The 233,435-nt window shown below is 53.4% G+C and overlaps 13 protein-coding genes and 2 long non-coding RNA genes across 32 annotated transcripts; 5 read left to right on the forward strand and 10 right to left on the reverse strand.

The window, feature by feature from the left end:
* Positions 1–870: 870 nt before the first annotated feature.
* On the reverse strand, positions 871–7,247 carry LOC110075782 (cytochrome P450 2G1). Its single transcript, XM_020787318.3, has 9 exons — positions 6,420–7,247; positions 5,280–5,442; positions 5,041–5,190; positions 4,522–4,682; positions 3,933–4,109; positions 3,030–3,171; positions 2,629–2,816; positions 1,694–1,835; positions 871–1,377 (listed from the first exon to the last, which is right to left on the reverse strand). Exons 1-9 carry the CDS (start codon positions 6,597–6,599, stop codon positions 1,196–1,198), a joined length of 1,485 nt encoding a protein of 494 aa, XP_020642977.3. The 5' UTR covers positions 6,600–7,247; the 3' UTR covers positions 871–1,195.
* Positions 7,248–7,540: 293 nt separating this feature from the next.
* Positions 7,541–10,361, reverse strand: LOC110075783 (putative inactive cytochrome P450 2G1). Its single transcript, XM_020787321.3, has 3 exons — positions 9,092–10,361; positions 8,178–8,319; positions 7,541–7,843 (listed from the first exon to the last, which is right to left on the reverse strand). Exons 1-3 carry the CDS (start codon positions 9,206–9,208, stop codon positions 7,662–7,664), a joined length of 441 nt encoding a protein of 146 aa, XP_020642980.3. The 5' UTR covers positions 9,209–10,361; the 3' UTR covers positions 7,541–7,661.
* Positions 10,362–14,203: 3,842 nt separating this feature from the next.
* On the forward strand, positions 14,204–24,164 carry LOC140702061 (uncharacterized). Its single transcript, XR_012081096.2, has 2 exons — positions 14,204–19,470; positions 23,974–24,164. It is a non-coding gene; the product is annotated as an uncharacterized LOC140702061 (long non-coding RNA).
* On the reverse strand, positions 19,845–33,792 carry CIPC (CLOCK interacting pacemaker). 4 transcript variants are annotated; one of them, XM_072980037.2, is made up of 4 exons: positions 33,556–33,792; positions 23,458–23,686; positions 22,184–22,374; positions 19,845–21,820 (listed from the first exon to the last, which is right to left on the reverse strand). In XM_072980037.2, the coding sequence occupies exons 2-4, from the start codon at positions 23,663–23,665 to the stop codon at positions 20,888–20,890; spliced, it is 1,332 nt and encodes a 443-aa protein (XP_072836138.2). In that variant the 5' UTR covers positions 23,666–23,686; positions 33,556–33,792; the 3' UTR covers positions 19,845–20,887. The 4 variants fall into 4 exon arrangements, with proteins under 4 accessions (XP_072836138.2, XP_072836137.2, XP_072836136.2 ...); XM_072980036.2 differs by having other exon boundaries at positions 23,458–23,689; XM_072980035.2 differs by lacking the exon at positions 33,556–33,792 and adding an exon at positions 28,621–28,763.
* Positions 33,793–33,828: 36 nt separating this feature from the next.
* Positions 33,829–40,667, forward strand: LOC110075714 (uncharacterized). Of its 2 annotated transcripts, none has more exons than XM_078379884.1 (6): positions 33,829–33,989; positions 34,767–34,822; positions 37,735–37,993; positions 38,703–38,736; positions 39,352–39,475; positions 40,087–40,667. In XM_078379884.1, the coding sequence occupies exons 1-6, from the start codon at positions 33,946–33,948 to the stop codon at positions 40,362–40,364; spliced, it is 795 nt and encodes a 264-aa protein (XP_078236010.1). In that variant the 5' UTR covers positions 33,829–33,945; the 3' UTR covers positions 40,365–40,667. The 2 variants fall into 2 exon arrangements, with proteins under 2 accessions (XP_078236010.1, XP_078236011.1); XM_078379885.1 differs by having other exon boundaries at positions 33,861–33,989; positions 37,725–37,993.
* Positions 40,668–41,899: 1,232 nt separating this feature from the next.
* Positions 41,900–48,366, forward strand: ERCC1 (ERCC excision repair 1, endonuclease non-catalytic subunit). Of its 3 annotated transcripts, none has more exons than XM_020787207.3 (10): positions 41,917–42,287; positions 43,148–43,309; positions 43,384–43,698; positions 44,277–44,380; positions 45,350–45,449; positions 45,842–45,918; positions 46,437–46,536; positions 47,119–47,190; positions 47,497–47,565; positions 48,075–48,366. In XM_020787207.3, exons 2-10 carry the CDS (start codon positions 43,220–43,222, stop codon positions 48,126–48,128), a joined length of 981 nt encoding a protein of 326 aa, XP_020642866.3. In that variant the 5' UTR covers positions 41,917–42,287; positions 43,148–43,219; the 3' UTR covers positions 48,129–48,366. The 3 variants fall into 3 exon arrangements, with proteins under 3 accessions (XP_020642867.3, XP_020642866.3, XP_020642865.3); XM_020787206.3 differs by having other exon boundaries at positions 41,919–42,287; positions 43,209–43,309; XM_020787208.3 differs by lacking the exon at positions 47,119–47,190 and having other exon boundaries at positions 41,900–42,287; positions 43,209–43,309.
* POLR1G (RNA polymerase I subunit G) lies at positions 48,254–51,461 on the reverse strand. Of its 2 annotated transcripts, none has more exons than XM_072980033.2 (3): positions 51,354–51,461; positions 50,353–50,491; positions 48,254–50,024 (listed from the first exon to the last, which is right to left on the reverse strand). In XM_072980033.2, the coding sequence occupies exons 1-3, from the start codon at positions 51,385–51,387 to the stop codon at positions 48,746–48,748; spliced, it is 1,452 nt and encodes a 483-aa protein (XP_072836134.2). In that variant the 5' UTR covers positions 51,388–51,461; the 3' UTR covers positions 48,254–48,745. The 2 variants fall into 2 exon arrangements, with proteins under 2 accessions (XP_072836134.2, XP_072836135.2); XM_072980034.2 differs by having other exon boundaries at positions 50,353–50,488; positions 51,354–51,458.
* Positions 51,462–61,175: 9,714 nt separating this feature from the next.
* On the reverse strand, positions 61,176–87,567 carry EXOC3L2 (exocyst complex component 3 like 2). Of its 5 annotated transcripts, none has more exons than XM_020787078.3 (13): positions 87,415–87,562; positions 81,397–81,444; positions 80,593–81,307; positions 74,352–75,000; positions 74,137–74,251; positions 72,834–72,944; positions 72,360–72,460; positions 71,200–71,310; positions 70,341–70,476; positions 69,702–69,824; positions 68,471–68,626; positions 66,904–67,025; positions 61,176–62,412 (listed from the first exon to the last, which is right to left on the reverse strand). In XM_020787078.3, the coding sequence occupies exons 3-13, from the start codon at positions 81,284–81,286 to the stop codon at positions 62,109–62,111; spliced, it is 2,622 nt and encodes an 873-aa protein (XP_020642737.3). In that variant the 5' UTR covers positions 81,287–81,307; positions 81,397–81,444; positions 87,415–87,562; the 3' UTR covers positions 61,176–62,108. The 5 variants fall into 5 exon arrangements, with proteins under 5 accessions (XP_020642737.3, XP_020642738.3, XP_020642734.3 ...); XM_020787079.3 differs by lacking the exon at positions 87,415–87,562 and adding an exon at positions 82,924–84,348; XM_020787075.3 differs by lacking the exon at positions 81,397–81,444 and having other exon boundaries at positions 87,415–87,567.
* A 7,949-nt stretch (positions 87,568–95,516) lies between these two features.
* MARK4 (microtubule affinity regulating kinase 4) lies at positions 95,517–131,036 on the forward strand. Its single transcript, XM_072979436.2, is given in 18 exon segments — positions 95,517–95,656; positions 111,797–112,057; positions 112,910–112,963; positions 114,461–114,509; positions 115,582–115,647; positions 116,347–116,417; positions 116,837–116,893; positions 117,332–117,568; positions 118,587–118,706; positions 119,707–119,806; positions 120,361–120,470; positions 121,538–121,703; positions 122,636–122,850; positions 123,194–123,297; positions 125,306–125,438; positions 125,440–125,576; positions 127,889–127,933; positions 128,548–131,036. Coding segments are annotated over 18 exon segments (2,313 nt in total). The 5' UTR covers positions 95,517–95,605; the 3' UTR covers positions 128,885–131,036.
* Positions 131,037–132,288: 1,252 nt separating this feature from the next.
* Positions 132,289–141,594, reverse strand: CKM (creatine kinase, M-type). Its single transcript, XM_020787279.3, has 8 exons — positions 141,494–141,594; positions 138,973–139,189; positions 137,244–137,398; positions 136,727–136,859; positions 135,566–135,737; positions 134,338–134,461; positions 133,560–133,749; positions 132,289–132,706 (listed from the first exon to the last, which is right to left on the reverse strand). Exons 2-8 carry the CDS (start codon positions 139,163–139,165, stop codon positions 132,528–132,530), a joined length of 1,146 nt encoding a protein of 381 aa, XP_020642938.1. The 5' UTR covers positions 139,166–139,189; positions 141,494–141,594; the 3' UTR covers positions 132,289–132,527.
* A 12,513-nt stretch (positions 141,595–154,107) lies between these two features.
* LOC140702112 (uncharacterized) lies at positions 154,108–157,425 on the reverse strand. Its single transcript, XR_012081167.2, has 2 exons — positions 157,344–157,425; positions 154,108–154,722 (listed from the first exon to the last, which is right to left on the reverse strand). It is a non-coding gene; the product is annotated as an uncharacterized LOC140702112 (long non-coding RNA).
* Positions 156,702–170,022, forward strand: KLC3 (kinesin light chain 3). 5 transcript variants are annotated; one of them, XM_078379953.1, is made up of 13 exons: positions 156,702–156,921; positions 161,701–162,098; positions 162,483–162,710; positions 163,246–163,324; positions 163,822–164,047; positions 164,609–164,696; positions 165,220–165,321; positions 165,497–165,670; positions 166,649–166,748; positions 166,958–167,001; positions 167,849–167,982; positions 168,288–168,354; positions 168,978–170,022. In XM_078379953.1, the coding sequence occupies exons 2-13, from the start codon at positions 161,796–161,798 to the stop codon at positions 169,053–169,055; spliced, it is 1,623 nt and encodes a 540-aa protein (XP_078236079.1). In that variant the 5' UTR covers positions 156,702–156,921; positions 161,701–161,795; the 3' UTR covers positions 169,056–170,022. The 5 variants fall into 5 exon arrangements, with proteins under 5 accessions (XP_078236079.1, XP_072836474.2, XP_072836475.2 ...); XM_072980373.2 differs by lacking the exon at positions 156,702–156,921 and adding an exon at positions 156,941–157,018; XM_072980374.2 differs by lacking the exon at positions 156,702–156,921 and adding an exon at positions 157,348–157,489.
* ERCC2 (ERCC excision repair 2, TFIIH core complex helicase subunit) lies at positions 169,967–190,657 on the reverse strand. 2 transcript variants are annotated; one of them, XM_072980371.2, is made up of 23 exons: positions 190,535–190,657; positions 189,488–189,587; positions 189,258–189,335; positions 188,318–188,380; positions 187,971–188,084; positions 187,560–187,676; positions 187,104–187,220; positions 186,374–186,497; positions 186,102–186,198; positions 185,332–185,465; positions 184,853–185,021; positions 184,563–184,681; positions 177,221–177,290; positions 176,869–176,938; positions 176,626–176,727; positions 175,553–175,616; positions 174,655–174,776; positions 173,717–173,809; positions 173,235–173,307; positions 172,676–172,746; positions 171,623–171,766; positions 171,350–171,493; positions 169,967–170,325 (listed from the first exon to the last, which is right to left on the reverse strand). In XM_072980371.2, the coding sequence occupies exons 1-23, from the start codon at positions 190,537–190,539 to the stop codon at positions 170,233–170,235; spliced, it is 2,283 nt and encodes a 760-aa protein (XP_072836472.2). In that variant the 5' UTR covers positions 190,540–190,657; the 3' UTR covers positions 169,967–170,232. The 2 variants fall into 2 exon arrangements, with proteins under 2 accessions (XP_072836472.2, XP_072836473.2); XM_072980372.2 differs by lacking the exon at positions 190,535–190,657 and adding an exon at positions 189,936–190,244.
* Positions 190,658–191,272: 615 nt separating this feature from the next.
* PPP1R13L (protein phosphatase 1 regulatory subunit 13 like) lies at positions 191,273–212,233 on the reverse strand. Its single transcript, XM_072979602.2, has 13 exons — positions 211,717–212,233; positions 202,496–202,614; positions 200,428–200,558; positions 199,307–199,886; positions 198,782–198,880; positions 198,075–198,172; positions 197,169–197,553; positions 195,844–196,418; positions 194,975–195,112; positions 194,376–194,509; positions 194,105–194,271; positions 193,782–193,981; positions 191,273–193,046 (listed from the first exon to the last, which is right to left on the reverse strand). The coding sequence occupies exons 2-13, from the start codon at positions 202,548–202,550 to the stop codon at positions 193,008–193,010; spliced, it is 2,601 nt and encodes an 866-aa protein (XP_072835703.2). The 5' UTR covers positions 202,551–202,614; positions 211,717–212,233; the 3' UTR covers positions 191,273–193,007.
* A 2,700-nt stretch (positions 212,234–214,933) lies between these two features.
* On the reverse strand, positions 214,934–231,640 carry LOC110075606 (snake venom vascular endothelial growth factor toxin HF). Of its 2 annotated transcripts, none has more exons than XM_020787019.3 (7): positions 231,449–231,640; positions 218,665–218,695; positions 217,765–217,961; positions 217,188–217,267; positions 216,672–216,701; positions 216,311–216,373; positions 214,934–215,644 (listed from the first exon to the last, which is right to left on the reverse strand). In XM_020787019.3, the coding sequence occupies exons 1-7, from the start codon at positions 231,581–231,583 to the stop codon at positions 215,527–215,529; spliced, it is 654 nt and encodes a 217-aa protein (XP_020642678.3). In that variant the 5' UTR covers positions 231,584–231,640; the 3' UTR covers positions 214,934–215,526. The 2 variants fall into 2 exon arrangements, with proteins under 2 accessions (XP_020642678.3, XP_020642679.3); XM_020787020.3 differs by lacking the exon at positions 231,449–231,640 and adding an exon at positions 221,133–221,732.
* Between the last annotated feature and the right edge of the window lie 1,795 nt (positions 231,641–233,435).

A 233,435-nucleotide genomic window follows, 5' to 3' on the forward strand; every position in this document is an offset into this window, starting at 1 on the left:
AATCCCCAATCCCAACAATGGGTCCAGGAGGATACCGTGGTCGAACGTATCAAAGGTGGCTGAGAGTTCCAGGGGGACCAATGGAGTCACATTTCTCGGGTCAGTCTCCCGTAACAGGTCATCTAGCAGGGCAACCAGAATGGTCTCCTATAGATCTCGTATATGACATGGCCTGAAACCCATTGAAATGGATCCAGACTATCAGTATCATTCAACAACACCTGCAGTTTGTTGGCAACCAACCTCTCAAATCAGTTTCCCCATGACTGGTAAGTTAGCAACTGGACGATCGCTGTTCAGGCTGTCGGTTGGCAAGTTGGCTTTTTTTTCAGAATGGGTTGGATCATTGTCTCCTTCAGAGTGGGAGGTAAATATCCCTCCTGTAAGGAGAAGCCCATGATCTTTGTGTCCCATTCAATGGTCACTACCTTGGCTGATTCTAAGAGGCAGGAGGGGAATGGGTCTGACTGGGAGGAATTTGCCCTCGAGCATGCATGTGCCTTCTCCACACCATCAGACAACACAGGCTGAAAAAGATCCAATAGAACCGGACCAGATGGTGCGTTGGACATCTCAATGTGGTGAAGATGGATGGCCTCAATCTTGGCGCGAATATGGGTTGTAAACCGCTCATAAGTAGTGATGTTCAGCTGAGGGCCTGGATGTTGCCTGGCTCTGGTGAGGCTGTGGAACACCCTAAAGGGACATGATCTGTAATTACATATATATGACTGGATCCAGCTAGAATCCAAAAGACCATGGCCTTCTGCTGCCACTGGGTCTGGAACTCCGTCTGCACTCCATGTGCTCTCATGGCCTTAAAGAAAAGGAACCTACTGACTAATGGTCAAAGTCCCAAAGCAAATGCTATGTGTGCAAATCTTTTTTAATATATATATACTTCCAAGGCAATCACAACAGTTTCACTTATGTATTTATATTTTATACACAGAAAATACAAAAAGCAAGGTTAGGGAAAAGGCTGCAGTGGGTGAAAGGGGTAACATTCCTGCCCAGGCTGCCAAACGCACCTGTTCCAACAGGGCATAATCTATGTGAATAAATTAGGAAGCCATTTAAATGTAGAAACACCCTTTGAAGGTGCTATGAAGCAAAATATTTTCAGTTCCCCTTTAGAGTTTTGAGAATCCAGTAAATACAGTGATCCGAGATAGAGTATTTGGTCTCTCCTCACTCAGCGTGGGATAATGCAGAACTGGTAGGGGGGTGGGATGGTGGCAAAGCCACTCTCCTGGGGAGTCGTGTCAATGTCTTTAGGGGCCACAAGGGCCTTCAGCTGGAAGCGCTGCAGAATTGTGGTGAAGAAGAGGAAAAGCTCCATGCGGGCCAAGGATTCTCCCAGACAGATCCGCTTCCCTACAAAGGAAACAGAGATAAACTCAGCAGGGAAGAGTAAAAGAATGAATGAATGAATGAATGAATGAATGAATGAATGAATGAATGAATGAATGAATGAATGAATGCTTCCTGTCACATGCCAAGTGATATAACTACTTTGGAACAACAACAGAAATTAGAACTGCTGACTTCTTCACCGGTATCAGTTTGGACTTGCATCTCAGCAGCCTAACCCAGCAGGAATAGCAAAGGTACAAAACAGAAGTTTTTTTTTTTTTTTTTAAGAATGTGATTCTTCTCCCCATCAGTTAAACTGTACTTAGGAGAGCATTACCTGAGGAAAATGGCACAAATGCATCATTCTTTTTAAAGCGTCCGTTCTCATCCAGGAAGTGGCCCGGGTTAAATTCATTGGGGTTCTTAAATTTTGTTGGGTCGTGCAGAACACTGTGGAGTAAGGGGTAAACTTCTGTGCCCTGGCAAAGAAAAGGGAATGTAGAGGTCAGAACAATCGAGGCTATGATCCAGAAAGGGCACCAAGAGTCCAAAGAGCTCCAAACTGATTCACAAGGCTCTTGGGATGCACCAGGTCCATTGCTATCATCTGCAGAACGGCCCCAGAAATGTTCTGAAGTACAGCATTGCAACCCCCTAACTTTGGAGAACAATCTTTGTCGTTAGGACTACTATTGTTTTTAGCTTGTAATATATTGTTTTCATGATGTCAGCCACCTAGGGTCCTTTTGGAGAGAAAGGCTGACTGGCTGGCTGGATGCATGCATGTTGTGACCAGATGATCCAAGTGATTAACAGGAACACTGCCCAGGATAGTCATAATGCAGATTTAGCTCACTTTACTAGTTTTCCCTTTAAAATTTACTATTCCTGTGACTTAAAAATTATTGACTCCTGCTTCCTATTACTTTAAGACTTTAAGCCTAATTAACCTCCTAAGAATGTTTGTTATCTTTGTACATTGTAGTTGCTTTTTAAATATAATGATGGGTAAAACGGACTCTTAGACAAAACCACCCACTCGACAGTGTCAAGTGCTTTTTCATTTTTAAACAGCTCTTTTCACAAGTAGCCACCTCAGTCTCCAGCAGTCACAAACTTCCACAAGGAAATGAAGACTTTGTGGGACAAGCACTACTTTAGCAGCCAAGACTGGTGAATTGAAGTAGATATCCTATCACATTTTTCTCAACCGTCCAAGAGAACACTTTGCTCATCTCTCACTATCTTTCATGCTATCCCCACCATTTTTACCTTAGGGATGACGTAGCCTCTGAATTCTGTGTCACGGACAACCATGTGAGGTACACCCAAGGGGAGGAGGTCACTGAACCTCTGTATTTCATGGATGACAGCATCTGTGTAAGGCATTTGGCTTCGGTCTTCAATGTTAGGGGCCCGGCTATGGCCAATCACTTGGTCAATTTCTTCATGCATCTTGGCTGTAAATGTATTCAGTAAATTAGTTCCATCATTTTCAAATCCAAATATACTCTAGCTAAATGGAATTTTAAATTGAAGGACACTAGTGCCTGTTAACAGCGATGGGAAAGAGGGCCAGAAGCAGGTGACGGTTGGTGCTCACCTGCCCTGTGGTTTCTCTAGAGGTTGACCACAGTTCAAAAGAGGAATCAGGACTCTTTGCCTTCCCTTACCTTCCACCTCAGGATATTTCATCAGCAACAGAAAGCCATATCTGAGTGTGGAGCTGACCGTCTCTGTCCCACCAATGAACAGGTTAAGGGTTGTGAGCTCCAGGTTCTTCATCTGGAATTCGCTGGCTGGGTTATCTTTTTCCTGAAGGCAAACAAGAAGAGAACTGGTCAAGAACAAGGAAGGACTGGTAGCACTGGAGATGGGAAAAACTGAAGCCCACATTTTGTCTTGAGGGTGACTGGAGATCGGGGTTAGGCATATACGTCACCATTACTACAGCCCAGTTGGCTTTACGTTTGAGTTCGAGATACGAAGTGTGTGCAATATCTCTGGCTGAATCAGCTTTAGCTGGAAAGGGGGCCAGGCAGGTGCTGGAATTGGAGGAAATTTTGCAGAAAGTGAAATTTACATATATTTCACTTGGGCAATCGTGCTATGCTGAAAGGGACTAAAGTAATGCTTCAAAATTGAGCTTGAAGTGAGCTTCAAAAGTTTTCCACTGATTCAGAGACCTTCTCAAACAATTTACTGTGACAGATAGTTTTTCAGATGGTTCTGCAATATGAAATCAGCCATTTTTCTATTTCTTTTTGCTGCTGTTGTTTTGAAGGCTGCAAGTTGTTCACATTTTCACTCAAAGTACCATTTTTACAAGGCGTAAAAGCTGGAAATTGGAGTTGTTCTTTTTTTAACATCTCTCATCATCTTGACTCCCACTATAATTGGAGTCTTCAGAAGGGATATAGGGAACCTGCTGTCTGATAATTCTTTTGGATTACAATCCCCATGTGGACAGGGACAGGGAGATGGGAGCTGTAGTTCAAAAGATCTGGAAGAGATCATATTGTCTAGCAATCCTAGCCGAGCAGATAACTCACCAGTTTTCCATACGAAGAACTTACCTTTTCCATCTGAAGGAGGAAGCAGTCGATGAAGTCTCGCTGGTAATTGGAATCCAGGGTCTCTTGGTTCTGCTTCACTTTCTTGGCAACAAAGACCCTCATTACTTCAAACATATCATATATTTTGGTTTCGGGCCCAGGAAAGTACTTCAGGAAGTTAACATAGATATCATAGAGCTGTGTGAGGAGAAGAGACATCGAAACATTGATTTATTGGGGAACCAACAAAACAGCATCAAAGATTCCTGCAGATTGTCAGGATAGGTGAGAGAAAGAGCATCTTTTAGAAAGAAGGGAAGAACTCTTTCCTTCATGTAAGAAAAGGCTTATTGAGATATGAGAGGAAAAGAAAGAGAAGGAGGAGAACCCAGCTAGAGTGGTAACATGGGGGTTCCTTAACCTTACAAATTTGGGGGGGGGGGAGCACTTGTCCTACCATGCATGGAGGCAAAGGCACTGGTGACATTGGAAGTGGTGTCAAGTCCAGCTCAAGTTTAATGGTGGAATCCCACTTCTTACATTGTATGTTCTTTCTAGATGTTGGAACCCCGTCTTCTTGCCATGAGCAAAGACAGAGGTGTTGGGGTACCTGAGCCGAAGCTGTACTCAACTCCCGGAAGCTGTTCCTTATCATTTCCATGAGGGTCTGGAATTCCTGGTCCTTGTAGTCAAAGCGGTTTCCAAAGACGATGGAGCAGATGACGTTGGAGACCGCCCGGCTGAAGAAATACGTGGGGTCAAAGGGCTTCCCTGGAGCACAAGAAAGGGACAAGTCATTGCGCTGAAGGTACCTTGGAACATTTTTCTTCCTCTCAATCTGCTCTTTCAGCATTGGTCAAATGATTGTACACATCCATATTTCTCATTCATTTATTCCCCCGTTATCTGATCCCTCGTTCTCCCCATTACATAACCAGAGGACTGAATTGAGTTAAATTCCTAATCTTTCCCTCCTGATTATCACACTTTCTTGTGTGCCAAAGCGGTATTTGTGCTTGGGATCAAATTTCTTCCCCTGACTTAAGTCTGTATGGGTTTTAGGCTTGCACGACTTCCACTGGGCAGATGGGCCTGAACCCCTCCCTGTCACCCCCCAAAAACATCTCACCTTTGGTCTTCCTAAATTCCTCCAGCAGGAACTGGGCCTCTTCTTGGATTCGCTCCTCAATGGACTTTTTCCCCATCCCAAAATTCCTCAAGACGGTGAGAGAGAACCGGCGGAGTTGCTTCCAGCGCTCACCATTGGCAAACACAACACCTGGAGAGGCAGGAGCAAAGTGGAAGGGCCACCGGGGAAGACAATAAAAATTGGATATCATTACTGTGAGGTCAGTTGGGGCTTCTCACCATGTCCTTGGAAGGTCCTCTCCAGGGTCGGGTTGGTTTTCCTCCCACTGAATTCCTCTGCCTTGTCTATCAGGGCCTCTTTCACAGCGTCGTGTCCGCACAGGACCACAATCGGACGACTTCCAAAATAGACGGTGAAGACTGGCCCATATTTGTCCCTCAGCTGCAAAGGAAAACAGTCCATGAAAGAGTTAGTGCTAATTTCTGGTGGTGTGATCTTGTGACTTAGGAAGGACTGTGCCGTTTTGTCCTTTAAAATGGCTCACCCTCAGAATTGACCAAGCTGGCCAATGAGGCTGATAGACCAACTTCATTCAGGGGCACAAGGTCTAACTGTAGGAAAGAAGGTCTCCTGCAATAGATCTCATGTGCGTCTGGGTCTGCCCCATGCTCCACTATTAATTGGAATGGTGACCCGCCGGAGACAAGGCGATGCTTAGCCTTTATCCCACATATCTCCTTTAAAGCTCCTTTCAAAGGAAAAGAAAACAACATAATACCAGGAAGAGTTTGTGCTGCCCCCTATTGTTATTTTGTATTCTTGAAATCCAAAGGAAGGGTGTATAGATTGTCAAGAATCCTGTTGTTAAACATTTTGACGAGTACGCTGTTGAAGGTTGGTGGGACGGAAACCTCTACTTATGTACTTACACTGATTCCTATTCATCGCCAAGGTCTCCAGAGGCCATAGCACCAGCCAGAAGATGAAAGGAGGCAAATAGCTTTTCTGTATTCTTATACAATTCCTGCTAGTTCTGTTTCCTTTACGTTTGGAGAGAAATGTGCAAATTGATTCCAGAGGGAAGGGGCCCCCTTCCCACCTGTCCGAAAGGTGGTATGCAGTTATTCCATCTCATTTGTTCTCTAACAGATTTACATTAATAATTTTAAAAGAAAAAAAATCTTTAAAGACCCAGCAGGTTTTGGGCAATCTGCAGTCCTGAGATTCCAAATACCTGCTTAACTGCATGAAAAAGCTAGAGAGAGGCTGAGGAATTATACAAACAAGAATGACTGGAGATGAAAGAGGAAGAAATGGACCGGCAAGGGCATGAGAGACTCCTGACCATCTCCTTCCATTTGTCAGGATACTGGGAATGCTGACAGCGCTGGGTTCCATTCCAAGGGACACTCACTTACCTTGAGAAGAGATTTTAAGGTCTGAGAGGACTTGATTTGCAGGAAATTCCCGAGCAGGGGCAGGGGGGTGGGTCCAGGGGGGAGCTTCCCCTTGGCTGAGGTCTTCCTTTTAAATACGGTGAGAAGCAGGCAGGAGAGGCCAAGGATAAGGAGCAGGGTGACGGCTCCAGACAGCTCCATGATGAAGGTTACTGCCTGTTTCACTCTGCGGATGCCCGTCTCGTTTTGCTCTGGTTTTATATATTTTATTGGAAGTAGCCTAAGCACCACCTTCCAGGTTACATATAACTAGCCAAGACAAACATGTTATATGCTGAATCATTGAAATGGGGTTCAAATCTATTGATCTGTTCCCTGGTTAATCAGTACTGTGAACATGTGATTCACAGGACATACAGGTTACATTTCCAAATACCCAGATATAAAATAATTTCTACACTTTTCACCTGTCGGTGTTTGTTTTCAAACTAGCCATGAAATATCTCAAGTGCTGCTTGCTCGCTCTCTCTAGGCGATAAACCGAACCCTGATTTCTCTAGCAATGTTGTTTGATTTTGAACTTCTCTGAGAATAGTTAGATTTTTTTATCCAGTGTTTGAGGAATGTGAAAAACTCAGTATTGGGGTTCTGAAAAGTAGAGGAGGAGATTTGAGGAACCGTATCAGAGAGGGAGGTCAGACTAGAAGGGGGATTCCTTGGCCAGAGTCTGCACAACCCCAGAACATGTGGTTTGTACTCACGACAGCACTGGACCAGGGGGAAAAGATGCAGGAGACGGAGGGCACATTTTAGGGATATGATCTATGTGATTGTTTACAGGACTGGATTCAGCCCGAGCAGCCACGACCTTCTGGTGCCACCGTGTTCTACATGCTCCATGTTTCCCTGTGGTCTTAGAGAAGAGGAACCTGGTGGGTGGTGATCAAAGTCCAAAAAAGAAAGGCTAAATGCACAGGCGTTTAATATGTATACTTCCAATGCAATTTCAAAGCTTTCACATATGTACCTATGTTTCATACATAGAAAATAAAAAAGGAGGGTTAGGAAAAAGCTGTAGTGGGTGAAAGGGGTGGCCTTCCTGCCCAGGCTGTCAGATACACCTGTTCCAACAAGGTGTAATCTTGGGGGATATAAATGAAGGAGCCATGAAACTGAATGTCTTCTGTCCCACGCTGGAGATCTGAGCATCCAGTAAGTACAAGAGTGTCATGACCCAGGACAGAGCCTTTGGTCTCTCCCCACTCAGCGTGGGATGGTGCAGAGTTTGTAGGAGGGTGGGATATTGGCGAAGCCGCTCTCCCGGGGAGTCGTGTCAATGTCCTGGGGGGGCACGAGGGGCTTCAGCTGGAAGCTCTGCAGGATGGTGGTGAAGAAGAGGAAGAGCTCCATGCGGGCCAAGGATTCTCCTAGACACATCCGTTTCCCTGTGAAGGAAGCAAGAGCAAAGTCAGCACTGAAGGGTAAAATAACGAATGAATCAACAAACGAATGGACAAATACCTGCATAAATAAACAAATGAACACTTTGCATCACATGCCAAGTCACATGACTGGGGTGAATGAAAAAGATATCATCATGGATTTCTTCACTACTGTCAACTTGCACCCCAGTGCATGGAGGTCCTAGGTTGCTGTTAGCTGTAGCAGCAGAAGTATGTCCATGTTAGCATTTTCAGAAGAAATGACCAAGAAACAGAACAAAAGAAAAGAATGTGACCCTTCTCCCCACGAGTTAAACTGTACTTGGGAGAGCTTTACCTAAGGAAAATGGCACAAATGCATCATTCTTTTTAAAGCGTCCATTCTCATCCAGGAAGTGGCCCGGGTTAAATTCATTGGGATTCTTAAATTTTGTTGGGTCGTGCAGAACACTGTGGAGTAAGGGGTAAACGTCTGTTCCCTGGAAAGCAAAAGGGAACGTAGAGGTCAGAACAATCGAGGCTTCGATCCAGGAAAGGCACCAGCGGCCCTAAGAACTCCAAACTGTGGTTCGTAAGCCCCCCCCCCCCCCCGGGTGCACCAATTCCATTGAGATCGCCTGAAGAACGGCCCTGGAAATGTTCCAAAGTACAGCATCATGTGGGATTCGGGTGGCACTGTAAACCCCTGAGCCACTGGGCTGTCGGTTGAAAGGTCAGCAGTTCAAATTCTCACGACGGGGTGAGCTCCCACTGCTTGTCCCACCTCCTGTCAACCTAGCAGTTTGAAAACACACGGAACATATGGTTTGTGCCCCAGACAGCAAAGGCCTAGGAGAATACTCAGGTTCAATATTTTGTTGCTTCTGATCCTGAAGGAGGATGCTGTTGTGATGAGATAATTCAAATGTTTAATAGGAACACAGCCAAGAGTTGTGATCTCTATACATGAGAAATGTGATTTTAATATGATGATAGCTCGGAGCAACATCTTGAAAAAACCATCCTACTCAACAGTGTCAAATGCTTTTTCATTTTTAGAAATAGCTCTCTGTACAAATAGCCACCAGAAACTCCAGTAGTCAGAAACCTCTACAAAGAAATGAGGGCTTTGTGGAAGAAGCAGTAGTTTAGTAGTCATAACCTGTAGATGCCACAGGACAATACTGAATAACCTATGACTCTTACTCAACCATCCAAGAGAACAGTTTACTCGCCTCCCACTATCTTTCATGCTCTCCCCACCATTTGTACCTTAGGGATGACGTAGCCTCTGAACTCTGTGTCACGGGTAACGGTGTGAGCCACACTCATGGGGAGGAGGTTGGTGAATCTCTGTATTTCATGGATGACAGCATTCGTATATGGCATTTGGCTCCGATCTTCAATGTTTGGAACCCGACTATCACCAATCACTCGATCAATTTCTTCATGCACCTTGGCTGTCAAACATATTCACTAAATTAGTTCCATGAGTTTCTAATTCCACAATAGCTAAGTGGAATTTTATGTTGAAGGACACTAGTGCCTTGGTATAGGAGGGTCCAGAGGACTGGAAGTGGGTGAGGGTTGTTGCCCCGCCACCCTGTGGTTTCTCTAGAGGTTGTCCATAGCTGGAAGGACTCTCTCCCTTCTCTTACCCTGCACCTCGGGATACTTCATTAACAGCAGAAACCCAGATCTCAAGGTAGAGCTGACAGTCACTGTCCCACCAAAGAACAAGGGAAGGACAGTGAGCTCCAGGTTCTTCAAGCTGAATTCACTGGCTGGGTTCTCTTTTTCCTGAAGGCAGATAAGAACGAAACTGGTCAAGAGCAGGGAAGGACTGGTGCAACTTGAAATAAGAAAGAAGGAAATCTGTATTTTTTTTTGAGGATGACATTTATTACACTCAGTGTAATATTTTTAATAAAGCCCAGTTGACATTTGGTTTCCATTTGAGATACCTATCTCAGGCTGAATCAGTTTTAAGCTGGGAAGGGAGCTATGCAAGCATCAGAATTGCAGGGAACCTGGCAGAAAGTGGGATTTACATGCATATCCTGGGCATCCTGGCCATGTTGAAAAGGGAGTAAAGTAATGCCATCATCATTCCAAGGAATATAGGATATTGTTGTAAATGTTAGTGGCATTTTATCTCAGGAGTGATTTCAAAGCGTTCGTTTCCAGGGGAGCTTCAAAAGATTTCCACTGATTCCAAGCACTTCTCAAACTATCAACTGTGACATGTGTAGTTTTTCAGACAGTTCTACACTATGAAATCAGCCATATTGATTTAAAACACTATGTCTTTCTCATGGCTCTTGTTTCTTTTGAAGGGTGTGAGGAGTTCACATTTTAATTCTGAAATGAATCCTTTGCAAATTGTAAAAGCCACTCATGGGAATAGTTTCCTTTTTTGAACGTCTCTCAAACATAGTTTCAATAGTTCTTTTTAACAAGCCCTTGGTCTTGGCTAGAGACTACACTGGAGCAGATTGGATTGGGGCTAAATAGGGAAAGGTCATCATCCTCACGATGGCCAAACCCAGTGTGCAAACCTAGTGCAATCAGCTGGACAGGATCCATGGAACCAAAATATTGTCGAGTCATTGGACTTGGAAATTTTCCAAGTGTGTGGCAAGGCAAGGTGAGGGCAGAGGTTTTTCATTCCCCATTCCAGGACAGAAGGTGGGAAGATAGATTTTTTTATTGCTAAAAACCTGGAAGATAAAATCTTGCTAAGCGATCCTAGGTGAGCAGATCTCCACCAATTTCCCATGAAACTGTGAAGGATGGGTGAAATACCACATGATTAGAGGGAAGCCAACTTTTCCATGCCAAGAACTTACTTTTTCCATCTGGAGGAGGAAGCAGTCAATGAAGTCCCGTGGGCAGTTGGGGTCCAGGGTCTCTTGGTTCTGTTTCACTTTCTTAGCAACAAACAGCCTCAGTATTTCCAACATATCATATATTTTGGTGTGGGGCCCCGGAAAGTACTTCAGAAAGTCAACGTAGATATCGTAGAGCTGTGTGAGGAGATGAGACATCCTGAGTTCAATTTATTAAAGAAGCAACAAGGGAGCATCAAAGATTCCTGCTTTGCTCTGAGCAGGTGAAAAACAGACACACTCCTTAGTTCTGCCTAAATGGGTACTACGGGGTTCCTCAACCCGATATAGCCTTGGAGTTCTTCTACTGTGCCTAGAGGGAGATTTATTAATGATGCTGAAACTGGTGTCAGGTTCTGCTCCAGTTTTACAGGGTGGAATCCCATTTCTAAGGTCACAAGTTCTTTATGGATGTTGACACCAGTTGTCCTTTGCTTTTCTACGAGGGAACATCGAAGTCTTCGGATACCTGAGCCCCAGCTGTGCTTATCTCCTGGAAGGCGACCCCGATCATTTCCACGAGAGTCTGGAATTGCTTGTTGGCAAAGTCAAAGCGGTTTCCAAAGATGATGGAGCAGATGACGTTGGAGACGGCCCGGCTCAAGAAGGACGTGGGGTCAAAGGGCTGCCCTGGAGCAGGAAGGAAGGAAGGAAGGAAGGAAGGAAGGAAGGAAGGAAGGAAGGAAGGAAGGAAGGAAGGAAGGAAGGAAGGAAGGAAGGAAGGAAGGAAGGAAGGAAGGAAGGAAGGAAGGAAGGAAGAGTCAAGGCCTTGAAAGAACCTCTCGTGCCAAGCACTATCTTTTCAGTCAAGTGTGGTCGAAATTTATGGGGCTGCTGAAATCTGGCATGGAAGATGTGAGGAAATCAGGAATAATTCCAGAATGCTCTGTGCCGATTCCTTCTCTGAGTATCAGAATCTGAATCATGTCAGTGACTAAGCAGTGTCTGCTGCATGATGAGGAGAGACCTTTCCTTCATTCTAATCTGCTCTTTTAGCATTGGTGAAATTATTGTACACATCCATATTTCTCATTTATTTATTCCCCCGTTATCTTACGACTTGTTCTCCCCATTACATAACTAGAGAACTGAATTGAGTTAAATTCCCAATCTTTCCCTCCTGACTATCACACTTTCTTGCGTGCCAAAGCGGTATGTGTGCTTGGGATCAAATTTCTTCTCCTGCCTTAAGTCTGTATGGGTTTTAGGCTTGCATGACTTCCACTGGGCAGATGGGCCTGAACCCCTTCTGGTCACCCCGAACTTCTCACCTTTGGTCTTCCTAAATTCCTCCAGCAGGATCTGGGCCTCTTCCTGGATTTGCTTTTCAATAGGTTTTTTACCCATCCCAAAATTCTTCAAGATGGCAAGGGTGAATCGACGCAATAGCTTCCAGCGCTCTCCATTCGAAAACATGACACCTACAGAAGCAGGAATAAAGTAGAAGAGCCACCGAGAAAAGACCAGGTCAATTGGATGGCCTTACTCTGACGTCAACTGGGTCATCTCACCAAATCCTTGGAAGGTCCTCTCCAGGGTTGGGTTGGTTTTCCTCCCACTAAATTCCTCTGCCTTGTCTATCAGGGCCTCTTTCACAGCGTCATGTCCGCACAGGACCACAATTGGACGGCTTCCAAAGTAGACGGTGAAGACCGGGCCATATTTATCCCACAGCTGCAAAGGAAAACAGCCCAGGAAAGAGTTAGTGCCAATTTCTGGTGGTGTGATCTTGTGACTTAGGAAGGATGTTGTCCTTTGAAATGGTTCACTCTTGGGTGCACCAGGGCTGGCCGACCAGTCCAGCTTTGCTGAGGGACACAAGAACTAGCTGTGGAGAAGGAGGTCTCCTTAAGCATCAAGCATGAGATCGTATGGAAGGCTGGGCCCAGCATTAATTGGAATGGTCAACCTGTGGAAGACAAGGGGAGGCCTAGCCCTTTCCCACATACCCTTTCTGCTAAACTCCTTTTAAAGGAGAAAAAAAAAACATCCTATAATATCCATAACAGTTCCTGCTGCCATCTCTTTGCCTTGTTGTGATCAAAAGGAAGGGTACAGACCGTTTAAAGAATTAAGCTGTGAAACACAGCTTTTGGGGAGTCTTCAGTCCTGAGGCAGGGATAAACGTGATTTACTTAGAGAAAGCTAGAGAAAGGATGAATATACTGAAGAGAATGACTGGAGGGAGAAGAGGAAGAAAAGGACCGGCAAGGGCCTGAATGAATCCCAACCACCTCCTTCCATTTGTCAGGATACTGGGAATGCCGACAGCGCTGGGTTCCATTCCAAGGGACAGCCACTTACCTTGAGAAGAGATTTTAAGGTCTGAGAGGACTTGATTTGCAGGAAATTCCCGAGCAGGGGCAGGGGGGTGGGTCCAGGGGGGAGCTTCCCCTTGGCTGAGGTCTTCCTTTTAAATACGGTGAGAAGCAGGCAGGAGAGGCCGAGGATAAGGAGCAGGGTGACGGCTCCAGACGGCTCCATGCTGAAGGTGATCACCTGTTCTGCTCCTTCCAGATGCTGAAGTTCTATATATATTTTTGGAAGAAACCCAAGTACCACCTTCCAGAACAAACAGGTTGAGTCCTGATTCATTTAAATCAAATCTCGTGGTTTCCCCCTAATCAGTGTTTTGCACACGTGATTCTTAGGACATATAGATTTGCATTTCCAATTGTCGAGATATAAATGCATTTCTACGATATCACCTGCCACTGTGTGGTTTTTTTTAAAAAATAGCTGTAAAATATCCCAAGTGTTTCTTGCCCTCTCTATATATCTTTATAGGCAGTAAACCAAGGCCTGAACTCAAAAGCAATGTTGGCAGACTTTGCATGTCTTTGAGAATAGTTAATTCCCGCCCGCTTCGTTTCTTGGTCTAGTGTTTTGGGGATGTCAAGAACTCCACAGAGAAGGAGAGATTGGAGGACCACACCAGGGAGGCTATCAGTACCTCGTCCCCAAAGACCTGCTCTTCATCATCTTCTCAGAGCCACAGGGACGGTCATCATCCTTTTCCATGCCCCTTTGCTGTTGACGTCTTGGGACAGACATGTGTCTGTGAAGAGCCCTGACAGAACAGGCCAGGAGAACAGTCAGTGGCTCTTCCCTACATGTGTGGAGGTAGTAGCCTTTTCGGCAAATGCATCCTCTCTTCCTGACTCCCACCGGTTGCAGATGGGACTCTTATCCTGCCACCCATTTGGTGTTATGGCCTTCTGTTTTCTACACTTATTAGTCTACTCTGTTTACTTTTATTCCCATTATAAGCATGGTATGGGTTGCATGACCTCTTCCCAAGTAAATATGTTGCAATTCAGGGGAAAGAACAAGGAAAACTCGGTTGACTGGAAAAAGAATATAATCGGGAAAGCAGAAAGGAAGCTAATCAGGGAAATGAGAAAGAGAGCGAGCACGGTCTTGTAGGTAAAATACTTCATGAATGAGAATAGGACCTGAGATCATATCCATGTTGAGCTACAAACGCAGCACAAGGGCATAAACAGTGTGCCTCTGTTTCTCGTCTGCAAACAGGGCTGACTTGGCCAGTTCTGGAGTGGCAACACCTTTAGGGACATCAATAAACTAGAGGAAAAGTTCCCAGGGATAACTGCTGCTGTGGGACTACAACTCCCAGAATCCACAGCCAAGCAGGATGGGAAGCAAAGCTCATTCTCAGTCCTGAAAAGAGAGAGAGAAAGGGGGCTGGGCTCTGCCCCTTCCCAAGGTGGCTGGCCTCTCTTGCAAAGAAGGTGGATTTCGTGCGTCCAGGAAGCAGCCACTATTTGGGAGGCGTCAGCAAGAGTCACAGAGGCAATTGCGGTATTTCCTGGCCTGGGTGCAGCCTTGTTTGCTGAGTAGAAAGGCAGAGATTTCCATGGCTTCTGCTAATCTCATATCTTTTGTTGTTTCAACGCCTTGATGGTGTTGGCCCCTTATCAAGTGTGGTGTGGCTGTGTTTAATTCCAAACCCAGAGATGACTTTGCTTCAGTGGTCTTCAGCCCAATGGACTGTGGCCTGGGCTGGTTGTTGTGTGTGTGTGTGTGTGGGGGGTCAGCCTTAATTCTCCCCTCGGCCTGGAGTCAAATGGCTCCCGTCATTCCCTTCCAGCCCTGCTCCCCTCTTCGTCGTGGGCAAGGTCCTGGAACTCAACGCCCGTGGTGTGCTGCAGGGGTTCCAAGAAGGCAGGTGTAAGGGGCTCCCTTCTCTCCCCCGGGACCTGCCTTCTTGGCCAGATTCGACTTTTTGGCCCACTTGTGTCCTGACAGTGTCTTCTCAGGGTTTCAGATACTGTACAGAAGTAACGTACCCACCCTCTGTCTCCCTTTGGGTCCCTCGGCTTCCACCTTGAGATTCCCGGGAGCTAAGCACCTATGGAGGGGAAAGAGGTTGGTCAGGTGAAGGGGGTTAAGCCTCTAGGTTTTGCTCATCCTGAGACTGACAACGTAACAGAACGTATCCTGATCTGAAGGAAGACGCTTCAAAGTTTTACAAGCACCTTCCACGGGGTGGGGTGGGGTGGGGTTGGGGTTGAGGGACGCACAGAAAACCAGGCGTGCATCAGAAATGTGGACAGCTAAGAATGCATGTATTTGAAAATGGGCACAGCCACCTCCGAGCCATTGAAGAAATGCAGCTGAGAAAATGTCAGTTAGAAAAAGGATTATCTATGGCTTGAAAAATCCTTGCTGAGCTAAGCAAACCTTTCCATGCCGCCCGGCGCATTTCCCACCAGAAAAAGCCAGGAGCTCTTTCGTTCACTGAAACTGGACCAAGGATGTTCAGTTGGCCAACTCAGATTTTTTTAAAAAACCTTCTGCCTGCAGGGAGCTTAGCCTGGCACCAGTGGGTGTGTAGGTGAGGTAGGTATGGAATTTACCTGGGCTCACCTACGCCCAAGAGGTGTCATACCTTGAAAGGGTATCGGATCAGGTTACCTCTTTAGGGACGTGTTGGGGCATGCCGTGGCGCTGGGCCAGGCATAACTCTCTCTGGGATAGAGGCAAGCAGGGACCATTGTATAATGTTCAGGTGGCATGCCCAGAGCATGGGAGCATTGGTTTTTTTTTTGAGAAAAACTCCCAGAATCCCCTCGCCAGACAACTGGATGGTGGATTCTGGAAACTGTGATATATTCTTTTCAAGCTTTAGGAATTTTTGACATGGATGCAATGAAATCAGCACTCCTCAAAAGATACCATTGTTCACATGAGGACATCATGAATCAGCCTTGGGGGATCGCCTGGAGGATCAGCGGCCAAGCCCATGCTTTGCTTGCGTTGTGACCCTTCCCAAAGGCTCAGCCTGTGGCAACGTCAAGCTCAGTTTGCCTCAGGGAGAAGGGGTGGGAAGCTGAACACTGGGATGCCTCACCAGATGATGGGGGGGGGGCAGCAATACCCCATCAGCCCTCCCCAACATAACCAAGGTGAGGGATGCTGGAGATTGCAATCCAACCACATATCCCATCCCTCCCTTAAGGGTTTGGTGGGCACCTGCTAATCAAGAAGGCAGGATGGGGCAGGTGGTTGTGGGTTCTGTGCCATCTCATTGGAACCGAGCAGCCCTAATGGGGCTTTCAAGGTAAGTGAGATATTTAAGGAGTGGTTTTACCAGTTCCACCTCCCCCAGTGACCTTCCACGGCTGAGCAGGGATTCGAACCCTTGCCTCCAGAGTCCTAGTCCATCACTCCATCCACTACACCACACTGGGTGCAGAGAGACTGAGGGAAAACACACTTTCATGAAAGCAAAGCAACGTCTCAGGTTGAAGTGTACCATCAGTGTTTTCCGACGGGGTTTTTTTGCAGCCGAGACCAAAACGAGCCAGCGTTCCCCATTCGCTTGGGCCCCCGAGGTACGGTGGTCTCAATATTGCTGGTGGACCATGCTGTGGAGTTTAGTGGGAGAGGGTGTTTGGCTATGGTGGATGACTCTGTCAAAGAACAGGGGAGTTCCAACTCATCCGAATTCAGTGTGTTGCCATTGCAGAAAAATCTGGATTTTGTGCGCACTGCTTCTTGCGATCGTGGCACTTAATTGAATTTGAAGCCTTTCTCCAGTGCATCAAGGCCTAATTTTAGGTAGTGTAGTTCTTTTTAATAAGCCCTTGGTCTTGGCTAGACACTACACGGGAGCAGACTGGATTGGGGCTAAATAGGGAAAGGTCATCCTCCCCACTGCTCTCAGAAGAGAACGGAGAGGCCAAACCCAGGGTGCAAACCTAGTGCAATCGGCTGGACAGGATCCATGGAGCCAAAATATTGCCGAGTCATTAGCCCTGGAAATTTTCCAAATTGCGGTGAGGCAGAGTGAGGGCAGAGGTTTTTCGTCCTCTGTCCCTCTCGTGTGTCACTAGAAGGAGGTGCCATAGCAGGGAACTGATTAGCAGAAAGTTCAAAGGCCACTCGCTCTTTGCTTACATAACACAGAACTGGCATGTGGCATTCACTGAGAGCGATGTTTAAATGGGTTGTTGTGCTCCGCCACTTTAAATGCCTTTTCATGTTGGTGGAGGAGGACCAAGAAAGGTTTAGCAAGGGTTCTGTTTAATTTGTCTGCCATTAGCTTGCCTTCTTGTGGAAAGCTGTCCTAGCAACATGATTGTAGGGCAGAACTTAAAGGCTTCTTTTAATTACTGTAAATCCATAGGAACCATGCAAGAGAAGGAGAACTTCCATGTGCAGAAACAATCTATCTGTGAACGGCCATTGCTGAGGAGCACAAGCAGGAGAGGGCTCTTTCCTCCATGCCCTCGTCAGCTTCTAGAATGGAGAAACAGAGTCTGGACCACATGAGAAACCAGGCAGCCAAGTTCTGGGCTATAGGTAGGAAGCCTGGCTAAAGATTTTACCTACAAAAGGCCCTTTGCTCATTTGCTACATTAAATATCCCTTGTACAGTAGAAACCCTTATCCACGGCATCGGCATTTGCTGGTTCCTTTATCCACAGTCTGAAAATATTAAAAGACAAATTCTAGAAACGAGCACAGGTTGCTGTCCTCTGAAGATGCCGGCCACAGAGACTGGCGAAACGTTAGGAAGAACCACTTTCAGAACACGGCCAAAGAGCCCGAAAAAACCCACAACAACCATTAGATCCCGGCCATTGCGAATAAATCCTAGAAACATTTCTAAAAGGTGAAATTCCCAGAAATGGCCACTAGAGGAGCCAGAGACCATGCTATGTAGAGCATTCAGCATAATCCATGTTCCTCATTTTGACTCTCAAAATAATGGGAGTCCCCGAATTATATATCATTATTATATATCATTATAATCAATGTTCTTCAGCCTTCATGAGGGTCTTGGAACCAATCCCCCATGGCTACGGGGGTCCTACATAGAAAAATTAATTGAGTTTATGTGCATCATACAGTAGCTCCAATGACATCCCAGCAGAAGTGCTATTTACAAAGGGCCAAAACTGGGATGTTACCAACAACAGGAATACACAACCGTCTGTGACATTAGACTGCACCCTCTTTATTGCCATGGCATCACACCTGGCACATGCCAGCTGTTCCTCTCACGGGAGGAAAGGTGCATAAAAATAAAATCAATGTTAAAATAAGTCTTCATCACTAGCAAGTCCCATTGACTTTGCTGGATCTCCTCCCCTCCAGTTTAGGAATATGATGTCTAAAAGCTGTAGATGCTGTAGGGCATCTCTGCACCATCTTTTGAAATCCAGCTCAAATATCCCATGTACAAAATGTTCTCCCCACCCCCTGGTGGCTGCATAAAAGGATGGCCTTCTCACCTGGCTGAATCTCAGTGCTCCGGACCAGGTGGGAGCTTCGCACATGATGGATTTGCATCCACCTGTGCTTTCAAATCTTTAGAAATTTTTTTTTCCCCTTTTGGGAAAATTATACCACTATGCACAGAAGTCTCACTTTAGAAATGTTGGGTGCTGCGTATATTATTTTACATACGTTTCTATCTGCTTTTAAAGTGTTTTAAACAGTTTTAAGTAATTCTTTTACTACAAAAATATGTTTAATTTTTGCAATGTAAGAATTGGTGTTGTTCTTTTAAAAAACGATGGGTCTGTTAGGTGTCTGTGAGCCACTTTGAGTCCTGTAACTGGGAGAAAGGCAGCATGGAAATGAAATCATCATCACCCACAGGCAGGAGAGGCTGCTTTTCCGGGGGGGGGGGGGGGGAAACGCAGCTGCTCTGCCCAAGTGGGCTTCCTGTGCTCCTTCCACTCCAGAAAAGATCAGTGCAACCTCAGGGGGAACCAGCCGGGAGACAGACCGCTGCATGCAGGCTGGCTCCTCTCTGTTCAGCCTATGCGGGGTTTTTTTTTGCTGCCTGTTCCAGCAATACAAAGCACCCGGTCTCCCTCTCGTGGACATTTCTGGGCCAAGCATTTCTTCTTTGGGGATCTGCTAGTCTCCTGGTTGTACACAGAAAGTTTTTCAACTCTGGAAGCTGACGTGGGATCCCGGAGAACGACGGCCAAGCACCTCCTTCACCCACGCACCCTCTGGGTGTACTGATGCAACTTCTTGCCACACATATGAGCAGCGGCTGCCTGCGCCTGTCCGGCTGTTCCGTTTCCTCTTCCGTTTTCTTTCTTCTCCCTGGAGAAACCAAGAAGGAGGTGGTCCCACTGGGTGCGTGCAGAGAGAAAGGATGGGAGCCTGGCAGGGCGTCAGCGGGGCCCTAGCCACCCTCCTCCTGGGGCTGCTTCTCTCAGACACAAAGCTGGCAAAAATTGGTGAGGATGCGGATGGATTTCTCCGTTTGATTCGGCAAGCCTTTCCGTTGTACACCTCCAAGGCCACGCACATGGGTGGCATGAAACCTTGAAAACCCGTTTCCCTAGGGGCAGAAAGGAGGGTGGCCAGCTCTTTTACAAGGTTGTAACGAACAGCGGGAGAGTCGGAGTGGGCGGGCATAGGAGCCGTGGAAAGCAAGCCAAAGTCTTCCCAAACCCTGGAACATTTATTTCTCTGGACTACAGATTCCTGGACTAAGGGATTCTGAGGCTCGGTCCTCTTCCCTGAGGGACAGCAGGCTCCCTCCAACCCCCACCCCCCCATGTCCCTCCCCAGGGGCGTTTCATCCACCTCCTATGAAGGGGCAGGCAAACTGAAAAGAAACCAGGCCCACTTGAATGCAGGCATTTATATTATTATATTTTATTAAGAAAGCCAAACAAAACCCATCTGCCCAAAGCATGGAAAGGGGCACAGTTTCCATTTTTTGGCTGGAAAGGCCTCCCTCCGCCTCCACCTCGTGCCTGGACTCAAGAGCCAGGCAACATCCTCTCTGTTGGGTGCCTGGCTTTGACACAAGAGCCAGGCGCTCATTTTCACAATGCACACCATTCCGCCCCCCCGCCCCCAATGACAGAACAGGATCATCAATCGCGCCTCTGGTCCCGGCAAATTATTATTATTTTTCCTTTATAAGCAAAAAAGGTTCCGATGATTCCCTTTCCTTTCTTCCGTTCCCCCCCCCCTTTCAATTGGACCACCTTTCGTCAGCAGGAAATATTCAAGGTGACCAGAACTGTCAACCAAGACGAAAGAACGAGAGAACCGCCTGGAGGATGATGGGGCGGAGCGCTAGGTCGCTTTCCCAAAAACTTGGGTTTGGGAGTCTCTGGGCGCAGCTTGGCGGCCTCTGGTGAACTTTCCTGCCAACTGGCCCTTTTAGGGCAGAGGGGAAACTAAGCACCCAAAATAGCCGATGACCAGAGAGCTGGGTTCGAATTGTCACTGCCTCGGCCAGCATTGCTCTCTTGACAGTTAACAGTCGATTTCAACCATGTTTAATCTCACAGGAGGAAGAGCCAGCAACTGGGGGTAAGTGGGGACACAGCTGTTTCCCCTCCTTTTTCCATCCCTTGCATCACCTCGTCCCCCTTCCTCCAGAGTTCACCCACCCCTTAACTCACAACCCGCAGTAGCAGAGGCCAGCCTGATTCCCTCCAAGGCATGATGATGAGCATCATCTCCTCCCCCAAATTTCTCTGGTCTTCAGGTGCACGGCTGCTGGCCACTGCTGACAAGGCACCTGGGAGTGGGGAGGGGCTCCCAACTGCATGAACGGGGGGGGGGGGGGCGCTGCAGACCTAGCGGCTGGAAACTGACTCCTCAAGAGAGAAAGAGACTTTGTGAGGAGAACACCCTTCCGGCGAGGGTGGGGTGGGAAGCGGGGAGGCTAAGGCATGGCCACCGGCACCGAAGGGCCGTGCGTGAGGGAGAGGTTCATGGGGGAGCAGGGAGGCGGCTCCCCTGCAGCGTCCTCCAGGATGGGGCCCCCAGGCTCGGCCCCCCAGTTCGGCCCCCCGCCCGGAGGGGCCCGCGAGGAGCCACCACCGCCGCCGCCCTCGGTGGCCCCGTCGGCGGAGGGGAGGTCCATGGCCTGCTGGAGGCGAGCCCAGGCCTGGGCGTCCTGGTTCTGCACCGCCTGGCAGAAGAGCTGGGCCTGCGCTCGCAGTTCGGAGAGCTCCCGCTGGGTGCGGCCGTTCTGCCGGAGCAGCTCCTTGGTCCTCAGGGTGATGCCCAGCAGCCCCGACCTGCGCAGGATCTCCACCGTGTTGTGGAAGCGCCGCTGCTTCCCCAGGCCGCTCCCGCTCAGCTTCTTCGAGGCCCTGGCCAGCATCCGGCCCTCGGCCTGTTCCAGGCGGCGGCCGGAGGACGGCAGGGAGGTCTGGGAGGGGGTCTCGGTGGCACTGAGACGCAGGGAGGGCGTCCGGCCGGAAGGCAGGGGGGGCGGCAGGGGCCGCTCCCCTCCGGGCGGCCTTTCTCCCCCCTCTCTGTCTTTCGGAGTGGCCGCTTCCGACGAGGACGCCCGAGCCTCTTCCAGGCAGAACTGCTTACCCTTGATGGCCCGGCCAGCTGGAGCAGGCCCCCCCTCTGTTGCCCCCTTGGCTTGCGGGTCCGGGCCTGGATGGGGAGCGATTTTGGGATAGGTGCTGAGGGCGGGGAAGTAGGTTTCCTTGGCGGAAGGCTTCTGGCTGGGAAGCAAGGGCTTGAGGGAAGCCACCGGGGACTGGATGAAGAGGACACGGGCCGGAGAGCCCTGGGCACCGTTGAGAGGGTGCTGGCCGCCCCAGGCCAGGAACTGGGGGGCAGGAGAGGTCCCGAGGGGCTGCGAAGAGAAAAAGGGAGAGGACGGGTGTCAGCAAGCCTGGAGACTCGGGAAGAGAAGGCTGGGCAGATGGACCGAGGCCAGGAAGAGCTCAGCCTCGCCTCCCTCGGTCCTGCTCCACCTGGATCCATCTCCTGGCCCTCCAAGACACTCGAAGGGAGGGCTCCCACCACATTTATAGGCTGCATCTCCCTCCCCCTCAGGGCAGAAGCTGGTCCTCACGGGGTCGGCAAAGGCCTGAAACTCACAGAAAAGTGAGGCACCCCCAGCTCAAGTCAGAGGCAAGGAAGGAGGAGCGCAGGGCCCCCGGGAGGGGCCCACAGCACTGAGCAGGCCCAGCGCCCAGGGCTCAGCAAGGGCTACCTGTTTGAGGATAACGTTTTTGACAATGTAAACGGGCGTGAGGCCGGGGAAGGTGCCACCCGCCGCCAGCCCCCCCGGCGCCTTCGGCGGTGGCGCCCTCTTCTGCCCCTTGGGCGCCTGGTGCCGCGAGTCGGCCAGCTGGTCCTCCGAGTCCGTCTGCTCCACGGTGCTCAGGTACTCCGAGCTCACGTCTGCGCGCAGAGGTGGGGAGAGAAGTGGGGCGGGGTTAAGCGAGTTAGAGAGGCAAAGAAAGGCCAAGCAAGAAGGCGTTTGGGGCAGCCCCCAGCCTTTTCCTGCAATGAATCCACCCTGGCTCCGGTTCTGAGAAGCAGCCACATACCCGTGCGAGGATGTGACCAGCACAGTTTGGACAAATTCCCTTTGGGGGGGGGGGGAGGGAGGAGACTGGGACTCCCAGAAGCCCCCAGCCATGCCAGACAGAGGATTCTGGGAAACAGAGTCCAAGCAAAATAGGAGCTTTTCCACACAGGAGAAACTGCCCCCAAGCCTCTCTAAGGAGGCTGCTTTCAATGCCCTTCTGGGCACATCTGTCCAGGCTCTGAATCCCGTCTCCTTCAGGGCCAGCCCCAAACTGGTTCCCATCAAGAGCACAGCATGCGAGCCAGACCCAGACATCAGCAAAGGGGGCAGCTTCTGAAACACCCCCTGCCCACAGCTCTTCTTGACTTAATCCTAAAAGTTAAAACCATTCTTTAAAAACACAAAATAAGCAATTGCCCAGAAAGGACCCCATTTCCCTTCCTCTCACTTTTAGGGCAAGTTTCTCTCCCTCCCTTCCACCCACCCTCCTCAGAGCAGCTACGCTCTCTTCCCCCCCCCCAATGACTTCTTGCCTGGGAACAAAGTGAGAAAGGAAGAAGAGTGGCAGCCGAGCGCCAGGGCACCCCCTTTCCGCCTTCCGTCTCAAGCTCATTCACTCAAGGAGGAGAGAACCCCACCATCCGTGCAGCCACCCCTAAAATCCTACCTCGGCTGTCCCGTGATTCCGCTTCCCACCCTCAGACTTCTAGAGCAAACCGAGGGGCCCAAAACCGTTCCTTTTCTTCCCCCCCCCACCCCGAAGTGGGGCAAAGCAGAAGCACCCGGCGGGGGGGGAGACAAGGGGGGGGGAAAGAGAGAGCAAGGAAAGGCCCGTCTGCCATGTTGGAGGTGAGCCTGCAGCCTGACTCTGTCCTTGGGGGAGCACACCGTCCTGCCCGCCTCCAGCCTCACCGCACAGGGCAAGATCCATGCCCTCTCCGCAGGCTCTCTACCTGAAAATCCAGAGTCCTTCTCCCCTTCGCTGGCTGGTCGGTGAGACGTCCTGGAAATCTCGCTGTGGCCTCTCGCCATCTTTCTGGACTCCCCCATGCGGCTGCTTCCTTTGGCGCTGAGGCCGATCGCCGTCCCAGGCCCAGACGCTGCAGCGGCGCCTGCCTTCTCCTCCTCCTTCGCAGGCATGGGCGTCCCCTCGGCAGGCATGGCCCCTCCCTTTCTGGGCACCTGCTGGACAGCCAGAAAAGAAGGTTCCAAGCAGAAGGAGGGAAGACAAGGAGAAGGGCATTAAGGGCCAGCTGGATCGGAACCCCAACAAAGTCGTCACCCATCTTCCTTCTGCAGCATCCACACGAACCTCGGGAAAGAACTGAAACATCTCCCGATTCCTGAGAGGAGAGCACCAAGTAGCACTACTGTTCTACCCTTTAAACTTTTTATATATATTTTTTATTTTAGTTTTCCTCCTGGGAGCTCAAGACAAAATCCACATCCCTTCTCCTTTTCTGTTGCAGAGTCTTGAAATTCAGATTGAAGTTCCTCCTACTGCGCAGCAGAAGCAAAGGGACTGACAGAGCAGAATAGCTTCAAGTTCCACCCCTTCTTCTCATTAACTGGCACTTGCAGTCTCATTAACTCACTCTGAGACATTAGGTAACAGAAAGAATAAAAAGCTTCATTACAAATGAACAGATCAAACAGCAAACTGACAAGCATGACTGCTTTCGCAGAAAACCTCAACAGACGACTTTCTGAAGCAGCAAGAACATCTAACCAACTTCTTTCTGCTGAGAATTTGGGGGTGGGGGGGTGGGGAGGGAGGTAACCTTGGCCTCTCCAACGCTGCCAGCTTGCCCAGAGTCCCGTTGCCAAAGGAGATGCTGCAGCCAACTCCCCTGGGAACTGGATTCAGCTCAAAGGCTGCCAGTGCTGCTGACTCCTGCCGGAAATGTCAGGAGTCAGATCAGGGACCTCGACGTTGTCCATCATCCACGCGTAGCACCAGCAGGCAACCAGATGTGGCAAGAGGCGCAGAGTCAGCCCCCTCCGGTCCCCTTTCCAATCCTGGTGAGATGCATTCTGGTTCTCCCTAATCAATGAAAACCAGTCCTCATTGGGCACCCGTCTATGCCAGTTAGCATGTGCAATTTGGTGGAATTGGGTGCTCTATGCCGGGGGGGGGGGTTAGGAGCGAACACCGGCTCTCCCTCGGAGCTTGGAAACCTGGCCCTGCCACTTGCTCGGTGCACAGCTGCCTGCAGTCGGCCCTGCCTGCTTTCCAGGGCACCTCTCCTTCCTCTTCCCCCACTTGCTCAATGGCGAAAGCAAGCCCTGCCTCTGGATGTGGGATGGAGCCAGCCACACAGACACATACACACACACGTGCAGAGGGGGCAGGAGAAGGGCTCCCCCTGGGAAGGGCTTCTTTGGGAGCGGCAACGCTCTGCTCGGCTCTACAGGCATGAGCGGGGGGGGGGGGGGAGCCGCCGAGCACATGATGCGCCATGTGTCTCCCGTCACTGTCGTCATCCCCGCCTCTTGCCCGGCCATGTGCTGAAGGGCTTGACGAAGGGCCAAACGGCAGAGAGGAGGAGATTAAGCTCGGCTGGCCGGGTGGCAGGAAAGCCGCCGCTTCCTCCTCAGCCACTCCCGCCCTGGCTCAGCCAGCCGCCTCGCCAGCAACGCAGGCCACGGGCGGCCCCGCCATTATATAAGGAGCCTCGCCCCGGCCGGGCTGCCTGCCAGGAACGCTGGCACTTTGAAGAAGGAGTGCCCAGCTGGGAATGGGGTGGTGGTGGCGAGAGAAGGTGGCAGCCAGCTGGGCTCCTCCCTTGGAACCGGGCAGACGGGGCTGCCCACGGCTGCCCCCCCCCCCGTCTGCTCCTCCCGCCACCCAGGAGCCGGTCCTGAAGCATATAGAGATATATATATTGGTCGGGGAGGTAAAGAAAGAGGGCCAGACCTCCGTCCCTTGAGGTCAAGAGGCTGCTGGCAGGAGGCACCGGACTCTGCGGGCAGCTGGGTGGACAGACACCTTTCCTTTCTACCGTATCCTGGGAGGGTGTCAGGATCTGTTCCACTAGATGTCCACCTTTAGAGAGGGCCACGTCACCGGTGCACCAAGCCACACGGGCAAGAGCACAGGAAGGGTTGCAAACCTGGATCCGTCCCACACAGTGTTCCTGCCGGGATCAAACAGGCGGCCCACCCACCCGAGGGATGAGGGCTCCTGCGGCCGTCCCTTCTGGCTCCCCTGCCGTTGCTCTGCTGGGGCCCCGGCTTTGTCCTCCTCAAGGTGGGAGAAGCTGGCGCTCGGCATCTCTGCAAGCAGAAGGGGACGGATCCAGCACCCGGGGGAACCCTCTGCAGCCTCTCCCGGGGGGGGGGGCGGCGCGGGGCTGGGCGAGAAACCCGCCTGGCATCGAGGACCGCCGGAGCTCGCAAGCCTGCTCTAGGGAAAAGCAGAACGCAGAGTGCCCATGCTGATACTGAGGACTCCTGTGACACCACGAAGACTTACACCTTTTATCTGGCATTAAGTGCCTGTGGGTTACACAGCCCTCTTGGTCAGAGGCAGGGAAGAGGGACGCGACCCACAAGCACTTGCACCCAAGGAAACCTCTGAGGTGGGGGCAAAGACCACTTCCTATATCTTCTGTAACAGAGGAACACATCTACCCACCCACTGACACACACCAAAAAATGAAAGAAAAAAAATCCCTTCTGAGAACATGCATTTTCACCACGAAGCAGTGGTTCTGCAGACCCCTCCCCACCTCTCTCACAGATCCCCTCCCTCTCTCCCCCCCCCACAGCAAAGGCTGGATGTGGGGAGGGCGGCTGGGGGGGGGTGGAGGGCAGGGGGATCAGGGCCAGCTCCTCCTCCGCACCCCGTCCTTTAAGGTCTCTCGGCTCCTCCTGATCGGTGTCAGTGCCCCCCCTCCCCGCGTCGTGGCCATCAAAAGAGGACAAGGGTCTCCCCACCCTTCAACCGGGGAAAGGAGAGCGAAGGACACAGTTCTGGGGCAGCCAAAGTAGCACAAGTTCAGAGAGGGAACGTCTTTCTCTCCATCCCCCCCCCCCGCCTTCGCACAAAGGTGTGCATGCACACCCACGCCCTGCGCTCTCCGCCGAGGGCTGCCCGCCCACCCGGGAGTCAGTTGGACGGCCATGTGCATTTGTTTACACCACGCCTCTCCCGACAGGCACGCAGGCACACACCACGGGGTGGGGGGGGGGAGAGGAAGGAAGGAAGGAAAGAAGGAGGGGGTGGCAGACTCGGCTACTACTTTCTCCAGCAGAGTCAGATTACGTAATGGTACAGCGTGTTCCCAGCACACTGAGCCTCACACGTGTGCGCACGACTCACCCAGCATGCACACGTACACTTTTTCTCAGGGAGACGTTCAGAAAGGGCAACGGCTACTCTTTGTCCGTCCCTTTGACAGGAACCCCTGGATGGGGGGGGGGGAGGGACACATCACTCAAAACAGGTGGGGGGGAGAGGAAGAGAAGGAGAGGGACCTATGGAGGATGATTTTCTCAGTCTGGCTGAGAGGTCTGCACTCACCTGGGACGGGTGGTCTTTCTCCCCCTCCCCCAAATCCTCAGCAAACAGACAGCTTTGTTGGCTGTGAAGTGGGGGGGGCGGCGGCAAGGGGCACTCTCTTTCATCACCACCAGAAACCAAGATTAAAAACTTCCACCTACAGTACAGGGTGACTCAGGGCAAATTCTCTTCTCTCCACCCCCCAAAACATGGATAACCAGCATTGTGTCATGGATGGAGTGCTCAGGATTCGGGCAACGCGGATTCAGAGCCATGGATGCTCCCTTGGGGTGAGGGGGGGTCAGCAACCCAAACACACCCTTTAAATGTCAAATACCTTGAAAACCTTATTAGAGTTCCTATAAGTTGAATGCAACATGATGACACGTAACAACACTCACTCACACACACAGGAGTTGCTTGAGAGAACCCGAAGCACAACACATAAAACAATGCAAGACCAAAAAAAACGGTTTTGGATTACGCAGCGCATTGCACCCTCAGTGTGTGACCTCAGTAAAGCCTGCAGCTAAGGATGGCTTCAGCAGGATGGGGCCCTCCCCTCTCTTCTGCCTATGCGCTCCACAGGTACAGCCCAGTGCTGCCTCGTTCCACAGCACCAGCCACAGCTTCCCTCCGCCACGCCCCTCTGCGCGCTGAAGACCCAAGAGCGAGATCCACCCACTGCAGTTTCCCCATCCCAGAAACGCCGTGTTTCCAAAAAATTCTGGTTTTGCACCATGGTGGAGCACCCACCTGGGAGTTCTGCCCAACTTCCAGGGAGCCCCAGAGGGACCCAGAAATGTTCTGGGATGCATCTTGGTCAGGTCTACCACGACAAACACCCACGCCACCGGGTGTTGCAAAATAACACAAAGAATTGGCGATACACATAAGCGACGGGAGCTTTTATTCATCCATGAGATTCCAGACAGTGGCTGCAGGAGTCAATCTGCAAACATGGCACGCAATGTCCCCTCATGCCTCAGAAGACGTATCAAGGCACGGAGGACCTCTGGGTTCCTCAAGGGCGCAGCAGCGTCTGCCGGTGGCAACTTCCCCTCCGCTGTTTCCCCCACTTTGCAAAAGTTCTTTGCAAACTTTATCCCAAATTGTTTCCACAGTCAGGATTTTAAAAAGAGGGCATGTGTGGGTGTGTGTGTGACTGCTCTCATCCCAAACTGAAGGCAAAAAGAAGAAGAGAGCGCCATGCCCTGAAGGAAAATACTGTGCCCTGGGTCTTAGTTTTGGGAAGAGGTTTTGGATACCACCCGCAGAAACAAAGGAAGAAAGACCAGCCCACAGTTCTAGGGGAGACTTGAACCCAGGGCTCTTTCAGCCAAGCACAACACACAACAGGCACAGTCTCTGCCTCTCACCCTCCTTTCATCCAGAAGGCGCAATCTGAGGGGAATCCAAGAAATAATGGGGAAGGAGATAGCCAAGACCCGCGCAACGGGAGAAAAGGGAGGAAAGTGCCATTTCCACCGGATCACCAGCTTTCCCCGACTGCATCGCCCACAGCCAGCTAACCATTCTGCCCCCTCCCCAGATTTCCCGGCTTTAAATACTGCCTTCAACTTTCAGAAGAGAACAGTAACCCCACACATACCTGCTCAGTGGGGCAGCCCAATGCTTTTCCAAAGCTATGTCCAAGCCAAAAGGGTTCCTCCATCTTCTGCCCCCGGTCTCAGCTCTCTTTGACCCCGCAATCGGGCAGCAATGACCGTTCCACCATCATGGGATGCGAGGAGACTGGGAAAGGCAAACCTAGAGGCTGCAGGAATGTGTCTCTGGGAAGGGAGGGAGGGAGGAGAAGAGAGGCGCCCACCCTCTCCTGCGCACGCACACGGGTCGCTGGCTGGAAGAAAGGAGCAGCGACTCAGAGGCAGGCGGGCTGTCTAAATAGGGATGGGGTTTAGAGGAGGAGTGTCACATGGAGCGACACACAGCTGGAGGACGGGAAAGAAAGCAGGCCCCATTCATCCCTTGCGCACACGCGACACACCTCCCTGTGATGACAGCAGCCTGGCGGTGCTAAAAACGAAGACCCACGATCAGGCAGGACAGACACACACAAAGAGGAGGGGGGAGGAGAGAGAGAAAGGGAGACAGGCGCCGGCTTTTCTGCGTCTCTCACAGCTGGAGGCGGCTGGCACCCTGTGTTCGTGTGTGCGTACGTGTGTGTGCCATTTTGGAACCTGCTAGACAAGAGAGACAACAGGAACACTGGGTGATGGAACCAGGGGGGGCCCGGGGCCGCTCTCGAGGCAAGGGCAGGCTGCTCCCTGACCAGAAAGACCAGCTCCTGTCACTGTGAAAAGCTGGAGCTGATGACCTCTCCTCCGAGAGCAGCTCGGATCCAGAACGGAGTGGAGCTCTGGCAGGAAAAAAGCAAAGAGGTCGACCCCAGCTGCTACCGGCTGGAAAAGGACTGCAGTGCTCCCGACCTGAACACACACTTGCTCGCACGCAGGCACACCAAGGCATCTCTACACACAGAGCATTTTCCTCCCTTCGGTTTGGCACAGTTCCGGTGTCCGGATACAGAAAGCTAAAAAGCTGCAGTGGTCGTGGTGGGGGTTTGAGGAGAGAGAGGTTCGCAGGAGAATTTCCAGGTATTGACTCTCCAGGTAAATGTCGGGAAGCCAAGGATTCTGGGTCATTCCAGCCCAACTGGACAGGATGTGGGGCAACAGTGTGGCGGGGTGGTGGGGCTTCATGGTGGCTGGATCCTCTTGTTCTGTGCATTTACCCAGACGGTCGAAGCCGCCGCAGGGCACCCATGGGCAAGCCATACTGGCCCAGAGAACCACCGTCTACGGAGGAGTGAGACCTCTGAGCCCTCCTGGGTTTCAAGTAAGGGGGGGGGTCTTTCCCAGCCCCTACTGGCAGCCCTTGGCAGGATGGGGTCTCCCACCGAGGAGGGACTCGCTGAGCCTGGCTGTTCTTAAGTTTCCTAAATCAAGGCCCAACAAGGCACGTCCAGAAGGTTTCAGAATGGAGATCAGACAGCAATGTTCAGTCTCAACATACAAGAGAAAAGGCCTGGTGCAAACAGCGCTCTAACAACAGAGAAAGACAGTGCCTGCAATGCTGAGGTTGCAGTTTAAATCCAGCTTTCCTTGTCCCACAACAATACAAGGCACAATTTTTTCCAGCCAGGTGCTTTGGCTTTGCAAGAAAGGAAAGGAACCACGTACAGAACAGAACAGAACAGGGCTCTCTAATTCCTGACTATTCCCGGCCTCAGAAGAGGATTCCAGCTATCTTGACCTCTTGCTAAGCTCTGGCAGGCCCCAGGCCGCCTCCCGGCCACCTGAAGCCTCTCGCCCTGGACTCCCGTCCCGGGAGGTCTTTGCTCCTCGGTGTCTGTCTAGACTCAGGAGCACCAAACACACTCATCAGCCAGCTGATCCTAATTTTTCAAATGATTCTTAATGATGACTTTTTAAAAAATGTGCAACACGCTTTTCCCATCAGGCACAGGTTGATGCAGCAACAGGGCAGTGAGAGAGGAGCAGAAAGCCACAGGTTCCAAGGAGGCACGAGAGAGTCACACCCTGGAATAAGTCCAAGGGTCTCGTAATGGGAGCCTTTCCAATGTCAGCGGGGTTGACGACAAAAATGGCCATGTGCCGACATCCAGCTGTTTCTAGCCTACAAAGAATAGCTCGGGAACCGGCCCTTCGCCACTACCCTGCCCAAAAAGGTGGCAGTTGCAGCAGCTGCGTGTCTGAACCTGGCCCTCAGCCAGGCTCAGGAGAAATCATTCCGAGGACAAACCCCCTCCCCGGGTTGACACCAGGGACATCCCAGACTCCTAAGGAGGAGGGCAGGGCACGTTGGCCCAGGGGCATCTAGGAGAAAAGTGGCCCGGCTGGTCTCAGGACTTCCTCTCTTTGTTTTCCATCCTGCATCTTAAACCTCCACTGCACCTGTCCTGAAGTCACCTGCTGGTACAACCGGTTCTCTCCAGCAACATCCACCTTTATGGCTCAGCCTCGGCGCGCCGAGAGGTCTCAGGAAAACCGGCTCTTAGGTGAGCAGCCAAAACAGCAGGGCCCGGCTGTGATCCGCACACGGCACCTCTGAAAGGAAGTGGCCACCCCACGGGATGGCCTGACGGGGAACCTGCAGCCCAAAGAGGGTCGGGGGTGCCTGAGACCTCCTGCCCCATCGCCTCTCCCAGAGCTAGCTCTTGCCTCCGGACCCAGTTTGAGAGCCGGCGTTTAAAGCACGTTTTAAAATGTGGTGGTTCTCAAGGAAGTTCCAGATCTGTTTTCTTTCTTCCCTTTTTTTTTAAAGTAATGCTTTTAGAACCAATTTCCATCCTCTTAGATCTGCCAACAGTAAATTGCTTCAGGAGTGCTGGTGGGCAGAAAAGCAATAAGCAAACACTATCAATAAGTTAATTGAGAAATTACGGTTGGATGCCTACTGTACGGAGGGCTGGCTTTGGAGGTGAGAACCGGGTATGATATATATATATATATATCTACCCCATCTCCTGTCCTCTCAGACACAAGACTTTCGACAGAGATAATTTACCCATCTAAATATAGAGAACTCGAACAATGGCTGGGGGGGGGAAGGCACGTTCTGGACCAGAATTAATCATGTGACCTCTGGGATCAATCTCTAAACACCTCGAAGGTTCACCAAAGGGAAGGATCCTTCCCTCTCCACCATCTCCTCTCCCTGCAGCTCTTAAGCCGGGGTGACCAAAGCCTGACCTGCTCCCCCCCCCCAAATTAATGCTGCTTCAACACCCCCCCTCCAGCAGCCCTAACCTATACTTCTCTCTTTTGCTGAACAAAAGGTCGGCTACCTGCGGGTCCTGGAAGCTTGCGGGAATCACCATTCCCCTCCTAAATAGGGCACAGCCTCCTTCACATGGTTTATGGGCTCAAAATAGGTTTTTCAACCTCAAACCGGGAAGAAGGCTCCCAGCCACTTCCTGTTGCACACCTGGGTTGAAGGGTTTGTGTTTTGCGTTTCACATTTCTGGCGCTCGCGCGCTGCGTGGCCCACCCACCTTGGAGCCCCTCGGGCAGAAAAGCAGCCCTCCGAGACCCCTCTTCTCCACCCCGACCCCTCTGGAAGCAGGCGCTCCTCATGGGGAGGCCACGACGCCACAGAGTCTCGCGGTGCTGTTTCCGAAACAGGTGACTCTTTCTCTCTCTCTCAAAACTCTGCAGGCAGAAGGTGTCATGAGCCCCCAATCATCCTCCCCGGGGAGCACATGCCCGGGGAGGGAGAGATGATGACATCCCCTCCTCACAAAAGTGAATGGGTGCCTGGAACGGAACATGGGGCATTCTCCCAGATCCGATGACACATGGCTTTCCACGACCGCCTGGCACGGAGAACAGGGTTTGCTCAGAGGGAAGGTAAATGGAGACGCGACAGAGGTGGAGAGAGTAACAACCAGCGCCGAAAAGGCAGAAGCGCTCTCTCCCCTTCTAGTTAGAATCAGAACCCAAATCCATTGTTCCCCGGGGCGGAAAGGTGAGCCGCTTTGGTGACCAACAACAGGAAGTCTTCTTTCACCAAGCGCAGAGGTGACCTGTGGGACTCCCTGCCACAAGATTTAGGAAGGCTTAGCTGCCATCTTGGACATCCTGCCGTATACTGGGAGGCACAGGTGGCCGACCACACGGTATCCCTCCATATCCCGTGGAAAACCTCTGGCAGCCAAATGAGCATAAAAGGAAGCCGTCCGGGTTTGGAAGGGAAAGGGTTATTTCCTGGCTCTTTCTGGAGAGCGGCACCCAAGACGCTGGTGGAAGTTTCCAGGTCACACAAGACGCTGCTTCCCAGGAGCCACGGAAGTCTTGCCAAGTGGGAGATGCAACCAGTCTTGCCCTCCCCATACAGGTGCAAAAGGGGCACCCCCCCAATAAACTTCCAGCCCAAATCTTTTAACAGCCATTAAAGGGAGATTGTAGAGACACACACACACACACCAATTTCCAAAGCACCCAGAGGAGGGGGGGGACTTCAAACACCTGGGTGACACCTCCAGCCGAGGCTGACAAACGTCCTCTGAAAAAGGGAAACTGAGGCAGCACAGAAGAGGAGGGGAGAGGAAGGCAAGCGGGGGGGGGGAGAATGCAGAAGGGAGGGGGGGATCCACCTCCACCAAGGGCACGGAGGGGGGGAGGGGGCAATGGGAAGCCCCTCCTCCAGGATGCTGTTGGACTACTACTCCCATCATCGCCCACCCTGGCGATGATGGGCGTTGCATTGCAAAGGACCCGAGCGTGAAAGGGGTAGGGGAAGACACGCGTGTACGTGTGAATGCACGAAGGTGCCTGGAGCCGCCTTGCAAGGGATTGCAATGGGGGAAGGAAACGAGGCGGCTGTCCTGGCGAGAGGGAAGAGGGGCCGGGGGGGGGGCAGGGCAGCCCGGCATGGAAGGGCTGCTAGTTCTCATTGAGGATGGTGGGCTCCAGCGGGGACCCTCTCCCCCCCAGACCCAGTCCTTCACCGGGAGGGGGGCTCCGGGCGAGGGGGGGTCCCCACGTACCCCACCCTGACTTACCTCCTCTTGCTCTCCCGGCCCGGCGGCCCCCTTTCCCGCGGACACAAAGGCCGGAGAGGGCCGCCCGGGCCCCGCCCCCCAACGGCCGAGCGACAGCCGCCACAGCCAATGGGATCCTCGCGGGCCCCGCGACGGGGCGGTCCCGGCAGCTCCGGCGGCCACGTGCGGAGCGGGGCGCCCGGTGCGCGGCCACGTGAGGGGGCGGGGGCAGGGCGCCGGAACATGTGCGGGGCGGGGCCTGTCAGGGAAGGGGGCGGGGAAAGGGGCGGGGCCTTGGGGAACGGGCAGGAGGGGCCGAAGGCAGGGAGCACGTGGAGGAGGAGGAAGGGGGAGGAGGGATCTGGTGGATCCCCGTGCGGCGGCGGCGGCGGCGCGGGATCTGCTCGGGCAATGGAATCAGATTCCGTGATCCCAAGAAATCCTGGTGTTGGAATGTGAGCAAAAGAGGGGAAGGAGTTCTCTTTTTCTGGATTGTTCTGGGGATTCTGGGCATTGTAGTCCCCAAAAGAAAGGAAGGACGAGGAACGGTTCCTTGCGTTCTTCTTAAGGAGAAAGGAAGGATGAAAAGGGTTTAAAAATAAATGTCTACAAACACACACCAAAAGGGTAGCGAGACACCAAAGCCCATCGTCCCCAGCCAGCACGTCCGGAAGGGCGGGGGAGGCACCAGAATGGGGGAAACTGGCTAAGTTTCCAGGCAGGCCCTTTCCACTGCTTTGGGGGGGGGGAAGCTCGACTCAAGGGACACCCCCAGCACCCCAGACGGTTCAGGCCCCTCCAGAAGCTGAGATGCGTGGACTATGTTGGACGACACTTTCCAGCGACACATGGGCCATGCCGGCTTAGGGGATTATGGGAGGGTGGGAAAGGGTGTTCTCCTTCCTCCTCCTCCTCCTCCAAGGAAGGAACCGGGTTTTGCAGTGACCCAGAATCCAAAGGAAAGTGGGCCGCGCTCCCTGGCCAAGGGGGAAAAGGCTGGCGCAGCTGCAACCGCAGCCAGAGGCCTGGGTACCAGTGGGGAGAGGATGCTGCTGCTGCTGCTAGGCTCTGATTGGTGCAGAGGGATGCCGGGAGTCCCCTCCTCCCATTCTCCTTCGCTCCCAGGGAGGATGCTCAGGGATTAGGGAAGCCACCTCCTGGAGCAGCTGCTCCCTCCCTCCCTCCCCACCCCGACCCCTTTCTGACTGGCACACACTCCTCTCTGATGGAAGGGGTGCAGGCGAGATGAATGCTCCCGGGATCCATCGGGGTTACCTCCGCAAATATGGTGAGTCTTACCCCCACCCCACCCCCGATTTCTCTTGCCCCAAAGGAGGGAGGAAGGCAGCGCCTCAAGTGATGTCTCAGCCTGCAACAGACGTTGGTCCCTTCAGATGTTGTTGGATCACAACTTCTGTCGTCCCTGCCAGGGGTTGTGGCCTATGGGAGTTGAAGTCCAACCTCACTGGAGGACCAGTGTGTCAGGGGAAGGCGGCGCAGGATCTGGTTTTAGTGCAACTCTTTTGGCGTTAAGCATTCTGCACGTGTTTTGAGACCCTTTCTTGTTCTTTTATGTCCTGAGGGCGAACCTTGAAGCCACAAAGAGAGTCTGGCACTTATATGTGAGGTAATTGGGGTGATGGTGGTCTTGTCCGGTCAGAGGAAACCCTGCAAGGGGATTTTGGAGTCCCCAGCAACGTCATACGGGACATTAACTGAAAGTAAAAGGTCGCTTTTGAAGCCTTTGATTTCCTCTAAAACTGCAGGGATTCCTCAGATCCTAGATGAGTTAAAGCCGGTATAAGAACCAGCATAGATAGAAGCAGGCTGTTGTTTCTACCAAGCTTTCATACTTTCCTAGTAGTTGCAACAGGCAGACATTCAACAGGCGTCATATTTCCAGGCTTGCAAGGGTTGTTTCAGCAAACTCTACTTGTTGAGTGTCTGCCTATCCTGCTGTTTCCATTCTTTGAGTTGTTTCATCGTTGCTTATTTTAGTGTCTAAAATTTACAGTTGGGTATATGCTGGATGGCCATCTAGCTGTGAAGGCAGATGCTAAAAGGTGTACAAGCTTCGAAGATTTGGTCTAATGAAAAGATCAAAAGCTTGGTGGCTTTTTTGTGCATTAATGATGTTATTTCCCTAATAGATATTTTGCTGTTGGTTTTATGGCCAACACAGCTAATGATGCACTTTTATGTATTGCAACCACTCCCTGGATGGTCTTTCCCCCTAATTTTTTAGAGTTGTAAAAATGTGGAGGAATCTGGTGTGTGTGTGTGGATGTGCTTTCTTTATAAAGGTCATGAGGCTGCTATGTGCTGGCCCTGGCCCTAAGCCCAAATCAAAACCCGACAACATGCAATAATTATCGTAATACCAACACTATCGTCCCACTGGGAACATGGGCTTGATTTTGCTCCATATTCTGATGATCCCAGGACAGATATTGGGCAGAACCAAGGAGAGAACCAAGGTTTCTCACAAGAGAGTGAACCTGACAGCTCAGTTAGCCTGCTTTTTTAAAAAATTTAAAATCTGCTGCTAGCACCTTAATTGATTAATTGCACTGTTTATGTGATTAAATCAGTAAGCCTCCTAAGACCATAGGCTGGTCCCAGATGCAGGTCTAATTTCAGGAAGGCATTCTGTTAGCTGCTAAAGGACAGGCTCCTGAAAGTGTTGCAGTCTGAAGAATTATGGAAAAATAAGATTGTAAAGATTCTGTCTCCCCCTTGGATTTTTCTCTTGCACCCTTAGCAGATGGCCCTCCTAGGCCACACATGTATCGCTTGAATCCTGCACACCCAACTGCCATTCGAGATTCAGGAGTAGATCAGGGTGGTTATAATTTTATGGATCAGCACCCGATTTTAACCCATGTGCCTGCGTGCACATAAATGCGAGTGCCTACGCCGGCTGTAAATTTCGGTTAGCACATTTCTTCTTCTAATCTGCTTCCCCGCTGGAAGATTTCTCTTTATTTTGCCCGTTATCTCCTGCAAGATGGCAAAATGTGGATTTAACCGTAGTGCTTCTGGTGCATTGTCAGCCCCACGCTGCGGGCTTGGCCTTCCCCCCTCCACCCCCTGTGCCTTGTGGGATTACAGCTGGCAGCATTTGATTGAGTCCTAATCCCCACGGTAGCAAAGAGAGAATTTAATCAGGAGTTTAATCTGTTTGTTGCCCTGTGTGATGTTTGTCCTGTCTCAGAGTCATGTGGCAGATGGATGGAAAAAGAGTCTCTTGAGTAGCAAATTACTCCTCCGGATAAAGGAGGCATCCGGCCTCTCAGCCAAGGGAGCTTTCCAAACAGCCAAAAGTTGGGCCACAATCTTTGCTTACCCACAAATGGGGGAAAGGCATGTTCTTAACCTCCTCCACCCCCCGCCAGGGCTAAGTGGCCTGAAGAGGGACCCCAGAAAGACCTTGGAAATGACAAAGAATCCTGTGTTGCCTCTTAGGCTAAGAGATGCGTCATGCCCCACACTGTCATAGATTACTGTCTGTAAATAAATCTTTTACCCTGAAAGGTGCCTCCTCATGAGCAGGGATGGGGACTGGAGTCATGGGACTCACTGTTGAGTCAGGCTTAAGACATCCCTGTTCATGACATTTGCCACCACGAGGCTTATAAGGGCGAAAGAGCAAGGAAAGTTTGGTTCTGATCTGTTTCTTCTCAAGAAGAGGCTCCTGTTACACTTGCATCTCCTCTGGAGATAGTTACTGTTTCCAGAAAGGAGGGATACAGTAGTTGCATCTCCGATGTTATCGGTTAAGATGCCATGGAAATGTAACTGAGTCATACTTTTGTTATTGGTGGGAAAGAATTAATTGTAAGGAAGCCATTCACGAAGAGCTGCTCAAGAGTTTCCCTTGGAAAGTGGGGGAATGTGCCTCCATGGGAGGTTTTTGAACAGAGACCGCAGGGCTGCGTCAACTCTGCTGCAGATTTCTTGCACTGGCAGGAGGTTGGACTGGATGACCCCCCCCCCTCGGGTTCCCTTCCGGCTCTGCAGGTCTCAGTTAACGGCCGTGCTGTGCCCTGACATCGGTCTTTGCAAGGTCCTTGCAGAGACGCATCCATGCAAGAGGGTCGCGCTCCTCCAGATACACACCACTCAAGGCCCTCTGCCCACACGCTCGCCTCTCTTGACCTTGTTCCCCCACCAATCTTGACCTCCAGTAGTCCTTTGCAGGGGGCTTCCTCTTTAAGCAATGGAAGGAGAAATACCTCATCCTCTCGCTGGACGGGAGCCTCCTTGTCTGCCCGGACGCCAACTCCCCGGCCGAGCTGGACCTTCCCCTGGCTGCCAGCTGTGAAGCCATCCTGGAGGGCAGTGAGATCGGCGACCTTCCCCGGCTGCCGCTGGGGGCCCAGAGGGACAGCTGCCTGGGGCTGGACCTTCGCGACGGGAAGAGCCTGCTGCTGCTCGCCTCCAGCAGCCAGGAATGCAGGTAGCTTCGGACTGAGGGCCAAACTCCATCTAGAGCATGGGGTTGTGTTTTTTTGGGGGGGGGAAGGGAGAGGGGGCAGCACAGCTGTGCTGGGAGGGGCTGTCATGTGGAGTTTTACATGTTCACCTGTAAACCACCCAGAGTTGTGCTTGCACTAAAGGGATGGGGTATGCAGTATATCAGATAATTAAATAAGATGGGGTAAAGCCCATGGGGAAGGAAGGGGTGATGGCTGTGGAGAAGCCCAGATGGTAGGATTCGGCCCCAGGCCTGAGGCTCCACACCCTGGCTATAACCCAAGTGGTTTTGCTACCTAAGTATACCTGGGAGCTATAGTCCAAAAACAGACACCTGCATACCTCTGTCCTGTCAGGACTTGAGCTGGCCACAGCACAGTCTTTCTGGGGGAGGGTTGCCACTGGCATGCATCTGGAAGGTCCCAGTCCAACGTTCAGCATCTCCACTTAGGGCCAGCCAAGACGCTTGCTTGGCATCCCAAGCAGGACAGGGGGCTGCCAGTCCAGCGAAGCCCGTGGTCTGATCCAGCTACTGGAACTTTTGGGCTGGTCTCCATTCCAGGGGCCAAGGGTTGTAACCCCTCCAGTGGGTGGTACGACAGCTTCAGCGGCGTTGGTGGGGTGGGGCAATGGATGTCAGAAGCCACAAAGAGGTAACACGATTATGTTTCTCTTCTTCTGCCTTTTTGCAGACAATGGCTCAATATCTTAAGAAAAGTTAAAGAGGTAAGAATTTGAAGTTAAGAATCTAGAGAAGGATGGTTGGAAGGAAGGAGCAGTTACTAGAAAAATCATATTGTTTTCTGCTATGGGTGTCATCAGGAAAAGTCTTTCTCCTGCCACCACACTGCCTCCCTCATGGCATGACAAGGGTGACTGCAATCTTTTATATGAAACTTTCCCATGTCTTCCCACGATTTGTTTCATCTTTTTCCCACCTTTCTTAACCCGAAGCATCCTCTGTGGAAGGATGAAAGGCAGAATAACAGCCATCAGAGTCCTTCTGTTTTGACTAAGACTGCACCGAACCCTTCATCTGGAGCTGCTCTGAAAAGCTTGTTGGGTCATCTGACAAACAAACAAATTTTCTCATGAAAACCATCTATCTTTATATGAACATTATTTTGTTGTCCTGACAGCTTTGTAATTTCTTTTGAAGATTCAGGTTTCTATAAGGGTTTTTTGTTTTGTTTTGTTTTTTGGAATCTGTCAAAATACTTTGTGGGAAATGGATTGATGAGTCTTGAGAAAACTCAATTGAAATTCATGTTAGCAATGAATAGAGAGCAGGCAAGGCGGGGGTGTTGATGTTTCTTCTCATGTTGGCCTTTCTCATTCCAGAGTGTCTCTCAGGGGTCTCCCTCCAGTTGCAAGCTCCATATCAACTCGCCAGTGAGAAAATGTCACGGGAAAGGAGGAGGAGGGAATGGCAGAGCATCTCCTAATGGCACAGAGATACGAGAAGGTAGCTGCTTTGTTTCTAAAGCCTCTTTGGGGAAATCCCCCCCTTTCAGAACCACCCTGGACCGAACCATTTATTTATTTTATATATTTAAAATCTTTTTTACCTGGCCTTTCTCCTTGAAAAGGACCCGGGAGGCTGACAGCAGTGAAAGAAAACAACAGGTCTATAATGGTGGATAACATCATTAAAAGACAATATTTAAAGCTAAGAACCAGGAGTATAAAGAGGCAGCTTACCTCCTTAAAAGGCTTATACTTATTGTTCTTAGTTTTAATATTAAGAGCAATCAGTATACATTTTTTTAAAATGTCATTCTGGGAAATTGAAAACACAAGTACTAATATGTAACAGTCCATCTAAAAAATACAGTATAGAGAAAAATAGCTTCATTCCCAGGAAGGCTGAGTGAGCAGGGTCATGAAGAATGGAGGGTTGGTGAGGAAGAATGTTTGTTTGTTTGTTTGTTTTAAAGAATTTCCCCAAAGTAAAATCTCATCACACGAAAGGGAAAGAATTCAAAAGCTTAAACTTTGAATATGGAAAAAACCACAACTTAGAGATCTGTCCATCCACGCGTGGACATGACTTGCATTTCTTGCCTCTCCCTGCAGCTGCCTGTTCCCCGCATTGCTTACGCCACGGATCCCCGGCCGGCGCAGGAGTGAGGGCAGCTTGCGTCTTGATGGGCGGTGCCGCTGCTGGCCCCACCATGGGCTACATGGTCACCTCGTCCACAGCGGGGCACCCTGTGGAATCACACCCGCCAGACTTCAAGGAACTGGGCTACCACCCGTCTGCCTGCAACTCCGAATCTCAGTACGAAGCCCTGGATTACGAGGGGCTGGATCAGGACTTCGATATGCTAGATTTGGGAGGGTTTGCCTTTTAAGGTACAAGGTGGCATCCCCCAATGGCATCTCTAAAGGGCTTAAGTTGAGAAAATGGCCGGCCTCTTTGCCTGGCATCATGCACCATCCATGGCAAGGAGACACTGCATGGCATGGTCTCTGGTACGTTGTCTTAAAAGGTTGGTGTTCATGTTGTTGTTTGTCTGATCCTAATGTCTTTGTGATCAAGATAATGGGATAGGGTGTTACATTCCAACTCGCCGGAGGGATCCGAGAAGGGCATGTGTTTCCTCCCTGTTCTCTGTGTTCTTCCTCCTTCTCTATTAAACACTGTCTCTTTTTCACCTGCTGGTCTCGAGGTGTTAATAAGCAACAGACATGGGCCGTAGCTACCCACCTCCCTAGAATAACCTTAGAGCCAAAAGGAAAAAAAAACAGCTTGTCTCCCATCCATCCATCACAAGAGGAGAAGCTACAGAGAAATTGCTTTCCCCTTCCTGCCAGAAAGAATACTTCATTTGTAACTTCTTTCCAGGGATACAGACGTCCAGACACACCATCAACTCCCAAATGGGCCCACTTTGATTTGCGCTCTTCTTTCTACTTATATAAATCACTTTCCTTCTCCTCAGGAGAGGCCTCACCAAGAAGAAATTAACTGGACGGTTTGGATGTTCTTGCCCAGAATCACAGAACAACAAAAGTGACATTGCTTTAGAACAAGAGTGGTCTTGCAATCCTACAGCCCTTCCCTTAGAGATGATTTAGGGAGATGCTGTCTTTTAAAAGGCACCAAAGCCGAAATTCCAATATAAAAAAGGAATTGATTTAGGAGAGGAGAAAGGAATGGGGAGGATAGTTACGTCGTTTCTTGAGTACCAGCTTGTAAAGCATATACAGTGTTTATTGGACAGACTGTGGTTTCGGACACAGAATCTTGGCTCCTCTGATTAGAAGTTACTAGGACCTTAAGGCGGGAGTAAAATCTTGGTTTACGTAAATCTAAGCTGGCTTGATTATTTCCTAGCCATACAATATCCTCTGTTGCTGATAGTGGTGGCCTAGTGAGCAAATCAGAAAATTATTGAGCGCTTGAACTCCGCTGCCCTTCTCTGTGATCCTAGATGCGAATTATTTTAAAAAAAACACATGGTTCTGATTAGTAAAAATACAGTGCAAAAGAAATTAAACTCTGGCTTTATACCAGAGAACAAAAGAAAATATATGACTTTATTCAGGCTTCCTGGAAGGGGCCGACAGTACTAGGCACAGTAGGGGGAGCTGTTGAGCTAGATCAGGATTTATATGTACTGTACGTACATACTCCGGTTTGCTCCCTTTTGGCGCATGCGCTGGATGCGCCCACAAAGGAAGCTGCGGATAGAAGAGAGCTGGCAAAATGGAGGCCAAGCCTCCATCTTTCCAACCACCATAGACGTTTGGGGATAGAAGGGCCCTCCCTGCGCCGGCCCAAAGAGACGTTCTGGCTGCAAACCGGAAGCGGATTGACCTGGCCTACTTTACGTCACTTACTATTTAAACACACCTAGCGGGGCGCTGGCTTTAAAGCTCTACAAGTCAGGGAAATAAGGTCTTAAATTTAGAGGCCGACTTCGCTTTCCCTGGTCCCGCGACTTTCGAAGGCTCGACCATAGAGAGGGAATGGGTCCGCTCTAGCTGCGCCCGGGTGCCCAATCCGGCAGGAGCATAGAGTCTCTAAGTCTAGAAGGGCCCTTCCGGCTTGCGGCACATCCGGGTCCCTTAACAAGGCCTGGAAGGCGCGGCATGGCGTCTCGTCTTCCGCTGCGTCCTTACAGCCTCCGTTACTGGCCTTGACTACGTGGCGGCAGAAGTACCGCCGCCGCCGCCACCGAGTGGCCGAGGTTCGCTTCATCGGAGGGCCCTACCCGCGAAGGAGGACGGGCCCCAACGCCCAAGACCTAATGCGCAGGCGCCAGAGGCAGGTACGTAATCGCCATTGGCTGTTAATGCAACCAATCAGGCAGCAGAGTTCTTTCTCCTCGTTTCCCCCCCCTCCCTCCGTTGCTATGGTGATGCCGGCCCCTTCCGGCTCAGAGGAGGGGGGTCTCACTCCCTGACCCGCTTCCTCTGATGGCAATAAGAAATAACCAGGACTCTGAAAAAATTACGTCTCTGGACTACGACTCCCATAAACCCCTAGGCAATGCTTGTGGAGACTGGGGAGTTCTGGGAATTGTAGTGCAAGAAAGTCACCTGTAATCAGTCCTTGGCCAGGTCTCTGCCCCAAGGAACCTGCAGTTCACATTTTTAAGTGCACACACACACACACACACACACACACAGTATCTATATTTCTCCAAGCCATCTATGCCAGTGGGACAGGAGTAGCTCCCGGTGGTCCCTTATTTGGAGAAAAGTAGCATCATCATAATCAAATTTATCCAGTCGGTCTTCTTCCCTCTGTCCTGTGATGTCAGCTGCATTTGCCATACATTCATTTGTTTAATAGTTGATTTTCCTTCTTCCATGTGGCATGCACGGGGCATTTCCCATTTAAGCCCCGATTAGGGTTTTTCCTGAAAGCTAGGGTATGTGGAGGTTTCCACATGTGTCACCCTGTTGTTCTATGTCTTGAGCTTGTCCAGCGCTTCGGTCCCTTTTGCAGAACGAGAAGCCATGCAAAATGGTAACCGGGTGGGTTCCCCTGCTGGCTTTCAGCAGCCTTTGGAAAGGCCTGGATTGACGCTGGGCTAGCTTTTAGGCAGTGGCTCCTGAAACCAGGTGAGCTGCCACCAAGTTACAAACCGGTCTGTAATCCTGTGGCAACTCGCCTGGTTTGCAGGAGCAGCTGCCTCAGAGAGACAGAGCCTCGTTCTGAGATGGACATTCTTTCCATTTGCCAGCAAAGAGAAAAATGGAGCCTGAAGCAGCCAAGAAGGCCCCAGAAGGGAGGAGGAAGTTCACAGTGAAGATACCGGATGAAGACGTGGCCCCGGCACAACAGGTTTCAAATAGTTGTTTTGGGAGGGACTCTTACTGAATAAGGGACGTGGTGGCTGAATATTCACCCTTTTCCAGGTGAAACTGCTCTTTAAACCGTCTTCAGCTTCAGGGCCTTCACAGGTCCCCAGTGCTCCGGCCAGATCAGAGGCTGTCTCTTACGCGGATTACATTGTGGGACAAGCAGGCACTTCTTCTGCTCCCCCACTGAAACAAGGAGCGGCGGCTGCCACAGTACCAGCAACAACTGCCCTCAAAGAAGTGGCCCCACCATCCGACGAGAACAGGAGCACCCTAGGGAAGACCAGCGCAGCAGAAGACAAGGGCCCTCCTTCAAACCCAGCCCCGAAGCCCGGTGCCAAGCATAACAGCATCATTGTTAGTCCCCGTCAGGTGAGGCAGGACTGGGCAGAGAGGGGCAGAAAACAGCTCCTCCTGTCTGGGGCTCCCCTCCCCCCCCCCCAATTTGGGCAATTCCGCTGGCATTTCCAGAGCTAGCTGGGTTACAGCAAAGAGCCTTGTGTGGCATCTGGATGACTAACACACTTCACTTGGCCTAAGTTCTGTGCAACTGACGATGTCGGCTCCGGTGCACAAAAGTCTAGGTGCTAAAGAAATGTATTAATCCTACATGTGCCACAAAACTCCTCATTATTTCTGCTGGCCTTATTGAAATGGTCTAACCTGCCTAACCTTCTAGTAAGGAGGTTGCAACTGGCAAACCAAACTAGTTGATGGCACCTTGCTTTGGGTCATTATATTCTCATTATATATTCTCACTCTATTTATTTATTTTTATTTATTTATTGTATTTATACCCCGCCTATCTAGTCATTTCGACCACTCTAGCCTTAATGGATTGCATATTCAGCCCCTGGCTTTTGGCTCGCTCTTTCTCAGGAGTCCCCTGTGGCTTCCTTCAGTGGTCTTTGTACTGGAAGCCCCTCCACCTTGATTCTTTCTTTCCTCAGAGGGGAAACCCCATTCTGAAGTTTGTTCGCAACGTGCCCTGGGAATTTGGCGAGATTGTCCCAGATTATGTGTTGGGCCAAAGTACCTGCGCACTTTTCTTAAGGTGAGGAGAGAATTCACACAAAATATTTCTCTCATCTCAGTTTCCATCTTCCTCCCTCTCTCGCATGCACATGCACTCAGTTTGACTCAATTAAACGTATAAAATTTGGCTCACTGACTGCTCTGTGGCTTGCTTCCAGCCTGCCGGCTCCCTACATCATAGCATTCCTGTCTGTATTGTTTTGACCAAGTGTACGCATCTGTCTCCACTTGCTAGGCCCTGAAGGCTTAACCATACATAGTTACATGCATTGCTGGAAGCACTGTCTGAGATATTTTTCTTTCCAAAGGAGTTTGTGGCACTTATTCCCTTTTCTTTTTTGCAGAGGACAGCATGTAGAGCATGTAGGATCTTAGCAGAAAAAGGGTTAAAATCTCCTATCTGCATATGATAGTGGGAGCTTCAAAATGGAACCCCGACATCTTTTTTCTCTCCAATCCTCACAAAATGCTACAGCTGCCACATTTAGTGTCTTGTACTGCCCCCCTTCTGTTGTGGGGAGCTTCCCCTCTGAGCAGTTAGAATGTTGGTGAACATTCTGTGATGCCTCCTCAGCAGGAACTCTTGATAATGGCTGGCGAGGCCTGTAGTCAGACAGGCAATTACTAGTTTTAGCCACATATAGAGATGAAGATCCTTTCAAGCGCTCACAGTAGAGGCAGAAGAGATAAGAGAGATCTGAAGAGAAGCCGGTGTTACACAGCTCCATATTGGAGTTAAAAGGGCTTGTGCGCAAACACTGGCTTATTCACCTCACCCTCGACAGTGTTAATGCTGGAATAAGCGAATGTCTCACCCGTCTGAGTCAGCAAACAGTGGGACTTTTGTTTGTTTGAGCATCTGCACTTTGTGATTTGTCGAGTGCAAAGATTGAATGGGCCTAGTAGCTGCCTCTTTTCGGCCACTGTCCCTTCAGGGGGAAAAATATGCCCCACAACTCACTGTACTCTTACTCTTCTCCACACACAGCCTCCGGTACCATAACCTGAACCCAAACTACATCCATGAAAGGCTGCGTAACCTGGGCAAGACGTACATGCTGCAGGTTCTCTTGCTGCAGGTTGACGTGGTAAGAGGCCAGCTTGCAAGGAACCTCTCCCTCCCCGGCCTCCGACTAGCAGCTCACAGGCTGCTTACGCCCTGTCTTCTCAGAACAACACTCTGAACCCTGGGCCACGTGGGCTGCTTTGGGTCTTCCACTCTGCTGGGAAGTCAGCGGGCATGCACTGGGTGGGTCAGTAGTAGAAGGCCGTTTCTTTCATGGGGTGCTTGTGGACTTCTTCCACAAAGCATCTGGTTGGCCCCTGTAGTGGGGAGGAAAGGGCAGGACCTAAGGAGTTGCTTGTGGTCCTGATCCACTCTCATGCTGCAATTCCTTTTTGATTCCCTCATTCTCTGCCACAGATGGTCCTTCCAGCCTTGGTGGGCTCAGCTTACCAAATCCTTCCTTGCTTCTTTCAGAAAGACCCGCAGCAGGCACTCAAAGAGCTCGCAAAGATCTGCATCCTTGCTGACTGCACCCTTATCTTGGCCTGGAGGTGAGCAACTAAAAAGTCAATGTATTCGCGAAGGCTTTCACGGCCGGGATCTAATGGTTGTTGTGGGGTTTTCGGGCTCTTTAGCTGTGTTCTGAAGGTTGTTCTTCCCAACGTTTCGCCAGTCTCTGTGGCCAGAGTGCTGTCCTCTGAAGATGCCCATGGCCACAGAGACTGGCGAAACGTTAGGAAGAACAACCTTCAGAACACGGCCAAAGAGCCCGAAAAACCCAGAACAACCAACTAAAAGGTCATCTATCTGTACAGTTCCAAGAAGCCTCTGCCACCAGCTGGGCTTGGCTGAGGTTTCAGGGAGTCTCGGTCCAAGAACACCAGGGTTCCCCAAGGTTGAGAACCTCTGTAGTTGGGGACTGCAGATGTCTGAACCTAACAGCCAGACCAAAGTAATATAATTTCTAAGCCTAAAACATTTCTCGGAGTGGTATTTGGAGCGGCTTCTCCTGGGTCTTTGCTCAGGGGCCTCTAAAATCAACCTTGGGTTTCTCCTTTCCTACCTTTAGTCCAGAGGAAGCTGGCCGCTACCTGGAAACATACAAAGCCTATGAGCAGAAACCAGCAGATATGTTGAAGGAGAAAATTGATCAAGACTACCTATCAAGGGTAAGAGCTTGCCACCCCAAGTTGCCTGATGGGATCAGACTTTGTTCAACAGCAAACAGCTCCATTCTTTAACATTTGTATCCTGCCTTCTCTCCAGTTTCCGCTCACTCACACCCTGGCCAGACCCTTAACCCTCTTGGTGTCACCAGTTTGGTCACAAGCGGGCAATATTTATTACCAGTTACCCTGAAAGCCTCCCCACTTGGAGGGAAATGGCAGGAGACAACGTACTTGTTCGCTCTTCAAGACTGAAGACAGTGTCCTTAAAGAGGGGCCTCTGTGGCCTCCCAGGTGCTTCTGGTCCAAAAACTTCCAGCAGCAATAGCCAGTGCGGCTCCCAAACCCTGTGAGGGCCAAAGTTGTCTGCCCTTGCATCCCCAGACAGCGCCTTGCATCTAAGGTGGATCTCACATCTAACACAAGCTCCCTTGTGCACATTCACTGGGCCTGCTTAAACCCGAGATGTGACACACGGCTTGTCCCTCCCTCTGAAGTTTGATAAACCAATCCAGCCTCCTAATGGTCAAGAAGTGTTCTTGGCTGGAGGTCGGATGCGGCAGCTGCCTCATTCTCTTGTTCCAGATGACGGACTGCCTGACCAGCGTGAAATCCGTGAACAAGACAGACACACTGAGCCTGCTGTCTACCTTCGGAGTGAGTCACCTCTCTCTGCTAGAGCGATGGGAGGGAGGGCCTTTGAAAAGCACACATTTCAGGTCTTATTCTCAGCTTGCCTGCAGTTTCCCTGAAACCTTCTCTTTGAGCTTTGGAGTAGAAAAGATGTTCTCGGGATAAGCCTGCGCACAAGTAAAAGCCCTGCTGTGAACACCTGTGTCCCAATTGCCATCCCATTCTCTTTCAAAGATCCTTATTTGTCTCTTTAGCTGCTCCCCTCTCACATCTGCTTAGCTTTCTCTTTCTGGCCCTGCTTAATCTTAAAAGCCTTCTCTTGTTTTGCAGTCTCTTGCCAACGTTGTCCAAGCATCGAAGGAAGACTTATCCCTATGCCCAGGGATTGGGCCCCAAAAGGTAAGTGAGGAAGGCCGTGTAGCCTGCATGTTATTTGGCGAAGTGGCTTAGGCTGGAGGTTTTTCCTTGTCCTTTAAAAGTCTCCCAGCTATTACTGCAAAGGCCTTGGATTGTTGACCAAAGGGGCAAAAGTGGAATGCATGTCTGCCAGCACAAGGCCAGGCTGGGTCAGCAGGCTCAGCAGCATTTCCCAGCTGTGTTATTTGCAGAGCTTGTACCCGCGGGTCCCACAGATTCGGTCAGGCAGGTGTGGGAGATCTGGGAACTTCAGTGGGGGAAACTGAACCCCCAGACTTTTGACAGATGCTGGGGCTGTTAAGAAGGTGGCAGACCTGTGGACTCTCTGCCGTATGGAGCAAAGCAGGCCCAGAAGAGGCATCTCATTGGCACTGTCCAAGGATGGCCAACACTTAGAGATAACTATGGGGCAGCCTCTTTGGAAACCCTAAAGATCTGTTTCCCATCCCCATGACCTGATGGTGATTCTCACTTGCCCTTCTTCCCTCCAGGCCAAGAGACTGTATGATGTCCTACACCAGCCATTTCTCAAAGGTCCCAAGTAAACTGAGGCCACCACGAGCAGGAGATGGAGGGGAAAAATCCTTTGTGCACAGACTATGCACAAATGCATTGGATGGCTGCCCACCTGCTTCCACTGACCTTCGGAAACCCAGCAGAGAACAGAGCCTTCTTGGTAGAGAACCTAAGCTTTATTTTGTTCCGCCTCTATGACCCTCTCCCTACCTAATCCACCAGTTAATGCATTAAATAAAATATACCAGGAGGCACCAAGAACAACAAGGTAGCCACTTATGATTCCAACAGCTCTTGGGCAGGAGCAGCCCTTAAACCAAGAAAGACCTTGAGAGAAACCTGGGTCCCTGCTTCACCCTTTCCAGTTCTTCGTTCCTTTATTAGAGGCACAGCTGGTAAAAGCAGAAGCCGTGCAAATGGGCTTTCCTGCTGGCTGGGGCCGGCACCCCCTCCACACTGCCCGGCACAGTGAGAACGAAGCAGATAAGCTGACCAGGGAGTTCTTCCAGGGCCCTGGAGTGCCGGTGGGGGTGGGTGCTTCCTTGCATAAAATGGGAGCGGAGCTGGTGCTCCCCAAAGCAAAACAGCCCAGTCTGGAAATGTAGAATAATTCCTGGGAATTCCTGCTCAGGAAATCAGTCCTCTCCTAAGGAGCCTCGCTCTCCTGCTCCTTTTTCTTCTTCTTTTTCTTGTGCTTCTGGACTGGCACCTCCAGGCTGAGTTCAAGAGAGTCAGTCCTTCCTATGCCTTCTCCAGAGGCAGCGTCTAGTTCATCCCAACCCGTCTGCTCCTGCTTGACAGCAATGAGCTCCAGCAACACCGGGCCCGCCTCCTGTCCCAAAGGCTGCTGCTGCTGCTGCTCCCCCTCCTCCACCTTCTCCTTCTTCTTTTTCTTCTTCTTGGACTTGTGGCCTGGGAGCTCTCCCCCAGGGCCCTCTTCTGTTAAATCCAGGCTGCCGTCCACCACATTCCCCAGTCCACTTCCCTCCCACGGGTCTTTCCCAGCCTCTTCCTTAGGGGAGGAGAGGTCCGCCTGTGCCGGCACAGCGTCTTCTTGATGCTTCTTTTTCTTCTTATGCTTGTGCTGGACTAGTCCCTCTACCCCTGGGTCACCGTTTCCCTCTGCCTGGGGCTCCAGCTGCCCCTGCCGCTGGGGCTCATCTTCAGACTGTCGGTTGGCTGAGTTGAGGTCAGGCAGTGGGTCTTTGTTCTCCACGACCTCCTCTTTGTGTTTCTTCTTCTTCTTCTTGATCCTGTGGCTCAGCTCCTCTGCCTCCCCTGAGAAAAAACTGTCTTGCGAAGAAGCCACCCAGCTGCTGCTGGCCTGGGTCTCCTGCTCGGGCAGCTCTTCCACGGCACCAGACAGGCCAAGCACCTCACCCCCCTCTGCCACTGTCCTCTTCTCCTGCTGCTCCTCTTCCCGCCGGTGGCTTGTTCCTCCTTCCAAAGATGCTGTGGATTCCCCAAATGATGCCTCCAGGTCTCTGCCCACTGGGGGCTGCTGCTCTTCTGGATCCCCCAAATATCCCATCGTATAAAGCTGTCGTTTCTTCTTCTTTTTCTTCTTCCGGGGAGGCGTCTCTGCATCTCTCGTGCGTGAAGGAGGGAGAGGCCTTTTTAGTTGTCCCCCAAAAGGCAGGAAACGCTGCTTCAGGCCTTCTGGGATCTGGGGCGCTAGCCTGTTTGCTACGGGGAGGAGGATCTGGTTGGCACTGGTGTCCCCAAATCTTTCCCATACGCTCAGGGATCCAGCAAAGGGCGGGGCGCAACCGATTTGTCCCCGGTGGTCCGAAGGGGCGAGCAAGCAGGCACAGCTGCTCAATTCCCCTGGAGTCGCCTGGATGCCGTAGAGCTTGTATGTCCTGTCCGGCTGCTGCACCTTCAAAGTTTGCAAGCCCGACAGGGGCACGAGATGGCCGTTGAGGCTGGAGGGAAGAAGCAGGGTGAGCGCTGGCTGTGATCCATAAAGCAAAATGGATATTCTCTCTAAACCACCTCCCCACATCACACGCTTGCGGATACTGCTGCTACTACAAGCCAAGCTGAACCCTGAAACAATTCTGCAGAAGCAGTGATGCTCCATGTAGGTTCCCCAGGAGCATGACGGGTGTCCATCAAGCCCAAAGTCACAGTTCCGTCCCAGGCATGGCCTCATCCACTCCCCTTTATTTGGGGCATCCAATGTGACTGGATGTCTGTCCCCTACCCCCATTTCCTACTGCCCCCCCGACACACAAAGTCATACTCTCCTACCTTTCTGGACTGAAGTTAGCTGGGGCTCTGATCAGCAAAAGCTGCTTTGTGGGATCCTGCAGCATCTCTGGGGAGAAAGGCGGCCCAGGAGCAAAGGGGACGGCTGAGAAATCCCCAGGGCACTCAAAACGTGGGGCTGCTGAAGTGAAGAAAACAGGAGGTGATGATCAGAGAAGGTAGCCACAAACTCCAACAATAAAACTCCTGGGGGGGGGGGGCTTTCCATCTCATGAGCACAATCAGAACCTCCAACAAAAGGGGTTATTCTGCTCATTTTGAGTTCAGCTTCCCAAACTCTCCTACACTAGATGTGCTCCTTAATAGATCTTTATTGGAAAAGATGCTGTATCCAAAGCTCTCTTTACAGTTTTCTACCCTGCTGTCCAGTTAGTGAGAGCAGCACCCCCCCCCCCGGCTTGCCCTCCAGGTTGGTCCACAGAGCACCTGAACAAAGCTATGCGAAGCTGCCTTTAAATCTAGGGACGCCCTTGGTCCAAGCTGGTCCAAGAGCTCGTGTGCGTTTGTTTTTTAATGCACCCAAACAACGTTTCCCTTAAAAAATGCCACTGACTCAGAAAGTCCTTCTAAGTTTACAGCTGGGCTGCAAGAGGCTCCATCGTTCAGCCACGATCTTCCTCATTCTCAGCAGGCCACCAGAGGTCATTCCCCTCCACATGGGGTGGACTACAACTCCCATGATCCCACACATAGAACGCCCAGAATAACCTCAGTAAACCTGGAGGAGGTCGGCTGCTACGAGGGCTCCTGGCCACCTCTTGGGGTCTTCCCCCCCCCCCGTCTGCCCTTCTCCACCCCAAGATGCTCCTGGAGAGGGAGGTTCTATTCGGACACCCCCAGGACGCCTAGCCCCCGAGATGCCCTCGACCCAGCCCCCCCCCCGCACCCTCACAGCCCGGCCCAGCCGTCCTACAATAAATACACTCAAGGGAGGGGAACGGGGCAACGGGCAGCCCGCCATCCCCCCCCCCAGCCCAACTCACCCTCCGGGGCCGCCCGCCGGCCGAGCGCCTCCATGCCTGCCTCTCCACGTGGGTCCCCCCCTTGCACGGGCCACTTCCTGCTTCTCCTCCTGGACCGTTCCACTCCGGACATCGGGGGGGGCGCAGAAAAGTCGCTGCGCCTTCTGCGCATGCCCTCCAGCTGACGTCAGCGGCTCTTCCCCCCCCCTCGAACCACTATGGTTGGTTCCGTCTCCACCTTTAAAGGGGAGTAGTGGCTAGCATTGATGCTTTTTTATTTCTGTGAGCCGATCAGAATTTGGGGGGCAGGGATAGTTAATTAACGCCTGTTTTGGTTCAAAAGCTGAGAAACTGATTGATTCTGGGCCCTGCGTGAGACGGAGCTGGGGAAAGTTGGGCAGACAGTTGAATTTTGGCTATTTCGTCCATTGAAATGGATAGAAATGGAGGCAGAGTTTGCAAAAGTTCCCTTTTGAAGCAAAAGCTGGTTGGCTGTGGAGCATTTTCTGGGAGTTGTTGTCCAGAAAAGGAACTTTTCTTAGATTTCACCACCAGGGAGGGGGGCCATTATGCTGAGGGGGGGGAAGGAAAGGGGGGCAAGGGAGAAGTGCTCCGGACATTTGCGTAGGGGGCGAAAAACCCCGTTGCAATCCAAGGGCTCTACTCCCTAGTAGACGGGCAAAGACTCGAGCCGCTGAGGGACCCTCCCCAGAGCGGTAGTTTTGGACGACAGCCGAGCCTATGAGACGCTTTGGCCAGGCTCGTTGGGGGGGGGGCATCCTGGGACTTGCGGTCCAAAAATGTAACTTTTCTAAACTTTGCCCTTCCAAAGCAAAAGCCGCCTCTGCAATTCTGCCCGACGTCCCTGGGGGTCGCTCTGAGGCCGCCGCGGCTGCTGCTGCTGCTCCGTGTCCGGGGAAGGCCCTTCGCAGCGACGCCGCGCCTCTTGCAGCCCGAAGGGATTCGGGGCAACCAGCGGCGCCCGTTCTCACCAGAGGTTCCGTTGACAGGATTCACTGGGAGAGGCAGGCGATTTCCAGGAGCCAGGCACAAAATAAGGAAGTTTAGACAGGCAGCTAATCTGGGAACGGCTTTTTTTCAGGTTGGTGCCTTTTTTTTTTGGACTACAGTGTCCATCACTCCCAAACAGCATGAACAGAGGAGCACTTTTGGGGGGGGGGGATTGGAGGCTCCTAGAATGGGCCTGTCTGTTCTAGTGTCGGGTCTCCCACAGTGGTCAATACGGTGGTCCAAGGATGCTCAGAATCAGGGCGAAAAGTATCCTGCAGGTTGTTTAACTACATGTGCCATCACCTGTGCCTGGCCAGTGGAACCGGATAGAGGGAAGCAGGTGGAGGGCTGCCAGCTGCTCCCCCTCGCCCACAAGGAGACCACTCTCTTCAGCGGCCCTCTTTCAGCAGTAGCAACCTCAAAGGGTTACCACCACTCCTTATTTTGAAGGGGTGTCCCCTCCAGAACCATAAGAAAGGGGCAGATCAGGGCTGCCCATCGTCCACAGGCAGCAGCACCCAGACAGGAGGCTCATCAGCAGGACACACTGGGGCACCTCAACCAGCATTTCTTGCCTGAGCAGAGAGTGCTGTGGATTCCGTTTCAATTAGAAACAGATCATTTCTGATTCTGAATCTGTACCTCGGAGGAAGCACCTGCGGTTTAGCGCTAATCCGTATTCACTCTTGTTTATCTGCCCTAAGAGAACAGGCATGCTCTGCTTTCTTCCTAAAAAGAAAGAAAAGGGGGCTGCCTCTCATCTCCAGCTGCAATTTTCCTAAGAGTTTGCACAGCTTCATTAAGAGATACTCTCTGTTGCCTGTCCTGATCCCAAAACTTGTTGGTTTTTATCAGATTCAAGCAGGATGTCTGATGAGGCTGGCCTTTGGCCCATGTGGCTTGCTCCATGGTGAGGATTCGTAGCATTCTTGGCCTGCACATCATTTTATGGACAATTGCGATGTACCACAGGCTTACAAAAGCCATCTCTCTCTCTTGGCAGAGTGTGTGACACTCCCCCCCCCCCCGGTAACTTTTCCCGACTATGAAATATTTGTACTGGCACTTGCAGGATAGCTTTGAGAAGGCCGTGTCTGCTTTGCAAGTGAACCATTTTCTCTCCAGGCCAGCCTCAAGGTCCCACATGTGGTTTGGCACTGGGATGAAGCTTGTGGGTTTCTGGCGATCTGCTCGCCCTCCTGCTGGAATGTCTTCCTGCTTTTGCAGGGAGTTAGCAAGGCCTGGGGTCACTGGCATCTCCCCTGGGAGGTCTCTGCCCTTGGTGGCGGCCGCCATGGCTCTCCTCTCCCCCTCCCACCCTGCCATTGTCGGTTTGTTTTGTTACAGAATACTTGGGATCAGTTTTCACTGCTGGTTGTGCAACGTCCCTCCTCTCCCGTCTGTCTTACTGGGCGTTTGCTTCTTACCACGCAGAATGCCAGGGGCTGCATCTGAGCTTTGTAGAGAAGGAATCCGGACACTCTCCTTGAAGTGGTGGTGCTTAGCCTGATGAAGTGAGATTTCTCCATGAAAGTTTGCTGTTTTACTTTTTTGTGTAATCCAGTCAAAGAGATCAGCCACTCTTACATTGGTGTAATCTGGGTTGTGGGGGGCACATAACCTTTTCCCATGTTCTTTTAAATACACTGCAGCTTATCACCTTGCCTTTGAGGACTTGTGCAATGAAGCAATTTAGAAAGGGGAAAGAGAGTGAACAAGTTCAAAGCATCTGTTCCCGTGTATGTCTTCCCACAATTGAAGTTGCATTATTAGCCTAGGCTGGTGAACCCTTCTGTGTCCTGGGATGAGGTGCCAGTGGCAAACTCACTAAGAGTCCCTCAAATAAGCTTGTCAAGGCAATGATACAATAGAAAGAGCCGACATCTCCACACCCACCCACCTTTTAGAGGTTCAGCGGCTTCCCCTATCCCTGTCCTTCCTCTAAAGGATCACCGGGGAGACTCAAGGTTGTTTTTAATTTATTTAATTTATTCAAATGCAGGTTTTATTGATTCAGCTAGAGACAGAGTTTTTATTGATCCTATTCTGTTTGTTGCATTTCCCAGTTTGTTTGTATAACTATCATTTTGTTTTGATGGGTTGTGAACCACCCAGACAGTTCTTGCAGGGGTGGGGCAGTATAGAAGTCAAAATAATAAACAAAGAAAGAAGTTAGAGAACGTGTGTGTGTGTGTGTGTGTGTGTGTGTGTGTGTGTGTGTGTGTGTGTGTGTGTGTCTCAATAGTTACTTTGTATATATATCGTAGGAAGCATGCAATACTGTAACTCAGCATTAAATAAACACAAACAGCCATTCACAATACAAAGAAAAGGCCAACTTTAATATTATCTTTTTCCACTTTCTATTTGAGTAATTCGCCATGCCAGGAATAGTCTCCTTCATCCACAGCAGGCGTGCTTTTAACTCCCACCCTGCCAGATTAAGATGGGTTTGCCGATGAGCCAACTGATCAACCCAAATGACCCTTTCCATCTAAATGCCTGGTTTCTTATCTGATGGCTTCTCCTCTTCCTCCACCCAGTTCAGTCTGGCTTTCTGCCACCCGGGAGGAAAATGCTTCACCCTCCAGACCAGGCAGGACGCCGGGCGGTGGATGTTCTGCTTTGGCATCTTGGCCTGGAACTTCTTCAAGCCGTGTTGGGGGTAGAGGTTTGTGGATCCCTGCCTGGCGTGATTGCTGCCCCAGACCTGCGATTTGCCCCAGCTCATCAGGCAGGGCTTGGTTTCCTTGAATTCTGGCATCCCTCCACTCCGGAGAAGGGCTGCAAGCTTCACACGCACACCCCTCACCCCAAACCTCTTCAGATGCTGAAGCCGCAACACCTTCCTTGGGAGACAGGAACAAAACAAGGAAACGGGAACAGCTGCCTATTTTGAGGTTTTGAGATGGGAAAGGCTGGGTCTGGAGGAAGCCCCCAGCATCCCGTTGGCGGCGAGGTGAGCCAAGGACAGCGATGGGCCCAAATTCCATTTTTAAACACACTTAGTATAAACCTCTCCACCTCCCGCCCCACCTTGGCTGCTTGCTGGTTCCCTTCCTGGCGGACACTGGTTTCTTCTAGAGCAAACTCGAGTCCCGTTGAGGGCAAGCAACTTATTTTAATGAAGCGAGAAGGAAGAGGCTTTCTGTCCTTCGTGGGCATCGATGGTGGGGCGATGCCTGCGTTCAACGAACTTGAAGGGGACGAAGGGTGGGAAAGGGGCCAAAGGCAACGAGGACGAGACTAGCCTGGCTAAAGGCAGCTGCTCAGCCCAAAGGCTTTGGGTGGCCCGGCTGTTGGCTTCAGGGCAACTGGTGTTCAGGACCAGAAGTGGCACGTGGCGGGGCTCGGAAAGGTGGCTTTCCAGGATGATAACCTGCAGATTCTCACAACTTGTGGCTGTGCCAGTGTGTGTGTGTGTGTGTGGGGGGAATGGGTTGGAGTTGTGTTCCAGAAGAGTCACTTTTCTGAGCACACCTTATTCACATCCAAACTTGCCTATGATGAAAATAAACAGATATGGACACTGATCAACCTCATGGTAGGTCTGGTTCACTTTCTTTGGTCTGTGCAGAGAACCGACCTGGTGAAAGTGTCCACCTTGGTTTTGGAAGCTAAGCTTGGCCAGGCCGGGTCTGCCCTTATGAGGGAGGCCTCCAGCGAGCACAAAAGAGGGCCCCTTCTAGAAGGAGAGCCTGGAGGAGCGCTGCTTCCCGCCGGAGTGGACCCAAGTGGGGGGCAAGAGTGGGCCAAGGGTCTGATTCCGCGGAAAGCCGCTTCCTGTGTTTGTGAGGCTGCTGGAGGAGGAATGCTGGGCTGCTCAGCACCAAGAGGAAAGGACCAAGACGAACATGACTCATGGCCTGGTGGCGAGGGAAGGGCAGGAGCGCGAGGCGGCTAGAACAGCGAAGGCTCCTTCCCCTGTCGCCGTCACCCCCCCTGCCCTGGCTGGGCCCCTTGCTCCCCATCTCCATCAGATGCCCACCCCACCCATCCGTCTTATCCGCTCCTCAACGACGACAGCGACGTCAGAACTGCGTCCTTACACAGCATTTCCTGTCCGTCCGTCCGTCGGCTTGTCTGTCCTTCCCTCCGCACCCTTCCGCGTTGGGTCAGGAAGGATTTATTCCTGGCCTCAAGGCTGTGCCCCCTTCTGGTTGACTCACCGAGAGCAGGGTTAGGGTGACGGCACTGCTCCTTTACAGGGAGTGCCAGGCAGCTTAAAATAACCTTTTCTCCCTGCCAGAGGCGGTAGGCTAAGACTAGGCGAAGGATTGGCGCCTCTGCCACAGACTCCTGTTGGGAGCCTGGTCAAGACCCTTGAGACTGTGCTGCCTGAGCTGCAGGACGTGGCCCAGCCTGTAGAGAAGAAGGTCAAGCATACAAAGGGCCAGGTGGCTGCATCAGAACAAGGAGCACCGTAGCCACGGTCCTGAGTCCTACAATAGCCAGCTAATGCCACTGAGAAGCTCACGAGCCGCCTACAGGGGCGTCTCACCCCCCCACCCCCCCATGTCCTTTTTGCCAGGGACCTGCAGTTGCGCAAGACAAACTGGTAATGATTTTGCAGTCACACTTTGTCCATCTACCTGAATACTCCTTGGCTGGTCAGTCACCTGTGACCACTCAGTGGCCTGGAGGGGGCTCGGCAGGGGAGGGGGGCAGAAGAGCTGCCTTTCTTCTAGCTTGTGGGGACCATTTTGCAGAGCTTGAAAAAGTTGTTTCTGGAACTGCATCCCCCAGAATCCCTCAGGCAGTGTGGCCCTTCTGGCTCGGGGGTTTCAAGAGCAAATTCCCCCAAGCTTTGCGGGTTTGTCTGGTCGCCTGGAGACCATAGGCGAGCAGCCGCATCTCCTTGCACCTCTCGTGGTCACGTCTGCTGCATTTTGACTTTTTGCAATGGACAGCTCCTACGTGGACCGTCACAGTGTCATTCCAGAGCCGAGAGACTCTGTCCAGTTACAGCGTAAAACAGAGAAAGTGCCCTTCACTTTTGCTGGCGAAAGGTGACAGACGTCATACCTGCTTGTCAGCTCCTGAGAGGCGACCAAAGCTGGTGAAGAAGCCATTAGTAAAAGCTTCTCGAACCAACCGCCGTTATGTGTTCACTAGTGACCGGCTCCACTCACACAGAGGCAGCAGCTGCTGATGTTGGCCAGCTTGCTTAGAAAAAGAGCAGGAGGCCACAACAGCTGAGTTTGTGCCTCTGAGATGGAAAGAATGCGGCTCCACGGGGGGTGGGTGGAAGGCAAAGGAGTCCCAATCTAGCTTTGTCCACAACCGGACTCCGGCCAGATTCAGTGTTTGCTTGGCTGCTCCCTCCCCACAGGGAGAGCTGCCCTATTTCATCCCCCTTTACACAGGCAGCGGATCTGTTTTGAAGGAAATGCACTTCTGAGTTGGAGGATTTTCTCCCCCCCCCCCCCGCATTTCCGAGATAACAAACAACCCGTTGACCCTTCAACCTCTATGGCACCCTCCTCGAGGGGAGGGAGGGGTGGGAAAGCAGGGTGTTTCCGTTCCCCCTTGAGCCCCAGCACCCAGCACCCTTATGCCAAGGGCCAGCGCCTTCCCCGTGAGGCCACCAGGCGCCCTCTTAGCCTAACCTGCCCTTGTCCCCCCCCCCCAGGCGTGACAGGATCTCTAGATTTATTCCTTCCACCGCTCACCCCGGGACTGTGACCGGTTTCCCTGGCAGCCTCCGGACCAGAGGAGGAGTTGGCCTGGCCCCAGAGAGAGGCCATTTCTGGGGCAGTTAATTATAGAGGCCTTGCTTTTCCTGTCTAGTGCTCGGACAGACAGCTACAGGCGGAGGGCTGGTTTTGAAGCCGCCTCGGTTTGCTCCATGGGCACCTGCCCGAATGGTACAGAAAACCTCGGAGAGGTGAGGACCAATGTCTTGGTCTGGGCAAAGCAAGAGACAAGGTTCCCCCCCCCCAAATGCCTGTGGAACTCCCTTCCACAGGACATTAGCCACAATCAGAACCCAAGCACTTGTTTCTTATACATTTCCATTTGGGGTGCTCCATCTTAAGCAGAAGTTGACGATTTTAATTATCTCCAATTGTTTTGTTCATCAGCATGGATGCTGAGCCTGCAGTCCCCAATTGCTTCTGGTGCAGAACTTAATCAACACTGTACATATGTGCAGATTTCATTGCACGTAGGGAAGCATGTAAGATGTGATTTTGCCTGACCCGTTGAAAAAGACAGACCTCAGCTTCTCTGCTTTATTTGTTACTCTTTTGTTATTCGGCTTGGCTTGCCAGTGTGTAGGCCACCGTCTATTAAAACCTCGGAAGCTAGAAGTGGGGCTGTAAGGATTCCAGCGCCCTCCATGGCTCTTTGCTGCTCCCGTCACAACGAGGATATAATAAGCAGCGGGGGGGGGGGGGACTTGAAATGCAAACGAGTGTAAATTTCCATTTTCCCACCTTTTCACATTTAAGAATAGTTTTTTCCGACATGAAGTAAGCCAGTTCTTTTGGTGTTAAAAAAAAATCATAAGGAAAAGAGAGGTTTGATATTCTTGTGAAGGTTTGTCCTGTGCTTTTCAGAATTGTCGGTTTGTGAAAATTGCCCCAATGTACTTACAAAGCTAGAATTTTTCCCAGCACTTTTTTTGTTTCAATGGGACGGGGGGGGGGGGCGGTGTTCTAGGAAATGTGTGAGGACAAGTGCTCCTTTCCTTACACCAGCGGAGGGCCAAGTGGTCCCGGGAGGCGTCTGCGTTGGCAGGAGAGGAGGCTGGCCCGGACAGCCGCTATTCTTCAGCCATCAGGAGAGTTTACATCTTGCAGGATAAATGGCCCGGCTTTTTCCCGCCAGTGTTTACTTCTGGAGGGCAAACTGGACAGGTCAGGACACGAGAGGGATTGATAGGGGATGTGGCCGCGTGACTGGAAGGATCCCAAGAGCGGGGAGCCCGGAGCTGGCCTGTTTTTTGTGTTTCTCGCTAAGTTCTCGGAGGCATTGAGAACAGGCCAGTGGCAAGACAGATAGCGCTGTTCCCCTGTGATGCTTCCAGGTGTGGCGTTTCACATCTGGAGTGTAGCTCACGGTGTCTTTCTCGCACGGCGGCCACAACATGGTACCAGAAAAGAGGGCAAAGGGGGGGCGTGCCGATTTGCACAGAGTTGTTTTTGCAGATGTATAGGTCCAGCTGCAAAACAACCACCCATGTAAAAACAGAGTTGCAGTACATCTCGATCCAGCAAGGAGGACCATGACAGCATTGGGCCTTTGGGTTTGCTGGTGCCCAGGTACTGCTCCTTGTGGATGATGGGCCCTGATGTCCTTCCCTGATGGGTCTTCCATCTCTGGGTCACATTTCGCAGGGCCACTCTGCTCCCTCTGCCACTCACGCACGTGGGCCCTGAGCCGGTTTCCAGCCGTGTGCCAGCCTAGGAGGTGTTTCCAGCCCAACCACAAGCTCTCAGCCCAAGGTTTATTGAGGCATTAAATTAATCATTAAGTGTGATTTTGCACATGAACACTCAAAAGCGCCCTCTTCTCCACGGCAGGTTCGCCAGTTCCAGAAACAGAACCTGGGTTTTAAAACTGAGTTTAGCTAAAGTGCCCCAAAAGTAACTTTTCTAAGGTTCTGGTCCTGGACGTGGAGGCTTGGGCAGGCCTGACTGGCTTCATGACGCCCAACCCCTTGCGCTCTTGGCTCCTTCTTGCGGCTGAACTTTTGCACTGGACCCCACTCGCCAAAACGTTCTTTGCACTTCCAGACTTCGGCTGTTTCCACGATCAGTTGGGGTCCCCCTCTCCAGGCCGTGCTCGTTGGGCCCGGCGATGTGCGGGCCAACCCTATAGTGCCCAATCTTGCCACCCATCTTGCCTCTGGCCTTCTGCCTTCCCGTCCAACTGCTAGGGCTTAGAGGAGGTCTGGTATGACAACCCTCCATAGCCACCCTGGCCAGTGGAGGACTCTGGAGCCAGCCTGAGCCTCATTTTGGTCCAGCGAAAGAGAGAAAGCGCCTCAGTCGGCACCAAAGTGGGGCTGGAAGGCCAGCGACCAAAGCTGGCGCTATCAGGAGTCATCGGAGGCCTTCGTGGGAAAAAGAAACAAACGGACCACCTTCTGTCCGATCTGCTTTGCTTTGGATGGATCGAGCAGGGCGTTGGGCTCCGTGGCTTTCGAGGCCCCTTCCAGCTCCATGATTCTAGGATTCCGTGAGGCAGTTTTCCTTCCAGGTCAGTTTTCCTTCAGGTCATCACCTGAGAACGAACCTTCCTCTCGGGCAAGCCGAACAATAGAATCTTTGCAATTTTAGAAAAAGGTGTTCTTCGCGTCCTCCTCAGCCTCCCTCACCCAAACTCACACACTCGCTTACCCTCACATATATACGTGTGTGGGACACATATGCTTTCAGGCTGCCAGCATGTCGAAAGAAGGGCAGGGCCCTCAGTCATTTCTTGCCCCCCCCCTGCTCCCACCATTCGTTTATGCCACCACTCAGCCGAGGAGCAGAGAACGTGACTGGGACCCCAAAACTAGAACTGGCCCCCCTGCTCCTGATGGTTGGCCACCTGCCTCTCCACCCAATACCCCCGGAACCCCTAACCTCCAGCAAGGGGAGGCCATGCTTCCTCCCTTGGGCTCCAACATTCCATCTTGCCTTCCACAGGACTAGAACCTTAAGACCACCACCACCACCCCCGGCCTTGTTGGGAAGAAATGCAGCATATAAATAAAACGACGACTACTAATTGAGGGCTTTGGCCCTCAATAACAGCAGCTCCCCAGCCAAGAGAATTCGCTCACAGCTGTTGGTCAGTTAAAGCAATAGCCTCGCCTCAACAGACACAGAAACGGGATGATTAAATTAATGGTTCTTTATTCCTTCATTTATTTTGTACAGAGCAGACCTGCCTCCCCCCCCTTGCCCCAGGGACCTGGAGGGGAGGGACAGAATAACAGCACAGACGGTTCTGGGGAGATCCCTTTTCTATGCCTCTGGCCCCATGGGGATCCCTCCATAGCCAGGGCCCGCAAGGGTACCAAAAGATTACGTTAGGGCAGGATTCCTCTCAACAGGGGAATTCACCTGGTAGGGGGTCTTAACTTAAAGGAAAGGTAATGATAATATATACTGTATATATATAGATATTGGGGAGGAGGGGAAGAGATGCTTTCTGGTTTCAAGCATAAGCGCAGTGGTTTAAGGCAGATTTGGCTGTGGAGCCAGAGGTTGGGAGTTCGAATCCCCTACAGGTGGTGCCTCCTTGACAGGGGCTGGACCGGATGACCCCACAGGGTCCCTTCCTGCTATGCAGTTCCAAGCTTAAGATTCTAGCTGGATTCTTTCCCAGCTACGCCAGATGTTGGGCCAGGCAAAAAGGGTGTGGAAACTCCCCCGCCCCCACCCCTCTCCATGCCTGCCTGGACCCCGTAACGACTTCCAAACCCCATAAGGCTTTAAGCACGCCCATTCTTCTTTGAACTTGGGCAGTTCTTTTCTCCCGTCAGGGCTATATGGTGTCGTCTCCAAGGCCGTGAGTGACAAGGTCTTGCGAGCGTTGGCCCCTCCAGGACAGCAGAGAAGGCTTCTCCCCTTGTGGAGCGCCTCTACGTGGGGAGGCACAAAAGCAAGAATGCCAGAGGGGAGAGGGGAAGAGAGGACGGAAGGAGGTCCTATCCTTCCCTCCACCATGGCTCTGTAGAAGCGAGGCCCCGTGGGGAAAGGCCCGCCCCAGCACCGCAGGGCTGAGAGAGGAAGATGCCCGGATTTTTTGGTGGCGGAGCAAAAGTTCTCACGCCTGCGATTCGGCCACGTTCTCCTTGGGGCGCAGCCTGTATCGCCGCCGTTGCTGCTGCCGCCGGGGCCTCCGGCGCAGCCGGGAAAGGCAAGTGAGCCCTACGTGCGAGAGCCGGTGGAGCTGGACCCGGACGCAAAAGACTTCGCTCGTGGGAATCTCCGAGAAGAAAGCCCGGTCTTGGCAGAGCAGCGCCTCTCCTTCCATCAGCTCCAAGCCCTCCATGACGGCCAGGATATCCTGGCGCTGGGCTTGACTCTGCAGGCCTCGGATGTCCAGGATGGCCGACACGTGCTTCCTCCTGCAGGCAGAGGCGAGAGCGGGTTCTGTGAATGGTCTCCGGGAAAGAAATCACATCCTGACAAATCAGTCGGAAAGGAGAGTGTGGAGCCCTTGCTCCACCGAACCAGAACAGCCGAACCCCTTGGTGTAGAAGGACCGTCCGCAGGGCCTGGGAAAGTTACCTTTTAGAGCAGTGGTCCCCAACCTTGGGCCTCCAGATGTTCTTGGACTTCAACTCCCAGAAATCCTAGCCAGCAGAGGTGGTGGTGAAGGCTTCTGGGAGTTGTAGTCCAAGAACATCTGGAGGCCCAAGGTTGGGGACCATTGTTTTAGAGGACTACTGCCAGCATCATTCCACGGTTGGCCATACCAAGCGAAAGATGCCAAGGAGCATCAGTCCACAAAAAAAGTAGCTTTGCCAGGCTTCCACGATCTGATGCACTTGGGCAGCTGGTGCCGATGGCTGCAGGTACCACAGGCACAGGCCACGGTGGCTTATTTGCCGGGACGCCAAATCTACCACATCCTCCTCCTTTGGAGATGAGCGTGTGTTTGCGTGATGAGACCGAACTGTTTACATGCCAGGGGTGGGAAGGAATGAGCTGGTTTGGAGTTGCCCCACGATTGAAAAAACAAGCAAAGCAAGCTGTTTTTTCAAGGCACTCGTTTAGAGGGACTAAAGTGCTGAAAAGCCCAGTGTGGTTTAGCAGGTAAGAGTCTCAGATTAGATGCAGCAGACCTGGGTTCAAATCGACACTCAGCCATGAAGTTCACTGGGGGTGGTGGTGGTGGTGGTCATGGCCAACCATGAATTGAATCTCTCACCATCTTTAAAAGCTTGTTGGGGCTGCTGTAAGTCAGAACTGATGTGATGGCACACAATGACCCCAAAGCCCCATTTATGATTGAGGTCCAGGATCTCTGAAGAACCCTATGAGGTTGAACAAACAGAATTCATGGAGAAAGGGGTTTCTCCCTCCCTTCCTCTCTCTCCTGCGCTGGCTATTAATGAAGATAACAAAACAGAACCTCTAGCCCAGATGCAGTCTATCTTAATCTTCGAGGTATGTGTGTCAAACAATGCACACTGGCTATCCCCCCCCCCCACACACACACCCTGCACCATTCAACCCATAGTTCCATGTTGTTAGTTGTCTTACTATGGATGTTATCACTTCAATGGTTCATCATCATCCTCATTTCTAGAAAAAGGAGCAGCAAGGGCCTGACGGCTCAAGAAGAGCACAGCTGGACCCGTTGGGTGCCCTTTGGCTTCCCACTTTCCCAGGCTGGGCACACCGCCTAGGGGACCAAAGCCGGGCTTTGGGGGCCTGGTCCTGCGGGAGCCCTGCCTGTCCCAGGCGAGAGAGCCACAGCTGAGGCCTGGCCTGGCTCAGCTCGGCACATCCCCCTTGTGTGAAGCAGTTTATTTAAAGGCCTGCTGTTTCGGATGTCTCGTTAACTGCAGGAAGCTGGCACAGGGCCCGCGCGCAATCAGCGAGCCGCCTCTCAGCCTCGTTGTCATGCTGGCTGCCCAGAACCGATGCTGCTGTGTGGGTGGAGGCGGTGGAGTGGGGTGGGGGAGAGAAGAGGGGGCCCCAGCGCATGGCTGTGCACTGGCTTAATGGCCCCTCTGAGGGGCTTCTTCCCAGCATCAGAAGCCTGCGGTGCAGAGGCAGGAGGTGCGTGTGTGTCCGTGTGTGTGTCCGTGTGTGTGTGTGTGTGTGTGTGTGTGGAAGTCTCCAACTTTCTCAGAAGTCCTCTGCTAATTAGCCGTTCACATCCTCTACCTCCTGCTCAGGTCTCTTCCGGCTCAGCTTGGCCGAGCCTGAAGAGCGGGCTGGGCTCCCAGCCTCATGCAAGCGATGCCTTCGGTCTGAGAGGAAGCCATGCGCCACTTCCTTCCTTGGAGGTTTCCTGAGGAGGAGCGGAAAGCAATCAGAGGCGGCTGGTGGTGGGCGAGACAGCGCTTTCCTCCCCCAAAGACACACAGAGACATGCACACACACGCATGTGTGCGCATACACACACACAGAGAGAGAATGGTTGAAGCCCAACTGTGACAGATAGAGCAGGACGGTCCATGGAAGGGAAGCCCAAGCCAACAAGTGTTGGGAGCCAATGAATTTTGGATTTGGTCCTTTCTTACTCCTTTGCCACTGCAGCACGGCTCCTTAGACCTTGACATCCAACTCAGCAACCATAACAGTTTTCATATCTGGGTTTGGGAGGACATCCTTCCTCACTCCTTCACTAGATGCTCTGCTGGAGGTGCTTCTACCAAACTGACTAACCACTGCATTGGACGGTGCCCTGCCTGCCTTAAGTCACATCGATGGATGAAATGAGGATGTCAGTCCCCCCCCTTTTTTTTTTCGTGGTGCAGGAACAACTTAAAGTTTTTTAGGAGTAATTAGCACCCAAACTGCTCCTGACGAGTAAGACTGAAGGCTGCGTCCTTCTTCCTAGCTCGTAATAAAATCATAATTTAATTGTTTTGTTATTGGTAACTTATTCATTATCTTCCTATTATGAAACTGGCCTTGGTTTTCCTACAACAGGAATTTGATGAGAATGATGCTGACCATGTTCCTTGGCTGTGAATGTCCCTGAGCATATTTATGGAAAGGGTGATATGCAAATACAGGGATTGACAGATTGATGGCTTGTGTGTTTCAGGAGGACTGGCAGTTAGTAGATGCTGAAGACACTGCAGTGAGCCTTTGATCTAGGCTGGCGTACCGGTTCTTATGTTCTTAAGCATTGTGTCACATGTAAAGCTAGCAGTCTAAGCAACGCTTAACACTTTTGTGGATCCCACAGATCTGGTCACCCTAACAGAACAATTCTTGTCTTGCTGCCCTGCAAAAATGCTCAGCCAGAAGGAAGTTGCTCCCAAACCCGCTTCCTGTCTGAAGCCCAGGCACTTGTTTTTCTCCTCTTGGATGTCGTGTTTTTATTTTTTTATTTGGTTTTTTTTTAAGCTTTCAAGAAACATCAGGACCAAAAGGGTCCAGATAAAACAGGAAACGTCCGTCAGCCACACTTAACAGGCAATCTGTTGCCTCTGAAACAATTCCTAAGGATGCAATAAGCAGGAAGATGGAAAGGAAAACAAACAGAAGAGACGCGATAAGGAGCCGCTTTGCCCTCCCCGAGTGACGCAGTCGGCTGGTCGCTGAACGGAGCGGGGCCGGGTGCTGGGCAGTGGGGTGGGGGGGGGAAAGAGAAGGGTATTTATAACCTCCTTGCCAGCCTGCTTTTCATCCTGGGAAACAGGCAGTGACACTTTGGGCTTCCAAGAACCGGCACTGAGAGGAAGGAGATGAACACCTAGGGGTCTTCCCCAAAGAGTCATCTGGGGCATCAGCCTTAAAACAGCCATTAGGAGGATATGAGAGCAGCGTGAGTTGTTAACAGGACAAATGCTGCTAAGTGGAGAGAAGCCCAGGAAAAAGTCTGAAAGAGTCTGGCTTGCAGAAGCCAGAGGGTACCAAGGAGGTGGAGATGCCACGAATGACATGGGGGTGTGTGTGTCAGTGGCCCCACCCAGTCCACCCTTCTTCGTCTGCTTTTGAATTGCTCTAAAACAACAAAGACCCTCCCAGGGAACAGAAAGAGCTGGCAACTTTCGCAGTGCAGAAGCATTTGTGAACAGCAACTCACTTAGGCAGCAACGACCCCGGCGAGCGGGATCACTCCGATTCGGAGGGGTTGGATGCCCAGCGGTTATTGTGGCTGGGATCACCGCCAGGGATCACACAGAGGCTGGCGATGGATTCGGTGGATTCGGCAGTTCAGTGGTTCACGCTTGGTATGCTGCCATTCACATGTCCCTCCACAGGGCCACCCCCATATTTGGGTTTGGGAGGACCTCCTTCCGCACTCCTTTCACACAACACAGGGTCACTCCCCCCCCCCAGGGAAGCTTTTGGGATCTGTGGAACCTCAACCCTGGAGGCTGACACACAAACGCAGGGCAAATGTCCAGAAAATAAAAGATGACCCCTTCCCAGTGGTGTGACCAGTTCCCCTGGGTCAGGAACTGGCCAAGCGGAAAGATGGCCACAGGGAAGACACCATCCAGAATTCCCTGACCTGATGTCCCCCAGACGTTCTGGACTACAATGCCCAGGAGCCCCTTGCTAGCATGGCCAATGGTCAGGGATGATGGAGCATGTGACCGAAAGCATTGGGAAAGAAAGAAACCTGGAAAGGCCAAATATAATCCAGCACCTGATTCAAAAGGATCTGTCGGGAATGGCCACCTTTGCAACCAAAGTGAACTATTAAAAGATTGCTAGGAAGAACAACTCAATGGCACCTCCCTGTGCAGTGGCAGTCTACCTTCGAATGTCCTCCTCACTGGGAACAGGCAACAGGAGGTAACTTAGTGTCCCCCCCCCACTGCTTCTGAGTTCCCAGGAGTCACAGGGCTGTCCACCCCCAAGCCCTGCCCTCCTTGAAGCAAGGCTCCCCTTCCCGAAGCAACTGTGCTTTCTGTACTCACTGCACGTCAGGAAACTCTCTTGCCAGGAACCCCACTTCCATCTGGAGGGCAGGCGTGTCCTCCAGCTCAATGATCCCTGCCAGATGTGGCACGACAGAGTCCAGCCAAGAGGAGGTGGATTCCTGCAAGGAATGGAGGAGACAGGCCACTGTCACGGAGGGGACAGGAGAGACAGCCCTCCCGTGGCCTTGCTGGATGGAGCCTGGCAAACATGCCCCAGGAAGTGACCTTTTCCAAAGCAACCTGTGGAACTCCCTGCTGCGGGAAGCGGGGAGGTGAAGCAGAGTCCCAGGAAGGCGACCCACCGCTCTCTGAAGGTACAAAATGCTGGACAGCTCTATCAGCAGCAAGGCACCCCCAGCGGGTCACCATCCCTTCCCTTTGCCAAGAAGATTCCCGACTGTGCCCACCTCCTGGCAGTTGCTTTACTCAGTGGGAGGCTTCGATCCCAGAACGAGCGGAGAAGAATAACTTTGGGGGTGGATGAAGGAGGGGGGGGGGGAAGAGACCTTTGCGTGGTGAAAAGGGCAGGAATGATCCTCACAAGAAGCCCAGACTGTGGGTGGCGGCAAATCTTTAAAGGCATGTCCCACAACGCTTCCTCATTAGCTGCTACATTCATGCCCTCCTACCTCCCCTTCCATGAGAGCACAAGGCAGGGTCTGGGGCTCTTTCCCCCCACCCCAGTTTATTGTTCCAGGAACCTCATCAGGACAGGTCAGACTGAGGGGGGATTTGAACTCTGGACTCCCAGGTCCAATGCTCTCTCTCTCTCTCTCTGCTACACCCGACAGGTTCTTGCTTATGGCATTTACGCTCCCATGCCCCGAACTGCACTCTTCCTGGCCTTCTGAGAAGCAGCGTCGAGATGTTATCGTTGTGGGCAGAGAGATCTGGATGGCCTTTGTGCCTCTAGCTCATCCCCAGCTTCTGTTCATCATCCTCTGTTTTAAGAGGAAAGGGAGAGCCCAGTTGGACGGGGTCCACGTCTTGCGTGCTCTCCCTAACCCTTCCAGCCAGGACCTGCCACCGCGGCCAAATCTATTGTTTTCAAGGTGTTTCAGTGCAACGGCTCCACTGGCGTTGTTTTGAGTCAGTGCTTAAAGTTTTCTGCTCGTTGCTATTTTTGCCCTGGCAGGCACCACCTCTGGGCTTGTTTTTATAATGTGCATCTTTGTTATGTTTACAGTTTCCATTTTTGAAAGCTGCCTTGAACCAGGTCTAGGAAAGCGGGTTGCTATAAATGGCTCCTACAACTCTTCCTTCTAACAACAACAACTTTTGGAAAAAGGTGCCTTGGGACTGCTGGATGCAAAAGGCCTTTCGGCAGCAGGCACAGCTTTTCTTGGTTTTTTTTTGGGGGGGGGCTGCAGAAGTGGGGTTCCCCTTCCCACCGAAACCCTTTCTCGCCCTTCCCACCTTCACTGACAATCCTGCTTTGCAAGGACCCCAGCATCGTGCTCTCCCTCACGCCCTTGCCCTCACCGCCCCCCCCCCCTCAGCCGTTCTTTGCCTTCTCAGTGGGCAGGGGCAGAGGTCACCTGCATCCCCGGCTGCCCATCCTCACCAGCTGGATGAAGAACTCCTGCAGCTGCTTGGCCTCGCTGCGCAGCTTGTTTGCCATCTTGGCCCTCATCCTGGAGGAGGTGCAGATGAGGCGGACCCGCATGAGCGGGCGGACATATTCGATCAGCACCCGGCGATGGACCTCCTTCACCAGCAGCTGCATGGCCGGAAGAAGGCCAGAAAGGGCAAGATCAGAGAAGGAAGGAGAGAGGAATTTTTACAGGTCAGGAAGGAGGCACTGGACACCAATACACAAAGTTGGGGTGCGCCTCCGGGTCAGAAGAGAGATCGCCTTGCCTTGTGTTGCATTCTATTCTATTCTATTCTATTTTTTACTGCCTTCCTATTTCCAGCACGTCCTCCGTGCTACACAATGCTTGGTTGCCCACTGTTTCTCCTGGGCCCTGCTCTTCTGCTCTTCACAACAGGGGCTGAGCAAATGTTACGTTTCTCTTCCTTCCTTTCTCCTCCCAGGTATGGCTGTCAAGTGGCAGGAAAACGTTTTGCTCACCCACTTACTTTGGGTTCCTGCTGAAGTGGGGGCTGGGGCAGGGGGAGAGCCCAGTCCCATCAAGGGAGAGAGATAAAGGTGTCTCTCTTTCTCTCTTCGGGCATGCCAACTTCCAGGGGCACCGATTATGTTACTCCATCAGGGAGGAGGCTGGCTAATAAACACCTCTCCTGAGATGATGCACCAAAAACCCGACAAATTATCTCCCGTTGCCTCCTCTGGGAAAGGTGTGGACATTTTCGCAAGATGACATTTGAACTTCCTGGATGTTTACTGATCATTGATTAAGAATTCATTGGCGTTTCGCTGGATCTGCAAAGATTTTACTGAGTTTTAAAAGTTTTATTGTTTAGGTTGTTTCAGTAATGTTGTGAAGTGCTTTTATTTTTATTTATTTTAGTGGGAAAGTGGGACAATATATGCTTATGCATATATTAAATGATGCTAGTCTGCACTCTCATCATCATCATCATCATCTTGCAACTGCAGAGCTGGAAGAAACCCTACGGACCATTGAGTCCAGCCTTTGTCAAGGAGGCGGGGGGGGGGAATCGAACTCGTAATCTTTGGCTCTGCAGCCAGAGACCTAGCAGTTCTGCCTCTTCCTCCATGACCATGTATGGCTTTGCTACCTTCCCGAGGGCTCTGGCCCTTGGTCCTTTGTGCAGCCAGAACTGCCTGGGGGGCAGGACCGTTCACCTTCTCGACAGACTGTACTCACCTGGTACGGCTCCAGCTTCATCTTCCTCAGCTTCTGGGCATGATCCGCGAGAAGAGCCATGATGGTAGGGAAGGCCTCTGAGTTGTTTAGCCATTTCCTTTTCATTAGTTTGTGGAAATAGGGCTGGAGAGCAAAGGTGGGGGGGTTGTAGAGAAGAGGGAGATGCTTTATACCAAGTCACAATCCGAGCTTTCTCCATCCTCAAGTAGCTGTGTTGGAGGAGAAAGTTGAAAGGATGCATAGATTCCGCTGCCCAGTCCCCCCCCCAGGTCAACTTTCATAATCTCTGTCCCAGTCACTATTTCGGAGTCCAGCTGACATCCCTCTGGCAGCCAGTCCCACTGGAGCCCTGTGGCGCAGTGATTAAACTGCAGTCCTGCAGTCAAGACTCTGCTCAAAAGCTGAGTTCGAGCCCAGCAAATTCAGGTTGCTGGCTCGAGGATGACTCAACCTCTCACCCTTCCAGGGTTGCTAAACTGAGTACCTAGCAAACTCTGTGTGTGGGGGGGGTGTGTGTTGGGAGGGTGGGGAGCAATGTAGAGCTTACTTAATTAAATTGCAAACTGCCCAAGGATGCTTGAAGCACAACGAGGGGCAGTATATAAGCAGCACCCTTTCCCCTTTCATCAGCACGCCTACCTTGAGGTCTTGGAAAAGGTGCTCAGCCAGCACTCGGTTGCAGAGTCGGATCACCCGGTCCAGGGAGGAGTTGGCCTGCTGCCTCGGCGTCTCGCTCTCAGGGTGGCTAAACCTCACCAAGCGCTCCACGTAGTCCCTGAAAGAAAGAGAGAATGTTGGTCAACTGCGTTCAAAGAGCCCATGACAGTTCCTGTGATGACCGAGTGCAATTAAAGGAGAATGTCCAATCCTCTCCTGGACAGCTGGTTTAGCGAAGGAGAGATCATTTAGCAAATGATTGGTCCCACCAAAGATGTGGGGACAGCAGAGGAAAGGGGCAGAGAGGTACGGGCGATGTGAGTCAAGAACTCCATGAAGGTTGGTATGTGTGTGTGTTTGTGTGGCTCCCTATTTCACATACCAATCTGACGGATTCAGACTGTTTTTCTCGTGCAAATTCAAGGGGCAGAAGAAAAACACAAGCTCTTGCAAGTAGGCCCATTAAAATCAATGCAGACTTAAGTTAGTCATGATTAACCTAAAGCAGAGATGGGAAAATTTTATTTTTTCTGCTTTAGCACACAGATGGCTCCAGTCAGCATGAACACTGGAGGTAAGTCCCACTGATTTTAGTGGGCAGATAAAGCTGGCTGCATTCAGATCCAGTCCCTTGCCATTTCAAAGCACCCATTTGGATGTATGAGCATGTATGAATTTATGTTCTGGGGAGCAGATGTTAGGCTGGGTGGGGGAAGATAGGGGGCCCATGGGTCGAGAAGGGTCATGGGGAGGGTGGCAGCCAGAAGGGGCCATCTGGACAGGAGTGGCTCCTGCGTTGCCTTTCGTATCCGAGGCTGGCCAGGGGGCGATGGGACCTCACCTGAAAGCTGGGCAACAGTTGACCAGCATGATGGTCCGGCTCATGTAGCTGTCGGCCGGGAGGCTGCTCTCCGTTTGCTGCTCATGGAACCTTTCGACCTTTCTCTGGAAGCTGGTGGAGACCCAGAGAGGGGAGGAAGAGGAGGAAGAAAGTCACAGAAGTGGGCAGGTGCAAAACCTCCTACTGCTCGGCCCCCGTTCCACCGCATGCTTCCTGCAGACCCTGCCTCTTGCTCTGTTCTCACCTGTTCTCCCCCCCCCCTTGCAACGTACACCTTGTCCTGCTGCCCCTGATTTTGATGGCTGGCCCAGGCAGACCAAACGTCAAGCTCTCTGCTGGACTCCCAGAGCCTCCCCTCGCCCCACAGGTCATGCTGGCCGGCCACTGCTGGCCGGGGTTGTCCACAGAATAACCCCACCGACTTCTGCTTTCTACAGGATGGGCCATGACAGGTGTCTTCTCTCGGCTCCTCTGGAGTCAGGATCTCCACCTGCCTTTCACACAGGACTACCTTGGCCTTCCTGTGTTCTTTGCATTTTCTGTGTGTCCCTGTGGGGCACCACATCTATTCACACACACAACAGCACTACTGTACAAGCACAGCTCTCTGAATCAGGGCCTTGAGGGAGCAGACCAGCTCCAAACAGCCCCCGGCTGGGCTTCTTGGCCTGCCCCCCCCCCGCATCCTCTCTCCTCCAAGGCCTCTGTCCGGGGACTCCACCTCATGGGTGTTTCCTCGCTAAACAGGGACACAGTGGCTCAGTGGATACGCCGCGGTGTCCTTGGAGGCCAACTGAAGATGGACGTGGCGTTCCTTTCCTTCTCCTCTGCCCTGTGGTGCCCCTGAGCATTTTCCTCCCAAGGATTATTATTTCCACTGCACGCTGGATGGCATCCAAGGGACAAGAAGGACAGGATCCCCTTATTCAGAGCGAAACAAGACACACACAACCAAAATTTCCCCTGCCAACATATAGTGTTTAAAAAAAAACACCACTTTCCCAAGTCCTAATTTTCAGTCCATAAGAAAGCCAGGGTTGGTGTTCTCGTCTTCCACCCTGGACCCAATGTGGCCTTCCTGCCCTGTGCTCTTCCCATCTTCTTGGGGTCCCCTTGCCAGTCCCCCTTGCCCCCCCCAGCCGTTGGCAACCCTGGAATACCTCTGCAGGAAGTCCGCCAGGCTGGTCAGGCAACACTGAGCCATCCTCACTCCAAAGTTGTGTGTGATCTGGGGAGCTTTGTCTGCATGAGCCTTCAGCATCTGCAAAGCAGGAGACTGAGATTCAGTGCCGGTGGGGAGAGAGAAGTGACCCCCAAGGGCAGCGAGGCAGGACACGGGGTCCTTGGAGTGTTGCCTGGGTCATCCCCATCAGGCCCAGGCACACGTGGTCTGGAAAAAAAACCCTTTTTTCATGGCTGATAGGACCTGTTCCCTAGCCTCAGAAGGCATCACTCCAGGTGAGGCTGAGCAGGTGCACAGGTCAGGAAAGAAGATGATAGGAGTGAGCAAAGCATGACTCTGAGGTCTCATGAGCCCTCCCAGGGCAGCTGTTTTCCTGGCCCTTGGGTCTCTCCTGCCAATGGGCTTGAGTCGAGGCCACTGGCCTCCGTCCAGTCAAAAGCGTCGGATGTACCATGATGACTTTGCTGGAGAGGCCAAACTGGAAGTTCTCCCCCTCGCCTTCTTGAGCCCATCTCTCTTCTTCCTTCTGCAGCTCTTGGTTCATGTCATTCACAATCTTGGCCTAGGAACAAGCGACAGAGGAGACCCTGTGGATGCATCTGGGTGGGAGGAAGGTTTCGAGAGGCGCTTGTCTCGTCTGCACCAGGAGGAGGTGGAAACGGTCAGTCTGGAATCAGATCTACAGGGGGATCTCTGACTTCCAGTTGTTTAAGAATAGATCCATAAAGAGTAAGTCCTGCCCTGAACTGTTCTACTGCAACGGAGAGACCTTTTCATCATCTGTTCTGTGGAAGAAGGGTGGCCTCTCTTCAGCTCTGGTAGACGGGACAAACTCTGGGCCTGAGAACTCTTGAAGTCTAAGTGTCTGTCTTTCGCACCTGATCTCAGCTGCTAGTGGGTCTCAGGATGCATGGCTTACAGGTTCTCCTTACAGTGGCTGTGCAGGCTGGGGAGGATGGGAGTGGTGGTACAACATATCTTGGGGGCACCTGAGTGAAGACGTTCATGCATGAGAAAAATTAACTGTGTCTAGGGGAGCCTTTTTCCTAAGACTGAAACAACACATGATCCTCTTTCTCCAGTACATCTGGAGCAGGTTTTTAAAATTACTATTAATATCGAGACTGTCCTTCATTATTTCTAGATTTGGGGAAGTGCAGAAATGATCAATTAGAGAACAAATAGAATGATAAAAGGCCATGCATGGAATCCATAAAAGTTAATTGGAATGGTTTGAAACCCCTGCACACGAAAGAGTGAAAGGTAGGGGTCGTTAATGTTCGGCCCTACCGTAGGGCAGATGGCACACTTGGGGACCAAACATATGGCTGTGGCAAAGCCAAAGCAGCACGGTTGAGAAAAGTCCCCCCCCCCACCGCACCGCAATTGCTTTCTACCTGCATCCTGCAGCTCAATAGGCATCTTCTCTGCTGAAGCATTTCAGCAGAAGACCTAAAACATCAGCTGGCAAGAGAGTGACGTACAGTCGGAGTCTGCAAAGGTAACCTATTCCGCAGGCCCTCCCTGTCATGGTGTGTTTCAAACTGGTCTTGGATTTTGTCCCCCTGGAGCCTTCACAGGATAGAATAATCAGGGCCATTGCTTCTGCTTCAAAAGCAAAGCGTGCTGCTTATATACTGCCCCACAATGCATAAAGCACTCTCTGGGAAGTTTACAATTTAATCAAGCAAGCTACACCTTGTCCCCCACACCCCAGCGAGCTGGCTGCGTCACCCGTTGCCTTTCCCCAGTACCTGCACGGCTGTAATGCATTCCTCTTCCAAATTTGACTGGGTCTCCGGAGACAGCAGTGGGCCAAGCTCCTGGCCCTTAACCAGGGAAGAGATCTCTGCTCGGCCCAGGACCTCTCTGCAAGAGAGAGAGAGAGAAAAGAAGAGGGATGTCTCTGGGTGGCTGAAGGTCCAGCTTGGCCCAGGCCCTCCGCCAGAACATGGTGAGGCTCACTTACCTTTGGTAGATGTTGCTGTTCCAGTCCAAGATGAAGTAGAGTTCGGAGATGGTCAGGTTCTTCTGGATCAACTCTGCCAGGCGCTGGGCCACCCCCCTGTGGTAGCTGCACAGGTAGACCCCGAAGGCCTCGTACTCTTTCGGGTAGGCGTGGAGCAGGTGGAATTTCACCGTGCACAAGTCCTCCATGGCGCACTTGGCCAGCCTGTCCATCTGCGTGGCAATGGGGCCCGCCCTGCCTTCCAGACACTGGCATAACCTCTGGTCGACCAGCTTCTTCACCGCCTCCGCCCACTGCTTCTTCATGGCCCGGGGCCGGGGGCCGGCTCCCTCCGCCGCCGGGTCCCGCTGGGCCTCCAGCCACTTGCGGTCCGTCTCCTCCTCCTGCTCAATCACACGTACCATGAGCTCCAGAGGCAGATAGGTGCTCTTGGCCACCAGGGACTCGGCCAAGACGGCCCACAGCTCCTTCTGCAGCGCTTCGTAGAGCAGAGACACGTCCTTGGCCTTCCGGCTCCCATCCTTCCGCTCCTCACTGGTGCTCTCCGGGCCGTGGTGCCCAGTCTGCTCGCACTCTGCTTCGAGCTCAATGATGTGTTCGTCAGCCGTCAGCAGGTCCCTGTGCTGGATGAGGCTCAGGATCTCCAGAACTGAAGGAGAGAGGGGCACAAGAGAGAGAGAGAGAAAAAAAATGAACCCATAATCTGCTCATTTTATGTTGCAAGGAAACAGCTCACATGTTTGAGGACACCTGGGAAGATTTCCCAACGGCTCTCCGAAAGAACTGCCCTCCAGTTTGAAAAAAATGTATATTAGCATCTGCCGGTGTTAATCAGGATCCTCTCAGAACGCAAGGCTGCTCTTATCCATCTCTGGCTGATCCGGGCACAGCTGGAAGCTGCCATTCAGACTGTCAAGACTGTCATATAGATGAGTTTGACGTTACTTGTCTAAAACGTGTCAGGCACTGGTTTCCTAGCCATATGTAAAAGTTTAGAAAATTCTTTTCAAAAAGAGGAGAAGCAGGAGCAATGACATTCACCCATTGGCCCATAACATGAACATCTCTGGAGAGATTACAACGAATCAACAGTAAAGCAATTTGAGTACAAAATAAAACATATAGCCATAAAATCAGAGGTAACCTAAACTACAGGAAGACAAGGTCTGTGGCATCCAAAAACGAAACACCGCTTTGTGGACTGCTCATCCTAGACTCTGTGGGGTTTTTTTTTATTAATCCCAGGTGAATAGGAAATATTTCCACCTTGTGCTAAAGCCACCCCAGAGACTGTGGCTGGTGACCTTCCACGGAGAAGTGGTTCCACCCCTGGGAGGCCATGACCGAAGACGCTTTCCTGTGGGTTGCTCCTGCCCCATTTCACCGGGTTGGGGGGGGGACTTGGGGCAGGGCTCTTGAGGAAGATCTGACTGTTTACGGTGGTGTGAGTGGGAGGGAGATTTTAATTTTTTTTTCATTTTTAGTTAACCTGGTCCCGCAAACAAGGATTCTCCTTGTCTTTGTTTTTGATGATCGTTCTCCAAAAACCTGCTGTCATCCTGACTGTGGGATTGAGGGAACCCAGACGCAAGGTTTCCCCCTCCCTGCCTCCTCCTAAGCCTGTCGAGGTTTTAAAGCTGGAAGGCAGAACTTCAAATAAGACTGGAAAAGGGAACCAGAAAAGGGACAGAGGCAGGAAAGGGCGGCCAGGATCAGGCCAACCCACCCAGCTTCAAGTCGCCTTCTTTCCAAAGAAGTGCTGTTTCTCTGTAAAGGCAGCGGCCCCGTGCCATGCGTTGCGCCGCTCCGACAGGGCAAGCCCTGGTGCTCCCCGTTCTCGGGGCTCCCTCGTTCTGCCTGTCCACCTCAGCCAAAACCTCTTGGGCCAGGCACCTCCAGGCCTGCGCCAGGGCACCCCACACAGCTCAGGGCAAAAAAAAAGAGGGGTGCCCGCTCTCCACGGCCTCCCACTTCTCAGCTCCACCCGGCCACCGGCCCAGGGGACGACGAAACAATGCCACTGGCCCTCGGCTCTCTGGCTGCTTCTGTGCATTTCCCTTCCTTGCTCCGGGACCTCCCGGCCCCTTTCTCAGGGCTGACCCCCAGGCCGTGAATTACTCGCACCCGGACAGCTTTTTCCTGGGCAACACCCTGAACTGCAAAGTGGCAGCTCTCAGAGCTGACAAGCAAGCCTGTGACCCCTGGCCCTTGGAGGGGACCAAGTGTGGGCCTGCCCAGCCCTGACAGACCTTCCCTGGTGTGGACTCTGTGGGGTGGGGTGGGGTGCGGGGGGGAGGGGGAAGTGGAGGGAGGATGCTTCCCTCCACCGAGCTGAAGCCATGGTTGAACCAGTGAACTCTTGGGCTGGCGTCGCATTCCTGCTCTTATCAAGCGATAGCATGTTGACTCTGCCCGTGGACAATAGCCTGCCTTGTTCCTTAATCCAACTCATGAGGCGTCTCGGCTGCAAAGCTGTGACCTGTTGTCGGGAGCCCCCCTCCCGCAACTCCTCGCCTCTGTGAGGCATCCTGACCCTTCCTCGGCCCTCTTCTGCCTCTGCCTCTGCCTCCTGAATGCACACACTCTCCAACCAAGGGTGAATATCTGAAGGGTTGGAAAGCTTGTATTCGCGAAGGCTTTCACGGCCGGGATCTAACGGTGGTTGTGGGTTTTTCGGGCTCTTTGGCTGTGTTCTGAAGGTGGTTCTTCCTGACATTTCACCAGTCTCTCTGGCCAGCATCTTCAGAGGACTGGAGCAGGAACTCTGTCCGTGCTCTGTAAAGCTTGCTTGGAATCCACTCCTTTAGGTTGGGAAGCCCAAACCTATTGGTGAGGTTTGGAGATGATTCCAGCCGGAGAGCTGTTGATTCGTTTTTTTTCTCAACACATCTCAGCCAGAGGTTGGAAATGGTACCGTTCCCCACCCTTTGCTGGGTTCTGGGAGCTGGCAGTCCAAAACAAGTCGCTTCCCCACGTTCTGGTTGCAAGCGCCGTGAAATGTCCTCGGGAAGACGCCTGAACCCTTCACATCACGGAGGGCCAAAGGCCAGAGCAACTTGTCCGCAACTCACTCCTGGTGGGCTGATTGGGGGGTGGGGGGCTAGGCTCATGCCTTCTTTGCTTGCAGGAAGTCCCAGGTTCAAATCCTGACAACACTTTCAGTTAAGAGAAACCTAAGGTGGCAGAGGAAGGCTAAAGACTTTCTCTGCCTGAGTCCCCAGAGAAGCTTGGTGACAATCCAAGAACAGGCCATACATGGGTGAAGGGTCGTCTGGGAGCCTCCCACCCTGAACATTTCACGGCCTGAGACAAAGCCAAATACAGTATAGGGGTCAAGGAGCGAAAGCTGGCCAGGCCCAGAGCTGACCGTTAGCGCGTCAAATCCCACTGCAGGAGGGCGGTGGTGACGCAGAACGGTCCTCCTGGAGCAGGCAGTGGTCTGTCCAGCCTCTGGCCCACGGCACCTCCCGCCTGAGGCCGAGGCTTCGTCCTGCAGAATGGCAGGCCAGCTCTTGGGGTTGACTAGCTTCCTTCGTTTCCTGCGAGGAAATGCCATCAGACAAAAGGTTGTGGCGATAATGCTCCAGCCTTATCGACACCGTCACAGGGTTCAGCTGGGCCGCCGAGGACTCCCCTCCGGGCCGGAGGGTCTCTGGACTCTAAAGCATCGATTCTCAGGCAGGGCGGAGGGGGTGGAGACATAGAAAGCAGGGGTGGGGTGTGTGTTTAGGATACGGCATACAACTGCCCGCAAGGAAGGCGGTGGTGGGTGCACGGTGCACTACGGGAGCAGCCCATCGTTTTGCATTTTATTCCAGAGTAACGAGTGCTCGTTGGATTGAATCCTCATGCTCTGAAGCTCATGATGACTCAGAAAGGGAGGGAGGTGCCCCTGCAGGATGGATGTTCGAGGTCCCTTTCAGCCACAGAAAGGAGTCTCCTGAGCTGAATTCATCCCTCATCTCCAGCCTAGACGCAGCTCATGGACCCGGCAGTGGGGAGGGTCACTACAGAAGTTGCAGGGTGGGATGCCCCCCCTCCCCGTCTGTGGCCATGAGCCACCTCTGCTCCGGGGATTCCCAGTTGAGCCCCACGTGCTAAAGTCGTGCCATCGTTTTGCACAGCCCTTCTGGTCCAGAAGAGGAACTGTTTTAAAAACTCAAGCTTGCTGGGGAAGGGGAGATGCTTTGGGTTACTATGGCAACCCCCAGCCCCTCCGACGACCCTGTTGCTCCCCTGGTGCATTCAGCCTGTCAGGGATGAGGGGAATGACAGGACAGGCTCTTGGCCGGAGTCCTCACCTCTCCAGGTCCTACAGACAAGTTGCTTAACTTATTATTTCCGGCCGTGTGACTCCTCCGTGTGTGTTTTTATAGTGGCCTCCCAAGGTCCTGTGCGGAAAGGCTGCCAGGAGCCCTGAGCGCTTTCCTGCACGCAATGGTAGCCCCATCAGCCTGCGTGACCCCTTTGTGTGGTGGGAAGAGGGAGAGCCTTCTGGCTCGCTGGCAAGGACACGCGTCACATTTGACATCCCGGTTCCCGCTCAGGAAACGAGGCTGGTTCTGGGGCCGGCCCTACCAGGAGGCAGGCTGAGGCTGTCCCCTCAGGCGGCAGAACAGTGGGGGGTGGCAAATCTGCAGAAAGGTGTTTTCTCTCTTTGGCACCCTGAACTTTTCCTACCTGAGGAAGCAGGGGTGGGTGGGCGTGGGACCAAGCATGCTGCTCAGGGCCATTTCCTCCCTTCTTGGCTTTGAAACCGAGCATCTTCACCCATGCACCCCAGATGCAGGCATTTGGGGGTCACTTCTTTACCCACCCCTCCCAAGGAGAAAGAGAAAAGTGTTATGGGGGAACTATAACTCTCCCATATCTCAAAAATGTATAGCCCCCCCCCCAAAAGGAGACTTTTTTTTTTCAAACTACGAAAAGTTGACAAGCAAGTAAAAATGTTGGACTTTTATAAGAGCAGGCATTGCGCGACTACAGCTCCCAAAATCCCGGGAGTAAATCCAAAGGAATAAAGTTTCCAGGCTCAGGAGAGCTTTTTTTGGTGGGTGATGCCGTTCTCTAATCGAGGGTGACCAAGAGTCTGTGGCTGACAAGCTGCTGAATGTTTGGGACAGGAAGGAAAGGCTCTTTGCAGGCTTGTTCTGAACCAAAGGTGAATGAGTTTTGCATCTTTGCTGCTGCGCTCTCTCCTCACAACAGGCCGTTTAGAAGCCTTTTCCTTCCCGCCACCGGGCACATTCCCCAGCAAGGTCAATGGGTGGCTTTTTTCATACACGCTCCTGCAATCACGAGGGGCAATCAGCTTGGAACAATGAGCTAAGGACATTAAAAAAAGTACAAAAAAAAAAAAAACCCAAACCAACTCCACCCTAATTAGCCATTCTCTCCCCCTCCCCCCCCCAAAAAACCCCCAACAACTCCAGCTATAACCTGAGTAAACAGGCTGGCCCTGGAGGTCAATGAAAATCAAGACCTTGTTCCTGTCCCCACAGGAGGGAAGGACGTTGCAAACGGCCACGTCTTCGTTATCAGAGCCCAGCTTTCAGCAGCTGAAAATTAAGTCTTAGGCAAGAGAGGAGCTTGTCGGTGGGGAATAAAGTAGAAAAACATATACGGCTGGCCATGCGCGGCTACTGTACTGCAAAACATCCCCTGCCTTTCTTACGCTGGGCAGCGGCCGAGCTGGCGCAACACCGATGGGTACATAGCACCTTCTCTGAGCAAGTATTTTAATGCTTCAGGCTGTTTTCGGCAACTTTGGGGTGTTTTAGACTACAACTCCACACTGCCATGTGGATGATGGGAGTTGTAAGCAGATCTGAAGGGCACTAGGCTGGTATAATTTAGAGTCTAAAGTAGGGAGACACACACAGAGAGAGACATGGAGAATCAGAGTTCCCAGACCAGCACAACACAACAGGGCCTGGGGCTTAGCTTGGAGGTTCCAGGAAAAGCGAGTCAGCATGGATGTGTTTAGGTGGTCCAAAACCATCGACTTCTTTTGTCTGTTTTTATTTTGTGTTGCTTCACTTCACTTGACAGCTGCTCTTCTTTGCTTTGAGCCCTTTGTTCAGTACTTTTGAAGGGGTTCCATCCTCTGGTTGGGGTCGTGTTAGTGGCCAGCCTAGGGGAACGGTCTAGTGAAAGGTTGCCCTAAAAGTCACAACAGATGAACCGCAGAAGAGGACGGAGGATGGGGGCCCGGCTCAAGCCCTCACCTGCTCGGACTCACCTGACAGGGGCTCCTTGGCCTTGACTTCCGCCTCCTCGGTGACGGAGGCCGGCTCGGCGGCCTCCGTCTGGTTGAGCTTCTCCACCAGCGAGGCCCTCCGCACCTTCCCCCCGAGCCCGATCTTGAGGAAGGCGAGGCGCTTCATGGTGTCCCCTCCGCCGTTCTCCTTCTCGGCGAGGCCGCAGTCTGAACTGTAGAGGCTCTCTTTTCGGCGCCCGTTGAAGCGCTGCAGCAGGCTGAAGTCCTCCGAGCTGCGGCGCGTCTTCTTCTTCTCCGGCGCCCGTGGGCCCAGGTTGCCGTCGGTCAAGGGCATCATCATCCGGCCCAAGAAGGACTTGCGGTCCAGACCCTTCTCCCCCCCGCTGGGGGACTTCTTCTCCCCCCCCTTCTTCCCCTTGCCCATGCGGAAGGGCGACAGGCCCACCAGTTTCTCGAGGGTCGCTCGCCGCCTGTAGTGGTCTTCGGGGCTGCCGTTGAAAAGGCCCCGCTCGAAATCCCTCCTGCCGTCCTCCGGGGAAAGGCTCCTTCTTTCTGGGGAAGCTTTCCCGAGGAAAGAGTCCCTCTCGTTCTCGTCCAGGTCTTCCTCAAAGGGGTTGGTACCCTGGCTTGCCTTGTCCAGGATCAGGGCCCCAGTCCTCCCAGCAGCCTCTCCGTTGGCCATCTTCAGCTTGCAAGGGTTCTTAAGGACCGGCATGGCAGCCCAGGCCCGAGAAGTCTGGGAAGGCAAAGGGCAAACGGTCAGGCCAAAAGAGGTGGTGGGAAAAAAAAATAAAACACTCGCTGAAATGCCAGAGATCTACATACGTCGGGTGCCCACAGCCTGGCTTCCGGGCTGAGCAGGACCCAAATCACCTGTCAGGGAACATCAAAAGTTATATCTCCATCCACAGTCAGTTTTGAAATGAAAAACTTTACATTCTATCCGGCAATTGAGGTTAGTCTGCCTATCCCTCTCTCTGTCCGTCTGTCCGTACCTCTGTCTATTTTTAAAGTAGGGTTTTTAAGGTACCAGAGCATTAATACTGTACATGTTGAACATGGAATAATGCAATTCATATGTCAAGAAACAAATACAAGCACTCAGAAAGCCCCTCTCCCTGCGCCCCCCCGCCCCCCCCCCCATTTCAGTCTCTCCACGGCTCCTGCCCATGGCCCTGTCCAGGTCTGGCTCTGCAGGACCAGAAGCTCCCACAGCCCTAAAAATCCTGCAGGTAGCCAGCAGGTGTTGCTCTCGAGGAGGCAGAACCAGTTCTTTATCGGGGACCTGCATGGGGTGGGTGCTTCCAAGAGGTCTGGACTGGAGCTGAAGGTCGCCGCCTGAGAAGTAGCGTACCAGCGCTTGCTTTGGGCTACGAGCGAGACAGCGGGGCTGGTTGGTGCGGCTGCACAGAGAGAGCCCGCAGGCTGATGAACCTGGAATCTCCTTGGGACAGGGTTTGGGAGATCCAGGCGCCCATCGTCAGTGAGCCATGACAGCCACTGGGCGATTGCGGGACAGACCCTCTTGCTCAGCCTGTCCTACCTCCTAAGATGAAATGCAGAGCTATGGCTGCTGCTTTGCCCCGTTTGGAGGAAAGGTAGGATCCAAATGTCACTAAAACACATAATCAGCCCTGATGGAAAGGTGGGCAGAAAGCATCCCCTAATTTCCTCTCCTTTCCTCTGTTTCTGCTTCCTGTAGCTGCTTTCACAGAAAGTGGCTGCTCTCTTCCCTCTTGTGCTCACAGATCAGGCCCCCAGCTTTCCCTCCTGCCGCCACCCCTCCTGCACTTCAGAAAAGGCTACCAGTCCCTCCTTTCCTGGGCTACCGAGTCTCAGGGCAAGCTGGCCACTCTCTCCCTCTTTTATTCCCTGCCCCCAAAGTCTGTCTCCAAGATGAACAGGGGGGGGGAGGGGATGAGAGAGCAGAGGAGGAGGAATAATCGCTTTGCAAATACTTTGCAAATACTGCTAAATACATTTGTAGTACCGGGCCGGCCGTGGTTTTAACCATTTGAAGAACAGAATTGCTTCACCCCTTAACAAAGAAAAATCAACCCATCCATCAATATATAAAAAAGAGCTTGCAAGAGTTACTTTTTTTGGAGGACCGTGCTGGATTCTGGGAGTTGTAGTCCAAATAGAGAATCTGACAAACCCCCCCCCCCCCAAAAAAGTCTTGTCCTTGCAGTGCATGGAATCAGGAGTGGGACCAGATGCTTTCCGAGGTCCAGAGAAGTGTCCTGATCCGGCAACACAGCCTAGAGGAGGACGTCTCTTGAGAGAAGAGGCACCAGGACAGGAAAGGGGCTGAGCCCTGTAGGGGGGTGGCCAGCATGCAGGAGTCCCTACCTGAAATCTCCATGCTTCCTCCTATTTCAGAAAGGGATGGGCTTGGCTTTCTCCCTTGGGCTTTTCCACACCAGCCAGCCAGCCAGCTGTGCAGAGCTGTGTGTGTGTGTGTCTCTCTCTCTCTCTGTGCGCGTCTCCAGTGACCAGCTGACAGCAGCCTTACCTGCTGAACTCGGCCCCTCCTCCCTTTCTATGTGACGGGGGGGGGCACTTCCTCGAGGCCACCTGCCCTCCTTCTGGAAAGGGAGAGGAGGGGGAGAGCCAGCCTGCCTCTCTTTTCCCCAGAAGTAAATCTCCGAATGAAAGACAAGGAAGGGGAATTCCATGGCAACTCATTCCCGTCCAGTCCAGCCCCCTCAGTTACTGGAACTTTGAAGCTGTGGGAGAGAGTCGGATTCTTCCTCCCCAACAGGAATTGATGACCTTGCAGAAGGGCTTTTGTGCCTCTATGAGTTCCAGGATCCAGCTGGGGGATTCTGGGAATTTTTTTTTTTAAGGAATGGTTTCAAATCTTGCTCTCTCTCTCAGCTGCATCAAGGATATAGGGTGCCGGGACACCAAAGGGCCAGGAACCTCTAGATCCGGTACCTCCTGGGTCAGGCCAGCTGAGAGACACCTTTGCATCACACCCTTTCACTAGCCTCGGGGGGGGAGGGGGGAGGAGAGGGTGTGGCTGTTTCAAGGCTAGGAACCCCCTTGCTTGTAACCATGGGCTCCAATGCAGGAAAAAACTAAAGGAAATGAGGTAACCAAAAAGATTCAGAGAGAGAGATTCCTTCCAGCAGAATGGATCCACAGCAGGATCCATTCTGCAAACGAGAAAGCCTGGACTCACTCCACAACAATAAGAAAAACATATTTACTGTACTCTCTGTTTTGATGAACGGAAGCACTTCCCATAAATCATTGGAGTCATGCTTACGACAGCTCTCCAAGGTCGGCTGGCTTTCTTACCCAGAGTGCGCCCATGCACGACTAGGCTCAGACCCGTGGCCGGGACGAGCCTTTCCAGCTTAGGTTATCCGTGGCATGAGAGCTAAACCAGGCACTCTGCTCGGCTGCCGCTTGGGACTCTTTCTTGGGGTGACTACAGTTCCCAAAATCCCCCCAGTGTCCCTCTGGCTGGAGGATTCCGGGAGCTGTGATTAAGAAAAGGGGGGTATTTCCAGTCTGGGTATTCTACCTGCCTGCCATACCAGCTTCCTTCCCTCCTGGCATGTGCTGCTCCTTCAGAATAATAATAGCTACTGGTCTGGGTGACTCTAATTCTGTGTGATGAGTAAGTGCTCTGGATGAATGCTGGAACGTCAAGCACTGCACGAGCGTGTGTGACCCTTTTCTGGACTACAGTTCCCATCAGCCAATGCCAGCAGAGCCATTGGTGAGAGATCACAGGACCCATACTCGAGCAATACCTTTGCCCTCCCATGATCCTATGGATGAGACCAAGGCATGCTTTGGCTTAGCTCCTCACTTCCAAGCCCAAAGATGGGGCATAAAGGCAAGAGCGCCCCATTCCTGCACGGGCCATGAGCAGTCTGGTTCAAGTTAGCCGTTGACTCACAGCTACCCGTAAATCCATCCTCCTTTTTCTCTGTCTCCTGGAGGAATTTCTCTAACCGCTTTCTAAAGACATCATATAAGTGACTACTGACATGCAATTCTTGTCCCTGTGAATCACATGAATTCTGAAAGTTGCATGGAGGGAGAGCGAAAAAACTTTATCCAAGGTGGGCAGCCTGCATGCTTCTCAGGAGCTGTTTGCTGCTGCGGAGCGGGAGTGCCCGGAGTGGCGTGGCTGAAAGGGAGGCCTGACCCGGCCTGACCCAGTTTTGACTTGCAGACAATAAGCAAGCTTGAGAGCCACACAGGGTGGCCTTCTATCCATTCTGGATCATCTCTGGGCAAATAGCAATTTAGTTATTGATTTATTTATGTATTTATTTGCTCGCTAGGAGCATTCACTACTAGCGTTTCTATCAGGGCTGCCCTCAAGAAATACAAACTCTTTTTTTTTCAAAGTTTCTAAAAGCAGTTTTAAAAATTGCTGTACATCTTTTTCCTTCTTCTTCCCATCACAACCCTAGCAGAACTAAAGCTACCTTCTTTTTCTTTAGTCCTATAAGGAGGAGCAGGTATTCATGTCCTCATTTCATGGATGGTGTTGGGGTGAAAAGGCTGAATGTGGGTGACCCTCCAAGTGGAATACAACAGTGACTCTAAGATCCAGGATCCGTGGTCCTCACATCCACGCCGCTTAAGAAGACTTTTGGTCCTTAAGAAGACCAAGTCCTCTGTCCTGCCCAGAGGATGTGGGTTAAAGCTCCACTTTGAAAAAACATTGTCTCCCTTTTCTCTCTCAGCCTACATTAAAATCCACCTCTGTACGCCAACCCAGTGTAAAAATAATCCCCAAGCACTTCTTGTCTTATGGCCAAGTCCTGGTGGCTGTTCCTAATCAGGATGTGCTCCAGGGGATGGTACAAAGTCGGTACCTTGACAGCCTGGCCTCCTGGGAGCTGGGTCTGTGTTGCTCCTCTAGCCCAGCTGACAATTCAGACAAGTTTGAGTTACAACTCTAAAACTTCAGAGAATGGATGGGAGATAGAGAACATGCATGCGTGTGTGCGCGTGCATGTACATGCACATCTCCCTTGTACCCTATATGTACCATTGCAGGAAGTCCTGTGTCCCTTGTCCCTTCAGAGCATGGCATCCCTTTCCCGCTGTCCAAAATGTAGGAGGCATTGGAGAAGGGAAAGCACTCTTCCCATGTTCAAAGCAAAAGCAAAAAGCATGCTGCTTCTATACCACCCCATAGCACTTAAAGCATGGTTTAAAATTTTATTATGCAAGCTACACATTGCTTCCCCACCCCCAACCCCAGCAAGCTGGGCACTCAATTTACTGACCTCAGAGCCTCATAAGTAAGTAAGTAAGTAAGTAAGTAAGTAAGTAAGTAAGTAAGTAAGTAAGTAAGTAAGTAAGTAAGTAAGTAAGTAAGTAAGTAAGTAAGTAAGTAAGTAAGTAAGAAAGAAAGAAAGAAAGAAAGAAAGAAAGAAAGAAAGAAAGAAAGAAAGAAAGAAAGAAAGAAAGAAAGAAAGAAAGAAAGAAAGAAAGAAAGAAAGAATTTTGTTTCCTGGAACACTTAAAAGCATGCCCTTCAATACTGCCCAGAAGGAAATAAGGGATTGATTCCTTTATTATGACCAACAGATCAGATAAGGGGAAATAAAGCATTTGCTAAGAATTCCTGTTCTTACACACACTGTGGGCAACTGCCCAAAGGCTGAGCATTAATACAGGCAGGGGCTATATTCTGCCTACTACTCTTCTCTTTTCTGCAACTGTATGTCCTCTGGTCATTAAAAAGTCAAGGGGGCATCTTCCCCACCCCCTTTGAGGTTAAAAATGTACCAGAAAAGTGCACTAAAAACACAGGGCATTGTGTTGGTTTTCAAGCAGACCCAAAACGAGATAGGTCTCCAGAAACCTTTTATGTCCTTTTGTGCTCTCTTAAAGGTCTAACTCCAGCAGGGATTGTAGAAACCTGCAATTTGCCTTCTGTATACAGTATTTATTTATTTATTCATTGAAACTATTTTCATCCCAACCTTCCTCCTTAAAAAGAGCCCAAGGCACGGTCTAGCACCAACAGAGACCGTAGAAGGTGAAGTAGATGGGAGGGTCAGACTAGGACTCAGGAGACCCGCGTTGAGATCCCCACTGGTGGTGCAAACTCACTGGAGGCTGGCAAAGGGAAGCAGCTGCTTGAGCATCTCATGTGCCTCGAAAACCCCCGGCAGGTCGCCCAAAGCCAGAGGGGACTTGGCCGCACAAAAGGTCATCACCCTCAGGAGGGGTTCGAGACAGAGACCGGCCCGTTGAGCGCCTGCAACGTCCGACTGCCTCTCACGCTGTGCCTTGGCGTTCATGCGCCTCAATGGAGTCGCCTGCACGCCGGAGGCAAGAGGCGCCCACCTACCTGTTCCCCGAGACAGGCTGCGCCACCTGACAGGGAGGGAGGGAGGGAGAGAGAGACCTGGCCCCTGAAGGAGGAGGAGGAGGAGGAGGAGGAGGCGCCTAGCAATTTCCCCTAGCAAAGTTCGGCCAAGCAGAACCCCAGGGGCCCCACTGGACGCAAAACCGGGACCATCGCTTTCTCTCGGGGCAGTGCCGAGAGAACAGCCGACGGGACGCCCGCGTCGGACATGGCTTCAGCCGCAGGCCAGAGCTGGTTTTCTCCACCCCACGGTTCCCCTGCGGGAGAAAACCTTACCAGGGCCAATGCCTTCCACAGGCATGCTGGCTGAGGGCGTCTCTGCGAACTGGGGTGCCGAAAAAGAACTTTGCCAAGTTCTGATTATCCGCAAGGAGCGGAGCCCCTAAACGCAGCCCAAGCCTCCTTTTCTCGGCCGCGCCAAGGCTCTCCCAGGAGCTGCAGAGAGGCGGCAGGAGAGGGGGGGCGAGGGCCGGCCCTCGGGAGCCTACCTGTCCCGGCGGGCGTTCTTTGGGGGGCCACCCTGGCGCTCAGTCCGCGCTCCGCCGCTCGCGGTCCGCGCCTGCCACCATCTCCTCCGGCCGCTCTTTGAGCTCCGGGCTCCTGCTGCAGGAGGAAGAAGAAGAAGATGCAAAGTGGGGTGGGTGGGGGTGGGGGGTTTGTTGAAGAGAGGGGAGGGCTTCTCTCAGAGGAAGCCCCTCCCAGCCAAACAGGGACAATAGCAGCTCCACCGCCGCCGGCGGTTGTTAAAAGTGCTTGGCTTATATAATTTGGGCAAGCGGTCCCTCGGTAGGCGTCATCTCCGCTTGGACCAGCAAGAGGGAAGGGGCAGGCAAGGGAAAGGGAGTACAGAGGATTCATCCTGAGCAGGAGCTGAGCTCCTGGCTCTGTTTCCCCTTTGACAAAGCTCAGGATCCAGGGTTCTGGACTCATCATGAACAGTGCCTCTGACCATGCGGAGAGCACCCTTTGGTGCTTAGAAGAATCATAGAACCAGGGAGTTGGGAGGAGGGTTGAAGGCCCTCCAGCCCAACCCCCTGATCAAGGCAGGAATCCAAATCCCAGCAGACTTTTCTAGCTATCTCTTGAATGCTTCCTGTGCTGGAGGCTCCTTCACCCGTAAGTGGCCACTCCATGTATTTGGGGTCAGTGGGCAAGGGCGTTCCCCAAATCAGAAGGGGTCCTGCAGGCTCCAGCACCCACGCAGAACTCTGTCTAGAAAAATAATCAGGAAGCACTCCCCACAGCACCATGAAGTATACCTGGATCGTGTTTTGCCCAGTAACAGAGGTCAAGAGCATTCGGGAGCAGCTAGCATAAAATCTTCCACATGCTGAGGGGCACAAGACACCCTGCCATCCATAGGGCGAAGGTGCCTCTTCTTCTGAAAGCCTCACCCTGTTTTCTTAGGTTCACTTGGATTCTGCCAAGTCCACTCAGTATCTCGTATTAAATGACCTCCAAGTGACCCGTTCTCTGCATGATCAGGGGCTAGACTTTCCAAGGGGTTCCACCCATTTCGAAAATCAGGTCGTTCTTTCTTCCCACCTTATTTTCCTGGAATTTTCTGCTGTTTCGGAAAGCTTCACAGATGTTCGGGGGAAAAAAATCCCTGGATTTTAATCTGGGAATGGTGGGATGGCAGAGCAGTGCCCATTTTGCGGGAGGACATCTGTTGCCCCCTCCCGGCTGCCAGTTTTTCCAAGCTCTGTGTGAAACGTCCTTGTACTGAGTCTGACTTGTGGTCCATTTAGGCTAGTGCTGCCGTCTCTGACCGGCAGCCGGGACTTTCTCCTGCGTTTCAGGCAGGAGTCATTGAAGCCCTACCAGATTATGGCCGGGATTGAACCTGTGGCTTCATGCATGGAAAGCGGGAGCTCTGCCACTGAACTAGGAGGACTGTTCCCTGGAGCCAGAGGAACACTGGGAAGTGACCTTATCCTGCATCAGGGTCCTGGTGCATCCAGCCCACTGTGCTCATCTCTGACCGGCAGCAGCTCTCCTGGGTTCTGTGCTTGCGTCCTTCCTAGCTCCTGTTAGAGAGGCAGCTGGTGACGCCTCATGGGTCAGTCTGCGGCTGAGGCACCATCATGGGAGCAGGGATGGAGGCAGGGCAGAGCTGGGCTATCTTAGACCAGAAATCCCCTCCCCGCCCCCTCCAGCCTCGCTGAAATGAAGAGGCTTCTTTCCATGGGGCCCTGGCAGGAGAATGTTCTGGAGGATGGAGTCCTAGCTATTATGACCCTGAGGATTTTCTGCTTCAAGCAGCCCAATGTCTCCACTGGGCTCTGTTTACAGTTATGGAAATCAGTGCTTCTAATAAACCCCCCAAAAGAGCAGAACAGGCTCCCTGCCAGCTCCTATTGGCTCACCGGCCCTCCCCCCCATCAAACGCAGCCTTCTCCTGCCACCCCGTGGCCACTCCCTGCACAAAATGGGCAGGATTATGTCTCTGCTTAAAACCTCTTTGAGGAGCCGGACAAAGCGACCCGTTAAGGTGCTCTAGGGAGGACAAAAAAATCTGCCCCTTGTTTAGGCAAAAAACTGGAGTAACAAAACATTTTAAAAAGATAGCGTGTGGTTTAGGGACTGGAATACTGGACCAGAACTGGTGGGTGGGTGGGAGAGACTTAAATCCAGAACCCACTTAAGTTATGAAACTCCTGGGGGCCATGCAGGGTATTTTAGCATTTTAAATAAACCTCGCCCCCCCCCCCAAAATTGTGTCTGTCTATTACTGTTGCCCAGTTGATTTTTCCTTTCAGTCTCTCCAAGCACCTTATTATTTGTTCATCAAACCACAGCTACAGATGGTGGTTAAACAAGCCCTTTCTTGTTATAAATCTGGGAGTCAGCCCACAACCGCTTTGCTGAGCCAGGGAATCCTTTGCCCCAGTTAGCTGCCCTCCAGGTGCGCCAAGGTGGGGGGTTTCCAAAGGCCATTCTGCCTCAGGATGATGGGATTGGTAGGCAGTCCAGCACAGTGAGAGGTCCCTGGGTTGCAGAAAGCTGCAGAAGAGAAATCACCAAGCCCTCCCCAGGCCCTGCCGACTCCATTGGCTTGCCTCTTACACATGAGGTGGCTGTGAAAGCAGGTGGATACGTTGGGGATGCCCCCAGATGCCTTTTTCTGGACCTTTGAGCCCCTGCTTCTAGGCAATTGCCTCTCTCTCTCTCTCTCTTTTGGAGGTTTTGTTTGTTTGTTTTTCCATTGTTGGCCATGTAGGTACAATGCTAGCCCTGTCATCCTTCAGCCTTCAGCTTTCCCAGGTTTTCTAGAATTTAAATATCTGCAGGAGCACCAGGCAGGGGCAGCTCTATTGTGAAATGAGTGAAGCTAAAACTTTGGGGGCCCCTTTTCCCAGAATATATTGTGGTGATCTGTTGTGGAACAACCTCCGTTGGAGAAAGTAATGACGGTTACCCAAACTTTGCTGCTGGTTGCAAAGGGGCCCCCAGAACAGTTCAATGTTGGTTTGCCACTGTCCCCAGTGGCCCCCACTCTCTGCCCTGTTGCCTACAGGGCTGGCCCGAGACATTTTGATGCCTGCCGGCGAGTGACGAGGGCTTAGGACCACCCAACTTCCGGAGTCATGGCGCAGAAGACTCAGGGCCAAGTGGATTCTGTTCTGGCACCGGCCGCAGAATATCCCCAAAGCAACTTGCCTTATTCGTTGGAAGAAGCCAACGGCCGAAGGCAGTGGCCCCTTTCTGCCTAACGATAAAGGGGACACCTCTTCTTCCCAGTGTCATTGTCACCGCTCTGAGAGGCGGCCAGACCCGCCGTTGCTCTGACCCAAAAAGGCCTTTGTTTTGGTTAGGATGGGAGCCAGCCAGTGGGAGACAATCAGTCAGTGTTGCTCCTGCCACCCACACCCCACCCCCCCACTCACTGCCACCTCCTCGCCCCCACCGCTCAGGGACCCATGACCCTTTCCAGCGTCGTCATTGTCTTGGGAACTCTGCTTTCCAGAAGAGCACCATCCCAGCCGCAGGGACTTGATTTAGCCCCAGTCACTTGTGGAAAGAGAAGCCAGAGGCTGGACGCTCACCAGGCTGAGAGACAAAGGGCTAGTGAGAGACACAGGGAGCCAGTCCGGAGGGTGGCCGTGACTCAGTGGCTTCTCTGGACAGACGGCCAGGATGAGATGAGAAGGACTGGGTGGTTCTGGAAAGACAGACACACACAGAGAGAGCGCCCAGGCCCAGGGTGTCAGTCAGGTATTTCTCCTGTGCCATTGAAAACCCACAGAAAGCAACGATTGTTTGCATGCTTTAAAGAATCGTTCCAGTTCACTGCTAAAATCTGATGGCAGGGAAGGGGGCCTTTGTTTGTGGGGGGAGATATGTGGACAGTTGAATGTGTGTTTTCCTCTTCTGGTGCAGAGACTGATGAGCTCAAATGCAATGGTGTGGGTACGCACATGGCCTGTTTTATTTTGTTTGGAGAGCTGGGCTGTTATACACAATCCACAGCTGCCAAGGCTGTAGCCATAAAACACCAACCAGCCTCCAGACGTCCATCTAAGAGGCAAGCCTGGCAAAACCCATCTCGCCAAGAACGGCTGGACTTAACATCTAAGGGGAAAAAAAGCCCATCTTGTCCTATCCTTTTGGACTTTTTCCTTAAGTTTTGGACTTCACATTCTCCTCACCAGCACAAGCCTGATGAAGTAACATTTTAATCCATGAAAGCTCGTGTGTTGCGTGATGATTTTTAGTGCTCTGTGTAAAGGTATTGCCTGTTTTTTTGCTTATGAACTTTTATGCCGTTGCTTTTCTGGGCGAATCAAAGGGTCACTTCTCTCTCTCTCTCTCTTCTTTCTTCCCAAAATCTTGGTAGTGGTGGGGATGTCACTTGCACGGAGTAAGTGATGGGGATCCACTTCTATCACGCAATGCCCAGTGGTTTCCAGCTATTCTCCCAAACTGAAGCCTCACTTTGCTCATCGGATACCCAGGAAACCGGATGCCAGAGAGGAAGCCGCTTGGAAGGGGCAGTGAGGACTCGGTTTGGAGGCTGCTGTTCTGACATATTTGCTGTTGCTGCCTGAAGCACTTCACGTCCGCGCAGGGTGCCTCAACCTCTCCCCCCTGCCTTGCATCCCTGTGCCAGGATGTTGTCCTGTTGTCTCCATCAGCACCACAGGGTCGCGGAAGGGTTAATGCCAGGGTGCCTGCATGCCGGGCATTGGTTGCCATCTCAGCCAATGGGGAGTGAATGTGGAGCCGGTTAAGCCCTCCTTGCCAAGGATTTGGGTGGGGAAGGAGGGAGGGAAAGAGAGAGGCTGGAGGGTGACGGGCAGGCGAGCCTTGTTTCCATGCCGCTCTGCAACCAATCACGGCCCTTCGGGGTAGGCTCCCCAACCGCTGCGGTGGCTGGCCATTGGCTGCTGGGGTTTGCAGGGCTGGCATCAGCCCCGGAGTGCCCTGCGGGCCAGGCTGGGTCAGAATGCCCTGCCCCCACCCGCTCGGTGCCCTCCAAGGCAGCTTGCAGGAGGCCGGCATCGCTGCAGAGAGAATGCTGAGATGGCCCCTTGCCATGCCCTGCCCTTCCTGGATGCCACGGAGCAGGCGGGCAGCCACCTCCTTTTGCCTGGACCACCAAAGGCCATTGACCGACCCCTTCTGACAAGGCCACAGATGCACAGGGGGCTGCAGCACTTTTCAGTTGGGATTCAACTGTTCAGAGTGGAAGCTGCCGTTGATGGTATTGAGCCAGGGCAGAGAAGCAGCGGCTCCCGTGCGCATGCTTCAGGCCACAAACAATGGGGCCCAGAGGACAGCCATGAATTTACTGGGTGGCTGGTTCTCTCGGGCTTAGCATGCACGAGGAAACACAGCCAGGCTTCTGTGCACCCCCGCCTCTGTGCAATCTAAGTCATTCACACGGGGTGGCTGGTCGGCCAGCGCAAAGGGGGTGCCACCCCCCCTGCCTCGGGCTCTGCCCGGTTGGCCCACTCCGGCCTGCTTCTTTACAGAAGTCGGGTGTGGGGGGGGCTTGCCTGCCTTTGCCCCCCCCCTCTTGTCAAACCCTCCACTTCACCCTATATGTGAGGGTGGGTGTTTTGCATGTGGGGTGAGGAAAGATAATAAGAAAACGTGAACGATTAAGGCATATGCTCTGTTTCTGAAACCAGGCACAGTGGAGAGCAGCGCTACTAATCTCAGCTTTGCATCTCGCCCTCTCTCTCTCTCTCTCTCTCTCTGTTTTTCTGAAGGGACTTGTGCAGGAGATGCTCCCACACGAGGAACACTGGTGAGGGCAGTGAGGGCATCACAAGCTCCAGAAAACACCTTTGTAGGTGGTGCAAGCTCTGAATCTGATCCTCCTGCATAAACCTGTTTCTCTCCAGACCAAACCAACCCTCTGCCTTGTCTCTGAAGACTGAAGCTGGGGAGGGGGAATAACAGACCCCCCCCACTCCATCTTACAGCTCAGCTGCCTTTGTTTTCCTTCCTCAGGAAGAGCGAGAGGTGCATCCAGTCTCCAGAAGTAGGTTGCCTGCAGAGTTGTAAACAGATAAACAAACAAATAAAATAGTAATGTTATTCAAAGTACTGTGCACAGCACTTGTAATTGACTAGTTCTTCCCAATGCCCCAGAATTAAGAAACACACTTTGGCCACAGAACAAATTGGACTCCAACCCACTGGCCCGTTGCCACTAATCTCCAGAGGGGGGCTCTCACCCTCTTCTGGGAGCCCAGTTTTATCAGAATTCATAATGCCAGTAGCAAGGAGTTCCGTAGGCGAACTCAGCCCAGTGTTCTAAAGAGCAGCATGCCTACCCACACAAAGCGAGCTTTTTTCACTGTTTGTTTTGGGGAGTGGGAGGGCTCCCGGGCCCTCTTGTGGTTAAAAAAAAACCCGAAGCTATTTCTGAGATTTTGATTTTGGGAAGGCGAACCTTCAGGGAAGGAGGCCAAGCAGATACTGTAGTTAGCTGTTCCCTCGGTGGCCAGGATGAGATGGGCTACACGTTTAAAGGAGGGATGCATTTTTAAAAAGTTAAAAGAAACACACACGCGCGCACACACAAACACACGCAAATTCAATATTCGTCCCAGCCTAAAAAACGTAAGTTGCGGAAAGAAGCGCCCGAGGAAACCTTTCTCTCTAAAACCGAGCCGATGGCGAAGCGTCCGGAGGAAACGGAGCGGGATTTCTGGCCCGATTCGGAACCGGCTTTGGAAAGAGACGGGCGACCGGCCCGCTGGCCAGCCACCGTCCGGGGCTTTCGCTTCTCCGTCCTCCGCCGTCGAGATTCCCATTTGTCGCCCAGGGCGCAACGTTTTGGGTGCTTCGGCTCCGGCTTCGGAGAAGAACTCTGCCCATGCTCAGAGGCATCGCTCGGCAGGAAAGTCCTCTGTCCCTCACGCAGCTCGCCCGGGCTGGAGTGGGGCGGGAAAGCACAGGGCCGTCGCTTCCCGCCCCCCAAGCCGGGGCCGCGTTTTCGGGGCTCCGAGACAGGGCGCCCGGGCCGAGCGGCGCCTTTAAGCGCATCGGGGGCCGGAGCTGCCTTCGCCCGCCCGCCTGCCTGCCTGCCGTGCGTGCGCTTTGTGGGTATCCTCAGCCCAGCCCAGCCCAGCCCTGCCTGGCTCGGCCCTCTTCTTCTTCTTCCTCCTCCTCGTCCTCGACGTCGATCCTCCGTTCCCAGCCGCGAGGACGCGGGGAGGGCGCCTCTCTCGCCTCCTTCTTCCTCCCTCCCTCCTCTTCCTCTTCCTCCTTCCTTGTCGAGCCCCTTCCTTCGCCGACCGCGGCCTCCGGGTAGCCGATGGGGCGCAGACCCGGCGGCCCCCTCCGGCCTCGCCCGGCCCCCCTTAGCGGCGCCGGCAGCCTTAGATGAACCCCGCCTCGCCCGGCGCAGGAGCTTTGTCCCGGCCAGGCGGGAGGGAAAGAGGGCGGGAGGGGGGCCGGAGCCGGCGGCGCTCGCGGCTCGTGCTGGTGCTGCCGCCGTTGCCGCTCTCGGGGGGAGGAAGGGAGGGAGGGAGGGAGGAAGGGAGGGGACCCGCCGGCCGGCCTGCCTGCCTGCCTGCCGGGCATCTGCCTCCCTGCCCGCTACGGGACGGGGTCCCCTTATGGGGGGCGGCGACGCCGCTTACACCACCAGCGCCACAGGGAGGAGCAGCAGCAGCAGCAGCAGCAGCAGGAAGAAGCGCCGCTGCCCTTTCCTGCCGGCGGGGGGGACCGCGGCGGCGGCGGCGGCGGCGGCGGGCGGCGGGCTGGGCAGCCGGGCCCTGAAACCGAGCGGCGGCGGCGGAGGGCGGAGGGGCCTTTGCACCACCCGCTGGCGGCGCCCCGCCCGGCCGGGTCCCACCCTCTAGCTCCCGCTCCCGCTCTCCCCCCCCGCCTCGAGCCGTGACCCCCCCTTCTCGGGGAAGGACTAATCTCCCTCCTGTCGCTCCGCGGGGCTGCGCTCGCCTGCCGGATCTCGGCTCCGGCCCCGCTCCGGCCCCGCGACCCCCTTGCCAGCCTGCCCTGCCCTCCCCTGCCCCCCGCCGCACACCCACGACCGAGCGACCGACCGACCGACTGCCTGCGCCGGTGTGCGTGCGTCTGCTTATATGAGCGGCCACTTTGGGCCAGGAGGAGGCGAGGAAGAAGCCCGCGGCCGCCCGCGGCCCCCCGGCGGTGGCGGCGGCGGCGGCGGCGGCAGGCGGACCCCGCCAGGCGGAGAAGATGTCCCTGCGGACGCCGCTGGCGGCCGGCAATGAGCGCAACGCCGAGACGGTGAGTCCCCCCCACCTACCCACCCTCCGGCCGAGGGCTGCCCGGGCAGAGAGAAGGGCGCCGGGAAAGAGAAAGGGCGCCGGGGCCGTTCTGGGGGGGGGGGAGGCGGGCGGGCGGCCTACTCGCCCCTGCCTGCCTGCCTGCTCGCCCGTTTTGCGGGGAGCCCTGGCGCCGCCTTCCCCCTCCTCCTCCTCCCTCGCCATCCTCCCGCATCGCCGCCGGCCATCAGAGCCCGAGACTGCGGAATGACCGGCGGCTCCATCACTAGGCAGCGGGCAGCCAGGTGGGGGTGGGGGGCGGCTCCGGAGACGTGGCTGCCCGGCCGTCCCCGCGCCCCGGAGGGGAGAGGAGATGGAGGCGCCGAGTCTGCCGGTCGGCCAGCCCGCCCGGGCCTCCTGCGCAACCTTCTCCCGGGGCTCCGGACCGTAGATGTAGCGGCGGTGGGAGGGGGAGGTCTTTGACCGCCGGACACCTTAAGATCTCCCCCCCCCCGGTGTCATCGGGGCCCCTTGGCAAAGGAACCGCCGGTGATTGGAGATGGGGGGGGAGGCCTGGTCCCCTTCTGGAATGGCCATCTTTGGCGCTGGCCTGGCTTTGACTGAGCGATGGAGGACATTCAGGACCTGCCGGTTGGACGGGTGGGGTGCGGGAGTGGGGGGCTCATCCTCCGTCGGCTGCGCACCTTTAGGGAAGAGGGGAGGCGGGGTGGTGCCAAGGGTCTGCAGCAGGGCACGGAGATCACCTGGGTAAGGTGCTCACCTGGTGGGCAGCCGTAAGGTGTTTATGTGGCTGATGGCCATCATCCCACACATACACCTGCAGAGGTGCGGGGGTCCGTTGCAGAATGAGCTCAGGGCTCCACATCGTGACTCGGCTGTTTTGTGTGTCTTTTGCCCCCTGTGATGCTCACGGCCTCTGCTGCTGCTCTGGTGGACACTGGAGGGGCATCAGGGGGAGCCGAGAGCCAGCAGCCAGGATGCGGCTTGTTTTTCCAGTGGTGTTGTGAGCTGCTGACTTAGGGCCAAGCAGGGTGGAAACAGGAGGCCAATTTCATTCTCACACACACACACACACACACACACACACACACACACACACACACACACACACACACACACACACACACACACTTGCCCATTTCTTCTTGGCCACTGCCTCTAAAACAAGGGTTAGGGACAAACCCCCTGCCCCCCCCCGCTTTAAGGCGGAAGGAAGGGCCTTTCCCCCTTCCCAGCTTGTGGAGTGTTTGGCCCCTCCGTGGCGGGGCCGACTGGGGAGTCCGATTTCTCAAGGCTACAAGATGGACGACAGCCTAGAGGAAGCAGCAGCGTGCAGGTGGTAGACCATACATCACATGGGCCTGGGAATGTTGGAGATTGATTCACCTCGCTTCCCACACACACAGCTACCAGTTGCTGCCTCCAGCGTATGCCCCGGGGAACACATGGCATCCTTCATTACCGGCTCCAAGAACACCCTTTGTACTGCAGCCCTGGTGCCCTGCGTTTGGCACATCCGTCAGATAAGGGAACAAGCTGGGCTTCGGAAGGGTTTCTGCCTCTAGGACAGTCTTTATAAAAACCCAGCAAGGCCCGAGGAGAGAAGCCACTTGCTCAGCCTGGCAACACACAGAGGGCATAGATCCGAAAAGCTAGAACAGGACCGGACAAGGCCATGTTCTGGATTCTTGAATCAATTACTTGGCGGGAGGGGCTGGTCCGGAAAGTGGGGCAATGGGCTTGGGAAATAATTACAGAATGCCATTCTTCTGAATCGCCGAGTGTGGTTGGAGGGGAGACCTCCCTTCTTCATTACAGTGACTCTTTCCAAATCTTTCAGCTTGTTTGCTCCACCATAAAACTCGCCGTATTCTGGTTTAGGAGAGTCACCACCGGGCTGCCGTTTTAGGCTTCAGAGGTTGGGTCGCCAGTGGTTTTTCTCACGCGCTCTGCTGCCTGTCGGGTGCCCATGCTGAAAAATGAGCTGCCAACCTTGCAGGGTGAAGGTATTAGAGGAGGAAGGGTCACCAGCCCCTCAGAAGGAAGGTGGCAGCAGTCACGGCATAGGGAAGAGAGGGTGCAGGAGATGGTGTGCACAAGTCTGTGGGTGACGTGTGTGCTTTTGTTTGTGTGTGCACGAGAAAGAGAATGCCACTGCTTTTTCAGACTTTTCTTGTGAAACCCCAGCTGGCCTTTGGCAGGCATGACCAGCTTCCAGCCTGACCAAGCCCAGCTTGCATCTTGGCGGTTTGCTTGTGGGTTTTCCAAGCCTCTGGCCCCACCCGGTCTTGTCGCTGCTCGCCATGGTCACTCTTCGACTGAAGCAGCCTTCAGAGTCGCCCTGTGGGGCATCCGCCACTTTGTTTTATATGGGATCTTTGTGTCTGTGTAGACCCCACCCTTGGCGCCTGTTTCATTGCCCTTAAACCCTTAAACGTCTGCAAGAACACCAAGGGAGAGAGAGTGCCTCTGAGCAGCTACCACCTCACCCCAACTTGGCTGGGTTTGGGAGTCACTGAGTGGGACTTATGGGGTAGTTCTGCCCCATCGGCTCATTTTAGGGGAAATAATGATGGATGGCATGATCCATATGGATGGAGGGCCATGTGCAGAAGGCCGATTCAGAACCTTGCATGAACACTTGTGCGCTAAAGGAGAAGTGTGGGAACAGTCGGGTAAGGAGGGCGCTTTTGAGAATACACCCCTCCATTTGTAGGTGTCTTTGACGTGGTGGCGTTGCGGGCTAAACCGCAGAAGCCTTTGTGTGCTGCAGGGTCAGAAGACCAAGCAGTCGTAAGATCGAATCCACGTGACGGAGTGAGCTCCCGTCACTTGTCCCAGCTCCTGCCAACCTAGCGGTTTGAAAGCATGCAAATGCAAGTAGATAAATAGGGACCACCTTGGTGGGAAGGTAACAGCGTTCCGTGTCTAAGTCGCACTGGCCATGTGACCACGGAAGATTGTCTTCGGACAAACGCTGGCTCCACGGCTTGGAAACGGGGATGAGCACCGCCCCCTAGAGTCGAACACGACTGACTAAAATGTCAAGGGGAACCTTTACCTTTGAGGGGTAAGGTTAGTTGAGTGCCTGTCCTGCCCCCATATTGGTCCCACATGCTCTGGGGTGGGTGGTCTGCCAGGGTGAGGAAGGACTCAGGACTTCTTGTGCATAATCTTGGCCGGCGGCCACTGTTGTAACCCAAGTGGTATATACCTGTTCCAAGGAAGTGCTTCTCAACCATTTGCAATTTTAGCTCCTGCAGACCAATTGATAAAAGAACCTGAATCCCACCAAAACGGATACAGAAAGCCCACTTACATATTTTGAGGTGTTATCCAGATATTATTCCACATGCTACAGATCCTTAGAGATGTTGCAATAGATGTCATTTAAGCGACATGTAAGGGGAGGAGCAGAAGTACCATGGACCGTCTCTGGCCAAAAAGGCTCGCCCCCCCCCTCCGGGGGCAAACTGGTGCCAGGGTTAGGAGAAAGAGGTCGCTTAGAAAGCCTTATCCCACTGAGTGGGAGGGCATGGGGTGGAGGTGAGGACCTGCTTGGGCGTTCCATCAAAGCTGTGCATCTCATCTCGGTGCCTCCACCTCCTCTCTCCCACCTTAAGTGGCCCATGTGCCACTGGTTGAGAGCACCATCCTGGTTTGAAAGAAAGGGTGCATAGTTTGGGTGGGTGGGTTGTGGGGGAAGGGGGCTGCAGAGCGGCTTCCCTCCTTTTGAGGGCTTGTCTCACTTGACACTGTGGTGCCAGAGAAGGCGAGGCAGGTCATGCTTCATGCTCCAGCTTCAAAGACCCCCATTGTAACATGGAAAAGGAAGGGGAGGTGCCATACGGGGCTTTGTGACTGGCCAACTCTGCGAAGCCTCCTATTTGGGCGAGGCTTGGCATAAATACGAAGGACCTGGCTTCCAATCTGAGAAGGACCTTCTTTCCTGGAGTATTCAGAGACCAGTTCTGAAGCCCAGGTCCCCAGTTCCCACCTCCAACCTCAAGGACCCTGGAGTTGGTCAATATTTCTCCCTCTTCCTTAGCCACATCTCAGATTTGACTACAGTTTCCCACAGCCAGTCCTGGCTTCCTGGCATTTCGAGGTGATCCCACTGGCCTGCTCTTCGCTTTGTTTGCAAGCATTACTAAATTAATTCATGAAGTTGTAAGTCGTTTGCAAATGGAAAAAAAAGTATCAGGAAAAAAAACTAGAAAAAGGCTGCGTGAACCTGCAAATTCCACAAATGCAAGAGCAGGCGATACTTTTATTAGACCACTACAGAACTGAGCCACCAGTGAGCTTTTGTGGGCCAAATCCACTTGCTCAGGCCATATACCTGTATCTTGTGGATAGTGGAGAAAAATGATAAAGGAGACTCCCCCAAATTCAGACTGTCAGTGCATGCAGGGTGCAGATAACAGGACACAAGCATGGGTTTGCTGCAGCAAAGATTTATGATTTCCTTGGACTTTCTGTAGCCTTGTGTCATCAGGTGCAGGGTTGTTACCGAAATATGTGGTTGGTCTGCTCCCATTCCATATGGACTAACTCTGATGCCTTCCATTGCATGCACGCACGCACGCACGCACGCACACACACACACACACACACACACACACACACACACACACACACACACACACACAGAGATATCTTTTGACTGGCTGCTTTGGTGTGCCAATTTGGCCAGTCCTTTGCCAAAGTGGTGCGGTGGTAATCTCACCGCAACCTGGAGCCAGCAAACTGTCATACCGGTTTCCCTTGAAATGACAGTGTTTTGTCTGGCTGTGTTGACCTCCTTGTAAAGTTGTCTTTAGGGATGAGGTGTCAGGGCAGGGTTACTTCCTGGCCAGGCTTGCCCTGCCTCCTCTGTTGTTGTGAAGATGATCCTGAATTAAAAGTTGATGGCATTTCACAGGTGGCTTCTCCGGAATGAGGGATTTACTGGAGAGATGGAAAGCAGGCATTGAAGAAGACTTCTTTAGACACCTGTCCAGTTGTTGGGTTTTTGAGGCGCATTTGAGGAATATCGTGTCATCCTCTGGCTTTTCCAAAAAAGAGTTTTGGGGTTCCCTGCCCTGTGCCAGGAAGCTTCCACAGCTGCTGTTCCCCTGAAAGTGACCTGGATCCTGTTCTGAGAAGACAGAAATCCTGAGCCTAGCCAAAGGAATGTGAGTCCAGGAAACTGCTCATTTAGTCACGATTTCCTTTTAATAGCAGTGGGGATCCCATCATGAAAGCAAAGCTGGTTGTTTAAGTCGAGGCAAGTCCTGATTTGTATAAATGTGTCGGCTGTCTTGGTTCTGATGGATGACACAGGTTAAACTAGTGTCTCTTTTTTGGGCTGTTTTGGGGAGCATGGTGGGACCCTTTTAGTTTTGGAGAACTTCTCACGGAACCAGTTGGAAAGAATCAAAGTATCGTGACTTGAAATGCGGCAACAGCCAGGTGGGCATTACAGCCTCATCTTGGCATCTCCTAAAGAGGAAGGCGCTTTTCTGCCTGATGTGACAAAGCTAAGGATGGGAACTCTGAGCCAGGATATTGCTCCTGAGTCTTGAACTGGCTAGGCAGCCAGAGTAAAGTCTCCTTCCTTGGCCTCTTGTCTGCAATGCAGGTAAAGTTGTCGCTCAGTGTGGCAGAAGTTGGTAGCGATAACCAGAGTGAATTCTGCAAAGCCTCCAGAGTGCTCTCGAGTGTCCAGGAAAGACCTACCAGGTTCCCTGTTGGCCTAAAAGGATGTGCTCTGGTTCCCGCAGAATTTGGGCGCCGTTTGCGTGCCAGACTTCACATCTCCTTCTCCCCTGGTTTCTCTGTGGCCTTCTTGGCAAGAGGCTGCTTGTTTTTAATGAGGGAGAGTGCTGTGGAGGCAGTATGAGGGGCTGGCTAAGGTGCCGAGCCTGAGCGATGGGTGTGGGCTTGTGATGGATTATGATGGAGGAACAATTAGCAAACAAGTTTGGTGTGTGTATGTGTGTACGTTTTTAGTTTGGGAAAGGGCGGGCAGAGATGCTCACCTTCTGGATGTGTCCTGCAGCTTTCTATCTGACGACTCACAACATTCCAGCCACCGAGGATCGGAAAGGTAGCCCTGAATTAAAAGCAGAGAGAGGGAAAGCTGTAGTGTTTCCTTGCTAACTCAGGCCACTTCCTTCCTGCCCAAGGTTCCATGCCCATGTAAACTGGCCCACTTCAGAGGTATATGACTACAGTTTCTATCATCCCCGGTCATGCTCAGAGCTGAGGATGGTGAAGACTATAGAATAATTCCTCTGTAGAATGCCATGCTTTCACCCTCTATCTTTTGCTTTTTAATCCTTGCAAACCTTTTAATTTTTTTAGTATCCCTCGTTCCCGATTGTTGCTTTGATTTTTCAAATCTGATGTCTAATTTATTCATTTTCAACCAGGCTGCAAATGCTGTATAAAAATATACAAAATCAACAAGGCTGATATTTTTATAAACCTTTGAAGGGCCAGCGAGTTCCCCCCCCCCCCCGGCCATGTGTTTCTTTCAGGGGGTTCCAACCAAAGTATATGTTGTCATAGCTAATGAGAGAGTGGATAATAGCCTAATCCTGAGTTCACCAACTCTGGAATGGACCCAGACAAACAGAGGTGTGTGTTGTTGCAGAAATTTGAGGAATGTGGAAGAGGTGAGATTTTCCTGTACCTGGACTTAGGATAAGAATGTCAGAAGAGGCCCAAAGCTGCATCTGCCACAGGATGGTGGCCACTTAGTGCCTCTGGGGACCACACGGCAGGGTGATAAATCACCCTTGTGTTCTCCCATCCTTGGTACTGTCTACATTCTGCCTCTCCTCCCTGTCACTTACCACCAGTAGCCACTGATAGCCACCCCCTCCTTGATTTCCCCCCCGGCTCCTTTGGAAACCTGTCCAAACTGGTGGCCATCTATGTCTTGAAGCTGGGGGTTCCACAGTCTTAATTCTGCACTGCTTATGGCAGTCCAAGCACCATTGGGTTCTAATCTTATGGAAGTGGAGAAAGCTTTCTCTCTTTCTTTCTACAGGGTCCAAAATGCTAGACAACTCCATCATCGTTTGGGGTGCATTGCGACTACAAAAATCTATGTCCTTCCTCAGCTCCCAACCTGGGGTCCTGAGGGAATCCGTCACTCAGACTGTCCCGGTGTGCTTTGATTTGTGCACTGTTCTTTGCCGCCCCCTGGACAGCCCCACAGATATGTGCTGATCAGGGTATTATGACTGCAGGGATGGCAACGAGCCGTTCGCCTTGTTTCCCACTGTTGTTCCTCCCATTTGAGTTCCTGAAACATGTCCTCATGCACTGCACACAAAGAAGCATTGCCTTTCAACAATTGCATACACCTTGCCTTGAAAATTAATTCAAGTTGTAATTAATTTCTCCAGGGTGACCAAGTTCCACCCCTCTCCTGCGTGCCGTGCCAGGCATGGAGCTACACGTGAACCGGCCCTGTGAGGACCTGTGAGGGGGCTGAGCCATCCCCCCTCCCTCCACCCACCCGTTGACTTCCGAGCATGCAGTGTTGTGTTCCAGTGCATTATTGATGAGCCTGGAGATGGAAGTCGAGGGGGGGGGGGTTGGTTGGTGGGTTGGGTCCGGCATTTAGCGCGCTACGCCATCCCCTCCCTGCTCTCGCCCTGTGCGGGTCTGACAGGCGGCCCTCGCCTTGGCATCCCACAATGCACTGGGGCATTCCTGAATAGCCTCCCATGGGAACATGCCGTGAACTTTTCAGAAAGGCGAGCCTCTGACAGCGCAGGATATTACCAATACCACCCTCGCAAGCCGGCACCCCCACCGCCACTGGCTGCTTTACCAAGGAGGCAGGACAGTCCATAAACACCGGGGATCCTTTTTCCAGTGTGTGTGTGAGAAGCTGCCTCCATCATCATCATCATCATCACATGTACACATAGCATCTCAGGAACTGTCTCTGTCCTTTCCTTCTTTCTTTCTTGTCTGGGGACAGAGCCAGATTTCTCTCTCTCTCTCTCTCTCTCTCTCTCTCTCACACACACACACACACACACACACACAGAGAGAGAGAGAGAGAGAGAGAGAGAGAGAGAGAGAGAGAGACCTGGATCTCTGTCTCCCAGAATGCATTGCTGCTTGCCAGAGCCGTCTCCTCGGCATCCCATTCGCACCTGTTGCCCAAAGTAAGTTGATGGAAGTGGTGGGGGTGGGGAGGACACCTCTTGAGTCTCTCCCACCCGGTGAGCCTCTCTTTCCCAGTTTGCCAGGTGAGGGGGGTGGAAAGGGAAGGGACGGGACGGGGCTCAGGGTCCCTCGGCTTCTCTTAAGTTAAGTGTGGAGCCATTCCTGCTCCCAGGAGGGAAGCTGGCACGGAGAGTCAAGTGCGGGGGGGGGCAAGGGGGGAGGGAAAGAGGGACTCGGGTAGAAATCTTGGCAGACAGTTCCCAAGAAATGCCATCTGCTCAGGAGGGAGCGAGGGATGGGGGTTCGGGATCGGAAAAGATGTTGGCGGAAGGGTTGGAATGCGAGACTCTGTTTGACACATGTGGGTGTTTTTGCGAAGGGCCCCTGCTTTGGGAAGGGGGAGGCAGCACGTCCAAATACAACCGCAGCGGTGCCAAAGGGGTGGTGGTGAGCGTGGAGTCGAAGTCGATGCCGGACTCGGGACTGCATTGTGTTGCTTCCGCCGAGGTCTCCTTCGATCCGTCCTGATGCGCGCTGGACAGAGGAGTGCCAGTGTCCCCTACAGACAGGGCTTCTTCTCAAAAAGGCTCAGGGTGGCATTTCTTGCCCTTCTTCCCCCCCTACGCCAACGCCCCCCTTTCCCAAGTTCTCTTTACGACAACCCTTCGCAGCAGCCTTGCTTGATGGAGGGCTCAAAGCCTCTCAAGAAGCTTCCTTTCTAAAGCTGGGATTGGAATCTGGGTCCTCCCAGTCCTGGATTGGCCCTCTCCGTGGGATGATGCTCTGGCCTTTTCACCAGCCTTCTGTGGTCCACTAAATCCTGGTCTTTCTGAGAGGTTCTCAGAAAGGTAGAGCTGTTGCACCAGGAAAAGCAAAAAAGCAAATTGTTGCACCTTTAAGGATGACGGGATGATTTCAGTGAGAACCTTTGTGAATTGCAGCCTCCTTCTTTGGAGGCAGGATGGTTTTACACCCGCCCCCAATCCCCACCCCTTCTTCCCCTGATGCGCCTGAAAACAGAGAGGAAAGCTTGCACTGGAACACTTGGGTTGGAATGAAAGGTGCCACGACACCTTTGGTTGTGGTTCTCGTGGTCAGAAAGGGGATCTAGACTCACCGTGGGCTTTCCATTGTCTTCTTCAACAAGAACCCAGACCGTTTTGCAGAACGACTGCACCATCCTGGGAGGCGAGTGAGGAAAGAGATAAGAAACCTTTGCTTTATTTTATTTTATTTTATTTTTGGCTCACATCTCCGCAGGGATCACTGTGGCCTGGGTTTTGCTGGTGCAAGGAGAGAAGTGGCACCTCTCTCCACAGGTCTTCTCCACAGGGCCTTTCTGCCAGCTGTTGCATGGCTGACAGGCCCCCAGGTGTGGGTGTGGACGTCTGCCTGGGAACTGCCTTAGCAGCGATGACCTGGGAGCAAGAGCAGAATGACGACCGGATTCAATCTCCTCAACTTTTGGGGGACCTTTTCGTCAGTCCCTGGTGCCAGGAGCCGTGCACTCCATTGGGCACCAGTGGCATCCGGGCATCCGAGCCTTTCTCAACGGCAGCCTGTTTGGTCCCAGTGCCTTCATAGTCACAGTCTGCGCAGGTTCTCTGAAGGAAGTCAAAGATCTATAGAGTTGATCCAAGAGTGCTACGTGAACATTAATTAATTAATTGACTAACACGGTCCTTAATACTCTGAAGCCAGGAGCTCCAGCAGTCTTGCATGTCTGATTTATTTTCCAGGGAGAATAGAATAGCAGACTGTTATACAGCCATACCAAAGAAGTAGCTGTCTTATCGTTTCACCCCAGGACTGCCTCCCTTGACTGCTGGCCAAAAGCACAATGTGTAATAAGTCATGCAAGGCCGTTCCGTTCTCAGGGGAAGCAAGTAACAGAATGATCAGACACATTTTTGGGTGGTGCGAGGTCTGAGCAGAAGGCTGTTGGCGGGCGAGCAACCTTCCGAGTGCCTTGTGGTTTTGTGCCCCTAGCGTGGCCTTCCTGAGGACTGAAACCCCTCCAGGTTTTGTCCCGAAGTCCCCGATGGGCTTCTGTGCCTTGGTGGTGGGCCACGTCCAGCTTCCTGGGTGTGCGACCCTCCCAGATCATGAAGAAACTGCTGCCTGAGGCTGGTTGCCCTTGCCGAAGGACTCGTGGTTCCCCTGCAGAAGGCTTCCAAAGTGCTGCTCGTGGCCTTTCCAGCTAAAATCTCTCTGCCCAAGAACTGCTGCCAGGCAGAGCAGTTGGCACTGAGTGGCATCGGCCAACCGTCTGACCAGGCAGCCAGCTGACTCATACAGTGAGTCTCCACATTGTCCCAGATTTGACATGAGATCAACCTTGAAACTTTGTGATACTTGTTGGTCCAGTGGTTTTTCCTGAGCTGGCCTCGTTGGTCGCCCTTCATCCCTGGGTCGCAAGCTCCCTGAGCATCAGTCTCTCATTTCAGCCCATGTGCAGTTCGAGAGAGGAGATTTCAAGGCCTCAGAAGACTGGAATTTGCCTCTCTGGTTTTCAGAAGCAGGGCTAGGACTACCTAGTTGTGCTCCTGGTCTTTGGACATCCAGGGATAATTTCAGGTGAGAGCAGAAGCCTGGGGTTCAGATGGGCAGCAGCGCCGTACCTTTGAGGCTGCCGTGCGCAGTCCTTCTGCCATCCTCCGTGCAGCCGGCTCAGCTCCAGGACTCTCCTCTTCACCGCACACGGAGAAAGCGTCTTTTGAGGCAGAAAAATCCACCCCTCGGCTCTCCCGGTTGGTCCACTTAAGAAAGAAATGGGGCAGAAAAGTGTCCTTTTATGCATGTGGAGAGGAGGCAAAATCTGGGGAAGAGACAAGTTAAGGGATTCTCAAAGCCTTGGGGGCACCGATACCCCTTTGGGTTTGGGGTGCAGTGCTGGTGAGTCCCAGAACCCCCCCCCATTTTTCTGGGTTTGGGGGCACAGTGAAGTCAAGTCACCTGGATCATTTGTCAAGGTGTGGAGACGTGCTTAAATTTGCCAACCATCCCCTCCTTTTAAGGTGTCTCTCCATTCTGTGAATTTGCCCTGGCCCCACCGGCTCTGCCCCACCGTGGGGCAGGTGAGATGCCTGGTAGAATACAGTGGTGCTGTGGAGGGCAGAAGAGGGGTGGAGGCTTTGCTATCCAGTTATTCTGCTGTGGTCCATTAGCTGATATTTAACTGGAAGCGTGCAGTGGCCTTGCGCAGTGTTTGGTGGCTTGGTTCTTGAAAGTCCTAACTTCTTGCTTAATTTGTATCAGAGCATTGCTTAATTTAACAGTATGGACATACAGTATATGTAAAGGCCCTGGGGATTTTATTCTCCCCTTGAGCATGTGTTTGGAGGTCTGGATAACTACTGTATTGCATTTTGCAGGGTTTGGAAGTTAGGAAGTAATAAAGTTACTTATGGATAGTTTGTTTACTGGCAACGAGGGAGCTCAGTGTCCTGTTTCAGAAGTTAAAACAGTGAGTGTAAACAGAGTGATTTACTGGTGTAATGAGTAACATTTTCTGGTTACTTTGAATCATTGCTTTTAAATGGCATTTAAAGGAACTTTCAGAGGCAGGAACTTTTCAAGTTCAATGTTGTGCCTAAGGGCTTTTTAAAAAACAACAACAACAACAGTGACATAGAGTAGGAAATCAAGAAGCAAGACAAAAGGTTGTTTTTCAACATTGTAACACATGAAGATGCCAGATTACTTTTCAAAGCCTGTAACAAGTAAAAGCAGTGCATTGCTTAAAAAAGTTTGTGGCATTTCTTGGTCAACCAGTGGGGTCTGTCGGGGTCCTTACCTGCCCCTGGCTGGAACGCAAGGGTTAATAAGCGCCTTTCTATCCACCCAAACATCCTCCCTCTGATGGGCAGAAAGGAAGCTGTCTTTTCTCATGAGCCGGTAGGGGTTGGTGGCTGAAGCAGGCTCCGCCCCAGGAGTGGCTGAATTTCAAGTTAGTTTTCATAGCAACCCACTCAGTCTCTTTAAAAATAAAAAATAAAAAAAGTAAACTAGTTTTAAGGAGATGGCTTCCCTGGTTTAGATTTGGAACAGGTTTGTGCAGATTTTTTTTTTAAATTCCATTGTTTGGATGAGTCAGAAGGGGTCAGGCAGTTCCTTGTCCAGCCCTACCTAAGAGGTGGCAACGAAGGCTGAGCATGTCACTTTCCAGTTTGGGGTGTCTCTGCCACCCCAAAGACAGCGCGGCACCGTGGGAGTTGTTCTCTGGATGCTCATTAAAAGGTGATTCAGCAGTGGGGAAACTATGTGAAGGCCACAACTAGAATGACTTAAAAAAACAACAACAATCCAACAACAACAGAAAAGGTCCGTTCCCATGTCCTACCGGTGCAGCCAAACCTAGGCAGGCAGAAGAGGTGGTTGGAGATGTTAGCCAACTTTCTTTGTTTTAGCAACGAGAAAGAAAACAGAAAGAAAAGGCCTGGTCACACTTCTGAAAGATGATTGACTTTGTTGCCTTTAGTGAGCTGTTTCTTCAGACACAAGTTTTGAATATCGGGCAAAAACAAAAGAAAAATAAAAGGAGACAGAAATGGTGTGGCATCTTAAAGACTAACTGCTATATATGCTAGCACAGACTAACGTGGCTACCTCTTGAGCAGAATCAAATGCTCATTCCTCTGTTGCATCTCCTCGTCTCTTGACTCCGTCTCCTAACCCTCTTCCTTTTTTCGTTTCTCCTGGTTTGAACTGCAATTTGTATGTTCCTTGGGGCAGGAACTCACTCTTACCATACATGTCTATGCTTGATTTATATATTCCCTTTTTCCCAGAACTGGGACCCCAGGCAGTTCTCAATGTGTTGTTAAAACATGTCTGAATACGAACAGAATCTCATGTCACAACACCATTGGGCAAATCATTGTATGGATGATAGAATGGAAAGTGATTGAGACAGAGACAGGGAGCGCACAGCATTTTTCGAAAAACACAGACCCACACATTAAAAGTCCCCTTTTTAAAAGCCGGTCTGCCCAAAATGCCAAGGGTGTCCAAATGTCCCTTGCTGGTCAGTAACAAAGCAACCTGGAGGGGGCCAGACGAGCCAGGAAGCAGCCCCCCTCCCATTGTAATAAGGCCGAACAGATACAACCACCGAGGAGGGTTCCACGAGCAACTGTGGATCAGGGAGCTCAACCACAAGCTTTCTGACTTGCGAGAATCCATTGCTCAGTTTTTCTGCGGGTGCTTTGCAGACTGGAGGCATGTTGGGAAACTGGGAAACAAAAATCAGCTTTACTTCCCTCCCTTGCCCACTCTGCTATGTAAAGAAGCGGTTCTGTCACCCCTCATCATTAACGGTTGCAAAAACGAATGCACTGGTTTTAATCAAGAACATCTGCATCAGCTAGTTGACGAAGACCTCCGATTTGAGGACGTCCCCTTCAGGTTCCAGGGAATGCCCAGCATCTCCGATTTGGAGAAGGGGATAAGATAGCAATCATGGGAAAAGCACCAACCTGTTGGAGAGCTGCGAGAGATCATTCCTGCTGAGCTGGGGCGGGAAGGTCTGTAAGGCAGTTTCCCCATGACTCCTCTGTGAATATCATTGGTGACTGCAGTGCCGCAGAGGGCCGTCCTCTCCCTTGTCCCCTGCCCGTTGGTTTTCCTGGGACAGGCGGTGGGCCATTGATGCACCTGGAACAAGCCCTCCCATTAGGGAAGGTGCGGAAATGCTCGGGGTGGCAGCTTTTGACTGTCAGGAACAAGCAGCAGATTGTTCGTTATTTACTTTTTAAAACGGATGTGTTTTTTCCTGCCCCGAATGCCGTATGATCCTTGTGGGGTGTTCCGCTTGCTTAGAGAAGTCAGGTGGGTTTGGGTACCTGGGGATTTCAGGAGGGGAAGGGTGGCGTTGCCCGTGAGCAGCAGCGTCTTGAGATGATGACCCTAGTGACTGAGTGTGGTGTGATCCAGGGAGAGGCTTTGTGGTTATTAAATCTTCTCTCACGCTGGAGGCTTTCCGAAATATCTCTCCTGGGAGAATTATCAGTTCTTGTCTGTGTGATTCCATTCCTGATGCTATTTTATCTCTTTCACATGAATTTTAAGTGGGCGTCGTGTCCCAGCTGAAACTTCCAGTTTTCAGATCTGGCTCCTCCTTGCTGAGAAGTGGCCTTCAATTCAAGGGCTCCCGCCTGCCCAGAGAGGGGTCTGTGCCAAGGAGAAGGAAGCAGCCAGCGCCTTCCTCCAGGCCTGCAGTCCCAGCGGTCAGAAAAGGCCTCTCAGGCCACACGGAGGAGGCAGCCTCTCCTCCTCTTCTGCCACTTGATCTCTGTAATCGCATTGGACTAAAGATCTTTGGCTGTCTAAGCTTGTTAAGGCGACCGGCCTCCTGGGGGGGTGGGGGGTGGGGGTGGGGAAGGATAACATTCTGGGGCTTGGCCCTACTGGCCCCGGGGTGCTCCTCTGTGCCCTTGCCCTGCTTGGAAGTCATCGGAGCCTCCTTGCTCAGTCATGGCTGATCTCAGGATTGGCCTCCAGTTGCGAGAGCCAGAAATGGGACCCATCTAAAGTTTGCCTCTAGTTTATTATCAGCTGTGGCAGGCAGAAGCTTCTATTTTAGCATGAGAGTATCCCGATGACACAGCGTGCACACTCCCAGCTTCTCCTGGAATAAGCTGGCCTTCCCTCGTGAGATCAGGGGGCGGGAGAAAATGGCTGGCTGGCTCCACTTGAGGGGCACAGCCCACCTCATCCACCACGGCCACCGTGGCAGGTACAGGAAACTTCTCGCAACACAACCTTTGTGAGGAAGAGCAAACTTTGTCATTTCTCACAGAGGGAAGTGGAAGGTAGCATCTGCTGGTTGCTTCATAGGAGCCTGTGTTAAATAGCCACCGTTCCATACCATACAGTAGAACCGGAAAAATATATCATCATACAATGTGTATTCTCAATGTCACATCTTTCTTGCCTATGACATGGCTCACCTTAAGGACGCTGTTCTGGGCTGTCTCTCTTCTGATCAGTTGCAATGAACTTTATATAGAACCAGTCAGAGATGGGTGTATTCCAAGGGCAGAAGAGACATTGGATTGGTGGCAAACAGACCTCCTCCTCAAGCACATCATTCTCTGTGGTCTTTCCATCTCTTTCCTCTTCCCAGGCTGCGGACATCCATGTGAATGTGGCAGTCATGTCAAGTACTATAAATCTTAACTGGAGACAGAATTCCCCGGGGCTTTGCTCCTGAACAAGAAAAGTGACAGTGGGGGGGGGGAAATCGCCCTGTGTGTGCAACCAAACCACTCAATATTTTTCTGAGCCAGTTGGGGGCTGCTGGCTCCCATTTCATGCCTCTCTCTGTGTGTGTTTGTGTGTGTGAATGCGCTTTGTGTAGCCACCTGAACTTTACTGGCCCTTGGCGTCGCTCCTTTCAGATCTGGACTAAGACCTGGTCCAGATCCACCCTGCCCCGTGGAAGCCAGTCCTTCTCCAACCTTGGGCTGAAGAGGGGAAAAAGTCTCAGAACGGGGTTGCCAGCCTCCACCTTTCTCCGGTTCAGAGGGGCTACCTGGGACTGGACAGTGTGGGAGGTTGCATTGCAAAAATAATGTAATAAAGAGGAGTAATGTTGCTTTGTTGGTGTAAAAATCCACAGTCCCTAGTTACTTTTGAAGTTAATTTCAGTGAATATTTTATTTTTTTACATTTCTAGAGGCTTTTGTTGTTGTTGTTGTTGTTCAAGATAGATGCCATTCTTCTATCAAATCCAATGTTTTTTTCTTCTCCTCAGAGCAAAAGTAATTTTCAAAAGGAACAATTAACCCATAAAGGAACAGCGGGGGGTAAATATTGTTAGAACAGTAGCAAATAACACTGGGTCGCATTTCAGCACCGTAGCGAGTAACACATTGCTGTGTATCCCTCAGGGTGGTCTATTGGTGGCATGCCTCCCCATCCCCATTTTCACCTGTGGCCCCCTCTCGTGCCTCTCCCCTCACAGCACCAGCGCTGCCCGGTGGTGACCCTCGACCCGGCCCCTGTCCCGGTGACGCCCCCGCTCTCCCCGCAGCCCTCCACCCTGGCCAGCAGCCGTTTGGAAAAGGGCTCGTCATGCCGCTCGCTGGGCGCCCGGTGCCGCAACTCCATGGCCTCCTGTCCCGACGAGCAGCCGCACATTGGCAACTACCGCCTCCTCAAGACCATCGGCAAGGGCAACTTTGCCAAAGTCAAGCTGGCTCGGCACATCCTCACGGGCAGAGAGGTGAGATGGGCACAGCGGGGGGGGGGGGAGAGAGGTGTGTGTGTGTTTGTGTGTGTATGTGTGTGTGTGTATATGTGTGTAGTGGGTGGTCCCTGGGGCTACCTGAGAAACAAGGTAAGCAGTACTGGTCACCCCATGTTAGAAAGAAAAATCTCACAATTGCGTGCCATCAAGTCAGTTCCAACTTAGGGTGACCCTTTCCACAATTTTTCTAGGTAGAAAAAACTTCTCAGGTTTTCCCTTCCCTTCTTTGGAGTGGGGTGCCCTGGGACTACGGTGCAGCTGGCCCAAGGCCACCCAGGCTGGTTCTCCTCCCAAGAGGCACACGGTGGAGGCATTCAGCTCCCAACCTCTGGGCTCCATACCCAGGCACCTAAACTACTGAGCTATCCAGCCAGCAGAAAGGCTATCGGCCAGTTCCGGAAAAAGAGGAGGCCCCTTCCAGCAGCATTTCTGAGCTCTCTTTCTGCTCAATGGCATAGGCCTCTGGCTGCAGAGCCCAAGGCTGGGAGTTCGATTCCCCTGTGGGGTCCTCCTGGACAGGAGCTGGACTCCCATGATCCACACGGGTCCCTTCCTGCTCTGCGGTTCCAAGATGATGATGATGATGATGATGATGATTATGATTATCCAGTATGGCCAGTTTATGCAACAGCCATGCTGACTGGGAGTTTCTGGCCCTTATATTGTGGGGTGCCACTTGTCAGGTGTTCATCTGAGGCTAGACAACTATCTGAACCCTTTTGGGGGAGGGGGGGAAACCGCAGTAGGATCCCAGAATCTGAGCATTGCAAGGCCTGTCCTGCTTGTTTAAAAACACCGCGCTGATTTCCAACCCCCTGTTTCTTCCAGGTGGCTATAAAAATTATAGACAAGACCCAGCTGAATCCCACAAGCCTGCAGAAGGTGAGCACGTGTGGCTTGCAGGGAGGGTAGTAAGGGGTTAGGTGCTTGCGGGGGGGGGGCGCATCAGTATCCTTGCAGGGGTGTTGCTAGTGGGAAAGCCACAGAAAAGGTGCCCAGTTCCATCTTGATGGGCCACGGGTTCCAAGGGAATAAAACCCAGACTGGCAAATGATGGGAGGAAGGAGACCGGGGGGGGGGGCATCATGGGGAAGGAGGCCTCGCCTTCTGGGGAACCTCCAGGGTGGGGTGGGGGGGACAGTTTGTGTCATCCGAAGGGGTAGATTCAGCCGAAGTGCCTGGCACGTCCCACCTTGAAGAAAGACAACAGGCCTTCCGGTCTCCCACACAGGACCAGGGGCCCCTTCTTGCACCTCAGGCTGTGGGTCCAGAGAGAGAGCCCTCTGGGCCCCCATAACAGCCTTTTCCCCTATAGAAAGCAATGCAGGGTGGAGGGTCCCCATCGGTCTTGGCGTTTTTCTTCTCTGTGGATCTCTGGTTTATGCTGGGGGCATTCCCCTGCTTCCAGGCATGGCTGACCCCACACCCACCTCCCCAAACAGCTCCAGAGGAGGAGGAGGGTCACTTTTCACTGTCTCCATGACCCCCCCTTACCACCAACCCCTCCCAATTCCCTTCCCTAATTAGCGCTTGGAGTCCAAGCTGGTCGCTGTGGTAACGCCACATCTCCTGCCAGCATCTTGCTGAGGGGGAGGTTGTGGGGGGTGGAGCTGCTAATTAGTGGCTGGATTTTCCAGAACAAATGAGCTTGGGGGGGAATTGCTATAGGGATGCCATGTGGATGGGGGGGGGGAAATGGGGGGGACAGGAGTGGATATGGGTGTCTGTCTGTCACTTTCCTGTGGAATTCATCATTTCTTTTTCCTTGGCCTGATCCACTGGCCCGGCCGGTCTTCTCAAGTTGTGGGTCCATACTGGCACCCTATAACTGGGGATTGGGGCAGTCAAAGTATATGCCTCCAGGCAAGCCCTCTCTCCCCCCCATCCCTCCACCCCACAGATTGGCCAGGGATCTCTCCCCTTTAGAAATCAACCCATCTCCTTGTCTGACCATTTCCCCTTCCTGTGATTCCCCCCCCCACTTGAACAAGTACTTTGGGGGAGGGACGAGGAGTTGGATAACTACGAAAGAATGGGTGTTGGGGTACGGGTGGGCGCAATGCTGCTCATGATGGGGAAACAGAGGGAATGTTACTTTTCACAATACGGTTTCCAGAATCCTGTAGGAGTTGGAAACTAGCGTCCAAAACTCTAATTTCCCCCAAACTCTAAGCAGCAGAACCTGTATTTCTAGGCTTGGACTGCTTGGGGAAAACCCACACAGTAGCTTTTGGTATGATGAAAACTCCATACAAGTTTGCAGTTGTGGGAAGACACTGAAAATGTTGGGCGTTGGGGCTGGGGAAGAATTCTTTTCAGGGTATTCGTGGGGTGGAGGGGATATCCCACCTTCCCACTGTTTTTCTTGTTTTCTTGCAGCTCTTCCGAGAAGTAAGGATTATGAAGGGCCTGAACCACCCTAATATTGGTAAGAAGGTCAAGAGAGATGGCTGGGGATCATGGGAGTTGTTTGCAGCACACGAGGGAAGCGCAAGCCGAGGGAGGCTGGGATAGTGGGTAGAGTGTCAAGTATGGAACAGAGGAAGGCTGGATTCTGGTCCCCTCTCAACCAGAAAAGTTAATCCCATGTCTCCAGAAGACAGGGTTTTTGGCAATGAAAAAGTACAGGAGAATTCCCCCAAAGACTTATAGGAACACAGCACAGGAGGCTGTAAACCGGCTGCCCCTGTTTTTTTTTTTTTAATTAAAATATTTTATTATTTGTATTGTTTTACCATTGCTTTATTACTTTATCAGTTGGTTTGATTGCATCTTGTGGTTTTCCTTGCAATTCACTTGGGGTCTTTTAAAATTAAAAGAGGCTTAGAAACCTTTGTAGACGGATAAACAGAATGAAAACATGTAGGCAGAAGTGGCAGTGGGGATGAAGAAAAAGACAGAGATACAGAGAAACCATTTCTGCAGCCGACTTCGATTCTTGTAGTGCAGAACTTGAGTTTTTTTTTTATTTTGATGACATTTGCAAAGATTTGTTTAGATATTAAAATGTTCCTGTTGGCTTTCACTCACCAGCCCACCCTCAGGAAGATTTCTCCACAGCATATGTTTATGGTGGCATAAGATATATTAAGTCTTTTTTGTAGTGCCTTCAAGAAATAAGGGTTGTGAGGTTCTGAACACACACACACACACACACACACACACACACACACACACAGACACACACACACACACACACACACACACACACAGAGAGAGAGAAAGAGAGACAGACAGACAGACAGACAGACAGACAGACACAGACACACACACACACACACACATGAAGGGCAGAAGCCCAAAGGGGTTTCTGATGAAGCAATTTACAGGAATTACATTGAGAAGAAATGTGTTGCTTCAGAACAAAACGTATTCATCTTCACGGTTCCACAGCACTCTGCGTTGGTTCTGTTGGAACAGACGGACGCAACGGCTGCCTTTTACTCCAGCCTCTTCAGGTGGGGCAGGAAAAAGTGATGGGACCTTCCTCTTTGTTGCAGTGAAACTCTTTGAGGTGATTGAGACGGAGAAGACCCTCTACCTGGTGATGGAATACGCCAGTGCTGGTCAGCATGAGGTCCTTTTTCCCTTCCTTCTCGCCCCTGCACTTCCACGGGAGGGCTCCCCCCACCCCGCCCGCCCCCCGCACTCCCAGTCCTGAGCTTTTTACACCCATTTTCTTCTTGGGATGTCCCCAACAGTAGAAACATCTATAGGTCACCCTATGCTTTGCATCATTTCTGTACTTCCAAGCAACAGTGGCAAGCCCTTGAAGGCGCTGCTGGGCCCCTCTGTTAGGAGGCTGGGAGAGTGGAAGGGTGGGGTGGGGGAAGAATGGAAGGGCATCATCCTGTTGCTGGTCCTCCCCAAGCTCTTAAAATACGAAGACCCATCTGCTTTCCATTTTACTTGAGTGAGCTGCCCATGAACCGCACAAGAGTCTTCAGCACAGTTGCGGCCAGTTGAAGATGTTGTGTCCAAGGGGGGGGGGGAATGCTGAAATCCTGCCTCCCGCACCCATCTTCCTGTATTGACCACGATCTGTTTCAGTGCAGCTGGCACGGGAGAGTTTACCAGTGGATTGCGCCCATTGGGGGGTCAATTCGGTTGCCCCAAAGGCACCAATGCCTGCCATTGCAAAGCAGCTGCTTCCTCCTGCTTCAGAGGAGACCCTCCTCAAGACCAGGAGGAAACACCTTCTTTGCCCCCCGCCCCAAAATCCAGGACAGACACAGAAACGGCTCCCCTTTGTCTGCTCTTTGCAGGAGAAGTCTTTGACTACCTGGTCTCCCACGGACGCATGAAGGAGAAAGAAGCCAGGGCCAAGTTCCGACAGGTTGGGAGATGCACACCTTTGGGGCCCAGGGTTTTCCCTCTTTCACTCCCAGGAAGGGGGGGGGCAGCTGGGATGCACCGTGTCCCCTCTGCCTTGGCAGGGAGCAAATGGCGGGTGGTTCCGCAGACTATGCGCTGGCCCCGGCAAGGCCCGCACAAGCCAGCTGGGGTTTGCTGCGGAGGAAGTGTTGGCCACTGCCCTGCCCTGCTGCGTTTTCATGTGGCCAAAGATTGATTCCCACATGCCAGCCCCTGGGCGCAAGGATCGACCCATGGAGCCTGGGCTCGCTGGCCTTAAAAGGGGACACGCATGATGGCTGGGGTGGGGGAGGGTGTGGTGTCTCAGCAGGAAAGGGGGGGGTGGCGGCTTATGGGGTATTGCATGCCGGCCGTGACCCCTCTTGTGTCGTCCCCCCCCAGATTGTTTCCGCTGTGCATTACTGTCACCAGAAGAACATTGTACACAGGGACCTGAAGGTGAGGATCTCCTGCCCTGCTCCCCTCCAGCCCCCCACCAAGAAAGCTCCCCCCCCCCTTAAGGGCGTCTCCTGCCTCTGTGAGCCCCAGCTCAGCCCTAGCCTTCATCCCGTGGCCACTGGCCTCGATCTCTTCTAGCCTCTGTGCTCCCCCCTCTGTCGCATGGAAGGAATCATGCTTTGCCTGCCTTTCAGCGTTTCTGTGAAGCTGGGCAGGAGGGTGGGGAGGGGGGGTCTAAAAGAGGCAATTAGGATCCAAGAGACCTGAGTTCGAATCCCTGCTTGGCCATGGAAATTCGCTCTCTCAGCTTAGCCTCTTTCACAGGGTTGTCGTTCCTTCCTGCCCTTGGCCTGGCTCTTCTGTCCGAAGGACGGAGGGCCCTGGTGACACTCCTGCCTCTCTCCCCTCCCCTCCCCCTCCCCCTCCCCCTCCAAACAGGCCGAAAACCTTCTGCTGGACGCTGACGCCAATATCAAGATTGCAGACTTTGGGTTCAGCAACGAGTTCCAGCTGGGCTCCAAGCTGGACACCTTCTGCGGGAGCCCCCCATACGCCGCCCCGGAGCTCTTCCAAGGCAAGAAGTACGACGGGCCCGAGGTGGACATCTGGAGCTTGGGGGTGATCCTTTACACCCTCGTCAGCGGCTCGCTGCCTTTCGACGGGCAGAATCTCAAGGTGCGCTCTCCCTGCGGGGAGGGTTCTAGGGAGAAGGGTTGGACTGGGGAGGGGGGTGCCCTTGGCTGTAGGGGGAGGTGCAGGGAGGGGGACCGCAGGGGGCTGGATTCAGAATTAGAGAGGCTCTCGGGGTCCCTCTGACAGGGGCCCCCAAAAAGCAAAAGGAATGAGCCAAAATCTCAGGCTGAGCCTTAGAAATGACCTTTCGGGCTGCTCAGGTAAGGAAAACGACCAGGTGAAAAGCCAAGAAACCAGCAAAGGATGGTGTCCAAGGGGTGGAAAGCTGAGAGGGTCGGATTGGGGCCTGGGGCTTGAGTTTACTCATGGTTGCTTTGTGAAACCTCCAGTCTTTGGATGAAGCATAGAAAGGGAGGGGACCGGAATTTGGTTGTCTTGTCTGAAATTCTCTGCTGGTGCACCGTTTCTTGAGAAAGAGAAAAGTAGGGTTGGTTTCCCCAACAAAGCACTTTAAAATGACGATTTTTCCTTTCCAAATTGTACAAAGCTTTTTTAGAAATAGATATATAATGGAGGTGTTTCCTGCTATATAAAAAACCCTGTGCAGACACAAGAAATCACACCCAATCAGAGCCGTGAGTCACGGTGGAAAGGCATATACTCTCTCTCTCTCTCTCTCTCTCTCTCTCTCTCTCTCTCTCTGTGTGTGTGTGTGTGTGTGTGTGTGTGTGTGTGTGTGTGTGTGTGTGTGTGTATGTGTGTGTGTGTGTGTGTGTGTGTGTGTGTGTGTGTGTGTGTGTGTGTGTGTATATATATATATATATATATAGAGAGAGAGAGAGAGAGAGAGAGAGAGAGAGAGAGAGAGAGATGGAGATGGGTCTGGCTCCCGAAGTTGCCGGCTTCTGTGTGTCTGTTTTTCAAGGGAATTGGGTGGAAGTGGGTGGAGAAGCCCCGGCAGAGACCCCTTGGAGAGGGACTGGCAGGCAGAGGCCAACCGGGTGGGAGGGGCTGGCATTCCCCCCCCCCCCAGCACGGACCATAACCCTCCTTTCTTTAGGAGCTGCGGGAGCGCGTCTTGCGTGGCAAATACCGCGTCCCCTTCTACATGTCCACGGACTGCGAGAACATTTTGAGGCGCTTCCTGGTGCTGAATCCTGCCAAGCGGTGCACCTTAGAGGTGAGAAGATTTTTCCAAGTTTTTTGGGGGGGGCAGAGAAGAATAGAGGCCTGGGGAGAACAGGAAGCTTGGGCGCCTTCTCGAAGGGGCTGGCCTTCTGCGAGATATGTTACTCAGATATGGGGCACGGTGGTGGGCAGGAGAGTCTCCCCTGTTTCTCTCCGAGGTTGCACATCTCTGGTGGGGGGTCTCTTCCCGCCCCGCCCCCAAACCTGCTCTCTTGCTTTCTCCTTCTTGGAGCGGCTCGAGATGTTCCTTGCTCAGTTTGGGTCCCTGGGGTGGAAAAAAACGAGAGCGCAGCTGGCGTGCGTTCGTTTGCCTCCTCTAAATAGAAATGCCAGCCCCTGCCTTCCCTCCACCCCCACCCCCACCCTTGGCAACACCAAGCCCCCAGTTTCCCAGGCGCGCCACCAACCTGCTCCCTTTTGCTGGAGAGACGAGGCCTTTAATTAGCTAATGCCCTCCCTGGGATCTAGTCCTTCCCCAAAGCCTTGCCTACCACCATCCCCCGCCTTCCGTTCCCCCACCCCTACCCCCAAGGATGACTGTAATTAGCCTAATCGACTCAAGGATAATTATATGCTGTGTCAGGGAGGCTGTGTACAGCCCCAGTGCCCCTCGTGGTGAACAACGCCTTTCCTCCCTCCCTCCGTCTCCCGGGGTCTCCTAGCCATGGACTTTGCAGAGAGAATGCTAAGAACATTGGGGAGGGGGGGCCCTTGCAAGACTGCCCTTTGAGCCCCCTCCAGCCTAAAAGCTGGTGTTAAGTTTTTGTTTTTCCCTCCTTCCTTCCTAAAACCGAAGGGGTTAGGGTGGTTTTGGCTGGACCCTACATGCAGTGTGCAAGGGTACCCCTGATCATGTGCAGGGAGCACCTTCCCTTTGCCACTGAGCTCAGGGGGACCCAAAGGCAGAAGCTTCCAGGAAAGACACTGAAGCCTGGGTGTGAAGAGGCTGGCACGGATTCTGAGCACTCTTTACCCTCCCTCCCTCCCTCCAGCAAATCATGAAAGACAAATGGATCAATATCGGTTATGAGGGAGATGAGCTGAAGCCCTACAAGGAACCGGAAGAGGATTTTGCTGACGCCAAACGCATCGGTAGGAGAGAGAAGGAGGGGGATTGTGTGTGTGTGTTGTGTTGTGTTTTGGGGGAAGGAATGGCCTCTGCTCTGTCGTCAGGGTCGTTCTTGTCCAATAGCTGGGGGGGGGGGTCTTTTCCCAGCACTTGCAACGTCTGGAGAGGTGTCGGGCAGGATAGGATGCTGGGACTTTCTTCCTTGGAAAGACCCTGCCCTTTGCCTTCTGTTGTGGCTCCTCCGGGAAACAAGGAAGGCAGGGAAGAAGGGCAGAGCGGAGGAGGCCGGGCCAAGGGGCACCGAGCAGAGAACCGCCCCAGGCAGGCCCGGGGCAGTCGCTCAGAGGGGCTCTGAAGGATTCTGTGCTCCAGCTCAGCATTTGAGTTGTACGATTGTGATGGGGGTGAATGTGGGCTTTTCAGTATCTCCGAAACCTGGTGGTGCTCCGGCTTAAATATTTCGGTGGGCCAGGAAAGGCGTGGCTCGCAGTCTGCTTTTGAATTGCACCTTACCTCTCCTTCCACCTTCCTCCTCCTCCTCCTCCTCCTCTTCTTTTGACTCCCTCTTGCTGTCCAGAAGTGATGGTGGGAATGGGTTACACCCGGGAAGAGATCAAGGAAGCCTTGACCAGCCAGAAATACAACGAGGTCACTGCCACCTACCTCCTGCTGGGCAGGAAGACCGAGGTGAGCCCCCCCCCCTTGCTCCCTTGCAGAGGATGTCTGTGCGGGGAGGACGGGCATCATCATCACAGGGAGGGTCCCGGTGGGAGAATCCCAGCAACGGGGACATGTGCAAAACCAGAAGGGGACAGAGTCACTCGGCTAAATAAAGCCAAAAAGCCCCAGCAGGGCAAGAGCTTTGACAGGGCTAGCTAAAAGAACATGAAGCCGTGGACAAGTTTTAAATCCTCGGGGGACTCTCCCCCAGCCTGGTTGCTCAACACACACACACACACACACACACACACACACACACACACACACACACACACACACACACACACACACAGAGAGAGATACACAAACACACATGGAGTGTGTGGGGGTGGTGGAGAGATAAGAATATGCTCACGAGCACGATCGGAAAGGCCCCAGCACTACCGTTTGCAGCTGCCTTCGAAGGAAGTTCTGTGCATGTTATCTTAATTAGATTAGGCCATGCGAAATGCAGAACAGATTTCCGGGGGTATCGCGGCAGTAGCCCTGATTTTTAAAAAGGCCAAGGACGTAGCTTCGAAAGAGCCGGACTGAAGCAACACTGGCGGGGGGGGGGGGAGAAGAGAAAGACCGACAACCCTAACAGTAATTGTGGCTGGCATTCAGCTGCTCAGCGACTGGCTGACTGGGGCTCTTGGAGACATTGTTGAAAATGAATTCTTCTCTGCTCTCATACAAGGTGGTGGGTCGTCCCCTGATTCCAAATTGGGAACGGGCAACTTGAACCTGTCAGATTGCATGCCCCATCCACCCCCGATCAGCATAGCCATGGTGAAGGATGATGGGACTTGGAATCCAGCTGCCCCTCAGAGGGCTGCAAGCTGCCTGCCTTGATTTGGACTGGGCTGAGTTCCGTCTCCTTCCCGAAGGCGACTCCTTCCGTCAAGGGCTTCTCTTCCACCATTGTTCCGACACAGGCCTACCTGTGGACTTGTTTATCTGCTTGCTTATCTTGACCCGATCCGCGCAGCCCAGCCCCGTGTGGGTCTTCCCACCTCCCCTTGCTTCCTGATGGCATTCCTGTCTCCCTGCAGGTGGAAGGGGGTGAGTCGCGCACTGGAAGCAGCCTTTCTCTGGCGCGGGTGCGGGCACCCAGCGAGGTCTCCAATGGTACTAGCAAATCATCATCCTCTTCCTCGCACTCCAAGAGCCAACGTAGCTCTTCCACATACCATCGGCAACGGCGGCACAGCGATTTCTGTGAGTACGCCTTGCACCGTCTCGGGGCCATCTTGCACACGTCCTAGGCGTAGTCTAAAATTCTGTTTGGCCGGTGGGAAATAAGGCACCCCAAACAAGACTTGACCATCACTGCACCTTCTGCCTTCCGTTCTTCCACAACTGATCTACAGACACACTCCATCTGTCCGACACTGGAGGTGACCCCCCCCCCAGCCTCTTTGACTTATAGCCATTGGCGAGCTTATCTAATTCCCTTTTAAAGCTAACCATGTTGGCAACTGTAAGTGCATCTTGTGGCAGTGAAAAAGGGCATGCATTTTGGATTTTTTAAGACTGCAAACCCCATCAATCTCTTTTCTGGGAGTCCCACCTGCAGGATCCAGATTTTACAGACACCTAAATTCTGCTCACCTGGAGAGAAGGCCTAGCTGGCATACTTCATGCCTTGGATAGGCCTAACTTCCTGTTTGAAAAGGAAGCTGCCCCAATGGTTGCTGGGAAACCCCAGTGGTTGTTGGGAAGTTTTGTTTTCAAACAGGAAGTTAGGCCTATCCAAGCTATGGAGGCAGCCCAGCTGGGCCTTCTCTCCAGGCGAGCAGAATTTAGGTGTCTGTAAAGGTCTGGGTCCTGCAGGTGGGGCTCCTAGAAAGGAGACTTATGGGGCTTGCAGTCTTGGAAAAAAAAAGCCAAAATGTGCTTCCCTAGTAGTGAATTCCACAATTACATTCTTCTGCTTTTGTGTTGCCACCTGAAGTTGTCTCAGCCAATGCTTGGCGGCCACAGTTTCTCACATGGTCTTGCAAAAGCTCAACCCCTTACGTGAAGATTGTGGCCAGTCCGTGATCTGAAGCCCATGCTCCCCCTCACACAGCCAGCCCTTCCCTCTCCTTGAGCCGCACCTTGGAAGGCCCCTTCTCTCTTTCACTTGCTCCCCTTCCCTCTCTTTGCAGGCGGCCCCTCCCCGGTGCCCATGCACCCGAAGCGGAGCCCCACCAGCACCGGCGATGGGGAGCTGAAGGAGGAGCGCATGCCTTCGCGCAAGGCCAGTTGCAGTGTGGTGAGCAGCGGGCGGGGCATCCCTCCTTCCAGCCCGATGGTCAGCAGTGCAAACAACCCCAACAAGTCAGAAATCCCCGACCGGCGGAAGGACAGCGCCGTCAACACGGTGAGTGGATAGATCCAGGCTCCTGTCCGGGGTCTCCACAGGGTGAGATGCTCAGTCGAAAGCAGGTGGACTCGCTCGCTCGTCTCACCAGCGGCCTGGAAAACCTGATCAGGCTCTTGAGAGGGAAGGAGAGGGAGCAATGTTGGCCGCCTGCAATGCTGGCACTGCTCACTTGAGTCCGGCCTGAGTTGAAAGCTGCAGCCCACGGAGCTTCACGCACGGGGGGTGGTTCCTGAGAAGGGCCACTTCTGTCAAGGTCCTTGGCTGCCACTGCTGCCCAAATCATCCACGTGGGTATTTTGGCCTGAGGTCTTCCTCTCTTTCTCTCTCTCTCTGTTTGCAGAATAACATTCCCTCCAGCATGATGACCCGGAGGAACACCTACGTCTGCACAGAGAGGCCTGGTGGGGACCGCCACTCGTTGCTCCAGAATGGGAAGGAGAACAGGTGGGATCGGGTGCCGGGGAAGAGGGGCTCCAGGGCAGTGAGATCACTCCTTGGTCAAAAAGTGGCTTTTGCCCTTTGGTGGCAAGAGCTCTGAGGCAGCAGAACGGACTTCCCCCCGGGTGGCAGGCTCTCTTTTGTTGGAGGTTTCCATGCAGAAGGTGGGTGGCCCTCTCCCAGGGACGATGGAGCTATTTCGTGGCTCTGCAGGAGGTGGACGAAGTGAAGCCCTCTGTTCTGTCCACCTCTCGGATTCTGTGGCCTGCATCCTAGATCTGAGGCTTCTTGGCCAACAAGGGGTGCCTCTCCCGTTGGCTTCCATTCTTGTGTTTCTAATCTCACGTGCTAAGGAGGCCGGTCTGCCCTTGAAAGCGACTTGAGGTTCCTGCTGTCCTTTAAGCTTTCCTGCAAGGTGGAGGTGCGGATGGGGTGGGGGTGGGGAGAGAGAAGGTTGCATTCAGGAAGAGCGAGAGGTTGGGATGGAGAACCCCTTCTTCTCAAATTCAGTGTGTAGGGACAGGTGTGGACGTTGCAATGAGTGGCTTCATCCCACCCCCACCCCTGCTTGTGAGCCTCCATGGGTGAGTTCTAAATGAAGAGCTGCTCAAGAGGCAGGAAAACCAGCCCAGGAGAACCCCTTTAGCAATTGTGGTCTAGTTTCACTTACTTTGGGGTGGTGGATGGTGCTGGTGTCTATGGTTCCTTGCATCCCTCCCCCCCCCCCGTGGCCTCGTGGGCTAAAGCAGGTGTTATCCGAAATGGGTTAGAGAGTGAAGAGAAAATGGAGAGCAGGAGAGCCCAGGTAGACTGTCTAGAGTTCACTGGAGGCGAAGGCAGGGTGTGAGCCAGTTAAATGAAATGAATACATTTTTAAAAGTCCATTCTCAAGTTCTTCTTGTTTGTTGTTACAAATGGAGGTGGTTTGGTGGCTTCCCCTTTCTTTGCTTCCCCCCCCCCCCCAATATCCTGCTGGGCAGGGAGACCTGCAGACTTGGCCACAGTTCCCCTCTTCCTGTCCTTCCCACAGACTTTGGCCGGCCGCTGGCGCTGTGCCCAGTTTCCACTAGCCTAGTGGTAGCTCAGCGCCACGGCCTTGGCCCTCGGGAGACGTCAGGGCCACGCATGTGACTGGCAGAGAGAGAGAATCCAGGGCACTCTGTAAAAGGAAAGACAGCCCCCACCCTCTCCTTTCGCTCCCGCGAGGGCACGGCTCCACCTCTGCAGCCCAGAAAATGGACTCTGGAAAGGACACAAAAATCCCAAGAGGGTCAAGGAAGAGCAGAAGGGCATCTGCAAAGCAGCCCACCCGAGGGCGAAACAGGCGAAAGGCGGCCCTCTCTAGTCAATGGCTATTCCAGTGAAAAGTCCCGAGGTCTGAGCGGCAGAAGCTCGTACTCGTAGCAACACACAGGCATTGCTTAACTCTGGCTTGCAGGTGGCTAGAGAAAGATGCTCTCTGCACATGCTCAGAGAAGACCACTTGTATAGTTCAGAGCCTGAATTGAGGCTGGATTTGGTTTCCAAGGTTTCAGGGGCTGTGGGGAACACGGTAGTTAAGCTGGAGGCAAAAGGAATGGATTTTTAAAATGCCAGCCTATTTCATCTTAGAGCTCTTACTGCCGTGATCTCTGTTTTGTTTCTTTATTAGTTTGTTTGTTTAAAATTCTGTTTGTGCACAAGGAGTGGGAGGGAGGGATAGATAAAACTGGTCTGCTGCTCAACCTCAGGTGGGGCATTTCAGCCTTTTTGAATGGGAACCAAGTTCATTTTAAAGAGAAACAAGCAAAGCGCTTTCAGGCAAAAGCCACCCATGCAAGCCTGTAGGACAAGACTGGGACTTTGGGGGGGGGGGGAATGTATTCTGAGCCAGCGTCAGACCTTGTCTGTGCCAGCATCATCCCATGGGTCTTTCTCTGTTCCATGGTGTGAATTTAGCCCCAGGAAGGCCACTTCCTCCTCCTCGGTCTCACAATCTCTTCCCTTGGCCTCCCTCTGCCCCCCCTCCAAACAGCTCTGTCACCAGTCGGGTGCCGCCTGCCTCGCCCTCCAGCCACAGCATCGCCACGTCCTCCACCTCTTCCGACCGCACCCGCCTTTCCCGCGGCACCAACATCCGCAGCACCTTCCACGGGGGCCAAGTGCGGGGACCGGCGTGGGACCGGCGTGCAGAACGGGCCGCCCACCTCCCCGACCCTCTCCCACGAAGCGACGCCGCTGCCCCAGAGCCGCAGCCGGGCCACCTCCAACCTCTTCAGCAAGCTCACCTCGAAGCTCACGCGGAGGTGAGTGACCGGCTGCCAGGGCAGTCCAAAGGGAGGGGGTGGGGGTGGATGGCCCTAAGAGCGGGCAGAGGAGGGTCAGGGCTCAGGGATACTGGCCGTTGCTAGTGGTTGCTCCATGTTCCTCTCCACCACCATCCACCCACCCTCTCCATGGTTTAGTGGCCTCCTTCATCACCAGAGTCCTAAAAGCCAGCGGCTCCAGGGATGACACTCCTACCTGGGGACCATGAGAGGTAGAGGTCCCAGAACATGGGCCAGTTCGCTTTCTCAGCTTTGATTCCTGCGCCCTTCTGGGCAGCATGGCCCAGCGGCTGTCCAGCTGGACCACTTTGGGGGCTGGAATCCATAAAGGTAACTTTTCTGAGGTTTGGCCAGGTTCTTTTTCTTGCTCAGGGACCGAGGAATTGGTTTGGGCATGATCAGGCTTTTGAGAGGCCATTAATTCGTAGTGTTGCCATGAAATCAGAAACGGTGCTGTCTAACAACACAGGAAAGCCAGGAAAACTGCTTCCCCCCCCCCCCCCCCGTTCCTCATGGTGGGAGGTCCACCTTGACTGATGTACGCCACCTGTGAGGGCCCTTGCCACCCTGCCTCAGCTTCCTCCACTGCCAAGAAGAGAAGGCTGCCAGCACTAACTCCTTCGCTTCCTCTCCTCTCCTCCACCTCCGCCTCCACGCCTGTTTCACTCTGGCTTTTCTCTGTTTTCAGGGTCACTCTTGACCCCTCTAAGCGGCAGAATTCTAACAGGTGCGTCTCGGGTGCTTCAATGCCTCAAGGATCTAAAATCAGTAAGTCTGGCTGCTTCTTGGGCTTCTTTCTTTCTCTCCCCACCCCCTGCCCCGGAGAAGTAGGTCTGCTTGCCTTTCTTCCTGCCTTCCCTGCCTCAAGCTGCCTGCCCTCCATCTGTATCCCTGTACTCACCCCCATGGCTGTTTTTCATTTAGTCTCTTGGAAAGGCTTCTCCTTCCTTTCTGCTTGGCAGGATGCGCTTGGGCTTCCTGGGAGGGAATGGAGCAGAGCTACCCGTTAGCCTTCCCCCTTGGAGGCTGCTCCCTCACCATGATAGTCGCCTTTGGGCACCCTGGTTTGGAGGATGCCACTTGGTAGATGCTCCACAGCACTCTCTTCCTTCTAGTCAAGGATCAGAACTACATTCTTGCTTGAAACAAGCTTGAATGCAAACACACTTTTGTCCTTTTCGTATACTCCCTGTGCATTTGAACAGTGTGCATTGGGTGCCATGTTAAAGCAGAGTCTGACTTCAGCTGGAGCCAAGAGCCCTTTCCCATCCACAGGGCTGGACAGTGGCAGCCAGGGAGTGTGGTGGCCACTGTGATGGCAGAGTGTCTCTTCCTGGCACTCTGGAGAGAGATCCCACCGCTGCCACCATGTTCCCCAGCCACCATTATCCGGTTACATGCTAGACAAGCAAGCCACACAGAAGAGAAAGGGCAGAAAGGACTCCTCACCTGCTCCACATGCAGCAAAACAGAGCTGCTGAAGCTCACCACCCAGGTGGAAATGACACAGCTGGGCAGCCAGGGCAGGAAGGTTTCCCAGGCACCTAGGTCCTGCCTGGCCAGCACTGTCCTTGCCAGCAATCCCATTTTCACTATATTAAACTGGACATGGGATTGGAAGACTTTTGCTCCAGTTTGCAGATAATCCACAGGAAAAAAGTTTACTGTGGGGTATCTGCAATGGGTCATTCAGGTCCAGGTCTGAGCATTAAACTCCGTGGCAACTTTCTCAAGTTTCCCTGTGGCTGCACCACTTTGAATCTAAGCATGGGGTGGCTTGCTTCTCCTTGACTAAGCAGAGGAGGAGCAAAAGCCCCTCCCTGCAGAAAATCAGAAGTTCAGGGGAAAGGGAAGGAGAGAGCCCTGCTGCCTGAAACCCTAATTCTCTGCACAGCGCACAAGGGGTGCAGCATAACTTCTGGGTGGGAGGGGAGACCACTGCCTCCATTTCTAGTTTGAAGTGGGTACCTTCAGGGAGGGTAGACCCCCCTCCCCCAGCCTCTTGCTCTCTGTTTATGAAGACAGGGAACTTGGGGGCAGCATTGGGGGGGTGTGGGTGTCTGACCTTCCTGTTTTGGACACTCCTCAACTCCATTTAGCTTGCTTCTTGACATTGCTAGCAGGTGACATGGAGGGGACGGGTGTTCCCCACCTGGCAAGCCTAGCTTAGAGATCCTTTAGGAGGAAGAAAGCAGGGCAGAGCCCCCACCTGTGGGCCTCTCCCTTTTGCTCACCTTCCTGGCCTCCTCTCTTGCACGGCCTTTACCTCTTCCTGCCTCTTTCCCTTCCAGGGTCGCAGACGAACCTGAGAGAATCAGGGGACCTGCGCTCACAAGGTGAGTGGCCGACTCCCCACCTGGCCAGCTGAGAAGCAGGCAGTGCTGGCTCTCCTGCCCCAGGTTGGCTCCGAAACTGTAAAAAGCACACTCCTTCGGGGCTTGTGTTGGGCGGCTGGATTTTCCTGGGGGTGCAAAAGAGTTGAGGGCGAACCCTGATGTAGCGGACAGGGTCTTGGAGGGGTCTTGGTGGAGGAAGGCCGGATTGCTTTCCAAGAGATCTGCCTCCTGCATGAGAGGGGAATGGCCAGGAAGGGCTTCCTGGTGTGGCCCCTGTGAAGAGAGGATGGGCCCCCTCCCCGTTCGTGAGGAAGAAGGGATTTTGGTAGGCGTTCCTTGCCTTGTAAAGCGACAGAAGCCCCTCATTTTGGCTGAAAACAGCAATTGAAAAGCAAGGTTTTTTGGGGGGTGGGCGGGTGGGTCTTGAGAGGTTGAAAAGGTGGCATGAAATAGGGCAGCAGGGATTGGGGGGGGGGGGGAAATGCAGACACAGCCCTGTCCTTAAGCGGTCTGCTCAAGGGCAAGTCCCTGATCCGGACGCCTTCTCGTCTGGTGTTCTTGCACTCATGCCCCTCTGAACGTGCCCTTTTTTTCCTTCCTTCCTTGGGGCCCAGTTGCAATTTACCTTGGAATCAAAAGGAAGCAGAACCCCGGCTGCTCCGATTTACCTGGAATGTGAAGCTGACCAGCACCCGCTCGGCCGAGGCCATCCTGGCCGCCCTCCGCCAGGCCACGGACTCTGCCCACTGCTGCTGCCGCCAGACGGAGCCCTTCGTCCTGTCCTGCATCTACGAGAAGAGCCCCAGCGAGCACTTCTGCTGCGTGGAGGTGGAGGTGTGCCGGCTGCAGCGCCTGGGGGGCCTGCACGGGGTGCTCTTCCGGCGCCAGGCCGGCACCTCCCTGGCCTTCCGCAGCTTGGTGGCCAAGATCTCTGACCAGCTGCAGCTCTAGGGGCTCCGGACCTCCTTTGGCCACGCCACCGGTGCCTCTGTGTCCAAATGACCCATGGGGCTGGGAGGCTGTGAGCGGCAGGCAAGCGGGCGGGTGAGGAGGTCCCCCCTTGGGCTGCCACATCCACCGTCACTAATGCTGCCACCACCGTTGCTGCTGCTACCGCCTCTGGGTCCCTTCTAGGCCCCGGAGCTTGACTGGGACCCCATCCAGTGGCCGAAGAGGACACGGCTCTACTCTTGGGAAGCTCCTGCTGACTCCCCAGCCGTACTCGGGAGCTGGGGGGTGGGGGTGGAAGGAATACACGTTGGGGGGTTGGGGGAGAGAGAGGAGATGTGGGTGGTGGACTCCACCAGATTTTGGGGGTGGCTGGCTCTTTGCTAACCCACGCAAAAGAGAGTTCCCTCTCTCATGTGCTGAGCCTCCGGTGGATGCTGTTGGAGGAGGAGGAGGAGAAGGTGCTGAAGACCAAGACAATCTTGTGCTCAGTTCTGCCCCCCCCCTCGATTCTCCCTTTCCATGGGGGTGCCCACCCCACCCAAGCCTTTGACCCTCTTGTCATGGCTTCCCCTTAACGCATTCTTTGAGAGGAACTGGGCGTGCGTCCATTTGGGAGACCCAGAATTGAACCCCTTCCATTTCCCAAACCTGAAATACCTGGGTTTGACCTCCCCACCCCACCCCCATGCTGTGCGTGTTGGACCTTTGGGGGTGGTAAGCCAGGAGGTCTCCAGGCGGTCCAAACCCAGTTGAGCTCAAGAGTAATAAAAGGTTCATCTCTTTCCCCCACGAGCAACCAGAGACCTCGCCGTGAGACTGAAAACTCCCAGCTCCCTGCCAGGACAGTCCAGAGTCACACAGTGGGAGGGATGGGGTGATGATGGCCAAGTAGATTTGGAGCAGCCGCTGGAGGAGAAAGTCTACATCGGGATAGCGATGGTGCGCAGCCTTGGGGGCTTCCGGATCCCGTGGAGTCAGGGGTCTCAAGAGCAGCAGGACTAACCGGGACAGAGCTGCTTGGAAGGGAAGTGGGGCATTCTTGGCTGATGGGGCATTTGGGGGGGGGGGGAGGAGGTCTGTTTAGCTCCAAAATGTATTTTCAGGGCTTGGATAGGGCTCGGCCCCCAGCAACGGACAGCATGGGTGGCCAGCGTCCTGCACCTGACCAGGCGCTCTTCTGCCAGTCCCCTGCGGCTTGTGGGGTGAACTTTGGCCTTGGCTACTCAGTCGTCCTCGCACACCCCAAGTTCTCATGTGGCGGGCGGGCCCCTGGCTGCTGTCACGCAGCTCCTCTCCCAATCGCGAGACTTGAAACATGAAAAAGGGAAGCAGGGGAAATGAAAGGACCCCAGCGCTGAGATCCTCTCTCTGGAGGAGGCTGGCCCTCCTGTGGGTTTGGTTGAAGGGCTCGCTTGGATCAATCAGTGCCGGCCGAGGGCCCTCCAACGCTGGAACAGCTCGGCGAGAACCTCCCTCGGAAGAATCGGGTGAGAGGGGGAGCGCACAGGCCACCCCATGCACCCCACACAGCACTTCACACCTTGGACTTTGCACACGGGGTCAAAGGGCCCCAGTTCTGCCCAGCCGGGCATGGCAAACGGGTTCAGCAACTTGGGAGTTGTGGGTTGGGGTTTGTGGCCAGCCACTGGGGCTGAGGATGATGGTGATGATGATGATGAGAATGCAGGGGTTCTTGTCTCAGATGGTGGTGGTGGAACAATGGAGGAGTGGGGCTGGGGCAATCCCATTCCAGCCCCAGAGGTGGTGGGGAGGGGTCCAGGTGGAGCTTGCAGGCCCTGGCCAGGCCATTATGGAGGATGCTAAATTCGGAAGCGCTTCACGGGGGAAATTAAGGGGGTCCCCTTCCTGTCCTTCTCCCCTCCCTCCTTGCTACGTTGACCTTGTCCCACACTATACACTGGGTCCCCTCCTGCCGTGATCTCTACCTTGCCCACCCCTCAGACCCTGCCTTTTGAGGCGCCTTCCCCTCCACCTGTACAGACTCCCCTGTAAATAAATAGTCCGGTTAGCCCCTGTATCCTTGGGTAGAGATATTAATGAGCCACCCCTATAGCCTTGGGACGGTTGTAAGTTATTCCAGCCCCAGAGCAACAGTCTGTACCGAACCCCTTAATAAACGTAGAAAGCCTCCTTCCTTGTCTCGCTCCGTCTTTGCCCAGGAAATTCAGCATCCGTGTGAACAGGTTGCAGCGTCTGAGGGAGGGCCTGCCCTCCCTCACCAGAGAGTCTGCTTGGGGTCTGTAGGGACGAAAGGCACTCTGCACATGTTCAGAAGTGTTCTTGCTCCTCCTGTTCTTGTGGGTCGGAAACGCCTTGCCTCGCCACCCTGAATTTGCCTGGTTTCAGGAGCAGAGCCCAGCGAGTCCCTTGGTGGAAGATTCTCAGGGAATGGAAGGGGCCCGGCTCAGCAGAGAGAGACATGTCGACTTTTTGTTCTTTTTCCACAGGGCAGCCAGCCTTTAAGATGACAAAGGATGGCTGGCCGGCCCCTCCCGGGTCAGAGGCCACGTGCCCCTCTGGTCTTCTGTCCACCCTGCCCTGCTTCTCCTCCCTTGCCCCCCCCCACCATCCCACCCCACAGCTCCTAGGCAAAGGTATGCGGTCTTTAGAGGCGGGTGTTCTCCTTAGCCATCATGGCTGGGGAGTGAGAGAGCATCTTCGCCACCATGAATTTTTCCAGTTGCCTTTTCAAGCCATCTCAGCCACATCCTGAGGCAAGCGGTTCCACAGACCGATGGGTGCAGCATCTGGAAAAAAGCCTTTTTTCTTGTCTGGTGGGCAGTTTTATTAAACCAGTAGAGCACGGCTGAATTACCTGAAAAAGGAAATGCTACCCCAGAAGGGGGGGGGGGGGCTTTGAGGTCCTGGAGTGGGTCTCTTTTTTATTTTCTGTTCTTGTTTTTTTTTTCACTCCTGGGGGCTGGGAGAGAAAGGCAGAGGAGATCTCCTTGCCTCCCGTCTGGCAAGAGCTCCAGACAAGGTGGGCCCTGGAATTTCTCAAGAGAGCTTGGCAAAGTGGCTTTTGGAGGGGGGGGGATGACCAAGACTGGCTCCTCAGCCAAGCATGCCCATTAAAGTTAGGGCCGTGGGAGCTGCCATTCAAGAAAAGGAACTTCGCTCAGTTCTGTCCATCCATGTCCCAGGCTGCTTCCCCTGCGCTGCCCCCCCAATCCTTGCGTTCCAGACTTTGTGTGTATGTGTGTGCCATCCTTAGTTTTAGGCTTAACTCCAGCAGCTGCAGTGCAAGAGTCCAGTTTTCCATGACCCCCCCCCAACACCTCCAACCAACCATGTTTCCAAGCCGCTGCCCAGCAGCTGCTCAGCCCCTCAACCCATTAGAAGACACAGAGGAGAGACCCCTTCATGACAAAGGAGGCAAGGCGTTGGGGGCCACCCTTAGCTTTATTAACTCCTTCCACGATGGTTCAGGGGGCAATAGCTTCTTCCCGGGGGCAGCCTCCCCCTCTCAGGCCCCCCACCTCCCCTGGAGAGGAGACGGGAGGAAGTGAGAGAACTGCTGCTTGCCAGGAATGGGTGGGGTTGTGTTTTTTTGGGGGGGTCACCCCTCTCCCTGGAGTCCAAGCCCCAGCGTCCGCACACAGGGTGGGCAGCGCGGCAGGCCTCACTTCTGGGCTGGGATCATGTCATCGATGGCTTGGCCTTTCTCCAGCTTCTTCTCCATCTCTACCATGAGCTTCACCCCGTCGACCACCAGCTGGACCTGCTCCACCTCGGAGGAGCCCAGGCGGTCAGCGTTGGAGATGTCGAAAACAGCACCCACGGCCTCGGTGTCCACGCCACCTGTGCGGGGGAGAAATGGGAGAGAGGGGCGGTCACCACGGAGCGAGTGGTCGCCCAAGAAACCAAGACCAAATCACGGGGAATCTAACAGAAGTAGAACCGGTCCTGAGAAGCGAAAAGTCCCTAAGGGCTGATCGTTTGTGATTGTCGCTACAGAGGCTTCTTTGGCTGCTTCGAGTTTGTCAACCAGGTTTCTTTGGGGATCAGGTCTTTGAGACTCGCTCAACCACAGGTCTCTCAAAACTACAGAAGTCCGTCTGAATCCCATCTCTCCAGCATTCATCTTGCTTCTGCTCTCGGTACCGGTCATCTATCATGTTATCATGTCCCTGTTGCTTCCTCCTTTTGCAGTCCTGGGTTCACCTGAGACCACTCCATTGTTTGTGAAGTGGGAGGTGAGTTAATACGTTAATGGGAATTAGTCTGATCAAGAGGTGATTTTTGCTGTCCTTCTCATCTGTGGTTACAGATGTCTCAGCACCATTAATTTGTCGTATGTTATGTCCTGGCAATCATCCTACCCGAGAATGTGCGCTCCAACCCAATAGAAGCAATGCTTTGATTACACTCTACTGCCAGATCCACTGGGCTTGTTGTGGTTGGGTGAGGTGGGGATGATGATGATGATGATGATGAACAAGCACAGCTTGCTGGAAAACGGTTAAGAAAGAACGGAGTCTCCTTTGGCAACATTTGGAGCTGCAAGTACTAGCTTAAGGTCCAGATGGCACGGCTAGGGGTTGGGGAGAGGCTGCCGTGCACAGCCGCCTGGCCGACTCTCTTTGTCTGTACTACGCTGTGGTGTCTGTGCACACACCCTTTCCCTCCCTCCCTCCCTCCCTCCCTGCCTCACCTGTGCCACGTTTCTGCAGGCGGAGGCGCTTCAGGGTCTCTTCAAACTTGGGGTGCTTGCTGAGGTGAGGCAGCTTGACGTGGACACCCCCGCGGAGGCCGGTGCCCAGGTTGGACGGGCAGGTCAGGACATAGCCCAAGTGCTCATTCCACATGAAGGGGTGGCCGGCTTGCTTGAAGATCTCCTCAATCTTGGGGGTGGGGGGTGGGGTGGGGTGGGGGGCACAGTAGAGTAGAACACAGTGAGAAAGGAGACAAGCAGCCAGCCCCAAAGCAAGAAACGGACTGGATGTGTGTGTGTGTGTGTGTGTGTGTAGTCTGATGAGTGAAGGGGGTAAGGACAGGGGCCCACATGAGCACCCTGACGTGCCTTCAAGATCATGTCTCCAGACAACCAAGGACAAGTGTCCTTGGCTCACCGGGCTTCTCTCAGGTGTCAGCTGCTTCAGGGGTCAAACTCTGGCTCAGCAAAAGCCCCAGCAGAGAGAATGCGAATGGCAGGCTGTTCCAACTGGCCCTTCTCCATCCCTACTGGCCCAACTGGCCTGGAACCACAGGCCTTAGAAAGGAGCCAGGCAACTGGGGGCCCACAAGGTTGGCTATCCCACCCTTTCTCACCTGCTGATTGCCAGGAGAAGCCTGGCTCCTGTCCAGTGCAAATATCAGTCTGGATTCTGAGTTTGGACTACAGTTCCCATGATCGTCCTGTCAGTATGATGCTAGAAGATCATGGGTGATGTAGTTCTAACAAACTCCCTTTTCCAGACACAGGGGCTCACCTTCTGCAGCCCGACACAGAATCGGCGGAAGACCTCCTTCATGTTGCCGCCCTTCTGCATGGAGATGACCCGGAGGTGGTCCTCCTCGTTCACCCACACCAAGAAGGTCTTGTTGTCATTGTGCCTGAGGGGAAAGAGCGGAAACCCAGCGCTTCAGACTTGCGGACACCTGAAGGCATCACCCAGCACTGCATTGTAGTTAGTTAGATGGCACCAAAGCGCCCTGAAATACCTGATCGTGCTCTGGGAAAGCTAACAATTATTTGTTTGTTTCTATTCAAATCCTATGTTTTTATTCAGGGCTACTCTTACCCAACAGGCAAGCTGGTGGCCAAGGAGAGGCATTCTGAGGTTAGATTATAGGGAGAAAGTGTTCCATGTCGGAAGATGCCAACCATATATATATATAACTAGATATATCGAGAGGGGCTGGAGAAGGGGACAGGGCGGGTGAACCCAGGCGGGCCCTCCCTGCCAGCCTGAAGTCACATGGAAGGAAGGCAGTGTACTCTGCCTACGGCAGTCCTGGCTTCCAATCTCACAGACGTTCATGCTGTCTCCAGCTGTTCCATGCCCAGCATCTGGGGCTGAGCCTGGCCTCCTCATTCCTTCACAACAATTCACTGGGTTGCCCCTTTCTTCTGATTCAAATCAAACACTTCCAACCGACCAACAGGTTCCTGCCAGAATTTGGAGAAATGTTCCTTTGGGGGGGGGGGCGGTTTCTTAGCTTCCAGAATCCTCCAACTAGTATTCTGGGAGATGGAGTTCAAAAAGCCTCTTTTCTGAGCTTCTGGTTCCTGCACCACAAGGTAGCATCATGACGGCTATAATTCTGTGGCTTAGAAGAACTGCCTCCCTTAGACCGGTTTGTGCCTCGGCAGTCCAGCCTCCCATTTCCTTCTGTGGATGCCTCCAGGAAGCCCAAGAGCCTGTTCCCACTGTTGTTTCCCAGCACCTGACATTTGCAGATACACTGTTCCTGAATCTGGAAGTTCTACCTTGTCATTATGGTCAGCAGCCATACAGACAGGCCACTTGCTTTTTCTGCCTAATTTGCTTTTAGACTCTGCGGCCATCACTTGTCCTGTGCAATCACCTCCATCGATTTATGCCTAGCAAGTGTGGAGGGGGACGTCGGCCTGTGCCTTGGAGCGCCCACCCCCAAGGCCTAGTGCCATCAGAGAGGGAGGGCGTCCCATCTTCCTCTTCCTCCCGCTGTGCTTACCAGATGCCCCGGGCGTCGGGCCAGTCGCGGGCCATGCCGGAGGCCAGCAAGAGGGGGGAGACGGGCTTGTCAAAGAGGAAGTGGTCATCGATCAGCTGCTGCTGCTCCGCGTCCGTCATGTTCTTCAGGGGATAATATTTGCCCTTGAACTCTCCAGTCAGGCTGTTCAAAGCTGGGGGTGGCAGCGGGTGACGGGGCAGGGGGGGGGGAAAGAGACACCAAGAAAAGGCCACTGGTGGTTAGCAGAGAGGAGGGCGTGAGTTCTGGCACTTGCTGTCAAGTCTGATCCAGTTTTTTCTCTAATGGACTCGACACTCAACAATTTGGAACCCACCCACCCCCTCTGTTTTCTCTGTGGGGGGGGGGAGAAGCTTGTTTTTTAATCTGGACTCAGATTCCGGGCTTGGGACTCCGGACTTGGTACCAAGGTTTGGCTCGTCTCCTGGCCTTGCTCCAAAGAGTCCTGAGCAGCCCACGCCCTCCCCCCCCCCAAGCACCGCAATCCTGCAACCCTGTGACCATGAGCTTGGAAAGGTCCTTTTTGGATCACCGCTCCCAGAATCCAGCAGGCAGCGCTGCAGGGATTCTGGGATCTGTAGTCCATGAAAGCAAATTTTCTAGGTTCTGGAATCATATGATCGGAGAGGGGTGTGTGTGTGTGTGTGTGTGCACGCATGCGCACACGTGTGTGTGTGCATGTCTGAGGCCTCCATCCCAGACTGCACTTCCTTGTCACCAGTTCTGTCTTGCATTATATTTATCAAGTCTGAAAGTTCATCAACAGACAGCAGTCAAGATATTAGTGAATGTGTTGCTTCTCATTGGCGAAATGCTGCCATCAGCCAAATGCTAAAGGCCATTGCATGTCACCTCTCACCGATAACCAGACCCTGAAACTCAACACTCTCCAGTCCCAGCTATAAATATCACATCTTTAAGATACATCTGACGAGTATTTGGCATCAATATTTAAGATATTCCTACCTCCTTGTGGAACTTTGCTTTCTAAGCAAATGACTCTAAATGGGTCAATAGTGGGGTGATCATAGTTCCCCCCCCACATCCCCAGGATGGCCACGGTTTGCTTTGCTTTCGGAAGTCAGCGTGCACGGACCAGTGGTTGACACAGAGTGCCCCTACCCCCTTTGCTCGCCCCCTTACCGGTAATAGACAGCTTCTCCACGGCACGGCGCTCCCCACGGCTGCAGTGGGGGGGCAAGGTGTATCCCTTGATGCTGCGGCCGGTCCGCACACGGCTGCTGAGCACATAGTTGGGGTCCAGATCATCTCCACCCTGCAGCAAACGATGGGAGGGGGAGCAACGTGACTTGGGCATGTCACCTTCTAGCTCTCAACGATTCCCTCTCGACCCTCTGATACACATTTGAAACTGGCGTCTGCTGAGCTGTGCCCCTATCCAGCCCAGCCAAGGTTGCCAACTCAGACTGGCAGCTCCTCTCCAGCATCTCCAGGCTGTAGTACTCTAGATCTCACAACCCCCCCCCCTTCTATGGTTCCCTTAGGGTTTTTAAGTTTGGAGACACAGGCCAGCTTTCCCACTAAAAATCAGGGGAGGGTGCAAGAATTCTCTTGCACATAAATTCAAAGCCAAGGAAAAGCCCCACGCACCCCCCCATGCACCACCAACCCCATACAATAAGGCCACCGCCTCTCTCACCTTCAGGTTTTCATGGTTGAGGTCCGTCTTGTGCTTGTCTGTGGGTTTGTAGCCACCGTGGCGGTCCTGGATGATGGGGTCAAACAGTTCCTTGAAGACGGTGTAGCATTCCTCGTCGCCGGCTACGCATCCCACAGTCATGATGAAGGGGTGGCCTGCACGCCAAGGAAGGAAGAGCCATTAGAGAAGGCTGTGGTGTGGAAGAAGGCCTTTCCATGTGCTACAAGGTTGTGGGTGGGTGGGTGGGTGGTTGGTGAGGGAGACCTTACCACCCAGAGACTCCATTAGGCTGGACCTGTGTCTAAGGCCAAAAGGGGCAGAGGGGCCCCTGCATTTCAGTAGCAAGTGAAGAGCCGCTCCCAGACGGCTCCAGCCCACTGGAAGCCAGTCGCTGCCCTGGGAGTTCACGGATGGAGCTCAAAGGCCTCTCCCAGCTGCTCTAGGCAGCAGAGGGTTCCCAGCCTGGGGTCCCCAGATGTTGCTCTTGGACTAAAATGTCTAGAAGCCTTCCCCACCAGCTGTGCTAGCCAGGATTTCTGGGAGTTGTAGTCCAAGAAGATCTGGGGACCCAACGTTGGGAAGCACTCCAATGCAAAGCACCAGGCTGTTGGATCTAAACAGCACGGACAGTTATCTCGTTTGGATGTTGTATGTGGCATGTGATTGCTCCTATGGAGGTCAGGATGGGTCCACGGCTGCCTAGGGGAACCTGGGTATGGGAGTCCAAAAACCAAGCGTTAGCAAGTTTTCATTGACACCCTTGATTAGGTGCGTCTAAGTGGACTAACAGGATGAGTTGTGTTTAGTTACGGCTGTGCATGTGCTTAGTTACGGCTGCGCATGGGTTACACAAAGATGAGAAGAACAGGCACTATCTCTGTGTTTAGATGACAGACACCTTATCTTCGGCAGTATCAGTTGGTGTGAGTTGTCGCTGGTGGGGCAGAAGGTATTGTTTGTGTGTGTGTGCATACACATGCATATGTGCATGCACACACATGCAAACATATGCTCACAAACAGGCGAGCAGAGAGGCCACCAAGCAAGCGTTTATGCATTACATGGGCATGTGTGCGTCCTTTCACCTCTGGTAAGGAGGCAGTCAGGAGTGGAGTGTTTGGGGTGGGGAGTGAGCTTGAGGTGGGGCAGGGCCTCCCTTACCTAACAGACAAGCTGCCCCTTTCTCAGCGGGCCATCTCCAAGACGTGGCATCACCCCCCCCCCCCAATTCCCTTCTCTTTCAGCACCGAGAATAGAATGCTTTTGGTCAAACAGGACTCATCAGTTCCTGGGCAAAGATTTTCATCCTGCGCAGGTGCTTTTTACAGATTTATCTCAAGGCTGCCTTGATGAAGAGCTGCCCGCCTTGATCTGTACATCGTGCTGTGCTCAACCTCAGTTGTGTGAAGCTCTTGCAACAAGGTAATGTGGAACTGACCCCCTCCCCTCCACACACACATAGGATCATAGAACAGTAGGGCTTGAAGGAACCTCAAGGGTCCATCCAGTCCAGCCTCTGGCCCAAGCAGGGCCTCCTTCGTGCTGGCACACCCGTCCACTCTCTGGGAGACAGAATGACCCCTGGATAATGGGACTGTGCACAGGGTCTGCTGAGCTATGTCAAGCTTGCAAGAAACAGCAGCAGGAGGAGACTTATTTGGTGGCCCACTCCTCTCCCCTTCCTTAGGCGGAGGTTCTGGAGGCGTCCAGCAGAAGCCGGCCGACCCACCTGGGTTGTCCACGCCTGTCTGGATGATGTCGTCCAGGGTGAAACCGCTGGGGGTCTCCTTGTCTCTCAGTTTCTTGTAGATGTCGAAGGTGAGGGCCTTGGCCATGTGGTTGTTGTGCTTGGTCAGGTCAGGAAACTCTTCCTCCGCTGGGAAGTTCATCTTGTACTTGTTGTGGGTGTTCCCGAAAGGCATGGTGGCGGTGGGGGGTGGCGAGTCCTGCAGGAAAGTAGAGTGGAAGGGAAAAGGGGTTGGCGGAGGGGTGGCCGGTCACCCGGTGGGGGTGGGGGTGGGGACCCAAAAAGGGCCAACATCCATTGGGGAACTGTGGGGTTGAGGGAACCATCTCAGAAAAACACTGTTTTGTGAATGTTTACAGCAGTGGCTTGGAATCCCCGAAATTCGTCACCCCAAATGTCCTTGACAGCAACCTGATACGTGAACTTAAAGGGAAGAGAAAATAAACTGGAATGTTGCAGTGAGCAAATGACTACCTGATGGTGGCTGCCTTACATGTTTTGTCCCCTGCATAGGTTTTTAAATGGGTTAATCAGGTGCCAATTGCTTATTAGCATCACATCTTTCGCCTTACCAAATCATACTAAAAAGGTTTTAGAGCTGATAGGATGGGAATCAGTTACAAATGCTGAAAAAGGAAATGGCTTTGAATGCAAACTTTTACCAAATTTCAAATCACAGTAAGCGTTCCATTGAAGATGGTGATGATTTGCCACAAGAGCAGGCTTTTATCTGCTTTTATTCAGTTGAGCTTGTGGTCTCTACACTCAAACAGGGACAAAAGGCATTTCCAAGTGCCTGTCAGTCATTTACTCCTACCTGGTGCAGGAAATCGAGGTTTTCCCCAATGGAAAGCAATCTTTCCAGCCTCTCTCTGAGAAAACCACCCGAGGGAGAGAAAAGCCCACGATCCCATTGCTTCTTGTTGGGAGCTATTCTTTGCTCCGGGCAAGAATTTTCTCCTAATGTTTGATCAAAACCTAGGGTGCCAGGGAATAATGTGTTGGCTCTCTAGGAATTACCAAAGGGTCAGCCTGGTGTTTTCACTTTCTCTTTGCCAAGCGAAATGTATCTAACTCCTTCTGACTTTGCCCATAGGACCAGTGTGCCACATGGTAATGCCCATCTTTATGACCTTTTCCTCTTCCTCTACTTTATTCCTCGAGGACAAGTGCCCTACAAAACCCACTGCAAAGGTCTTTCTCTGCCTAGCCACTTCTGCTCTCGTCCCCAGGGATGCGGGCCTTGGTGGACACAGGGACTTGTAGCCACCCGATGAGGGCAGCCACTGGGTTATGGGCTCCCCCACTGGCCAGTGTTTACTTGATATAAGTCCATTGTCTCACATCTCTGATGAAGAAGGAGAGTTTCCAGCTATGAAAGGCTGAGGCCTGCTCATGCCCTGGCATCTTTCTTTAGAACAAAAAATAAAAAATAAAAATAAACTGAACTAAATTAAATCTAAAAAGAAAAGAGCAAAGGAGCTGGAAATGACTGTTCCAGTTCTAAGAGCTGCAAAAGGAGATTTGGGGAATCAAGCCCAATGTCAAACCTCCAGGGAGGTCAACAGCCCAGGAGGGCAGCCACTGCTCAGCCCCAGCCTGGGTGCCAAGGAGGCGTGGAAGTTCCAGAGAAGTGAGGGGTGTGTGTGTGTGTGTGCACAGAATCCTGCACCACTCCCATCCAGTTGCACCAGTGGAAAACCAGGGATAATTTTAGCCGCTGGCCTCTAGGGAAGAGGCTTATTTATAGCCACCGGTTTTGTCCACAAAAGGACCCTGATGGCGCCCAGTGGCACAGGAGAACCGTTCGCTTGTGCACTTAGCCTGCATTCCAGGGGCTACTTTTGCAAAGTGTCAGCGGGCCCCCGAGCCAAGAAACCGGCAAAAAATCTCTTGGCCAGAAAGGGACGGGGAAGCTTCCTGGGGTGAGGGTGGAGGAGGAGGAGGAGGAGGAGGAGGAGGAGGAGGAGGAAGGTCTTTGGTAGGCGCCTGCCTGCCGCAGGGGAGGCCAGCCAAGGTTTGCCAGGTGTTCTCCTGCAGGGCTTGAGGGCATGGCAGTCAATGATCTTGGACGTCCCCCCTGTTCTTCATTCCCACCCCCAGGCCAAGACGAAGGCCATCAGAGGAATCCCGGGCAGATGTTCCTGCAACGTCACCGAGAGGTCTAAAGTCATGGGTGCCACCCCAGGTGTCTTACACCCTTCGTGTGGGCAAACTGCCGGGGGGGGATGTAGCTCTTTGGATGAGGTGCCGTTTCTATTCGGATACCTTGAACCCCGGAACCCAATTCTGCCTGCTCTGCTCCGTGATACATTTTTGCCATTCATAGGTGGATTTGCAGGGAGACTTTGAGAAAACCTAAAGGAAATCCCGCCCTCCCCTAGTCTGAATACTGCATAGCAAAAGCCCCTGCACCTGTTCCTGCTTGTTTCTCCCTCCACCCATTCTCTCCCCCCCCCCCCCCAAATAAGTAAGAGCTGCTGGAACCAGTGAAGGCCATTACCTGACAGAGAGAAGAAGAGCCGGCAAACTCCCAGGGGCTTCCTCGGTGCCTGTTTCACTCCAGCACAGCAGGTGACCCGAGAGTCCGCTCCCCAGGCCAGGGATATATATACCCCCCCCTGCCTGTTTCTCATTGGCCGCCTCTTGACAAGTGGGTGGGTCGCGATTGGGCACTGCTGGGCTTGAAATTTGGGTTGGTGTCTTCTTTGCTTCAGATGCCAAAGTGGTTTGCCTCTCCTCTCACCCCCACCCCCACTCTGTGGCCACCGACCCAATGAGGCTCATGTGACTCCGGGGTAGGGGGGAATACAGTTCATTGCAAGACCAGGCTCACATCCAGAACCCTTTTCCCTGAACAAAAAGAGAGAGAGAGAGAGGCCAAGACTCTGTGGATGACACGTGGACCTCGGAGCACGTGAGAGTGGGCCGCTTGGCCAAGAGACCAGCACATCCGAATGGCAAGAAAGATCCATAGGGCTGAAGTTGAACTTTGTTGGGTGGAGACATTGCAGAACGCCGAGACATAAGGATTAAACCTGTCTCATTAAGTGCCTGACTTGCTGTTCTTCCTTCTCTCACTCACTTTTTTCATAGCATGGGTGCAAATCTCAGGAATTTGTGAAGTCACAATGGCTTGAGCACCTTTGAACATGGGCAGAGTGCTCCTTTAAGTGAGGAGGCAACACGTCCCAAGCCTGAGCTCTCTGTGATGGTGTTGCTTGCTTCCTACTAGATTGAGTAAATGCAAATGCATGGCCTCTAAAGACCACCAAGAAGCTAATACAGAGCTAACCACCCCCACCCACCCAACCCCATTGTACCTTAGGAACAAGCTACAGTTTGGGCTTCTGAAAACACAGTTTTTCTGCCGTCTCCCTAATCCAGCCCATGGCCAAGCGGTCCTGGGTTTCAACTCTTCTCAGGTGCTCTTCCTTCCCCTTGCCCAGAGCGGAAGCAAAGAGGAAAGAGCGCAGAAATAAAATTCTTAAACTAGGGTTGTGAATGGAGACAACCAAGAGTGTGAGAGTGTGTGCTGAGAGGAGCCGATCCACACAGCCTGAATATTCTAAAAATAGGGAGTCACTGATCAAGAGGCAGCACTGGGTGCTCTGAGGGGACACCGCATTCAGTTCTCTGCCACCGAGCTAAGAAAGCCCTTCGGTCAGTCTCTTATCAGCAGCAGAAAAGAAAGGAGGCTGCTGCAAGGGGTGTGTGTGTGTGTGTGTGTGTGTTGGAATAAACAGAGATACGAAGTGGCTTGGATGGGACATGAGTTTCTAAAGTCCCCTCTAAACATTGCTTATAAAGTTTTCCTCTAAATAGTGATTACTAGGAAATCAAAATGAAAGCTAAGATGCTCAGAAACCCAAACCTGCAGACTGGTTTGATTTTGTCTTCACAAGAAGAGAGAAACCTATGGAGACGGAGATGGGCCATACAGTATAGTGGGAGGTATAATATCTGTGTTATGGCCATAAACTGCCTTCCCCTCTGTGGCTTCTGTCGGGGGAGCCAGACCCCCTTTCCAAAGCCCCTGGGGAGGGGGTGCAACTGGGAGGCGCTTTACCACCCTCTCATCCTGCAGGGCAACCTCAGCCAATTCCCACTGAAAGCCACTCTCTGGTGCCAGATGGCATTCGGCTCCAGTTGCTTCCTGGCATGCACGTCTACATCATATATCTGGCGCTGACTTAAAACTGTATTATCATTATTATTAGTATCACTTCCTCTATGAGGACTGATGCCAATTAGAATTTGAAACCAGTTTCAGGAGGGTGTCTTCAAAGAGATTCCAGAAAAATAATGCTCCAGAGCAGTGGTTCCTGAACTTTGTCCCTGGATGCTCTTGGACTACAACTCCCAGAAACCCCAGGCCAGCACAGCTGGTGGGGAGGGCTTCTGGGAGTTCTAGTCCAAGAACATCTGGGGACACAAGGCTCGGAACCATTGCTCTAGAGGGAGAAACCTCTCTGGCAGAGAATGACATTCTTAAACCGCTCCCAGAATCCCAGCAAGTAACGTTATCAGAGTGGTTCCCAACCAGCTCCCAGTCTCTGTTTTCCCGCAGCCAGCTCTGTTTCATTCTTCAGCTTTAGCTTTCTGTGCGGCTTGTCAGAATTACTACTATTGATCTTAAAAATAAGAAAGAACTCTGTTATTTCACTTTATACCTTGTCCTTCCTGGTAATAGCTCAAGACAGCCCATAATGTATATAAAAGCACACCATTAAAACCACATACAATAAATATCTAAAATCCCAAATCTAGCAATCATCCAGATCCAAAATTACAGATATTGGGAACTTAGCTAGTTTTTAACTGGTGCCAGAAAGACAAAAGGTATAGGAGACATCCAGATCTCTCAAGTTCCGTAACTGGGGTGCCAGCGCTGAGAAAGCCCTGCAGGGGCAAGAGGGTGAGAAGGGTCTTGAAGCTGTCCCGAGAAATCTAGTCCAATATCCATCATGGCAGCGAGAAGTCCACCAGTGTGACCTGGAGGGATCGGTCCTCTCTGCTCCGATAGACTGCCATGGGACTTGGAAGTGCCACTCAGCTGCCATGGCCAGCAGTGGTTATGGGCGGTGCCTGCCTTCCGAGGGCCATTCTTCTAATCCCCTGTTAAGGCCTCCTAAGCCTTCCCCTGTTATCACCTTCTGTGCCAGGGAATGCCGGGCGTTTCTTGGGCCTTCCGTGAAGATGCCTGTTGTCTTTGGAAAGTAAGGGCCAAGCTAGCATTTCAACCCGAATCGTCACATAATTAAACCCATAAAAGGGACTCTGGGGCAGAGGTGGTAAAGAAACACTACATCCTTGCTCAGTCCCTTCCACATGTCCCATCTGGCTGGAAAAGAAACAGAGAAAGGAAGCTCCCTGATACAGATTAAGATAACTGCAGAGAGTCAGCGTATCTTTTAAAAGATGACTTGTTTCCGATTGTCATTTCTGTGCATTTTGGAAAGAACGGTTAGCTAGGGGTTGGGGGGGGGGAAGAGCCAAGCCATTGCTTTACTCCTCTCGCTTGTGTTACTTTTTGAAGAAAAGTCTTTGGATTTATAAAAGAGGCACCAAAATGGGGAACTCCCTACCTAAAATGCCTTAAACATCATTTACAAGTAACATTGAAGAGGGAACAGAAAAAGTTACCTGTTGCACCAAACCAGGTGAGGGTGGATGATGTTTCTCCTCTTTACAGTGGGGGAAAAAAAACTAACCTGTAAACACGTTAGAGTGACTTGTAGAAGAGGTAGCCGTGTTAGTCTGTGCAAGCATTATAGGTAAAAACAAAGCAAGATAGATAAATAAAAGAACAAATGAAAAAGACACACTATGGCACCTGTAAGACGGTAATATTTTAATGTGAGCTTTCCTGGACAAGAAGAAATAACATGGGAAATATTTATACATGGCAACAAAATACAGAGATCCTGGTTGGTTGGGAAGAAAGTCGGTGGGTGTTTGACGTTGTGGTGACAGCATCTTTGATGTACCCGTATTTCATGATGTTTGTGCTGTAAGGATGTGAGAACCTCTTGTCACAAAATAACAATGGTAGGATAACATGATTGTTGAGGGTAGCTTGTTACAGTTACTAATGAATTTTATTTTATAGGAGGTTTTATAATCCGCTGCAATGGTATGTCATGCCCAATATGGCTGAAACTGGTGCTTGCAAAAGTGACTTTTTCTGGATTCCGACTCCTAAGATCTGATTCATTGAGCATTATCATCTTACCTGCAGACAGGAGCATGTTGGAGGTCTTCTCTCTCCTATCACTTTCCTTTTGTCAAAGCCCGCTGTGGTGGGGGCATCTTTTCCTAACTAAACAGTCCCCCCCACTGCCTCCTCTCCTTCGAGCACAACTGGCAGATGCCACCTGCTCTGTGCCGGAGGGTGATGACCCCCCACCCACCCATTCCAGATCTGGCGTGTTCTGGCATCACAGCAGATGTTGCTCCGTTTTTCTTATCCCAAGAGGCACCCCCACCAACCACCCCCACCCTTTTCTAGGCCTACAGCAGCTGCAAAGGCGTTTCACACCTAATACTGGTAACTGGAGCTGTGACAGTTTGGGAGGGCAGATCTCCCCCTTCGGCAGCAGGGGAATCTCCTCCAAGGAGCCCTTGCATTAGACAAGATGTGAATGAAGAGCCGTAAGGGAAGAGGGTGGATGGTGGGCAATGGGTAGGAGAGAAGGGATTTATCACAGAAGGATTGGGGACTGGGAGGGGGAGAGACTGAACTGGGGGCCTCGTCCTCTGCACTGACACCCCGCACAAACGGGATGTGCCAAAAGCAGACCTGGCACCCACTGGTTGCCTCGGTGGGGAAGGGAAGACAGCCTCCAGTCTCTACATGCTCAGATGCACCCTCTCATCCCATCACCTAATCCAAGGCTGAATTTATTGGCACTGAAACCAAGAACTGGATTTCAGCCCCTGGCTCAGAGCCTCAAAGGAATTTGTTACCAGTTGCTTGAAAGTAGTTACTATTTGAGTAATGAGGGTGGAGCCGAGTTATACTTTAAAAGCAAGGCAACGAGTAATTACAGCATTATTATTAAGCGTAATGAATGTTGCATCCTAGTTACTTTCATCTTCAGTTTCCAATTGCATTTCACTGCATTTTGCTGTGGGAGCCATTTTGAAAGGCATTTTTTCCAAGTTCTATGTCACTCCCTTATTCGTCATAAGGAAAATTATCTCCAACAGAAAGTGGCTAGCCGAAAAGCAAAGGGATATGATGCCCCGTCTCTTTGGCCTCTCGTTTCTCCCAGGTTGTAGGGTCCCCCCAAGTTAGAGGGGGGAGGGCTTGGGGGGGAGAAGAAAAACAGGTGCTTCCCCATAACTGGAAGTGAAGCCAGGTTCCAAGATGCAGGGGGCACGGGGGCCACACTCCTTGCACCTCCCCTCCCCCACTCCTCTCAAGCCTGGAAGCTCAAGGCTTTATATAGGCAACAATTTCCAGCTGGCTTGAAATCAAATCAGACCCACCAGCCCCTCTGCGTCTGCAGCCTGACCGAGCGCCTGAAACAGCCGCAGCAGGATTGGGTTTCGTCGGTCCCTGTCTTCACCCCCCTCCTATATAGCAAAAGATGGAGAAGAGGGGAGAGGAGGCCCATAGCAGCTGCCTCTCAACTGTGATTTATGGGAATTTGATCCTTCCCCCCACCCCCCACTCCAAGTTGGCAGGACCGGGTCTGCCCAGTGGGGCTGAGGAGGAGGAGGGCCTGCGTGGTTGACCTTGAGGCCTGCCTGTGGGGAAAGGAGAAGGCAGCAGGAGGCAGCTGTGTGTGTGGGGGGGGGTGGCTGGGGGAGACAGGGCTGCTTGCTGCACATTTCTGAAGATAGTGGTGATAGACCAGAAGCATTCAGTTCAATGACTTTAGTCAATTTGGTCAAAGGTATGCAGGTGATTTGGTGAACAGCTGATGCATTTGGCCTCAAGCTGCATATGCAGAGATACAAAATTTGGGATTCGGAAGGAAGGAAGGAAGGAAGGAAGGAAGGAAGGAAGGAAGGAAGGAAGGAAGGAAGGAAGGAAGGAAGGAAGGAAGGAAGGAAGGGGAGTGTTGATAATAGGGTGTAGCTCAAGTATGCCTTTAATGCATAAATGCCTTCTTAGCTTTTAAAACTGGGTGGACTACAGCAAAACATGGGCCGCTTCAGGGGTCTCCCTTGATGGGCAATGGGGTAGCTCTGGTGCAGGACCCACCTGGGTGTTTACTTGAATCCAGCAACAGTCTCCTTCTGGGCCCCAGAAACATCTCAGGCCCCCATCCCCAGCTTTTGAAAGGGACGCCCGGCTGCTTTTGCAAGCTAAGCAGATTGAGGAGCAGGAACAGAACAGGGTCTTCTTTGAAGGAGGGAGACCTGGAAGGCCCTTGGTATCAGATCACACCCCAGAGAGGAGGGACCGATCCTCCCTCAGCACATGCAGACGAATATAACCAATCAGGGAAAGAGGGAAGCAGTTATCTGGGTCATCCTCCCCCCCCCCAACAATCCCAGTGGGTACCAGCTGCCACTCCTTGCTCTGAGGCTTGGTTGGCCGTTAACCAAACCACCACCTCCTCCACCACCATCAGCACCACCGCCCTGCAGGCAGCAGAATTTGAGAAGGCCCTGAGAGATTGCCCCATCATCACCCAGGCTGTTCCGATGTGTCCAGACTGGTTTATGTAAAGCATTCTTGCAAGCTTGGGGAAAAAACAAGAGAGATCCCAGTTTCCAGAATCCCAAAGGGCTGTGGGCCCTCGAGGTATGGTCAGAAGCAACCCTGGTTTCTGGTGTTCTCTTTCTGCTCCTAACACAACAGGTCCTCTGTTTCAGACCAGCACCTTTGCAGCTGATCAGAGCAACTTCAGCGTCTCCTCTGCCTTTGAGTAACTGGGAGGTAGAGCAATTTCAAGCGGGCTTTTGGGGCATTCCAGAGCAGGTGAGTCGGTGGGCAGATGAGCTGGTTCTTACTTTGATCCCACAGCGGTCCAGATGGAGGATATTAATCACACCAAGTTCTCCTTCCTTCTTTCCTTGCAGCAGTTTGCTGGGTTTATCCTGTACTGACGAGAGCCTCTGAGGCCAGAGCTCAGAGCCATTTCCTTTTTCAGTTTCGCCACTCCTCGGGACAGTGTGGCCCCTGCAGGATTCTGGCATTTGCACCCCAGACCAGAACTTCCTTGAGATCAGCTGCAGGCAGAGGAAATGAGATGAAAAGACAGTAGGAGCTGCAAAAGGAACGTGACCACCCCTCTAATTCCTCTATAAAATGTCACACTTCCAGCAGGAACAGAGATGGGAAAAGTCCCCATCATACCGCAGCTGGCATGACCAGAGCCGACGGAGACATGAAGGACCGAGGGCCACAATGAGTCGGGGCTTCTGTAATCCAGGCAGGAACTTTCTCCAGCACTGTCGTTGCCCTGCATGGTGTTGTAGGGTTCTCATTAAGACATTCCATGGGGTGGGCAGGGGGGGGGCACAGGTTGTCACATGATCCCACCCAGAGGTCCCGAGGCTGTTGGGCTTGGTGCCTTTCATAAGATGGTTGGAAAAGACCAGGCTCTCTTACCTGCTCCCAGGTGGCTTCTTGACCTCCCAAGAGATCATCTCACTCGTGAGAATTCTATCCTGAAGAAGGGAAGGAACTATAATGGGGGGGTGTGTGTTAGAGGTCTGCTGGGTGGGGGTAGCATACTTTTAGAGAACTCTTCAGCCTCAATTCCCTGTCTCTGGTTTCACACCAAAAAGAGAGTGGAGGAAAGCGGGCCAGGTGCCCCCCCCACGCCGCTTCCCTAGGAGGTCCCAGAGCAGCCAGAGTCCTCAGGCTCAAATCTTGACGCCCCCTCCTCAGAGCTGGCCACCCTGCTGCCGCTTGCAAGGGCTGTAAATGTGACAGCAGGGAACAGGCTGCGGCAGAAGGTGTCATTGGGAAGCCATGAACAAAGCAGATGGGGAGGGGGGCTATGCAGCAATACCACTCCCTCCAGCCTCTCTCCAGGCAGACATGGCATTCCTGGGGGCATCTGGAAGGCCTGGCAGGAGCTGTTCTCACCTCACGAACATTGCAAATCAGCTTCCTTCATTTTCTGGCTGGTCTTCCAGACTTTAGCCTGGCTGCTGAACACGAAAACGTGGCCCAGACCTGTTCTCTCCATCTGGCTGGGTGGTGCTCCATGGGCACTGGTGGCCCTCTACGCCTATTGAGGTGGGCAGACCTCCGGGTGTTGCTGTATTTGCCCTCAGCCACCCAAGCAAGCAAGCAAGCAAGCAAGCAACTTGCTCGATCTTGGCATCCACAACACCATCTTCTCCAGACTAAAAACTTCCGAACTTCTCCAGGAACTTCCTTAAGCAGCTGCCTTGGGAAGTTCCTGCCATGTCTCAGTGGTGCACGCGCACACACACACATGCACACACACACACAGGTGTGCACACATGAACATACATATTGCTGTGCATGCTTCCTGGGGCATTCAGAGATGCTCAGGTCCCTGGTCCCTTGATAAGAGAGACAGATGTCCACTGGAAGTCTATGCAAAGGGATTATGGGATGTGGGCCTTGCTAAGGAGGCACAGCAGGCAGCCATACCAAGAGACAAGAGAAGGCCACTTGTGTGGACGGGACCTGTTTTCGAGCAGCAAGGGAACGGCCTTCATGCTGTCCCCTTCTCAGTACATTCATGAGATGCTACTGGAGGCTTCTTTTGAACCACGGCTCATTTCTCAACACCAAGCCGGAGTCCTGAGTCTTGGTTGTGTTGGGTTTGGTTGAGGCTACAGAGCACGAAATGGAAAAGCACTCTGCACAAACCCAGAGGCACTGTCTTACTGTTTGGTTGGCCAAGCCCAAGCAATGAAATATCCATTTCTCTACCTGTATGGTGTCTGGTTGCCTAGATGAGGAAAGAGAGTCACTCCACACATGCTCCAGGGCGCTGCACATGCACAATGCCATTCCCAGGAACTGTGCCGACCGGCATTCACACGTTCAGGGGTCCCCAGTGTGTGTGTGTGTGTGTGTGTGTGTGTGTGTGTGTGTGTGTGTGTGTGTGTGTGTGCGTGCGTGCGTGCGTGCATGCGTGCGTGCGTGCACGCTTTAAAACTAGTTCTTGCATTGAAAGAAATGATTAATTTCTCAGCATTGCAAGCTCCGCTGCCCATTAGCAGGCAAGAAGGAATCTGGACGTGACCCACATCTTTTGTGGGGGAGGGAGTTTGGGGAGGAAGGAAAAAGCAGCTAATTAGCCAAGGACCCCCAAGAGACAAGTGCATAATTAAGACTGTTCATGGGGCTTAATCACCGTGTGGTTCCTGAGAGACACCTTTCCAGCTGCGGGAGTTTTGTTCCACTTTCCCTCTCTGTGAAAGCCAGGAGAGGAGACCCAGCCTGGGTGGTGGGAGGGGGACTTCTGGATAGAGAGAGATGCCAGAGAGAGCAACATTGGAGGAAGACTGTGTGTGTGTGCGTGTGTGTGTGTGCGTGTGGGTGCGGGGAGGGGGAGTATGGCTTCCCTGCTTCCGAGAAGCACAATATTTGAATGCTGATGAAGGCGCCAAGAACCATCTTCACATATTTGGAGGGTCGTCGTTGTGTAGAAGATGGAGCGGGCTTGCTTGCTGCAACTCCAGAAGGTAGAACCCCAAGCAGTGGGTTCGGATCCCAAGAAAGGAGCTTTCAGGAAGCTTTTATGGCCAGTGGCCGGGCGGCTGAGCTTGCCTTTCTTAGAGGGTGGTCCATGCCTGATTACTGGAAGTCTTCAAACAGATTTCATAGATGCTTTAGCAGTGTTTTTTTTTCTGCATTGGCTGGAGGCTAGAATCCATTACCTTTGTGGTCCCCTTGCAACTCCACACTTTATGGCCAGAACTGTATTCAACATTCATATAAGATTTGCTTAGCTAGCTGCAGCCAATTGGGTCTCGTTGACAAAATGCCAGGGCCTGTTTTGGTCAGGGCAGCTTTCCAGGTCGGGCTAGGAAGAAATCCCACCTTGTAGCCCCTGGAGAATTGCTGACAGTCTGGGCTGGAAAGGCTGGGCTCAGTCGACCACGGGAGTGAATCCAGGTAAGGCAGGTTCTGAGGTTCATCAGCTGCTAATATGAGGAACAAGAGGGACTGAACATGGTGCTGTCACAACGAACTGGGTGGCTTGACCAGGATGAGGGAAAGAGACATGAGCCGGATCCATCCTGATGGTGCAGAGGATGTACTGGAAACCCTTCTGGCTCAGCGGCCACCCGATTAAAAGAAGACTGCTTGGAAATGGACAAGCTCAATAAATGCAAATATACCGATTCTTTTATACATGCAAACTCAAAGCAATAATGTTTAATTTGGAGCAGCAAGTCAAGGAGAGAAGATTTTCCCTTTGCGGCTTCATTGGGGGAAGCCACCAATTAGGAGAGAGCCAAGCTGCTGTTGATGCCTGCCTCTCCCCTCCCCCCCCCCGCCCACTTTGCCGGGGGAACTGGATTAGGAGATTTCCTCCCGGCTGCCTGCATGTGCCCCTCAGTGGCTGCGGGCAGTGGCAACAGTGGTGTGTATTTTGGAAAGTGTGTCTTTGAGGAAGATGGAGCAGGAGGAGGGAGGGAGGGGATTCTGTGCATTCAGAGGCTGCCTGGCCAGGGAAACAGGTGTGGAAATATGATCAGCAGCTGTTGCACAGAATACAGCCGTTCGTATTCTGGCCACCTTGAAACTATGCTTCCACTCAGCAACTGTTCTTTGCTTAGCCCAGAGTCCAGGCGGGCTTTGGGGCAGCTGGTCTGGGCACAGAGAGGCAACTTTAATGAGGGTTGGAAGGGGCAAGCACCTCTTGCAGGACTTACCTGCCGGATGGATGGAGTCACCCACCCTCCCTCATGTCCTTGTTTGGCCTTTTCTCCATCCAGTGTCACAGCAGCTACTTGTGCAGAAGAAAGCAAAGAGGCACCCAGCCCAGGTGGGAGGAAGGGCATCTAGGTGATGTCACCTTTGCCTGGCATCACCTGGGCACTTAGAACCCCACCCACTTTTAGTCATAGCTCCACCCCTTGGTTTTTAGACACCCCTGCCTAGATTCTCTTTCTTGGATGCCAAGCCTAGGAATGTTGATTGATTGATGGATTGATGGATTGATGGATTGATTGATTGATTGAATGCAACTCCCAAAATCTCCTAACTGGGTAGGGTGAGGTGCAGGCATGTTAGCGGAAGAAGCTGCATTGTCATGCTCTGCTCTGATGTCCAGGATGCAGACACAGGTGTGTGACTTCCCTCCTCCGGCTAACAAGGCAGTGTTCCCTAATCTGACAGGGCAACACCTCTGGGAGGGGTGCAGTTTGTGGGGAGGGAACTGAGTCATAAAGAACGGCAACTGCAGCCATTCTTGCTAAATCCTTCCTCCCTTCCTGGGCCAAAGGAAGCAGGGAACAGAACGCCGGATCCAACCACAGTAACCAAAGCCATGGGGGTTTGTTTTAGTGACGGCTCTTGCAGCCCACAGGCATCCTTATTGCACTGGGATTCAGACACAGCCTGTCCCTTCTTAGAACCACGAAGGCAGGGCTGACCCTTCCATCAGCCAGGGCAGGGCAGCATGGTTTTGAGTGTGATGCAAAGGCAGGACATGTATAGTTATTTAATTTTTTCCCCCGCTGTAATTTTATTGCTAGCTCTGGGGAGAGAGTTGTGCTCTTTGACTGCATATGACAGGCTGCACCTAGGAGAGTGAGTGCGCGCACACACACACCCCGCATATGCGTGCACGCCCTGTGCTGCTCCACCCCAGGCAGCAAGCGACCTTGCCCTGTGTTGAAGTTGTCAGCAGAGGAAACAGTCAGCATCTTCTTGAACCAAGAAGCATCCTGAGCAGGGCTGTTTCCCTTCCTTGGACCGAGGGGCCCCCACAGCCTCGTTCCCATAGCGACCACAGGGTCAAACATTCCCCCACCCCACAGTGGCTGGCCTTGTGGTTCTTCATGGCATCTCTGACCCTCTCGGAAAAGGGCTGGATGGAAAGGGCCAGCCCAGGGCCCAGATGGCAGGCAGTGCAGCCGTTTGCTGCTCTCTGGTGGCCGCCTGACACACCCCAGCCTTCTTTCTGGCCGGGAGAAACCAAGGGCCGGCCGGTCCCTCTTACGGGGCTGAGAGAGAGGCTGGGGTTTCCATGTCCGCCCATCCATATCTGTTCACCAGGCACTCAAAGAGGATCTTTGGGTGGCCTTTATCCGTATACACTTAAGAAACGGCATCAAATTCAAACCAGCCTCTGATAAACTGCTGGGGCCGATGGTTGTGGAGCTGGACTGAGAGAGCCATCAAGAAATGACATCTGTGAAATTGTGGTCCCAAATCACACAACCAGTGGAAGGTCAGAAACACACCCTTCCCACAAGTGGATGAAGGCCAAGGGGGTCCCCAGGGGACTCGCTATCCATCTTTCTGGCTCCTCTGCTCCTGGCTGGCCTCCCGCTGCCTTGGAAGCCAGCAGCTTCGTTTCCCTCATCGATTCAGGGTGGCTTAGCTAGCTCAGCATCCATGGGCGCCCACTATATTTATTTCTGATCCTATTCACCTACCCCCACCCACAGCCCCTGCCCTGCACTATCAAAGCAAGGAGCGCAGCCTGGCTCTCGGCCGGCAATGCTTTTTACGCACTCAGTAGGAAATGGAAGCTACATTATTCCCCAGGTGCTCAGAAGCTTCTCTTGTGCAATTTTAATGCTCTGAGCCCCTCCCCCTTTTTGTCATAACACCAAGTCTCTTGTTATGAACGTTATTTTTCGCTTTCCTTAATGCCTCCCTCCTTTCCACGCACATGTATGCACTTCCACACTCGCTCTAAACTGCAGCATTGGGTTTAAATGGCAAACAGGAAGACCAAGGGGAGGTGGAAGGAATCCCTGATTAATTTAAGCAGGTTGGGGCTGGTCCCTGAACATCTTTTCTGGGCGGGAGACAGGTTCCATTTTAAACCAAGAGCTGGTTCTTGTGACTTTGTAGGGAAGGAACATGGCTGGTGGTCAGATGAACTCTGATTTCATCCAGATTTGGCTGGCAAATAAGTATCCAGGTTAAACCCTGGTGAGCCCGATCTGAACTATGATCAAGAAAATTCAATACACATTCCCAAAGAGGTTTAAGTAATAATTACTTTATTGGACCATTAAGATATATTGAAAAAGCAAACATTACAGCACTCAGGACTCTTCCTCAGACTCAACCTCTGTGCAGATTAGAGGCCAGAAACACGATGATAGCTAGTCTGTGGCTGGAGCTGAAAGCACGTTTAATGTTCAAGACACAGGATTTCAAGCAAACTTTTAATTTGGGAAATCAGATCTTAAAAGAATTCTGTGCTAAAGTCCTAAAGCCCTTCATAAATCATAGCAAGAATTTGAACGTTCTGTTTGGTGAGGAAACCTTCTGTGGGGAAACTCTGATGCTTTTGGCAGTTAAGGAATTCTGTCTTTAATGAGGGATAATCTATAATGTACTTTCTGCCCAGGCCCTACTCAGTGGTTCCTCTTGTTTCTCTTTCATTCCTTTCCATTTTGTAAACCATGATCCACACACAGCCTGTGCATGTCCATGACAAAGGGTCAGAAAGCATGGATTGCAGACTGCCTCCTTTCTCAGGTTTAGTAAAGCTTCTCTTGACTCATTCGCACTGGGGCAGAAAGCCAGAGCCCAGTGTTCAGGTGGGTCACCCGCAAGGCCAGCAGAAGCATCTCCATGGATATGTTAACCTGTGAATGAAATGAGAGTAAGTCCAAATCTTGGATTTCAGGGGAGAAGGAAAGGATGTTGTGTCTCCAGATTTTCTCCCAGGAGGGAGTGATGGACTGGCTTCCCCTGTTCATCTTCTACCTGCTCCAGATGGCTCTACTTTCTGCCTGGGACTTTGCCCTGAGGCGCAGCTCTGCTCTGCTCTGCTGCTGATCCTGCAGCAACCCCTGCCAGCTTCTTGCGTCTTCCCATGTCTGCAGAGTGATGTCAGCTCTTTGCCCGGCTGCCTCTGGGGTGAGGGAGGGGAAGCGTGTCCCTCTGCTTGGCACCACCCAAGCCTTTGTTCCTCCCAGATGTTCTTAATGCCAACAGCAGCTTCAGAAAACAGGCCAGTGGTGGGGGAGGGAGGGAGAGAAGGAGACAGGGGTGCTGGCCCCCAGATCCGAAGACAGCGGGGGCCCTTGCAGATCTCCCATGGTGGCTTGCATGGTGGATGGGACCAGGGTGGGAGAAGGTAGGTTGCTAGGTCAGAAACAAGGAGGGGAAAGAAAATCCCTAGACATAACTCGCCCAAACCCTGCAAGACGCAGCAGGTCGCAAACACTCTTGTTACACTTGCATCTTCTTCAGCTGTAGAAACCCTTGGCTGTCAGAAGCTGGCTATTCTGGGCTCTCTATCTTTTTTTTTGTCTGATGAAGTAGCATGTCTGAGCAGAAAGAGAGCTAAGCATGATAAACAGCTTTTGGGAAAGCCTCCATTGGTTTAAATCGAACCAATGGTCTTCAGACGATACTGGACTTGTTGGACTGTGTTTCTTAGAAAAATGAAATTACAAATGGAGTTCTCAAAAAACAAACAAACACACACATCCTCACTTGAGAAGACCTTTTAGTACTTCTTTGGGGTGGGAAACCCTTTGGTGAGAAGAAGATCTTTAGAACCCAGGCTGGAGCAGGAGGGGGGGGGGATGCTGAGGACCATTTCGGTGACTGAGGGCCATGCAAAAGCTTGGGTGCCCTCTCTGTGCCCAAACTGACCTTGGCCCGGTAAGATGACACCTGGGCATGCAGTGCCCTGCAAATCTACCTGGTGCCCAGTGAACAGCGCTGGCGTTCTTTGTTTCGGCGGCCAAACAGAGGGGCCGCCCCCACCCCAGAGGAGCGGCAGGGAGAGCTATTCGTGTGAAGCCCATCTCCTGGCCAAGCAGAGCCAGGGCTGCAGACCAAATGCACTTGAGCTTTGACCGCAGCAGGACAACATTTCCCTGCGGTTCCAGGTCACTGCTGTTGGAGGACTGGGAGGCCAGAGGATGCCCTCCAAGCACCGGTGACCCTGGGGTGGGGTAGAGGGGGGAGGGAAACAGCTGATCCCCTGTGGCACAAAGTTGGTCTGTGCGTGCATGTGTGTGTGTGTGTGTGTGTGAATGTCTTCAGCAAAGGCAACTTCGCCTCCGTTCCCCCTAACTTTAGAATCAGGAATCGTGAAGTTTCCCCCTTCCAATAACAATTTTTAAAGATTGTTTTCCCTTTCAGGATGGCTGCATGGCCTTTTCTTTGGAAGGCAGGCCTCCTCTGAGAGGAGGAGAAAAGGGCCACAAACCTGGGGTGGGGGTCGGGGTGGGGAGAGGTGGGGGTGGGGCTGGCAATGGCCCATCATCTACAGCGAGAACACAGCTGGGGTGGCAGCATCACCTACAGGTCCACCTGTCGCCACTCAGGTGGGATGCCTGGCCAGGCTGCTCAAATGTCGAAACATTTCATGTCCAATTTTGCCTCTTTAGCTATGAATGAGCGCCCGCAGCGTCAGTAGCCTGGTGTCCCCTTTCTTGGTGCTGTGCAAGAGCCCCCCCCCGGCTTCCCCCCCCCCCGTAATGTTTATTTTTTGGGGGAGGGGGAACACCCTTCTTCTAGGGAGCTCAAACCCGGGGGCGACTGCTTCGGAGGGCGGTGGGGGAGACCTCCACGCAGCCCGCCAGCGCCGTTTCGAGCGCGCCCGTCCGTCTGTTGCGCTCCCAGCGTTGGCCGGTCAAGGAAACGAAGGGCCTCTGGCCATGCGCAGAGCGCCTTCCCCAAGCAAGCAAAGAGAGACCTGACGGGTCCCGCCCTCGGCCGGCCCGGAGTTCGCGTGTGGCGGGATGCGCGAGGGCGGTGCGGTCCTCCCCGGCCCTCCGCCGCCCCTCTCCGGCCAAGATGGAGGTCAGGAGGCGGCGCCGGGCCAGGTAACGCCGGCCCAGCCGGGCGGGGAGGAGCCGCGGGCGGGGTGGGCGGCTCCGGTCGAGCGGCGGCGGCGGCAGCGGAGGCGGAGGCGCAGCGCAGGTACGGGATCGGGGCGCTCGAGGGGACGGGGTAGGTGGGGGGGTCCGAGCCCGTGCGGGGGGGCGGTCGCCCTCCCGGCCCGGCTTCTGGCTTGCACGGACACCCCCGAAGCCGGGAGCCTCCTGCCTTGCGCTCGGCCGAGCCGGGATGCGCTTCCTGCCTGGGGCCGGGGCGCCCAAGGGAAGACCTCCTCACGTTCCTCCCCATCACCGGGATCACGCTTTTTTGGAGGGGGCGGGCGGGGCGACCGAGGCGTTTGGCTGTGGCAGGAGGCGCCCTCCCCGGGGAAACGGGCGAGGGGCGCGCGGTGCCTCCCTCCTCCTACCTGCGCCTCTCTAGCTCTCCTGCGATCGTCAGGTGCTGGAGGCGGCGGCGGCGGCGAGGGGGCGAAAGGGGCTGGATCCTCCCTCCTCCCCCCCCCCACCATCACCCGCGGACGCCAGCATCCTGCCGGCCGTCCCCAAGAGCCAGGTAAGGCGCCCGCTCGCCCCTTCTTCGCTTCCCCTCCTCGCCTGGCGAACAGACCCCGCCTCGGCGGTTTGTTTACGCGGAGTTGCCCAAGAGCCGAAACGGCGCTCCCTGCCTGCCTGCGCGGCCGAGGAGGAGGCGGCCGACCCCGGCGCTCGAGCGGTCTGTCTCTGGGTCCCGACGCGCGCAAAAGTGGGGCAGCAGGACCCGCGGCGCCCTGGCCGAGCCAGCCGGCCCGGCCAGAGGGTCTTCGAATGTGCCGCCTTTACGCAAGAGTAAGCCCCGGCCCTATCCCTGCTGAGAACGCGCCCGAGGACCCCAACCTTAGCGAAGGAAGCAGGGCGGCGGCGGGGGGGGGGGGAGAGAGCGCGCAGGAGAGCCCGGGAGGAGCGGGGAGGGGGGGGCGTGAGAGTGGCCTCCCATTTCTGTCTTGGAAAGCGGTTTCCTTGAAGCTGGGTTTCCAGGAATCAGGAGGGAACCTCCAGGATTACTGTGGACAAGGAGGTGGCCATGCAGCTCCCCTCTTCCCAGCCTCCCCCTTCCTCTGCTTCAGCTTTAAGTTCTGCAAGCAGTCCAGGTAAATCCTTTGAGGCGTGTGTGTGTGTGTGTGTGTGTGTGTGTGTGTGTGTGTGTGTGTGTGTGTGTGTGTGTGTGTGTGTGTGTGTGTGTGTGTGTGTGTGTGTGTGAGAGAGAGAGAGAGAGAGAGAGAGAGAGAGAGAGAGAGAGAGAGAGAGAGAGAGAGAGAGAGAGCTGACCGAAGGCTGCAAGAATCATATACCCAAGCTTTGCTCACAGTGTCACTCCGGGCACAGTCTGTGCCAGGCTGGCTGGAAATGAAGGGGAGTTCCAGTCCCCTAAAAAGGAAGGTTTTCCAGCTCAGACAATCCCAGAGTTACCAACCTCCTCCCCCCCCCCCATTTTCTTTGGGCGCACACAGGGCAGGAAAATAGCTGGAGAACCCCTCCTTTGTGGTGGGGGCCCTGCCCGTTGCCTCCTCCCTTTATTGTTTCCGCATGTGTGTGTGAGTGTACATTCAGCTCTAGGAAAGAAGCTGGCCCAGGCGTGGTGCTATTAGGGGTTTGTCTTGCGTTAGCAGTCTGAAAAGAACTGGAAGGCAGAGAGAGCCTGATTTTTTTCGAAGTAGAAAGCTTTCTTGGTTGGTTGCCTGGAAAAGCTTCCAACTCACTGCAGGTGAGTTCTGGTTTCTAGTCTGGAGGGTTTCCTCTGCTTCTTTGGCAGCTGAAGGTTGTGGGACTGTTTGCATCGCACACTCTCTCCTCTCTCTGTCTCTGTCTCTGTCTCTCTCTCTCTCTCTCTCTCACACACACACACACACACATACACAGAGAGAGAGAGAGCAGCCACCCTCCTTTCCTCCATACACCTTGTGGCAGCTACAGGAGAAGTTGGTTTTCCTCCATTCCCACATGGAACAGCTGGAGTTTATTAATGTTATTTATTTAAAATATTTTCCTCTTGCCTTCCTCCTTAAAAAGTACCCAAAGTGGAGTGGGTGCCCAGTTAGACGTGCCTGGAGGATTGCATGTGTATAATGTGCAGCCTTAGTCAGGCATGCAGCTGATTTGAGAGTGGAAAGTTTCAAGACCTCTTTTCTTGCCATGCTTTGATTTGGGTGGGTTTGTTATTTGTGCCTCCTAGTCCAAGATTCAAGGCCTGGTGCCTGAAGTGAGGGTGAAAGGACCTTACCAGAGTATTTTGTGCATCCATACTCAGAATATTACAAAGCGTTTTGTGGTGCTTTCATGTCTAACTAGATTTATTAGGCGCAAACTTTTGCAGACTGCTGCTTTCGATGGGGTGGCCTTCAGTCCTCTATAGCTTATGGCAACTGGAACTTCATCTCTGTTGTTTTCATGGCAACAGATTCATGAAGCTGCCCCTCTGGAAATTTCAGCTTAGAATGTTAAGTACAATTCTGTCGACTGCACCTAAAAAAAGGACAGGAATGTAAGAACTGAAAAGGATGCAGAAAAGGCAACCAAAAGGGTCAGAAACCCATGAAAGCTCTTGCTTATGCATGAAAGATTCCTCGGGATGTCAGGAAGTTGAGTCATGGCGACTGGACTACCTTTCGCTCCTCATCCTTGGACTGGGAAGATAGGCGGTTTGAGAGAGGGGTCGGGGAGGCCATTCATTCCTCGGGATGCTTTGTTGATTTTGGCTGCAAATGACTAACACAGCTTACCTCTGCAAAATCTGCATGGTTATCAGGTAGTGTTGCTATTTGTAGCTGGCTGGATGTCTCTGTGAGTCTGGTAGCTGGCCATGGAGCCAGAGGTTGGGAGAGGAACCAGCCTGTGTGGCCTTGGGCAAGCTGCACGGTCCCGGGGCTTCCCCAGAAGACAGGCGTGCTCAACCACTTCAGAAGTCTTTATATCTCTGCAGAACTCTGAGGAGGTTCATCATGAGAGACTCAACTTGATGGCATGAAGTTACTGTTATATGGGCGTATGTGTACTATTGCTGGAGGGGCCTTGTGTGCTCAGTCGCTCTCTTTTCAAGACTGGCCCACACCACCCTCTTGCAAGCTTCTCACGGTACTGGAGCAAATTCCCTGAGTAAGCGGTTTGGAGGAATGAATGCAGCTTTAGAAAAGAAGGTGTGTAAGACTGGTGGAAGGGTTGGAAGGGAGGTGGACAGCAATGTATGAAGTGCGCTGCTTGTACAGTTATAACCAGCACACTGCTTATAATTGGTGAAACCGGGCAGATGTATTTTCTAGGCAAGAGTGGAAGCCAGTGGGGCCCTCTAGGGAACCTGAGTGGCAGGAGATTCTGGATGAGCTAAAAGGAAAGGCTTTTTTCACGCAACACACCATTGAACTGGGGAATCTGCTGGGTGATCACAAGAAGCCAAAGGGGATTAGGGAAATGAGTGGCGAATCAGGTTCTCGGTTCCTGCTGCTTATGATAGCGGTGCATTACCATCAGGGTCTGAGGCTGTCTGTCTCTCAGGACCAGGTGCTGGGGGAACGCCAAGGAGCAAAGTCCTGTGGCCCACCTGCCTTCCATGTGGCTGGCCGTTTTAGTGGGAAACCAGCTGCTGGACCAAGGAGAGCCACGAGTCTGGTCCAGCATTTTTCTATGTCCTTACAGAGTGGACTCCAGCACCATCGGCACTGCTGGTCCCTCAAGTACCGCGGCTGCAAGGGGGGAGGGTGCTGCCATCCCCTCCCGCACAGCACCTCACATCCTGTCAAGACTGATTAACAGGGATGCTATTACAAAGGTGCTTGGCGCATATATTAGCGAACTGGCATTTTGTAACTCTTCCAGTTCATGTGCAGTTTTTACCTTGTTAGGCATGCGCGCGGTGTAAGGTGGCGGGATGGAGGGAGCTCATCACCCTGACTTGCCCCAGCTTGCTTTGTGAGATGCATCAAGCACCGGTGGAACCCGTTTTGGAGCAAGGCAAGGCGATGATGTGCAGCTCTCAAGACACAACCCTTCCAAACAGCCAGTAAATAGATGAAGTTTGCATCCACAGCCATGTGTGTGTGTGTGTGGGGGGGGAGAGCGGATGGATCAAAAGGCACCCCACCCCGAGCCCTCCTCATGGATTCCAACTTACCTTGCTCTGTATTTATGAGATCGCCTAGTGATTGAAAAGGCCAGGTGGGTTTTTCCTTGTCTTGCTGAATTCTATCTGTAGAACTAAAAAGGGCATCCAGTATTTATTGTCTTCCTATCACTTGGGCTTTCTTACGGGGGGGGGGGGAAGGGGGGAGAAAACGACCTACAGCATTTTCCTTGTCAGACAATTCCATGTTCGTCCTTCTTTAGGATGCAAATTCTTCATTTGTGGAAGTAGAGACCTTGGGGTGGGTGGGGAGGGGAGGGACTCTGAGAACATACAGAGCTGGGCATAGAGGAAGGTTGGAAACCTCCAGTCCTGGGACTAAATCCAGCCCTCTTTGGGGCTGTCCAGATGGCTGTGCCATTTTCCTTGCGACACCTTGGGTAGAGGTCTCCCCAGGTTTTGTGTGGCTTTTCTCCTGTCAAAAAGGTTGGTATGATTTCCCCAAAGGTTAATTATGGCCAGGAAGAGGTTTAATCTCAACCAAGCTGCTATTTTGGGTCCCTCCTTTCTTGCATGTGGGATATTTGAGAGCTTCTCTGAAAGCTGAATCTGGCCATGAACCTGGAAGGGTGCTGCTGGCCTGCAGCCATCCTCCCATCTTGTCCCGCTTTCAGATTCTGAGCACCAAAAAAGGGAAGACGTCACCCGTGCAGATCTTCAACGTATAGCGCAGGCATCTTCTCTCCCCTGACGCTGAGCTGGTCCCACCATGTCCGTCATGGTGGAACTCGGCGACAACCCGTCTGAGAGGATGACGGCCGAGGACATCATTGTCCACACGCGGCAGGCGATGAAGGGCCTGGAAGCCCTGCGGAGCGAGAACAAGAGCATCCACCACCGGCTGCAAGAGGCTCTGCTGAAGGAGCGGCAGCTGCTGGACGAGAGGCAGGAGGCGGTGGCAGTGGCAGATGCTGCCTCTGTGGACATGCAAGCGCTGGAGCTTCTGGAGGAGAAGCACGACCTGGTCTGCAAGAGCTTGGAGGGAATCGAGCTGGGCATCGCAGAGGCTCAGGTATCGCAACCTGCTCCTCTCTCTCTCTCTCTCTCTCTCTTTTTTAATGAAATCAAGGCGGGGCTATTGGATGTCTGGCTGGCATGTCACGGAATGTCCACAGGCATTCCAACACCTTTGCAGAGCAAAGGTGCAGGTGGTAGAAACATGACCCTTGGGTGAAGGAACTGGACATTTTGTTCGGCTGGGATGGGGGTCGATGCATGTGAGAGGTGTTAGACGTCTAAATAGTCATTTTTAAGGAGAAAGGTGGGATAGAAATATTTTAACAGGGGGGGCAGAAAGCATAAGAGGGCTGATGATAGTGAGGGCAGGGGGATGTTTGTTTCCCTTTATTTAAATGTTCTTCCCAGGCACACACCCCTTTTCGTCTCCTCTCTGCAGATGATGATTGCGCTCTCCTCTCACATCGGGGCTCTGGAGGCAGAGAAGCAGAAGCTGCGGGCCCAGGTGAAGCGGCTGTGCCAGGAGAACCTCTGGCTGCGGGATGAGCTGGCCGTGGCCCAGCTGAGGCTGCAGCACAGCGAGGAGATGGTGGCCCAGCTGGAGGAGGAGAAGAAGCACCTGGAGTTCCTGAACCAGCTGAAACAGTACGACCCCAGAGATGACCAGGTAAGCTCTGGGGCGGAGGATGCCTCCGGGGTGGGTGCACGGTTAGCGTTCCGCTCCAAAATGAGAGGCACAAATGTCTACACCTGAGTAGGTCGCCCACCCTTTTCAGCTGGCTTTCTCTCGAATGCCAGACAGTGGCACAGCAGTGCGGAAGAACTTTGCCCATGCTCAGAGGATTCTTGATAGATTTCAGTGCCCCCTCTTAGCACTGAAAATACACTGGGGAGACCATCTTCAGGGCTAAGATGCAACTGACCAAAGCATGCACTTCAGCCTGGTGAAAGGTTTAGCTGCACTGTGGCTACTTTCCCCAACCTGGAACTCCTCCCTCCCATGTCCTTGGACTACAATTGCCATGTGCCCCACCAGCAATGCCAGCGGCTGGGAATAATGGGAGTTGTAGTGCAAAGCATTCAGAAGCTAGACGCCTGCAAGGTGCCGTAAGCAGGGTATAAAACTATAGATTTTTTAAAAAAAATCTGTAATGAAGGTGGCCCCACCCACCCCTTTCACTCTGCGGCTTTTCTCCCTGTAGGCAGAGAAGGATGACTCCGAGCAGAGAAAAGACAGCTTGTCCTCCCTCTTTCCCAGCGATGATGATGAGCAGAGACCAGGTGCATCTTCAGGGAGGGCTGGAGGGGAAGGAGAATGGCTGCTTGGAGAGGTGGAGCCTCTGAATGGCAAGCTGGTCATCATGCTTGTGATGGCACAGGTTGTGTGTGGCTGGACGGGCAGAGTGAATAGCTTGAGGTGTGCGCCAGGAGTCAGAGGAGGTTGTGGTGAAACCTCACTTGCTCAGCAGTTCGAGGAAATCCTTAGCCAGTTGCAAATTGGGGAGGGAGGGAGGGAGGGAGGGAGGAAGGAAGGAAGGAAGGAAGGAAGGAAGGAAGGAAGGAAGAAAGGAAGAAAGAAAGAAAGAAAGAAAGAAAGAAAGAAAGAAAGAAAGAAAGAAAGAAAGAAAGAAAGAAAGAAAGAAAGAAAGAAAGAGTAATACTTTACTTATACCTGCTTGAGCTGCATTGGATGTACAGGAAATCTCACGGCAGTAGTATAACTGACCTAGGCCTGCTTTCTTCCCTCCTGGCCACCGTCACGCGTTGGCTGTTTATAGGTGGGCAGGGGCCGAGCACGGCCGCGTCGGCAGCCCAGCAAGGGGGCTATGAGATCCCGGCGCGCCTGCGTACGCTTCACAACCTGGTCATCCAGTACGCCTCCCAGGGTCGCTACGAGGTGGCCGTCCCACTTTGCAAGCAGGCCTTGGAGGACCTAGAGAAGAGCTCCGGCCACAGCCACCCCGACGTGGCCACCATGCTCAACATCCTTGCCCTGGTCTACAGGTAAGAGGGCCCGGTGGAGGTCCCAGGAGGGGTGGAAGGGTCCTCGAGCTCTGAGCTTTGCTACCTCTGGGGTTGGAGGTGCACCAGCAGGGGGGAGAGATGTGGAAAAGGCCCTCCCACTTGCTTGTACCCTAATAAGCTTGTGCTTGTTTGGAAAGCACTTGAATTATTATGGGCTGCCCTGGAAGAATCAGAAGCATAGATGGTGCTCCAAAGCTGGTGATGCACATATTGCACCTCGAAGGTACATGGTTATTATTAAGGAAGCCAAAGAAGGTGAGGGGCAGAGACTTAAGAAGGTGGGTGATGGGAGGGTCAAGGCGCTTCCCGTTACCTCAGAATGGTTGAGCCGCACAGCCCAAGAGATGCTGCCGAGCCCCCCCCCCAAGCCTCCCCCCCCTCTTGGTGGCCTTCCAAGGGGTTACTCTGGGCCAGCCCTTCTTGGAGGAAGAGAGGGCATCTCCTGCGGCTGGCTGGGGCAGAACCTTGCCGGCTGCCTCCCTCCCAAGATTTTTCAGCCCCCACTGATGCCTTGGTGCTTTCCACCCGATGCTTCCACAGGGATCAAAACAAATACAAGGAAGCCACTGAGTTGCTCAATGATGCCCTGGATATTCGGGAGCAGACCTTGGGCGTGGAACACCCAGCAGTGAGTGTCTGGGGCAGCTGGCCCTGCGTGCAGACGGGGCAAAGGCGGAGGGATCCTGTGGGGGCTGTTTGTGGATGTTCCTCGACCGGGGGCTTTTCTCTTGGGGGTGGGCTGGGGGTCCCATTCTCCCAGGAAAAACACACACGTTGGAATGTTCTAAAGGAGGTGTGGGGAAAGGTGGTGTCATGCAAGCGGGACCCCTTGCACCCCCAAGAGGGAAAAAATCCCCCAAACAGCGGCAAACTCCAGAAGCCTCTGTGGGGGTGCAGTTTGTCATTTAATGTCACCTCCTGGTCCCATTTTCGGGCAGGAATTCCCCCTTATTAAGGCAAGAGGGATCTTTGTTCACATCTGCTTTTGAAAAATGAGCAGGTGATCCCACCTGGAGTCCAAGGGAGGGTGAAAACAGACCCCCCCCCCGATTCTGGGTAGCTGCCCAGACGAGGAAAGCTGTCGTGGCTGCCTCGAGCTGATTGGCAGAGCCCCCTCCTTGAATCATCCTGTTTCCCCCCCCCCCCGGCAGGTGGCGGCTACACTGAACAACCTGGCTGTGCTCTATGGCAAACGCGGGAAGTACAAAGAGGCCGAGCCCCTCTGCAAGAGAGCCTTGGAGATTCGTGAGAAGGTGAAAGCCCGTTGGCAGGAAGGAAGAAACCACTTCCCCCCCCCCAACTCGTCTTCAAGTGGGGTCCTGGACCCTTTGCGATGGTCCAGTTTGCTTGGCTGTCTTGCTCCTGCAGGCCGTGGGGAGGGCCATGGAAATCCATCTCTTTCCTCTTTCTCTCTCTCTCTCTTGAAAGGTATTGGGCACGGATCATCCAGATGTGGCCAAGCAACTGAACAACCTGGCCCTTTTGTGCCAGAACCAGGGCAAGTTTGAGGAGGTGGAGCACTATTACCAGCGGGCACTTCGCATCTACCAGACCCGGCTCGGCCCGGATGACCCCAACGTTGCCAAAACCAAGAACAATCTGGTAAACATGGAGGATTGGGGTGTGCGTGCGTGTGTGCGTGTGTATGTGAGTGCAAGAGGATGACATCACCATAAACTGTTCAGTAGAGGAATAATCAGGATCATTGTAGAGACCTCCAGCTTTCTACAGTTTGCTATGACTGCCATTCTTGTGTCTATTTCGCACATCATTTGTTAGCCTATTTTTATGTACAGTATAATAGCTCATTATGAGTTTTTTCTGATTCTGTAAGCACACGTACTATAATGCATGAAGCATTTGTAGCCTTTTGACCATGGCCACAGGTTGACTTCCATTCTTGAAATGTTTATCCTGCCCTGACGAAGCTGACCAAAGAAATGAAACAAAGCTGCCACTCCAAGGATCAAGGGGGAAATGTGATCAAGCCATAGGAACAAGGGAAGAATAGCAAAGAATAGCAAAGCCCGGCAACGCAGAAGCAAAAGAACACCCAGGGAGAGGTTTAGCCTGTTCTGGGGGAATTTGCACCTTGAATGGAAAAGCATACAGAGTTGGTCAACCAGGCAGGCCAACCAGGAGAAGGGGTTGCACAGAGGCGGCGCCACCACCATCAAGAAAGACCTGCTCTGAGGAGACCCCCTGGCACAGTAGGGGCTGTTGGGTTGCCCTCAACACACCGTAGTAGTCCACATCTTCTGACTCCGTTGGATTTCAGAAGCCAAGAAGGGTCGGGCCTGATTAGAATTCAGATGGAAGACCAGGAGTCTCCTGTCTGAGACCTGCAAGGGCAGCTGCCGCTCAGAACTGACCGTGCTGGGCTAGGAAGACCAGGGCGCCGTCTAGATATAAGGCGGCTTCGCACATTGGGAGCTCCCGTCCTTGAGCCCTCCTGTCAGGGCTGGGGAAAAACGAGAGACGAGGCCACCCAGAGGCTGGGACACTCAGAGGCCCAATGGCCGAGTCGGCCGCCTGAGCGCCCTCTAACCCAGCACCCTGCTCTCCTTTCTCCCTTGCCAGGCCTCCTCTTACCTCAAGCAGGGCAAGTATCAGCAGGCGGAGGAGTTATACAAGGAGATCCTCTCTTCCCACGACCAGGAGCTGGCCGGCGGCCGGGGCGGTAAGAGGCCGGTGGGCATGGAGGGGCTGCTTGGGTCGCTCGCCAAAGAGCCCATAGCCGAGGGGAAACGCAGGGTCCTGGTGGTGCATTTTGGAACGCTGTTTCTGTACAGCCGGAGCGCCCGCTGAAACAGGATCTTGTCCCCACCCCTCAACCCTTGCTTTTTGGGTTTTTATTTTTTACTTATTTTTTGTTTTTGCTTTTCCCAGATGAAAGCAGAACAGGAATCGGGAGAAGCGCTCCAAAGGACCAGGTGGGTTTTGGACTCTACTGGAAATGGTTTGCATTTTGCATTTTCCCTCCGGCGGACCTTCTTTCCGGACGCTGCTGCTTCCCATCCCTTAGGAAGGGCGGTTGGGAGCCTTTGGGAGGCAGTGAGGCGACCCAGACCCTCTCTAGAAAGAATTTCAGCCAGAAAGTGCCCATTCTCCTGTTCAGAAGGGCTGATCTAGGGAAGGTTGTAAGCGTAGGGTCAAAGGACAGGCAAGGTTTCCAAGACCTGGAGGCTCCCCACCCCAGGCTCTGAGTTCCATCTGAACTGGAGAAGAACTGCGAGATTCTTAGGGCCTCTGCTCTATATCTATGGCTTCGTTACACAATAAAGGGAAGGAGAGGATGCAGCAGTCCCCAAGACAAAAGCGATCAAGGGAAGCAACCCATGGAGGGCGATGCTCCGCTTTACTCCCATCTCTACAGGGCAAACTAACAGAGCGGCTTCACCTCTACTGCCCTTATACCCTCCAAAATGCATCTGGTCATGCCTGCTTTTGGAAGCTAAGCAGGGGCCAGCCTGGTTAATCCCCGGATGGGAGACCACTATGGAAATCTCCAGGAAAGGAACTGTGCCGAAAACCTTGGAGGACCAGATGCTGCTGCCAGCCTGAGTTGGCCATGCTGGTCTCGATGAATGCACTCAAGGGATCGGACTGAGCTGAAAAGCTCTGTTCCTGCACTTGGGGGAGGGCCTAGGAGTGAAAGGGGCGAGTGGTTCTTTCATGCCCGTTCTCACCTGTCTCAGCAGCTCTGGAGAATTAGTTACTAAACGCTTGCCAGTTTTGTGGGAAATTGGTTTCCTATTTGAATCTTGCTTTCTTCCCCAGGATGGCGCAGGGAGCCTCCGACGGAGCAGCTCCTTCTCCAGGTTCCGAGAATCCATCCGGCGGGGCAGCGAGAAGCTGGTCTCCAAACTCAAGGGGGACGGGATCCGGCGCACGACGGCACCCCCAGCCACAGGGTAAGTCCACCTCCCTCAGAGTGGTGTGTGTGTGTGTGATTTTATTTGCACAGCGACTCCTAGATTCCGACACCGGGCCTGTCCATGCTCACACTAGCTGCGGGATTCTTGGGAGCTGTTCTCTGAAAGCAAAGTTTTCCCATCCCTGGTTTGTCTGATAAGCCGCCTCTCTCCCAAAATGGGGTGGGGGGGGGGACTCGAGGCACCCTTTGCTTTCAGGGCATGGCTCCTTCCCTCGAACTCATCTCCACCCCCACCCCCACCCCCCGTCCTCTTGAGCCTCACGGCTGCCTCTCTTTCGACAGGATGAAGCGGGCCACCTCCCTCAACGTGTTGCATGTGGGAGAGTCCACGCCTGCTGCGTCGCCCACGGTGAGTCTCAGCCCCCAGACGGCAGAATGAGAAGGGGACACTCCGGGGTCATCTAGTCCAACCCGCTGGGCAGGGACAGGGAACCCACCGCTACCTTATTCCAGGCAAGGTGGTCCTGTAACCCCCTGCCGGAAAACCTCCGAGCGTGGAAGGCCAGTCCCCTTCTGAGACAGGAGGGTGAGGCTCAACTGTCCAGGAGCATCTTCCTCATGTTTAGCCAGATGCTCTTGCTGTCTCAGCATCTCCCGCCGAGCCGGGAGGGGGTCCGGAAGAGCTTTTCTGGCCCACGAGACCGGGAAGCCAAGGCTAGTGACGAAGGCCTGCCTCACCCATCGTGGTGCCCCGAGACACGGTCTGCTCGAGGCAGAGTAACGAATGGCCCCTGGGCCCATTCAAGGAGCACGCCCCCCCCCAAAAAAACAGGCCCTGGTTCTCTTGGCACCTTGTGACACATTGGGGTGTGGGGGGAGCGGGGGGTGGTCTTTTCATTCACCAGGGTTTCCCAGGAAGATAACAGGGTGGGGAGGGAAGAGGCCCCTTGTGAGCCCTAGAAACCTGAGTGACTCGCTCCATAGCAGGCGAGGGAAGTGGCCGCCTCCCTTTTCTCTTTTCTTCCCTTCCAGCCCACCAGGAACCTGATCGGCGCCCGCAGCCTCAGCTCCAGCACCCAGGACCTCTTGCACAGCCACTCCTCCACCTAGGACGGGCGGGGCTCTTTCCTCCGGCCCCTTCCTCGCCCGGCGCGCTTGCTGCCTGAGGCCTCCCTCCCTCTGCTTCCGTTGCTGGATCTCGCCTTCGACGTGGCTCCTCGGGAGAGGGCTTGGCGACACCCCCCCCCCCCGTGCGCCATCCGGAGGAGAGCGAGGTGGCTGGCTGCAGCTCTGGTCATGGAGACCACCAGCTCTGGTCTGCGTGAGGAGTGTCCCCCCCCCCCCGCCCGGCCCCATCCTCACCTTTCCTCCCTCTGGGAAGGACCTGGGGCTGGCTGGGAAGCTCCCCTGCGGAAGAGGACAGAGACTGCGATGTCTCAGGAAGTTGGGGAGGCAGGGGGCACACACGCACCCCCCCGCACCACGTAAGCAGCACAAACACGAGGGGGGGGCTCTCCGTCACCCTCGCGACTGCCTTAAGCCCTCAGACTTCAGGGTCCTGCTCACTTGCACTCGTACATCGCCTGCTCGGGCAGAACGGCGTTTGTTGCAGCTTCCTCCGTCCAGCCTAAGTCTCTATTTATTCTTATTTATGCCATAGGAAGCGTAGCATTCCCCCCCCCTTCCGCCCTGCTGCAAAAATAGTGGTGTTGTTTCTTAATTTTTTTTATAAAAAGGTGGTTGTAAGCAGAGACAGCGTCTTGGGGGAGTACTTTGGATGAGCTCCGACCGTGTCGTGGGAGAGACGACGCCTTTGCGGGCATCCTCGGGGCCTGCTTTGTCAAGGGGAGAGGTCGACTCTTTTGCAAAACGGGGCTCCTCTCCATCCCTTCAAAAGTCAAACGGCTTCTCCGCTCTGAGGCCCGAAGAGCACCAACGGCGACGACACGGCCCCCCACCCGCTTTGCACAGCAAAAGAGCGCTACCCAGATTCTCAAACAAAAGGACCCTCAAACCAAAAACACTGTCGTTCTTTTTTTAATTAAAAATCCCAGTTCAAAATCTAGAGTGAAACATATCCCACCCACCCCCGTGCTTACAGTCTTTTTTTTTAGTGCACCGTGGGACAAAAGCTTGGGTCGGCTGTCAATTGTTTTCCAGCTGCTGGTATGCCCTGAGGCCGCAGGAGAGAAGGGCTCTTCGCTTTGAACTTCTCCTCCTCCGGCTGCAGGGGGTAGAAGGTGGGAACGGAGAGTCCCCCCCGCCCCTGGTCTCGCCCCCCCCCTGCTCACAGCTGGTGTGCAATCTCCTGGACTTTCCGCAAGGTCTCCTCTGACTGCAGTTGCTCTAAGGTGAGCAGCGACAAGCCCAGCTGGTCCTCCTGGGGGGGGGGCGGGGGGGGGCGGAAGAGAGAGAGGGAAGCCCGGTGAGAGAGAAGGTGGCCAGCCGCCTCCCAGCATGTTCTTGGCCAGGAAGGGGTCGGCCCCACTTCACGTCGTCACCCCACTGTACTCAGAAAAGGGAGCAGAACGCCCAGGAAGCGCCAGCAGTCAGGGGCCATGAGCAGAACAGCGTGGGTCAGCCCCCCACCCCCTTGATGGCTCTCGCTGCAGGAAACCTTTCAAATTGGAGACTAGGCTGAGCTTTCTGCGCGGGGTGCTGTGCAAGCAGATGCCCCTCATCTCTGACTTAGAGCCACCAAGAGTCTCTTATACGGCACCTTAAAGCGTTGAGTTGTTTTGTGTGTCATGAGCTTCGGTGCATGTCGACCAACCTCTGCTTTTGGGGGCATCTGTAGCCTACCAAACCTTCTGACAAATAAAATGTGCTGCTCTTTATGCCCCCCCCCCCCGGACTGTTGCTTTTGACAAAACAGAATAACGTGGTTCCCCGTGTGAAAACACCCGATCTAGCCATCTCCTGCGGCGTCTCTCGCTTCCAGGATGCCAAGACGGCTTCGCCTGGGCGATGGGGGCACAAAGTAGCTCAGGGGCACAAAACCCACACGGGTCCCCGTCGGACCCAGGGTGGTGGGGGGCTGTGCTTTTCCTTGGATCGGCAACCTTCCTATTGGGGTGGGATCCTGCACCCTTCATGTGTGTGTGTGTGGGGGGGGGGAACAGGGGAGAGAAGAGTACTCTGTGACTGACAAGAGGTGGGGAAAAGAGTGACAACCACTGATGCTGGGGAGGGAAAAGAGGGCTGAAGGAATGTTCGGAGCCAGACCGCCTGGGTGGGTTTTCTGAGTTCCTGCACCTTTGCTGAGCAGGGAATGAGCCTCCCGCCACCCGCCCCACCGCAAGGCTGTTGGGGGGCCATTGGGGGAACCAGACCCCACGGCGCTGGGGCTGCTGGCTGAAGCCGCCCGCCCTTCTGCAGGGCCTCTCTCGCGCTCGGCCGCTCACCTTTCGGAAGGGCTGGGCCATCTGGCGCAGGAAGTACTTGGCCACCTGCACGGCCTCGTCCACGGTCAAGTTGAGGTTGGCGTCGGTGAGGTGCTCCTGGATCCATCGTGGGAGCTTGCCCCGCTTGTCGGCTCGGGCAAAACGCTGCCAGGAATCACAGGATCAGCGGGGCAAGCGGGGAGGGAGCCAAAAGCTGGAAAAAAACCCTACCCACCCACCCACCCCACATGGCTGCTGCTGGCTTCACCGGGCAGCACGCCCTCCCTGACCCACCTTGTCCGCAAAGACCATCAGCCCATAGTCGGTCTTGCCACGGATCGCCCGGCCCACACACTGGGCCGCGTGGCGCATGGCGTCAAAGGTGAGGAAGTCGTTCTCCCGGATCTGGAACTGGTCCCTCAAGTACTCCAGCCGGGCCTGCGAAAAAGGCACTCAGCCAGGCCATGCTCCTTGGGGTGGGGGGCGGGCGGGGGCGAGATTCCAGGCAAGGGAAAAGGAGGGGTCGTGGCGGGCCCCCACCCGGAGGTTTCCCTCCCCACCAGTGTTTCACTCCAGGCATTTAGCCAACACCAGACACCCTAGGTGAGCACACAGTCGTGGGCACAGCGCTCGCCACTCCAGGGTGCCTCTCTCTTGCGGGTAGACTGCCTCTGCAGGAGGAGGCTCTACATACCTTGGCCTCTACAAAAGAAACGCCAGCTCCCGACTGCCCTTGCACCCCAACGGGCACTGAATGCTGCCACTCAGTCATCGCGCGGTGGGGGGGGGACTGGGCGCTCGATGGCATTTCATTTCCTTCCACCCGGCCTGCCCGCCGCCAGTTCCCTAATCCTCAAAGGGGATTAAGGCAGCCAATTCACATCCCAGGCTCAGGGCTGAGGGAGATCTGCCACCAGGCGAAGCAGCTGGCAGCCGAGCGCGTCTCCGTTCTGCTCAAGCCTGCCTCCAGCTAAGTGTCAGGGCCTCAGCAGAGAACGCTCGCCCAGCCGAGAACAAATGGAAATTTCAGCTTCTCTGCCAGAAGCGTTTTCAATCAACTGCAGGCACCAGAGCGCGTTCCCTCCCCCTCGGCTGCATGGCAACGTCCCCCGTGTGCAGCGGGGAAAGGAGGAAGCCGGCTGGGTGGGGGACCCACGCTTCCACGCGCACGCAGGGAGAGCCGTTCCCCACGAGAGGCCAGGTCTGTTTTGCCAGCAGAGCCCTCAGGGAGAACGGCACCGGCTCCGAGAGGAGAGGCTTCTCTGCTGGGAAGAATTTGCACAGAGCCAAGGGCCTGAGGGAAGAAGAAAGGAGGCTGGGCCCGGGTGCGAGAGGAGCACAACTCACCTTCAGGATGCGACTCTGGGTGTAGACGTAAGGGACGCCGAACATGATCACGGCTCTCCCGTAGTGGTGGACTGTGGGCCAGAAAGGGCAGAATTGTGCACGTTGGTGGGGAAAGCAGGAAATCACTGCATTCCATCATCCTCCCTACCCTAAAAGATAAACTCTACAGCAATGTTTTGCCTTATTTCAAAACATCTCCCGAGGGCAGCTTAGTATTGATTTTGGGACATTAAAAGCAAGGAAACATGTGGAAAACAACAAGGCCAGTCCCCTAACTGGAAGACGAAGAGCACATCCGACTTCTCAAGCTGTGCAAGACGGGGCCTGCAAAGGGGAGGCTCCCAGAGCCAGGCTTCCACCATCACGTCATGCAAGAGGATAATACCGGCCTGCAGAAAACAGTGCCATAAAAACCTACGAGAACATCACGCAACAGCAGGATGAGCGGCCGCTACCCCCAGATGTTCGCGGGGGGGGGGAACCACAGCCAGCAGTGAGGCTTCTAGTCCTCCCTTTTAAAGCTTCAAGGAGGGGCCTGGAAGGACATACAAACCCTTACCGAAGTCGATTCCCTCGGAGACTTTCCCCCTGGCCACAGACAGCAAAATGGCGCCCCGCCCGTTCTCGCAGGCCTGCCACGAAAATGAGGGACCCTCGTTACCAACGTGGGTTGGGCCTCGTGGCCTTGTTTCTGGGCGTAGCGCTTGCATGCCCACGGCAAGGGGCTATTTCGGACCCACTTTACCCTAAGGCTCACCCTCCCCCCCCCCCACAAACACACTGTTCAAAAATGGAGACAGGAAGTGTAAACAAGGGGACACAGATTTAGCAGAGCTCCAGAAATGTTTGTGTCAGGGCAGAGGCACCTCAGCATCCCAGATGGGCCACGGGGTTGGGTGGCCAGGAAGACTGAGCAGGCCTCTCCGGAAGCCCAGCGGTGGGGCCCCGCTCCGGGAGAGATGCCTCAAGGAGCCCGTGGCCTGCTTTGGTCCCAAATCTGTGGGGCTGACTCAAGGTTGGGCTCCTGGGATGCCGGCTCACCTCCTGGTATTTCTCCAGCGCCATGCTGGTCTCAGCGCCATCCTGCGTCTCTATGAAGATGAGTTTATTCCGCTGGATGTTCTCCAAGATGCCCTGGGAGGCCAGAGGGGGAAAAGAGTCACAGCAAGAGGAAAGGGAGATCCATCCAGGCCAGGCTACGCCGGCTGCAGAAGCCTGGCACCCGGACGGCTGAGGTCTCAAAGCACGGAGGCCTCCGGCCGACTCGGCGAGACTTTGCAGCAAACAGACGGGAGCAGAGGAAGCGCCCCATCCACCCAGGGGGCCAAAATGAGAGCACCCGCTGACTCTGGGCCGCCCTCCTCACTGGAGCACCAGACGCTCGAAGGTTATAACTGGGAAGCCACGGCATCATCGCTCTGCTTGGGGCATCCTTCCAGTCTGCTCCTTCTTTCCACACAATCAGATTTCTGATGCACATCTTTCTGAGCTACCTCCAAAGGAAAAGCACCTTTAAAAGACCCCTGAAGCTGAACTGGATCCGACCCGTCTGGCCAGAATCCTGTATCCTGGAGCGGTAAGGCCATGAAGGCAACAGTTCACGCATACTACTACTTCCCAACAAATGGAAACCGATAGACTGCCTCTAAACATGGAGGTTCTATTTGGCTACCATGACCCGCTACAGCTATAGGGAGGCATTTTTATCCCACCAGAAAGCTGCCCAGTCTCTTTTTAAAGCCGCTTAGGCCAGTGGCCACTATTGCTGCTTTTTCCGGCACCCAGTTCAAACAGAGGAAAAAGGCAAACACTCCCTGGTGTTGCACTTAAAACCGTTTGTTTACAATGTTCTGTCGGGAGGCTCCCCCCCAAACGCACATGGAAAAAGAAGAGAGACACCAAGAGACAAACTGCTTGTCGAAAAGGCCCCGTCCTCCAGCAAAGGGCTCATCGTCCGGCCATCTCCCCCAAACACCCACCTGCTCATACCAGGAGGCCACGATGTTCTCCATATACTGGTAGCTGGTGAAGAACGCCACGATGCCGTCCGGGACAATGGCCGACATCTCCAGCAGCAGGTTGCCGTAGTTGCGGATGACGGCTGCCGGGACATCGAGGGCTATTGAGAAGGGGGCAGACCCACGGCCGTCCCTCCCCAGACTATTTTCCCGCCCCAGGCCAAACTGCACCCCACAACCCTTCAGCCAGAAGCTGACAGGATCCCTCCGAGCCGGTGAGCGACCAAGTGACTCGTGACACATTTGAGAGAGAGAGAGAGAGAGAGAGAGAGAGTGGGGTGAGCCGAGGGCACGGAGAGCCTTGCCGGGGGTGGGGGGTGGGAGTCCTCTCCTGCCTTTGGGGTGGTGGTGGTGGTTGGGACAATGCACGACTGTGTGGCTTGGGAGTGCCAGAAACACAGAACGGTCCGCGGGGCAGGAAAACCAGGAGAACATTCTGAACCTGCTTGCTCCGGGAGAGCCCATTCAGTTCAAAAAAGGGTCCCAAACTCCCAGTCCTCTCTTCCCTCCCTCGCCCCCGGTTTTTTGGTTTTAGGCCCCTCGGGGGGGGGGAAGCTCTCCTTGAACTCTCTGTAAAACCCCACAGGCAAGGATGGTGCCACAACTTGAAAAAGCAACGTGTGTTTCTTCCAAGGAGGCCAGGATACAAAGCAAAGACCCACAAGCAGAGTCCATGCTGTGTTAGTCGGAGTTATTCCTCTTTTTTCCCTTCACTCCACAAAGGACAAGAATTTAGGCAACAGTGGGGTGCGGGTGGGGGGGCAGGGAAGAATCCTCAGCTTTTAATCCAGAAGGGAGGAGATCCTAAAACTCCATTCCTTCATCACCACCAGGTGGGTGGGTTGGGAGGAGGTCTTACCAATGTCTTCTCGAGTCTCAAACTTGGAGCTGATGGTCACCTGGTCGTTCCCTCGCCCCACAACCTGCAAGACGAACAGGATGGGAGGAAACGGTCTCGTAGCCAAGGGCCCGAGGAGGAGGAGCCCTGACCTTTGAGAAAACGCCATGTAAGGTGGCGTTTCTTTCAAGAGCAAACAAACTTTAAGACAAGGGAAAAAGAACACAGCCCCAGAGTGTATGTTGGGAGTTCTCCTGTTCCAAGGCCCGGTGCTAAAGGTTTTTAAAAAGCATTCATTCCTTGCCTGGTTGTAGCATGTAATAAATAACGCATTGCGTTGCTGAAGTTGCATGATTCATTATATGATGCTACCAAAATAAATAAATAAATAAAGGAACTCATCTTTGAAAAATTATTTTGAAATACCTCTTAAAATGCATATTAAGAATGGCTTTTCAAAGGGACCTGAAGATGCCCAAAGAGTTCCACCGACAGAGCGATTTTGCTGCCCAATTTTGCCTAAGGTAACTTTGTTCCACCCTCGTTACCACCAGACCAGAAGGATCCCAGCACCTCCACAAAACGCATCACGCTTTATAGGGAACTTTGTTGTTTTTCACTAAGCGGCTCCACGTTCTGCTTGGCACCTCGGCTAGCAGACTGAGGAGACGCCCCTCGATCCTCATGGGCTGAAACGAGGACAGCTGTCGCCAAAGTTCCCAGGCCTGGGAAAAGGCACCCCCGTGATACGAAAAAGGAAATGTTTTCAAGAGCAGGGGAGCATGCGCTCCTCGGCTCCAGCTTGGATGATGTCCGGATCCCTGGCCAAAAACGCCAGCTGGAGATTCCCAGCGAGCACGCTGCTTGGTAGCCATGACTGGTGTCCGTTCTCCATGCGGGGAGCTGGGGTGGAGAGGGAAGCGGCTGGGCACGGCTCCTCTGGACCCCCACCTTCCCTTTCGGGCAAGGATGGGCCCTCGAGCAAGAACCCGCTCCTGCTCTAAAGAGAGCGACAGGAGACCTCCTTTCCCGGCTGCCACGGACGAAGGCCTTCCTCTCTCCCTCCCTCCCTCTTTCCGTCCTCCTGCACTCACCATGGGGCACAGGCAAGTCCTGGCGAGGGTCATGGTGAACGTAGCCATCGTCACCGGTCTGAAGTCCAGGATCTTTGGGTAAATATCCAGCGGGGAAAGAGTCTGGGTGGAAGACACCAAGATGCAAGGTTCGGGGTAAAAACCCTCGGCGCCCATCGCTCTTCACGGAGGAACACAGGTGCTCCAGAAGGAAACAGCGAAGACGGACCACGGAGTCCCACCTTCCTCTATGGGTATACTTACTCCTGAGGTGATGATGACGGACTGGAACCGCTCGAAGACAGGCTTTATAGCAATGGAGGCATCCATGCAGCTGAGGAGAGGAAGGTGCCCCGAGATAAAAGGCAGAGACCGACCTGCTCAATGGGCGCGGTGTCATGGCTAAAGGACGTTATCAGGACTCGGGAGAGCGGAGGTCAAAAGAGGTTCAGCACCAGGGAGAGCTCCTGGAGAACGTGCCCTCCAGGCCTGACCTCCAAACAACAGGAGTCCACCTACGACCACCCCCACCCCACCAGCACAAACTACCCCCAGGATCCTCCCACCCAGGCCAGGTCCAGACTGGGCAGGTGTCTCCGGGGAGGGGGGGGCTCACCTGAAGTGCAGGATGGGGTTCAAGATGGTGGGCGTCCTGTCATCAAAGGGTTCAATGATAATGGTGAAACCTGCCATGGGGCAAAACACAGGCCCGGTCAGCACACAGGATTACCAACAACAACAACAACAACACAAATACATTCTGCAATTGGGCACAAAACCAGAAAGTTACACTTTCTGGTTTTGTGCCCAAGTGCAGATTTCAGCTTTCCTTAAGCAGGGAATGAAATAGGGAAGCAAGATGGGATTCCTTTCCAAAGATGAGGTGGAGGGAGTAGGATTAAAAGCCCAGCGGGTTTCAAGCCAAGAGCCTAACCCTCTGCCACTCTTTCCATGCTGGGGGTGGGTGCGTGGAGGGGGGGGTCTATTTTAAATGAATTGTTTTACATCTCACATTCTCATCCACATAATTTTGACAGGGAAACAAATGCTATGACCCAAAACTGCTTACAATGGACTCGGTTGCTGTCCTTTAATTAGATCGTTTCACTTTTCAGAGTTCCCAGCCTGTATTTAGATATAAGAGTATATAACAAGAGGGCCTGATCCACCAAGAAAGACATCTATAGGACTCATTCTCAAAAGGAGCAGGAACACCTGAGGATATTTCTGCAACATGCTTTAAAAAAAAAAAAATCGGCAGGATTTCAGGAGATGACCTTGTTACATACAGCACTGATGTTACCTGTCTGTCATGGGTTTGGAGGGAAAGTTCCATCCTATGGGGAGTGGAAGGCGGGACATCAGGAGGAGGGGCTGTACTGTATAAATATGTGATGCCTGTGTGGTGAGAGGGAGATGCTGAGACAGACACTGTGAGACACTGGGTTGTGACGAAGCAGCAGCTGGGAAGAAGAAGCTGTTGTGGGAGTCAGTGTGTCAGACAGGGTACTACTGTGTGTCAGAGTACCAACCTGATAGGTTCAGGTGTCTGTTGGTTAGCCAGAACTGATAGGTTCAGGGTCTGTGCTTCAAGTTAAGGGTTCTGGGTGAACCAAACTGTATGCTTGTATGAGTGAGAATAAGCCACGTTACTTTATCCTATTCACCTGATTGTTTATTTTTCCCTGTGTGTATTTAAAATAAACCTTATTCTTTTTATCGTTTAAAAATCCATCCCTGGTCTGTGTGACTTCTTAAAGGGAATGGTTGGTGGCAGCTTAGTGTAACTGTGTGACAGATCCCAGTAGGTCTGGGTTTGTCACATTGATTGGTGTCCAGCGTGTGGGATACGACTGGTCCAGTTGTCCAGCAGTCCAGCAAAGCCTTGGCAAGTGTGCCCAGAGCAAGGGGGGTCTAGTCAGGGACAGTCTGAGGCGCGTAGGTAATCTTCTAGGTGTACCTCACGGGGAGGTGCGCTAGTAGAAGAACGTGCCAACTGGGGAGACTTAGATTAAGGTGCTCTGAGGCGGCCTAGTTTTGGCGGGAAAACGCTGAGGCAAAACTGCGTAGCAACAGCGAGCTAGCTTGCCAGCTGAGAGGCCCAGCAGAGGGGGGTAGGCTCTGACTTGATACTGTTGCAAGTTAGTGCTGAAGAACAGCAGCAATCTCTAGGGGGAGCTGGTTCTGAGGCAAAAAGGAAAAAAGTGGTCGTTTTATTTTGGAGGCTTGACTTTTTAAAGCAGCCTGTCCTGAGGGGGGATTATGCCCTTGACTCGAAGCCAAGTGGCGGACATGAGTGAAGTGAAAGACCCCCAGATTGACCAAGGTTCTGAGGATGAATTTGGCTCAGTGCAGGGTGACAGCACAGGAGATCAGAACCCAGAACTTAGAAAAATACTCCTAGCCCAACAGCATGAACTGAGGGTGAGGGAAATGGAGGAAAGGTTAGAGAGAGAAAGAATGGAGGAAAGAGAGAAACAGCGGCAATTTGAAATAGAGAGATTGGAGAGAGAAGAAAGAATGGAGAGAGAGAAAATGGCGTTTGAATTAAGAAAACTGGAACTGATGAACCAGAACAATAATAATAATAGGGATTCTGAGGGAGGCCAATTGTCTAAAGCTGACCTGAAGAAATTCCCTGTGTACCACAAGGGAGATTGTCCTGAGGTGTTCTTTTCCTTAGTGGAAAGAGCGTTTGTGGACTTCTCAGTGAGGGAAACTGAGAAGATGACCATCATGCGATCTTTAATAAGTGGTAGCCTGGCTGAGGTTTATGCCGAGATGCCTGAGGAACTGATGAAAGATTTTGCAGAGTTTAAAAAACTGGTGTTTGCCAGACATGGGATAAATGCAGAGCAGCTGAGACAAAGATTCAGGTCCCTCACTAAAAAACCAGAACAGACTTTTACCCAAGTGGGGGCCCAATTGGTGAGGCTGCTTGAGAAATGGCTATCGCAGGAAGGGACAGAGACCTATGAGCAGCTTAAAGACTTGATAGCACTGGAACAGTTCTATTCAATCCTGCAGGGGGAATTGAAATTCCAGGTGAGGGAAAGGAAACCGAAATCTGTGGCAGCAGCCGCAGAGATCGCAGATTTTATTTCCCAAATAAGAAAGCCCTTGGGTGAGGGGAAATCTGTGGGTAAACCCAAAGAAACCTACAGCAAGTACTCTCAGGGACCAGGGAAAAGCCAGCAAGGGGGAGGGGCCCATGGTGAAGGGAAGCCCTCAGACATGAAACCAAGACCTCAGATTTTGGAGGGAAAACCAAAACAAGATGAGAGAGAATCAAAATACACCAGAAAATGTTATTTCTGTCAGGGAAAGGGTCATCTAATCTCAGATTGTGAGAAATTAAAGCAGCTAAAAGGAATGGTGCCTCAGAATTCTAGTGGGACCAAGCCAAAAGCTGTGTTCTGTGTCCAGAAAGAGCAAAGCTCAGTGTCACTGAGGGAGCCTGTTGCCATGACTACTCAGTCTGGAACAGCTACCTCTGTTGATCAGGCTGAGGAAAATGGTCCTCTTATAGAGGTAAAGCGCTGCTTGCTGGTGAAAACAGATTCTCAGTTGTTTGAGACAGCAGGGGTGGACGTAGGAATACTTGACCGTCAGTATAGGGGGCTGCGGGACACTTGTTCCCAGGTAACCCTGTGCCATCCAGATATCATCCCTAGGGAGTTTATAATCCCAAATGAGAGCATGAAGGTGGCAGGGATTGAGGGGCAGGTAATTTCACTGCCAGTAGCAGAGGTACCTGTCAACTTTCAAGGCTGGAGGGGAGATTGGCGGCTAGCGATTTTATCGACTCTGCCAGCAGCCGTGCTCGTGGGAAATGACCTGGCTGAACATGTGAAACGGGTGCTAGTGATTACACGCTCACAAGCCACCACAGGGACAGTTCAGGGGGGTAATGATGAGCCAGAGACGGAAGCAGAGGGGAGTTCAGAAGCTGTGGTGGAAACCTTAACCACAGACAGCAGATTTGGACAGGAGCAAAAGGCAGACGCCACTCTCCAAAAGTGTTTTGAACAGGTGACTGATGCCCAGCTAACACCTGAAACCCCAGTGAGATTTCTGGAGAAAAAGGGGATTTTATATAGAGAGACCCTGAGGAATATCTCAAAAGGGGGAGATGGGATCAGAAGTCAGCTGGTGGTACCTGAAAAGTATCGCCCCATGATCTTACAAAGGGGTCACTCTGACATGTCTGCTGCACACTTAGGGGTGAAAGGGCCCCTTGATTTGATCAAGCAAGATTGGGAGCAGATCACCCAGGATGACCCACAAGACGTTGTGACTTACATAGACACCTTGATGAATGACCTAAAGCGAAATCTAGAGCTGGCAGCAGAAAACCTGCAAGCTCAGAAGGTCAGACAGAAAACATGGTATGACCACAAAGCTAGAGAGAGGCACTTTGACCCAGGGGAGGAAGTGCTTTGGCTTAGGCCCTGCAGAGAGAATAAACTGCAGCTCAAATGGGCAGGACCATATAGGGTCATTTCCAAGATGTCAGACCTGAACTACCTAATAGAGCAGGAGGAGAACCAAGCAAGGAGGGTGGTTCATGTGAATGCCCTAAAACCCTACTACAGAGGGGAACAGAGGGTTTTGTTCGCGATAAAAGCAGCTGAGAGTGAGGAAGCGGAGTTACCCTTCTGGGAGGGTAGAGGGGAAGTAAAATACAACCCAGAGGAGGTAAAGATCAGTCCTGCACTCACCCAAGACCAGCAGCAAGAACTAAAAATGCTGCTTAGTAAATATCAACAGGTGTTTTCCAACAAGCCGGGGATAGTGAAGGGAGTGATGCATCGGATCCACACAGGGGATGCACCCCCGCAGGCAGTATCCCCATACCGAGTAACGGGACCCTATAGGGACAAGGTGCGGAAGGAGCTGGACGAAATGCTGAGGGAGAACATAATCGTCCCCTCTTCTAGTCCTTGGTCCTCTCCGATAGTCCTTGTGGACAAGCCTGATGGGAGCATTAGGTTTTGTGTCGATTACAGGAAATTAAACCGTGTAACCACTCCTGATGCCTACCCAATGCCCAGGCTAGACAACCTGATTGAAACCATAGGGGGTTGTCGGTTCATCTCATCATTGGACCTGGTAAAGGGATATTGGCAATTAAGAATTGATCCCAGGGATCAAGAAAAGACTGCCTTTTGCAGCCCTTTTGGTCTCTATGAGTTTCGAGTCCTGAGCTTTGGTCTCAGAAATGCACCAGCCACATTCCAAAGGCTGATGGACCAGACCTTGGCAGGGCTCAGTGACTTTACAGTGGCCTACATTGACGACATAGGGATCTTCAGTAATACCTGGGAAGATCACCTGATACACCTGGAGTTAGTGCTGCAGAGGTTAAGTGCAGCAGGGCTAACAGTAAAGGCCAGCAAGTGTCAGCTGGGTAGCCCAGAAATAAAATACTTGGGTCACATGGTAGGGGGAGGAGTGATAAAACCCCTGGAGGCCAAAATAGAAGCAGTTCGTGATTGGCCTAGACCCAACACCAAGAAAAAAGTCAAATCATTTCTTGGGTTGGTGGGCTACTACAGAAAGTTCATCCCGAGGTTTAGCGAGATTGCGGCTCCGCTGACCGATCTGACGAGGAAGAAGGCTGATGACCGCATCCCGTGGACCAGCGACTGTGAGGCGGCGTTCCAGAGGTTGAAGGAGGCGTTAATCAACTATCCTGTCCTGCGTGCTCCAGACTTCGACCGGGAGTTCATCATCTACACCGATGCGTCTAACAGCGGGGTAGGAGCAGTTCTGTGCCAGGAGGATGAGAATGGTGACCAGCATCCAGTGTCCTACCTGAGTAGGAAACTTCAAAAAGGTGAGAGACATTTGGCAACCGTGGAGAAGGAGTGTTTGGCCATAGTCTACGCGATCCAGAAGGCCAAGCCTTACATCTGGGGAAGACATTTTATTCTGTGTACTGACCATTCACCATTGCAATGGTTAAAGACAATGAAAACCCACAATAGCAAACTTATGAGGTGGGCTTTAAACCTACAGGACTATGACTTTGAAGTGAAGGTGGTCAGAGGGTCAGTGAACTGTGTTGCTGACGCCTTATCAAGAAGACCTGAAGAATGAAGACGGCGAAAGAACATGGACTATGTGTATATATGATGACAAAAAGTAAAATGTACCTGGTTTTGAATTTGGTTGGTATGAATAAAGGTAAATGGATGTATTGTATATATGGTAAATGTTTAAATGCATAATTGCTATGGTTAACTTAGAGTGTAAGGATAAGTAAGTATTATATGGTATGTATAACTGTTGTTGTGTATTTTATTCAGGTTGTTTTTTGGTGAAAAGCACGTTAGCTTTCCCCCTACAAAACAACCTATAAAGAGGGGAGGTGTTACATACAGCACTGATGTTACCTGTCTGTCATGGGTTTGGAGGGAAAGTTCCATCCTATGGGGAGTGGAAGGCGGGACATCAGGAGGAGGGGCTGTACTGTATAAATATGTGATGCCTGTGTGGTGAGAGGGAGATGCTGAGACAGACACTGTGAGACACTGGGTTGTGACGAAGCAGCAGCTGGGAAGAAGAAGCTGTTGTGGGAGTCAGTGTGTCAGACAGGGTACTACTGTGTGTCAGAGTACCAACCTGATAGGTTCAGGTGTCTGTTGGTTAGCCAGAACTGATAGGTTCAGGGTCTGTGCTTAAAGTTAAGGGTTCTGGGTGAACCAAACTGTATGCTTGTATGAGTGAGAATAAGCCACGTTACTTTATCCTATTCACCTGATTGTTTATTTTTCCCTGTGTGTATTTAAAATAAACCTTATTCTTTTTATTGTTTAAAAATCCATCCCTGGTCTGTGTGACTTCTTAAAGGGAATGGTTGGTGGCAGCTTAGTGTAACTGTGTGACAGATCCCAGTAGGTCTGGGTTTGTCACAGACCTTCCCAGTGGATTGGTGCCCTACTTATGAGGAGCTCCAAACGCAGGCACTGTGCCTCACTGGTTGTAGCTGCATTCCCCATCTGGTGCCTGACAAGACCCAGCCAAACTGGGCTTCTCTCTAGACCTGCAGGTTTTGCAAAATATTCCTGGGGGCAAATGTGAGGCTCTCCACTCTATAAGAAAGTCAGGAAGAACAGACAAAGTTTTCTGAGAGGCGTCACCCTACCCGTTACTCCTGTGCACCCTCAGCAACCTTCAGTCCCCAAGGAGTGACCGGTGGGGTTTGGGGGGCCCAGATCTTCAGGGGAATAAAGCCTATCATGTAGGTCAGTGTGCAAAATTTCGCCTGGGCAGGGGGGCGCTCTTTTTTCCCCCCCTCTTGCACTGCAGCTTTTGCCCTGTAAATCGGCCGAGGTTTCAGTCTTTTGGAGCAGCCACTGGCAAAGGGAAGACTTCTCATGGAAGCACCAAGGAGGAAAAATTAAGCTTCTTACGGGTGGCCGGACTGACTTGACCTCCCAACTAAGCACTTAAGAGACTTAGGCAGCAGTTATATGTGGAGACAACGTCAGATCCATTCACACACACACACACACACACACACACACACACACACACAGCGCCGCTCTCTTCTCCTCTTGGCCTGAAGAGCTGGCATAGGGCTGCCATAAACCTTGGCACGTGGGCACTGCCAGTCTAGGGAGCAGCACAGAGAAAGACTCCCAGCGGCTTCCAAGGGATGGGCCAGGCAGAGGGCTTGCATTAAGCTGGATCTGGGCTGGATCCTGAGCTACAGATTCCCAGAATCCCTCCCCCCACCCCCCCCCACCCCCGAAGCCTTATCTACCCATTTCCTAGTGATCTTCAGGACAGTTCCAGGATTCCCCAGCAAGTCCATAAGGCCGCTTAAGAAATCCAACAGGGAAAAAAACTGAGCAGAGCTGGGAAACCTCTGGCAAACCTCAAAGTGTCATTACTGTAATTATAAGAAAACACACACACGAGTGATCGCGCAAAGCTACCGCTCTGCTTACCTTTGGAGTAAGTGCTGACCAACGTGGCAAAGTTTGAGATCAGCGTAATGGGGGAGAAATCAGAAATGTCGGCAATTTCCAGGGTGCGGAGGAGGGACCGAAGGCGCTCAGCGCAGAAGCTGCAAAGACAGGGGAAACCATGTTTCGCCCAGTGACGTGCCCGGCTCGGTGGCTCCCCCCCCCCGATCCTTGATTCCTTCCTGTTCCCAGAAGCGGGCACACCGCCTCTCTGCCCACGGGGGGGGGGGGAACGCCAACCAAGTTAAAGACTTCGGCCCTTCAAGACCTACCGAAGGGGCTTGCGTTCGATACAGACTTTTTCAAAGATGTCCTTCAGGAAGGATGGAGGGCTTTCCTGGATCACGTGGTGGACCCGCAGGCGGGACTTCAGGTACTCCAGGAGACGCTTCAGGAAGCCCACAAAGTGTTCCGCTGTCCGGATATTACCCGGCACGGCCTCTGCCAAGGAGAAAGGAAAGGGACGCTCCCTTCTCGGCCACTGCCTTCAAAGCACGGTTCTTGGTGCCAAGACGTTGCCCACCAGCCCCTGAGCAGCAGCAGCAGCAGCCGCTCCTCATCCTCTCCTGAAAGCAAGCTGGGTGGTTTTAAGGCCGAGCCAGTCACACACCCAGACAGCCTGGCCTACCTCACAGGGCTGTTGAGGGGGTGAAGAACGGGTAGGGGGAGCCGCAGGTGACCCTGAAGCTCACGGGCAGGAAGGTGGGACATAAAATTGACCCCCCAGAACAGAGAAGCCAATATAAGAGACCTTGTAAAATCTCATCGGGCAGCACCGGGTTGGCCAAGTAGACGTCCGTTTCCCGGGCAACGTTGGCCTCCCGCAGACCCTCCACCAGCCGCCGGTATTCCTCCTTCAGCTTCTGGGCGTCTGTTTCTTTTATCCTGAAATATGGGGTTAGGGGCTGGGTTAGAGATGCCAGTTTCAGGCAGGGAAACAGCAAAGAGAGGGCAGTTACCCCCATGGACGGGACTGAAATATGAGGAGAGTGCAGAAAATGGCCCAGGGCCCTGGGAAAAGGGGGAGGCAGTGGTTGTGTGGAGTGCCTGGAGCCACAGAAGGTCCCCCCGTCCACCTGTGGCCTCTCCAGGCAAGGCCGGGAAAGGCCTTTCCTAGACGCCCAGTTGCAGCCACTACAGACCAAGATGGCCCAATGGTCTACTTTAAGGCAGCTTCTTGGGATGCAAGTTCAACTCCTGAAAGTTCTTCACTTTCAGCGCTAAAGCCAAATCAAGTTCCTAGTCCTCGTGGATGTTCAACGGAGCTTGGAAAGCATGGGGCAACGCTTGCAGGAATCTCCAAAGAAGGGTTATTAGCGAAGCAAGACCTCCGATGCCCCGAAGCTGGGCTCCACTCCTTTGTAGCAGGCTAATGGCTCAGAGGGGATTCCTCTGTTCAGCAAGCAGAAGCCGGGCGGTCTTAGCCGGGGACTTCCGGATGAGTTTCCCCCACCCCACCCCCCACGAGAAGGGCCACGATGGAGGAAAGTGGTGGGGTGGGGTAAGGATCTCCTTCCTTACTTCTGGATGGCTGTCTGCAGAGTGGCCACGTTCCCCTGGCAGCGATCCAGCATCTTGCGTGTGATATTGACTCCCATGGAATCAATGCAGACATTATCTGTGGGTCAAGAACAAGGCAGATCTAGATCTGAGGCCCAAAGTCATTTCCAAACCAGGTGAGTCAAAAGAGAGAGAGAGAGAGAGAGAGACAGATCCCAGGGGAAGGGCCCTAACCCCTCCCACCAGCCCGCTGGCCAGCCACCCCCTGACCTCCCTCCACCCCTCTTGCCTACCAATATTGTGAGCCTCGTCAAAGACAACAACAGATTTCTTGGCCAGTTCCTTGGAAACCAGGTCGGCGATCTTGGGGTCCAGGAGGTAGTGGTAACTATACACCACCACGTTGGCATGGAGGATCTGGTCCAACAGGGGGAAAAAGAACATAGCAAAGCTGAAAGATATGCCATGTACACTTAAACTTGGCTGCTTATCACAGCAAAATGACCACCTTTTTCTGATTCTTCATTTGAAAAAGGGAGAAGCCAACAGTCCCCGACCGTCCCTACAACAGGTGGTCCCATCGGAATGGCCCTGTCAATGTCAAAGCATAAGTAAGTGGGTGGGCTTTCACTTTCAAAATTACAGCACCCAGCAGGCAAACTTTCAGGTTAGACAGAAAACATCAGCAGGAAAAAGGGAAAGACAGCAAAAACTCAGCTATGCTCAGGGCTGTTTGCAAGAAATAAAAATACACTGAATTTTCCCCCAGTGTTTAAAAAACGGTAATATCCTACACCCAATCCAAATGAGGCAAACTGAATAATACACTGTCTTATTTTGCACAGGCTATTCTGAGTCTGCCTGTCACAGAGGAGGCCAAGACACTGAGGTCCCGACTCTCCCCATGGGAAAATCTCCCTTCCTGCATTTCAGCATACTCGTCTCACAGGGGTTGCCCCCTCATCTTGTCCGCAAGGAGGGGGACGAGGCTGCCTTGGCTGCTAGAGCTCCCAACCGCGTTACCGAGTATCGGGCGAGGAAGTAGGGGCACCATCCCTTCTGCCGACCGTAGGCCTTCAAATCATCCAGGTTGTAGACGCCGTAAGGGAGAGGCATCTGGCGGCCGTGGGCGTCAAATTCCTGGTGGGGATTGAGAGAGAAGAGGGCCTTCCTCAGGAACTAACAGGTACCCGAGGTTTTCAGATGACCCATGTTGATCAGGGGAGCCCACTAGACCAAATGGTTTCATCTCCATAAAACAGAATCATGCCCAGGTTCTGCTCAACAATACAGGTTATTCTGCATCCTCTCCCTAGTGCTCCTGCAGTGTTTTGGGCAGGGGAGTCTGTTTCCCCAAAAGTAGCCCCAAATACACGAGGAACTCTCTCCGCAGCCATAAAGGCGCCCAGGAGGAGCGAAACCAGGCAGAAGCCTCAGCGTGTCCACCCAACCAGCGGCCCGTATCAACCCCTCTCCTACCTCAAAGAAGCGGCATGAAGGAACGCTGCGATCCTGCTGGTGCTGGGCCCGTACGTAGGAGGCCGTCAGGCTGTAGCACTTCCCATCCACCTCCTTCCCGAAGCGCAAGGTGCTCACCTGCAGCAGGGAAGACAGCAAACGCTCATGGACTGGGAGAAAAAGTGGACGCAGGAGGAGCCCCCTCTTCCTCCTCCAGGAAGGAAGGAAGGAAGGAAGGAAGGAAGGAAGGAAGGAAGGAAGGAAGGAAGGAAGGAAGGAAGGAAGGAAGGAAGGAAGGAAGGAAGGAAGGAAGGAAGGAAGGAAGGAATTGGAAGGAGGGAATTGGAAGGGAGGGAGGGAGGAATTGGAAGGGAGGGAGGGAGGAGGGGCAGAATCAGGCCAACTGCAGCCTGCAGATAGAAAGGGAGCCACCTCTGGGTGAACGCAGAGGTTCTTCCTAGAGCTGAGCGCCAGGCCCAGGAAGGGTATCTTCTCTCCTGTTTGCTTCTCGTGGAAATCCAGAAGCTTCCGTAGCTCCTCAATGACCTGAGGAAAGAGGAAAAGGGAGTCCACTATTTGGTCAAAGCCGCCTCGGTGGGCGCCTTCCGCCTCACCTCGCCAACCTTTGGTCGAGTCAGAAAGATCACCTGAATGGTTCCAAAGGGGCAGCCAAGAGGCCTGCACAGCCCCCCCCCCCGGCCGGCCCAGTCCCAGAGCACCACCTCCCCCACCTGCCGTGCCCCCCACCTGCCCCTGGCCCACCCAAGCCACCCTCTTACCTTTTCAATCTCCGGCACCGTTCTGGAGCAGTAGATAAGCTTGGAAACCTCCAGAGGGTGAGCCTGGTGGGCAGAAAGACTGTTGGGTTGGCTTGGATTCAACTCCTGTGCGTTGGGGGGTGACGCTCAGCTGGAAGGGACCCACGAAAGCAGCCCCACATGGCCCTTTGGGAATTCTGTACTCTGTGAATGCGTTTTCGTGCAACCTACTGTACATTATAAGGGTTTTTTAAAATGCTTTGTTTTCTATTGAGGTATCTTGCAGGCTTTTCTTTAAAATGTAGAGTTAAAGCAAATTAAAGGCATCACATTTAAAGCATCTTCTTTCTTTAAATATAGTTCTGCATCTTCCCATCAAACTGATGATAGGAAGAAGCACAGCTGACCACCAGCTCCCTCCTATAAAGACAAAGTTTTAAAAGGACGGTGTCAGGATTTTGAACAAATGGATATTATCCATGGGTTTCTTTTTCCCATCTGCAATGGATACTTTAGGAAATGTACATTATTTCACAGTGCAGAGTTTACAGGCAGAAGATCGTGGGTACATAAATAAGGGGAGTCGGTGGTTTCAAAGCTGTGAACAGATCTGCACTTTTCCATGCAATTACTTTGAAATTAAAAGACAAGGAGCTGGACAGGCAGCTTTTAAGCAATGTCAGACTCGGGATTTTGAGAGCACTGTTGCACATCCAAAGCACTTCATATCTTTCCTGTGATTCTTACACTAACACTGCTCATATTACCCTGATCGTACAGGTGGAGGTGGGAGGTGGGGGGGTGCAATCTGAGAGCAAGACAGAGAGCGCTAGTTTTTCCAGGGTGGGTCTTCTCAGCCACGCTGGCTGGTGGCTTCCCTGAGATGGCAACCGGACACACTCAAGAGGGCACGAGGTCCGGAGACGGGCGCCCCCTGAGACCCTAGCCAAGGCAGACTCACTCGCTGGTAGGCCACGATGAGCGACAAGAGGGAGATGGTCTTCCCGGTACCCGAAGGCATCTCCAGCACCCCATGGCCCTAGGAGGGAAAGAGGAAGGACACATAAAGCAACCCCCTAAGGCTTGCAGCTCTAGGCCCCTCTTCTCATTCCATCCCACGACCCGGCGGGAGAAAAAAAGGCGTCTAGAGCCCGGGATCGCATGTCGAGTCAGTCCCGGCACAGTCCCAACCTTGGCATCCAACGTCCTCTTGAGCTCCAGCATGTATGAATACTGTTCGGGGTAGATGTAATCGTAGGGGAAATAAACCAGCAATCCATCGATGTTCAGCCTGAAGGGGAGAAAAATGCCACAGGCATCAGGCGCAAAGAGGGGACAGATCGGACCAAACCTCAGGAAGTGAAGCAAGCCTGGCTGTGACTCGTCTCAACGCCAAGCTTCTAGTCCTCAGCGTTATAGCCCCGAAGATCCATTTTTCTCGGAAGGACAAAGGACTCCTTGACAGACTGACTGTCTTCGTGGGTCTGAGAGAGGTCAGTCCGATTCCTCCTGATTCTTTACTCGTTTGCTCCCTGCATAACTTAATAAGGAGTTTTTTTTAACGCAGGTAACGTAGTTAAGATTGAGGGCAGAAGGAGTTCCCACTCCTCTGCCTCCAGGGTGTATGAAGCAAGGCTACCTTGTCTGGCTGTTGTTAGGGATGACCGACCGAAGGGGCTCGTGCAAACACTTGGGCACGCAAGGGAACTGCTAGGAAGGTGGATCACATTGCAAATCTCAGCCCAGAGGGATGGGGGCTCCTGGCTCGTGACTTTCAGGGTGGGCGCGTGCAGCAACTGCCCCCCCGGGGGTGGGGGGGAAATCGGTCCCTGGCTTTTTGCACCCACCCCCACCGGGTGGAGTCGCGAGGGGGGTCGCCCGACCCTCACCAGGCTTGCCCAGCAAGGGAGGCACCGCCAACCTTTCCCTCTAACTCGCCCCCCCCGCATCTGCCTCTCCCCCCCCCTTCGACATTTCTGCCCTCCCTACAGAGTTTGCAAAAATTCCTTTTTTGGGACTACAGTTCCAAAAAGTTCCTTTTTTTTGGACTACATTTCCCAGAAGCCCCCAGCCAGGCTCCTGGGAGCTACAGTGAAATAAAAGGCACGCTCGCAAGCTCCGGCAATTCCGCCGCTTCCCCCGAACCCCCAAAAACGAACCCCGGGCTCTTCCTATGCACCCCTTTCCCCTGCAGCCCTAATGGTATGTCCCTGCATCGCCCCCCCCCGCCATTCTCACTTCATGGTCTCTTCCGCTCTCCAATGCCATTGGCCGGCCCCGCCGCGCCGAGCGCCAGATTCCCACTCCCCGCACGCCCTTCAAGCCACGCCCACGTCACGGCTCTCTATTGGCTTCCCCGGGCTCGGCCTGCGGCTCCGCCTACTAACCAGCATGTCTAACTCCCGAGACCAGCGTGTTCGGCTGCACTGCAACTCGGCTCCGCAGAGGCCTCTCTGCCGCTCTGGCAACGTCTCTGTGGCTAGGCGAGGCTAATCGAGCCCGGACTCGCCGTGGGGCGTGGCTTACACCGCACAGTAGCCGCGGCGCGAGCCCTCTTTCACTAGTGTACTACAGGATCATGGGATTTGGAGTTTATATGAGAGAAAATATCCCATTATCCCCTGGGGCAAAGGTGCATGAGAGCAAACCACACACCCCATTATCCCCTGCGATGAAAGCGTGTGAGGGCAAACTGCATGTCTGGTTATTCCCTGGATGGTCCATGAGGGCAGACTACATATTCCATTATCCCTTGGGAGGAAAACCATGGTAGAGAAGGAAGGCGTTAGGAAACTGTTGTTGCAACTGAACAGCACGGATATTGTTGGCACCCAGTTAAATCTGTGCAATTTTATGTCCTCTAAAAACCCTTTCCATCCTCACCCTGAGGATCTTTTTTCTCCTCTTGCAAGGCAGGGAAGGAGGAGCAGGAGGCTTGGCGCGTCCATCACCAAAACAACGAAACACCAAAGAGGCTCCTTTTATAACCGGTGTGTTTATTAAAATAGGCTGCCTAACAGACAACTACAAACGGCTTCCATCAGGGTAAAAGGCGAGGAAACGCCCCCCCCCCAAATATATATATATATATGTAGGGGTGTCTGGGCTTCCCGTTTCCTCTTCCTCTGCATCCACGCCCAGTCCCCCAGTTTCCAGTTTCCAGCAAAGGGGATTTGCGTGTCCCAACCTGGTGCCACGGTTACCTTGATCCAGTCAAGCCACTTTTCAATACTTCCTGCTACCGTTTTTTCTAGCCAGCGTTATGTGTGCAGTATATGTTTAGGGGAGGGCTCCCCTGAACCCTCAGCCCTGGCCCCCCTCCAACACCTACCCCAACCCTAAACAAAGAATTTTCTGGCAGGAATCTCGCGTCTTGGAGAGCCCCCCGAGCGAGCAAGCCGAGGAGGGGGACCGAAAGGCCCGCACGGAGAGTGCACACGGGCTCCACACTGGGAGGAATCAGCTTTCTGTGGGCCCAGGTCCAGACAGGCCACACAACTGGCCCCGGGCAGCCCTCCTCCCATCAGGCAGGACTGCCAGGGAGGGTCCCCTGGCCAAGCTGGAGCAGAGCAGCTGGGCGAGGAGGAGGAGGCGGCCCTGGTGTGGCTTCCGGGCTGGGAATGAATAAGGCACAAGAACCACCCCCTGTGGGTTGTGGCAGGAAAACACAACTGCCCCCCCATAAGGGCACCCCATGGAACAATTTTACAGGGGTGACCTTTGCAGACCAAGTTGCCCCCCCAAATGAAGGCAGGTCTCCACCACCCCCCAATCAGGCCTCCTGATTCTGCTTGACCTACAGATGCGCTCCTCTGGCCCCCTCCTCTCCCGCATGGGGTCGGGGCTCTTTCCAATGTTGGACAAACTTGGAGCAGCTGCTAAAAATGAAGCTGCCTCCTTTCCTCTTCCTGGCTTTGAGTTGATTCATTGGGGAGCAATTTCGCCTCAGCAGGTATCCTGGGTGCAGAAGGAACCCTTCCTCCCTTGGGGGGCAGGAGGGGGGATAAACACTTCAAGCTTCCATGAGAAAAGGGGAAAGTCTCCACCTTCAGTACCTTCGCCTCAACACGCTGCAGCTTCTTGCGCTAAAGCTGCAGCAGAAACAGCCAGCCTGCTGGGAGAGAAGGTCTGTGGACTTGTGTGAGTGTGTGTGTGAGAGAGAGAGGGAGAAAGAAAGAGTTTGAACTGTTCAGCTGATGGAAAAACATTTTGCCCCACATGGTGCCTCCTGAGTGTGTCACAGTGAAGGGTGTAGGTGCAAGCCAAAAGGTGGAGGGGTCTGTTACAAGGACCCTGCATTGCTTTTGGCAAACCCCTCCATGTCCAGAGTAGTGACACCCTTGCTTTAAGAAAGGGGCCACATAAGAGGGGGGAATCACTCATTCTCCAGGTGATGCAGTCGGATACGGAAGCAGGGGAGAGAAGGGCCAAAGGGGAAGGAGTTCAGCAGCTAGGTGGGTTCCCACTCCCTGCCCCCAATTCAAGGTCATCCGTCCCCCACAGGGCCCCGTGAGAGCTCAGGGTCCAGTCAAGCGGAAGCAGGGGAGTCCCCCTCTGCAGTCACTGTCACAACATCCACAGGCACAAGAGGCACAAAGTCCTCTCCCCGCAAGGCAGGGAGCTCAGGAGCAGCAGGGAGAAGGTGTGGTGTCATCCCGGTTCCTGTCCGGACACATCCTTTCAGTTCCTCCACGAATGGCCGGGACGCACGCTATGCCTTGTTCTGCTGGGGCCTCACCCTGGGGAAGAGCTGGGAGGAGGAAGAGAAAGACAGGTTGGGTTTCTCCGTCAGAGGAAGACCAGCAGGTAAGAGAAAACGGCTGCAGCGGAGGCTTCCCGCAGCCATAGAGGTTTCGCTGCTCATTCACCATGTACACAAAGCCTTGAGGAGAGCCAGCGGCACACCCTGAGATGTTCAACACACACACACACACCGGCCATGCCCATGACATTCCATCTGAGGACCTTTCTTCTGTGGGTCACGTTTTCAGAATCCACGTGGAAACTCTCCAGTTCCCGAGACTCATGTTTGTAGCAAAGTGCTGTGGGGTCTCTCTTTCAGCAGCCAGCGGGTTGGTGTGGCACCGCCTGCTGTGCTAACGGTTGAGTTGGAGGGAGAAGATTGGCCTTTGGCAAAAGAGTCTGTGGGTGCTGCTAGTCCAGATTTTCAGCTGGTTCAATAGCTCAGGGGTTGAGGTCCCTGGCTGTGGAGCCAGAGGTCAGGAGTTGGATTCCCCAGCGATGCCTCCTGCGAGGAGAGCCAGCCTGGGTGGCCTTGGGCAAAAGCTGCACCCGCCCAGAAGTTGCCCCCATGGAAGGGAAAGGTGAACCACTTCTGAATAACCTCTGCCTGGAAAACCCTGGAAAGGGATCTTTGTAACTCAGAATTGACTTGGTGCCAAATTATTATTAGTAGTAGTAGTGCAGGGCAAGACTTTGAGAGAATCTCTCTTCAAAAAAAGAGAGAGAGAGGGTTAAAACTCACCCCAAAATAGTTTTTGGGCACATAGCCCTCCTGGCCGTAGAGCGAGGCCCACCACCAGTCTGTCTCCTCCTGGCTGTCCCGGCGCAACACGGTGACAGGCTCCCCTTCGCGGAAAGAGAGCTCATCACTGAACTCCGCGCTGTAGTCCCACAAGGCGTACACAACGCCGTTGTTCGTCAGGCCCATGTTCTGCTCCACATCTGCAAGGAAAAGGTGGGCCACGCTGTTTTGGACATCACTAGCTAACCCCTGCTTTTGCTGACATCAATGTGTGCCCCCCGCCCAGCCCCGCCCCAGTCAAATCTCCCTGTCCCCCTCCTCACCTGCCAGGTAACTAAAGCACTCGCTGTAGCCCTCGCGGTAGGGGTCACACTTCTCGATGGCCATGCTTCCGTCGCTGAAGGTGGTGGCAAAGATGGCAGCCCCGTGCTTGACCAAAGCTACACAGATGGCCGTGTCGTTACAGGAGGCTGCGCAGTGCAACGGCGTCCTGTGGACAAAGAGGGAGGAGATGCATTTTGGCCGTGCCAGCAGGAAATTTCAGAGAGATGGAGGCAGGAAGGGAGGCAGGAAGGCAGGGAGGGTAGAGCGTACCATCCATGGCTGTCTGGGGAGTTGACGTTGGCCCCAATGTTGATGAGGAAGTCCACAATGTTGTAATTGGCCCCACAAATGGCATTGTGGAGTGCAGTGATCCCCTCGTCATTGGGCTGGCTAGGATCGTTCAGCTGTCGGCACAGAACAGATATTTCTCTGTAAGACCTCCTATTGGGTTTTTGAGCTTTCAAGCCAAATTTTCAAGAGCCGGCCACCGGACTTGCAAAGCAACCCCCCCCCCTTCCTGGTTCCAAGGAAATCCTCTCCACCTCTTTTTCCAACTCGAGTGTCATTCCAGATTGACTTTATTCACAGAGGGCAGCTCTTTGCTAGTCAATCTCTCTCTCTCTCTAGCTCAATAGGGTTGTTGCAATGTCAGTATGGGGATGATGGGGTTGGAAGCAGAACCAGGCACCCCTTTTCTTTTTACAGAAAGCATAGACATGTTTGGAATGTCACCTTCCAGAATCCCCCAGGGCCCATCATGGCTGCAAGAATATGCCTGCCGGAGGGGTCAGGCGAAGGAGCCCCTTTCCTCCTGCTGCTAAAGGCACCAGAGATAAAATGTTCCCGGGCTGTGTACGTTGCAAGCTTACTTCCTCCACTGCCTCCTTCACCACCTCCAGTTCTCCAGTCAGGGCTGCGTCCAGAAGCAGGACCAAGGGGTTGAGTCGGGCCCTTTTCAGCAGCCGCTTCCGCGGGGAAGAGAGTTTGCGTAGCACGGAGCGTTTCTCCTGCGGACACAGAGGAGGCCAGGTTGATGGGGAAAGCTTAACAAAAGACGTCCCCCCCCCCCCCAATGGCCATTGCCATGCGTGTGACAAAGTTTGGCTTCTGCCCAGAAACAGAAGAAGCCCTTCTCAGGGCCAGAGTGCCTCTGAGCATGTACGGAGCGATTCATGCAGACACTTGCTACCAGAGTAGAGGGCAGCAGGGTTCGCCCCCCCCCCCCCCAGCATCTTCCGTTTTAGACAGGAGCCTGAGAAGCTGCTGTGGGCATGGCCATCTGGCTTGATGCAGAGCAGCTCCCAGGGAGAGAAGGATTACTTCTGGCTCTCGGGGGGTGTTTTAGTGGAGATGCTGGAGATAATCTGTTTTTGTCCCTTGCGTGACAGCAGGAAAAAAATATTTTTATTTATTTATTTAAAATATTTTTACCCCACCTTTCTCCTTAAAAGGGCCCAAGGTGGCTTACATCATTAAGAAGACAACACTTAAAAGATAAAAACAGTTAGTACTTCTGGGTAGCTCAGTGGCTTGGTTGGAAGTTCGATTCCCCCGTTGGGGCCTCCCTTGACAGAGGCTGGACTGGATGATCCCTGGGGGTCCCTTCCAGCTCTGCCGTTCTAAGGTTATTGTTACTACTGCTGCTGCTGCTGCAGTGTATATATATATATACAGTATACTGTAGGGGGTTCCCACCCACGCACGCACCCACCCATCCTGAGCCCTGGTGCAGACTTACCGGGCTGGGCAAAGGCGTGAGGGGAGCAGCCGAGCTCTCGGGAGGAGGTGGGATGGGTGGCGCCGGAGGGGACGCTGCTGCAGCTGCTGGGGCAGGGGCCGGTGCCACGGATGCCACGGACACCCCCGGGGCCTTCTGCTCCGCGGCCTCTGTGATGGGGGGCAGCTCGGTCTGTGCCCCACCAGCGGCTTCTCCCACGGGGGCCGCCTCCTCTTTGTGGGGCTGGTGGTGGAAGAGGCGGCTGATGATCTGCTGGTACTGCTTCTTGTGGGTGGGCGGCAGAGCCGGGCTGGGGCTCTGCTCCATGGAGCCACGCCGCTTCAAGGGACGGGGCATCTCTGCCAGGACGCGAGCCACCTCCTCAAACTCGGGCACTTTCTGGGCTTCAGGAGGCAGGACGGGCTGCAGCCGAGTGGGGCTCAGCGGCCGGGCAAATTCATCCATCTCTGCTGGCTCTGTGACCGACGGAAGATTCTCCAGCTCCGGCTCCGGCTCCGGCTCGCTCGGCGTAAGGATGATGGGGATCACCCGGACAGGCTCGGCTGCTGCATTGGCAGCCCTGGGGAAGCCATTTCCTGAGGGGAGGGAGAGAGAGGTGGGGGAGTGAGTGGGGGAATAATGCTGGACTGCCAAGGGCGCTCGATTTCCCAGGAAAGGACAGGCTGGGATGCGACCCTCATGGAGCCCTCTCTGTTCCAGCTCTCGTTTGCCTTGAAGCTGGTTACAGCTACCGGTCAGAACTGACCTTTCTGGGCTACATGGACCACAGGTCTGGCTCAGGAAACCACCATTTCCTTGGTTCATTTGGGTGGGGTGGGGGGAGAGTGTATACTGTTTGTTTTATTCTTGCTCTACATTGCTTTGCAAAATCTTCAACTCCAAGTTTTTTATAGATGTGGGCAGAATAAATAGGGCTTTGCAGCCCCCCCCAACTTGCCCCCACAGAGATGTAGTAGATATCTGGAATATCAAGGAATGTACGGGGGGGTACAGGAATCATCCCTTTGGCATCTAAATCTCTTTTCGGGGCCCAGATTCTCTACGCAGCCCCGTGATGCTTCTTAGAGGGCTTTTCTCCTTCTGACAGGCTGGGGGAGAGTCCCAGGGCTGGCCAGGTCATCCTCTCCATGAGAACGGCCCACCAAACACTAAAACAGGTCCTCTGATCACGAGGGCTGCCTCTGTCCCGCCAGGACCGGTCATCGGAGCTGCCCAGGCCACCGTGGGAAAGGCACCAAAATGCAACCAGGCCAAACGTGGTCCCGTCTGAGCATTAGAAGCACCGAACCCCTTTCCAGAAGGAGCCTTCCATGCCTGGCACCTACCTTCGCTCCCAGGTGGGGCCATCCTGGCCTGGTGTTGGGGTTGCTGCATCACCTGCTTCTGGAGGGAACGGAGGAGAAGTGGAGCCCCCGGGGGCCCCTGAAAGGGGGGAAGCTTCGTGCCCGATGCTCCGTACTCCCAGAAGGCGTTCTGCAGCTTGAAGATCATGGAGAGGGGCAGGGGCTTGTGGCGTTTGGGGAGGCTGCCCTGGGGGCTGGGGGGTGGCATGGGGATGCGGGAGATCGGCTGCCAGTTGCGGGGCAGGGTCCCGGCCTGGTTGGCGGTGAGGGACCGGCGGAAGGAACTTTCCTGACGCCTCTCCGGGGCCGGCGGGAATGCCTTGTAGTTTCGGGGCAGCGTGGCACTGTGCACCCCATAATGCTCCTCCTAGGGGAAAGGAAGCCAATGGTGAAGTTTTCATGCACCCACAGCACTGGGGGCCTGATTCCCCCCCACTCTCTTCTGTGAACTCACCCCCCCACACCCTGCCCCTTCCCCAGACAGCCTGTATTATATCATGCCCCAAATTGCAAATCTAAAAATCTCTCCTTAGCGTCAACTCCCAGAACTTTGCTTCAGGTCTTATTCGGAGGTTTGAACTAGAGCATAGAGAAATCCAGTTTCTGGATTACATTACCCAGAATCCAGGGCCAGCGTGGCCAGTGTTTGGCATCCCAAAAAGGGGACGGTTACTTTTGCAATCTCTGTCTAAAAGCATTCACGGTTGCAATTTTCCTGAAGCCGAGCAGAGACAAACCACTTTGGCTTACCTTGAAAAACAAGGTGACCGTGCATGGAAGAGATAATAAAACAAACTTAAAATCAAGGTTAGTAAAGAACTCCACTCTGTGTGTGGGCAGAGGTAACTTTCCCAAGTCATGGAGCAGCCGAGGGCGCCAGAGGCTTACCTTGCCTTGTCCGATGCCCCCGTCTAGACTCGATTCTCTCCAGGGAGCCAAATGGAGCCCTGGCGCGCTCGGGCGCAGGCCCAGGTGAGCCTCTCCCCCTGCGGAAGGCAGCATCGTTACTGGAGGTCAAATGCCCACCTGCCCACCCACCCCGAAGGGGCATCATCCTGGCATAAGGTTGCCTGTCATGACAGATCTGCTTCCGTCTGCTTCACGCAGAGCATGGGAGCAGCGAGATACAAGCAAAGAGTTGTGTGTAGCTAGTTAGTGGCTTTGGTAATGAGTGTGCAACAAAATTGCTTTTCAATATGAACATAACAAGCAGTGTCAAAGTCAAGGGCTGGTATAACAAGCCATGTTTTTCTGTTACTTTGTAAAATGGCTTTGAAGGGCATTTTAAGGCATTTGGAGAGGAAGTGGTCCCATTTGATACAATTTTACTTCAACCCCCAGAGTTTGTGGTGTTTTCCCCCCCAGGATGAAGAAAGTAACAAGTAACAATACAACTAATTCAACAATTTCCTTCCTTGTCCTTCTGCAACATTGCAACAGGCACAGGTTATTTTTAAAACCCCATTAAAAGGTCCCCGGAATAAATTATTTTCCAAAGGGCACTTCCCGCACTCTGGATTTCCTCCCTTTAAAGACCGGCAACCCTCCCGGCCTTTCCCTCACCCCCCCACCTGCTGCCCCCCCCCCCGACTCACGCTCATAGCCGAGGGAATGGGAACCCTTTTTCTCATAAGCCACGTCCAGGTCAGATTCGTTCCACCCCTTCGGCGTCCTTCTCCGGATCACCAGGTCGTCTGTAGAAACACACACACAACAACAATCGATACAGGAGGCCCCCTTTACTCGGGGACATTCCCCAGCTTTGGAACTTTGCTCTTTCAGACTACAACACCCACACTCCCCAGCCAGTGTGGCTTAGGTCCATGTTTCCAAAGTCTAGGCCATTTTCCTCCTGGGTGTGGATACGGATATTTTTACAGGGGACTTGAGAATGAACCACACCAGAGCAGACAGAGTGAAACTGTGAAATTGACTCGCAAGGCTTAGCTATCGCCCGGAGCGACTCCTGAGCCCTTCTGGAGGGGACAGAACGCCGGAGGAGAGAGGGGCGCCCTTCTGTCTGACCTTCCCCATCGCCCGTTCCCCCTCCTGCCCTGTTACCACCTCAAAATAACCCACCTCTCCCCTCTCCCCGTCCCGAAGACCTGCCTGAGCGTTACCTTGAGCTCTGAAGGGTGCGAAGTTGCTCGGCACAGCAGAGGGGTACAGGCTGTGGCTCTCGTACGGGGGCGGCACAGGAGGCCGTGGCGATGACCCCCTCTCTGGGAAGAAGGCCTGAGACCCCGAGCCCTCTGTCGGCAGCCGCGGCGAGCCGGCCCGGCCCATCTGCCCGCCGTAGGGCTTGTACTCGTACGAGCGTTCTGTGGGGCCGCTGGTGGGCCAGAGGGAGCGTGGGGAAGAGCCGTGGGTTGCCGTGGGGCTGGACTGGGACTCGTAGGGGACGGCCATCACCTTGGGCCGGGGAGGGGGTGGGGGGGTCCGCTCCAGCTCCGACTGCAGGAAGAAAGAGGGCCGTGGGGAGGTGGAGCGGCCCAAGGGGGACCTGGCAGGGAGGAGCTGGCTTGGGGAGGAACTGAGCCCAGCGCTGTGCAGGGATCCCGGGGAGCTTTCGCTGAAGGAGTACGAGGAGGCCTCCCAGGAAGCGCTCTTCCGGGGGAGCGTGTGCAGCGGGGAGGTGGAGACGGGGCTCATCCTGGCCATGGGCTCTGGAGCGGGACTGACGCTGTAGATGTCCTTGCCCTGATGGGAAACAGAGAGAAGGGGGCTGGTTAGGGGGCTGGCGTGATGGGTTCCTCTCCGGAGACCCTCTTCTGGAGTTCCTCTTCCAGAAGCCCCCCCCCCGGCCCCTGTGGCCACACCAGCGAGGGTCAGGGGAAAGTTGCTGCCTGAAAACAGGTTGCTCCCCAAGGTGGGATCATTGGCTCCACCTTGACCGCTGCCCCTCGACACCAGGGCACAGAGAGGGGGCTCCAAGGGGGCAAGCACCCAGGCATTTTCTGCAGAAGGTTTCGGGTTCAAGCCCTCTGTTTAAAGGACCCTTTGCCCCCCCCCAAAAAACCCAGCTGCATGTCTGCAATGTGTGGGCACAGAGAAGCGTCCCTTGCCCCTGCGCCTGCGCGCTCCTTCGCTGCCCCTGCAGTGTGGAAAGGTCCGCTTGCTTTTAAAAAAACCCTGCAACTGGCAGGGTTCCCCCTAGTCAGTTTCACCACTGGAAGCAATATTCCCCCCCAAAAAAAGTGTTCATCTCCCCTGCGCCCCGAGGCTCTGGCCACCCTCATACCTTGGATGACGCTGACGACAGCCCGGCACTGTCTGTCCAGAGGGACTCCAGCTGCTTGGACAGCAAATCCACTTTGGCGGCCGCCGTGTCCACCTCCAGCTGCTCCAGGTCCATGTGCCGCGAGGCCAGAGCTGTGGGGAAGCGAAGGCAGGGCGAGAGATGAAGGACCCTCCCCTGCAGGACCCACAGGATGCTGTTTGTCCTTTAAAAAAGAATGCCCCTCCCTTTTCTGAGGGAACTCTTGGGGAATCCCCGTGCGAGGCGCTCTTTGGGCCAGGCCGGGTTCCCAAGCGGGTTCTGGGCGTGTGAAACAGTCACAGATCACCTACAACCCATTCCTAGTATTCTCAAAATTGGGAGGGCGAAAAAAGGACCACACCACTGACAGCCACTGGGGTAGAGGGGACGGAGTATCGGGCCAGGACGCGGGAGACCAGAGCGGAAACCCCTGCTTGGCACTGGAAACTTGGGAGGGCTGACTGGGAGAGCCCCCCTCTAGACATGCCCGTCCTGTGAAGCCCCTGCCGGGGGGGGGACAAGTCAGAGGCAACAGGACCACAGAAGCAGCACAGGAACGAGGACCTGCACAGCGGGTGGAGGAACAGCCAGTGAGACAGCACCTCCCCCTTGATCCTCGGGAGCAGCCGAGATGATCACTGGGCTTGGGGAAACGAAGATGTTTTGGAAGGGCAGGTCCCACTCCCCCACCCCCCACCCCCCCTCTGCCAGCCTGGCTAGCGGCTGCCTGAGCGACCCGTTTTAACAGAGGGTGTTTTGCTGGTGGCCATTGCCTGAAAGAGCGTCGCTTTCCCAAGCTTTGGGCATCTTTCCGTCACCAGGGGGCGCTTGGTGCTCTTCTCAAAAGATCCAAGGGATGCTTCCCTCCCCTCCCCCCCCCCCCGCACCCCCCACACCTTCTCTCGGCTCAGTCAGAAGAGCACCTCAGGACACGGTCTCCCCCACTCAGCCTGGCCAGCCGCTCAGGGGATGCTGGGGGAGGTGTGTGTCGTCCCCAAAGTCCATCTTCCACAGCCACATTGTCCTGTCTTGACTTGACCCGCCGGTGGTGCCCTCCCTCCTTCCCTCCCCCTCTCCACCCACCCTTGGGAGCTTGCACGGTATTTCTGGCAGCCGTGAGTGAGACAGGACCACGCAGGCCGGCCGGCCGGGTCTGGTTCTGCTGCCCCTCCAACACGCCTGCCGCCTGTTCGTGTTCAGCCGAGGCTTTTCCAGCCCACTGATCCTGCCTCGGAGGCAGAGGACACTCCGCCAGCCTCAGCACAAGGCCCTGCTGACAGCCGCTCCTCACGCAACCGACGTGCTCCAGTGTCCCGGGACTTGCACGCCAGCAGGTCTTTTCAAAAGCTGTGGGGCGGCCCTTCCTGCCACCCCCCCCACCCCCCAGCCCAGTTGGAGAAAAGGGCCAAGGGCTCTTTCTTTCAGGTGGTCAGATTCTTCTCTCCTTCAGGGTCCCATGGAGCCTGGAAACATCAACTGGGCCTTTGTTCAGGTTTCCTCGCCCTTAACCCCTTTTTCCCCCATCATGGTTCTGATTTTAAGACCATTGCTTTGCAGAAAGACCGCCCAAGCCCCCCACGGCCCTCCACAGCCTTCGGAAAGGTTCCAGACTCTCCTGGCCACCGCCCAGTCAGAGAGCCTTGCCTGGTGGTGGGTGGCAGAGCCCGGGTCCCATCTGGGCTGTGTCTGTCTATGCCAAACATGGATGGGACCCAGGAAAGGGGGTGGGTCAAATCCTCCCACGTCCAGCTCACTACAGACTGGATGACCTCAGGGAGCCCCTCCATGTGGTGCTTCCCCCAGAACTGGACTTGTTTCCACCCTCCTGCCCCTTTCCACACACAGGGAAGCCAACTGGTAGCACCATCGTTGGTCTCGGGACGAGGTGGCGAGGCTTCCTTGAACCCCAAGATCCCTCGTAGGAGGCACCAGGGACCAAGAGCCCCTTGGCCACTGCCCCAAGAGACCTTCTGCCTTTCTCCATCCCAGCCAAAACAGGCACTGCGCTTCCACGGGGCTTCCTTCCCCAACACGGGATCCTCCGACTCACACTGGAAATTGAAATCTAAGAAGTCCTGCATGCTGGTGGTGTCCTCGCTCGCCATGGCGCCAACCGGTGCTTTGGGCTCCAACGCCGTCTGCCACGAGCACCCCGAGTGCTGAAGGGACCTAGGGAGACGGAGCACCTCCATGACGGCTACCCAGAGACACAAATGACTTCCACACTCGGCCTCTTCGGGACCAGCTCCCGCCCACCCGCCAAAAGGTATGGGCTTCCCCGCCCTTCGCACTCTGTCCCTGACAGTCTTGCCCTCTTCGCAGGGGTGTTCTCCTGCTCTTGAGAAAGCCAGCCCTGCAAGCCACCGGCTTATAAATTTGGCTCCAGAGCCCAGTTTCTCCAGGGAGGAGCTGGAGAACCGGTAAAGCCTCTGAGTCAACCGTGCCTCTTGGGCAATCAGAGGCATTTGGCAGAAGAAGAAACCTGGGGAGGCACCTGGACAGGCTGCATCATCCAGCGAGGCTGCCGGGGGGGGGGGGAGGCCACACAAAGCCAGCTCTCGAAACATTGGGAGGGGCAGAGGATGTGGGGGGAGATGCTGGGATCCTCCAGCCAAACAAAGGGCCAAGCTTGCCTCCTGTCCCCGGTGGAGGCAAGGCGGCTGGTAGAGGGAGCAAGCAGCTGCTCTCTGGCTTGGCAGTAAACCTTCACAAGGGGCTATTTCCAACCCCCAACCGCCCCCCCAAACCAAACCCACCCCCCTTCCCTGCTCCGTGCTTGCCAATACAGATCCTGGGGGTGGATCTGAAGCAGAACACCTGGACTAGTCCCCCCCAATGCCCTCAAAACCATGAAAGGAGCATCAGGAGATTTTACTTACAAAGGGGGTGAGTTCCCAAATCCCTCAACACCCTGACTGCTCATATTTATCTCCATCACTTTAACCTCTCTTCTTTCCCTCACAAAGGAAGGTAGGAGGCCCAGATTTTACATCAAGGGTGTCGGACACTCAAGGCTTTGATCAAAGTAGTTAACGCAAGCTTATTTTTTAAAAAAGGGATTTAATTAAGGAGAAGAAAAAGTCATGGATCTCCCGCAAAGTCCCATGTCTCTTTAAAGGCCACTCCCCTCTGCTTTCCTACCTCTTGGGAAATCTCGGCCTCTGTTTATATTTACTCTAACTTACTCCTGGAGCCCTAATGCAAATACAAAGGAATGGAATCCCCATCTCTGAGAAAAGGGTACATGCGCTCCTAAGCAATGATACACATTTTAATTCCACAGAGGTTTCCGAGCACTGGTTTGTTGGAAACGGTCAAAGGAGAAAGCCAACATGTCAACTCCAAAGAAGGAAAAGGGCAGACCCCATGACCCTGCCTTGTCTTCTTGATCTTCGTCAGCGACACAACACTGACAGAAGATTAAAAAAAAGTACTCTAAGCGTTAGCACCAGAGCAGTGAACCTTTCCGAAAAGCTTCTCTGTTGCCTCCATTGGGTATCTGAGTTTTGGATATGGGCTTTCCCAGAGTCAACTGGCTGACCAGTGGGACGAGGAAAGAGAAGGCTAGACACCCTGGGGGCCTCCTTCATCCTCAGGCTCCCTCTACTGTCCTCGGGGACACCGTTGGTGGTCAGAGCAGAAATGAGGGTTTGAGGGGACCAGACATAGTAATGTCTTCATAACGCCGACGGGTAGCTACCATCCTCTCGGTCTCAGTGGCTTTGCCTGACCACTGAAAGGGAGAACCCAAGCTTCACAGGCAGAAGCCAAACTTTTGTTCTCAACTGAAGAGAATTTAGGACAAGACAATTAGTCCAGAAAAGCAATCGTGGGCTCGAGGCTGGGAGCCAAAACTGGTTATATAATGGCCAGAGACTGAGACCAGCTCAGGCAGGGACACTAAATGAGTCTTTCCCTTCCTCTTGAAAGGGGATGCCCTGTTTTGCCTTAAGCAGATCTGGCAGCATTTCCTAACCTTTTATGTCTTAATTGTGGACCATAATTACACCATTGTTTGGCCAAAGTGTTTCCCAGCTCCTAGGATACACAACAGTGAGGCAATGGCACTCTACATATGTTCAGAGGCATTCCTCTCTATTTCAGCAGCCAGTTTGACTCATCCACCTTCAGGATCCCTTCTAGCTTTTTAATTCTATGATTCTATACACTGCATTTTTTTCCATGTGCAGGTCAAGACATAAGAAAAAAAAGCAGGTTGTCAGGCTGAGCCCTACTGAGCTGTCTCAGCCCCGGAACCCAGCGTCCTCATCTTCTTTGATCTCATTTTTATCCATCTCCTTCCACTTTTAATCAACAACTAAAGGAGGGAGGGGGAACTGACCCTTCACTGGGTTCTTAATCAGGGACGGCAATGTGAAACATCACATCATGGCAGCAGAAGGGGCATCTGCCTCAGGTTCCCACCCCTTTGGGATAATTTAAGGGGAGGGGGAAGAAGAGGGACATTTACTTCTCCAGCAGGTGCAGAAGGAGTCACCCTGCCTGCCTTCCTCACCACCACCCCGAGTTCTATAGGGTGTCCCTCCACTATTATGAACCTCCTGCTAATCATTTAAGGTCCTTCTCTGTGAGACCCCACCTGACCATGTAAGGAAAGCAAGGAGCAGGAAAGTGGACTCTAGATTCATGGATTAACCAGATACTCCAGGAAGATTTGTCTCATGCCAGCTCATGGGCTGTCTGAGCCAGTCAAAACAGTGTTAACTGCCCGGACAAATAGCACATCCAGAGTTCACAACAGTTCCTTTTTAAAATTTTGGACAATAAGTTCCTAGAATCTCGCAGCATGGAGCAGCCTGGGACTTGCCATTTTAAAGAAAGGGAGCTTTGCCAAGTTCTGCAAACTTATTTGCAAGGCAGGCATGGGTGTGAAAGAATTTGACAACTTTGGTGCCCTCTGTGGGTGGCACGGGGGAAATGCCACGTCCAGATTTGCACCTTGCAGGGCAGAAACCTCTTTCCGAAGGAACTTGAAAAACCAGCCCCTGCTGCTGCTATGCAAAAGGACTGCCATTCCCTGGCCGATCCAGAGGGAAAAACCTGTTGCCCTCTTCATGGTCCCACACCCCATTCCACAGAGCTAGCTAAGAGAGCCTTTCAATCCACATCACCAAAACCCCCAAACAGATTCGCCAGGAGAAACAGAATGGTGGAAACGAACACTGTCTGAACAACAGCTTCCTGGGAAAGAGGGAAATTGGGAAGTCAGCTTTTGTTGCTTGGGTCCAGATCAAAGAAGGAATGCACAATGCTGCTGAGTGACAGCGGGAAAACCGTGGAGATCACAGGCTTGCACCGAAACTGTTGCTATCCATGGCTTTCTCTGGGTGGTGGACAATCCAGGAAGGCAAACATGAACCAACCACGCCCAGCGAAACGCAGAAAGAGAGGGAGAGAAACTAGCCGTTGCAGGCCAAGAATCACAGGTGTGGGAGAATAGAAGTCGGAGGAAGGAGAGCAGTCGTCAACTGCAACCTCGTGGCTTCCTTCAGAGCACACATTTCACCAGAGACCATGAGAAGGATCCAAAGAGGGAAGAGATTATTTTTTGGGGGGGGGGCTATGGTTACCAAAATTCCACATGCAGTTAGGGGGTTCTGGAAACTATTTTGACTTAGTCACCCCAGCCATGTCCTTGTTCAAAAGAATTGGGAGTGGGTGGTCTTAGGTGTACCTTCCCACAGCTCCTGACCTCAAGGGAACCCACTGGAAAGACTAGAACTCCCAGCATCACGAGGCAGTGGGTTCCATCAATGAATTGTGATGACCTGCTAGGCAAGGAGGTCAGCCTACTCGCCTGGCCCTATGCACTGTTCCCAACAAGAAACAGCAGAGGGGAAGGAAAACTGGGATTTAGAAATAAATTAAATGGGAAGACTTGCCCTAAATAGGCTCTGCTTAAACAGATTTATTTGACTTGCATTTGCTTAAAAAATGGTTTGTAAAAAAATGTCCTAACAGCTGGTAATCATTTGAAATGAAATCTTTGATAAGAAATAAAAATAAAGCATGCACACTCAATGTGGTTGAGATGCTACAGTCAAACCATTTCAAAGCCCTGTACATAAACCATTTTTATTAGAAGGCTTGAAATGTTAACAACCCTGTGTACTTCCTTTACAATGTTTGATTACAAATGTTTGGTGTGAAAGGCCTTGTTCATTCTTGTTCTGTTTTCGGGCTAGTCCTGGCCTTTTCCCATCTGCCAACTTTCTCTCTTTCTTCCCTGTAATGAGGCCACATGCTCAGATAGTGCGCTTTCCTTTTTCTGGATTAGGCACTTTACTACGGCTGCAGAGCATCCAGAAATACTCAGCACCTCTTCAGGAAACACCTCCCAGGCTCACAAAAAGGTGTGCCTTCGAGTGTTTGTTGCAAGTAGAACAAAAATTAGCCACAGCTTTGGGTTTTCGCCTTGATCCAACTGGCACACTTGAAAGGTGGAGGCAGAGTTTAGTTTAGGTTTGGATTATGATATCATTAGAAGTTTTTATTTTGTCTTCGTGTTTGCAAGTCAAACAAGCATATATGCATGCTTGCAAGTGCGTGTATACCTCTAATCACCTGAAAACATAAATTACAACTTGCAACTGCCAAACTGGTCTTAATATTGTATCATCATCCATTCATTATTCTAATCAGTTTTAGGAAGCAATGATGATAGAACTAAAGTAGCAACAACAGGAACTTTACTAAACAATTAAGAATCTGGAATGTTTTCCAGGGGAAATATTCCACCTCTCCTCCCTGTGCGTGCATGTTACAACATTCATCTAGGAATTATAATCAGGAATACCTGAAAAGAAGCTTGTTTATTGCAAGGTTTAAAAGGTTTCCTCCAAGAATGCAGGCCGACAGGAAAGGCAGGGGCCTCCTTATGGGCTCAAAAGTAAACACTTTTTCAATAAGGGGTGAGCTGATTTGCATAAGAAATGGTGGCAGGGTACACAAGGTGAGACAACTGGCCCGTAGGAATTTGTAAGCTCGCTACATTGATTCATGAATCCATAAAGAGGCCTCCCCTAGGCAGGCAAGCTGAGCGGTGGTAGAACCTCCATGCAAAGGTGCAGTCTACTTGTCCAAATGCCACTGACTGGTGAGTGACATTTGGAAAACCGTCCCTATTCCATCTAACTGGCCATGACTGGGAGCAGGCGGGCCAGATGGAGGACACATTGCCCTTTCTACGTTCTTATGGGCAGATGTTGTCAGACTTTCAACATCATTTATTGCCATTGACCATGTGGTGCTGGAGGAGGCTCTTGAGATTCCCCTGGACTGCAAGGAGAACAAACCTATCCGTTCTGAAGGAAATCAACCCTGAGTGCTCACTGGAAGGACAGGTCCTGAAGCCGAGGCTCCTCCAATACTTTGGCCATCTCATGAGAAGACTCCCTGGAAAAGACCCTGATGTTGGGAAAGTGTGAGGGCAAGAGGACAAGGGGACGACAGAGGACGAGATGGACGGACAGGGTCATCGAAGCTACCAATGTGACTTTGACCCAACTCCGGGAGGCAGTGGAAGACAGGAGGGCCTGGCATGCTCTGGTCTGTGGGGTCATGAAGAGTCGGACACGACTTAATGACTAAACAACAACAAAAATGTGGGCTGGGGCTGATGGGCCCTGCAGTCCAACAACACCTGGGGCAGAACATGGGGAAGTTCCTTTTTCAGCCTGCTGTTACCAGAATCCAGCAACCCATTGGTGGAGGACAGGGGGATTTTAATAATGATTTGCCCTTCCTCTAGGGGGAGCCCTGGAACGGTGCAACTTGCCCAAGGCCACCCAGGCTGTCTCTCCTCCCAGGAGGCACAGAACAGGGAATCAAATTCCCAGCCTCTGGCTCCACAGTCCAATGCCTAAACCACAGAGCTTGGCAGAAAAGAAAGAACTTCGCCAAGCTCTGGAACTAAAGGCAACACATTTCCCTTCGCTAAGTAATTGCTAGGAGCAGAACACCTTTGAGAAGGATGTTCCAGTTAATTATTTCTGCCCCCGAAAAAGCAACATCCTCACTTTCTAGCCCTCTGCTGCCCTTTTGGATTTTCAGGAGAAAATCCTGAATTTCCCAGCAGGAATTTAACAGAGTTCACCATTGGGGGTCTAGTGGGAACGTGGTAGCAAGAGAATGACATGCCACAGGAGATGAGGGAGACATGCTCCAGGCCAGGGAGGCAGAGCGGAAGGAAGCCAGGGCGGCGTTCATGGCAAGAGGGCTGGGATTCAGTTGGGCGAGGCAGGTTCTAACCCTTGGGGAGCCACGAACCTCACTGGTGACCTTGCACCCATCTCTTTCCACCTCCAGCCCACCTCACAAGGTTGTTGTGAGGAGGAGAAGAAACAGGGAGGAAGAGACGCATCATCCATTTGGTACTGTCAGTAGGTGAGATGGAAATGTAACTGACCGTAAATAACTACAGCCCCAGTCATCAGCGACGCCTGCTTTACAACATGTTTCTTCTTTTGCAAGTCTGACGCCATGCAAGTGGAACAGGGAGGGGTGGGAGGCCAGATCGGCAGAAGAGAAGGGCTGCCCCAGCCACCAGCGGGAGGACAGCCTTTTTATGGTGCTTGGATGCCTCCCCTATCTCTCCTGGTCCTCTCAGCAGAGCAGAAGTGGGCCCAGGGCTGCTCTCTCCATCTTGTCGGAATGCAGCACTCAGCACCCCTTCCGGCTGAGTCCCCGCTGAAGGACACGGGGGGGGGGACCTGAGTCCAGCGCCATTCGCAAAAACACTGTCCTCTGCCCACCAGAGTTTGAAAGCAAGGCAGTGGGAAATCTCTCCCCCCTCCCATCCTTCTGGACTGTAGCTCTTTCATGACTCCAGACCCTTGGAGACTGGATGTGGGGACTCAGGGGTGAGGGGAAAGCACTTTATCCAGGCTCAGAGGCAGTGGTTCCAATCTTTGGGGGGGTCTCCAGAGGGTCTTGGGACTAAACCCCCCAGAAGCCCTCGTCCCTAGCTGTGCTGGCCAGGATTCCTGGGTGTTGCAGTCCAAGAACCTCAGGGTGACCCATGGTTGGGAACCACCAGTATAAAAGGTCACTCACTAGCTTGATTAGGGCTCAGCTGGTTTTGTTCAACTAAACCTACCTTACAAGGCTGGTGTGGAGATAAAAAGGGTGCAGGAGGACAGGGTGGAAGGTTACTCAATTGTTCACCACAACCAACCCCAGGTGGAGGTCAGGAGGGGCAAACACGATACCTTTCCCCGGTTTCCCTTCCTCCACCCTTGATGATCTACGGTGGTGTTTTCTGACCCTCTTCCTGTCCTAGCCTTCCCCCCCCCCCCCCGTAAAAGTCAGGGCTCCAGGTGGGAAGCCACCTGCAGGGGAGCAATCCCACAAAAACACACCGGTCGCCACAATGCCCTTTCAATTATTGCACGGGCTACTTCCACACAAAGTTCTCTCAGCTCTGGACCCTGCTGGCTGAGCAGAGGCCGGTTCTCCAGGGGCAAACCTTTCCACGCTTCTGTCGAAAGGTCTGGAGCACCAATTTCCCACCTAGGAGCACCACACCTGGTCTTCCGGAGGCTTCGGTCTTCAACGCCCAGAAGCTCCCACCTGCAGTAAGTCAGGGATTCTGAAATCCAAGAACTTCTGGAGGATTGAAGGCTGAGCACCGCCAACCTTTGAGGGTCTCATCCAAAGTGTCATGTGCACTGACACCTAAAGAGCTAGGCTTGCGTCAGTTGAAGGGGTTACAAAGAAGGACCCCTTGAGGTGCGGAGGCCTGAAACCGAGAGCCAAGCAAAATCCCCCTTTTGAGCCAGATCTGCACACACATCTCGCCCAAAAGCCAGCCTACAAGAGATGCAGAAGGACCTAGTACTGTATTTCGGGGTGAGATCATCTACAATCTAGTCTTTTGAACCTTATCACAACATGGCACAGCATCAGAAGGGGGAGAGAGAGAGAGAGAGAGAGAGAGAGAGAGAGAGAGAGAGAGAGAGAGAGAGAGAGAGAGAGAGAGAGAGGAAGAGTCAAGGTGCCACCCGCTCTGCTTAACCAGCTGCTCCCCCTTATGCCTCTAAACAAATCCCCACCTGACTGTTTCATCTACCTTCCTGACAAGCAGGCACGGTCCTTGACACAAAAGGTGTCATTTAACAAGTCCTGGCATATATGCTTTATTTACTCATTAGGAACATGGCTGCCACCTCACTGCCCAGCGTGATTTTGGAAGCCCCTTTTGTACTCCTCTCCCCCCCCCACCTAAACTAGGATGCCGAGCAGTGTCTAGAAGGGGACCCACCAGCCTGACTTAGTTGTGGGTTTGCTCAAAACCCCACCGCAGGCAAAACGGCGATTGGAGAGGAGAGAGAGGAACCGGGCAGGCAGGGCTGACTCCGGCGTCGCTTCTTAATCATGGGTTTCTGCCCTGGGCCAAAATCCGGGTCGGCACCGACCCCACTCGGGGCGGGGGAGCCCGTCTGTGGTCTCTACCCCCTTCCCCCGTGCCTTCCTCCGGGCCATTACAAAGCCCTGGGGCAGCCCTCGAGGAAAAGCGGCCCCTCGGCCGGCTTGCCCCGCCTGCCCGCCCCCGCGGAGGCGCGCCGAACTGGGCCCGACCTGTCTGCGAAAGGCGGCGGCGGCGGCGGAGAGGCCGGCAAGTCCGGGCGTGCGGTTTAGGGGAGGGGAGAGAAAGGAGGAGGACGGAGGGAAAGAGAGGAGAGGAGAAGGACGAGAAAGCCAAGGAGCTCGGGGGGGGGGGGGCAGGAAGGGGCGGCAAGGGGGAGCCCTGGACGGCGGCGCTTTCCCGCCAGCCTGGAGGCACCGGTGGCTTGAACGCGCCCGCAGCCGCGCGCACGGGGGAAAGCGAGCCGCCAGCGCTGATCCGGCTGCAGCGTCTCCCCCGAACCCACAAACAGCTTTAGGGACACCACCCCCTCCCTGCGCCCTAAAAGGAGCCCTCGAGAGAAAGAAAGAAAGAGACGGGGGGGGGGAATGGGCGAAGCGGGCAGCTTTCCAAAGGGACCCCCCCCCCTTCCCTCTCTCCCTCCCTCTCCTCCTCCTCCTCCTCCGTGATCCGCTCCTTGCAAGGAGGCGGCGCGCGAGAAAGTTTGCGGGAGACGCTCCAAGAACGGCAAAGAGCCGACCCGGACCCCCTCCCCTCCCCTCCTCTCCCCTCCCGGCCACTCGGGGCCAAGCCTTTCCCCGCCTGCCCGGGCTGCCCCGAACTCGCCCGCCGCCGCCGCCGCCCCCTCTCCTCCTCCCTGCCCGCCAAGTTTCCCCGCCACTGACCCTGGTCGGGACGAGGCTCAGCGGCTCCTCCTGGGCGCCGCGTCTCCCAAGGGGCTCCGGGCGCCGTCGGGGCTCTTCATGGGCGTCCCTTCCCAGCCGCCGCAGCCCGAGAGACTCACGCCTCTGCCTGCCTGGGAACAGGTTTTTCCCCTCCCTGCCTGCCTGCCTCCCTCTCGCCCTCCCTCCCCTTTTTGTGCAATTCCACAGGTAGGTAGGATCGCGCCGGCGGCATTCTGGGAACGGTAGTCCTTGCACGTCCGACTCCCAGAGGAGAACCCGATGGAGGCCGCTGGACACGAGCCGGCCGGATCGTCCCCGCCGTCACCGGGCGGGCAGCAGCGTCCTTCCCCGAACCCTCGGGACTGTTGCCCCGTTTTTCTGGATCGGGCGGGCGCACCGGGGTCGGAGCCCCCCAGGAGGGTCACCAAAGCCCTCGGTTCATGCTCAGGGGCCCGACGCCCTCCCTCGAGCTGGCAAACCCTCGCACCCGCTAGAAGAGCGAGAGCGGCAGGGCATAATCTCTCCCCCCCCGGGCCCCCGCGCACACACACAATCTAGCCGGAGAGGGGCACCCAAGAGTATCCACCTGGAACCCCTCCCGCGGTGGGAGGTGGGAAATACTACAGGTCCCAGCAGCCTCTGCGCCGTGCCGAGTGACCCATGGCTTTGGAATGCGAGCCTCTCTCCCCCTCCCTGGTTCGGCCGCGCCTCCTTCCAGGCCGGGGCTCCGTCCGTCCCCGGCGCGCGCCCCCCTCGCCTCCGCCCCTTCCCCTTAAAGAGCAAAGGGTCCCCCCAGCCCTTCTCTGGCATCGCCGGCCCCTCATCCTCGCTCCCAGGAGCGAAAGGCCCTGGCGCCGCCTCCAGGGAAAGGGGACGCAGAAGCCAGAGAGGGTTTCTGCCCGCGTGCAGAGTGCCCCAACCCCGAGGCCAGCCCTGCCGGGGAAGGCGCCCTCTCCTCCATCACCCCGGCGGCGTGCCCGGCTTCCTCCGCCTAAACGCGGGGCCTTTGAAGCTTCCCTTCGCGCTCCCCACACTCGGCTCGCCCTCCTGCTGCCCACCCGGCCATTTTAGGGCCGCCGCGCCTGGTTTCTGCCCTGAAGGCTTAAGAAGAAACCTGAAGCACCAAGGAATGGGCAGATCACGGTGCGGCGGCGGCGGTGGGGCGAGTGGGACCCCAGAGCAAAGCTCCCGAGCCCCGAAAGTCTCTGGGGAGGTTTTCTTTCCGCCCCCCCCAAGTAAAGCCCCACTTTGAAGCGCTTAAGTCGCGCCACGTGAGTCCTTTCCACCGGCTGCAACCTCGCCGGATCTAATCCCCTTTTATTTTATGTCCAAAATGATTTCTTGCCCTTCTCTGGTGCCGGGCTTGGGGTCGGGACTTTGCGAAGCCCTTCGCCCCGCCTCATCCGATCGTCTCCGTGATTAAGGACAGACCTTTTCCCCTTTGCTTTTAAAACCTCCGGCGCCGTCAGGACCTCCGCGGCAAGAATGCAAGGCGTGAAGAAGAAAAAAAGGGGGGGGGGCGAGGGTGCCTTTGCAGGTTTGCGAGGGGAGGATTCCTTTGGCCGGACTTCGCTGGAAGTGAATCACGCCCCGGTGACTCTCGTAAACTCCCCGGGCTTCGGAGAGGGAGGGGGCGAAGGACACACCTTTGGATCTTCTGTCTCGCCCGAGAGTGCCGTCGAAAGCCCGGGTGTCGGAAACCGCAAACACAACGGATGTGAACCAGCCCCTCCTCTCGCTTCCCCCTAGACCCAGGAGGGTCATGTGTAAACAACTTGTCAACAGCACCATAAACTCCTATAGCTGAGAGGATTCGACCGAGTCGAACCTACTGCTGAGCGAAGAAATCCGCAGCTAAAGCATAAAGAGAGCCACTCAAGGTCTCTACAGCAAAAGAGAATCCACTGCCTTTCATGGGGACCCCAATTCAATGGACTTCCTTCCTGGAATGAAGTTCTTCCTAATACAGTATTTAGTCGCAATCGTCCTTCATTTAACTTGAATCCGTGGGTTTTAGGTTCTTCCCTTTGGAGCAGTAAAAGATAATAAAGTCTCCTCCACCTTTCATGGGAGGTGGTGAAAACTTCCCTGATGGTGATGATGGCTCTGCTGTCCCTTCTCAGCCTTCTCTTCTGTGGCTTACACACACACACACACAGCATCCTGCACTGTTTCTCTCCTGGGGTTTGCTTTCCAGACCCTTCCTCCTCTCTCCCATTGCCTTCCTCTGGACATGGTCTGGCTTGCGGAAGAGCAAAGAAGCCTGATCCTCTGGAATGAACATGGAAGCAAGTGGAGATCATGTGGGAGGATCCCAGGAATCCTGGTTCAAAAAATAATACTATTAGCTCTTAGTTGACCCGTCCCAGTCAAACAGACCGAATGGACCCAAACGGCTGGAAGGGTTTAGCTTCCAAGTAAAAGCATTAATAAAATAATAAAAAGATCAAGAGTTTGACAGGGTCTTTAATTGTTTTATTAAAGGTTTTACTTGGAAGCTGAACCCGTTCAGTTGTTTGGGTCAATTTAGCCTGTTTGACTGGGATGGGTCAACTTTCATTACGCTCCAAGAAAGCAGAATGCTTTTCCAATACTATTATGTGTTGCTTCTAAACAAAGGTTCTTATCCCTTTTCTTTGAGCTGTTCCCTCTCTGCCAGCAGAAGCTTGGCATAAAGGACATTCCAGATGGGCCACACCTAGATTTTTCCCTTCAGCATCGTAGGACACCCACAGTAGAAATGTTGTCTGTTTCATCAGAGTATTTTTATACCAAGGATAGGAATAGGATGGATTTGGATCTTTAGGTTTGGTTGGCAGACAAATTTTTTCACTGCAAATTGGCTAATTGGAAAAGCAACTAAAAGAGTTTGGGGTTTTTCAGCATCTTAAACTGAGTTCTGAAAAATAACACTGGGTATTGTGGGAGGAGGTGGCAGGATCCTAAGTTGATCTTGCAAGTCTGAAATTCATCTACCTCCGGCTTAAAACAGTTTAGGAAATGAACAGCTCCACCCACTGATGATTAAAAGGGAAAACAACCATACCACGGACTTCAGTGCACTTCGCTGTTGTTCGCTTAATTCTAAGGCATTTAGAAGACAGATTATTACTTAGCACTGGGAGACAAAATATACTACAGTGTTTCAGTGAGGAAGTGGAAGGTGTGTGAATGGTTTCCTGTACAAACGCACAAATTAAAATGTGAGCCAGGTGGATTCTCTTCAAGTAATTCTAATGTACTTGCGTTGTCAACAGTTCCCGGATAGTGCGAGATACAAATAAGGTTATTTAAAACATAACATGTGTGGAGACTACAGGTACGATCATGCTAACATCTGTTTATCACTCTTACTATGAAGAAAGATCTTCACACTCATGGATACATTCATAGGTGTGAGTGTGTATTAAGACTGAGGCGTCATAAATAAAGGGCAAGGAGATGGCTGTGGGTGGGTGGGTGGGGGACAGGAATGCTTTGTAAAAGAATGGCTTTAGTGCATAAATTGAGCCCCTCCCTGGGTCATCAGGAGAACGAGTTCCAATATACGTCATAGATTATTTGGGAACTGCCCAGCAAGCAAATAGCCTTTAGCCGATGAGAGGAAACCACCGGCCCGCAGACTCCCTCTAACACCTCCCCATGGGCGGTGTGGGGCCCCAGTCCCATCAGCGCCAAGAAAACAGCAGCCCTCTCAGAATCATCATCATCAGCCCGGGCTGGGCGGGTGAGCCTTTTCCAGCAGGTCTCCAAGGCTAGCTTCCCAGGCAGTCCCAGGCAGAGGGCACGGGCGTCTGTGCCCAGGCCTCCTCAAGGGAAAAGCGGCCTTCTGGACAGAAGCTTCATCTTGGTTTCAGCCGGGCTCAAAGCCTGCTCTTGGTCACTGTCCTCAGCATCATCTCTGTCCCCACCAGGAAGTTGGCAGCTGCTGTGGGAGAAATGGTGCACGATAGGATTAGAAAGGTCTGGATGGAGACCCGCGGCAGGGAAGCCTTGCTTAGGGTATCAGGTTGAGCAGAGAGAGTCCAGTTCACCGGGCTTCCTCTACTACTCTTACTGCCGTCCTGCTCTGTTTCAGAAGCTAAACAAGATTGGGTTTGGCTAGTGCATCTGGGATGGGGCGCCACCTGCGACAGAGAGGGCTAGGACAGAAACCTGCCTGCAATCCTGAAGGGCCAGAGCAGACAATATGGATTTTCCTTTTAATTGGACCAGAAACTGTTGCTGCACCTCATGCGGGGGAAGTGTGCTGGACTCATCACGGTCAGCAGCACCTGCCTGAGATCCCGGGCAAAGGAGCAGACCCTCCTTATCCCTTCGGATCCTTTTAGTAAAAAGGAGTGCCTTCCGGCAGTGAAATCATGAATGAGAATGTCCTTGGACTGCTGCTCCCAGGATTCCTCACCATGAGCTATGCTGGCAAAGGATGATGGGAACTGCAGTCCAGGGGCACCTGGAGGGGCCACATGACCTCCTTGCTGATGAAGAAACCAAGCTGGAAAGCTTCTCGGTTCTCCGCGAGATCCTCCATGCATTTCACATGAGATCATTCTCAACTGCCATGCAAAGAATAAAAGTCCGAGAATATACATACAGCACGGTGGAAAGCAGAGGGCTCGGCTCCCGGGGCCTCCTCTTGGCCCCGATCCTGTGGCTCCTGAAAGCAGAGAAAGAAGAAGCAGTCACGTGGGGCTGTCGTTCTCAGAATCTGTTAGCCCACTCTGTCAGGTGGAGAATAATGGGAAATGTAGTCCCGCCCCCCCAGAAAAAGTCATTTTAAAAATTATTTTAAGGCGGCATCCCTAGTATTTCTTGGGAGAGGCCAGGGAAGTGCATATATTTCCCCAAAACACATTTCTGGACATTGGAACTCTGCTTGCATGGTACTAAAAAGGGGCAGCCCTGAGCCTCATTCCCCCCCCCACAAAAAAATCCACTCTGAGTCCTCAACATACCTCTCACTTTTCAAGCGTTTTCGCCGAGGCCTGGGAATGAGAAAAAAAGACATTTATACAGGGCAAGAGGTGAGGAGGGGGTGGGGTGATGGGTTGGAAGGAAAGACAGAAGTGACCCTCGGATCTGGACGGAGCCGTCCCTGCAGCCGAAACAGACAACAGCCCCGGCATGTCCTGGGGTCACCTTGGCAAAATGCAGGGCCTCCCTTTCCTAGGTAACCTTTCCATCCTGTAACTGGAAAGGGAGAGAATGGGTACCCACTGGCCTAAAGGTCCTGCTTTTGTGTGAGGGGAGGACACTCTGCACATGCCCAGAGGCATGTTGGATTTACACCAACATGTGTTGCGGGTCCGAACTCCAGTAAGGACGATCACTTGTGGGGTTCCCGGGGACTTGTAGCTCCAGGTCCCCACTCCCTGCCATGCTGGCATCCACCAGCGGATCTCCCCAAACACCTCCTCGCTGTGAGGCTGTGAGGCTGTGGTTGTCCATTCCCAAGCCCTTCCCTTGCTCACCTACAGACACACCGCGTGTGTTCCGTAAACTTCATCACTTCCTGCCGAGTCGTGCCCAGGATGGGGCTCACTCGCAGCACCTGGGGGAAGGAGACACACACACACACACCCCTTCACCAGCGGTGCCTGCCAGCCCGCACGTGCAACACCTTCCTAGGTGGGGGGGGTTCCTGCTGCAGCACACGGGCAGAGGCCGAGGCCTGGGGCAGAGCTGCCAGTGGGTCCCATCCTGCCCGAGAAGCCTCAAGGACATTGAAGAGCCCCATTGGCTTGGAACTGGTCTCAGAGCATCAGTCTCCCACTCTTGCACTCACGAGGGAAAGAAGAAGCCAGAAAGCACACTCTGGTGGGGCTGCGCGCACACATGCGCCTCTGCTTCTCATTCCAAAGCAAACCGACCTTAGATCTCAGATGGGTGGTGCATGGAGTGAGCATGGCTGTAATTAAGGGGATGAGGCTCAGGGCCACCATGATGGGAAGATACAGCAGCCCAACCCCTGGGGGTCCCACTCGGGGACAGAAGACTCTGTGTGTGTGTCCAAAGTGCCCCCACACCTCCCCGGCTGGGGACACAGACCTGCAGCTCAACCGTGCGCATCTCCACAGCCATACATTCCAGGCTTTCATCCCCGCAGCAGCCTGCGCAGCGCCAGAGGGGAACACACGGTGGCTTGAAAATGTGCTCAGATTCATGGGGGTACTCGTGCAAGATGTCCACCAGGGTCTCCCGGGAGCGGCAGTAGCTCCGGCTCCAGACTTCCTCAAAGGGCACCACTGTGGGGCAGAAGAGAAGGAGATCAGGGGCAGCCAAGCATGCCATTCCCCCTGTCTTTGGACCACCTCTTCCTATCCGGGACCTTTGGACTGCTCAGAGACACCCCATAGCTGCAAGTTCATGCCACTGTCCCCCTTTCAGAGTCCTCTGCCTCCTGGTTCTGCTCCTTGGCTTTTCCACCCTGCACAATGTGGAACTTTACAGAGAATCTTTCTCTCCCCCCCCCCACGGGTTACATGCTAAATTAATTCAGGGTGGAGAGAATGTGGGCAACCCCCACCTGTGTGGGTCATGGAAGTGGTTCCTATCACTATCCCTCATGGCAGGAGCACCACCCTAAATTCAGTTTAAATCAGCATTTCTAATGTTGCATCTGTCGAGAGAAACCAGCGTGTGCCCTGTCAGGTGAAGAGGGGCTCCCTTTCGGTCTTTGTTTCGGGTGATGCACGGCCTCTTCTCAGGGTGCTGTGCCAGTGGCCATCCTAATGTTGGGATAAGCGAAGAGCCCTTTTCCACACAGTTTGACCACGCGGGTGGCCAGCAGAGGATCCTGGCTGTAGCAGAAGCCGTGGCTTTTCAGCCTCTCTCATGCAACGCCTCAGCAGTCTGAAGCCATGTGTTACTGACAGGAAGGTCCCAGGTTCATGACTCAACTGGGGGGGGGGCGGCAAGGGGCCTGGATGGGGGAAGGTCCATGCTCACCTCCTGCAGGCCTATCGGAAGGAGACATCAGCTGGAAGAGAACAAGGGAAGGGTCATTTAAAGGGACATCAGGAGATGCGGAGGTTGCAGAATGCAAACCAAAGGTTCAGACATTCCAAAGCTCTCTCAAACTTGGATCAAATTGCGTAACAATATTAGCTTTTAAAACATTTACTGAACATCATTCTGGTTTTTCCAGCTGCCAAAGTTAAACCTGAAATATGTGAAACAAGTGCTTATGAGGGTTACTGTGAGGACGAGAGGTCCCTTCCTCAGCTGCCTCATCCCCTTAAGTTTAACAACCAAAAACGGGGGGATCAAAAGAGGAGAAAGAAGCCAAAATAAACAGAGGGAAGTGTAAGCAATGGTGGATTTTAATGGCAACTCAGAGGGAAGGATATTTCTATGTAATATTTTATATACACGACAATGGTCCCTAAATAATATCAATAAAACCAACAATCACAAGAGTGAGAAATCTTAAAAATAGGCAAACCATTCCAGATCTCATGGGAACAACATTTCAGACCAAAGTAGGGCAAGTTCAAAAGGTCTTTTCATCGCCAAGTTGTCGGCTTGAACTTAAAGTGGAAATGGGAATTCCAGAGCTGGGAAGCCACCATAGAAACGGCTCCTTCATTTCCCTAATGGGCAGAACATGGAGCAAGGATTGACAAGCAGGTCCTCATATCCAGAGTGTGTAGCAAATTCAAATGGGAGAAGCTGTCTCTACAAACCCTCAAGGACACCACAGAGTTGGAAAAGTCAGTTCGTTTTTTTACCGAAAGAACCCCTATGCCCTAAATACCTAGAATTCTAAAACTCTGGAAGACATAATCTCAAAATGTTTTACAGCTTTGGAACAAAGATTGCTTGGGGCTTTAAAAATTCCAGACTAAAACCTTGAGTTGGGCCCAGAAACAGACTAGCAACAAACAGGAGTTGATCAGGGAAACCCAAAACCTGCTAACGGAGAATGTACTCCTACCACCAAATGGAAAGCAATGAAGTCGGTTTAAAGTAGCAATGATGATGATGATGATGATGATGATGATGATGATGACAAATAAACTGAGATAGATTGCCTCGCGCACACCATCAAGTTAATTCTGACTTACGGCTCCCCTTTCGAAATGATAAACACGATAAACTTATTTCAAAAATCTGAACGCCCCAGGAGTTGCTATGCTACTGACGGCCGCTAGATGGCGGACAAACTCTATCAGCCCTTAAGAAAAAGCCTTGGTTGGGAGCTTTTCGTAAGGCAGAAAAGATGGTCTAAATAAAACTTTGGAGGTGAAGGCGAACGGTTCCCCCGTTTGATCCAGAGGTGACGCCCAGGGGGCTTTGAACGCGCCGTCCCCAATTCCGCGCGGGGCAGAGGTGCCCAAAGGACCCGTTCCCGGGATCTCTGCAGACACCGCCTGCCTTGATTACCAGCGTCCGTGAAGGGATCCTGTGGGTGCGTCTTTTCCGCGGACCGTGACTCGTGCCCCCCTCCGCTCGGTGTTGAGGTGCAGCGGCTGATTTGGGAGGGGGGGGGAGAGGTGGCATTGGCCTTCCTTCCCGGGGCCTGTGCCTCCTCTGGGGCCCTCGCCTCAGCCTACCAGTGCTTGTTGTAGGGAAAGCGCTTGTTTGCAGCCCCAGCTGACGGCCTTGGGGCAGGAGAGGTCTGCTGAGCCCCGCGATTCACAGGAAGCCGCCTTCCGCCAAGGCAAGCCGACCGCCTTTCGGCGACAGCTCGGTGCCTGGCGCTCCGGCGGACACCTGCCCTCCCTCACTGCAGAGGAGGAGGCGGCGGCGGAGGCGGTTTGGCCTCCCAGTCTGGTCTGCGGGGGGTGTGTGTGCGTATGTGTCTCCGGCAATGAGCTTGGGAATTTCTGGACCCCGCCGGCCTCGCAGTCCGCAAAAGGGACTTCTAGGAGCGGAGATCCCAAGCTCAGGAGCTCCTTGCCCTTCCGTCCAACCGCCTGAACCCCGGCAGAGCTGCGCTCCTTGCCCCGGTGACCCCAAGCGAACGTTTGAAAGGAACGGCGCGGAGAAAGAAATCCCCAGGTGTCTCCCGACCCGGCTGAGAACCAGAAGACTTCCTCCCCTCTACGTGCCCTCCTGGGGGGGGGGGGGACTGGATCCTTCCCTCTCAGGGAGAAAAGGCCCTCGCTTTGGCTCCTTCGGAGGCCGGGCGTTAAGCTCCAGCTAGTTCGAGGGTCGTCACGATGCCTCTCTCCCGGGTATCCCTCCTTCTTTCTCTCCCCCCCCCCCACCCTCCCGGCCTGTTCTGCCATAGCCGGCGAGGCAGGAATCCGTGGCCCTGGGGGAGGTGCCGCCTCTCCGGCATCCTCTCGCGGGGTCTGGCCCCCAATCGGGCAGGACGCGGTTTTTTCCTCGCAGATGTCCCGCGCCCTGGATGGCACCGCTTTCCGGAAACACACACAAGCCCACCCACCGCCGCTTCCCCGCTGACTTACTTGGGCGCAGGAGAAGTAGGCGAAGGAGGCGGCGACCAGCAGGTAGCCGGCGGTGCCTGGCATGGTCCTGGGCTCCTGGGTCAGTCCGGTCGTGCCCGGCTTCAAAGGGAGGCAGGGAGGGTCTCAGGACCACGGGTTAGGCAGAGGGCATTCATCGTGCGGCAGAAGAACAGGTGGCCGCGGCAGGCAGGCCGGCCGGCCGGGAGGGTGGCACGAACCGGGCAATCCCGGAGGTGGGGGTGGGGGTGGGGGTGGGGGAGGGAGGGAGGCGGGCGCGTCGGAGCCCTTGCTTCAGCTCTGCCTCCCGGGGAAGTTGGAAAGCCACTATTATGGGGCTGGAAGGGAGCAGCCCGCGGAGGCTGGCCAGGAAAAGAGAGGAGGAGGGGACGGAGCCGGTGGGCGGGTGGAGAAGCAGGAAGGGGCAGCGAGCGGCGGAGGGGACGGGGCTCGCTCTCCGAGGAAGGCGGCGGCGGCGGCGGCAGCGCGCAAGGGACCTGCTTCCCGCCCCGCAGAGGCCCGAACAGCTCTTCTCGGCGGGAGGGGCGGCGGGGAGACGGGAGCCTCCGGCCGGATCTCTGCCTAAGGCGTGGTCCCGGCGAGGAGAGGAGAGGAGAGGAGAGGAGCGCCCTGGCCTCCGTCCCAAAGGGGACAGAGGGTTTTTGGATTATGACCCCAGATTTACCCAGCTGGCAAATCAGGAAAAAAAAGTGTAGAGACTCTTCACTGTCATCATCATCATCATGATATAAGGAGACCAGCTGCTGGACATTCCCACCTGGTCCTCTTTTGCTGTGTCATTTCCCAGTCTAGGAAACAAGCGTTTCTGTTGAATCTTGAACTTTTCATGCCAATCACTTCCACCAAAACTACCCTCCCAGCTTGGGCCATGAAAAAACAAGGAGACTATTTCTTTTTCATCTCCCCCCACCCTCTCTCTCTCTCACACACACACAGAGAGAGAGAGAGAGAGAGAGAGAGAGAGAGAGAGAGGAGCAAGTGCCAACTGGAAACTCACACAGGTGTTTGTGTGGCTGCACTTGTGAAGCTCCCACCACCACCACCGCCCCCCCCCCATGTCAGCCAAAGGGCAGGGCAACTGAATTCCTGGATGCAGCTGCCGGACACTCGCGCTGGCCTCAGGGTCGTATTAGCTGGCCCGTCCGCCAGGCTCGCTGACAGTCTTTTAGCCAAGAAATGGCCTGGCCTTGCTTTGTGAGACTGCAGTTGGGAAGATCACTCCGCACCCCCACCAACCGCACCCCCACCCCCAAGTGAGGAAAGCTGGGCCGGATGAAGGGCTCATCTGTGCCGGCAGCCATAAATTCAGGATCTGTTGACATGGTGGATTTCAGATTGCCTTTTGATCCCAGGAGGGGATGAGGAAGGGAGGGGGGCCCAGCCTGGCCAGAAGGAAGTCAAATAATCCACAGCCCCCTTTTTGAGAGAACTGCATGTGTCACCTTTTGGAGTCAGGACACAGGTTTCCCAGGCACAAAAGAAGAAGGGATTTGGCCCCGTTTTTCTCCTCTCTGGGGCAGAATAGTTCACAAAGGATGGCAATTTGGTGGTTGTGATAAGGGGCCTAAAACTCCCAGGATCCTCCTCCCCCCCCCCCAAGCTGGCTTTCTGGGAGTTGTAGTCCAGAAAGGTCTTGATCCCAGGCGGCTTTGGTGCCCTGCTTGGAAAGTCTTTGGTGGGGCAGATCCATCTCCACTCCTTCCCTTCCCTCCTCAGACCAGACCCCTTGGGAAGCGCAGCCCTCCAGCGGTTGGCCAGATTGGTCCCAATCCCCCCAGCTCTGTAGGGTTTGCCTATTCCTGGTCTAGCTGGCCTTCGGGTTTCTGACCAACAGCCGGTGCCTGTTCGAGGCCAGATCAGCAGCCATGATGTGAGCAGTGCTGTGGATAGACCGGGGGGGTGGGCTTTAAAGGAAAAGCCAAAATAAAGCCTCACCCTACAGGGGGTTAGGTAAAGGAGCCGAGGGGCTGTAGTCCTTAAACAGCTCCTCTCCCTCATCTGTGCCCCCCCCCATGTGGCTCGTGGACTTGCGGTCTCCCTAGAACTCCGTGGAGCTTCCCTCCGAACGGACACAGGTAGAACTGAGTCGGGTGTCCCTGATGACAACCTCCTTCCTCCTTCAGAGCAAGAGCAGGCACTGCCCTCCCCCGGCCCCAGGCCTGCTCCCATCCCTTCTCCCCCACAGAAGGCTCTCCTCAACCAGAGAAGCCCCCCCCCTCGGATTCTGCCACCCGAGGCACGTGCCTGCTTCCACTGCCTCTTGGGCGGGCCGGCCAGCCTTTTGTGGAGTGTGGAGCAAGGAAAAGGTGAGGTTGATTCATGTACACCCAGGGCTCCCTTGAGCTCCGTATAAGGGCTTTCAGTCACCTTCTGCTGCCCCCCCTCACCCAAAAAGGGCCCAGGGAATGCCCAGCTGCTCACAAGCCCTCCCTCCGTGGCCGGAGTGCAGCATGCCAGAGCTGATGCAAGACCCTGTGAGGTCCCTGGATGACACCATCATTGGACATGCTAGCTGGGATGTCCCCTTGAGTGGGTCCCCAGTCACTGGGCCGTTCCCCTCCCATCATCCCCCATTACTAACTACATCAGCCCCTGAGAGGAGGAGGCATAGAGAGCTGAGCAAGACACCCCCAAGGGGAAGTCTATTCTTAGCGGTGGTGAAAAGTTATCACAATAAATAGCACATGGAGGCTAGTGCCGAAAGGTCAAGCCCCGCTCACTAGCACTGAGAAATCATCCTCTGCCTTCTCCTTTCATCTCTATCAATCAGTTTGGCTGTTCTCTCTCCCCCCCCCCCCCCATATACCTCTTCCTTCTCCTCCAACCAACTCTGTCACCGGTGTCATGCCCTCTTGTTAGACTCACACAAGCAAGATAAACAGCTCTCTGCTTTTCAAAAGGTGACAAGGCAACCCAGAGAGCAGTCCCTCTGTCAGCAATAACAGCAACAACAACACCGTTCTGCTTAGACTTAATTTCCTAAACGACTCTCTTCCATCAGCCCAATACAGGCACAAAACGTTTAAGAAGAAAGTGTGAAGCATATTTTGGTTGTATGCTATGTTACAAAATAGTCTTGAGTTCTGTTTGATTGGTGTTGTTTAGTCGTTAAGTCGTGTCCGACTCTTCATGACCCCATGGACCAGGCAAGAGGAGAAAGGGACGACAGAGGACGAGATGGATGGAGAGGGTCACCGAAGTGACCAACATGAATTGGACCCAACTCCGGGAGGCAGTGGAAGGCAGGAGGGCCTGCCGTGCTCCGGTCCACGGGGTCACAAAGCGTCAGACACGACTTAACGACTAAACAACAATGCCAGGAGTGTGGTCTGTATTCTTGGTGTCTCTGCCTGAGCTGGTAGGTCAAAGCAGGAGCTGGGAAGGGGTGAATATCAATGGCTTTGCAGCCACCCTGGACACAAAAGCCAAGCTCTCTCCTTCTCTAGTGCCTAGTGAGCTGAGATTCCTCTCCCCTCCAGGAGACCTGAAGAGCTATTCTCTGTGAGTTCAGTTGGCATCTCTAATTGGCATGCAGAGGAGATCAACAAAAGAAGCCTCCGGGACTCCCAGGGAGGTACACCTGTTAGAGGAAAGGCTTCCACTCCTCAGGGTGCCTCCAGTTTTGTGGCATCAGACTCATCAGACAGGCTGCGTTGTACCATCTTGGCCCTCGAGCAAATGAATGCAAAGCTGCCACATCCAGTATTGCTCCCGCTGTCACTCTAAACGAAAGGCTGCCTGGCCTGCCCAGAAAGCCAGCCGTGGAGCCGTGGCTCTGGAGGGAAGGAGCTCCCTCTGTCCCACCACCAGCCAGGCTGGGAACTGGGAACCAGTGTGGGAATGGCTGCCTGGCTCCCGGGGGAAGGCTGCGTAGCTCTGAGAAATGCCGCAGGCGACAACAGATCTGACGTGAATGGAGAGGACAAGGTCAAGTCTCCAGATAAACAAAGGGAAAGGGTAACTCCAGGGCTTGCCCTGTGCCTGGGAGTTTAAAGCTTGGCTGGGGGCCAGCTCCCCCCCTGTCTTTCTCTTCATCCCAAGCCGTCTCCTCCTCTGCCCATCCCTGAGTCCAGTCACCAATGGCACCCCCTCCAAAAACAAAAAATGGCCCAAACCCCAAGCAGAAATCCAGCAGTGGGTGTCCAAAAGACACCAAGCTTCTTTCCTTGCGATCCTTCTAATGAGCGGCCCCAAGGTCATGAACCAATCAGCCCCTTTTCCGTGTTAAGCGAACTGTTTATTTTAATAATCATGCTTACAACAACCTTGGGAAGTAGGCCACCGCCAAGGGCTCCCTAGGAAAAGGAGAAAGTGAGTGGCGTGAAGGTCACCAGGTGGATTCTAGGCAGAAGGGAGGTTGAGGCAGGGATGGTCCGCCACGCCAGAGAGCCTGCAAGGGATGTCTTCGCCTTCTGTTTGGCCCCATGGTGGGTTTAAAGGGGGGTTATACAAACAGCTAGGAGGAGGCCTTCCTCCTGAGAGGCAGGATACACCCCAAATATCCATCACCAGGCAGGAGGAGCAGCTTGGTGACTGTTTGGCCACTTTGGGAAATCAGAAGCTAGGCTAGAAAGAGCAAGAACTTAAAGAAACGTAGTTTCCGGATCACAAATCCCACAATGTCCCCAGTTCTGGGAGTCGTGACCCCCAAAAAGTAACTTTTCAGAATCTTAAGAGGCGACTTCAGATCTGATCCCAGCAGGGACCTTTGGGAGTTATAATGGGGGAAGGGCAGGCAGAGTGATGCCCCCCCCCTCAGGATTTGGACCGCCGGTCCCAGAGGTTCCACTCAACATGGTCATTGCCCAGAGATGATGAGATTTGTAGTCCAAAACCTCAGGAGGCTACCAGGTCACCTATCTACTCTGTAGGACCATTTCCAACCTTCGGCAAGCAAGCAGCTTGGATGGAGGATGGTCCAGGCATTAAAGTTCTCACACAGAAACCTCAAAATATCGTAGGAACCTGAATATACTTAATAGGGCAATGTATTTAAGGACACCGTGGGGGGGCATGTCCTGAGCTATCACCTCCCTGGTGACATGACGGGGGTTTCTAAAGGCCCCTGGTCATGAAGACAGCATAGATGTTGGGGGCACCCAAACATCTTCGGCCCACCCTCCCCTTGGAAGCCCAAGGCAGGGGCGGTGGGGATGCCCGAGGAAAATCCACCCCCTCCCAGGGGATCAAGGCTAAGGTCACTGGCAGGAACCGAGCAACAGAGGGGGAGACATGGGGAGAGGGAGCAATTCACAGGCCCCTGTTCCTGGGTTCCCCTGGAGTGGGAGGAACTGAGATGTATGGGGAAAGAAAGGACAGCAAAGACTGTGAGATGGAAAATTAAAGCATCCACTGGGAAAGGCAGAGAGAGGAAATAACAGATAGAGGGGAAAGGGTGGATACCAAGCCAGTTAGCTAATTATGGAGTAGATGGGAAAAGGGGGGAAAGGCCTGTGCAAAATGGGACAGGGTGACCTGGTTTGGAAGGGACCGTATGGATCACTGAGTCCAGCCTTTGTCGAGGAGGCCCAATAGGGAATCGGAACCCCCAACCTCCGACTCTGCAGCCAGAGACCCCAACCCCTGAGCTATCCAGCTGCCCTACATGAGAGAACAGATGGGTGGTGTTTTTCTCTCCCTCTCATGATGCTAGATCTGTGGAGATGAAGAGTCGGCCATTCAGCAAACAACCAAAGGAAGGCCTTCTTCACAAAGCAGATGGGTTGACTATGGAACTCATTGCCACAAGAACCCATGACGGCTCTCAATTTGTGGTGGTTTTAAATCTTGGGTGTTTGATCCAGCACAGCTCTTCTCTAGCCCATCCCCACATCTGGTGACAGTGAGTCCCACCGTTGCACTAGGCATCCACCGAGGCCCCCCCAAGGTGGTTGTGGGGGAAGACCCACTGCTGTGGTTCTGTCACTGCCAAAAGCAGAAATCCAGGGTTGACATGAGCCAGGTGCATGACAGAAGACCGTGGGGAATGGGCCAGGGGACTGATGGCCTTTTGTCCATAATACTGCAATAGGGGATCTGCTAGATGAAAGGGATCCCTCCGAAGGCTGTGCAGGAGGATAGTTAGCTGGGAACAGCCTCTGGACTGCGTCTGGCCACAGGACCTTGTGGCGAATCAGAAGGAGGCCGAAGGAGTTCGTGGCCCTCTGGTGTCTGGCCTTCCACAGCAAAATGGCTTTGTGGGTCATTGAAGGCAGAAACACGCTTTCCCTACGGCCGATGGCCCCATCTAGCGGCCACTGCTTGCCATCAAGGCAAATACAATTCTGACTTACCCTGACCCCTTCCAGAGAGTTGTAGGTTAAAAAGACTCAGAAGCTGTTGCTGTACCTGGGGGACCTGCAAATTCCATACACCGGGTCTGTCCGGGTCTGTCGTTCTTGCTCCTGTTCTGTGCTGTCAAGTCAGAACTGACTTACAGCAACCCTAAGAGGGCCTTCAAGGTGAGTGAGATGTTTAAGGAGTGGCTTTACCTGTTCCACACCTGCTGTGATTTGAACCAGTAGCATCAATATCCTGGCCTCATCTCCCTCAGGAGTCCCTCGGTCCCTCCTGAAGCTCACAAGCGCCTTTGGCTCTGAAAAGCAGGAAAAACTTCACAGGGGGAAAGACTGGAGGGAGTTCTAGATGTGCCTCAAATCAGCCTCTGCATTTTCTAACGCATAGATATTCCACCCACCCCTGCTTGATCCCTCTCTTCCCTAAGAGGTCCAGGAAGACCTGGACTAGAGTTAAGTAGCTGGCTGGGGAGCCGGGGACTGGGGGTTCGATTCCCCCACTGCTGTGCCTCCTGCAAGTAGAGCCAGCCTGGGTAGCCTTGGGCCAGCGGCATATTCCCAGGGCACCCCCAGAAGAAGGGAAGGGTAAACCACTTCTGAGTATTCTCTATCCAGAAAGCCCTGGAATCAACTTGACTGCATGGAATTATTTTTATTACTACTATTTGGGCTGCAGCTTCCAGACTGCCCCCCCCCCAACCGGGGCAAAGATGGGAAATGTTATCCTTCATACTACAACGCCCAGAATCCTGACTGTGAGATCTGGGGAGCAATCATTCAAATATTTAATTTTTCCAAACTCTGAGACATGCCCTCCGGTTTAGCTTATGCGGATTACTGTCCACAGAGAGGTCTCTGCTCCTCGAGGATTCTTCTGGTATGCCAGCTGGTTGGCACACTTACTTATGAACGAGCAATACACTTAAAGAAGTGTTTATGATGTGAATTACTGTATATACAGTTTTGGGGCAGGGAGAGACTTATGGTGAAAACAGATATGCCTGCCCTCTTTTCTATCCATCTTTTCTCCCATCATCCTACACAGATTTTACTTCCCATTGGTTTGTGGACAGACCATAGGAAAAATCATGCAGAGAAAAGGGGGTTCGGCTCCCTCCCCCCCCCTCATTGTAGCATACCAACTGCAGGGTCACCGGTAGCTAAGAGCCGAAACGAGGGCTTGGCCGCTGCATCATCCCATCGGGGAATGGCCTGGCGTGAGCCTTCTGTTCCCACATCCTTTGCCCCCAGGCGCAAGCTGCCGGGCACACCCTGACGTAAAAGTCGCTTCCCCCACCAGCAGGTAGCATTTGAAGAGGTACATTGCTTCTGGCCATGGAAGCTCTATTGGCGCTTGACGCGGCTTGATAACGTCGTTTTCGTTTTCTAGGGACAGCGGGATGAAATGCCAGCGCGAATTCATCATCATCACCACCACCACCACCACCACCACCACCACCTGAAGCCTGGCTTTTGCCTCACGAGTGACTCATCCTCCTCCCCAGCCCGGGAGGGGGGGCGTGTCCTGCGCGTCACTTGTGAATCCGCCTTCGGAAGGAGGGGGGCTAGAGAGAAAGGGGCGCGTGCGATGGATGGCAGAAGAGGCGCCTTCCTTCCCACGGAGCTCGGCGGAGGGAAAGATGTCTGCCCGAGGAGGGCGAGGCGGGGCGAGGCCCAAGGCGGCGGGCCCGGGGTCACGCTCTCCCCGGCCGACCTGCTGGCCCGCCGCTCTCCGGGCGAGGGGCGCGCGCGGGGCGCAGCGGCTAGGAATAGCGCGGCTGACGCGCGGCGCGCAAAAGGGAGTTGCGCACTGGGGCCCGGCGCTATTTTTAGGGTCCGCCGAGCTATAAATAGCCTTCCAGCGGCGGCCTGGCCGAGGATGACGCGGGCCGGAGGTGCGACAGGGGCTGAATCAGAGGCCGGAGGGGCCCCCGCGGCGGGCGGGAGGGCGCCCGCGATCCTCGCAGATGCCCGGCGCCTCCTCTCCTCGCCGCGCACGAGAAGCTGCAGAAAGGGAGATGAAAGGGAGTGGCTTCTCCCCCACGCCCGCCGCCACGCTTAGATCCGACGGGCCTCTGCGAAGCCACGGTCACAGAGGGAGCGCCCCGGACGCCTGGGTCCCTGGCCGGCTTGCCAAGCGGGCTGCCGAGCCGGCGGCGGTGCCCGGTCGGCTCCTCATTCGGGGCTCGGAGCCGAGCGATCTCCGTCCGCCTCTTAAAAAGGAAGGGCGGCCGTACCCACCCCCACAGGGAGGACGGGTCGGGAGCCGCCTGTGCCTCGGTGGGGTCAGGACGACGGGGGGGGGGCGCCCGACAGCCTGTCTTCTGCCCCAGAAGAGCCCTCCCAGAGCCTGTTATCAGACCTCAAAGCCAGTAGCACCCTGTTTCCCACGGGGGGGGGGGGGAGAGGTTTCCTCTAGTTTGACCAGAGAAAAGCTTATTCTCGTCTATTCCCCTACCGTGCAAAAGCCAGACTGGGCTGGTTCTCAGCGCCTAGGAAATGGAATGAGGTCTTGTGTGACCTGGAAGCTTGCTTAGAATAAGGTGCCTCCCCAGGCTAACTCCATTATAGAGCTGGCCTAATCCTGGCATTTCCTATCCGCCTGCTCCTTCGCTCTCTCTGTCTCTCTCTCTCTGTCTCTCTCTCTCTCTCTCTCTCTCTCTCTCTCTGTGTGTGTGTGTCTTTCTGCTAAGGCCACCCTCTGGGTACCTGAAGAAATGGGCCGCAGATCCTCAAAAGCTTATGCTAACCGGAACTCTTTAGCCTTTAAGGTGCCACCAGACTCCCCTCTGTAACAGACTCACGGGGGTGTCTCCCCTGGAGACTCCTAGTCAAAGGCCCAGCCTTGTAAAGGAAACACCCCAAAATGGTTGCCTGTCTAGCCTTTTTAGTGAGGGTTTTTTTTGGGGGGGGGCGTCCCTTCAGAGTGGAGCACTTCCCCTCTGCATGTTTCCGCGGGCCTTGAGGTTCTCGATGTGCTCTCAAGTCTCTCAACCCATGGAATTACAAACGAATTCTGGAAGCTCTGAAGTCTGAACTGCTGGATAGCTGATGAGTTGAGATCTCCGGTTGCAGAGCCAGAAGGTACCGAGTTCAATTCCCCCACTGGGCCTCCTTGACAGGGGCTGGCCTCGATGATCCATTGGGGTCCCTTCCAGCAATGCAGTTCAAAGATGATGATTTATAACACACACACACACACACACACACACACACACACACACACACACACACACAGAGCACACCAGCTTTCAAGTCTGGTGAGGCGCCCTTGCTTTCCCTCACCTCGAAGGAAGGCTGCTCCAGAATTTCCTCCAGCGGAGCGAGGCCACCAGAGGGGGAAAGAGAGCCGCGCTGTTCCCAGGATCGCCCAGCGAAAGGAGCGCTAATGGGGTAGGGGTAGGGAGGCGGGGAGGAGGAGGAGGAGGAGGAGGAGGAGGACTGGGTCTTGGGAGTGGAGAGATGTCCGTCCCCCCCCCTCGCCCGGAGGTCCTGGCCAATCCAGAAGGGGAGGGGGCGGGAAGAGGGGCTGAAGGACCAGGTCTGGTCCGGGGTGGAGGGTCTTCGGAGTTGCAAGCGAGGACTACTCCGAATGGCGTCGGGGCCAGGGAGCGGCAGAGCCCCGCCAGCCCCACCTTCCCAGGGACGCGCACAAGGGGGGTCGGTTTGGGGGGTGCTTCGGCGGGTCTTGGAGGCGCACCGAGGTCGGGGAGGAAGGATTCCGGCTCCAGTCGGAGCCTCCCCTTCTGCCCCCTTGCAGGCGCCGCCTCTCCCTCCACGGCGGGACCGGGAAACAATCCTGCCCCGTGCCCAGCGTCCGAACCGAGGATCTGGCCGCGCCACCCCCGCCCCCGCCCGTCCCCGTTCTCCGCCCCGCCCCGCCGGGCCAGCTGCTTCAGCTGCTTTGCCGCACACGCAGCTTTCCATTTTTACTCTCCCGGTGCTATAAATAGCGGGGGCCCGCACATGCGCAGCGCAGCGCAGGCGCCCGAAATAGCCCACCTCGAGATGCCGCTGCCGCCGGCCAGGGAGGCTTCCAGCGAAGGCCACGAGGTCCTCAAGCGCCGCGCATCTGCGTCCGAGCCCTCCCCAGCAAGGGCCCCGGTCACCCTCGTGCTTCCTCACCACCACCATCATCACCCGGGGCCGAGGGGGTGACTGAGCAGCCGACACGCGCGCACACCTTGGGCTGGAGGTCCGCGTTCCCCACCCCCGCGCCCCGCCCCCGTTTATATCCTCTCCACAACCCGGTGAGGTAGACCCGAAGTAGATCGCCTTTGGTGCGCAAACAGCACTTGCACGAACCACTCGCGGGACTGAATTCGGGTGTTAATCCAGTCAGGATCCATCCGTCTAAGGAGCAGAGCCCGCTGCCGCCTTACATAAACCCTAGAGGCCAATCCTGGCTGAGCGATTCTGCTGGATGTCGTTGGGAAACAACCCGATCTTTCCAGGTTCGGAGTAGGAGACAAAAGTGGGCTTTCGGAGAGAATGGGAAGGAGAAGGCGGGCAAATCCCAGCACTTGTTATGAACACAAGGTGTCTGAGAAACCAGGCTGCCCAGACCCGGGGGGGGGGGCGGGGGCGCCATAGCCTGGGTGCATTATAGGTGACACTCTTGGTTGTTTGCTGATCAAGGTGCTTCCCCTCAAAATCCTCAATGCATTATTTTCACCCGCAATGAGGAAGGCAGGTTGTTGTAGAGGTGTGGACCAGGCAGGCGAATTGTGCCAACAAGGCCAGTAGGCAACATCCGCACTGCCCGTGGGGGGGAAAAATCTCGTGAATGCTCTTGATCAGACCCTGACTGCAGGCACAGCAGCCTCCTGGCATGCCCTGCTGTAGTATCCTGCGTCTGTACCCTTAATCCACTCCTCCAGATGCCTGAGGCAGCTTAGGAAAGTCATCATCCTTAGGAAAAGCACTGTGGTGCTTCAAAAGCCAGGAAGTGACGCTGTCTCACCCCCACCCCCCACCCTCCCTGCACAGCCAAGGAGGACATGGGCTTCTTGTCCAGTGCGTGCTGGAGCAGGATCCCATGCCAGATGACAGCAGCAGAGAGCCTTGGGGGTCTAGAGGCTAAGGGGCAGCCCTGCCTGCACCACCTTGGAGGCAAACGACCTTGCAGAGCTGGACGGGACCCTACAGATCATCAGGTCCAGCCCTTGTTGAGAAGGCATAGAGGGGACTTGGACTCCCAACCTCTGGCTCCACCGCCACATACCCTTGGCCTCAAGCTGGGAATCTGGAAGGGCCCCCATGACTCAACCCTCTCATATAGTCCTTGGTCTAGCTTTTCTTTTTCCTCTTCCCTCCTCCTCTCTGTTACCTTGTCTGCCGTGGCAGTAGGGAGATCAAGGCTGTGCAAAGGGTGGCCCTTCAGGTGTTCTTCCCAGCAGTCCTAGCCACTAAAGCCTGTTAGGAGTGATGGCCAAAGCTGCAGAGATGGCCGTAAGATGGCTTTTGTAACCTGCCATGGAAACCTCTTTCAGCTGCAGAGAGGGCTTGAAAAGAAATGCTTGAAACGAATGACTCATTGATAGGGACAAGGAGAGAGGGGGAGGGGGGGAGAGAAAGAGAGAGCATCCCACCTGGGCGAGTGTGCGCAGAGCATATCCTTGAGGAGTGGTAAAAACAGGGATAGAGGGGGGTATGGGGGGAGCAGGGGAAAGAACACCCAAGAGGGTGGGGGCGGGAGGCTGTCTCATGCTGCTGGTGGTGTGTATAAATACATACACAGGCCAGGCCTCCGCCATGCAACCCTCTTAGTGACCCAACTGGGCCTCTGAGGCAGACAAGCAAACAAACAGAGAAACCGGAGGGGCCTCCAGCGAAGAAGGCTGCTTATGTAAGCAGCAGGACTTCCCGGCAAGGGGGCAGGCGCAAAGGGCTGCCAGCCCGTGGAAGGAATGCATCTTGATTGCCAAGAATGCCCGTGGAATCTCTCCCTCAACCAGGAGCAGGTTTGATCTTGGAGGGAGGGCAGGGC

The sequence above is a fragment of the Pogona vitticeps genome, chromosome 9 (genome assembly GCF_051106095.1).
Source record: "Pogona vitticeps strain Pit_001003342236 chromosome 9, PviZW2.1, whole genome shotgun sequence".
In the NCBI taxonomy this organism is placed as follows: domain Eukaryota; kingdom Metazoa; phylum Chordata; class Lepidosauria; order Squamata; family Agamidae; genus Pogona; species Pogona vitticeps.

Coding starts and splice junctions, on each gene's coding strand:
- ERCC2 (XM_072980371.2), bottom strand. Junction 177,291..184,562: donor GGTCAGCACTTACTCCAAAG/GTAAGCAGAGCG, acceptor GCCCCATGGCAG/GTTTCACCATTATCATTGAA. Junction 176,728..176,868: donor CCGTCATCATCACCTCAGGA/GTAAGTATACCC, acceptor TCTTCCACCCAG/ACTCTTTCCCCGCTGGATAT.
- LOC110075783 (XM_020787321.3), bottom strand. CDS start 9,208: ATGCCATATACGAATGCTGTCATCCATGAAATACAGAGATTCACCAAC. Junction 8,320..9,091: donor GAGGCTACGTCATCCCTAAG/GTACAAATGGTG, acceptor TTTGCTTTCCAG/GGAACAGACGTTTACCCCTT. Junction 7,844..8,177: donor ATTTGTGCCATTTTCCTTAG/GTAAAGCTCTCC, acceptor CTTCCTTCACAG/GGAAACGGATGTGTCTAGGA.
- ERCC1 (XM_020787207.3), top strand. CDS start 43,220: ATGGAGCCTGAAGCAGCCAAGAAGGCCCCAGAAGGGAGGAGGAAGTTC. Junction 45,919..46,436: donor ACCCTTATCTTGGCCTGGAG/GTGAGCAACTAA, acceptor TCCTACCTTTAG/TCCAGAGGAAGCTGGCCGCT. Junction 47,566..48,074: donor CAGGGATTGGGCCCCAAAAG/GTAAGTGAGGAA, acceptor TCTTCCCTCCAG/GCCAAGAGACTGTATGATGT.
- LOC110075714 (XM_078379884.1), top strand. CDS start 33,946: ATGGAATCAGATTCCGTGATCCCAAGAAATCCTGGTGTTGGAAT. Junction 33,990..34,766: donor AGAAATCCTGGTGTTGGAAT/GTGAGCAAAAGA, acceptor CTCTGATGGAAG/GGGTGCAGGCGAGATGAATG. Junction 38,737..39,351: donor TCTTAAGAAAAGTTAAAGAG/GTAAGAATTTGA, acceptor TTCTCATTCCAG/AGTGTCTCTCAGGGGTCTCC.
- KLC3 (XM_078379953.1), top strand. CDS start 161,796: ATGTCCGTCATGGTGGAACTCGGCGACAACCCGTCTGAGAGGATGACG. Junction 165,322..165,496: donor CCTTGGAGATTCGTGAGAAG/GTGAAAGCCCGT, acceptor CTCTCTTGAAAG/GTATTGGGCACGGATCATCC. Junction 166,749..166,957: donor GCTGGCCGGCGGCCGGGGCG/GTAAGAGGCCGG, acceptor TGCTTTTCCCAG/ATGAAAGCAGAACAGGAATC.
- CKM (XM_020787279.3), bottom strand. CDS start 139,165: ATGCCTTTCGGGAACACCCACAACAAGTACAAGATGAACTTCCCAGCG. Junction 136,860..137,243: donor TCAACCATGAAAACCTGAAG/GTGAGAGAGGCG, acceptor CGTTTGCTGCAG/GGTGGAGATGATCTGGACCC. Junction 135,738..136,726: donor GGAGAAGCTGTCTATTACCG/GTAAGGGGGCGA, acceptor TGCCACCCCCAG/CTTTGAACAGCCTGACTGGA.
- LOC110075606 (XM_020787019.3), bottom strand. CDS start 231,583: ATGATGGTGGTGGTGAGGAAGCACGAGGGTGACCGGGGCCCTTGCTGG. Junction 217,962..218,664: donor TTCCGATAGGCCTGCAGGAG/GTGAGCATGGAC, acceptor TCTGCCCCACAG/TGGTGCCCTTTGAGGAAGTC. Junction 216,702..217,187: donor CACACGCGGTGTGTCTGTAG/GTGAGCAAGGGA, acceptor TCTCATTCCCAG/GCCTCGGCGAAAACGCTTGA.
- POLR1G (XM_072980033.2), bottom strand. CDS start 51,387: ATGGAGGCGCTCGGCCGGCGGGCGGCCCCGGAGG. Junction 50,492..51,353: donor CCGGCGGGCGGCCCCGGAGG/GTGAGTTGGGCT, acceptor TCTTCACTTCAG/CAGCCCCACGTTTTGAGTGC. Junction 50,025..50,352: donor GCTAACTTCAGTCCAGAAAG/GTAGGAGAGTAT, acceptor TCTTCCCTCCAG/CCTCAACGGCCATCTCGTGC.
- EXOC3L2 (XM_020787075.3), bottom strand. CDS start 81,286: ATGCCGGTCCTTAAGAACCCTTGCAAGCTGAAGATGGCCAACGGAGAG. Junction 75,001..80,592: donor GGCCAAGGAGCCCCTGTCAG/GTGAGTCCGAGC, acceptor TCTCTCCTTCAG/TTCTGGAGATCCTGAGCCTC. Junction 62,413..66,903: donor AGAGAGTTTCCTGACGTGCA/GTGAGTACAGAA, acceptor CTCTGCCTGCAG/GAGGAAGCACGTGTCGGCCA.
- LOC110075782 (XM_020787318.3), bottom strand. CDS start 6,599: ATGGAGCTGTCTGGAGCCGTCACCCTGCTCCTTATCCTTGGCCTCTCC. Junction 2,817..3,029: donor GAAATATCCTGAGGTGGAAG/GTAAGGGAAGGC, acceptor ATACATTTACAG/CCAAGATGCATGAAGAAATT. Junction 1,378..1,693: donor ATTTGTGCCATTTTCCTCAG/GTAATGCTCTCC, acceptor TTTCCTTTGTAG/GGAAGCGGATCTGTCTGGGA.
- CIPC (XM_020787221.3), bottom strand. CDS start 28,683: ATGGAGGAACCCTTTTGGCTTGGACATAGCTTTGGAAAAGCATTGGGC. Junction 22,375..23,457: donor GAAGGACTCTGGATTTTCAG/GTAGAGAGCCTG, acceptor CTCTGCGCGCAG/ACGTGAGCTCGGAGTACCTG. Junction 21,821..22,183: donor AAAACGTTATCCTCAAACAG/GTAGCCCTTGCT, acceptor TTCTCTTCGCAG/CCCCTCGGGACCTCTCCTGC.
- PPP1R13L (XM_072979602.2), bottom strand. CDS start 202,550: ATGGCGAGCGAGGACACCACCAGCATGCAGGACTTCTTAGATTTCAAT. Junction 194,272..194,375: donor TCCCCAGACAGCCATGGATG/GTACGCTCTACC, acceptor CTTTGTCCACAG/GACGCCGTTGCACTGCGCAG. Junction 193,047..193,781: donor TGCCCAAAAACTATTTTGGG/GTGAGTTTTAAC, acceptor TCCTCCTCCCAG/CTCTTCCCCAGGGTGAGGCC.